This window comes from Lissotriton helveticus, chromosome 7 (assembly GCF_964261635.1).
Source record: "Lissotriton helveticus chromosome 7, aLisHel1.1, whole genome shotgun sequence".
Classification (NCBI taxonomy): domain Eukaryota; kingdom Metazoa; phylum Chordata; class Amphibia; order Caudata; family Salamandridae; genus Lissotriton; species Lissotriton helveticus.
In genome coordinates, this window is record NC_136068.1 from 1,772,913,031 (window position 1) to 1,773,201,388 (window position 288,358).

The 288,358-nt window shown below is 47.6% G+C and overlaps 1 protein-coding gene across 2 annotated transcripts; it reads left to right on the top strand.

Annotated features, from left to right (window-relative positions):
• Nucleotides 1-82,337: 82,337 nt before the first annotated feature.
• On the top strand, nt 82,338-209,376 carry LOC144770760 (heat shock cognate 71 kDa protein-like). 2 transcript variants are annotated; one of them, XM_078655508.1, is made up of 9 exons: nt 82,338-82,476; nt 95,252-95,461; nt 99,207-99,412; nt 133,045-133,197; nt 140,595-141,150; nt 142,012-142,214; nt 142,987-143,185; nt 167,930-168,162; nt 207,333-209,376. In XM_078655508.1, the coding sequence occupies exons 2-9, from the start codon at nt 95,257-95,259 to the stop codon at nt 207,525-207,527; spliced, it is 1,950 nt and encodes a 649-aa protein (XP_078511634.1). In that variant the 5' UTR covers nt 82,338-82,476; nt 95,252-95,256; the 3' UTR covers nt 207,528-209,376. The 2 variants fall into 2 exon arrangements, with proteins under 2 accessions (XP_078511634.1, XP_078511635.1); XM_078655509.1 differs by lacking the exon at nt 82,338-82,476 and adding an exon at nt 84,037-84,800.
• The last annotated feature ends 78,982 nt before the right edge of the window (nt 209,377-288,358 follow it).

Consider the following 288,358-nt stretch of genomic DNA (forward strand, 5'->3'; position numbering starts at 1 on the left):
AAGGACACCCTGTTACACCCCAGAAATATGTATGTGGAAAAAGTGAATTTTTCAAAGAAAGCGCAAATTAACACCCACTTGAAGTTGGAGGTAATTTGCTATTTTTATGGCCAAATTGCACTTTTTCTGTGCTTCATACATTGCATTTAAGGAATCGCAATTTGTGATTCCTTAAATGCAATTGCAAAATAGAGAATCGCAAATTTTGCGATTCTCTAATTTGCGATGCCCTTCCCGTTCGCAAATGGGCCGATTCTGAGAAACGGCCTATTTGCGAACGGGAATAGGGCTTGATACATATGCCCCTAAGTTACTCACCTGGCTGCACCACACTACGGGCTTCTTCTTCATGGTGTATCCCCTCAATACTGGTTAGGCTGATGATGATGCTCACCTCCTCCTCCTATATGGTCAGGTCTAGGTCAGAACCTTGTCCTTGTCCAGGTGTTTTCACAAAGGGATCTCCTAAGGATGTCCATGACTCAGCTTTAAAGTTCCTGGAACCTCTTCTTTCAGTCCTCAATGGCGTGAAGGTGAGTACTCAATGGCATGAAGGTGAGAAAAGACAGCATTTACTTTTTCTTTTATGCTTTATTTGATCTCCTAACTTGCCAGTGATTGTGTGGAGCAGGTGACCAACCTATTGAGGAAAACATCAATAAATAATCTATACTATTTTTTTTATCGCCCTGCTCTGTTTACAGTTTGAAACTGATATGGCTGAAGTGCTAAGAACCATTGTAAAATATGAGGATTAGTCCCGATTTGTTTTAGCTAACCATGCTATAGGGAAGTGGTCGGAAAATAAAATACAGGGACGACCTTCCAAATAATAATGCAATGGTTCAATTGCACACCATTCTTTTTCCATGGTCGAATAGTTCATTTCACAGGGGAAAAAATGTCATGAAGATAAAGAATAGGTAAAACCCAGTACCCAGTCATTAGGTGCGAAAACTCGTAGTTTGACATAATGGTTACAATAATGATGTTGAACTTTAGACATTTTAATTTTAATTATCATGTTGAATTTAGCCAAATGATCTTTTAATTGGCATACACATGCTCATGAAAGGTTTCCAGTATTGGGTTGTTCTTAAGCCATATCTAGAAGGTTTCTAAGTTTCCTCTGTGATAATAACTCAAAGGTGAGCAACTAATGGAAGATTGAACCTTGAGGCAAATAATTCTAGAGATGGGATACGATCCAAATTCTCTCCTCTTTCATCCAACCTTTTTTTAAGATACTTTCTGGTGGAATTATACTGCTCAACTAGTCCATTTGCTTGGTTTGTGGATGATATGCAGAGCATCTTAGTTTGCAGATTTCAAGCATATTAAATAGTTGATTCATAAGGTTGGAAACAAAGGCGTTCCCTGGTCCATCAGTATTTCTGTTGGGAATCTGGTACAACAGGGGAAGTCTATCATAGCATTGACTATATGATATGTTATAGTATTTCGCAGAAGAATTACTTATGGGTAATGTGTTACATAATCAATCACCAAAAGATAATGATAACCACAAGTGGTAGGAATTTAAGGACTCACTAGATCCAGCTTTGAGCGTTGAAAGGGAGTATGTATAATAGGTAGGGCTTGACAAGGAACTTTTGAAACATGACTATGATGGACATGTTGAAATATAGGACACTCTTTGCAATATTGGTTGATATAGCCAAAGACTGGAGGCACACATAATTGTTTCACATAGCTTTTTCAGTCTTTTCCCTCCCAAAGTGTCCTCTTCCTTCTATGTGAGTATGTTCTGAATACAATACCAGCCTTTGAAAGGGTTTAGAGACTATTACTTGTTTCTGTCCTTTTCTGAGTACTTTTGTACATAATAACCTAATCTAAATAAAAATAAGGAGATTCGCTCTTACCAACTGGCACAAACCCCCCTGAAGCCTCACCTTTGGAAGATAGAATCCTAGATGACCACCTTCTCGAAAAGACAATTTCTTTAATACACTTTTGTATATTAATGAAATTGTCTTTTCGAGAAGGTAAACTGATAAACAATATGGCTGACCCCCTGCGGGCATTAAGGGAAAAGTAGATGGGAGTTGGCATCGAGATAGATGACGAAGACTGGCAGGAGGCGGTGCTTCCACTAGAGTGGTTGCCATACCGGTGCGCCTCAGATTGGTACAGTTAAAAATCCTTCACCGTGTATATGTCACCGGGCCACACCTGATTCACATGGGGTCACAGGCAATGGGGATTGTAGGAGAGGGTGCAGTCAGCTAGGAACCTTTTTAAACATTCTATGGGAATGCAAGTTTGTCAGCTCTTATTGGCACGAGATACACGAGGCACTATTCGCTGTATTATACACCCGGCTCTCACCGGAGGCTAGGCGTTGCCTTCTCAATTTACGGGAACCCACAGATCTTAACACTCATCAGAAATAATGGGCCACCCTGGGATTCATGATAGCTAAATGTAACATTGCACAATTGTGGGGAGCTGCTAAACCACCTTCGCTTGACTGGTGTATGCTTAGGGAGAAGACGGTATATGTCGCTAGAGGGTGCCCCAAAAATGGGTGCGCATCTGGGGCCCTTGGAATAACTACCGGGGGTAAATCTGTACACCACCTGATTGCACTGAACCCAATGTCCCCCTTTCCCCGTGATGTTCCCCTTTCTATGTTGAAATGTAATCCTCACCCTTTTCATGTCTTTATTATTTCTCCATTTACGCTGCCGTCTGTATTGTTTATTCGAACTGATGCTTGCTTCAATAAAAAGAATTCTAAAAAAAAAATAAGGAGATATACATTTAGATCCGGTTCTACCTTGGCCTTCTGTAATGCTTCTCTTCATGGGGTCTCCTTGTTGTGCATTTCGCAAATTTCGATAGCCTTACAACTCTACTCCTAAATCTAATGCAGATGGGCCATTTGTCATAGTATATACTTGTGTTCCTGAGTCCTTTCAGTATTTCTGAGATCTATTCTGAGATCTATTTGTGAATGGGTTGCCTCTTGTTCCTTCTATATTAAGTCCTTCAAATATTGGTTAAAACGGGGATTATCTGTCACCAATATAAAGTCTTCAGGTAATTGTGTCATTCCTCCCACCCTAACTTCTATAATCTGCCCACTGTTTCGTAGGCGTATCTTTGCTATAGGGTATTCATTCTTGTCCCCAAATACACAGGTAATTCTTAATCCAAGTGTATTCCTCGCCTGAGTTGGTTCAACCAATAACCTCTTTATTACAACTGATTTATGGCAACCCATATCGCCCAATGCTTCCACAGGTTTTCTGTTTGCCCACATGGGATACTTAAAGCTCTTATTTGATTTTCCTACACAGTACACGTTTTACAACAAATCCTATCTACCTTGATTGGCTAGTGTTTGTTTGGGAATATGACCCAAATATGATGCCATTCCTCACAGGTAAAATACTGGGGGCTCTGAGGCAGATTCATAGAAGAGCTACTTCATCAAGGAGATATTTCGACCTTCCTGTTCTTAATGTTAAAATGTATTCTCTAAGATGTCTTTCATTCTTCAATCCTAGGTTTAGTTTTCAAGTCTTGTGTTTGATTGTATGCACAGGTCAAATGGATGGCCTCTTGTACACTAATATAATTATTGTGTCCATTACTGCATGCTTTGAGGTACCGAGTCCAAGAACAGTTCCAAATCATTTTTGTAAATTATTTATTCTTTAGTATTGGTTTCCAGCCACAGATCTCCCAGGTCTTTGATTCAGAAATAGAGGGCTCTTGGAGACTCACCAAAAATCGTTCTCCCCTTCTTGAATGCAATAAGATAGCTATCTGTATCTAGTCCTAATGTTTCTAGGATGGCTTGTTTAGTTTCTCCATATGTGTTATTTCCTTCAGGGTTTGCCGCCTGTTAAGCTACCTGTAGTTCTCTGGATGAAACGGGGTCAATTTATTAACCACATCTTTCTGGTGGCCTTGCTACATTTCGCACAACTCTTTCAAAGTTTGTGGTGCCTTCTTCTGGAGTGTATTTTTGTAGAACAAGAGATAGGACTTTTGGATGTACTCTAACAATAATGACAATATCCGCCATCCTAACTATGGCATCATCCTATGCTACTTCATTGTGTCAGTCTCTCATTTTGTTTATGTATGATTTGCTGTAAATTGGTCCTCAACTGTTGGTGTTTCTGAACAACGTGTTTAACAGTAATCTGCAAATACCTTGGCCTTCTACCAATTGTTGTATAATAGCTTCCATTGCGGGAGAAAGCTTTTCCACTTCTGCCACTGGTTGTTAGTAGTTAACTTGCCGGTGGGTGATGAACGTTCAGGAAACAAAGTTTGTGAAGATCAAAAGTAATCTTACGCTGTTGTTGTCTTTCTTAGCCTTTCCCCATCTTTATCTTGTCTTCCTACACCTCCTGAAGTGTTTTTATCTTTTTAAATGTTTATTGACAAGTTTGTTATGCTCCTGCTTCTCCCTTTCGCTCTTTCTCTTTCCTGGTCCCACTCTGTTTATCATCTTCCTAAAGGGAATAAGGTTAGTAGTCAACAATTCCACATAAAGAAAGTATTCTGCTTCTAAAAAAATCTGTTTTCTGTTTTTTTTATACATTCATTGAAAACACTCCAGTGATATGCTACATCAAGTATGTTGTAAGTCAAATATATAGAATGTGTTTAACAACAGTACGGTTATCAAAACAACAAATAATGTATATTCTGTACTATATATAAGCATCAGTGGGAGAGCTATGCATGTATTTTGTACTGTATAGAATCCTATTTTTTGGGAACGTGTTATATCCTGGGATTTCAGCAGAGTAGGGAAGCTAGCTTCCCATTAGCTGATGTTTGGGTTTGGGTATTGCAGTATCATTTTGGTAATTTGAGCATATTAAATCTAGTTATTCATTCTGTTGTTACACAGGTATTCCTATTCTATCCCCTCATCACTGATTTCAAAGTGGTGACCTGGTTGGTGGAGAGGGGTAGGGGGGCCGATTATCTATTTGGACTTCAAGTTAATCATTTCATTCCACACCAAGTTGCTCACTATTCTCCTACCGCGCAGTTGCAGTATGTTGATCGTATCACCTTACCCTCACTTCTCCAACTATTTCATCCATGTGTTCACTGTTGGAGCCCTAGGTGATTCTCAAGTGTAGTAAATCTGACTTTTCTGCATGCATGGTCAGCCCAGATCTCTCACCTTTTTCTGGACCCTATTTTATTTCTGGTTTTTAGACTCTAAACACTCAGACATTATTGTCCAATGCACAGCGTATGTGCTCTGCCCTCCTAAAACATGGACAAATTGCCAATCTCTCATTATCAAATTTAACTTTTCCTATAAAGCCATAGTATATGGTGCAAAAATACTCCCATGGCATTAAAGTCAACTCACCTGTGGACAGCAGCACTTACTGTGCCATCCACTAGTGTGACAAAATAAAACATGGCTTCAGGCATACCCTGTGAATCCTGAATTCTGCAGTGCGATTTATGAGAATAACCCGTTTTGACAGGTAACGACCTCCCTTTTAAATATTAGTATGTCACCCCTATGTAGGCTTTGTAGCCCATGAAGCAAGGTGCATGGAACTTAGAAGTGAGATAAGTAGAAAATTAATGCTAGCATGTTCCTACTGGCACCGTGGCATGGCTAGCTGTTCTCTGTAAAAAAACAGAGTACTTATTAAACTACTAATACTGTATCGGGAGAATGGGACCAGCTGGGAAAAAAATTAAATAACTATTTACAAAAGTTATTAAAAATCCAATTTAATGGTGATGTCAGATTTTTAATACATTTTAAGGAAAAATTACTTTTAGAAAGTTTCACTTTACTCCAGTGAACTATCATACAGCTAATTTGCATAAGCCCCCGCCAGCTCTTAGCTTGAGCTCAGCCTTAAAGGTGTAACATAGGTATGAAATGCCTACCAAGAGCAAACATTAGGCTGCCCTGGATGGGAAGATGGGCAGGAATGACTCCCCTGAACTCCACAGAATATAGAGACTGGAGCTCTGGGCATCCTGTGACATCACACTGCCAAAACCTGCTTGACATGTCTCTTGAGACAGGAGGATGCCTAGACAATTCTCGTGGATCCACTGTCTGGCTGCCGAAGGACCCTGTCTTGTTCTAACAGACGTCTATCTCTGTCTATGGGTTTGTGTTGTGTGTAGAACCTACTTCAACTTGGATGGTAGAGTCAGATGTGGGAGGACACTAGGATTACCATAATATACTCTCCACACACTCGCACACAGCCCTCAGAGCTCAATTTATTGACCACATCTTTCTAGTGGTTGTGCTACACTTCGCACAAGACTTTTGCCATCTTAAAAAAAACCTAACATAAGGCATTTTGGGCCTGTTTGCAGTAGGGCTGCCAGGAACTGCTGTAAAATTGGGTAGGGTTACCCCGGGATCGTTTATCACATTTGTAAGGGAGGGGCCAGGAGTCACCTCCACCTATTGGCTACTGCTGAGCATAAATGTGGAATCTTCAGGGGACTGACATGCGGAAACGGCCATTGGTGGTTCTTTAGGGTAAGTGTGACTACAAGACCATGTTCCCACCATGGTCCCGGGTTCAGAGAAGTACTTTTGAACTCGTAAAAGGATTCCTCTATGCAATTATTGGAGAGTGAGTATCTGGTTAATTTCCATCTTTTAATTGAGGCAAACACCCGAGCAGGGGAGAAGACCAGGCAGACAAGGGATCCATACCCTGACGAAGACCATTCTGACCCGGATGAGCATGTAGCATTGGCCAAATCATGTTGGTTAGGGCATTACCTCCCCTGAATATCCCAATTCTAATGTTTTAACCCATATCAAGGGGACACATGAATAAAGGCAAATTGTGGTTATCCCCTTGGATAGTTTTAAGCATACGTATCTGCACCTTTTGGTCCCTTTTTGAGGGAATACTTTTTCCTCTGTTTTGTTTCCTTTCTCCTTTCTCACTTACTTCCCTCACCACTCTTCTTCATATGAAATCGCACTCCATCCAGTGTGTTGGTCTGCACCTGGACGTTTGATGCAGCCCTTTGATGCAGCATGACACTGCAAAGTGTGTGAGGGCAGTATTAGGAAAAGCTATGTCTTTTCCTTCCCCTTTTGCCTCTTATATTTAATTTAGTAGTTATCCTATTGAAAGGTCTAACAATGGACGGATTTCCTCCCCCTTCCTCTGTGGGTACCACTTTGTTACTTTCAGTCCTTCTCTCCTGAGTGAGTTTGCAGTTTTGGTAGGGGAGTCGGAGAAGGCTCATTCCCTTGTCTCTTCTTGTTGTGAGATAGAATAAATGTGGAATATCCAGGCAGAGTCTTCAGAACTCTTTATGGACATGCAGAGATAAATGCATAGATAAAGGGCGATATGATACCACATCAAGGGGATCCCTGTCAGGTTTCAAGATGGTGATTATTATGGCTAATGAAACAGAGGGAGGGCGTGCATTTGCCTGTTTGGATGGCAAAAACACCTCCACTAGTCAAAGTGTAAGTATGTTTCCATACCATGGACAGCGTAAAACTCCTGGGGCAGACCAGTGCTGCCCGTGGTTTTACCAGGGGCCAGGACCTCGACTGCAAGACACAGAGAACTAACCTTGTGCCTCTCCTGGGGGCAGCGGGCTACATGGAGCAGAGGCACTTGTTATTGCCAAGTTCACTCCCAAAGCAAACCCATGCAGTGAACCTGAACACTATGGCATAGGGAACGGGGTGTGGATGAGAAGAGAGAGAAAGTGGTCCTCCTCACAGGCCCCTGCATTGTCTTGTCTGTCTAGGGTTGTCACTTGTGGTCTGAAGACAGCTTCTGTTAAGAACAATCAAACAGTTAGGGAGTGACTGGCAAACTCTCATATGTGACACTCCCCTGTTCTTCACAATTTGTTGGTAAGGAATGTTTCTTTTCATTTACCTGTTCTTGGAAAGAATGACATGCTTTTATCCCTCTAATAGTCCTTTAACCTAGTATATTTTGCATAGTTTCCAATTACCCGTTATTTACACAAGATTACTGTAGATTCTTTACTGCAAATAAATCTGCATATCACTTTGGCGTGCGTAGTTGTCAAAAGTCATTAAATTGTTTCTCTGAGAGTTGGAAGATCAGGATTCTTCGTCATTAACCTTTTGTTCCCAGATGCATTATTTGGAACACATTTCTCAATCTTAAGCTCTTACCAGTTCCTATGTATGATTTTTCATTGTGCACAACATTACTAACAAAATGGTTCTAATTAGACTTTACTTGTTTTCTACTAACAGGGTTTGCATTTTTCAGATATTCGTGCAGGTAAGTGTCATTATGACATCGTTTTTTAAGCAACTTCTCGCCTTAGGTGTGCAATGCAGTTTTCCTTGTTTTGATTAAACTTGGCACTAAGACTCACATCCTTTTTAGGTCTCGCCTAGTGTTGTTGCGCACATGCAGAGCTTGCTCGGCGAGATTTATTGCAGATGAGGAGTTTTAGAAAAGGGCTTGAAGCCCCGCCCCTTATTTCCATTGGTTTATGTTAAATGGTGGCCTGCCACTGGAAATAAGGTTTCTAGGGTGCCTCCTTTTGGCTTTTTTGTTTAGCCCATCGTGAGTGGATCGCCAGCCGTGAAGCAGTTTCTTATCACAGAGGCGTGTTATGTAAACAAGCCCTGAGATCCAGTCCGGATGGGCCGGATAAAAAAGGAGACAGGCGCTGCGTGTTTATTTTTGCATCATGCTTTCACTTTAAAGTGAAAGCGCGATGCAAAAATATACAGTGGCTGCCTTCACAATGGCGAGCGCTTGTTACTTAAATGCGTGAGGCCGACAGAGACTCTGTTTGAAGTGTGTCTGTGTCAAGCATTATAGTTGTGCAACCTTCAGCTGGGGGTTAATTTATGATAAAATCTGTGAAGATTATTTCCCAAGGTCTTGTAAGTATTCCAGGACTCATAAGTAGGCCAACTTTCCTTCTAGTTTTACTATTACTTTAAGTGCAGGTTTCACAAGAGGTGATATATTTCTTGATAAATATTTTGATAAAGAGTTTGCCATCAAAATCTTCTTACTAGGTCTCATGTAAGCCGTCTGCATTTGTGCCCAGAGATACTGAAATCATGACAAAATTGCATAATAATTTTATAAAGTTCTTTAACTGGAAGGAATAATTTGTCTTGATAAAAGATTAGTCAAATGAAGATCTTAAACTGTGTCTATGGAAATTGATCACTAAAATAAGAGTAATATTGAGAACCTCAATATTTTCATGTACTTCCTCTAAGACGGAAGAAGCCAGGAGAACTAAAATGGTTTGAGGTGAAATCCTCTTTTCAGTAGAACCAGTACATTTTCCTTCAGGTTACTGACAAGATAAGCAGTCAGCCAATATGTTCTGAGTTCCTGGAATATATGTTAATATGAAATTGTATGGTTGAAAAAGGCCCACCTAGCTTGCCTCATTCTTGCTTTCTGGAACCTAAATACTTTGATTATCTGTTCAAATAGTCACTAAAAACTAAGACCTGAATAGAAAATGTCTTCATTATATGAAAGCCACTTTGATAGTTACTAGTTCATTCACGAGCACTGCAAATGTGCACTCTGCTTGAGTAAACTTTCATGAATAATACGTTATTGGGTGTTCAATTGAATATTGGCTTCTTAAATCAGAAGTGCTCCAGTTGCCCTATCAGAGGCATCAGTTTAACGGAAAAGAGGTTTTAGCACCTCAGGTTGTTGTTAAATAGGGACTTGCGTAAATTCCACTTTCAGTATCTCGAAGGCAAGGGTGGCTTGAATATTCCATTAACATTGTCTTATTCTCTTTGAAAGATCAGTAATGGACCTAACAATTTCAGAGACATTCCGAATAAAGTCATGATAATTATCATCTATAAAAATGAAACTCAGCTTTTCTTTAAGAAAAGTTGGAATTGTTTTTACTTTTTGAAGGTTTCATGGCTATTGATTAAACTGAAAAAGCATACTCCAAGTATTCAAATGATGTCTTCTCAAACAGGAAATTTTCTAGTAGTTTAGTGTCTTATACGTAATAAGACTTTTTAAACTATGCTATGCATGTTCACAAGGATTTTTAGAGGACACCAGAATATCTTCTTATCTGGGGTGTATTACACGGTGTGGTAGTTCAAACTCACTACGTAATACACTTAATAATCACCTTAGGACCCCTGGATTTTGTATGCCTAGCTCTCAGCTCAATCCGGAATAGATGTGGCTCTGAGCAGCAAGGTTTACACAGAGAAACAAGTGTGAAGCATTTAAACAGCACCAAAACAATTGCTGAAGAAATCGACACGTCACTCATGAAATCACCACTTCATAAAAATAGACTGTATTTTCATAAGAATGTAGACACTAGATTCATCGTAGGGTTCCAAAGAAATAGACTTTACAAGCAATAATAAATCAATGTTATTTCACTCAACCTCGAACAAGCCTTGGCAAAATCAAATAACTGGACACTTTGAAACTATTTCAAAGTCAATGCGGTCGGTTAGACGCACTCGGGGCAACCAGCTCCGGCAGTGAGCCACTGACCAGTTGCATTCACAGGAGAAGCAGTCCTTCATCAATTCCAGGCACTTTATGTGCATTGGAATGTATTCCTATGGAGTGGTCCTGATGCAAGGGGTAAAGGATGCTGAAGATACTCTTAGGATGCTGTGAATGCGATGCGGTTGACAGGGGTCTTCCTGCAGGTGTTGCTCGGTCCACAAAACTGCTGAGGGGCACCTGGTGGTAAGGTCGACAAATCCAGAAAGTCTTCTCCGGTCTGGCTGAAGTCCAGTCACGGCTGAACTCCTAGTCGCCCGTTGTCACACTCACAGGTCAATCCTTTCATAACTAACCTTATGCGGGTCCCAGCAAATCTCTGACAACACTCTTGGGCTCAGTGAATTCAGGTGAACCTCTGTGTGTCGGGTCTTGGTCCTCATTGCTGCACGGCAGAAGGGGTAGCGGTTTAAAACTTTGGGCTACTAACTTGCCCCAGCAGGCGGCTTTAACTTCTGTGACCCTGTGCTGTGAACAGGAGGCTGGTCAGCGGGCCCTTGGAGTTCTCTTGGCTTGATTGGGCTCTGGAGATGGCTTCTCCTTGAGCAGGAAATGGCAGGCTAAATCCTTCTCTTGGCTAGCCACCAAGTGCAGTAGGTGCAGTCTCGAGGGTGCACCCGCTCTTTGCTAGTTCCTCAATGCAGCAGGGCAGTCCTTCGGTCTTTCTTCTGAGTCGGTCAAGTCTGAGGTGACAGTGGTGCCATCTTTATGCTTGGAAAGTGCCCTCAGGGCAGGAGGTGGTTAGTAGCCAATGGGCTACCAGGTTTCCTCCCACCTAGTAAACACTTCCTGTGTATTGTGGGATCTGTCTTTCCCACAATGCACCATTCTGCCCTCTCCCAAGATGGCGAGACCCCTTTCCTGGTGTACAGACCTCTCTAGCCCACCCCTGGGATGTGGCTCCCTCAGGGTTACATGCCTCTGGGAAAACCAGTTTGACAACTGATTCCCCCTCTGTGCCCCGTGCCAGCCTGTCTACCTCAACAATAGAGCAACCATCCCCCTGGTGTCCACATCTGCTCTTCAAAGGCGGCTTTACCTTTGAAGCCTGCCTTTTGGGGCTAACAGCTAAGTGGCTTCATGCAGGAAGGAGGGGACACCTCCCTGGCCTGCAATCCCTCATTGTCTCTCCAGGAAGGCATGAAGCAGTCTTGTGATGCAGGCTCCATGTGTGCCATGAAGACACAGGAATTTTAAAGGCAAGAAAATTGCAGCTTTGCTAAAGCTGCACACTGCAACAGTTACATTAATTTTGACTTGAGATACAAATCAGGTTTAATGTAACAAATTGTTTGATACCTTGGAGGGCTCACTTTGGTCGAACAGTTCAGGAGCTAGCACAGCTCAGGTGTAAGCATGTAACCCTGTACTTGCCAATTAGGCAACCCACGCTTTGCACAGTCAAAACTCTTGTTTCGCATGTTTTGCTTGTATCATCTGTTGCACCCTGCCTTTAGGGCTGGGTAAGCCTGACAGAGGGGTGACTTACTCACATGCCCTGGGGAAGTGGTGGCTTTGCAATTGCTACCAGTGTTGGCTAGCAGTGCATGACTGCTCTACCAGTCTTCAGTGGGGGACTTGGGGACTTGTTTTACTTGGGGGCACCTCTGGGGTGGCACAATCATTGCTACAATCTCTAGAGTACCCTTCTAACGTACATGCCTTTGGTACCAGGGTACCATTTACAAGGGACTTACAGGTAAGTTAGCCATTTCCAATTGGGTATATCCAATGCGACATACACTTTAGGGTCAGTGCACTGGCACTGAGGTCTGGGTAGCTGCTCTCAGTACAGTCTCAGAGTTGAAAACCAGCAGCATAGTTCGGAACACTTGGAGGTGACCACAAAAAAGAGGTATTCCCTTACAATAGCCACTTAGTGAACAATGAGATCATAAACAATGGTTTTAATGAAGTGGTGGAAAACTGATGGGGCACTGTACAAGCCAAAAGGCACCACAAGATATTCATAAGGCTCCAAGGGTATTTTAGAAGCAGTTTTCCACATATCTCCTGCCTTTTTTCGGATTAAATTATATGCCCCCCGGTAATCTAACTTGGTAAAAATCTTGCTCCTAGGTCTGCCTCAGAATATCATCTATTAGAGGCAGTGGATATCACTCCTTGAGTTCAGTTGAGTCCATTTTTGGCACAAAAACAAAATTATGCCCCTGCTAGCGACTTATATCGAACGATAAATTCTTGAGATTGGCATCAAGTTATTATGTAAAAGCCAGTTTATCTGAAGGAGATAAAGAAAAAAATACGCCCAATGGAAACAACTGCATCAGGAAACAGATGGATGCAACAATCAAAGGAAGAATGGAGTGGCAATCCCTTTCATTAGGCTGATATAAAAAGATTCCAATTCTTCTCATAAGCTTCACCCGTAGATGTTAGTTGAGAAACACACACAGCGTTTCATTTCTCAAATCTCGTCACAATCCTTGATAGGTGAAGTGCGATTTAAAGTGCAGTTATCGATACAATATTTTGACCCAGGGAAGAAAGGGCCTGTTGTGGACTTTGGTGGACAGGAATTTACTTCTGAGTAAAGCCCTGAGGGAGTACCCACCTTGCAAATTGTTAGATTTATGCCGGGCCAACAGAGATTTCTTGCATTTACAAGAACCACCATCACAGTGGTTTTATAAATGCACTGAGAGTTTGATGGACGTCTCCATCAACATGACAGAGCCGTACATCAACCCTACAACATTTTGTTTCATTTTTAAAAAGAGCATCCCAAAGTGGTGGATCATTTTGCAGCTTTCAGTGCCCGTGAAATTGAGCAGTGAAACCTGATGGTCCATACTCCGTCGGCCCATTGTAGGTGCATGTAGGTGGTAGAGACAGAGTATTCTCCGCTGTCTATATACTGACGTCAGCCCACCTTTAAATGAGGTGGGAGGAACTTTGTTTTAACAGAAAGGGTATTCTGCCACTGTTGCCCAGGTCTTTTGTATATATATATGATGTTACAGACATGCCGTGCGCCAAGAAAAGAACAACCTTTCCCAATAATGCTATGCGCGTTCATTAGCTGATGATGCGTGCAGAGCGCTAGAAGACAGATGTGCAAAGGCTGCAAATACAGTCTGCACCCCTTACTATGAAATTCTATCCGCGGACTGGACTTTGTGTCAGCTTATATGTGCACACAGTGCCAGGTAAATACAAAACCCTAATAATTGCAAATAGTAGGACCCCTTAGAGGGGAGTGGAACACTCCTTACTTACAGGTAATTCATGATCTTTTCTTGTGCTGGCCCAAGGTGAAGTGTGTGAGCGACATTAGGTCAATTACTTTGTTAAAATTTTTGTAGGAAGGGGTTTCCAGAAACAGATTTCCCACCTCTCACACAATGTAATTCTTAGGACGTTGAGAACCTTCACCAGAAATGTGCCTTATAGCACCCTCAAACAGAATTGTGGAGAGGTTTACCAAAACTCTCAAGAGGGGGTTTTCATTTGACTAAGGTGAATGGGTTGAGCAGGTAGCAGTAATTAGATGACAGATTTAATCAAAACCAAATCAGGCATGGACAGTATTTATGCAAAACACTTGGGGGTGACCACAAAAAAATAGGTATTTCCTTACATTAGCCACTTAGTGGAGAATGAGATCATAAAGAATGGTGTTAATGAAGCGGTGGAAAACTGATGGGGCACTGTACAAGCCAAAAGGCACCACAAGATATTCATAAGGCTCCAAGGGTGTTTTAGAAGCAGTTTTCCACATATCTCCTGCCTTTTTTCGGATTAAATGATATGCCCCCCTGTAATCTAACTTGGTAAAAATCTTGCTCTCAAGAGGGGGATTCATTTGACTAAGGTGAATGGGTTGAGCAGGTAGCAGTAATTAGATGACAGATTTAATCAAAACTAATTCAGGCATGGACAGTGTTTATAAATATGCATTGCCTCATTAACCCCCCTTTGCATGAATCTGAATTCTAAAAGCCCCAAAGCATTTCCAATCCTCTGTAACCCATATGCCAGTTCCATCACTTCCCCCTTAAATGCTCCACAATTATAGTTCTCTGTGGATCTTACTTTCACTTTTCTGAGGAGGCAATATCCATTGTTGTCACATTTTTTCTAAATAAAACACAAGTTAACGCTTTTCTGTGACAGATTCACAACTTGCCCAGCCAGAGGCTCTGCACTGGCTCTGTGTCCACTTAGGCATAGCCACTTTATTTCCTTTAAAGCCTCTCTCTTAAACCTGCTGTACTTAATTTTGCATAACAGGATTTTGTGGTAATTTGCTTTGAAGTGGGTCTGACTGTTTCTGAGTCAGTGATACTCTACTTTGAACCCAAAGTGCCCATCTCTCAGCAAACCTAAGTACAGTGAGAGGAATTGAGAGACTTTAAAGGAAATAGTCAAGAGAAAATTTCCAAATTCCAGCCACCAATGAAGCTCGGGGAAGAGGAGCAAGTGTAGGACGACACTGAATATAAAACTTCAAAGAAGGAGAACATCAATATATGGGAAAAGCAGTAAACCATGCAATGTCACCATGCAATAGGACTAATGCTGCATGTTGGAGTTGCTAAACACCAAGGAATTCAGTCAAATATTTTCATTAAGACAGAAAGTCCATGTTTGCGACAACTGTGGAGGCATTAAAAGTGTATATTAAAGTGATATGCACAGGTAAGCAACATCGGGTCCTCTTACACCTAGGAGTAACTTACTACTTTTTGATGTCACCAATTCTAAGCATAATATTACCTGTGGTAGACAATATATATCAATGTTTTAAGGTAGGCTCTACCCGAAAACCCTGTTTTTAAAATATTTTTCATTTTTCTGTTTTCAGGGCAAACACTCTTTAGGGCCCCCCTTTTGTAAACCCCTTTCCTCCCTTAACCTCTTCCCACCCCTCAATGCCTAAAAAAATCTTACTTCTCTTTACCACTACCCAAACCTGAACTCTAAAAATCACCTTACCTACCTTTACCCCTACCTGTCCCTGACCCTTAAAAATTGCTCACCTCCTTTACTTCAGCATGCCCCTGAACCCTAAAACCCCATGCTTCCATTTACCTCCTTCCACCTGTGAACCTTAAAATCATCCCTTTATCTCAATTTACCTCTGTGAGCCCCTAAACCCTAAAATCCCCTTACCTCCACTGAATCCTAAAAGGCCCTTACCTCACTTTACCTCTACAAACCACTGACCCTTAAAATCTCTTACCTTCCTTTACCTCTACCCAACCCTGGCCCTTATAAACACCTTGCCTTAATTTACCTCTACCCACTCCTGAAGCGTAAAAACCCTTTAAAACCCTCTATACCTTAACCCACCCCTAAACCATAAAAGTCCCCTTAACACCCTTACCACCATGAGTCTTTACCCACCCCATATCCACATAACCCCAAAATCCCTTTTTTTTAATGAGGTAATGATCACATTTGAAAAAAAATACTAACCTGTGTGGTAACTTACCACATTGTAAGGTACCAAAAAGGGCTAGACTGGTAGTTACTTGGGTAGTATATGCCTGCGTGGTAATGTCCTGTGGGGTAAAGACCGCAGGGTAAAGACTGCATACAAGGAGGGCTCCTCCACAACTGTACTGGAGTGGAGACCTCTTTATGAAGTAGGGACACCTCTGCAAACAGAAAGAAGCTTCTGCACAGAACGGAATAGGCTAATTACATATCCTAACCTTAAAGAAAAGCCTCTTTTTTTCAACTGATGCTGCTGGTTTTTCGACTTGCTGACCAGACCTCAGTGCCAGTACTTGACCCTAAACTGTCTGGCGATTGGGTGTACCCAATCGGAAACGGCTAACTTACCTGTAAGTCCCTAGTATATGGTACCCTGGTAACCAGGGCATGTAAGTTAGAGGCATACCCCAGGGCTTGCAGCACAGGTTGTACCACCTAGGAGGCCCCCTAAGTAAACCGAGTACCCTGGTCTGCCACTGCAGACTGGTAGAGCAATGGCAACTTTCCCTGTACATCTGTGTACGTCACCCCACTGGCATGCTTACCGAGTCCTAAGCCATGGGTTACATATAACACGGGCAGGACATGTATTTTACATGTCCTGACAGTAAACACGCAAAGCCACAGTTTTTACTGTGGAAAGACTTGGTCGCCCAATTGATGAGTACAGTAATACATGCTGACCTCTCAGCTGTGCCAACTCCTGAAAGTTGTGACCAAATTGGGCACTCCAAGCTATCAAAAAACTCATTATATTAAGCCTGGCTTGTATCTCAGCACAAAATTAATGTAATTTGTTGCAGAGTGCAGCTTTTACAAAGTTATCACCTTTTTGCCTTTAAAACTCCTATGCCTTCCCGGGCACACATGGAGCCTGTTCCATGAGACAGCGTTCGGCCCTCCTGGAGAGACGTTACAACAACTCTCAGGAAGGAGAACAATGAGGAATGGCAGGTGAGGGAGGTTTTACCTCCCTCTTGCAGGAAACCACTTGGATGTTAGCCCAAAAGAGTAGGCTTCAGATGAGAAGCCGCTTTTGAAAAACAGATGTGTCAAAACAGGGAAAAGGGCTGCCCCTTTGTTTTGGCAGACAGGCTGGCACGAGGAGCAGAGAGGGAAAACCAGTTGCCAAACCAGTATTGCAAGGAGCATGTGGCACTGCTGAGGTAGCCACACCAAGAATGGGGTCTCACCACCTTGAGAGTAAGCAGAGTGGTGCATCCTGGGTTAGACAGATGCCACACCCCATACTACCTGGGATCCTGGTAGCCTACTGGCTACCAAATGCACCCTACCATAAGGGCATTTTCCATGCATGAAGAGGGCTCTCCTGGCACCCAGACCTCAGATCTTTACCAACTGTATGAAGGAAATGAAGGAGGATTGTCCTGCTGCACCATGGGAATAGCAAAGAGAGGGTGCACCGAAGAGGTCTGCACCTGCTACACCTGCTGCACCTGGTGGATAGCGAAGGAAGGGACTGTGCCTGCCACATCCTGCTCAAGGGAGAAACCCTCTCTAAGAGTCCAGAAAAGCCCAGAGTCTCCAAGGGACAGCTAACTGACCTCCTGTTTGCAGCATAGGTACACAACTGCTGAAGAAGCCTGCAGGGGCAAATTGGTATGCCAAAGTCTTCAAGTCGCTACCGCAGCCACCGTGCAGCACCAAGGCCCAAGGTGCAACACACACAGTTGCACCTGAGAGCCCAGGAGTGTTGTCAAAGAGCTGCAGGGATCCTCAGAAGGTGAGTTATGAACCCAGGAAGGACTGATCTGTGATTGAGACATTGGGGGACTGGTAGTCCAATGGCGAATGGATTTCAGCCAGGTCCAAGAGTACCTTGTGGGATGCCGATGCTGCAACCAGGTGCCGCATCATCTTCGTGGACCGAGGAGCACCTACAGGAGGACCCCCCCCCCATCCACTGTATCGTATTCACAGCATCCTTGGAGCATTATTAGTATCCTCAGGGCACAAGTGCTAAAAAAAGAAGTGGGGAGAAGCTGACATCACAACAGGAAGTAACGTCACGAATGGTGGCTTGCACCATCAGACTCATTGCCTCCCCTCGCTCACCCCTTAGATGCGATTGCATCAGAGAAGCCAGCGCATGAGCAGCATTCTGAATGGGCTCCGATCTCGCCCCAGAGAGGCCAAAGAGTGAATGTGTGGCTCCATTTGCTCCAGTTATCGAGCTCCCGGTAAAATAAGTGGGGGGACGCCGTCCACCTGCGTGGTACCCCGACTTGAGCCCTGAGTATCCTTCATCCCTTGCATCAGGACCATTCCATAGGAATCATTAAATGCCTGGAACTGCTTGAAGACTGCTTCTTGTGTGGAGGTGACTGTTTCTAAGAAGCTTGCTAGTCCCCCTGGCTATCTCCCTACTGGAATTGGTCACCCAAAGTACTTTTATACGGCTGCATTGACACCTACCCAAGTTCACCTACCCAAGTTGTCCTTAAAAAAGTTTGTGTGTCAAATTTGTTGAATTTGCCAAGGCTTGTTCACAGTTTAGTAAAAATACCTTGGTTTATTAATCCTTGTAAAATCTATCTCTCTGGAGCCCTCCAGTGGATCTTTTTCATTCTAGTGTCTAAGGGCCATATGTAGATAAGTGCCAAATACCGAATTCTTAATATCAAATTTTACTGATTCGGTATTAAGAATTCGGTATTTGTGATGTAGGTAAATATTCGGTAAAAAATGTCCATTCGTTAACATTCCTTATTACCGATTCGGTAATAGGGAATACCTACCCATTCATTCCTATGGGTTTGGAGGCCCATAGGAATGAATGGAAAGCATTCAGTATTACCGATTAGGTATTACCGAATCTGTAATACCGGGAGGTATTTCAAGGGTGCCAGGGTGTCCAAAGGACACCCTGTTGCACCCCCGAAATGTGCATGTGTGCACATGTGGCACACATGCATGCCCTAAGGGCATGGATGTGTGCCACATGGCACTTTAAAAAAAGCAAAAATGTGCTTTTTCAAAGGAATTCGGTAATTACCACCAACTTGAAGTTGGTGTTAATTAACGAATTTCTAAGGCCCAAAAGCACTCTTAAAAGTGCTTCCTACATTGCATTTAAGGAATCGGTATTACCGATTTATTAAATGCATCACCAATGAGGAATCGGTATTAAAGAATTGGTATTTACTGATTCCTTAATACCGAATCCTTCCCTACATCACGAATGCCTAAATACCGGTCAGTAACGGTGAAATTTACTGAATTTCACCCTTACAGACCGGTATTTGGGCCACCTACATCGGGCCCCAAATTCTTAAAGAAATACAGTCTATATTTATAAATTGGTTTGGATTTCTTAAGTGTTGTGTCGATTTCTAATTCAATTGTTTTGGTGCTGTTTAAATACTTTACACTAGTTCCTCTGTGTAAGTCTTGCTGCTTAGCACCACAGCTATCCCAGATTGAGCTGACGGTTTGACAGACAAAACGTATTGGTCCTAAAGGAGTTGGTAAGTATATTACACGGTGAGATTGCACAACCATCCATTAATACACCCTATTTCCTCACACTGGCCTGTAACACACAACTGACAGCCATTCACTTCCAACCACATAAATACTGCCCACACCATAGACTGGTCTTTTCTCTTCCTTTTTGCGATCCTACAGTAACAACATTCCGCCTGAAGGATACCGACCACACTTCTGAAGAGGATAAGAAACTTCACCGAGGAGGAGACAGCCTTTGTAGTGAAGTTTGTGGTAAAACAATACAAACGATAGTAAAGCACAGAAGGCAGCCTGTAAGAAGGAGCTTACTGACTCTGTCAGTGCATTGGTGTGGAAGCAAGCACTGAGGGTGACATTAAAAAGAAATGGCAAGATGAACAGCACAGAATTTCTGGAGGTGTGCGTATATTCCATATCCTTCTCATACAAGAGGCTTTCCTCATCACAATGTGCTCTCAGCTGCGATATGTGCTGCCTGTTGTGGACAATCCTAAAGTGGTGCCAGGTAGGATTTGAATCCCCTGTCACTACAAACCATACTAAAAACACTGACCCATCTATGTCTTTCCACATACCTTCTTTTTTATGCACACATCACATACATATACCACAAATGCAGCCTCTTACACTTACCCTATGAAAAAGGTTGTGCCTATACTCATTTTCCCTTAATATTCATTGCTTTCAGTCACTCTTAGAGTATATTAGTTGCTTCATCTGAGACAGGAATAATTCCAGGTGCTGGGGGCAATACACTGAGCATGCCTCTCAACCCAACCCAACCCAACTACACGCAAGCAGGTGTGTTCTTATGCTAACAATCTCACTACCACACTAAAGGGAATTTCTATAACTTTTTTTTATATCCTAACCCTATGTTTAAATGGTGTTTTTATTGACTGTACTCAGATATGACTTTGAGACTTGCATGCTTAACCAAAATCTAGGCATACACTTTTGTTTCTCACTTTTAAAGCCTCTGTGTTGTTGTCCGGTTCCCAACATGCTACATATACTGTAAGGAACCCCAGACTCATCATCACAGACAGATGGTAGATACTGGTATAACATCAGCTCTTTTGGCTTTTTGTCTAAACCATTTATTTGTAAGTGACATGGTAGATGTACGTATAGTGTCACAATGTCAGGGCTACCCATGCAACACTCAGGGCCATCCCATCTAGCACATAACCAACTCCCACCTTTACACTGACCCTGTTCCATTTCCCTTCCTGCATCCCTGATATCCCATTACCCATTTCTCGAAGTGCTTACTTGATGTGAAAGAAGGATCTGCCCTCCCCCCCTCCAGCACGGGATAGTATCCTCGATGTGTTTCTGAACATGTAAAGCAGGTATGCGCCATTCTCCAACACCGCGTAAACACAATCTATATGTTAAATTGAAGAAGACCAAAGGTAGAATTACTTGGCTATATTCTGAGCCCAGTGGAAATCAGCATGGACAGTAAAAAGGTAGATTCCATTGTCAATGAGCCCTCGCCCCCAAATGCCAAACAAATCCAGACATGTCTAGGTTTTGCAAACTTTTATAGGTGATTCATCACATGAGTTTCACAAAAACCCTCAAAACAATTTGGTACACTGCTCGCGTCTCCTTGGCCCAAGCTAAAGAATCATCCAAACACTTTCCAGAACAGCACTGCACTGCTGGACCACACATCAGATAGGAGCCATGTCATGACTTTCTACATGGAATCTAGCCTTTTGAGGACAGAAAGAAATACTTCCCACATATATAGGCCCATATCCAGTAGCAGAACTCATCAATCCGGTCGTGATCCAGCTGACATTACCTCCTAACCTGAAAATACACCCAGTATTTCATACCCCTCTCCTGCAACCCTGTCACTTAGACACTCGATTAACCCCATCCCCTTCACCAGTCATTATCGATGGTCATGAGGAATTTGAGGTTAAGGCAACTCTAGACTCCCGGCTGACATAACAAACTGTATTTATCAAACCAAGACTTCCAACTGCAAGCTTTAAGACTGTGTCAGATAGCTTATTAGCTAACCATCCAGGAAGACAAGAAACCTTGCAATTGGTACAACATGAATGTTGGTGGCCATCCATGACTACAAATGTACAAGAGTATGTAAACACCTTATACAAAAGAAGATCAGTATCTGGATTAAAATATTAAAAGAAAATAAAGGTGAGGAATCTTCTAGCAAGATCATTGAGAGGTGGAAAAGAAGGGAAGACATTGAAATTGACCAGCAGTTATGGGACAAGATAAATAAATTTAATAAAACCATTTTCCGTGGCGCCAATTTTAAACGTATGCAATTCTATAATAAATGGCTAATCTACAGAACCGCCTCCTTCCTCCACAATATCTTTCCCCAAGTTGCCGATAAATGTTTTCGATGTGAAGAAAAAGGTACCTGGAAACATATTGGCCCACATGCATCATTGTTACATTTTGCACTTCCTAATTTGCGAAAAATAAGGAATCGCAAATTAAGAAGTGCAAAATGCTATGCATCATTATTTTCGGTATTCATTTGGGATTCGGTAAAAATCGCAATTTTTACCGAATCCCAAATGAATACCGAATTCTTAAGTACATTTTCGCAATTCCCATTGATTCCTATGGGCCAAAAGGCCCATAGGAGTCAATGGGAAGGCATCAGCAAATTGCGAGTGGCACTTAGAAAATTTCATGGGTGCAGGGGGGGGTCCAAAGGACCCCCCATGCACCCCTGAAATTTATTTTTCGCATCATGTTTCACACACACATGTCCTAAGGACATGTGTGTGTGAAACATGAATGTTGAAAAAAAAACATTTTCACCATTTTAAACACTTTTTCCAAATTTACCGAGTGGTTCAACCACTCGGTAAATTTGACACCCTAACTGCGAATTTCCACTTGTAAAAGTAATGATGCATTGCTTTTAAGAAATCGCACATATGCGACTTCTTAAAAGCACCCGCAATTTTAGAACTCGCAACAATGTTACGAATTCTAAAATTGCTTCATGCATCCCAAAAAGCACTTTTGCATTCGCAAACGGTCGATTTTAAGGAATCGCACCGTTTGCGACTACAAAAATGCTTGATGCATGTGGGCCATTGTCTGGGAGTGCTAAAAAATTCAGCCATTCTGGAAGGAAATTGAAAAATATCTCTCCATTGAGCTCAAAGCCACTATAATATTCGATGATCTAATACCCATCCTAGGCTGCTCCTCGAGTTATACTATACACGACGAGCCCCTTTTTATTGCTTCTTTAATAGCTAAATCCCTTATTTTGCAGTCCTGGAAAACAGATTCTGTGCCAACTTTCCAGGCCTGGAAGGCAAAATTATTACGAATCCAGGGCAGGGAAAGAAAATATGCACTGAGATCAGGGGCCCTTAAGAAATATGAAAAGTTTTGGAGTGTATTTGAAATCTAATTTGTTGTCTTTCGATATTCTACTGTAATCTCTTCTTTTATGTTTTAGTCTGCCAGATTGTTTATATTTATTCACATTGCACTTTATAAGTAATTTTTTGAAACAATGAATTCTGAATATGTCTTTGTATTTATGAGTCCTGTACTGTATTAATTTTATCTCCAATTGTGTCTTGTAAGATAATTTCTATTTTTATGAACTCTCAATAAAAATATATTAAAAAAAAAAAAGAGTGTAAACACCTGTATCCAAAGCAAGACAAAGCACGCAGCTCTTAGCGGTCTTGTACGACCAATCCCAGTACCTCCCTAACCATGGCATACTGTGTCTACAGACCTGGTTGTTGAATTACCCAAACCTCCAACTAGTTATACTACTATCCTCACTGTCGTGGACCATTTGTCTAAACTGGCACACTCTATACCTTTAACCCATGTTCCCACTGCTTCCAATTTGCCAACTGTGTTTATGCAACACATAGTTTGATTACATGGTTCGCACCAAGATCAGATCGAAGCCCGCCTCGCCCGCTTACCCGAAGAAAGGATTATGTTGTCGCCGACGCACGTCACCTCAATGTCTGCCACACAGGAACATTGCAATCATCAAGTACCTGCCTAGAAAGTTAAACACCGCAGAAGAGCATGCTTCTTTCACAATAAGGTATCAAATAGCATACCATGTGAAGTTTGAAAGAGACTTTGTTATTTTTTTTTTATATCTTTTTATTAACAAAACAGCAAAGAAAAAGAAAAGACATCGGTTCTGTTACAGTTACATTCTGGTCAAGAATTCAATGTCCTTTAACAGAATTGTAAAGCCAATATATGAGTATGGATCACAGGGATTCTGGCGCTTCCACTTCCACCTGTCTCGTCGGAGGCACGCAAATCTCTCCTCGATAACTTTTCCAGGCTCTCCACACCTTTCCCCATTTCGCAGGGCAACCCCTGGTCACATACACTGACTACTCCCTAAACATACACCAATCCAGGTCCTCCACTCACTTGGCCACCCGGGGTGACTGGCTGGCTCCCCACAATTGTGCTAAATTTCTCTTCGCTACCATACACGCCAGTGTCACCCATTGCTTCCCACACGTGTTCAAGTCTGTGGGTTCCCACACATTCAGTATACACCTCCGGTCGTATCTCCACCCCCAAGGCAGCACTCATCTTCTCGTGTATCTTCTTCCAATATTCCTGCACTTCCTCGCTGTGCCACAAAATATGCATGAAGGTCCCCAGCTCCCCACATCCCCTGCAGCACTCCCCACTCTCAATTCGACCTATTTGTACCAGACGGGGCCCAGTAATATACGACCTATGCAAAATCTTTAGCTGTACCAGTCTAAGTCTCATCTGAATCTCAACTACTCTAGGAGATGAGACCGCCTCCGTCCAGTCCTCATCATCAAGTTCTATGCCCTCTGCACTCCATTGTGCCCATGTAGGCTCAAGCGGGTCCTCCATATTATTGATTAGCTTTTTATATATTAAAGAGATAGCCTTCTCTGGAAGGTAGCAGTCCAACACTCGGTCCTCTAGGGGAGAGGACTATGGAAGTATAGTGTCAACAGGTATGTGTGTGAGAGTAGCATGCCTAATCTGGAGATAACAATAGTACTAACCATCGTGTAGGCTATATTGTTGTTTGAGAGAGTCGAATGTCTGTATAGTTTCCCCGTTCCACACGTCTTTAATCTGTGTGATCCCGATGAAGTCCCACTTGTCAAATCCCTTAGATTTCCACAAGCTCCCAAGCTTCTCCGAATTCCATAGGGGGGGTGGCCAAAGTTAGCTTTCCCTCCCAGGAAAGACATCTATTGGCCGCATCCACGCATGGACTGCATGCGCCGTAGGACCCATCAGGGGAAACTACGAGGCCTGGCGTAAAGCGCCCTGGTGAAATCGCCACCTGGGGCTTGGCCGCGATCCATGGCGTATCCTGGATCCCCAGGGGGTCCGTATATTACGTGGTTTACCGCTGCAAGTTGTGACGCCCAATAATATTTCCTCAGGGCAGGTAGCCCATTCCCTCCATTGTACCAGGGGAGGATGAGTTTAGAAAATGCTATACGGGGTCTACCGTCCCACAGTAGGTTCCTCTGGAGGGCCTCTATTTCTTTGAAGTCGGCCGCCGGCACCGGGTCCATTGTATTGTGGAGTACGTATAAAAACCGGGGGAGAGACAACATCTTAAACAAGACAGCCCTACCCAACAGAGACAGCGGCAGGGCCTTCCAGTGCTCCATATCCCTTTTAAACCGATTCAAGGGGAGTCCCAGGTTATTAGCGTATCTCAAGTTCGCATCAAGTGTGATGTAAATACCTAGGTATTTAAACCCAACTGGCTCAATTTGTATAGGACATGACTGCGGAATCACAGGTGGATCGCCCTTGAGGACAAAAAGCACCGATTTCTACCAATTGATCGCAAATCCAGAATATCTCCCATATATGGCCAGCACATCTAGAAATCCAACCAAGGATTCCCTAGGATTAGTGAGATAAAGCAATATATCATCGGCACACACCACAATATTATCCTCCCAGTCCGGCGTCCACTTCAAGCCACATATCGTCCGGTCACAACTAACCCATGCCGCCAGAGGCTCCAATGCCAGAGCGAAGAGAAGCGGGGACAAGGGGCACCCTTGTCCCGTACCCCTACCAAGGGGAAAGTCTGCTGACCTGCGGTTGTTTACTACTACTCTGGCCAAGGGATCAGCATATAGTAAGCGTACCCAACCAACAAACTCCGGACCAAAACCCATCTTCGTCAATACCGCGAACAGATAGGACCTCTCAACCCTGTCAAACGCCATAGTGGCATCCAAGGACACCAACGCCACCGGCTCATAAATCTTCGGGGAACCACCCAGTATCCCATGCAACCTCCGCAGATTGAGAGCCGTGTTCCGGCGCGGCATAAAACCCGACTGATCAGGGTGTACCAAGGAAGTAATTACCTTGACCAATCTGGTCGCCAGGAGCTTTGCCAGTATTTTAGGTTCGGCATTAAGCAGTGATATAGGCCTATATGAAGAGCAATGAGTCTTGGCTCTGCCTGCCTTGTAAATCACCACTATATTTGCCACCCGCTGATCATATGGAAGTCGACCTTTCCCTCTACTTTCAGCAAACATATTTCGAATATACGGGGCGAGTTTATGCGCATTTAATTTATACAGTTCTATAGGGATTCCATTTGGGCTGGTCGCGTTTCCTGATTTTACCCCTCTAATGGCTTGTGCCACCTCATCGTCTGTAAAAGGGGAGTCCATATATCCCTTATCCTCCTCTGACAGCTCAGGCATATGGATGTCCCTAATCATGTCGCTGTTTTCCGCCTCTGTATATCCACCTACTGAGGTGTACACTTCTCTGTAATAGTCTGAGAACACATCTGCCACTGCCTGCGGGTCCGTGACTATGGCCGTGTCTCTCCCCTGTATCTCGGGGACCAGTCGCGATGCCCACTCCCCACGCTCCAGCCACGCAATCAGTTTACCAGCCTTTTCACCATGTTCGGATATGCGACTCTGGGTGGCATTATTTTGAGCAATCACCCTGTCTCTGGCTAGGCCCTTATATTCATCCTGCCTTCGTTTTAAAAGGTGTAGTTCCATCTGAGTCGCCGTCTCAGCCACTCTTTCTTCCAACCTTATCACATCTGCTTCTGCCCTCTCAACCTCTGCCTGAAGCTTCTTTTTCTTCCCCGCCACTAAGGACAGAACCCCCCCCCGCGTATCACCGTCTTACACGCTTCCCACAGGGACTGCGCAGATTTAACCGTGCCCACGTTTTCTTAGAAGTAACAATCTGAAATCATAATAACCTCTTTCTTAGTTTCGGGGTCTTTAAAGTACCACGCACTGATTGGCGTGACTCTGCCTACTGCGGGCTGCCCAAGCTCCACTCGTAACCACATTGGAGAATGGTCGGAAATGCCCCAACCAAGGTACCTTGCCTCTCTGACTGTAGCTGCCTGCGCCGCCGGTATCAACACGTAATCCAGTCTGGACATGCTGCGGTGCGCGGCAGACACATAAGTGAAGTGTGTCTGTGTCGGGTTACGTATCCGCCAGCTATCCACAAGCCCCATCGTCTCCAAAAAGTCTGAAAGCCATCTGTGAGCCGGCCTAAGTGTTCTCGGCGGGTGCCTATCTATCTCCCCATCAAGCACTGCAATAAAGTCGCCTCCCAGCACCAGGAGGCCAAGGGGCATGGTAAGAAAGACTGCCCCCAGATCTCAAAAGGTATCCAATTGGAGGCCAAGTGGGACATATATCGACAAGAAGGTGACCGTCCTCCCTCCCCATTGCCCAGAAACCCCGATATAACAACCCCTCTGGTCGGACCACGTGGCCTGGACCGTCAAGGGGAAGGAGTTTTTAAGCAAGATTCCTACCCCCCCTGTACGCTGTGTTAAACCCAGCATGAGCCACAAGTTTATATCCCCTTTTGTGGAGAGCCATACAGCGGTTGCCAACCAGATGTGTCTCCTGCAATAACACTATATCCGGGGAGTGCCTCCTCACCAATTGACTAACCATACTTCTCTTGATCTTGTCTCCCAGGCCGTTCACATTCCAACTCAGCACTTTTATCCCCGATGCCTGTCTAACATTTGACATCTGACTAGTGTGTGTATCTTCGAACTACAACAATACCACCCGATGCATAAAGGAAAAAACATAGAGAAAAACCCAACAATGCAAGCCTTACTGTACACAATAGGATCTCCAAACCAGATCGCTTTAACCACCCCACCTCCCACCCCCGTCCCTGCAACCCTACATATGGCTAACGCCCAACCCCAACTCGCAGTGTGCCTGTCGCCCAGTTCACCCCCCAATGGCTAACTAAAGGTAGTAAGAGGAGGTAACCATTGTTCTGCCCCTCCCCCCCAGCCTGAAAGGAATCTTTGTGCCCTGAATCAGTTCGCAGCAATAGTATAGTCTTATCAGAATAAGGAGAAACAATCGCCGGACCGCCCCCACACCCGAGTCTCCCCAGCGGATCAAACAGTTCCGTTGCCGCCGATTATCCTGCTCACGCCGCTACTCTCCCCCATCTGGTTCCTGTTCTGCCGCCCCAGTCGGGGGTCTGCTGTCAATCCAGTCCGAGGCCACTTCCGGGTTGTCAAAAAACCATGCCTTTCCCTCGACCTCCACTTGCAGACGAGCCAGGTACATCATTGCATAGCGCAGTCCCTTGTCCCTTAGTTTCCTCTTCACTTGGGAGAAACTTTGTCTTAGCTTCTGTGCTGCTTAGGTGAAGTCCGAGAAGAAGGAAAGCGTTCCATTTTCATAGTGCAGGGGAGTCCCCGTCCGCGCCGCCTGCAGGATAGCGTCCCGGTCTCAGAAATTAAGTACTTTGGCGATCATCGGGCGGGGGGCGCCCCAGGTCGCTCTGTGGGCCCTTTCAATTGTGAAGAAGTTACTAAGACCCTTCGTCTTGAGATGGTTAAGGACAATGTCTTCCACAAACAAATCCGGCGTCTGACCCTCTGATCTCTCGGGCATTCCCAGGATACGTATGTTGTTACGTCTTGCCCTCCCTTTGTATTCATCCAACTTCCGGTCCATGGCATCTCGGGATGTCTTAAGGTCACGCACCTCCCGCTGCAGCTTCGCCATGTCATCCACCAAACTAGCCGTCTTAATGTCCAGAGACTTCACCTCCAGTGCTTCCATTTTCCCTTCCAAGTGATGACTGGACGCCGCTTATCGCCACCATAACATCCGTCAACGTTGATTCCGAGAGGGCGCCACTCGCTTCTCCCCCCCGACAACACCGGGGACCCCTTGGGTAACGTGTAACGGTCAAGCCTGTTGGATTGCATTTGCTTTGAACCTCTCGAGGACCTGGGCAGAGTCTTTTCAGAGTCCTGCTTAGTTGCCATCTCAACTGCCGCCACCCCTCAGCAGGGTCTCAAACCAACCCCCTCAAAACTGAGAACGCAGATGTTCCGCTGCTGCCCGGGATACACAGAAGTACCCCGCCGCGTACAGTATCTCTCTCAGCGCGCCCCCATCTTGGTATGTATATAGCGGTAGGATCCTCATCTGGGTGTACTTTTGAGCGTTGAGTGCCGCAGCAACCTCACTACGCTTCAGGCGTAAGCCGCGGTATATCACGCAGCGGGAGGCCTGCAAGTACATCTCTACCAAATCGCTACCTCGGCAGCGAGTGCCAGGACAACTCCAGGTGGCACCTATCTCTTTGGGCATAGAGGAAGTGCATACGGCTTGCGGCTACTATCACAGCTCTCCCTATCATCTGTCTCCGCCAGGGTCCAGATCAGGTCCCACAGTGCCCAATACGCCGCCAAGCGCGTCAAGCCAACACCATATGTCCGTCTCATCAAAGCGCCTCTCTCAGCCTTGCCTCAATCACCAGTGGACCCGAGGGCCTCAGTCACCACGCCAATGGCTCCATTTTGGAACTCCAGGGCTGTACCGGCAGTGTCTAAAGCTTCAAACCGGCCACATCTCCCATGGGTCTCCCCTCCGCCCGGTTGGGCTACATACCATGCTTCGCCGCCCCGGGGGCGCCAATCGCCGTATGTCTCCTGAGGCGGATGTGGCAATGTCCCGCCGACCCTTCGCAAATGGATCTCGCGGGGCGGCTCACCTACACTACGGGTCTGTGTGCCTCAACACTCCCTGGATAGGCACCAATCACTCCAGTGGGGGCGGCCAGCGGCCCGACACAGGACCCCCGCAGACCGGGTCTGAAACACCCGAATTACTTCGTCGTCCGCGACGTATATGGGGCCGGGCCGGCGACTTCCCGTTCCGGCCTTGATGTTGTTGCACTCGCCGCCGGGCGTGGCGATCACTCAAGCCCCCGGCTTGAGGGGATGTAGGCCGCAAATCTCCGGACTTCCATTCCGCCGCCCGATGGTGCCTTCAGGGCACAGAATTGGGATCAGGATAGTGTTGGAGGCTGCCGGGGTCTCGGGAGCCGAGAGCTCACGCGGCCATCTTGGTTCGCGCGCGGCTCCTCCTCACGAGACTTTGTTATTAACGCAAATTACAGACTTGCAAAAAGCTATCGGATGTTAACACTGATTTGAAGTGCAGACTTGCAAGGACAAAAGGTGTTAACATGCAAACGTTTGTGACAGTGAATTCCATTGCAAGTGCAAGCTAAAGACTAAATAAGAGAGGCTGTATATTATTAGGAACACTGAATTGTTCAACGCCTGTTGTGTGAACCATTTGGAATTGTTAAAAGGTTTATAGCCTACGTTGCTAAACCTGATACACAAATCCTATATCCCCCCTGGTCAATATTTAATCCAATTGCTAATTAGTTATCATTAAACTTAGCATTATAAAGGCAGAACTATCATATATTGTTTATGCCTTGTGATACCTTGCAGGAGAGAAATATGTGTGGGCCTCATACTTTCTACAAAAACCATACAAAATACCATCATCACGATGTATGACTCAGGATGGCTTACTCCTCTATATATGTATATATACAAAACTGGACTATTAATTGGGGTGAGTGACAACCCACTCAAGCAATAATCACAACCCTTACCAAGGTGAATCACTAAAGTTGTTAAATAAACATGATCTCAACCCCCTGATAGAAATGGCACAGTGCAGACAAGCTTAACTTAGAGGCAATGTGTAAAGTATTTATGCAGCACAAAAACAGTAATAAATTCAAAATGCAAAACAGTAAAAATGTTGGAATTAGAAAAACTTAGTAAACATTAATAAACTAAATGACAAACATCTAATAGAGGAACTAGAAATATGACATTTTTAAGTGTTAAATAGGAATAGCGCAAGGAAGCATAAAGGGCCAATGACAGTTAATGTTGAATGATCAAGTTTGATGCCTGCATCACTGAAATTGGCGAAAAACAAAAACACCAGCGCACATCATATCTAGTCACTGTAATCCCTGTGCATTTCGCACTCTTCTTCAATGTCAGTTTTTTCACAGACACTCCTTTTCAGTCCAATTGAGTCTCGTGGTGTAGACAAATTTAAGATTTTATTTCTTTTTTTTTTAAATTAAAATGCTTCACAGCCGACGCGCGTTTCGCCCTCTGCGGTCTTCCTCAAGGCAGATTTCCAGTATGATCAGCACTGTGTCTATCAAACCCCGCAAAGTTCAATGACCCTTGAACTGTAACGCACCCAACGTATAATTTTATCTGTCCATAGATTCACCCAAGTAACGATTGAATTCCTTTAATGTTTCGCCGGAGCCATGATAAGTTCCATCAAAAACGCCAGAGTTTTTTTGCTCTATTCACTCCTCAGCCACAGTTTCACTGACTGAAATTGGCCACTGGATGAAGATCAGCAGACTAAAGCTGAATACCGAGAAGAACGAAATTGTGATCTTCGGAAAGAGCACTTCACCATTGTACTCTGCCTGGTGGCTAACAGTGCTAGGACCAACAACCACCTCTACCAACTAAGCCAAGACCCTCAGGCTCACCATTGACAGCAAACTCAACATGACCGCCAAAGTGAATATCGTTACCTCCTCATGTTTCTAGACACTGAAGAAATCTAGGAAGATTTTCAAATGCTCCCAAGCAGCACCATGAAAACCATCATGCAGACCCTGGTTAGAGCAAGCTGGTCTAGGGAATACCCTCAATCAATCAAAAACTCACCAGGAGGCAGTAGTCATTCAGAACTCACCTGCCAAAATCACTCTTAATCCCCTATGTCATACTCACATCACACCACTCGTGAAGGAGCTCAACTTGCTCCGCGTTCACAAACGAGCACAACACAAACTCCACACCCGCACTTTCTAGGCACTACATTACACTGCCCAGCATACCTCAACAATCACATTTGCTTCCACAAACCTTCCAGACACCTCCACTCATCCTTACTCCTACTTGCACAAATCCCACACATACTGAAAACCAGATGTTTTCAGTCCTTTAAGTCCCAATCCATTATTGGAGTACACTTCTAAAGCTCCATAGACCTTTAGGGGAGGCAATTAGAGACTCACCGGGTATCAGGCAGAGGCCAACAGCAGGGTTCACTCGAGGTCCAATTACCATTGGCAGGGGCGTAGCTAGGTGGGTGCGGGGCTATTTTGGGGGCGTCCGGTGTTCTGTTGTTTCCATCTCCCCATCTGGCTGTGCTCCCCGCTCGTTTGTGCGCATGCCATCTGAAAATGCTAAATACAGGTATTTTTGCGCTCCCCCAGTGTTCTGCCGTCACATGCGTGTCATTTCACGCATGTGCACTAAGTCATTTGTCATTCAATTTGAAGCTCCTGTGACAGCGTTACCACCACTACCAGTGATTTTGGTAGTTAACCAGCCTGTGAAGACAGCCACCACCGTGGTGCGCCGCATGAACCAGGCCCGGACTTTCATGAGGTAACCAGCCTCTGAAGACACATACGAAATTATATTCAAAAATATTCCTTACAACAGTAATTGTTTGCCAACTTTACACATACCATAACAGTTTTCTGTCAGGCGCACGCACAAATAGCTGCAGCACTTTAGCGGAGGCATAGACATACGGCCTGGCACCAACAGGTTATAGCTGTATTTGTATCTCCCCTCTGACGTAGGGGGAGCACAAACCGACAGGGGAGCATATCTAGTTAGGTTATAGCTGTATTTGTGAGCTCCCCTCAGGGGGAGCACGTGAAAGCGCTACCATTGAAGGCCCTGGGAAACATTTTGGGTCAGCCCATATACCCTCACTGGTGCCATTAGGAGGATGACATTCAGTGCATCATCCTGAGCCTACCTGAAGGCCATACATTCAAGGTAGTATGATGGCTGCGTGTGAGGGCTGGGACGAGGAAGACTAGGTGTAAAGAAGGTTACTGTTAAGTATTTTGGCCATTTTCTTACCACCCTTTGTACTCATCCCAGTCGTTATATGGAATACCAAAACAAGATCATACTTAGTCTTAAAACAAAGCAACCCGTAGAAAACCAAGACCCTGATTTACTGTTCCTCATGAAATGGAGTGCTGCGTAAAAAACTGCCAGATGAAATTCTTGTTAGATGTATACGATGTAACTGGTATGGTATCCCAACTCTAGTCTACTGAGAACAGCTTCAGATACATTCCCTACTCCAACTTTGAGTGCTCATGTATATTTATTAAAGAATCATAGTCCTATGTAGCTTCATTGGTGTGCCCCCATCTTCTGATGTTTGTTTCTGAATGACTGTTACTTTTTGGTCATTTGTGTTACATCTGTGTGTAGCAGGGTGTTTGAATGGTGAGCACCACAACATTATACAGACAATCCCTATCATCAACCTTGCTTTATTTTTTCTTACAAAGCCTGTACTCTCTTTGAATGTGCAACTCCTTGCCCCACTACCATTATTATAGTTTGTACTGGCAGCGCCTCTCACTATATCTACCACTGTGGTATTTTCTGTCCTTTGTGCATTGTAGTGCTGCAGTTTTTTTTAGTGCTGGTGGGCCTTCATCAACTGAGACTTGACCTTCGAGGATTGCTCTATGCCTACGCCGCAGTTTCACGCCCTTTCTTATGCAGTGGAGTAGAGAGTGGCGTCGTAACTCAAACCCTGCCAATCCACCCCTGCTGCTCGCCGTAATTTTTCCCCAGACCCTCCCTCCGCTCCCTCCTGCTGCTACCTACCATGGGCGGCAATCTGAGGGATAGCCCCGGCGCCAGAAGCTCTAGCTACCCCACTGGCCATTGGTCAGCTGGGCAGTTGCAGGAAAGCCTCTAGTAGCTTCTTGTATCTCTATAGCTTGAACAGGTCGGCCTTATGACCCGTGGAGTCCCCTTCTTTGTCCTAAGTACAAGGGAGAGAAGGTGCAGCCTTCAGGGCTCTTTTCAGGTCACGGACAGTAGGTTCAGTCCTCTTCTGAAGTTGGTGCCTGGACATGCCATATTTAGGCTTGGCTCAACCTAGTGAGTGGGAGGGGCTCCTGGCCATACCCAAACCAATGGGGTAAAAGTTCCCGGGACTATCCCTACCCACTTTGGTCATTTTCAAGATGGCGAAGGTTTCAACCACCCTTTTTTTGTCCCCCACCCTACGAGCCGGATCCGGTAGCAGAAGCTACTGAGACCTGTCAAATAGGCTTTGAAAATGAAGAAGTATTTGACACAGTAATGTCAAAAAGGATGCGTACAGACCCCCCTCTCCCCTCATATGTAGGTACAGAGGAGTAATTTCTGTTTATTAAGGTGAGCCTTGTTAGGATCAGAAGGCCGTAGGTCTCCTTTCCCCTATCCTGAGTGTAGCTATAGGCAGGAATATGCTGTAACGCGCTACTTGCACTACATCTCCCAGAATGCCCTGGTATGGGGCGGAAGCACAGGGAGATACCGGGTGTCTATGGGCCAATCAGAGATGATGAGGAGAGGCTCATATACCTCCCCCACCAAGATGGCGGCGCTTGGTTTTCCTCGCTTCACTCCATAGGCGTGTTCTGTGTTTGTGCCTTGAACCTACCCTGGTTTCTGTGATCGTTCGCCTGGGCGATTCATTCCTGCTCTCCCCTAGACCCTCCTCGATTCTTAGTGGCTCGCTGCATTTCACCGTCCGGCGTGAGAGCTGGCTGCTTTATTTGTTTGCACAATAACTTTATTGAGCCTGGACGCCGTGATCCACACCTCGTTCCCGCTCCACCCTCCTTCACCTCAGTGACTCTTGCCCTGAAGATTCGTGTCACGCAAGGACGCGCTTACACGAAACAAACTTTGTTTTCCTGCGGTTGGATTAGTGCAGCGCGAGGACACGTCTGCACTTAATAAACTTTCCGATTTTCGTATCCTTTGGAAATGCGAGGAAGCGTTTCTATTCAAAGAACCCTTGTCCGCTTTATTATTTTTGAAAACGCCAGGTAGCGTTTTTCCTGATCTAAAGAGACAGTCCTTCTTGGTTCTGTACCTATTCTCCCACGAGGATATTCCTTACCTTTTTCTTTACCTGGATACTGTCCCAGAGATATAAGGGAAAAGGAAGCCTTCCTGGAACTCCTTGGCCTTCCTGTTTATTTTATATAGAGAGACCTAAAGACTCCTGCTTGGTTCGTATCATTTTGTTTCTGGTCCTGTTTGGAAACCCTATAAGTTTGTTGACTCCCAAAGGTCAGGTAAGAGCGTGACAGCATATTCCTCCTATATTAACTAGTAAGCAAGTTAGAAGTCTTTCATGATTGAATGTTACTTATTTCTTTTGTGTTTCTTGTCTCTCTATCTTCTGCAGGGAGCTGTGCTGAAGTGAAGTCTGGTTCTCTGACTGAACTACATTTAGACCTATGCTTTTGGTCTCTCTCTTTTTCTAAGATAGAAAGCCGTCCCCCTGTGTTTCTTTAATCACCGGGGAAGGGCTATCTTGGGGAAGGGGATTGACACTGTCTGCACTTCTGAGGAGTCTGGTTTCTGCCTGGATACTGGTCTACGCCCGACAAGCCTATTGTTAGTTGCTGGAAGGCATTTCACTGCTATTCAAAAGGTAATTAGTGGCTAGGAGATGTTTGAGAGCAAAAGCAAATGAGCCCATAAGAACTTCAGGCAGAGAACAGGCAACCTTCTAAAAGTTTCTTTTCCTTAATATTCATTAAAAATCTGATGTCACCATTGAATTTGATTTTTAATAACTATTAAAAATAGTTGCATCATTATTTTTGTAGCAAGTCTCATTCCCGAGATATAGTATTAGGAATTTTAATCTGTATTCTGGTTTTCTACGTAGGACTAGGCCTGCCACAGTAAAAAATAGCTTTTGAATGCTAGTCACTGAAGGGACATTCTTGACATTAGATTTATACATGTCCTACTTTTAAATACCATGCTCCCTGCCTTGTGGGTTGTTTTTTCTTCTAATTTAACATATTTTTAAGATAGTGGTTTGAAAGTGTTTTTCACTAACATGAAAAAATGTCAGACAAGTATAACAAGCATTGGCATAGCTAATAGGTCTCGCCTTTGGGAACTTATAAGTGTTTAGCCATGCAACACTTGATGTTGTTGCACCAAGGATATTGTGCTGGATAACTAAACACTTATGAGGTCCCAAAGGCGAGACCTATTGGCTAAGCCAATGCTTGTTTATGATACTGTCTCGAAGTGTAGATCAGACTCGCATGGTAATTGCTAACAAGGAAGTGGAAAGAGTAGACACACTAGTCTAGGAATAATAAACAGACAACGGTACATAGAATTCGAATTACATTCGCAAATTGGAGGATTTATGAGTGCAAGGTTGTCACAAAAGGATGTCGTATAAATGTGATTTCTTTTACTCTGTAATAATATTATGCCACACTGATGTAATATTGTTGGAGAGTAAACCCCATTTAAGGGGGGGGCTAGACAAGGTTTCACTAGAAAGTTTAAGAGCGAAGTGGAGAGTTCAAGGGTATTTTTTTCAAAATCCTCTCACCCCTTCTCACTCTTGAAATCGTCATTTACTCTTCTCAGTGGCAGCAATAAATCCCTTTCGGGATGGGATTACCTGCTACTGACGTATTTTGCACGGTACTTCAGGAAACTGTTGCGATTTGGCAAAAGCCATAAATCTCCAGCCATCTGTTGGTGTAAAACTCTAGGTGCAGATTAACAACTTTTTGATTGCACAATCAATGCCATCTGTGTCGTAGCACTTATGTATGTATTTCAGTGCAGTTGAAAACTGAGGATACCTAACATGAACCCATCAAGTAGATCTGTGTCAGGGGAGAGCTAGCGCAGAACCCCTCTCTCTCTGTCATGGCAGGAGCGTTTGCAGTGGGAAGTTTCTGCAAGGTTTTCGACACAGATGTGCTCCCCTTACGGCGCCGAACCTTCACTTAATGGCGTGAGAGGCGGGGGGGCCAAAGCTACTAAGGTATTCTTCAGCAATTTTACAAAGGCAGGAAGCGCCCCAGTTAATTGGAAAGCTGAATGAAAAGTGGGTGGGGCGATCAAAGGAATGCCGGGGGTGTTTAAGAAGACTCATTAACATATCAAGAAGACGTGACCCTCCTTTCTGATTTTTTTAAAAGACATCTCTTGTGATGATTCTAAACCTGTCCACGATTAGTGTTTCCATATGCACATCAGTCAGGTTCTAAGGAACGTTTGAATGTGTTGACACCAGAAGGTTACGTTTTTATTTTGCAAGAAGTGAGAACTCTCCAGAGAGTTCGACATCATACTCATTCGGAGCTCCCATCCCGCTCCCAAAAAACTTCAAAGATCTTTCACCATCTGCAGATATTACTTAATTGTTACTTCTAGTAAGGCAAATGCTGCTGCTAATTCCTGGTGTAAAGAGATTTCAACTTTGTAGCTGTAACAGACAGCGCTTCCAAGGGCCCTTATAGGCAGACTCAGTCCCGTGAGCAGAAAATTCGAGCCGTACTACGTAGTGAAGTGGCACAACATACAGGAAGTGCCGGCATGGCCCTAATAGCCGGCTGAGGGTCCCTGGTGGAATGTCCGGCTTCTGGTGTGGCTGAGGAGTGTTATTCGACACACCGGTGGTGGAAATTATGCTGCATTTTTAATTCTTTTAAGTGGTGGCAAATACTTATGCTCCAGAGTTGCTGTCCCCACCACTAGGAGCAGGAGCGTAGGTTCGTCAGAAAATGTAGGGGGTGTAAATCCCAAAGTTCACAAATAAGCAAGCCCTGAAAGGAGAAGGGCCGGAGGGTAGATCACCAACCCAATACCTCAGCAGCCACAATTCAACTCCACGGGGCAGCATGGAGTGCAGAATTGAAGTCTGCCATCAGAGAAAAACCTTGGTGAGTCATAGATAAAGGCGGGGGAGGCGAGAGAACCAAAAGGAGAGACGAAGGAAATGCATATAAAACCTGGGTAAGTAAACAATAGCGGTGTTTATCTTCAATTATGATCTGAAGTATCCCTTAAGGGGAAACGCCCCCCCAAAAATTTAACAGTGTCTGGCGTGTGATGTGCGCGCGCTGAAAAAACAAGATGATGTAGATGATGAAGCAGAGAGGTTGTGAGAGGGGGGGAGTGGTGCTCGCGCTTAGGAGAGCAATCTGCTCATTTTCAAGCACTGAATTCGTGCTTGTGGCGCGCCCCTGCGTGCTCACGCAAGGTGTCTGTTGCCACAAGCACAAGTGTGTGCTTGAAAAAGAGCTGCACAATGGCTAAAGGCCCTCCTATGTAATGCATGTGCACTGCAAAGGCGAGACCTAAGAAGGGTATACTTGTAGTTTATTTCTAGAACCAAGCAGGACTTGGTACAAGTAGGTAAAATGTACTTTCAATTGTAAACCTTTACACAGAAATGCCATTCGGAAGGTCTTTGCAATTGTTGCAGGTTGGTATGACTTCAAAAAGCAGCTTAATTTACACAGTAATTACTTCTTAGAATACTTTTTGGATACTTTTAGATTACATTGACTACTTGGGGTAGTATGGCTAGATACCCCACCGAGGAATTTCACAATACATGGCAAGTAAGACTTTTTAGACTTTGCAGTTTAGTTATCTTTTCCCCATACAAACATCATTTCAAAACTTAGAACATTTTAAGCCCAATATATCATAACATGGGTTCCTATGGGAGAAAAATGGTTATCGTTTCACAGGTAAGTAATCGTCTCACAAGGGAGAGTTTTGTGGATTAGGACTAAGGTTCCCCAAGGTCTAGTTAGGCACTCAAGTTGCACCACCAGTGGCACTGGGGTGGCTGGGTGCAGAGTGCAGGGGCCCAATGTTAGCCAATGGGAGCCTTCTGAGGGTACTGACTGTTTGGTCGGCTCCAGGGCCGCCCAAACCAGTCATACACACTCTGCATTTTCTCCATGTAGCCTACGTGGAGAAAATGGCTTCCCCATAGACGCCTCTTTGGTCATGTCCCAGCCAATCACAACACTGCCATTGCAGTGTTGTGATTGGCCATGGGGAGGAAGGCTGCATGGGCTGCTTCCTGTGAGGAGCAGAGACTACGCGGGACCGGAACAGGCCAGTGAAGGTAAGGTAACTTTTTTTTTTAATTAAACCAGCACTACCCCCTTCTCGCGCTATCCCGCCCCACCTTCCCACAATTTCCACCCCCCCCCACCCACAAGTCATGCAGGCCGCAACTGCGGCAGGCCTTTGAAGATTCCCCTTCGTGAGCCCAGCCCATCATGAGGGAGTAGGCATGGCACCTCTTAGAGGCCTAGGTTGTGCTTTGTTTCTGGACCCAGAGAGCAGAAGCTCTCTACCCAGGGGTCCAGATGCCTGTTTGGTGGTGGCAAATGGCGGGCAGCCTTTCAGGAACCACAACAGGGCTGGTTGTTTTTCAGGGATCATCTGAGTGCATTTCACATTAATCCCACACTGTCATCAGTGTGGGTTTAATGTGCTGAGATGTTTGCTACCAAATTTCCCAGGTTTTAATAAACCCATTATGGAGTTGTGGAGTTCATGTTGAATAGCTCCTAGACCATATACTCTTGATGGCTTTACTACACCTACAATGTCTAAGAATAGATTTGGACACGGTAGGGGTATAGGGCTCATACCACTGTAACCTCACCTGAGGGCAAGTGCACCCTGCTAGAGGGGTGGTTTACCTAGGTCTCAGACAGTGGGTTGTAGGCATGGCACTCAGGGATGTGTGCCATGTCAACTCTTCACTTTTCTCTGCACCAAAACTGGCAGCCTGCAATGGCGGGGTCACAGTGCGCTTGGTACCCATAGTACCGTTAAAAAGGGGCTTTCCTGTGGCTAGAGATGTGCCAATTGGGGGTACAGAAGCACAGCTTAGGGAAAGAACACAGAGCCTGGGAACCTGATTGTCAGGTACCCAGGGCACACCAAGTCAAAAGTGCATCATGTGTCAGGCAAAAAGTGTGGGGTAACCATGCAAAAAGGGGCACTTTCCAATACATATACAGGGAACTTTCCTGTATGCAGCCTTCCACCTTGCCCCGCTCAAGTCATACAGCAAAAACTTTGATGTGCCAATCTACTTGGTATAGTTGACCTCTGCTCCATCGAGGTTGGCCTGAAATTGTGCGTAGGCCTGTGTTAGACCTGTCAGCCTCAGGGTGGTCTTGCACCAGACTTTTTACATTAGTCCACTTTTTTTTGCTGATTTAGTTTTTGGTGGCCTTAGGTCCCTGGGTACTTTAACACTGCTAGCCCGTGCCAAAGTGCATGTGCTCACCCTTGAAACATAGTAACATTTGGCTTATCCACAAGTGCCATATTTAATTTACCTGTAAGTCGCTAGTATGGTGGCTGTGACAGGGCGGGCGCTACACCCGAGGGACCAGACGTAATGAAGGAGTGGTGGTCAGCCGTTCCCCTCTCATCCACTTGTGTCCCCTCTCCCCAGCAGTCTGACCCTCACCGAAGCACTGAATGGGGTCCGGACGATCACTCGGTATGGCGTTGGGAAGAAGGAAAAGACACCGGCGCCTTGAATTGGGAATATCAGCAGGACGAGACTCCTCCCACTGGCACTGACGTCATGCAGGACCCGTCAAAAGAGGACGGAATCAGGAAGAGGACGGACGGCATTTCCCTGGAGGCGGAGTACGAGCAAGAAGAGCGGAGAGCGAGTCGAGAGACAGCGGAGGACGAAGCAGACGAGGGTACCAGTGGCCTGAATACCTGCGGCAGTAACGGCAAGCTAGGAGGCTAACGACGCCACGCGTCGCCCCGCCACGTTCCCACGGGAGGAGCGTGGCTTCAACAGGTACGGGGCAAGGTAGCGGGGTGGGTGGGACAGCGTACCACTCTTTCTCCCTAAGTACACCTGTGTGACCTAAGTACCGTGTACATAGTTGTACATAATCCTAAAGTGTCTGCACGATTCCCCTCCCCTCCTCACGAGCACGTAACACACCGCCTCTGTACAGGACAAGCACGAGAATACTTGGTTTCCTTCACTCCCTCTCGAGTCTCAAACCTAGGACGACCGTCCTAATACTTGTGTTTTGTTCTTTTGTTTTCTTTCTCTTCTCTGGTCCCTGGCAACATCCGGTGAGCGAATCCCATAACTCCTGAGAACTCCTGCTTGAGGCATAATGGGTCCAAAGCGGTCACAGACTGGAACCCCTAAAGAACACCAAAACAGATCCCGCGGCGTTCGCGAGAGAAAGACTTACAAGCCGCCAGAGAAGAGTGTTCATGAAAATAAAGCCATCCCTTAAAAGCACGCTTAAAGCCACGGTGTCAGTTCCTCTTGCCCCTCCCCGTGTCCCGCCAACCCCGCAACAACTGGTGTCAGAAGTGGGATCTCCATCCCAGTCCATCTGTAACCCCGAGATGGACACCCTCATTCAACACCTCATAAAGGGGCAAGGAAAGCTGGAGTGGGCAGTAGAGAGACAGTTAACATCCGCCCAAGCTGACAGGGAGATGTTCCAAAGCACCATTACAGCCCATATTGAGAGCATCCAGAAGACCGTGACAGTACCACACGTATCCGTGCCTAGTGAGACCCGAGCGCATGTTCCTAACCCTTCCGGGATTGCCCTCCAGAAATACGTGCATGGGGAGGATCCAGACGCCTTCCTATTGAACTTTGAGCGAGCAGCCAGAGCGTTAGGATGGCCAGAAGACAAATGGCCGTTTTTCTTAGCCCCGTTACTAACAGGAGAGGCCCAATTCGCCTATCAGGTGGCGAACCCACTGGAAAACACTCCCTATAACGTTATCAAGGAGGTGATTTTACATCATCTGGGTCTCGACGCAGAAGCGTACCGGGTCCGGTTCCGGAAGGAAAGAGGATCCCCTGGCGAAAACCCTAAGACTCTTTTCTTTCGTCTTAAAATGGCAGCGGATAAGTGGCTAAGACCAGCTACCAGTACCAAGGAAGAGGTGATGGCCAAAATTTACATTGAGCAGTTTATGGAGGCTCTTCCATATGCCACCCAAAGGTGGTTAAGACAGCATTCGGGACTCTCAATAGAACAAGCCATAGAGATGGCAGCAAATTATGCCCGGGCACAACCTCGGGGTATGGGATGGGATAGCGAGAAAGCAAATAAGGGCATTCCTCCCCCGAAGGTGAAAAAGAAACCTAGGCCCCTGTTGGATCACCTGAAACCAAAACCGTTTAAGATGGACTCCCCACTCATGCGTGGCCCGCAATGCTTCGAGTGTGGAGAATGGGGGCACATCGCACAGGTGTGTCCCCGGAAGAGACCAACGGAGGAACCTATGGAAGTTGGGTACCTTCCCAAGACGGTCCTATACTCTGCGGAGATGGGTGCATCTTTTTATGTGAGTGTGCGGATGAATGGCAACCTGGTAAAAGCCCTCTTAGACTCAGGGTGTAGACAATCAGTGGTGCAGGAACGATTTATTCTCCCCAACCAATATGTCCCAGGGGCGGTGGTTCACATACGTTGCGTACATGGGGACGTTAAGCCATACCCCCTAGCCCTGATAACCATAACACCTGTAGACAGAGAACCATGCACAGTGAGAGTCGGGGTCGTGGATTCCCTACCGGAAGACGTTATCCTTGGGGTGGACCATCCAGGGTTCCTTTCCCTTTTTCGTAACACCGTGAAAAGGTCCAACCAGGCTAGTGAGGCTCCAAAACACACCCTACTTACTCCTGATCCATGGATCTTAGACCAGAGCTTTAGGTTTGCCCAGGCCAACGATACCACATTATATAACGCCTGGGAACATGCACACATATCACAGAACGTCCATCCTCCCACTTATCCTCATTTTGTTATCAAGAACGACTTGCTTTACAGGGAACATGAAGAAGGAGGCAATATGCAGCTGCTAGTGCCCGTGTCCTTCAGAGAGCAGGTGTTGTTTTTTGCTCATGCTCACATCACGGCTGGTCATGCAGGAAAAGAGAAGACCATGGAGTGCATATTGCGCTGTTTCTATTGGCCTGGGATCTACAAGGACGTCCTGAACTATTGCTCGAGGTGTGAGATCTGCCAAAGGAATGCCCACAGGCCTCCAGCCGCTCCTCTACTACCCCTACCCATAACTGGGGTTCCTTTTGAACGTGTGGGTATGGACTTGATAGGCCCACTGCCGAAATCATCAAGGGGGCATTTATACGCGCTCGTCATCGTAGACTATGCGACCAGGTTCATCGAGGCCTTCCCCCTAAGGACCCCAACTACGTCTAATATCGCAGAAAGGTTCGTAGAGTTGTTTTCAAGAGTCTGATTCCCGAAGGAGGTCCTGACGGACCAGGGTACCCCGTTTACATCACACCTAATGAAAGAGGTCTGTAAGATGTTGGATCTCCACCATCTATGAATCTCAGTCTATCACCCCCAGACTTATGGTCTGGTGGAGCGCTACAATCAGACCCTGAAGATTACCCTAAAAAAAATGCTTACAGCGGAAGGACCGGACTGGGACCGCCTCCTGCCGTTGCCTCTATACATTCTCAGGGCCGAAAAACAGAGCAGCCTAGGCTGCTCTGCATTCGAATTGTTATACGGACATCGCCCAAGATCCTTACTGGATATAACAAAAGACGCATGGGAAAAAGAGTGGGAACAAGAACAGAAATCCCTAATGGAGTATACCCTTCAACTGAAATCTAAAATAGGTAAACTACGAAGTCTTGCCTTTTCCAACCTAGAGCAACAAAGGAACAAACAAAAGAAAAACTACGACAGAGGAAAGAAACTAAGAAGACTGAAGGTGGGAGACTGGGCTCTGCTGCTCTTGCCCTCCAGCTCCAGCAAAGGGAAGAACGAGTGGACAGGTCCCTAAAAGGTAACGGATGCGATAGGAGATACAACGTACAGGCTACAGATGACGCCTACAAAAAAACAATGTTACCACATTAACTTGTTAAAACAGTGGTTTGGCCCTCCTCCCAAAGACATGGACCTATTGATACCCACTCGACCTGAAATATCTTCTTCCATAGACAGTCTTGTTGTAAACGATGAACTGTCCGTTCAGAAGAGAAACGACCTGAAAAAGACCCTGCTACCTTTTTCCAGTATCTTTTCTGATTTATCGGGGAAAACCAATCTAGTAGAACACAACATTGAAACCCTCCCCGGTAAAATGGTGAAGCAAAAACCGTATAGAATCCCAGCGGCCAGAAGAGAGGTGGTGAGAAGTGAAGTACGGGATATGTTAAACCTTGGGGTTATCCATCCCTCGCACAGCAGTTGGGCCTCCCCGATAGTCATGGTCCCCAAGCAAGTGTTTCTGCATGGATTTCAGGGCCCTCAACGCGATATCCACCTTTGACGCGTACCCCATCCCGAGGGTCGATGGTTTAATCGAGAAGCTAGGAGATGCGGTATATATCACCACTCTGGATCTCACGAAGGGACATTGGCAGGTGCCACTCCGTGAAGAAGATAGGAAGAAAACCACCTTCACAACAGATGAGGGACTATTTGAGTTCGCGGTTCTTCCCTTCGGCCTTCATGGAGCCCCTGCCACCTTCCAGCGCCTCATGAATACCATACTAAAGCCAATCCCTTCGTTAAGCTCAGCTTACTTGGATGATATAGTTGTCTACAGCCGAACCTGGGAAGACCATCTACACCATCTGACCATCATCCTAACAGCCCTGAAGCAGGCCGGGTTACATGTGAATGTGAAGAAATCCAGAGCCGCTTTCCACCAAGTGAAGTACCTGGGCTATGTGTTGGGAGATGGGAAAATCGCACCACAGACCGAGAAAGTAAAAGCCATTGATGGAACCCCCTTCCCACACAACAAAAGAGACCTAAGGGCCTTTCTCTGCCTGATTGGTTACTATCGTCGATTTATCCCCAGATTTGCGGAGCTAGCCGCCCCCCTAACAGACTTCCTTCGTAAGGACGTCAGACCCAAAGAACTCCTGCACCCATCTCAGGAGGCTCTGACCGCATTTGAGAACTTGAAGCGGACGATCACTACCCACCCCGTCTTAATATCTCTGGAATTCAACAAAACATTCATCCTTGCGACCGATGCATCGGATGTGGGCATTGGAGCGGTATTATCGCAGATAGGGGAGGATGGACTAGAACACCCTGTGCTGTACACTAGCCGTAAATTGTTCCCACGGGAATGCAAGTACCCCACAATTGAGCGAGAGTGCCTTGCGATTAAATGGGCCATTGAGAAGTTACAATACTATATAGAGGGGAAGCCATTCATCCTGTATACTGACCGTGCTCCCTTGAAGTGGACGTATAATAACCAGGGCCACAATCCTCGGGTACTTAGATGGTTCCTATCCCTACAGCCATATGCCTTTACTGTACATCACAAAAAAGGGGCGGAGAACGGGAACCCTGATTTTCTCTCCCGAGTCTTTCCTCTCCCCGATCGGGAGAAGCCAGGGGGGGAGGTATGTGACAGGGCGGGCACTACACCCGAGGGACCAGACGTAATGAAGGAGTGGTGGTCAGCCGTTCCCCTCTCACCGACTTGTGTCCCCTCTCCCCAGCAGTCTGACCCTCACCGAAGCACTGAATGGGGTCCGGACGATCACTCGGTATGGCGTTGGGAAGAAGGAAAAGACACCGGTGCCTTTAATTGGGAATATAGGCAGGACGAGACTCCTCCCACTGGCACTGACGTCATGCAGGACCCGTCAAAAGAGGACGGAATCAGGAAGAGGACGGACGGCGTTTCCCTGGAGGCGGAGTACGAGCAAGAAGAGCGGAGAGCGAGTCGAGAGACAGCGGAGGACTAAGCAGACGAGGGTAGCAGTGGCCTGAATACCTGCGGCAGTAACGGCAAGCCAGGAGGCCAACGACCCCACGCATCGCCCCGCCACGTTCCCACGGGAGGAGCGTGGCTTAAACAGGTACGGGGCAAGGTAGCGGGGTGGGTGGGACAGCGTTCCACTCCTACTCCCTAAGTACACCTGTGTGACCTAAGTACCGTGTACATAGTTGTACATAATCCTAAAGTGTCTGCACGATTCCCCTTCCCTCCTCACGAGCACGTACCGCACCGCCTCTGTACAGGACAAGCACGAGAACACTTGGTTTCCTTCACTCCCGGCCCTCTCGAGTCTCAAACCTAGGACGACCGTCCTAATACTTGTGTTTTGTTCTTTTGATTTCTTTCTCTTCTCTGGTCCCTGGCAACATCCGGTGAGCGAATCCCATAACTCCTGAGAACTCCTGCTTGAGGCATAACGGGTCCAAAGCGGTCACAGACTGGAACCCCTAAAGAACACCAAAACGGATCCCGCGGCGTTCGCGAGAGAAAGACTTGCCAGAGAAGAGTGTTTATGAAAATAAAGCCATCCCTTAAAAGCACGCTTACAGCCTCGGTGTCAGTTCCTCTTGCCCCTCTCCGTGTCCCGCCAACCCCGCAACAACGGCATTGCATGTGCCCAGGGCCAGTAAATTAAATGTACCAGTGAGGCTGCAGCACTGATTGTGCCACCCACTTAAGTAGCCTTTTTAACCCCTTCGCTGCTAGGCCTTTTCCCCTCCTGTGCTAAGGCTTTTTTTGGCGTTTTGGGGTAGTGCGCGCTTAGGCCCTTGTAACTTTTTGACCACATAAGGTATCCACGCGAAATTTGCGTCCTTTTCTTCCAACATCATGTGGATTCTAAAGGCGCCCAGGGTTTGTGGATTTCCTTGGAGGGGTCCCAGAAATTAACCAAAATATAGTGATATTTTTGTTTTTTTCAGAAAAATGGGAAAAACGGGCTGCAAATGAAAGCCTCTGGGTTTTTCCCTGAAAATGTTATCAAAAAAGGGTTTGTGGGGCTGAAATCTCCATTTTCTCAGCTTTTAGGGAATGACAGTCTTTTGTCAGAGAACCGAAATTTTTCACACAGTTTTGGCATTTTTCTGGGACATAGCCTATTTTTGCTATTTTTAGAGCTTTCCACCTCCTTCCAGATAATGGTAGAAATGAGTTTGAAAGCAATAATGGATCCTGGAAAGCTTTACATTTTCGAAAGGTAGACAAAATTCTGAATTCAGAAAGGGGTCATTTGTCTAAATCCATGAAGATTTCGTTATAGAAACTAACAGTTAAATATTGGAATAATTGAAAATTTGTTGAAAAAAAACAGCCTTTTGTCTCAATGTTTTCACCTATAACTTTTTCTGATTTTGACAGCTCTTGAAAAGCAATATACCGTTACATCCGTAAGACCTTCCTGGTTGTGGGGATATATAGGACTTGTACTTTCACCAAGAACCCGACGAACCCAGATCCAAAAACTGAGCAGCAACTTGCAATGGTATTTTTTCAATCACTGGGTAGAGCACTTTGTCTTGGAAAATGTATACATGGAATAATATGTATGAAAGACACCTTTGTATTTCTGAATTGGGTACAAATTATAGAGTTCAGAAACAGTATATAATTGCACATTTTCAAAATTGGGAATACTCATACTAGCATGAGAATTATTGGTCATTTTTCAAAAAGATTTTTGTTTTACACAATGTCTTTCATTGAAAGGGAGAAATGCATGAAAGCTCAATTGGTAATAACAGTTGATTTACAAATCTGAATTACCCCAAGTGTCCCGATAAAAACGGTACCTCACTTGTGTGGGTCGGCCTTGTGCCTGCGACAGGAAACGGCGCAAAATGCAACGTGGTCACACCTACATTTTGCAGTTACAAATTGACCCTTTTTTGGCAAAGTGCCTACCTGTAGTTTTTGCACCCTAGCTCTGCCGGCACCTAGGGAAACCTAGCAAACCTATACATTTTTGAAAAGTAGACACCCAGGGGAATTCAGGATGGGGTGACTCGACTGCCTACCACCAGGTTTTGTTACCCAGAATCCCTTGCAAAGCTAAGATTTTGACAAAAAAACACATTTTCCTCACATTTCTGTGGTGGAAAGTTCTGGAATCTGCGTGGATCAACAAATTTCCACCCACCCAGCGTTCCCCCAGGTCTCCCGATAAAAACGGTACTTCACTTGTGTGGGTCGGCCTTGTGCCTGCGACAGGAAACGGCGCAAAATGCAACGTGGTCGCACCTCAATTTCCCAGTGAAATCTTGCGCTCTTTGGACAAAGAGACTACCTTTTGTTTTTGAGCCCTAGCTCTGCCAGCACTTAGGGAAACCTAGCACACCTATACATTTTTGAAAACTAGACACCCAGGGGAATTCTGGATGGGGTGACTCGTCTGCCTACCCCCAGGTTGTGTTACCCAGAATCCCTTGGAAACCTAAAGATTTGACAAAAAAAACACATTTTCCTCACATTTCTGTGGTGGAAAGTTCTGGAATCTGTGTGGATCAACACATTTCCACCCACCCAGCGTGCCCCCAGGTCTCCCAAAAACAATGGTACCTCACTTGCGTGGGTAGGCATAGTGGCTGCGACATGAAACAGCGCAAAACGCAGCATGGTCGCACCTCAATTTCCCAGTGAAATCTAGCACGTTTTGGACAAAAAGACTACCTTTTGTTTTTGCGCCGTAGCTCTGCCAGCACCTAGGGAAACCTAGCAAACCTATACATTTTTGAAAACTAGACACCCAGGGAAATTCAGGATGGGGTGACTCGTCTGCCTACCCCCAGGTTTTAATACCCAGAATCCCTTGCAAACCTAAAAATTTGACAAAAAAACACATTTTCCTCACATTTATGTGGTGGAAAGTTCTGGAATCTGCGTGGATCAACAAATTTCCACCCACCCAGCGTGCCCCCAGTTCACCTGAAAAAAATGGTACCTCACTTGCGTGGTTAGGCATAGTGGCTGCGACATGAAACAGCGCAAAACGCAACATGGTTGCACCTCAATTTCACAGTGAAATCTAGCACTTTTTGGACAAAAAGACTACCTTTTGTTTTTGCGCCGTAGCTCTGCCAGCACCTAGGGAAACCTAGCAAACCTATACATTTTTGAAAACTAGACACCCAAGGGAATTCAGGATGGGGTGACTCGTCTGCCTACCCCCAGGTTATGTTACCCAGAATCCCTTGCAAACCTACAAATTTGACCAAAAAACACATTTTCCTCACATTTCTGTGGTGGAATGTTCTGGAATCTGCGTGGTTCAACAAATTTCCACCCACCCAGCGTTCCCCCAGGTCTCCCGAAAAAAGATGGTACCTCACTTGCGTGGGTAGGCATAGTGGCTGCGACATGAAACAGCGCAAAACGCAACATGGTTGCACCTCAATTTCCCAGTGAAATTTAGCACGTTTTGGACAAAAAGACTACCTTTTGTTTTTGCGCCGTAGCTCTGCCAGCACCTAGGGAAACCTAGCAAACCTATACATTTTTAAAAACTAGCCACCCAGGGGAATTCAGGATGGGGTGACTCGTCTGCCTACCCCCAGGTTTTGTTACCCAGAATCCCTTGCAAACCTAAAAATTTGACCAAAAAAACACATTTTCCTCACATTTCTGTGGTGGAAAGTTCTGGAATCTGCGTGGTTCAACAAATTTCTACCCACCCAGCGTTCCCCCAGGTCTCTTGAAAAAAATGGTACCTCACTTGCGTGGGTAGGCATAGTGGCTGCGACATGAAACAGCGCAAAACGCAACATGGCCGCACCTCAATTTCCCAGTGAAATCTAGCACGTTTTGGCCAAAAAGACTACCTTTTGTTTTTGCGCCGTAGCTCTGCCAGCACCTAGGGAAACCTATCAAACCTATACATTTTTGAAAACTAGACACCCAGGGAAATTCAGGATGGGGTGACTCGTCTGCCTACCCCCAGGTTTTGTTACCCAGAGTCCCTTGCAAACCTAAAGATTTGACAAAAAAAACACATTTTCCTCACATTTCTGTGGTGGAAAGTTCTGGAATCTGCGTGGATCAACATATTTCCACCCACCCACCCAGCGTTCCCCCAGGTCTCCCGAAAAAAATGGTACCTCACTTGCGTGGGTAGGCATAGTGGCTGCGACATGAAACAGTGCAAAACGCAACATGGTCGCACCTCAATTTCCCAGTGAAATTTAGCACGTTTTGGACAAAAAGACTACCTTTTGTTTTTGCGCCATAGCTCTGCCAGCACCTACGGAAACCTAGCAAACCCATACATTTTTGAAACCTAGACACCCAGGGGAATTCAGGATGGGGTGACTTGTCTGCCTACCCCCAGGTTTTGTTACCCAGAATCCCTTGCAAACCTAAACATTTAACCAAAAAAACACATTTTCCTCACATTTCTGTGGTGGAAAGTTCTGGAATCTGCGTGGATCAACAAATTTCCACCCACCCAGCGTTTCCCCAGGTTTCCCAAAAAAATGGTACCTCACTTGCATGGGTAGGCATAGTGGCTGCGACATGAAACAGCACAAAACGCAACATGGTCGCACCTCAATTTCCCAGTGAAATCTAGCACGTTTTGGACAAAAAGACTACCTTTTGTTTTTGCCCCGTAGCTCTGCCAGCACCTAGGGAAACCTAGCAAACCTATACATTTTTTAAAACGAGACACCCAGGGAAATTCAGGATGGGGTGACTCGTCTGCCTACCCCCAGGTTTTGTTACCCAGAGTCCCTTGCAAACCTAAAAATTTGACAAAAAAAACACATTTTCCTCACATTTCTGTGGTGGAAAGTTCTGGAATCTGCGTGGATCAACAAATTTCTACCCACCCAGCGTTCCCCCAGGTCTCCCGAAACAAATGGCACCTCACTTGCGTGGGTAGGCATAGTGGCTGCGACATGAAACAGCGCAAAACACAACATGGTCGCACCTCAATTTCCCAGTGAAATCTAGCACGTTTTGGACAAAAAGACTACCTTTTGTTTTTTCCCCGTAGCTCTGCCAGCACCTAGGGAAACCTAGCAAACCTATACATTTTTGAAAACTAGACACCCAGGGGAATTCAGGATGGGGTGACTCGTCTGCCTACCCCCAGGTTTTGTTACCCAGAGTCCCTTGCAAACCTAAAAATTTGACCAAAAAAACACATTTTCCTCACATTTCTGTGGTGGAAAGTTCTGGAATCTGCGTGGATCAACAAATGTCCACCCACCCAGCGTTCCCCCAGGTCTCCCGATAAAAACGGTACTTCACTTGTGTGGGTCGGCCTTGTGCCTGCGACAGGAAACGGCGCAAAATGCAACGTGGTCGCACCTCAATTTCCCAGTGAAATCTTGCGCTCTTTGGACAAAGAGACTACCTTTTGTTTTTGAGCCCTAGCTCTGCCAGCACTTAGGGAAACCTAGCACACCTATACATTTTTGAAAACTAGACACCCAGGGGAATTCTGGATGGGGTGACTCGTCTGCCTACCCCCAGGTTGTGTTACCCAGAATCCCTTGGAAACCTAAAGATTTGACAAAAAAAACACATTTTCCTCACATTTCTGTGGTGGAAAGTTCTGGAATCTGTGTGGATCAACACATTTCCACCCACCCAGCGTGCCCCCAGGTCTCCCAAAAACAATGGTACCTCACTTGCGTGGGTAGGCATAGTGGCTGCGACATGAAACAGCGCAAAACGCAGCATGGTCGCACCTCAATTTCCCAGTGAAATCTAGCACGTTTTGGACAAAAAGACTACCTTTTGTTTTTGCGCCGTAGCTCTGCCAGCACCTAGGGAAACCTAGCAAACCTATACATTTTTGAAAACTAGACACCCAGGGAAATTCAGGATGGGGTGACTCGTCTGCCTACCCCCAGGTTTTAATACCCAGAATCCCTTGCAAACCTAAAAATTTGACAAAAAAACACATTTTCCTCACATTTATGTGGTGGAAAGTTCTGGAATCTGCGTGGATCAACAAATTTCCACCCACCCATCGTGCCCCCAGTTCACCTGAAAAAAATGGTACCTCACTTGTGTGGTTAGGCATAGTGGCTGCGACATGAAACAGCGCAAAACGCAACATGGTTGCACCTCAATTTCACAGTGAAATCTAGCACTTTTTGGACAAAAAGACTACCTTTTGTTTTTGCGCCGTAGCTCTGCCAGCACCTAGGGAAACCTAGCAAACCTATACATTTTTGAAAACTAGACACCCAAGGGAATTCAGGATGGGGTGACTCGTCTGCCTACCCCCAGGTTATGTTACCCAGAATCCCTTGCAAACCTACAAATTTGACCAAAAAACACATTTTCCTCACATTTCTGTGGTGGAATGTTCTGGAATCTGCGTGGTTCAACAAATTTCCACCCACCCAGCGTTCCCCCAGGTCTCCCGAAAAAAGATGGTACCTCACTTGCGTGGGTAGGCATAGTGGCTGCGACATGAAACAGCGCAAAACGCAACATGGTTGCACCTCAATTTCCCAGTGAAATTTAGCACGTTTTGGACAAAAAGACTACCTTTTGTTTTTGCGCCGTAGCTCTGCCAGCACCTAGGGAAACCTAGCAAACCTATACATTTTTAAAAACTAGCCACCCAGGGGAATTCAGGATGGGGTGACTCGTCTGCCTACCCCCAGGTTTTGTTACCCAGAATCCCTTGCAAACCTAAAATTTTGACCAAAAAAACACATTTTCCTCACATTTCTGTGGTGGAAAGTTCTGGAATCTGCGTGGTTCAACAAATTTCTACCCACCCAGCGTTCCCCCAGGTCTCTTGAAAAAAATGGTACCTCACTTGCGTGGGTAGGCATAGTGGCTGCGACATGAAACAGCGCAAAACGCAACATGGCCGCACCTCAATTTCCCAGTGAAATCTAGCACGTTTTGGCCAAAAAGACTACCTTTTGTTTTTGCGCCGTAGCTCTGCCAGCACCTAGGGAAACCTATCAAACCTATACATTTTTGAAAACTAGACACCCAGGGAAATTCAGGATGGGGTGACTCGTCTGCCTACCCCCAGGTTTTGTTACCCAGAGTCCCTTGCAAACCTAAAGATTTGACAAAAAAAACACATTTTCCTCACATTTCTGTGGTGGAAAGTTCTGGAATCTGCGTGGATCAACATATTTCCACCCACCCAGCGTTCCCCCAGGTCTCCCGAAAAAAATGGTACCTCACTTGCGTGGGTAGGCATAGTGGCTGCGACATGAAACAGTGCAAAACGCAACATGGTCGCACCTCAATTTCCCAGTGAAATTTAGCACGTTTTGGACAAAAAGACTACCTTTTGTTTTTGCGCCATAGCTCTGCCAGCACCTAGGGAAACCTAGCAAACCCATACATTTTTGAAACCTAGACACCCAGGGGAATTCAGGATGGGGTGACTTGTCTGCCTACCCCCAGGTTTTGTTACCCAGAATCCCTTGCAAACCTAAACATTTAACCAAAAAAACACATTTTCCTCACATTTCTGTGGTGGAAAGTTCTGGAATCTGCGTGGATCAACAAATTTCCACCCACCCAGCGTTTCCCCAGGTTTCCCAAAAAAATGGTACCTCACTTGCATGGGTAGGCATAGTGGCTGCGACATGAAACAGCACAAAACGCAACATGGTCGCACCTCAATTTCCCAGTGAAATCTAGCACGTTTTGGACAAAAAGACTACCTTTTGTTTTTGCCCCGTAGCTCTGCCAGCACCTAGGGAAACCTAGCAAACCTATACATTTTTTAAAACGAGACACCCAGGGAAATTCAGGATGGGGTGACTCGTCTGCCTACCCCCAGGTTTTGTTACCCAGAGTCCCTTGCAAACCTAAAAATTTGACAAAAAAAACACATTTTCCTCACATTTCTGTGGTGGAAAGTTCTGGAATCTGCGTGGATCAACAAATTTCTACCCACCCAGCGTTCCCCCAGGTCTCCCGAAACAAATGGCACCTCACTTGCGTGGGTAGGCATAGTCGCTGCGACATGAAACAGCGCAAAACACAACATGGTCGCACCTCAATTTCCCAGTGAAATCTAGCACGTTTTGGACAAAAAGACTACCTTTTGTTTTTTCCCCGTAGCTCTGCCAGCACCTAGGGAAACCTAGCAAACCTATACATTTTTGAAAACTAGACACCCAGGGGAATTCAGGATGGGGTGACTCGTCTGCCTACCCCCAGGTTTTGTTACCCAGAGTCCCTTGCAAACCTAAAAATTTGACCAAAAAAACACATTTTCCTCACATTTCTGTGGTGGAAAGTTCTGGAATCTGCGTGGATCAACAAATGTCCACCCACCCAGCGTTCCCCCAGGTCTCCCGAAAAAAATGGTACCTCACTTGCGTGGGTAGGCATAGTGGCTGCGACATGAAACAGCGCAAAACGTAACATGGTCGCACCTCAATTTCCCAGTGAAATCTAGCACGTTTACTAGACAACCAGGGGAATTCAGGATGGGGTGACTCGTCTGCCTACCCCCAGGTTTTGTTACCCAGAGTCTCTTGCAAACCTAAACATTTGACAAAAAAAACACATTTTCCTCACATTTCTGTGGTGGAAAGTTCTGGAATCTGCGTGGATCAACAAATTTCCACCCACCCAGCGTTTCCCCAGGTCTCCCCAAAAAAATGGTACCTCACTTGCGTGGGTAGGCATAGTGGCTGCGACATGAAACAGCGCAAAACGCAACATGGTCGCACCTCAATTTCCCAGTGAAATTTAGCACGTTTTGGACAAAAAGACTACCTTTTGTTTTTGCGCCATAGCTCTGCCAGCACCTAGGGAAACCTAGCAAACCTATACATTTTTGAAAACTAGCCACCCAGGGGAATTCAGGATGGGGTGACTCGTCTGCCTACCCCCAGGTTTTGTTACCCAGAATCCCTTGCAAACCTAAAAATTTGACCAAAAAAACACATTTTCCTCACATTTCTGTGGTGGAAAGTTCTGGAATCTGCGTGGATCAACAAATTTCCACCCACTCAGCGTTCCCCCAGGTCTCCCGAAAAAAATGGTACCTCACTTGCGTGGATAGGCATAGTGGCTGCAACAGGAAACGGTTCAAATCGTACGGTGGTGAATTTACAATACCCTATTGCAAAACTACCTTGATTTTGGGGGGAGGGGCACCTAAGTTTTTGGCCCGGGGCTCGGCGGTATTCTTTGGAAAGTAGCAAACCCAAACAGTTCTGAAAACTAGACACCCGGGGGAGTCCAGGGAGGTATGGCATGCGTGGGTCCCCCAATGTTTTCCTACCCAGAACTCCTTGCAAACCTTAAAATTAGGTAAAAATAGCACTTTTCCAAACTTTTTTGCGTGGGATCGCCGTGCCGGCAAAACTGTCCTACCACCCAGCATTCCCCTTGTTCTCCTGATTAAAAGGATACCTCACTTGTGTGGGTGCCCCAAAGCAGAACACGCCAAAAATGAAGTTTGAAAAAAGTAGTATTTAAGTTTTACAAATTAAGCCCCCCTGCCTAAGTCACATGCCTTTGGCCCACCCACACAAGTGAGGTATCATTTTACTCGGGAGAATAAGAGAAACGCTGGGTGGTAGGACATTTGTGCCGGCAGCGAGATCCCACCCAAAAAAGTACGGAAAAGTGGGTTTTTTGACCAAAATTTAAGGTTTGCAGGGGTTTCTGGGTAGGAAAACATTGGGGGACCCACGCATGCCATACCTCCCTGGACTCCCCCGGGTGTCTAGTTCTCAGAACTGTTTGGGTTTGGTAGTTTCCAAAGATGCCCGCCAAGCCCCGGGCCAAAAGCTCAGGTGACCCCCTCAAAAAATAAGATTGTTTGGCTAAAGGTAATTTTTTGGTCTCCACAGTAAGAATTGGGCCTTTTCTTATAGCAGCCACTATACATACCCACGCAAGTGAGGTACCATTTTTAGGTCTCGCCTGTCGATGCGCATGCGCATCGAGCTTGCGAGACTATTGGGGCTTAAACAGTCTTTAACCAACTTGCAAGGAATCGTGGCGATTCCTTGCAGTGCCCGTGAAATTCAAGCTTAATGCGCATGTGCATTGAGCTTAAAAGCGCGTGCACATGCCCCCAGCCGCCTGCTTGCATGTATTTTCCCTCAGCCGCTCTCCTCCCACACCCCCGCTCCGCCCCCTCCCCTGCCTGCCGTGTCGCGTTTCTTCAGTTCCCTTAGCCGCACTCCAGGCCCCTGCTGCTTTCACACCCTCATGCCGCTCTCCCCGCTCCGCCCCCTCCCCTGCCCGCCGTGTCGCATTTCTCCTCCCCCCTCCCCACAGCAATGCCCTCCGTCTTGTTTTACCCGTTTCTTCTTTTCTCTATCTGTCCCGCGTCCCTTTCTCTCTTTGCCTCGCAGCGTCTTTTTTTTTTGCTTCTGATGCCCGTATGTTTCTTTACAATATCTCAAGCATGCCAAAAGTTCTTTTGATTTAAACATAAAAAACGACCATGTCTAGAACTTAAAGAGCAAGAGATTAGTGCCTTTCGTTTTTAAACTCTGATTTCCTCAAACAAACATGAGCCCGCGTCCCTTTCTCTCTTTGCCTCGCAGCGTCTTTTTTTTGCTTCTGATGCCCGTATTTTTGTGCAGGCAACCGAGGGGTTCATTCATGGCTGGCCGGTGGCCGGCCGTACTTTCAGTTTCCTGCTTCTCCAGCTCCTTCCTCTCTGCTGGAAACAGACAAAAGGCGCCAGTGGTGCACAACATAGACGGAGCCATCCGGCTTAATGATTGCTTTGGAATTCCATGTGTTAACAGTAAACAGACCAGAGGCGCCAGGAGAGCACAAGCCACACAAAGTTGCACCCCCACCTCCCCCTCTCGCCTTAGTCAAACGAGGTGTTTGTAACCAAGGCTGCGTCTTCTTTGGTGCGTTTATAATGTACATGGGATGTTTGGGTTCATGCTGGGTAGCGCTGCAGCCATTGACTCTCCCCCAGCCCTACCCTCCTTTGGCTTCTATAACGCACTGTTGTAGTACTGTTAAGGTGGGCTAAAATACAGGCACTTTCTTCTAAACTAAACATATGTTTGTCGTAATCTCTTTGTTTTAAAGTGCAAACAATGTTTTAAAATGCTGCCGCTGTTAGTTACACGAGGTGTTTGTAACCGAGGACGCTTCTCCACATGATCGCCTGCCTCTCGCACACATGTGAGTGCGTTTCAACTATGTTTTATTAGTACCGTGCTGTGTGTTGGCTTTTTCATATGTTGTCATGGGTCTATATTTTTATAATAATGGCAGCGCTTTAGGCAACGCCACCTGCAGATAATTACCCGGACGTCTGCTGAGGCAATCAGCAGCGCTGCTCTCGAAGAATAACACGGGGGTCCATAGCAGTGCCACGCGACCGGTCCGGCGCGCTCTCCTCCCTGCTACCGGGGGCCAAGACAGGCAGGGATATCCTTAAATTGCACAGCCAACGAAACTCCAGGGCAAATGCGGTAAGGGGATAAACAAGGGCACGGCGAAAACATGGCAACAGTCACCGCATGCAAAACTCGATTGCTGTTTAATTTCCTACCCCACCACCATACACACATACAACCACTCACACATACAACCACTCACACATACAACCACTCACACATACAACCACTCACACATACAACCACTCACACATACAACCACTCACACATACAACCACTCACACATACAACCACCCACACATACAACCACCCACACATACAACCACCCACACAACCACCCACACAACAACCACTCACACATACAACCACTCAAACAACTACACACACAACCGCACACACAAACACACACACCTGTCGCACACACATCTCACACACGCAACGCCACTCACACACGCAACGCCACTCACACACGCAAGGCCACTCACACACGCAACGCCACTCACACACGCAACGCCACTCACACACGCAACGCCACTCACACACGCAACACCACTCACACACGCAACGCCACTCATCCATGCAACGCCACTCATCCACGCAACGCCACTCATCCACGCAACGCCACTCATCCACGCAACGCCACTCATCCACGCAACGCCACTCATCCACGCAACGCCACTCATCCACGCAACGCCACTCATCCATTTGAAAAACGAAAAATGTCAAACTCTTCTATTGCGAGACCTATTGCATTTTCAATGCTTGTTATCTGGAGACATTGTCACCATTGTCAAATTCACCAGCTTTTGCAAGAGGGGTTACCTGGGTTTCTGGCCCCGTGCTAGACGGCCATCAAGGGAAACCTACCAAACCCACACATTTCTGAAAAGTAGACACCCGGGGGCTTCCAAGGAGGTATGGCTTGCGTGGATCCTCCAACGTTCCTTTACCCAGAATCCCTTGCAAACCTCAATTTTAGCAGAAAAAAATCAGTTTTTTCACACGTTTTAGTGTGGGAAAGCGTGGCATCACTGGGCTCACACAAATTACCTCCCACCCAGCGTTCCCCCAGGTCTCCCGATAAAAACAGTACCTCACTTGTGTGGGTGCCCCAAAGCAGAACAGGTAGGGTAACTGGGTAGGAAAACATTGGTGGACCCACGCCTGCCATACCAATTCACCAGAAAGACATGACCATATACTGCCATGAATTGCCAATAATATCTAAATTTAGAAAGTTATTTATAGCTATAATATACACCATAACTGAGTTACTCAAAATACAAAGAATCAAGCACGGCTATCTATTCCTCAAAGACACACACATACAGGTTGGATTTGGCACGAGGGCGAGTGATGGTTCAGTACATAAAATTTTATTAACATGATATTTCAAAAAAATGAAATGCTCTGTTAATAAATAAATGCATAAAAACCGAACCAGTGACTCGCAACTCGTGAGCTGTAAAGCCACGACAAGGCACCAACCATTTTACAGGCCATTCACGCACCTATCATACCTGATACAAACAAGACCACTGACACCATCTGGAAGAAAAGCAACACATTACAACAATCACTAGGGACAAGGTACACCCTACTGCAGAAAGAGAGAAAAAAAAAAATTACCGGCACAGCCATCTAATCCGCAAGCACACACACATACTGGTTGGATTTGGCACGAGGGTGAGTGATGATTCAGTACCTACAATTGTAATCGCAAGTAATTTCACAAAAAATGAAATACACTGCGCATAATTGAAAGTATGATTAACTGAACCACTGACTCACAGCTCGTGAGCTGTAAAGCCACGTCAAGGCACCAACCTCTTTACAGGCCATTCATACACCTTTCGTACGTGTGATACATTCAAAACATTCACACCGCCAGCCGCGGACCCATCACATTTCAACTCTCACACCAGCAAACAGCGCCATTCAAGGGCCCATCACTTTCACACGCCCACATTTCTGACACTGCAACTACACAAATTGATGGACTGCTTGGAGTGTCACTCAACTAGCAGTGTGTGTAGTGACCAACAGAAAGTAACTACTCACACACCGCCAGCCGAGCGCCAGTCCACCCACACCACCATCCAAGCACCAGACCATGCACGCCGCCAGCCAAACACCACTCAGCGCACACCGACAGCCAAGTACCACTCCACACACACCACCAGTCAAGCACCACTCCACGCACACTGCAAGCCAAGCGCCACTCCACAAACACCGCCAGCCAAGCACCACTCCGTGCACAGACAGCCAAGTACCACTCCACACACACCATCCAGCCAAGCGCCACTCCACACACACCGCCAGCCAAGCGCCACTCCACGCACACCACCAGCCAAGCACCACTCCACGCACACCGCAAGCCAAGCGCCACTCCACACACACAGACAGCCAAGCACCACTCCGTGCACAGACAGCCAAGTACCACTCCACGCACACCACCAGCCAAGCGCAACTCCACACACACCGCCAGCCAAGCACCAGCCGGCACACACCACAAACACATTTAGAATTCTTTTTTTGAAAATAACACTAAACAAATGGAAATACCTACAAATCAGCTAACACAAATTCTTAAAATAAAAACTTTGCACTAATGCCAATCCTTGAAACAAACTAAACATTTTTTACAGAATGCAGACCAGGCAATTCACTTTACAGCTCATTAAAACTCCCAAAACTTCTTTTGCGTGTGGTACGATTTAAAACAAGCTGACAGACACAATGCAGGCTTAGAAGGACAGTCAGGACAGTATATACGAGACTCCTTCCGCACGCCTCTTCGCCAGCAGACTCTGCATCTTCTAGTCGGAAAGTCTCTTGCAGTAGTGGAAGGAATAGATTCAGGAAAGTGGCGATCTTTCAATCTAGCCACTTCCTCCACCACTCCAAATCTAGGAACATTTGCCTGCTCCACAAGTACAAGGCTGCCTATTATAGACTCCTGAAACTTAACAAAAGGCATCTTCTTCTCAGGACAAGACTTCTGGTACACAACGAAAGCATTAAAGGATGCCAAGTGGAACAGATGGATAGCCAACTTCTTGTACCAAACGTAAGCCTTTCGAAGAGCAGCATAAGGTTCCAACCTCTGATCTACTCTGTCAACACCACCCATGAACTTATTGTAAGCTAGAATGCACACAGGTTTGCGCACTTCAGCACCCTGACCCCAAACAGGCACAGGTTCTGTACTTTCATCGTGGATAGTAGTCAGCATGTACACATCTCTCTTGTCTGAATACTTCACAGCTAGAAGCTCCCCACATCGCAATGCCGTAGACTGTCCCCGCACAAGCCTTTTGCAAACAAGTTCCTTTGGGAAACCTTTACGGTTACTGCGCATTGTGCCACAAGCAACAGTGCCCACTTTGGCCAACTCCTTGAACAACCGCACACCAGTGTAGAAGTTATCTACATATAAATGATGGCCTTTGTTAAATAATCCTCTACCTAGTTCCCACACAATTTTCTCAGTCACTCCAAAAGTAGAAGGACAACCAGGAGGGTTAATGCTGGACTCCTTACCAGTGTACACCCTGAAATTGTAGACATATCCAGTCTCACTGTCACACAGCATATACAGTTTGATTCCATAGCGTGCCCTCTTACTAGGAATGTATTGTCTAAAAACCAAGCGGCCCTTGAACAACACCAAAGACTCATCCACTGCAATTTCTTTACCAGGGACAAAAATCAAGTGATCAAGGACAGGCCGAATTTTAAACAAACGGTCACAATCAGGGTGATCGCGTGACAACGCTAAACTATTATCAACAAAATGCATCATCCGAAGAAGAAGCATATACCGATCACGACCTATGACTGCTGGAAATATAGCTGTTGCCATCAAGGGACTAGTGGACCAATATGAAGTCATTGATGACTTCCTTAGCAAGCCCATCAAAAAAGTTAATCCCAGAAACTTCTTCATCTCTTCAACATTTGTGGGAGTCCACCGGATTGCTCTAGAATAGGGCTTAAGTTTGGCACTGTTGGCCCTCAAAAATTGTTCTGCATACAAATTGGTTTGCTCAACAATCTCTTGCAAAAACACATCGTCAAAAAACAACTGAAATAAATTAATTGGCAGAAAATTCTCAGTATTCACTCTACACCCAGGAACACCAGTGAACTCTGGCAATACCGGCTGCACCAAGCCAGGGGGAACCCAGAGGCCATCCCTATCAACGGGGGGAGCAGCCACCCCAGCCTGCAGCACCGAAGCATCTTGCTGCTGTTCTCCAATGGGAAGCCTAACAGCCACAGATACTTCTGGCTGCACAACACCAACAGAAGACATAGCATCCCCAGAGGGCTCTTCCTGCACTACACCAACGGGAAGCCCAGCAGCCTGAGATGCTTCTTGCTGCACTACACCACCGGGAAACCAAGCAGGCCCAGATGCCTCTTGCCGCTCTACACCAATGGGAAGCCTAACAGCCCCAGATGCCTCTTGCTGCACTACACCAGCAGGAAGACGAAAAGCACCAGATGCCTCTTTGCGCACCACAGCAATGTGAAGCCTTTTGGGTGCAGGCTCCAGCCCACATGCCTCTTGCCGACGTAAAAAGAAAGGAAACCTTGCGGCCCTAGGCAGCAGCAAAGGTGCCTCTTGGCCCACTACCGGCAACACAATGTCCTCCTCTACCATAGGCCCTTCATCAGCACTAGAAGAAGAGTCATCATCCGATGATGATGATTCCATGCGAAGCGAAAACTCACTGCCTGAATCTTCTGCCGCTTCCTGGGCGTCCGAATCGGACACAGACTCTGAACCATGGTCAGAGGAAGACTCAAAAAGCAAACCAAGAACCTGCTGAGCAGTAATCCTGCGACTAGCCATTATCCTTACAAAGCAAGAAGACTGCACACACAAGTGAACAACAACCTACACTGTGCAAAGTAAGAAGTAAACAAGGTAAGGCTTTCACAAAAAGATAAATACAATCCAAAACAGTTTCACTCTTACAAAATATAGCTACACTCACCAGCACCTACTCTGTTGAGACACAGCAAAAAGAAAGGATATCCCACTAGAAAGAAAAAAAGAAATGACAGATTAGAAAAGAAATGACAGATTAGAAAACAAAGTGCACATCAAACACTAATGCAGAAAAAAAAATAAAAAAATAAACACAGAGCAACACAAACTGCTAGAAGTACAACCTTTTTCAAAAAGACAAACATCAAGGGGAAGTAGTACAAAATACATTCACTTACCAAGCACAAGCAACTACACAAGCTGCAAACAGACACGCAACCTACAACAATCCAAACAGCAAAAGCCTGGAACAAGACAAAAATAGAGAAGAAAAAAAAATACTAACACATTTCACAAACAATATAACAATTAAAACAACAACACACAAATTTGCCCCCCAAATTAAAATTCGGCCAGATGGGCCATCAAATAGGGCTTAGACCAATTGAGATTAGATGAGGTTTAACATCAAGACACTGGATAATTGTTTGCATTTTTTTAACTGCCTGACCACTTTGGTGCCAGTCAGTCTTTTGCTCCTACCAGTACCCCCATCACACAGGGGTAGTAAGGACATTCATACACCTTTTGTACGTGTGATACATACAAAACATTCACACCGCCAGCCGCCAGCGCCATTCAAGGGCCCATCACTTTCACACGCCCACATATCTGACACAGCAACTACAGAAAATGATGGACTGCGTAGAGTGTCACTCAACTAGCAGTGTGTGTAGTGACCAACAGAAACTAACTACTCACACACCGCCAGCCGAGTGCCAGTCCACCCACACCACCATCCAAGCACCAGACCATGCACACCGCCAGCCAAACACCACTCAGCGCACACCGACAGCCAAGTACCACTCCACGCACACCATCCAGCCAAGCGCCACTCCACACACACCGCCAGCCAAGTACCACTCCACACACACCACCAGCCAAGCGCCACTCCACGCACACCACCAGCCAAGCACCACTCCGTGCACAGACAGCAAAGTAGCACTCCACGCACACCACCAGCCAAGCGCCACTCCACACACACCGCCAGCCAAGCAGCACTCCGTGCACAGACAGCAAAGTACCACTCCACACACACCACCAGCCAAGCGCCTCTCCACACACACCGCCAGCCAAGCACCACTCCGTGCATAGATAGCCAAGTACCCCTCCACGCACACCGCCAGCCAAACACCAGGGAGAGGTGTGGCGCCGCGGCCAGGGCGACTGACGCTGGAATCTGGGGACCACGGTTCGATCCCCGGCTCCGGCGGCAGGTTAGCCCAGCACCATGTGACTCTGGGCAATAGCTCGCTTAATCTTCCCAACGGCTCCCAGCGCCTAGAGACCCTTACGGGTGATTGCGCGCTTTACAAATGTGGACTTTACTCAGCGCACACCGACAGCCAAGTACCACTCCACACACACCGCCAGCCAAGCACCACTCCACGCACACTGCAAGCCAAGCCCCACTCACCGCCAGCCAAGCACCGCTCCACGCACACCATCCAGCCAAGTACCACTCCCCACACACCGCCAGCCAAACACCACTCCACACACACCACCAGCCAAACACCACTCCGTGCACAGACAACCAAGTAGCACTCCACGCACACCACCAGCCAAGCGCCACTCCACACACACCGCCAGCCAAGCAGCACTCCGTGCACAGACAGCAAAGTAGCACTCCACGCACACCACCAGCCAAGCGCCACTCCACACACACCGCCAGCCAAGCACCACTCCGTGCACAGACAGCAAAGTAGCACTCCACGCACACCACCAGCCAAGCGCCACTCCACAAGCACCACCAGCCAAGCACCACTCCGTGCACAGCCAGCCAAGTACCACTCCACACACACCACCAGCCAAGCGCCACTCCACACACACCGCCAGCCAAGCACCACTCCGTGCATAGATAGCCAAGTACCCCTCCACACACACCGCCAGCCAAACACCACTCACCGCACACCGACAGCCAAGTACCACTCCACACACACCGCCAGCCAAGCACCACTCCACGCACACCGCAAGCCAAGCGCCACTCACCGCCAGCCAAGCACCGCTCCACGCACACCATCCAGCCAAGTACCACTCCCCACACACCGCCAGCCAAACACCACTTCACACACACCACCAGCCAAACACCACTCCGTGCACAGACAACCAAGTAGCACTCCATGCACACCACCAGCCAAGCGCCAGTCCACACACACCGCCAGCCAAGCAGCACTCCGTGCACAGACAGCAAAGTAGCACTCCACGCACACCACCAGCCAAGCGCCACTCCACACACACCGCCAACCAAGCACCACTCCGTGCACAGACAGCAAAGTAGCACTCCACGCACACCACCAGCCAAGCGCCACTCCACACACACCGCCAGCCAAGCAGCACTCCGTGCTCAGACAGCAAAGTAGCACTCCACGCACACCACCAGCCAAGCTCCACTCCACACACACCGCCAGCCAAGCACCACTCCGTGCACAGACAGCAAAGTAGCACTCCACGCACACCACCAGCCAAGCACCACTCCACAAGCACCACCAGCCAAGCACCACTCCGTGCACAGACAGCCAAGTACCACTCCACACACACCACCAGCCAAGCGCCACGCCACACACACCGCCAGCCAAGCACCACTCCGTGCATAGATAGACAAGTACCCCTCCACGCACACCGCCAGCCAAACACCACTCAGCGCACACCGACAGCCAAGTACCACTCCACACACACCGCCAGCCAAGCACCACTCCACGCACACCGCAAGCCAATCGCCACTCACCGCCAGCCAAGCACCGCTCCACGCACACCATCCAGCCAAGTACCACTCCCCACACACCCCCAGCAAAACACCCCTCCACACACACCACCAGCAAACACCACTCCGTGCACAGACAACCAAGTACCACTCCACGCACACCTCCAGCCAAGCGCCACTCCACACACACCACCAGTCAAGCACTACTCCTTGCCCAAGGGGTCCCATCCTAAAAACTAAATATTCCCTGGTGCTAGTGGGCATTTTCTGCCCCCCCCCCCCGGGGGCAAAACGGCAAAAAAACAGGCCGATTTGCCCCCAGGGTGGACAGAAAAACAAAAACACAATCATGGCCACCTGGAAGCGACTCTTACCCAAGGGGTCGCTTCCCAAAACAAACACATTGCCCCAACAAAAATCCCTGGTGCTAGTGGGAAATTTCTGCCCTCCCCTGGGGGCAAAACGGATGAAAAACAGGCTGATTTGCCCCCAGGGGGGGCAGAAAAACAAAAAGTTAAATATCAGGCCACCTGGAAGCGACCCTTGCCCAAGGGGTCGCTTCCTAAAATCTAAAAACAAAATCCCTGGTGCTAGTGGGCATTTTCTGTCCCCCCCTGGGGGCAAAACGGCAAAAAAACGGGCCGATTTGCCCCCAGGGGGGACAGAAAAACGTAAACAAAAACCATGGACGCCATTTTGGCTCCAAAAAACAACCCTGGTGCTAGTGGGGAATTTCTGCCCCCCCTGGGGGCAAAACGGCCGAAAAAACGGGCCGATTTTCCCCCAGGGGGGGCAGAAAAACGAAAACATGATTACAGCCTGCCTGGAAGCGACCCTTGCCCAAGGGGTCGCTTCCTATAATCTAAAATAACATCCCTGGTGCTAGTGGGGGCATTTCCGCCGCACAATCGCGACGCTGTGCGCGATCATGAGGCAGAAATGCCCTGCAAAGAGACATCAGGGGAGAGGAAAATCTCTTTCCTCTCCCCTGATGCCTCTTCGCTGCCCCAAACCCCCGCCAGACACTAGAAACTCACCTTTCCTCCAAGCGCGCAGGAAGCAAATGGCTTCCAGAGCGCTGGGAATCCCTGATGATGTCAGCGCGCGCTGTGCGCGCTGACGTCATCAGGGATTCCCATGGGGGCGGGGGGGCGGGGGCGGCAGCGGAAGCTCTTCCGCTGCCGCCCCCATCAAACAACGAAGATCAGAGACCCACGGGGGGAGCGCCAGCGCTTCCCCCAAGGGTGGGGCTGATGACGAGCTGGCCTTGTCATCAGCGCACCACAGGTAAGCGCCATGACGAGCCCAGCTCGTCAGTAGCCCCGAAGGGGTTAAACATGTCTAAGGCCTGTCATTGCAGCCTTTGTGTGCAGTATTTAAACTGCCATTTCAACCTGGCAAAAGAAACATTTTGCCAGGCCAAAATCCTCCTTTTTAATAGATATACCACCCCTACGGTAGACCCTAAACAGTCCACAGGACAGGATGCAGTGTATTTAAAATGTAGGAAATGTACTTTTAATTTTTATATATCCTGGTGGTGAAAAACTCTTAAATTTGTTTTCACTACTCCAAGACCTAACTCTCCATAAACTAACATTGGAGTTACCTTATTACATTTAATAGGCTATAATTTCCCACTAAGAGCAGGTATTCAATTCATGTTTGGTGTATTTGGAATTGTATTGAAACATCCTAACTTATGGTGAAGTCGGGTTTTCAATTACAATTCTGAAAATGCTACTTTTAGAAGGTTGCCATTTTCCTGCCTTAGCTCTTTAGTGCCTGTAGCCTGTCTCAGGTCACATGACTGGGTGTAGCTGACAGTTCGACTTTGTGTATTCCTCCTAAATACCCACACACAATCTAGGGCTTAGGTGTAGCAGGATGGGCCATCACTGGCAGAATGGGAGGGCGGAGCAGGACCCAGCCCAACTGACTCCTGAATAGTCTGTATCCTGCCTCCACACAAAGTGCTGCATAACCCATGTGGTTGGTTAGTCTGGAACCAGGACAGGGAAGGCAGGATTTCTGGGGACTTCAAAGGGAAGTTTCTCTCTCACTTCAAATGCACAACAGGGTAGAAATACTGGACCTCAGATACCAACTCTTCAGTACACTTCTGGACCTGTGGCTACTCTGCTTGGAAGAAGGACTGTTGTGCTGCTAAAAGACTGCCACTCTACTGTACTGCTACCCCGCTGTACTACTGTCTTGCTGTGCTGACCTGCTGCCATTTTGGCTGGGTGAGTAGGACTTGACTTGCATCTCCTGAAACCAGAACCCCAGAGTGACTCCAAGGGCTAGTTGTCTGGCCTCCTGACTTCAGCCTCAGGGACAAAAGCCTCCAATAAACTTGCTCCTGAACTTGGACCCTCGAATCTGTGAGTCCACCCTGCCAAGTGGTTCCATCCCAGTCCCGGATCCTTGGAAGTGGGCATAAGGTGCTCTGTCAGCCTCTGTGAATCCAGTGGAACTGAAGTTTCTCCTCTGCTGCACGGCACATCCCCCAGCTGCTGCTGTGTGGATCGTAACTGCTGCAAAGACCTGCATCGCAGACCGTCGCTGCATCAGACCTGCCACTGCACGACAGATCCTCAGCCCATCTCTCATCGATGGCAGCCTCGACGATGATGCTGGACTTTGCACACAGGCTTGCAGCTCCTCAGAACTGACGCATCGCTCTGACTGCACAACGAATCCTCGACCCTGGCCTTCCGGACACAAGCCCTCATCAACGGGATCTTCAACAATGCAGCAGAACCTTGCGCCGCAGACACACCACATCTAGGGATCAACGCATGAATTTGGCTGTGTGGCGCATCTTCGTCGTGAACCCTCAGAATGCTCCACCAACTAGGATTTAAGGTATTCTGTTCAGGGGTCTAACTGGGCCCCTGTAGCATGCCTACACTCCATCGTGGTCGGCCTCAACTTATGCCTTTGGGATGTTCGCGTTTTTGGTGCATAGGTATTCTGCTTCTTTCTTTGAAATTTGTTCTTTGTCACTGGCTCTCTTCACCATAGTGTGTATGGTGACCTGTAGTTCCGCAGTGGGGTCTTTATCCAGGCGTTTGTAATTGCGAGAATCGCTGAGAAGTCTGCGGTCCTCAGTAAGGGCCTCTCCTTCGTCCCTAACAAAAACGCGATAATCCCATACTTTTATACGGTACCCAAAGTACACAAGGGCACCACACCACCACCTGGAAGACCTATTGTATCTGGAATCAATTCCCTTCTGGAACCACTCTCACGATACTGCAACTACTTCCTAAATCCCCTGGTGCAAATAACTACCACCTACATCAAAGACACTAAACATCTTCTGAACATTATCGCAGACACTAGCTTTGATCAAACAACCCAATTACTGGTGGGACTAGATATAGAACACCTCTATACGAGTCTCCCCCAAGACGCCACCCTGCGGGTACTACAAGATGTGCTCATGCAAACGCCTTGGTCGTAGCATACAACGCGTCAATTCATACTTGACTGCGCAGCCCTGGCACTGAAGGAGAACTACTTCGAGTACGATGGCACATACTACCTGCAAACCACCGGAACCTCAATGGGCAGCGTTTCTGCCCGAAGCGTGGCCGGATTGTACGTCCATCAATTTGAACAGAATCACATCATGCAACTAAACAACCCCTACTCTAACAACATCAAAACCAGGCGCCGATACATAGACGATATCTTTGTTATCTAGGAGGACTCAGAGGATGCACTAAAGACATTCCTTATATGGCTCAATGACCGCGACCCTTACCTGCGTTTCACATGCAATTCAAGTGCCACAGAGCTAGCGTTTTTGGACCTGAAAATCATAGCAGAACAAGGAACTCTGCGCACTACCATGTAGTGTAGTTCCTATATTCCCAATAGGCTCTGCGCATTGAAATAATATATATTATAGATTTGACGTAAGACTGAGGTCTACTAGGTCTCTATTGAATATATTAGACTTAATTGTGAGTGCCAGCTAGCTTAGGGGTCACTAGAAACTTTCTCGAATAAACAAGAGGGATTAGTCTCTGACAACCGCATAAACATGACAACTTTGTTTCCCAAGAATAAGAAATGTATCTCTAGAGTCGCGGAAACAATAGATAGTTATTTCACTAAGTCAATCGTGCATGCTTCGTTTCACCAGAGGTGCAGAGAAATAGAGAGATGGGCGTTTTCAATAAAAGGGTATTTATTGAACAGTCTTCTTTCTCATGCAGAGGAAATTAACTACTACAATTGTAATCCTGGTTGCAAAGTTCAATGCATACAGTACGAAGAGTATTATAAAATAATAATGTAAAAGCATGATATGGTTCTTAAGCCATAAACTACATAGAATACATACATTAATAAATAAAGACTAAAAGTACTCAACTAGTGCTTCTAAAATACGCCTACCCCGGTGTACCTAACCTAGGTCTAGTACAAGGGAAGAAGCAAGTGAGGTGTAGCTTAGTTTTAGTATTCTTTGCCAAGAATCCAATCCAAGAATTCTCTAAGGGTCTAGAATGAAGGAGGTCTGGTATCTCTCTCTCAGGACTCGATTTCCCAACAACCCGCAATTGTAGGTTGGAAACACTGGAGCAGGATTTCTCGGCAAGAGAAGAGACAGCGTCTCTCTCAGTGCGTCTGCGGAGGGTCGGCTTCCTTCGGCACTTGCTGTAGCAGGGCGTCGGGCAAGTAGATAATCAAACTGCTCCAAACCACTGTGTGTTTGACTGGGCAAGTGTGGAATATTTATACCTTGAAGGTGCCTAGTTTGACGTAAGGTTGGACATAATAACGTCATCAAAGACTCAGTTCTTTGAAAACTCCATGAGTTCTTGGATAAATCTATATTCAAGCAAGGAGAAGTCCCTGATTGCTGAAGGTGTGTTTTTCCAAGAAATCGTTGTGGATTTTCGGAACTAGTGGAAGTAGTCATGCCGTATTTGGACTGCATAGGCTAAGTCTAAATAAGGTTATGATTTCTATGCCTATATAAGGATAGGGTGATTTATACCTATATATGGGCATGAATCTGGAAAATTACACTAGGGTCCTAAATTCATATACAACACCCACTCCACTTTATTATGTTTAACATTACTAAATTATAAGCACTAACACATATCTAAAGCATGTGTTTACAATCCCACCCAAAATACACAAAATGCATTTGATAAGGTTGCACATGAAAAATGAGCATTTGTACAGTACGCATTTAAGAATAGTGTTTTCATATGAAGTATAAAGCATGAAAGCATTAATACTAACTAAATCAGTAATGAAATGTACATTCATGAAATGGCTCTTAATAACAGAAAAAAAGGTCGAGACCATCCCATAGCAGAATAATATACTGTTTTGGTTTTGAGGACAAGGTCATATATTGTCTCTAGGAAGTAGGAATTTCTTGTACTCTAAGAATAGTTCTACTTTAAGCAGATTACTTTGTGCCGAAAAAATTATATTTTTCAAGTTCTTTGGGAAAAAGTCAAAATTAGCCATAGAAAAATAGAGTTACAAAGCTTTGGAAGGATTGTTATGAAAAGTGAAGGCCGAATTTCAGAGTTCATAGAACGCTGTGTGCAGATTTCAAAAGTTATTCTCGGTGTCGGGAGAAAATATCAAATCGTCTATGCTGGCAAAGAAATCGTCTACCACAGTAGGTGAAAGTGGAACTACTTCGTTAAGTAGATCAATTGTGCACAGATGTGAAGCATTGCCGTCAGCATCAGTTGCCGTGTTAGCAATGTTCATAGTAGATGGTACCTGTGTGCCTGTTGATCCGCGTATCTCACCTCCAGTTGGAGTTGCCGGTGAGATCTCAATGAATGCCGTCATCTGGATAGGTAGCCGTTGGGGGCAACACAACACGTGAGCCGTTACCGGACCCAGTAATGCGTCTGCATCCGTTGGCGCAAGCGATGGTAGTGTTAGACAAACATCTAACTCGCATTCTTCTCCACAAAGCAGGCATCGTAGAACAGGTAAGATGCAATCTAGCCAGATTGGTCTGAATTTTAAGAAACCATGTGGTATTCAGATCTCTTAAACAAGCCTAGCCAAGAATCTGTGTAATTCTATCACGGTACCGCATAGCCAGGAGGGCGTCCATGGTAGTCTGGACTTCGTTTGTGACTGGACTTGCCATATCGGAGCAGGAGAAACAAAAATAGAATTCCTGCTCCGAGTCCCAAAATGAGAGGCAAACCACCAAACACAGAGTGCACGAAATTTGGAAAAATGCAGAGGACTGCTTCAAACGGTGCTAACAGCCCCGTAAAAAATTGTCTTAAATATATGTGGTATCAGATATGTTTAAGATTTGACCTAACATTTCTGCGAAATGTACTGGGCAGTTTGTTGATAATAATGCATGTATCTCTGCAGAAGTCCTTGCAACTTGCAGATCATACGTTTCTCTAGACGAGGTCAGTGGCACAGTTTTTTGCAAAAGAATGGCTTTCATTCTGCTTAAAGTATCAATTCGTATAGAAGAGATATTCAGTGAAGGCCATAACGCCGACTCCCTGTCTGTCTTGCTTTTTGGATACAATACTTGCATACAACAAGTGACCCTGGCTGACACACTAACTAGATACGCTTTTCCTGGCAACATGCCACAACAGCTGTGATCATTGAGCATAACGTAGATGCCATTGGAAAGCTGCCTGAAAATTGGATCTATCACTGCTGCCGGTGAACCGTGCAGGTGGCAAGGAAGGTTATTTGAAGAACCTTCGCAGGCTCCGTGTAAATTAATACCTTTGCATAAAAGTGTACCGCTTAGTGAGGTTTTACAATTTTTACTACTAAGAAACACTTCCTTTCCCCCACTCCAACATTTGTGTGTGTATGGTAAATTCCAGGTTGACTTAATGTATCCTTTACCCAACCTTTCATACAGGCCCGCTGGTATGTGTTTTAAGCAATACTGAAACTGGAAAATCGTCACTGGTATCGTGATGGTGCCATGTGATATCCATTTCACGACCGGTTTCTCAGAAACAGTTAATGGTAATCTTTCCAGTTTTTCAATGCTCAGCACTGTATAGCCTGCTCTTCTTTGTGCCAAAGAGACTTGTTTATCTGTAAGGTTAAAGACAGTAAACAATCACGTGGTGTTGACTAGACGCCATGGCGCGTAGCCTGAAGGCAGATTTTGTAACGTCCAGCCCAGCAGCATTATAGAACGTAATTGAGCATCTTTCCCAAACTTAAAACAAGAATGAGCCAAAGTAGGAGAAAAAGTACACCTAACACAATCCAAAATTCAACCCATGATAAAACCAGATATGAATTTTCAAGTTGATGAAAGAGTTCTGTTATTTTTTCTTTGAAAGTTTTATTAACTGGCGTAGTTTCAGGTTCAGTGGGAGCCTCAGAAAATGTATCAAAGTTGATGAAATAGCCAGAGGCAGTTCTGTCAATTGTTGGGATTGCATCGGGATTTTTCGGAATCGCTGGAGCTGTTTCTTCCTTTGTCATATTAGTATAGTCAGAGGCTATATCATTGTAGACAGGTGTTTCTTGACGAACTGTTATTTGGGTTTCAAGAGGCACAAGTTCCATGGCTTTGTTGCATAGTCCTTCTTTTCTTACTGTAGGTTTATCAAAGGTGATAATTCTTTCAGTTTGAACCTCTTGGATTGTAGCAAGATTTGGTCGTTTGCTACATCTTGGGAGTCCACTGGGCCTACTACTTATTATTGGCCACATGATGTGGTTTGACCAGGTCGATGGACACAATTCTGTTCTCCCTTTTTCCAGCAAGAGGCGGTAGTAACACTGATCTTGTTCCATGGATTGCTAAGAGAGGTACTGCTTTTTTGTAAGAAGAACTAAATTCCTTCTTCACCGTGATTTTTTCCCTGACTAGATCCCCAATCTTTGGAATCCAGACAGGCCTCGCTGGGACATGTGGTTTTTCTTCAGTGGTCGTTGGCTTTTGTGTTGTGTTACTCAGGCTTCTTCTTGTTTCATTTAAGTCCTGTAAAACAGCCAAGCGGTCTTTGATATCAAAGGGTTTTTGTTCCACCACTGAAGTTTGACAATCATGATCCTGGATGAGCATTCTATTACCAAATAGTAATTCATATGGAGTGATTCAGCCCAGAGAATTTCTTGGCAGATTATTAAGACTACGTTGGACATTTATTAGATGTTTGACCCACCCGTCACCCAAACCTAATTCCCTAGCTGTTATAGATTGCTTTATGTCACGTTTTTTTCTTTCCACTACCGCATTTCCCTCAGGATGGAATGGACTTGAGTACCGCAATGCAATGCCCAAGCTAGCCATGGCCTCTTTTTAAGCTCGAGAGCTAAACGCAGGACCCTGGTCAGAATGTAGCGTGCCTATTGTGTATGTGCCGATAAACACTCGCAAATCTTTTATTACAGTTTGGGTGTCAGCCGAGCGCTGAGGCCACATCCAATTGATTCTTGTGCAGGAATCCACTGCGACCATGATATATTTATAGTTGCCATCCACCACAGTGGTCCAGGTAAACACACGCTAATGGTTTATCTGAAATTAGAAGGGGCGTCTGCGCAGGTCGTTTCACTTTAGAAACTTTCATTTTTTGCCAGATTTCACATTCTAGAACATAGTTTCTAGCTTGTTTTCTCATGCGCGGCCACCAATATCTCTGTTTTAATAATGATACTGTGGCGGAAACTCCTGCGTGTGCAGAGGCGAGTCCTTCATGTGCTGCTAAGATTAGTTAACTGGATACTGCATTTGTGCAGTAGGTTGATTTTTTAACTGGATTTTATGATGAGGCGAGTCCTCATCCCATCCTACGTGATTTTTGGATAATGCTGGAGCCTGGGCTACTGCCCATTTTTCTGGCATAGGTGTATTTTTTATGAATTGGAATGTGATTAGAGAAGGCTGGCATAATTATCTCTTCGTCATGTGGACACTCCCTGACAAATTCAGGTGGCCAGTCTTGTTCAGCTAGAAGAATGTCATAACCTTTAGATAGCTTCTCCCAAAAGAGTGCTTTTATTTTCCTAGTTATGTCCCCCTCCATCCGGAGTGTTACTTCATATAACGTATGTGGTACACTAACCTTGGTGTCGGCAGTTTCAACTTGAATGCATTCATTCAAGTCCACTGTCTCCAGATGATCCTTCAGGATCTTGCGAGCTATGGTGACCTCTGCTGCGCTGACTAGCATTGTCCGGGCCCACTCCCGGTTCTTAAGTTGTGTTCTCAAGATCCTCGGCATGTCTGATCTTTAGACTTGCTACCTTCTTCTTGGTGAATTGAGTTTTCTTATTTTTTGGAACGTGATGTTCGTCTTTGGACTTCCCACGTTCTTCTTTTTGTTCTCATCGTCCTCTTCTTTCGGATTTTTGTGAGGAAGTCTGAAAGGTACAAGAGGAACGTGTACCAATATTTTGATATCTTTCAGGTTTTCTCAAATTATCCCTATTTCTAAGGTCATATCTCTTTTCAGTGGGCTCCTGTTGAGGAGACCTTCCTCTGGACTGGGAACGCTTCTCTTTAGGAAGTGTCTGTTTGGTGTTTTCCCACTTCTTCTTAGGAGTAGTGAGATTATTTTTAATAAAAACTTTTTCAGGATTTTCAGTTAGTTGGGGTTTTACTGCTTTCCCACCCAAACCATCTCTACCTAGTTCTTCATATGATGTTTTAATTATTCTGGCAAGTTCATATGGTTGCTCAGTAATATCTGTTTCTTTTAGCTTTTGGCGGATTGCCACAAATGCTGCTTCTCCTTTAATGTTGGCTAAAAGTATAGCCAAGACCTGTTTGAAATCTTTTAGTAACTTCATACCACGATTTAAGGCAGGTTCTGGTCCGTATTCATTTTGAATCTGTCTTAGGGCGTCTGGTATTACCGCCATAGACGGAACACCATGTGTTTTTGTGTAGATTGAAGCAAAGACTGAACCCCAAGTGTCACAGTCCTCCACGTGTGGTGCAATCCCCATTGGTAAACAGATTGTCAGAATTCTGTGTTTCTCATGAGGTGTACCATCAGGGAATACTGCCTCTATTTGAGTAATTTTTTGAGCTAACCAGAAGGGAATTTGTTCCAGTTTTGCGGGCAATTTACAGATTACTGACTGTATAGTCTGTGGTGTAATTTTGTTTGTGTTCCCCTGATGAGGGGTGTGCTGTGGAATTCTTATAGTAGGTTGAACTGTTAAAGTCCGCATGACATATTGAACCAATTGTCTAAGTATTTTAATTAGCTGTTTTAGCTGAGCTAATAGTTCTGGACCTGTCATTCTTTCAATGTCAGGATGTGGTGTATAGCTGGCTAATACCGGCCATGTTGCTCCTGGTCTACCCAGTGGACCGAGCCTGGTAATGTGATTTTGATGTTGTAGGGCGCCATTAAACCAGAGCTGATGCTCTTGGTAAGTTAGTGGAATTTCAACGTCCTTGAAAGGAACGTATTCCACTGGAGGTTCCTCTACTTTGTAGTAGTGGAACTCGTGTGTTACTGGATTTGCTGCATTAAACAGAATCCATGGATAGAATACCTCTGTCTGCCGAATATTCATTTGCCTCTATTATAAAGATTACTTTACCACCTCTTGATGATACTCCATATTCTATAAGTTTTATAGTGATTGTTTTCCTTATATTCACCGGGATGAGTATAGCATCCGGGTCATTTTGTTGGAGATTTGTGTAGTCTAAAACTACCCGAGCAGCTGCTGCAGCTCTCTTCCTTTCGTCGTCACTATCCGTCATTTTGTTGACCGAAAGTTTTCAGAGCAAGTTTCAAGGAAACAAAGATTAGGTGCACAATATTTTGGAACACTGTATCCTTCAACGTTGAACAAACCAAAAACTAATACATAGGATTTTCGTCCTACTCAGTTTTGGTGGATATTATATCCTTTTTACCCACTCCAGAAGTCTTTTGGAGTATTTTACGGGAAAAAGGGGGTCTGTGTGAAAAGCACGACAGAGTTACTCTAGTATCTAGCGTTAAATTATCGCCTTATCAAACGTTGGGCACCATGTAGTGGAGTTCCTATATTCCCAATAGGCTCTGCGCAATGGAATAATATATACTATAGATTTGACGTAGGACTAAGGTCTACTAGGTCTCTATCGAATATATTAGACTTAATTGTGAGTGCCAGCTAGCTCAGAGGTCACTAGAAACTTTCTCGAATAAACAAGAAGGGTTTAGTCAAGGACAACTGCATAAACATGACAACTTTGTTACCCAAGAATAAGAAATGTATCTCTAGAGTCGCGTAAACAATGGATAGTTATTTCACTCAGTCAATCGTGCTTGCTTCGTTTCACCAGAGGTGCAGAGAAATAGAGAGACAAGCGTTTTCAATAAAAGGGTATTTATTGAACAGCCTTCTTTCTCATGCAGAGGAAATGAACTGCTACTATCATAATACTGGTTGCAAAGTACAATACGTACAGTACGAAGAGTATCATAAAATAATACTGTAAAAGCATATGGTTCTTAAGCCATAAAATACATAGAATACATACATTAATAAATAAAGACTAAAAGTACTCAACTGGTGCTTCTAAAATACGCCTACCCCGGTGTACCTAACCTAGGTCTAGTACAGGGAAGAAGTAAGTGAGTGAGGTGTAGCTTAGTTTTAGTATTCTTTGTCAAGAATCTAATCCAAGAATTCTCTAAGGGTCTAATCAGCTCTGTACCTTGGTTTAGAATGAAGGAGGTCTGGTATCTCTCTCTCAGGACTCGATTTCCCAACAACCCGCAAGGGTAGGTTGGAAACACTGGAGCTGGATTTCTCGGCAAGAGAAAAGACAGCGTCTCTCTCAGTGCGTCTGCTGGAGGGTCAGCTTCCTTCGGCACTTGCTGTAGCAGGGCGTCGGGCAAGTAGATAGTCAAACTGCTCCAAACCACCGTGTGTTTGACTGGGCAAGTGTGGGCATTTTTATACCTTGAAGGTGCCTAGTTTGACGTAAGGTTGGACATAATAACTTCATCAAATACTCAGTTCTTTGAAACCTCCATGAGTTCTTGGATAAATCAATATTCAAGCAAGGGGAAGTCCCTGACTGCTGAAGGCTGGTTTTTCCAAGAAATCGTTGTGGATTTTCGGAACTAGTGGAAGTAGCCATGCCATATTTGGACTGCATAGGCTAAGTCTAAATATGGTTATGATTTCTATGCCTATATAAGGATGGGGTGATTTATACCTATATATGGGCATGAATCGGGAAAATTACACTAGGGTCCTAAATTCATATACAACAACCACATACTATAAACCCACTGCTAGGAACTCGCTGCTGCATTTCGACAGCTTCTACCCCCGACCTCTGCGAGAAAACCTCTCCTTTAGGAAGTTCCTGCAGAATGCAGGAACTGCAGCCACCTAGCAGATTAGAAAAGACAATCTTGGGCTTTATCCAACAAATTACAAGAATGCGGGTACCCTAGGAACATCATCACCAAAACCAACAAAAGGGCTCGCAACATAAACAGAGAGGCTTAACTGGAAACGGTAGCCAAAGACCAGGAACCCTCTCCCATGACCTGTGTGACGACTTACAACACTGCGTCGAACCAAGTCTCTAACATCATCCGCAAACATTGGAAAATCATCAATTCCAGGGCCAGAGACTGGGAGACCCCACGCTTTGCATTTAAATGCGCTAACAACCTCAGAGAGAAACTGGTGTTCACACATCCCCGTGTCAACCCCAAACCCACAGATAACACAGTTCTCAGTTTCTGGGGCCTACCCAAAGTGACTGGCCACTATCCCTGTAACAACTGCAGTGTGTGCAACCTAACCAAACCAACTAAAACCCTCAACCTTGAAACGGGCAAAATTTGGACACGATGCTAACACACCAACTGTAACTCCTGCAACTTGGTGTACCTAATAACTTGCCCCTGCGGGCTCCGTTACGTTGGAATGACCACCCGCAAAGTCAGGACGAGAATCGTCGAACATAGAAGCACAATCAGATGTGGCAAAAACATCAGCAAGCTGACAGAACACTACATCACCAAACACCATACTCCGAATGACATGTCGTGGACTGTCATAGAACATTTTGAAACAAACCAACCCAATAATGACCGAACCCTCCTTAGCAAAGAACAAAGGTGGATCTACCGTCTTTCGACACAATTGCAGGGCCTGAATGACTCCATACCGTGGAGTTCGCTAAAGTCATGACTCCTGCCACACACGTGATACTATGATCACCCTGATACTATGACATTCGATCCCCAACCTCTCTGTAGCTGTCCCAGTTGTAATGTGTGCTCTATGACCAACAGCTGGCCTCTAAAAGCGAGCCGCGCTTTTATTTCAATCATCCCTTCTCTAAATACAACTAGGAAGTCCCAAACAAACTCTTAATGCAGTCCACTTTACTTTAATCCCCTCTTTTTGTAGACTGCAGCGAGAATCGTTGAAGCATGCCCAACAAGTAAGGTGCAGGCGCTAACACCAGGGCACAGTGTACTCCTCGTTGCCTTAGATACAGCAAGGTGCACATCGCGGGGCACCGCGCATGTGCGCAACCTGTAGACTGATCTCCCTGCGCATGCGCAGGATAGACATGACTCAGCGCCGCGTGCACAGTCTCTCCTTTGTGTTTACACCCGCACAGGTGGAATACATCCGCTGACCACTACTTAAGATGCACACACATCCATGGCATTCACACGGAGGTCCTCGAGACAGCAAGAGGTTCACCGCAGATGCCGACCGAAAGTATCGTGAGTAACATACCTCTCCAGCGACGGCCCAGGTAAGCACTTCCTTTGCAGGTCATTAACCTCCCAAGGACCTTTTCTCTTTATAGGGCCACTAGCACTGCCAGGACTACTCCATGGTGCATTCATGGCGAATTGCCAACGTGAGGATAACATTCCCTTTATGCACCTACCACTCCTCGCGTGTGTGTATGTGCCAAACGATGCATAGCCCATCACCAAAAAACGTTAATACTCTAGCGTTAACTCCCACCCTGGCCATATCACCAATATGGCCACACTTTTTTGCCGCATTTTTATAGTCTACACTGCACAATGGAAATCGGCAATGAATCTGTTTTGTGAATATGAATTATCTTCCTAGGACTCTCTGGTTTATGTTTGTATTTGTCATACATGTTGTATGTCCAGTAATGCTCTGAGAGGGAATCCCCCTCCCACACATAGAGCACCTTAGCGAGTGCTTCACATTGACCAATCACACACTCACTTAAATTAAGATAATTGTACCACCACCTTTTTGGTCCTGAGGAAAGCCAGAATTAATCATAAGGCCTGGCTGAAACATGTAGACCACACTTGGATGCAGGAGAACCTAATATATACTCTTAATACATCCAGCAGCATTCTTTTAATGCTAACAGTGGCCCAGTCATTAAAGTTTAATTTTACCCTCGGGTACTGGGATCCCTGTATAGCTTTTAAACTTTGAATCTAGGAAACCGACCAACCAATGAAATGGTAGCCATTTATAAAGCTAAAGGAGTAAGCACAGCCCTATACTCTATGGGGCAGTTCTTTGAGGTCACACTAATAGCTTGGCCCTGCAAACAGAGGAAAACAGTTTTTTAACCCTTTGGATGCGTCGGTCGGCACCCGGCCATCCGACAACATGGGTGGTGTGTGCATCGGACGGCCGGGAGCCGTCCAATTTGCGCACGCGTGAAATTTTCCCGAATTTCGGCCGCATTTAAAGGGTTAAAACGCTTTTTGTATTTACCACCCTCTGTGTCAAATACCATTGTACATCGTGAGGTGGGGCTTCAATTTTTAGCAGATTGCTTAATGGCTGGACCACTGCTCTTATTGGCCTCAATCTGAAGACGGGAAGAGACAGCTTTTACCAGATCAATAATTTTAGATTGTTTAAATTTGAACGATGTGTTAAGAATTCCTTGGTTATCCTATATTAACGCCACATTAGGAAATTTGCTTAATTTATCAGTATGGTCGAACTCTACAAAAATAATTGTCCTTTACAAAGAAAGAGATCAAAGACTCCTTCTTGCAACAAAGGCGGTACCTTAGAGTAAAATCTGTGCTAAAGAAACTGACTGTTGCTTTATATAAATCCTTTAATCTAAAGGAGGGAGCTAATAACTATTTGTCACATGTGACCTATGTACAGCACCGTTTTGTGTTACTGAGATTGAGATGTGGCATTGCCCATTAGCTTGTCGCATTTCCTAAAATGAAGTTTCGTCCACCGGATTTGGTACTATGTCCGTGTGACAACAAAAGTAAACAAAGCACCTTGCACTTTTTATTATTCTGTACTTTTTACCATAATTTTAGTTGTTTTTATCTTAAACCTTTGTTTGCTGCCCATAATATCAGGTCACATATATTAGCTATGGGAATTTTTGGTGACATTAGAGGATCCGCTAACATGTTACAATGTTGCCCTTTTCATCCTGAAATCGATCAATGCAAGGAAAAGCATTCTTTTATGATTTAAGAAATGTATTGCACTTAATAATTGGTAGTGTAAACTGTGTTTATTCTTTTAGATGTATCTTATTGTCTGTACTTGTATGGCTGTTTTTTCTTTTAATAGCCGAATAAAGATTTTGAAATGGTGCTTTCAGGGGATGCTTCCCTGCTGTGGGGAGCGCTACTGATTGAACAGGTACCTATGTCATATGTATCCCATTATACCAAAACCCTACGTGATGACATGTATTACTGTGTAAATACCACTAGAACATTGAGAGGACATTAGAGGAAGTAACAACAAGTTTACCTGTCATATACTTTATTTATATTGTACTATGAGATCGTCGCCCTCATCATGTCTTGTGGTTGAAAATGTATAATTGGGGACAAGTTCACACTTCTGCTAAAACTGAACTAGAACGTATTGTGTAATGGATGTAGGTAGTCACAGCAAATAAATGCCAGTTCTGTCTCACATGACTTCCTACCTGCACTTGCAACACCCAGTCAAATTACCATGGTATGAGGTGGATGGTGAACAGCGCTGAACCTTTAACATAGGTCATATTTTAAAACTGTGAACTTGTAGCATGGAACACTGTATGGGTGGTGTTAGACTGGTGTTGCTTTGCCTCAGTTGTCTGCATTTCTTCAGTATTGTTTACGCTTACCTACTAACATAGTTGCATAGAATTCTCTGCTTTGTCGTGCTACAGATAATGTTTACTTTATTTATTTTACAGAGTTTTATATAGTGCGAACTTTACCCGAATCAGGTATCAGAGCGCTTTACATAGTGCCAGTTGCGTTACATGAGGACCCATTAAATTTTTGTTAGGCATGGGGAGATTAAGTGATTTGCCCAGAATCACAGGATGTTCAGCTTCCTTGCCGAGACTTGAACCCAGTTCCCCAGATTCGAGGACGACCATCCTAGCCGTTAGGCCAACTCTTCTCCCCTGTGATATGAAATTGCTTGCATCCACATTCAAAACGTACACAATGTATTTTAATTGGGGGCTCTTGTTCATGGTCGGTTTGGGTACATATCTGTTTCTCTTGATTGGCTAGACCTCTGTGTAGCAACTAGGAAGGGGAAAAATAGCCCCCTCCCCTCATAAAGAAGAGCGATTCTTTTTATGTTTGCAATCTTTTAAGATTTTAAGGTAAACTGGATTTTTTTGTTTGTTGTCTTTCATTTGCTCCCTCACAGTCTCTTCTGCTCTCTTATTCGCCTTCTGTTTTCTTTCTCTGCCCCTCTCTGGCTGTCCATCTCTCTCGCTCTCTCTCTCTGCCCCCATGCTTTCTCTACTGTAGCTCTGTCTCACTCTAAGTCTCATACTTTGTCTGTTGTTACTTCTCCCTCCCCACTCCCCCCACTGCACACTTCTGTTGCACCCCTCCAACTCCTGCCCTCCCCCCGTCCATTGTTTGTTCCTCGTCTTCCTCCCAATGTCTGCTGTTTGATTTCCACCCACCTCCACCATCTTTCCTTGTTTGGGATTATAAGTGCATAGTGATTTACTTTGTGGAAGTGTGAAGTTATTGCCTTTAAAAAAAATACAAGTCAGAACACTTAGCCTTTCAGTAACTTATAATGCACAACTGTTCACCATGCTGCATTTAAAAATCCATTCTACTAATCTCTCCACTTTAAAATAACAACAGTAACAGCACAATATATTGCCTTTCAAAAAAAACACAGGTCAGAACACTTAACAGACTTTCAGTAACTTATATTGCACAACTGTTCACAATGCTGCATTTACCAATGCTTGTTTTAAATCTCTCACTTTCCTCTTCTAAAATGTTGGCATGTATGAACAAGTGTATGAAAAGTAAACAGAGGTAAATACGAAAATATAAACAGAATTGTACAGAAGGACCTCAGCTTAAACTTTCTATTGAGCTGAGCGTGCACCCCCAGCTCACCCCGGCTTCTGACATTTGAATCTAAATTAGGTCCCCCTCATTGAGTAAAATTAGCGGTTGCGTCACGGACAGAAAGATCCAGAATGGGAGGGTGGAAAAAATGTAGCAGCTCCCGCCTCTCCCCTCGGCCGCCTGCACACTCCCAGTCAGCAGCAGGCAGCGCTGGCAGGGCTCCCGCTGGGCGGGGCTTACAGTGACTGGCAGTCCTGGAGGCGCGTCTCGTTGGTCAGCTGGTGTTCTGGCTGTTTTCTGATTGGGTTGTTGAAGAAGAGGATGCGTCCTAGGCGTGTGTGATTGGACGATGGGCGGGTGCAGGCGGCTCAGTGCTGAATCTAGAAGCTTCTTTAGGCTCTGCCCGCCCGGTGCTCGCTCCCCACATCAGCAGCAGCGGTGCTAGAGCCCGGACCGAGCTCCCGTGTGTGCACCCAACACAGAGCCAGCAGACAGGTAGCGTATGCAGGGGAAGGGTGTGTGCTATGCTCATAGCTCCTCTTCTGCGTTCCAATCCTTTCTGGGAGCTTTGGGCTCACTCTTAAGTTTTACACACCCCGGTCGTCATCGACTTTTCGTTATCTTTAAGAAAAAATGCAAATAATTTGATGAGTATAGAAGTTGTTTTGTTTATAGATAACTAAATTCTTGTTTCGTGCTTGAAAGTCTGTAAGCATCTGCATTGGGGTGTTGCTTGTGTGGGGTTGTGTGATTTAAGAACTTCTGTTTAATAGACCACTTCAACTGGAACATTAATGCACTAACCTGCCTTGTTGTAGCCTGACGATTAAAGATGTATTTAATCAATTAGACCCTTTTTTCCGTATTTGGAGCATGCTGCCCTGCAGACCAAGTTAGTTGTTCAGCAGGTGCATTCACCCGCCGAGCACTTGCACTGGCTTTGCAGCCTGCACCCGTGGGTTATTCACCTGCATATGCAGCAGGACTTAACCATACGAATGTTGGGGCAGCAGGACTTAACCATACGAATGTTGGGCCCGGTACCGTCTCCACATAGTAAGGGCAACAGTTTCACAATCCGTGAGAGTGAACACTCTTGCCTGCAGCGGGTGTGATGACCCGCGGTGCTGCAGAGACCTTATGTTACCTGCAGACTGCACGAGTCCCTGGAGTACGCTCGTTAACCTGTGAGATTTTAACGGGGGTTGTGACCGATCTTCTGCAGCATGTGCTTTAACCAACTGAGCTGTCACTGGCATTAGAATGTCTGCTCTAGTACAGCAATCTACCGACCTGTGGGATTGCAGCCTGTGACATGTATGTTGTGCAGAGAGGTGCATGCTCGTTCACTCGCAGGTTACGTTTCAGCTCGAATTATCTGGAAGTTACACACTAGTTGGCAGCACGTGCATTAACCGAATAAGCTACTGTCCCATTGGAACTGGTGCCTATTGTGATCACTCGATTTTTCTCGAAACAGCAGATACACACTAGGCTGGTGCACCCGGGCTGCAGTCTGCATGCTCTGTAGGGCTCCATGCAGCAGGCGCATGAACAGCTGAGCCACCTTCGAGCTTGGGACCGGCGGTTATTCATTGATCTCGACGGGAAACGGCCACTACAACGAGGCCGTTTCAACTAAAACCATGACCACGCATGCATTACAACGCATGCGTGGTTACAACGACAGCCTTTACCACGCATACTTTTACTACGCAGTACGTAGTAAAGGCATGTGTGGTAAATGCTACAAATATAAAAGGGGGGGTTTGGGGGGGCTAGCCCCCCAAAAAAAAAACACTAACCTGTAAAGAAGATGTGCAGGAAATCGGCGGCGCAGGGGAAGGAAACGGCCGTTTTTTTTTAACGTATGACGTCACCACGGAAAAAACGTGGAGAAGGAAAAGCGTGACAATAGTGTTCCGTTGTAACGCATGCGTGGTAAAGGCATGCGTTACAACGGAGTTCGTTGTAATATACAACCGATCTCGACTGTAACGTGCGTGAAACAGCTGGGCTCGGGCTCTCATTCACTCTGCACCTGGCGGCCTGCCCACTGAGCTATAACGTCTGGTGCGAGGCGGGAGCTGTCACCGGGCGTGTGAAGGATGTTGCTTTCTCCCGTACATCCTCGGGTCTTGCTTCGCGGGGGTGCTTTCGCACGTCCATGGCTGCTGGGGTGCACAGGAGGCTGCGGGGTGGGGGTGCACATTTTGCACCAGTGCGCGTGCAACGAGCGCCGCCTGCTCTCTGGAACCTTCCAGAACCGAGATGTGTCGTAACCGGCCGGCCCCTCGAGGGGGGCAGAACATGCAGGCTCGAGTATTTCAGGAGGGGGCGGAGGGACAACTTCTTGGCTCAGAAAAAAGAGCAAGGCTTGTTTGTGAGTGAAAGGGCCCTGCGAATGGGCGATACTGGCACCAAGCACTATGAAAGGGCGTGCCCCAGGTTTGCTGGTGTGTCGGTCAGATGATGCTGCTCGAGCCCATCTTGGCAAGATTAATGCCCCCTGGAAACTGGCAGCGGATTCTTCGGGGTCTCAGCAGCGGAAACGTCCAGAAGTTGGCGGGGCTGGTGCACGCCTCCGATCCTTCGCGAGGGCGCTTGGCTGTGCACATGAAGACCGAAGCGCTACACACGCATACCGGGTGGAGTACCGGAGAGTCCCCTCGTAACCGACGGACTATGTAGGTCTCCCCGGGGCGGCGTCAGCAGCCTCATCCCCGGTGGATCCTTCCAGAAAGCGCTATATGATGTACCCGAGTGATAAGGCGCTATACCAGCCAATATCGGAGTTCACGCCTTTAGAGCCTGTCCAGGTAAGTGATGGTTCTGTCTAAGTCTACCCAGAGCGGCGTCTCCACCCTGTATCGCCAGTGGATCCTCCCAGAAGTCGCTTGAGCATGGCCCCGAAGCGCTATACACAGATACTGCAGCCTGTGAGTAAAGGCACAGGAGTAAGCAGCTGTTCTGTGCATGTGTGTCCGGGCGCCGTCTGCAGCCTGCGCAGCCCACGGATCCTTCCAGAAAGCTCTTGATTTATGCACGCGAATGAAAAAGCACTATACCCATGTCAGAGTTAAGACCATTAGAGACTGCCCTGGTAGGTACGGTGATGTTTAATCCTATCCAGAAAGGGCTGTCTGCTGTCTGCATCTGCACTAATCCTTGCTGAGGTTTCCCAGGGTGGAGGCGCTATAGCGGCTAGAGTCGGTGTGCGGCGCCGTGGCACCAGCCGCGTGCACGCGGGGTGGGGGTTCTGCTGGATTGGAAGCACCACGCATGGCCTGGGGCCACTTGGCAGCCGTGACTCCTTCGGGAAGCTTCTGCCGTGGGAGGAGCGCCGGGTGCAGGCAGGGTCTCTTTGGTTGACTCCCACAGCCGTGGAAGTATTTATAAACTAATGCAGAAGTGGGTGGGACGTGCGAAATTGGTCTCGTGTTCTTCCTTTCCTTACTGGGCCCCTCCCTCCCCGCCACAGGAGGTACCCATGGCTTGTGTGCCAGCTGCAGCTTTCACCTTTCGGGTCCTGAACACCCTTCACCGCCGCACAGAGGGTGGGGCTAGGCACCTCAGTCTGCAGGGTAAGGCTCGGGTGCCCCGCCCATAAAAAGGTCATGCTTATTTATAAGATTGTGTAGAGCTCGGATATTACCCAAGGCGCTTTACAATAGAGGGAAGAACGTTACATGAGAGATTAAGAGTAACGGGACAATGCGTATCGCTACTACGGTTACTCAGGGTAAGAGTTACACATTTACAATTCACATATTAATTACAGGGTACATATTTGTTTAAAGCGACTCAGGTTACTCTGATAAATATTACAAGAGTTGAATACAAGTTAAGTTTCAAAGTTATGACTCATCATCATCAAAATACTTTATTTCGGCCTATGAGACCATAAAAGTGAAACGACAGTAAAATTCAATACATACATGACATTATGACGAGGAAGTGTTATGTAGCAGTCAGGGTCATGCCATTTAATGTGAGGGCGTGCATGGTGGGGAGCTTGGCGATGAGTGTAATTGGAGAAAATGTCTTTGGAAGAGACATTTGAAAGAGAAGAGTTTAAAGTTCCCTTTTGAAGAAGAGAAAAGAGGTGCTGGTTCGAAGGTTTGAAGGTAGCGAGTTCCAGATTCTGGTTGAATTTCATGAGTATGATTGCGCCTGAAGTCTTTCCTTTTGAAAGTTGGAGAATCGAGCAGCAGATTCTCTGCATTTCATGAGGGTCTATAGCCACCTAATAACGAGTTTGTTAGGAAGAGAGGGGTGGAGGTGTGAATAGCTTTATCGGTGATGCAAGCAGTCTTATGTATGGTCCTAGCTTTGCATCCGCACAGCTGATTAAAGGATGGACTTTAAAGGAGATGGGTGGGACTTAAGGAGGCTTGCAAGTAGAGCATTACAGTAGTCCAGTGTGGAGAGTACCAAAGTTTGGACTAGAGTATTCAGGTCTTGATCAGGAATGTAACATCAGATCCCCCCCCAGTAAAGTCTCAGTTGGAAGAGTGCATTCTCTCATGGTGTTGATTTGTGATTAGAGGTTGTCTTTTGTCCAGGATGATCCCTAGGGATTCTGCACTGTCAAGGATGGTAGGTTACTGTTAATGTTCGGATTGTCCATCTAAGATTGAATAGGAGGTGAAAAGTTTGATGTAGCGGTAACAAGGAATGGATTCAATTTTAGGTGATGAGACATCGTTCATTCTTGGATGTAGTTAAGGGTGGTGGAGAGAAGTGAGGTGTTGTGTCCGTGGGACACCTTGAGGTAGAGTCGGGTGTCATTAGCATAGAGGTGACAAAGGAACCCAGCTTCTTTTAGTAGGGCACTTAGTGGTTCAATGTAAAGATTAAATGGGATCGGAGTAAGGATAGAGCTTGAGGGATACCTTGATCTACGGCACTTGAAGGGACAGGTTTCAATTATAATCATCCAAGTTCTCCCTGTGAGGTAAGATTCAAACCATTTAAGTACTGCGTCTTCAGTTCCCACTCTTTTGTGTTAAGTGTGTGGTGATTTACAGTATCAAAGGCTGCGGAAAGGCCCAGAAGGATCAGGAGGCAGGAGCTGCCCGAGTCTAGGACTCGAAGGGCATAGTCAATAACCTGTAGCAGTGCTGCAGCCTTGACTGGAGCAGGATTGAAATTCATCAAGAAGATTGTTGTCCTTGATGTGTTGCTCTGCTACTCATCTTTCAGTTATTTTGTGAGGAAGTTAATGTCAGCTCAACAGAGGGTTCCTTTAGTAGAGGGGGTCACCTGACCAAATTTAAAGGCATCAGGAAAGGATCCTTGGCTAAGAAAAAATTTATTAGCTTTGTCCAGTTTCGGAGCGTGAGGGTATATAGGTCTATTGCAATGTTACTTTGGGTTGGGTCTAGAGTGGTTAAATGTTTTGGTTTTCAAGATGTTCTTAAGGAGGGCATATTCAATGATGACTTCAAAACTGTAACAAGAGTCTTTGGATTTGCATACCTCATGCGGAGTTTCGATGTGTATCATGATCAAGGAGCGATTTAACTTTAGCGTCAAAGATTTGCACATATTTTTGTGCTTTCTTGGGTGGACTGTCAAATTTGATGGTTGAGGATGCCAGGGGGATTGCTGGTGAATAGGTCAAATAGTTTAATTAGTTTGTTCTTGGCAGAGACAACAAGGGATTTAAAGTGATTAGATTGTTCCTTAGAGATATGTTTCTGGTAATGTTATCTTGTGTATCGGAGGTGTGAAAGATTAAGGAAGGTGACTGTCCATTTCTTCTCCAGGATTCTTAGCTCTTTCTTTTCGTCATGGAGGGACTTCTTGAACCAAGGGGTGGACGGTGCGGGGCTTTTCTTGCTTTGTAGAAGAGCTACATTGTCTATCAAGACAGATGCATGGGTGAAACAGTGAGTAGTCAGGTCGTTGATGTCATAGTTGGGGTTGATGTCTGGGAGTACCTTCTTATCGGTGTTGCTGAGAGTATTGAGGTCTTTGTTCTTTATATTGCGAAACCAGGTAGTTACCCTTTTTGGCTGGTCCATGATTGCAACATGAGAGAGGTGAAGTGAGAAAGGGATAAGGAAATGGTCAGACCAGTCTGTGGGAATAAGGTTATCTACTGTGAGCAGGTCATATTTGGAGATGGGTCAAGTGTGAAGCCTCTGGAGTGTGTTGGTTTAGGTTTGTGTTGTGGAAGATAATTTCCAGAGAGAAATGTGGCAAGCTGGCTGACAGCCTTCTAAGGTGCACCAGTGAGGTCCTAGAAAGATCCGTTTATCGCTTTGTAAAGATAGGTCACTTGCAAAGTCAATGAATTCCTCAGGAAAGGTGGAGTTTATTTTATTTATTTATTCAAAGTTTTATATAGCGCGAACAGGATCCTTACAGATATCAGAGCGCTTCACAAAGACAGTGTAGGGGCAGTAGGAGTCAACAGAGATACTGGGAACAGTATAAAAGTCAATAACATGGTGATAACATGGGTAAAGCAACAATAACACGGTGACAATAACAATAACAATAAGATGGTAATAACATGGATAATAAAAAGCATACATAAAACCAATCCATATACAATCAGGTAGGGAAGTAATATAGGACAGTACAAGTCATTGATCCCAATACAGAGGTGTTCAGGTGGATCAGTAAACCAACGTGTATCATATCTTGGTCGATAGTAAGAGAGTAGCGTAGTAGTGCCACTCTACAGGTAAAGTGTAGTGCCAAGGGATAGGGTGAGCAGTGATACAATGCGGAGTCTCTGAACCAACATCTATGGCGATCAGGAGATCTTGGCCAGAAGGATGGTTTTCACCTCTTTCTTGAAGAGTGCCGTGGAGGAGATCAGCCTGGTTTCAGGCGGGAGCGCATTCCAGATCCTGGGTGCCATTCCTGAGAAGGAGCGCTTGTAAGTTTTCGCTTTCCGGAATCTACGAGGTTTCAGGAGTAGATTTTTTGTGCTCCTATTGGTTCTCGAGCCTCCTGATATAGACAGCTTTTGAGCGAGGTAGTTGGGTGCCTTGTGGTGCACGGCCGCGTGTGTCATAACTGCAATTTTTAGCTGTATTCTGGCTTCAAAAGGCAGCCATTTTAGAGACTTTAAGTCTGGGGATATGTGGGAATGCTTTCTAGAGCCAGTAATGAGTCTCGCGGCAGCGTTCAGGGAGGCTCTTAAGGGTGCTGTTGTGGATAGCGGGAGACCGCTGAGGGCCGCAATTCCGTAGTCAATTCGAGGGATGACTAAAGCTTGTACAGCAGTTTGGAAGTCTTTGGCCGGGAGGAAGGGTTTAATTTTCCTCAGTGTGTTAATTTGGAAATTGGCTGCTTTAGTGGCTTTGCTGACGTGCTGCTGCATGTTGAGCTTGGCGTCGAGTGTGATGCCTAGGGATTTCGCCGAGTCCACGATGGTAGGTTGGACATTGAGTGCTGTTAGGTTGTTGAGCCAGGTTTGGGTGGAGGACGTTTTTGCCGGGGGTGAGATGAGTAGGAACTCAGTTTTCAGCGCGTTTAGTTTGAGGTGATTATTGGCCAGCCAAGATTGGGTGTTAATAAGCGTGGAATTCAGATGTTTGATATCTTCCGGGGATTGTAACTTTAGATAGAGTTGTGTGTCGTCGGCGTACATATGGAATTGAACATTGGATGCTTGAAGCAAGGTGGCGAGCGGTTCCATAACGAGGTTGAACAGTGTAGGGGAGAGGGTGGATCCTTGTGGCACACCTAGATCTGCAGGCATAGGTGTAGATAGCACATTGTCGATCTTGAACCTCTGAGACCGATTGTGAAGGAAGGACGAAAACCACTTGAGAACAGTTCCCGATAGCCCCATTCGAGTATTTAGCAGCTCCAGCAAGTTCTCATGTTTGACCGTGTCAAATGCTGACGAGAGGTCAAGAAGGATGAGGAGGCAGGACTCATTGCGATCCAGAATTTGGAGGGCGTCATCAATTATGTGTGTCATAGCTGTTTCCGTGCTATGTTTCGCTCTGAAACCTGATTGATGAGGGTTGAGGAGGTCAAATTGATCAATGTGTTTTGTTAGTTGGAGTTGGACACATTTCTCCAGCAGTTTGGCCAGGGTGGGGATATTGGTGATGGGCCGATAGTTGTTTAGGTCAGACGGATCAGCAGTAGGTTTCTTGAGTATAGGCGTGACTTGCCCCACCTTAAGGGAGTCTGGAATGTGGCCTTGCTGCAAAGAGCTGTTGATGATCTTGGTCCAGAGAGGGAGGAGCAAGGGGGTAAAGTCTTTTACAGCATTAGCAGGTAGAGGGTCTGTGAGGTGATTAGAGGGCTTCAAGGTGCAGAGCAGTTTGTGTATTGCTTCTTCCGAATAGGTATCGAAGTACTGCCAGGATGCCTTGTTTTTAGGTTGAGTGTCTGCCATTCTGGTGTGGTTGGGGTATCGGCTTACATCCATGATGAGGTCATTTCTTATGTTGTCAGTCTTTAGTTTAAAGAAAGCAGAGAAGGCTTCACAGTGTGGGGTGCCATTTGTTGAGCTGTTTGATTGTGTGGGTTGTGCCTTTGTTTGGGTCTGGATTAGCTCGAACAGTTTTCTTGGCCTGTTCTTCGCTTGGTCCAACTGGCGGCTGAAGAAGTCCGACTTTGTGCGCTTTATATTCCTAAAGTAGACATTTCTCTTGTTCTTAAGCTTTTTGAGATGCAGTGCTGAAGGGTCCGATCTCCAGGTGCGCTCTGCCATTCGCATATTACGCCTCTCATCATTGAGTCTGTCATCATACCAGGGGTTAGAGATTTTGGTGGAGACTCTCTTCAGTTGCAAAGGGGCGACTTCATTGACTATTGTATTCATAGAGTCAAGGTAGTGGTCAGTTAGTGATTGAACATCTGAGGCACCTGAAGGGGGAAGGAGGAGGTTGCCGATGTGGGGTGGTAGGGTTGAGGGGTTAAGATTCTTCAGATCCCTTTTCCATATTTTGGATTTGATTGGTTGAGTAGGGTTAGGTTTAACTTTTTCGTTGATAAAGAAGGTGATAATGTGGTGATCTGACCAATCACAGGGTAGAATCGCCTCCAGTTGAATAGCGTTCTCTTTGGCAATGATGAGATCGAGAATCGCGCCTTTGTCGTGTGTTGGTTTATCGCATAATTGGCTGAGGTCAAGCGCATTGAGGAACGATTTGAGGCTATTCACCACGGTGTCTTTCTGATCGTTCCAGTGGAGATTGAAGTCCCCCAGGTAGACTTGAGTGGTCTGCCGACCGGCATTGGAAGTGATCATGTCCATGAGTTGTTGGGAGAATATGAGATTGTCACCAGGCGGGTGATAGATGAGATGTAAAGCACAGACTTGTTTGCCCTCACTGGTGATGTCGAGGCAGAGGAGTTCACAGGAGGAAAGGGACGGGGAGGTGGAAAATGGTGTTAATCCTGACAGGGGAGTTGTGCTGCACGTGAAGTACCACAGGTTGCGATGCGCTTCCACGACAAGCAAAGTCGCAGCGAGGGAAATACGGCGAAGTTCAGGTGCAAAGAAATAAAGACGTGAAGATCTTCCAGATGCGGCACGCTTCTCCGGTGATGCGAGAAGTTCTCGGTTCGATGCGTGGACTGCAGCGGCGACATCAGAAATTCGACTGCAGCATCTCCGACGGCGGCGTGCTTCTCAGGGATGCGAGACGCTTTCCTCGATGCGGTGCAATGCGACAGTTCCAGCGGTGACACCCTTGGTTAGAAGTGCAATGGCAGGCCCAGCGACGGCGACACGCTTCTACCTCGTTGCGAGACACTTCTCTCGATGTGGTGCAGTGCGACAACTCCAGCGGCGATACCCTTGTTCAGAAGTGACGGCAGCAGCAGCGACTGCGACACGCTTCGACCTCGTTGCGTCGCGCTTCCAGCTCCTTGCGACGCGCAGTTCCTCAGAAGGCCCAAAACAGCAGCAGGCACTTCCACAAGCACTCTGGGGAGCTGTTGTCCCTGAGACTTCAGCAGGAGGCAAGCTCTTTTGCAAGCCCTTGGAGATCCTTCACAAAGTTGAAAGCAAAGTACACAACGTTCCTTTCTCCTTCCTTTGGCAGTAAGGCAACCACTGCAGGCCAATCCCCCAAGCAGCACTTGAGCTTGGGAATAGTCTCTCCTCAGTTTCTTCAGGTTCCTCTCCTCAGTAAAGGTTTCTTCTTGTAGTCCAAAGTGATCTAATTTCATGGGATCAGGGTCCCAATATTTATAGCCCAAAATCCTTTGTTCTCTGAGGGGAGAGGGGCCTTTGCCTTTGCCCAGTCCAAACCAGTTCTGAAGCACTCTGTTTACCAGACTTCTCTTTTCCTTTCATAGGGCAGGCACATCAGACGCCCCACAGGAGGTGGAGCCAGCTTTGTGGAAGGCAAGTACAGCACTTTGTTGACAGGACTCCTTCTCTTCTTTCAGTGTGCAGGGCAGAGGCATCAGCCGCTCCCCAGGAGGTGGAGCCAGCCTTGTGGAAGGCAGGCACAGCCCTATTCAAGGTTCAGGTGCAACTCCTCCCTCCCATCTACATGCAGATCTCTCTATTCACCACTGGGTGACTCACCCTGTCTCTTGGATTCCCCCAGCCCTGTCACTCACAAAACCAGACAAAGGAATACACAACCTAGCAGAGGCAGGCTTGAAGTGGAGTGGTGTGGCTCACTGGTTAGAGGCGGCAGACTCGTAAGCAGAGAACGGCCCGGGACCAGGGTTCAATTCCCGACGCGGCAGGGTCGTGGACAAGGGTCAAAACGGACTCGATAATTCTCGCCTCGGTGCCTACTCTAACCAGGGAACACACTCGGCAACTCTGGGCATTAAGCTTGCCTCATCTCTACAACGGCCCCCCACAGACGCCGGGGATGCCTGGTTTCACCTTGGAGATACCCAGAAAGGGACCATCTCACAGGGAAAACCAGGACGGGTTCCCCAGCAGTCTTCAGCGCCAGGATACTCCATGGAGTCGCAGTGCGCTTTACAAGAACACCCACATTTTACATTTACATTTGAAAGGTTAGACAAGCAAATACCTACTTTCTAAAAGTGGTATTTGCAAACACAGAATGTTAAAACCCAACTTTACTAAAAAATGTATTTTATAATTCTGAGTTCAGGCATACTAAACTCTAATTTCTGCCATGTTCTCTGAGACAGTTTGGATTATAAACATGTAATAATTCTAACAGCCATTCTGGCCGATGAACAGGTAGCCTTGCAATAGTGAAAAACGAAAATGGCTGTAATTCACTATTAGGACATGCCACGCACACACCAGGGCTTGTCCTACCTTAAACTTACAATGCACCCTGCCCTTGGGCCTACCATAGGGGTGACTGATATGAAGAAAAGGTACGGTTTAGGGACTGGCAAGTGGATGCACTTGCCCTGTCAGCATGACAGTACCAGACTGCACATGGGCTCTGCAATGGCAGACCTTAGACACATTTTACAAGCCTGCTTCTATGGGTGGCACAACCAGTGCTGCAGGCCCACCGGCAGCATTTGGATTTACACGCCCTGGGCACACTCGGTGCACTGTACTAGGGTCTGGCAAGTAAACCAAATAGCCAAACATGGAACCACTGATTAATACATACATTTACAATAGTTTGTTTTCAAAGATGTGTTGAGCTATGTGGGGAATGGTATGATGTTTGGTAGGGGTGGCAGGTTCTGAGGCGAGTACTCCTTGACGGGCAAGGTAAGGAGGGGAGGGAGTTGGGGTGATAATGGGGTATTCGATTGGGAGGTGGAGGGTGCAGGGTCAAGTGGTGTTGTTGGAGAGAAGTGTTGGAGGTGCTCTATTGTAGATACGAATATCAAGGCATTTATTGGCAGAAAAATACGTATTGTGTAGTGGTTGGGGTGAGGATGGGTGGTAGCGGTTATAGGACAGAGTCATGTGGGCTAGAGGGGTGAGTCTGGAGTAGAAGAGGGGTAAAAGATCTAAGGAGTTGGAAGTGAAGAGGGTAGTAGGATGGAAGCAGGCACTTGAACTGGGTTGTATGAGTGTGAGGAGCCCGGAACGTGTGGAAGATGTGAACATTTGTCCCGGAGGATAAATGCAGGATGAGGAAAGTTCTTCTTGTTTAAAGAAAACGGGAGAGGAGAGATTAGCATGGAGGAACATCGGTTAGAGTGGCTGTGCAGGAAGGGGGAGAGGTGTATGGGGCATGGATAGAGAATACGAGGAGAGGGAGCAGTGGAGGGGTGGGGTGGATAAGGAGGAAGATTGTATGGAGGAGAGGGCAATATTTGAGCTTGGTAGTCTCAATGTTGGTAGTGTGGTCTTGTTAAGGGGGTAGTTATCCCTGTTGGGGGTAGGCACAGTTTCTTTGAGGTCCTCGGAAGGCACTTGTGGGGGAGAAGAGAATACTACTGGTCAATGGTTGGGTCAGTGTTTCGGGTGAAGTACGAGCTGGAGAGATGAAGAGAACGGGTGGAACAGGGGAATCCAGTACCAGTTGGGGGGTCGGCCTTCCATCACCTAGGTGGATTGGGAATGGGGAGTGTGTAGTGAGTATGGAATATGTTAAAAAGACAAGAGTGGTCGGAGTTTGGGGGGTGAGGGGGAGGGGGGAGTGAGCAGGACGCTGTAGCTAAATCCTCGGTGCGCACTTGATGCTGGTTTTAGCCTAATCAGATTTGTGAAAATTCCTGTAATTCGCTTTTGCGGAGTTATGTGAAATCAGAGTTAATTCTGCGCTTTTGCACTTCAGAGCTCAATGCGTCCTTTCATCCATTTGTGCAAAAAACAATCCCCGCTCTTTCTGGTTGTTCGCATTGTTCAGTTCTCTAGCGCTAAAATATAATTACGTGTGGCTGCAGTGTTGTACTACTCGCCGTTGCCTTATTTCAGAAATTTAGTATAAACCGTGTTACTCCAAAGCTTAGCAATAACTCCAGGGCCTAGTTGCACAGCCCGTTCCTTGACTGGTAGTCTTACCATGCAGGACAGGTAAAACAGGAACCAGGCAACAGTAAACCAGGCTTGAATTTTGCCCCTTGTAACCAGCTCTCAGAGTTGGCTTTTTGATCACTCTCTGTAGCATGTATCTCTATTGACAACCATCCCCTTGCCTAGAGACACCTTATTAACCTGCACGTCCTCTGTAACTCGGACACATATCCCTGTTTATTGTTGCCTAATACCAGTCTTGTTGTACAATCCCTAACCCGGGGCAGAGTCTGGGCTATGAAAATACCAAGGGCCATGTGACCCATGAAAAAAGCACGAGCTGTCTTAATTTCTGCGGTTAGTGAGCCGGATGTGCCACTTTTTTACTCCTGTCGTCTGGTCGATGTCTTTTAGGCAACATGTCGAAGGGTCCAGCAGTCGGCATTGACCTTGGCACCACCTACTCCTGCGTGGGGGTCTTCCAGCATGGCAAAGTGGAGATCATCGCCAACGACCAGGGCAACAGGACCACCCCCAGCTATGTGGCCTTCACCGACACAGAGCGGCTCATCGGAGACGCCGCCAAGAACCAGGTGGCGATGAACCCCACCAACACAGTCTTCGGTAAGTGTTACACGAGGAGCCGTGACCATAACGGTGTACATGCCCAGTCTACAAGCTTTTAATAGTGTTACGACAATCTATCTGGAAGTGCCCATTGGCTTTAACATTGTTGTAATTTTTCACAATAAACTGGCCACGCCTATATAGCCTGGAACAATGACGTGTTAATACAACCGACTCATTCCTGCTTTGTTGAACCTACACTCCCCACCAGGCAGAAGTGCAAAAGAAGCACTTTTCCAGCTAAAGTGTGCAACATCTGCCCTATCAAACTCTGTACTTCAGTATCTGCTTGTGAGTAGAGGCTCAGTAGTGCTTCTTAAAGGTATTTTCTGTTTATCACATCAGGTCTTTACTGTCAGCCAAGCATTGGCATAGCCCATAGGCCTCGCCTTTGGGGCCTTATAAGTATTTAGTTATGCAGCACAATATCCTTCCTGCAACAACATAAACTGTTGCATGTCTAAACACTTTAGGTCCCAAAGGCGAGACCTATTGGCTGTGCCAATGCTTGTTTAATCTTACCGGAGGTAGCAAAACATGTAATAAATGCATCAGTGTTTACCTCCAGGTAATCTTGAATCACATTTTACAAGCCCTTACTACATATCATCCATTTAACCCATACAGGGCTGTGTTTGATAAAAGAACTTTTCTAGCTGCTCCATCTTTTGGAAACCGTTTGGATGTGCGCTTGCTGACCAAAGTGGAGCAGGAACCCCGCCACCTGTGTGCGCTTCCTGACCAATGAGGAGCAGGAACCCTGAGGATGAAGCGTGCCACCTGTGTGGAAGATGGTCCCAGATATCTAAAACTAAGACCTATGGATTCAGGAGGAACAACATTTTCCACACTATATCTATCCTACTGAAGGTCACATTGGTTTCTTTAGTTAAGTTTCTTGGCAGCCCTGGATGCAAAGTTGGATGATTCAGTGGGATAAAGCCCATGTAGTCACTGTCGTGGCACAGGTGCCTTCATCCATAAAGCAAATAAGAAAAATACTACATCTTGATCCAGTTTGGGAAGTAAAGCACTTCTATAATTTCGGTGTTATGCACCCTTCAGGCTCATGGGAGCTACTGTATATGCTGCACTAATGATACCTCTTGCATGTGACTAAGTTTATAACAAAGAATGTTTAAAAGCTACAAAGGTCAAAATACAACACACTAATCTGGAACAAGCATCGGACCACTGTAAACAGGGGTGGTGTAGGATCCCAAGGACCGGTGAATACCTCATTTTGATGTTCCTTTTACAGGCCTTTTGTAAATCCAATACTTGGTATCTACTAAGACACAATTATAGGGGTAGACAAATTACGTGATCAACTGGCCTCAACTCGGTGCAGGGGGTCGGCACTGAAATGGGACTGGCACCCACAAGGTCATTCCTAAGGGTGCATAACAACTCGATATTGGCTGCTTGATGTAAGGACCGTCAACAAGAAAGTATAGAGTACTTTTTCTTTAAGAATCTTGGAACCTCCGCACCTGGAAATTAGTCTGCTGTAATATCAGAATGCAAGCCTGTAATTCTGGCATCTTAGCTAGAGGACTGTGGATAGCTTCTGGTTATCATTCAGATCTTTGACAGTCTTCAGTACTACCTGCATCCTACCCATAGCCTCTGTTGCAGCCTGTTAGATCTGATGTCTCGCCACCCTTTATAGATTTCCATGAATCTTCTTTTTCTTTGCAAATTCCGCCTCACTGTTTCTAATCCTTAATTGAGTGCTGTAGCCCTCACCACCGTCACGCACAATTGGAAAGGCCTTGAAAATCTTCTATTTGTGAAACGGTGTAATACAATTTGTAATACTATCTGATTGGAAAGGCATTTTAAGAACTCTTCTGAATCTCATCAGTTTGATTGCCCATTACATATGTTTTTATCACAAGCTATTAGAATTTGTGAAGTAAAAAACCAAACATGAATACCTAAAAGTATACTTTATACTCAAATCGATAGTTTGTAAAATATTAGGTCTGGCTTGATAGCATTGCTGTCTTGCACTTATTGTTACTACATCTTTAAAATATACATAGAGAGGGTTTTGTCTCAGGCTATTGACTGTTTTGTCACAAATGTTTGCTTTACCAATGCTTGATATTTTTTAAAAAGAAACTGATCCTTGACTTTGTTTTTTATCCAGTGATTTATGTGTACCCATTTTAAACATCAGCGCGTGCCTTTCGCTGAAAGTAAAAAGCTGCAGGCGGAGGGAATAGAGGAGGGAGCATGGGCCTGTTTCCCTTGCGGCAGCGAGCAGGAACCATCTGTTTGTAATGATAAACAGATGGTTCCTGCTTGCTTCCGCAAGGGAATCGCCAAATGTGCACACGTTGCCATTGAAAGCAATGCAACGCGTGCACGTATTTGGGACACAAACTGAATCGATTGCTAAAGGTCTTCCTTTGCAGCGCAAGCACGCTGCGTAGGCGAAACCTAAAAAGTATGAAGAGCTCTGTTAGGTCTACTAGGTGTTTCGGGGGCCTTTTGTGACTGGTAATGAGTTGTTGCAGAAGCAAGTGTTGTTAAGGGGCATGGTGTGGGGAAGAACCAGTGAGAAGAGTTTTGGGCTCATGGCATCGCCACATTTTTGTGTGAAAGAAAAAGTTAAATCAGGTGGGAGGTACTGTTGGCATATGGAGGTTTCTTTTGGTGTTTATCATTCTGTAGAGGCTTAACAAAGGATGAACATTTGCCTTCCGTCCAGATATGCTTCAGTTTAAGGGCCTGTCCAGGGAGTGTTGGAGATGTGTGAAAATGGAAAACGGAAAATCTTTTCATTCCAAGAGTTGCAGGATATTCGATTTTTTTATTCAATAAAATATACACATTTTACACTTAAGATATTGGCTATTCCAAACTTCTTTATTATCACTTTTCACTTTCTCATGTAAAATATGCATTTTAGAATATTATTTTCTCACTTAATTATTGTAATTTTCTCACCTCGATCCAATCAATCAATCGGAGTATTTGTAAAGCACGCTACTCACCCGCTAGGGTCTCAAGGCGCTGGGGGGAGGGGGCTGCTACTGCTCGAAAAGCCAGGTCTTGAGTTGCTTCCTGAAGGAGAGATGGTCCTGGGTGAGTCGTAGGTGGGTGGGGAGGGTGTTCCAGGTCCTGGCCGCCAGGTAGGTGAAGGATCTTCCTCCGGTGGTGGTTCTGCGGATCCGTGGGACGGATCCGCAGAACCCTTCTTATAATACCACGGAATTGCCTTCCCATTGCAGTAAAAAATTTATTTATTTTCATTTCATTTACTTAATTTTTTGCTCAAGAATCAGTCTGCACTCACATGCATTTCAAGTTAATAGTTTTCAGTATTACAAGATACACATGAGGGAAGGCTCCTCGTCCAAAGGATTTTTATTCATTCACGTTGTTTAAAGAATGTCAGGAAACATTAAACCAGTTTTTTTTTATTTTTCATAGCCCTTTCAATGTTCCCTGTTTACTATTTATTTAATAATAAGTTCATGCCTGGACCTAAGGAGGCATTTCCACTGTTGATAACATGTACCAGTGCTTTAAATGGGCCGGTACTGTCCAGTACGGTGTACCAGCACTTTTTTATTTTGAGAGGGAGAGTACCGGCACTTCTCAAGAGAGAATTAATACTTTTTATAGGAGAGTACTGGAACTTCTCAGAAACTAGCAGGTACTCTGGTGCATAGTATGTGCACTTCTATTTTTTCAATTTCAAGCACTGTCACGTGCCCTTTTTTTCTAGATGCCAAGCGGCTCATCGGCAGGCGCTACGACGACCCCATCGTGCACTCCGACATGAAATACTGGCCCTTCCAGGTGATCAATGACAGCGGGCGCCCAAAGGTTCAGGTGGAGTACAAAGGTGAGCCCAAGACTTTCTATGCGGAGGAGATCTCCTCGATGGTCCTCACCAAGATGAAAGAGATTGCAGAGGCCTACCTGGGCAAGGTGAGTGCCAGAAAAGCCTCAGGGCTGAAGGCTTTGCTGGAGTGAGAGTGAAGTGCTGCTATGATTGGACTGCCTGTATTGAAATGAAGGGTGCCTGTCACCAGGGCATACAAGACAAAAGTTGTTGGTACCTATAATGACGGGAAAAACTAGCACAAGTAGTTACTGCATCACAAGGTAGCGCCGTGATTTTAAAACCTCAACTCCATGCTTAAAGTACAATAATCTAATTAGGAGACCCCCATCCCCCAATACAAACATTTTATCGCAGTTCTTTAAAATGGTAAATTGTGCAAGTGAAAGAACTTTACTGGGGCTTGAGGGCAACCCTATTAAATGTCATCACAAGTGATGCATACTCGAGCTTTTGCCGGGTAAGAACTTCAAAGAAATGTTAACACTTCATTATGTTATTTTTAGAAAAGGTCTATAGCTAAGTCATTCGCTACCTGGAGAAATTCACATCGTTTTTATGTTAGGTAAACACCCGAATACATAATAGTGAGATACATAAAGAAAGTAACACAATTTTTAACAAAGATACATATTTTATAAACAATTTATTTGTTGATATTTTTTAGAGTTTAGCATCAATATCAACTTATTTTCTTTTTATATACAACTTAAATTCTCTCAAACATTAAAAACAATCAGCATATGATTTATCTACGGAATTTATCAGTTTTTTGTGGGCTTCAGAAAAATTGCCAATCCAAGATCAAAGTCAATGTGTTTCCTTTCCTTACTGCAATAGACGGTCAACCTGATGAAGGCCTACAAGCCGAAACGCGCGTAGGCTGTTATCTACCGCTTTGCCTCCATCCTTATGTATTCTATTGCTATGCTGATTGTTTTTAACCCGTTGCATGCTGATGACGGAACCGCTCCGTCATCAGCTGCGGGTGCGCTGTGCTGATGACGGAGCGGTTCCGTCATGGCCCGCCCGGCACGCCTGCGTGGCCCGAATTCCGCGCCTGCGCTGAGCGTTCTATTAAGCGGGGCGGGCCATGACGGAACTGCTCTGTCACAAGCACAGCGCAACCGACGCTGGTGACGGAGCGGTTCCGTCACCAGCATGCGCCCGCCGTATTTCCGCCCCGCCCCCTTAGCACTGCGGCGGAATAGCCGCCGCAGTGAAGGGGTTAATGTTTGAGAGAATTTAAGTTGTATATAAAAAGAAAATAAGTTAATATTGATGTTAAACTCTAAAAAATATCAACAAATAAATTGTTTATAAAATATGTATCTTTGTTAAAAATTGTGTGACTTTCTTTATGTATCTCACTATTATGTATTCGGGTGTTTACCTAACATAAAAACTATGTGAATTTCTCCAGGTAGCGACTGACTTAGCTATAGACCTTTTCTAAAAATAATCTATTGCCCTATGTATAGCAAAGTCTATTAGGTATATAGGGGTCCCCTTTTTCTAAAATTTAACACTTCATTGTGTGACATCTAGCTATACCTTGCAATTTGGCTAAATTCAATTATAATGCAGACATTTTTGTCCCATTCCGTACACAGTTGAATGTGAAGCTGAATGCCCAAAAAAGCAACGTGATGTTGACTAAAATACGAAGACTCACTGAAGTGATTGCAAGAAGTGGGGCTACCTGTGAGCATAAATACATCAAGCCTAAGTTTAGGTCCCACTGTGGCATCACAAAAGGTTTGAGGTTGTGGTGGGGGGGGGGAATGTTTATTAAACCTTCAATAACCCACATCACAACAGGTGATTTAAACAAGGATGGTAGTTCTGGCAAATGCAGAAAGTGCTGACTAGCCTTGATGGTACTCACTGCAAGACTTCAAGCTTGCCTTGTAAAGGATCTTGCGGACTCTAACCAGGCCACAAATTTGTCCATTTGTCTGGCATAAATGGACTATGTACTAAAAGGCCTGACCGGGAGGATGACATCCACACCCTCAGGTGGTAGATCGAAAGCAGTCAAATGTCACTGCTCATTCTGCATGCATGAAGGTGTCGTTTGAGCAGGTGTGGGTGACCAACCTTGCCATACTGCTGCATCAGAAGGTCCTCCTGGAGTGTTAACCTGAGCAGAGGACACTCTTGTGACCAGAACTTCCCAATACCACACACATATTCTTGGCTCAATCTTGAACAACTAGGATGGATTAGGCCGGTCGCTCCTGAGCATCAAATCTCAGGGCAGGAAGGTGAACAGGATTCTGTGCTCTACTCCAGAAAGAGTTTTTCCAGGAACTCCAGCATATTAAAGTTTTGACACTGCACGTTCGCAGCAGTGGCTAAAAGGTGTAAGTGGGCTCCCCCACGGTCGGAAGTTGCTCTGTTCCACTTCAGGATGCATCTGCTATATTCTATGTCTAACTGGCACTGCCAGCTGTGCTTTTTCACCCTGGTGTTCAAGGATCCCATCTGGTGGCTCACGATTGGGATATGCCCTGATATCCAGAGACATAGATCCACTTGGCACAGGACGCCACTCTGCCCTCATGTTGCATTACCACCTGACAGAACCCTGTTCAGAGGGACACAGGACAAGGAGACATTTCTAGGCCCAGCTGTGGGGTTGAGGCATTTTACTACTGCTGTCTTGGGCCCAGCCTACTATGCTTCCAGAGCATCTGGGCCAAGTACGCCTTCGGCACTTGATCCTCAGAGATAGCGTAGTCCGAGCAGTCCAAGGCTTCCCGGGGTGAGAGGAGGTAGACACGGGTGTGAACACAGGCTCACAACTCAAAACACACGTAGCAGCAGCAATACATGATTGTCCAGTGAAATACTTGCTTTTATGAAAGAGTTGTGAGACCAAAAAGTAAAATACGATGTTCATAAACAATGTAGATTCTTAAGGTCCGAGCTCTAGTGTTTAATAGGTGGGTGCCTGATTCTCGCTCCCCTCTAGCTAGCTGTAGTGGTTATTTCCCATTTACTATAGGCAACAATCAGGTTACATCCCACTATCTGAAAGAGACACGTTAGTGATAGATTCCTTACCTTAGAATATCCCCAGGCATCAGACTGGATCCGGAAAGTTTTGCTTAGCAGTATCCCTGCGCGTCAGTAGGTTTGCGTCCTGTGGCTCCGCGTCCGTCCCTGGCGTCACAAGCGATGAGATGACGTCACAGAGACTACTTAGGCACCACCCAAAGTGCAGATCCGGATTGAGCAAGTTCCCTAGTCACTTATTGACTACTATTTTGAGACTTTTGTCTCCCCTCCCAAGCCCCCCCTTTCTCCTAGTGCACGTAGGGGCACCTGGCTTTTAGTCTTGTGGGGCCTGACGCTGTAATATGTCGGTAGCGGACCCCCACGATGTTTGCCGCTACTGCCTTAAGACTGATCACGACTCCCGGGACTGTCGAGCCATGGCTGGGTCCGAAGGCCTTGCAGGAGCGGCGCCGGAAATTGCTGGAGGTCCGGCATTCTTCTCACCGCCGCTCCGTATCTAGGGGCCGTTCCCTGGACCGCTCGCAGAACCGGATTCCGGTAAGCGACGTCTTAAAAAGAAGTCGAAGAAGCGTGTTCGCTCTCTGACATCCCCCCGTTGCTCCTTGGAGGGGGACAGGGGCTCCGCCCCTGCAGCTCCTCTGGAGCCTGGGAGTCCCATGTTCTACCCGCCCTACCCGGGTCCGTCGGCGACTCCCGAACAGGTACAAGAGGTTCGAGGCATGTGGGCTGCTAAATTCATATCTTAGCATTAGATCGCCGCCTAGTGTTGGGTCCGGATGATCGCACATTGTTGTCCTGGAAGAGTCTTCGAAGTATCCTGAGATAGGTGGCTCCTCCCCTGGACTACAGTGCGCATGGGCATCGGCTCCATCCCCAGATTGTTTTTTTCCGCCATTGGGTTCGGATGTGGTCTCGACGTCTTTCTGTCGAAACCGAGAAAAACTAACTTTTAGCGGCCAAAAGGCCTCGCTTTTTTTGCGTCGGTATTGTCTGCGCACGGTCTCGAGTCTTCCGTCTCTTGGAGCCGGAATAAGCGGAGTTTTCTTTCGCTCTTCGGACTTTGAGGCTTTCTCATCGCGACACGACTGCAAAACTTTTCTGAACATGGAGCGGAGCCCGTTTAAGTACTGCCCGCTCTGTGGGTCCAAGTACCCACACATCGATCTACACCCCGTCTGTAACAAATGCCTTTCGCCTGACCACGACGACGGCAAGTGCAAAGCCTGTGCACAGTTCCGGTCTAAGAATACTCTCAAGCTTCGGCGCGCGGTGCGCATGGAAGCTAGACAAGCGGCCCCGGATCCGGAAAACATCTTCGGCGACCAAGATGAAGAGGACCAGGGTCATCATCTTCAAATCTCCCCACCCGAGACGGAGGTCGAGGCGGATCCGGTAGACGACGACGGAGTCGTGGGTCAAGGCCTTGAATACGTCGACGAGGTAGGAGACGACGAAGAGATTTATGGGGCCGCGGCGGATAGCTCAGGGGACGAGCTCTGCCCCGAAGGTTTCGAGGATACCGACCGGGTCACGGGATCGCCTGTAGGCCTTACCCAAGACCCAATGCCGCAAGCCACAGCCCCGCCTTCTGGCCCGGCCACGGACTTACTTGCTGAGCAGACTGTATCGAAACCGAAAGCATCGGGATCGACTACATCTAAGATGGCCGACCCGAAAACGAAACCGAAACTTAAGGACTCGAGTGTCCCTAAGATGGCTGCCGTGCCGGCGAAAACGACTGTACCCGCTACTCCATCGACTCCGTCGACCTCCGGTCCGCAGAAGTCGAAGAAGTCCGTCGATTCCGCTGCTGCCCAATCAAAATCGACGCCAGAGGAGGGGTCCTCTAAGAAAGATGGTCGGCACGGGTCAACAGCGGCGCCGCCGTCCAAGCACGCCAAAGCCGGCTCCACGGAGGCTACGCAGGCGCACGGATCGAAGACTGGCACGTCTGCGCACCGGTCCCAGGACTCGGGGTCGGTGACAGCGGGATCCGCGTCGAAAGCGCACAAGGCCCACAAAGACGTCGGATCCGAGGGAAAGGTCAAAACATCCTCGTCGGCGCCAAAACCCACTGGGAGTGAGACGTCCCTCATCGCCGAATCACTACAGAGAATCAGGGAGAAGGCCTCTGCTCCGTCGGCTCCGATATCATCGCCGCAGGCGCAAAAGGACAATCCAGCAAAGCCTTCTGGCAAACTTCTCTTTATTTTGCCGCCAAAGGAGGCGCCGAAAGCCTTTTCCACCAAATCGGCACCGAAGAAGACGGTTTCTTCAACGGCTGGCCCACTTCCACGTCGGGTACTCGAATCAGAGGATGATTCAGAGCATTTCATCGACGCTGACACAGGCAAATTGACCCTCTACAAGAGAAAAATCACTTCAGAGTCAGTGGACTCATATGTCATCCCACTGAAAAAGAAAAGGGTGCCCCTTGACGCTTCAGGCCTCATGGAACCAATCCAGCCTCCTCCGAGACGGAGCCCTACTCCCTCACCAGAACACTCTGCGGGTGAGGGGTATGATGAGGACGAGCAATACAATTTCCCTATCAATGAACCAGATGCACAACCGGATTCATATGATGACACTGGTGACCAGGGCACCCAAAGTGTGGGGCAGGACCCGCAGCTTTTTAATGCACGTTCATCCCCAACTGAGGATTCAGCAGGTTTTCATGCGCTAATTGAGAGGGCAGCAGCCAATCATGATGTGGACATGCATGCTGACCCGATAGAGGAAGACTTCCTTTTCGACACATTTTCAGTCTCTGAAAGGACAGTAAAGACGCTGCCTATGCTTAAAGGAGTCCTCAAGCATGCTGGGGATATATTTAAGGAGCCTACCAGAGCACGAGTGGTCAATCCACGCATTGAAAAGAAGTACAGACCTGCACCTGCAGACCCCGCATACATTCGGGGACAGTTGCCACTGGACTCTCTTGTGGTCGCCAATGCCAGGAAACGTGCCAACTCCCAGACGACGGGTGAAGCTCCTCCCCGGATAAGGAGTCCAAAGTGCTAGAGGCAGGGGGCAAAAGAGTAGCTGCACAGGCCGCAAACTTTTGGCGCATTGCCAATACACAAGCACTCTTAGCACGTTACGATAGGGCGCATTACGACACCCTAGAACAGGTTATACAACACCTGCCTCCAAAGTTCCAAGAAGGCACCAAACTGCTTATTGAGGAAGGGAAGCTAATCTCAAACGCAGCCATCAAGTGTGCACTTGACGCCGCAGACACAGCTGCTAGAGCTATCAACACTAGCGTTATGCTGAGACGACAGGCGTGGCTCCGCATCTCGGGGTTTAAACCAGATATTCAGACAACCATTCTTAATCAGCCAGTCAATCCTGATAGTCTGTTTGGTCCAGATGTTGACACCACCCTAGAAAAAATAAAAAAAGACACAGAAACTGCTAAGTCCATGGGGGCCCTACAGTCACAACAGTTTCGTGGCAGCAATTTTCGTCGCTCAGGTGTACGTGGAGTCACCAGAGGACAAATGGGTCAACAATCTCAGTTCTCAAAAGGTGGAGCACAATCCTCGTTCACAAAACAGAACAAGGGAGGTTACAGGAATACCAGCAACAGAGGTCGCGGCAGAGGAAACAACAGCTCCCGCTCCTCTACCCCAAGCAAACAGTGACTCTCTGTCGCTGCCCCCCGACCACTTAACACCTGTCGGGGGGAGACTGCAGCAATTCCTGCCCGTCTGGAGAAACATCACCACAGACAGGTGGGTGCGACAACTAGTCCAGTATGGTTATTGCCTAGAGTTGAAATCCACTCCACCCAACATCCCGCCAAGGCAAAGGCCTATGTCCGCAGAGCACTTGCACTTATTGCAGCAGGAAGTAGTGGTGATGCTGCAAAAAGGCGCAATCGAGCTCGTGCCGGTGGGAGAGGAAGGCACAGGGGTGTATTCCCTGTACTTCCTTATTCCAAAGAAGGACGGATCTCTCAGACCCATTCTAGATCTACGTCCCCTCAACCTGTACATACTATCAGAACACTTCCATATGCTTACACTGCAACAAATTCTTCCCTTGTTCAACCAAGGGGACTTCTTAGCAACCTTAGATCTCAAGGATGCTTATTTCCACATTCCACTACACCCGTCCCACAGGAAATACCTCAGATTCACTATCCAAGGCAAGCATTATCAGTTCAAGGTCCTACCCTTCGGAGTGACCACAGCCCCAAGAGTGTTTACCAAGTGTCTGGCGACAGTAGCAGCGCACCTCAGGAGGCAGAACATTCATGTCTACCCCTACTTAGACGACTGGCTCGTTCAGGCCAAGTCGGAACAACAGTGCGCCGCGGACATGTCAACTACCATTCACCTCCTTCACGATCTGGGCTTCTCGTTGAACTACCCAAAGTCGCATCTTCAGCCGGCACATGTCCGGCAGTTTCTAGGTGCGACGATCAATACCCTGACGGCCATGGCTCAGCCAAACCAAGTCAGGATAGACAGCATGCAGTCTCTAATCCAAAGGTTCAGACCACAACACTCACTTCCAGCGAGGGTGTTCATGCAGTTGATTGGCATGATGGCCTCCTGCATCTTCATAGTCCCTCACGCACGGTTACATATGCGTCCGCTCCAGGAATGCTTAGCAAATCAGTGGACACAGGCTCAGGGACAATTGACAGACCTAGTGTTGGTTACCAGTCGGGCATACGACTCTCTGCATTGGTGGACTCCACACAACCTTTGCAAGGGCCGACTGTTCCAGGAGCCAGTGCCACAAATTATCCTGACAACGGACGCATCTCTCCAGGGATGGGGAGCTCATCTGCTCACTTACACAGTGCAGGGACTATGGACGATGCAGCAACAGAAGATGCACATCAACTATCTGGAACTGATGGCAATCTTCATGGCGCTCAAGTCCTTCATTGTACATCTGTGCAACAAGGTAGTGTTAGTCCGGACGGACAACATGACCGCGATGTACTACATTCAAAAACAGGGGGGCACCCACTCGCCACAGCTGTCTCATCTGGCTCAGGGCATGTGGAAGTGGGCCATTCAGAGGAACATTTTCCTCATGGCGGAACACCTCCCGGGCAAGGACAATCAGATGGCGGATCTGCTCAGCAGATACAGCCATCAAATGCACGAGTGGGAGTTACACCCATCTGTACTCCACCCGTACTTCCAGCAGTGGGGTCATCCGGAGATAGACCTGTTTGCCACAAAAGAAAACGCAAAATGCCAACACTTTGCCGCCAGGTTCCCTCACCCACAGTCGCAGGGCAATGCGATATGGATGAACTGGTCAGGCAAATTTGCGTACGCTTTTCCACCAGCCCCTCTGATACCGCTGGTCGCGAGAAAGCTAAGGCAGCACGCGATGACTCTCATCCTAGTTGCTCCAACGTGGGCGCGCCAAGCATGGTACACCACGTTCCTCGAACTCTCAGTGGTGCCGCATCAAAGACTGCGCCTCACGCCCAGTCTTTTGACGCAGAACCATGGAGAAATTCAGCATCCAGATCCGCAACAGCTCAACCTGGCAATCTGGCTCCTGAAGTCCTAGAGTTTGGCTACCTTAACCTACCTCCGGAATGCATGGACATCATCAAGGAGGCTAGGAAGCCAACTACCAGAGCATGCTATGCTGCGAAATGGAAGCGTTTTTGTCATTTACTGTACAGCCAATGACATCAACCCGCTGGATGCATCTATCCCTAACATCATTTGCTATCTGTTGCATCTTTACAAGTGCAATCTAGCGTACTCTTCCATTCGGATACATCTATCCGCCATAGCGGCTTATCTTCAGAACCGGCAGCATCTCTCTGTCTTCAGAGTGCCTGCCATTAAGGCTTTCCTTGAAGGTCTGAAGCGAGTCATTCCCCCAAGAACACCACCAGCTCCGGTGTGGAACCTCAATGTGGTCCTCACCAGACTAATGGGACCACCTTTTGAGCCACTGCACTCGTGTGAACTCCAGTTCCTAACGTGGAAAGTAGCTTTCCTAATCGCTATCACGTCGCTACGGCGTGTTAGTGAGCTGCAAGCGCTCACAATCCAAGAGCCATTCATTCAGATTCATCCAAATAGGGTAGTGCTACGTACTAACCCCAAATTCCTTCCGAAGGTGGTGTCACAGTTTCATCTCAACCAAACTATTGACTTACCGGCATTCTTCCAAAACCCACAAACGGTGGCGGAAAGAATGCTCCATACGTTAGACGTACGGAGGGCGTTGATGTACTACATGGACAGGACTCAACCCTTTAGAAAGACAAAACAACTTTTTGTTGCCTTCGCACCACAACACAAAGGCAACCCTATTTCCAAAGCAGGAATAGCCAGGTGGATTGTTAAGTGCATCCAAATATGTTATCAAAAGGCCAAGCGCACTTTAACGATACCCCCAAGGGTGCACTCCACACGCAAACTGGGGGCATCCATGGCTTTCCTAGGGAACATTCCTTTAGAGGATATTTGCAGAGCAGCCACGTGGGTTACACCACATACCTTTACAAAACACTACTGTGTTGACGTACATTCCAAGCAGCAAGCTGCTGTAGGACAGGCTGTTCTCAAGACACTCTTTCAGGTTTCTGCAGCTGGCACGGGCAACCGCCGCTAATGGAGGGACTGCTATGTATTCTATGCTAAGATATGAATTTAGCAGCCCACATGCCTCGAACTGAATATGCTACTTACCAGTATGCATCTGTTCTTGGCATGTAGGGCTGCTAACATTCATATCGCCCACCCTCCTCCCCGGTGCCTGTCGCAGCTGCAGATATACTATTGTATTCACTTATTAGCATGGACATCCTTTACACTTTTCACTCCATCTTCTGCCACAATGGCGAAAAACAATCTGGGGATGGAGCCGATGCCCATGCGCACTGTAGTCCAGGGGAGGAGCCACCTATCTCAGGATACTTCGAAGACTCTTCCAGGACAACAATGTGCGATCATCCGGACCCAACACTAGGCGGCGATCTAATGCTAAGATATGAATGTTAGCAGCCCTACATGCCAAGAACAGATGCATACTGGTAAGTAGCATATTCATTTCTTGCGACCATGGACCGCCTTTTCAGGCCTCGGGCTCCTGCCAGCGTGCCTTTGGGCCCAGCAGTCCCGTGTCCAGATCCTGTTGGCCCGGCGGCTCCGCCAGCGGCTGCAGCCCCTGCCCCACAGGATCCTACGCCGTTGGCTCCAGCCCCGGCACCACGAGGTGCAGCGTTGCCGGCTTCGGCCCCTGTGCCTCCCCCGGCTCCATCCTCAGTGTCGCACTGGGTGCCGTTTATCCCACCCTTACCCCGGTTCCAGGACCATTTTGTTCCCACCTGGGATCTGCATTGGGAGACGTTGCCGTTTCAAACACCATTTGTTCCTTCTCCGGGCCTGCCGCCACGACCGGCCCCGGAGGCAGAGGAGGACTGGGAAGTATCCGAGGACCCTCTTGCCCGGTAGTGTGACTCCGAGCAGGATTGGGTGGCGATCTGGAAGATGCTGGCGAGCTCGTTGTCTCTTCTGACCTGCGGTTTGCCTCTCCCCGCCTAATATGGAGGAGGGCGCTTCCTACACAATGGTGCTCCGTCAGGCTGCTGAGGCCCTCAACCTCGACCTCCCCACAGTGGCCCTCAAAACTAACCTCCTCAACGAGGTGCTCCAGTCGGCGTCCACTTCGTCGGAGCCGTTGCTTCCCTTCAATGACGCCCTTACCGAATTCCTATTGGGCCCTTGATCGCGGCCGGCCACGGGGGCCCCTTGGATAAAAACGTCACCAGACACCACCGTCTGGCACCTGGTGACCCGGCCTTTCTGCCCACCCATCCCACGCCTGAGTCTGGTCATCCAGGCCTCGACGTCGCAGAGTGCCTTTCCTACGGCTCTCCCGGACAAAGACTGTAAGAAACTGGAACAGTTTGGTAAGCGGTTGTTCTCTTCGGCCAGCTTGGGGCTGCGGTCAGTGAACACCACCTGCTTGTTGGGCCGCTACTCCTACTCAGTGTGGGATTCTGTTGCTCAATTGTTGCCTCAGTGCCCTGAGGAGTTCCAGGCTCTCCTTTCTCAAGCGATTGCTGAAGGTAAGGATGCGGCTAAGTTCGCCATTCGGTGTGGTTTGGACACTGCAAACTCGTTGGGAAGGGCAATTTCTACGACGGTGGTGCAGGGCAATTTCTACGACGGTGGTGTTGCGACGCCACTCCTGGTTGCGTTCGACTGGGTTCTCGCACAATGTCCAGAGCTTGCTCATGGATATGCCCTTTGATAGCACCCTCCTATTTGGCGATAAGGAAGACAGTGCGTTGGAGCGTTTTAAGGACTCGCGGGCCATGGCCAAGTCCTTGGGTCTTTCTGCAAAGAATCAGGCCGCTCCTGATTTTTGTTGCTTTCGTGGCCAGGCAGAGGCACCCAGGCACGTTCCTTCAACAAGCCTGTGCAGAACCAGCCTCAGCGCGGCAGTTGTCGTGGCTTCCGCAAGTGCGGGTTTGGGAATCAGCATGCGGGTCAGTCATCCTCCACCCCGCTGCTCCTACCCAAACCTTCCTAGTCCGAGCTTTGTGGAGCACTCCACTCCGGTGGGTAGCAGGATCCGCCACCACCTCCCCCACTGGCGTGCTATCACATCGGACAAGTGGGTGATGCAGTTAATCCACCAGGGTTACTCCCTTCCCTTTCAGTCCTCCCCTCCAGCCATGCCACCTCGGTGCCACCACATGTTGGGGGATCATTTGGTTCTTCTCCAACAGGAAGTCATGACCCTCTTGGCTAAGGGGGCCATCGAGTGCATTCCGGGGCAGGGGTTGGCCTAACGGCTAAGGCGCTCGACCTCGGACCTGGGGATCTGGGTTCGAGTCTCGGTAACGACGCGAAAAACCTCCTGTGATTCTGGGCAAATCACTTAATCTCCCCGTGCCTAAAATGAAAGTGTGTCCTCATGTAACGTAACTGGTGCTATGTAAAGCGCTCTGATACCTGATTCGGTTCGGGTCAAGTTCGCGCTATATAAAACTGCAAAAAAAAAAAAAAGAAGTAGGGAGTGGTTGTTATTCCCACTACTTTCTGGTCGCCAAAAAGGACAAGGGGGGCCTGTGACCCATCTTGGACCTCCGGGACATCAATCGCTTCCTCCAGAAGGAGAAGTTCAAAATGCTGACTCTGGCTCAGGTCCTGGCTGCCTTAGACCCTGGAGACTGGATGGTAGCGTTGGACTTGCAGGACGCTTATTTTTAAATCCCCGTCTTGCCGGCCCACTGGCGTTACCTGCGGTTCATGGTGGGCCAGGAGCATTTTCAGTTTGCTGTGCTTCCCTTCGGCCTTACCAGTGCCCCTCGGGTGTTCACGAGAGTGATGGCGGTGGTCACAGCTCATCTGCGCAGGTCTGGGGTGTCAGTCTTCCCCCTACCTCGACGACTGGTTGTTGAAAGCGGGCTCGCCCCAAACGGTCGTCAGCCACCTTCAGACTACAGCCAACCTCCTGCATCTGCTGGGGGTCTCCATCAATGTGCCGAAGTCGCACCTGAGTCCATCTCAGAAGCTCCCCTTCATCGGAGCGGTTCTGGATTCGACACTGTCTATCCTCCCGTGCAGCGAGTCCGGGATATTCAGGCTATGATTCAGATCTTTCAGCCTCTATCCTGGGTTTCAGTCAGGATGACCCTCCGGCTCCTGGGCCTCATGGCCTCCTGCATCCTGCTAGTGCAACATGCCAGATGGCATATGCGTCCTCCGCAGTGGGACCTAAAGTTCCAGTGGGCACAGCATCAGGGCAACCTAACCGATCATGTCCAGATTTCGGAGGGCACTGCTCAACAATTGCAGTAGTGGCTCACGAATTACGATTGGTTCAGTGGCAGATCCCTCTTGCTTCCCCAACCGGAGCACACAGTGGTGACTGACGCGTCCCTCCTGGGATGGGGAGGCCACTTGGTAGAGGCGGAGATCAGAGGCCTCTGGTCTCCGGCGGAGTCCTGGCTCCATATCAACCTTTTGGAGCTGCGGGCGATCTGACTTGCACTGAAGGCATTCCTTCACTCTGTCTGTGGAAGTGTGGTGCAGGTGTTCACGGACAACACCACCGCCATGTGGTATTGCAACAAACAGGGCGGGTGGGGTCCTGGACCCTTTGTCAAGTGCCTCTGCGCCTCTGGACATGGCTGGAACATCAAGGCATTACTTTGGTGGTGCAACACCTGGCAGGTTCTCTGAACGCCGGGGCAAACTAACTCAGCCGCCGATGCATGATGGATCACGAATGGTGTCTGAACTCGGACGTGGCGCAAGGTCTCTTTCTGCAGTGGGGAGAGCCTTGGTTAGATCTATTTGCCACTGGTTAACCGTTTCCTCAAGGGCATTACGCATTCATTCCACCTGTGCCTTTCATAATGCCTTGGTGGGACTTGAAACTTGTCTTGACCTTTCTGATGTGCGCTCCCTTCGAGCTCCTTCATAACTGTCCCCTACATCTTCTAACTCTTAAGACTGCTTTTCTGGTGGCTATCACCTCAGCCAGAAGAGCGAGTGAGCTCCAGGCTCTCTTCTAAACCTCCTTTCCTCTCTGTTCATCCAGACAAGGTGGTTCTGAGGACCGGTGTGAGAAGTTGGCCTGATGTGCAGTGTTCACTATTCTAGTGATCACTATATATCAGTCCAAACAACCCTTATTGATGATTGGTTGTAAGTCAACCTTATAGACCAGCTATCCTAGTAGCATGGATACGAGCAGTCTAAGGCTAAGACTCTAGAGGGCGTGTTAAGCCAGCTGTTTTACCATCACATTACCCCTTGAACACCCAGTGAAAGGACACCACACAAGTGTTATGAAAATAAACAGTGTATTTATTAGAATCACAACAACCCTGTACTCTTTATGAGGACAGGGTGCTAGGCACACAACAAAACTCTTACGAAAATACTTAAGTTAGCACGTTATACACAAATGCCCGAGGGGCACGAAAAACCATATACTCTAAAAGTGGAATGTGAAATTACTAGCAGGTAAGTACAGTACTAATAGGCTTTGGAATCGCTAGGACTTGACTAGGGAATCGTTAGATTACTTCTAGGAGACCTACTGGACTCGGGTGCAGAGTGTGCACTCTCACGCGGGATGCGGGACAACGTCTATGGAAGCTAGTAAAGGCAAAGTTAGTGTTCACGGGCGAACCCGACCTGGTAGGGAGAAAACGAAAGTGGATCCTGACCCTAGGATAGTGAGGCTATGCTGGGACCCCGAAGTGCCGAAGTTACCTAGCCCAGGGGCTGCAGCTGCATAGGTCTGAAAAGACGTCGGGAATCTCGTTGCCGGACCAGGAGCCTGGAAGAAGGAAGTTGCTGGCAGGCGACCAGTGAAGGAAAGTTCCATGGATCCAAGCCTGGATCAAGGAAGAAGGAAACCTGAAAGCAGAGGGGACCAAGTTCTTGAATCACTAGCCAGTGATTGAGTGGGCACCAGGATGGCACCGGGCGAAGTCACCGCAGTCAGGTGAGTGGGCGCTGCTGGGCTCTGCAGTCTCTCGGACCAGGAGGCGTTGTCGGCGACCAGGATGGAGGTGCGGGCTGTCCCACGAGGGTTCTTGCTGTCGACGTCGCTGGACCCAGGATTGGGCAACAAGTCTTGGCAAATGCAAGGCCCACGCGGTGGACCTAAAATGGCGTCTTAGCCGGACCAGGAGGGTCTAGGGTACTTCTCCGATAGAGGGAAGCAAGGGCCAGTCTGGAGCAACCAGACTAGCAGCAGTGATGTCGTCGGGCGTCGTTCAGAAGGCCACAAGCCAGCGGGCTAGTAGCCAAACAACGCGGTGAGCAGCAAAAAGCAGAAGGGCCCCACGCAGATCGTGGAGATGCTGGGAGGCTGCACTTCGGTGCTGGAGCTGCTCAGGGTCGGGGCTTCTCGGACCCCAAGGCACTCACCAGGAAATTACTCGGCGGGCTTGCTGTGCAGAAGTCGTGCAGTCTTGAAGATGGCCGGTCCCTCGAGGTCTCGTCACACCCACGAATCTCAGCGTGACTGATGATGTAGGTAGAGGTCAGAGGTGCCAGGGAAGCCGGTTCTCGTCGAGCTGGGCAGTCTTGATCCGGAGGAGAGACTTGCAGCAGACCGCAGTGTTCTTAAGATGGTGCCTGCGGATGCAGGGTGACTACTCCTTAGTCACAAGGGAGAAATCTTAGGAAGAAGTCTTGAGTTCCTTTCGTGGAAAGTAGTTTCAGGATTCAAAGATGATCTGATTTGGAAGGGGGCCAGTTCCTACCTTTATCCTGTAAAAAGGGGCTGGCACGCGACTAAGTCCTGCCCTAGGGGTGGGACTAGGAGGGGGGTGGTTACACCCACTTCCTTGTCGGGCTTTTCCCCAGCACAGGGTCTGGAGTGTCCCTGGAACTGGTTTAAGCCAGCCTATGCACAGTGAGCACCGGGGTGCCACGTGCAGTCACCTTCCTCTGAAGCCCTGCCTACCTACAATACACAAACCCTGTCTGGGACGGTGCTGGCACCGCCCCTGGCAGGAAACCCTTTGTCCTTATCTCCTGCTCTGGGAGGACTCCCAGCAGCAGGAGGGCAGACTTGTGTCTCGGTGGCAGCATCCATTTTGTGGATGCTAAGGCTCTGTCTGATTTTAACCGGGGTTAGGGGTTACATACATGTCGTGTCCCTCTAGAAGGGTGGAATGCTAACCCCGTCGCCAGAATTGGCGAGGGGTTAGTATCCCAATTCGTATGACACCTTACTCGACATGTTTTGATAAAGCGATACCAGAGTTGGCATATAACCGCGAGGATTATAATGCACTTAAGAGTATATGGTATGCGATATCATGGAAACGGCTAAGGGATGGATCCCGAAAGCCGCAGACAGGCTCAGCTCATGCCAGAGCACCATCTCACACGGTTCCAAGCACTCTGCCTTCAGGATTGTTAAGGCCTGCCATAGGAGTGACTGATAGGAGATCTTGATAGGAGATCTGTGTGTCCATTTTTAGGGTTAGATATAGGTATACTATATCTAAAGCAAAGGGTGATTACACCACCTTGCCCCAGCTGTCAAGCAGCCAGTTGTGTCAGATTTGGATGGCCAGTCAGGGGTGGCATAATACATGCTGCAGCCCCTGGTAGGCCCTGGGTACACCTATGCCCTGGGTACCTAAGGTACACTGTACAGGGACTGATAAGGTGACTCAGTATCCAATTTAGATATGTACCTAAGGTACATGGAATCCATTTTACAGAGAGAGCAGTAGGCCTGGGGCCCTGAATAGCAGGGTCCCAGGTCAACTAAGTCAGAAAACCAGCAAAACACCAGGCAAAAAGTTGGGGGCAACCATAGTCGGGGATCTACCTTCCTACAACCGGTCTTTCTTTCTTGCCTAAGGTTGTCACACCATCCACATCGGGCAGACCATCACTTTGCCTACCTTCTTTCTGCCTCCGCATCCTTCTTAGGAGGAGGAGAGGCTCCACCTTCTGGACCCAAAATGGACGCTCGCTTTCTATCTGCAGCGTACACAACAGTTCCGGGTGGATGACCAGCGCTTTGTTGGATACGTGGGTGCCAAAAAAGGTCGGGTTGTGCACAAGCGGACCATCTCCCGATGGGTCGTTCTGTGCATCAAAGCATGTTACTCCTTGGCTAAGAGAGCCTCCTGTGGGGCTGCGTGCCCATTCAACCAGGGTAACTGAAGCCAATACTGCCTTGGGACGCGGCTTTCCCTTTCAGGACATTTGTCGGGCAGCTACGTGGGCCTCGCTGCACACGTTTACCAAGCACTACTGCCTTGACAGTCCAGTCCGGAGCGACGGCTTCTTTGGCCGTTCTGTGCTCCATGACTTTCTGGTGTAATATTGTTCGCAGACCCACCTACGGGGTTGGAATTGCTGGGGTATCTATTCTAAGGTAAGGAATATATCGCTAACGTGTCTCTTTCAGTTGCACAAGTTACTACATGTGTAATGATATATCTGTAAGAGACATTAGTTACTGATAGATTCCTTACTAGGGTTAAGGTCATCCCTTTCAGGGCCCTAGTTTTATGCACCAATAGTCGGTCTCTTGCATGGCACTGCGTTCCTGGCGCGGGAAGTCGTGTACAGACCTGACGTCAGCGTGCATGGGTGGTGCCTAAGTAGTCTCTGTGATGTCATCTCGGCGCTTGTGACGCCAGTGACGGACGCGGAGCTGCAGGACACCACCTACTGAGGCGCAGAGGTACTGCTAAGCAAAACATTCCGGATCCAGTCTGATGCCTGGGGATATTCTAAGGTAAGGAATCTATCACTAACTAATGTCTCTTACAGATATATCGTTACACAAGTAGTAACTTGTGCAATGGTCCGTCTCAGGAGTCCCACTCGGACTCGTGTGTTAAAGTCAAGTGTTCAGCACTGAAATGCTATCTGGTAAGCAAGTTTCCCCCTGGCCCGTAAATCAATCTTACTTGTACCACCAGGATCAGAGCAACCATTCTCTGTGCGTCCCTCCTTTGTGGGCACTGAAGCTGCAGTAGATACCTCAGTTAAGTCTTTCACTTGATTGGCTCAGGTGGGCTGAAGCTGGGTGTCTTTTAGGGCTACAGCCAAGATTAGGTTTTTGATGGTTCTCTGATGCTTGGTAAGTTCCCCGTGGGTAGAGAAGTATGCAATGATTTTGGCGCTGGTCCAAAGTCCTAGTTTGGGTCACCATGGTGGCCTCCTTCCTATGTTAACTATCTTGACCGGACCACTCTTCTTGCTTTGCCCCGGTGGTCCCCCTCAGGCATATGGGATCACGGTTCCTCCACCTGCGCACATGGTCTGATTGGCACAGCAGTGTTACTTGAGTTAGAATTCACTTAAACAGAAAGCGAGGTGTTTGGCAAAACAGGTACAGTTTGTTTAAACATTACGGCCGGAAGAACAGGTACAGGCACAGGTGGCAAAATAGGAACAGTTTGTTTAATTTAACATTACGGCCAGGAGAACAGTTACAGCCTCAGGGCCTGAGGATTGTCTGAATTTACAATCTGTAAACGTTCTTCTTGCATACAAAATCGGACAAGTTGTAAAAGTTTCCGGTATACCGTATATGGTGAGGAATGTTAGTTGCTCCCTTTGGAGTCACAAATTAATTGTCTAATGGTCACCACAGATGGTCGTCTACCTCGCGTGGACACAGTTGTCCAGTGGATACGTGTGTAGGTGTCCGGCATGGGGAGAACGTGATCACTTTGTGCTAGGCCCTGATTGGCTATGTTTTCCTAACCTTTGTGACATCTGACTTAATGGTGTTTTTAGGAGCACATGTACCACGTCCAGTCGTGTGCGCTTTATTGGGGGCCGTCTCCTGTGACCCTTGTAATGTCACTGTGCCTATCTGTGGTACTGATCAAGAGTTTCCTGCCAGCTCGCACCCTCCCACCTGTGACCTATCAATCAGCAAACTCGGGCCTTGGTCAAAAGGCCTGCTCGACAACATATTTGCACGTCATGGTTGATATATAGATCTTGACAGGAAATTGTATAAAAATGTATAAGATTTTATTGACAAATGCAATTCCATATTTATTAGCAATCTTTATGGCTCCCCTTACGGGGTCACCAAGTTGGTACCATACAGGCTACCCCTCGCTTAGCAGGGCAGCCTGACAAACCTGTGGATCGCGTCCATGCGTGGTGAAGAAGCACCACACTGGTGCAAACTGCTCACCCCAGGCTTAGTATTATGAAGACCAGTAAAAAAGCATAGTAAGGCAGCATCTTGAATGGTCTGAGCCAAAGAGGCCTTAAGTTCTTTAGGGCCTGCAAGATCTCACAATGCAAAAGCATGCTTATGTCGGCCCAGTAAACTGCATCGGCTGACCTCCGTGCTGTGCTAGCCGAAGAGAACACTTTGCTTTCCGAAGGCCTCATTCCTCTTCGACCCTGTCTTGAGGAGTAGGGGGTTGTAGAGAATGAATTAGTGCTCACCTTGGTGTTGGAAGCCTGGAATTTTTGGATGAATCCTTTCTCCATGGATGTCTGCTGGGTAGTTATTACGCTTCTTAGTGGTTCCTTATACGGTCTCGGGCTCACGATATCAGTTGGAGTCCTGATGAAGATACTGGTATTAGTTAAGGATCGAAATGCTGCTGACCCCTTAAACAGCAGATCAACTTTTAAGCAAAATGTGTTATGACTGGCTGTGTTCTTGGCGTTTTGACGCAAGATGATTGTGATTATCTTGTGTGACACTTATGAAGGAGCACCTATAACACTGTGCTGCACTGGCACCCGCTGCACTGTTTTTGGGACTTTAGTTGTATAATTGATTCAAATTGTAATTTGACTGCACATAATATCTGCATATTCCTTCAACTGGGAACTTTTGTTTATCTTTCTACTCTAAAGATGCTCAGCCTAGTCCTCTTTGAGGTCTTGAACTGAATTGGCGTTAAGAGTGGCCTGGAAAACTAGGGGCAAATTGGCTCCTTAACCAGAGATCAGGAGCCGTATAAATTAGCACCTTCACTTTCTCGCAACATCTTGTTGAGTGCGAGTAGGACTTGTCAAGGCCCGTTACTTATTCCTGTGTTCGGTGGCTGACATCTTTGCTTTGCTGTCCAGAATCGCCTTCAGGTAAAGGTGGGAGTGGTCCTCTCATGCCCAAGCACTAAAGACATACCTCATGCTGGTCAAGTCGCAGTTGGTTTTCTGCAGTCACGGTGGGGTTTAAAGCGTACAGTTTTAGTAGAGGCCATTGTTCTTCAAGTGCTCGATTTTGGTCTGGCAGTTGTCGAAAGACTGAAAGTGGTAGCTTGACCTCTGGTTATGCTTCAGCGGTGCAGAAAGAAAGAAACTGTTGTCGGTATGCAGGGGTGGGGCTTTGCTTTGTCCCATCCCGGGTGGAATGTAGCCTACGTGGGCCTTCATACTGCCACCTAGTGGTGTGCGGGAGCACTGCTTTGAAAAGTTTTTGGATCCATATTCGTGAGGGTGAGGACTCAGCAGTTATAACTGTCCTTAAGAAACTAGTATTCTAATCTGCCTGAACCCACACAACGAAGGAATGCCCCACGCGCAAGACCAATATAAAGCTATAGTCTGTTACTAGTTTCTTCAGGTGAACTTGTGGGGTAATACTGTGCAATGCTTTTTTCCTGTTTGCGAACGTTGTTTGCGTGCTCGGGGAGAAATATCTTGCGAACATGCATTTTGAAAGTGCGAATAAGCAGAAAATTCTGCGCAGCCGCAGATCGTGTTATTTTTGGCAATTCCGCATTCTCCGCGGAATGCAAAATTACCCAAATTCCGCGAGCAGAACGGAATTTACCGCCCAGGCCTGGTATGCACGTTAAGATCAACGTATTCTAAAGCGCCTCGTGCTTGGGCCATCTAGCTGGTAGACGCTGCCACCTAGTGGTCAACGCGATGAACCGTGCATTTGAACTAAGTGGTAAGATGAATAAGGTGCGAGCGGTGTTGTTTAACCAGCGACAAGCTGTATTAAACTGGTAAACAAAATGCGAGCTTAGATGGCCCTGCACTACAATAACCACTTTCCCCGAGACTAAAAAGGACATCTGAGTGTAAGCGGAGCCCACGAACGGGTGACCATCCGCCTGCTTGTGGGTAGAGGCTGAACTTGAGCCTCTTCCGACGTCACTTGGAGTCCAGGAGTTTCTGGACCCACTTTCTGTAACAGGGTGCGTCAAAGGTAAACTGGAAGGTAAAGCATCCTTCCGAAGTCACTGACCTCACGCATCCCTGTGTGTGAAAAAATGCTGTGGCAACCAGACATCAACTCCAAAGAACAGCAAAGACACTCGCGTGGAGCAGTTTTGTTGCTGCGAGTAGGCGGGGCTCGCTATGATATGCTGACAAACTGTCTTGCGAAGGGTAAGCCGTGCTGTAAGACGTTCCATCGCCCTGGTGTGTCACAAATGAGTGAACAAAGGGCCACAGGGGCGTTTCTGCCTTCTTCCAATATACAGCTATTGTTTGTTTAGCCACCCCTAACATATGAGAGATTAGACGCTAGTCCGCATGGGTCATGGCTGAGCGATTCGCGGGTTTAAGACCTAAAACAGTCAGTGTCGGGGTCTTGGGATGGGATAACCTATTACCTTTTTAATATGACTAAGGATCTCCTTACAGTAGGTGGCAAGGAGTGAGCAATGCCACCAGACATAAAGGAAATCCCCAATTGTGCGTGTGCAACACCAACACGTGGGGGAAGAGGTGGGACAACTGAATCACAAAATATGTCTTGTCCACGGTACCAGCGAACAGTGCAAGACAGACTACACTATAGTGTTCACATTTGAATATATAAATGCTTTAAAATAATAATTTAAATATAATGAAACTTGCTTTGCAGTAAAAAGGGCCTCAAAGTGTAGATGCGTATAGAAGTGGGTAATGTATAGAAAGAAACAGTCCGAAATACGCCCCATTAAATAAAGAATATGACACTGAATCATGAAACAGCAGCTGAGGGAGGAAACTATAAAAGAACTTAGCGTTCTTTCAGAGTGCCGGCTGGGAACAGGCATTCACTGTGGTGTAGCTAAGCACAAGGGCACCTTGCACAGTGTTTGCAGTTGCCTGAAGCTCTGACTCGCCCTCCTTCTGAATTTAGACATCTCACTTGAACTTCGAGTAGGCCAAGAGTATGCTGGGTAAGTATGCTATTACAAACAACCACCCTGATAAAGGTTGATAATCCTCATCAAACCTAGCTGGCCTGAGAGCCCACACCTGCAGAACATACTGCCTGGAACTGCGCAGGAAAGGCACAGCGCTATTACGCCCAGGGTGTGCTTTGGTGCACCACATCACAGAGGCCTACAACAAAGGGAACCTCTCGTCTACAATTTCCTGCAGTGCCTCTTGAACGTAGCCAGGTGGGATGCAAGCGTGTTTCTGTAGTAGGGGATCTCTGTGTAAAGTCATAATCTAGTGAATAGTCCCGCCCATGTGCGTGGACCCCGGAGCAATCAAAAATAATCTCTTAAATTGTCAAGAAATGCAAACCTGCACAGACACTTAAGAGAGAATTTAAAGACCGATAATGCAGCCTATATCCACAGGCTACACTGTCCAGTACTTCAACTAGAAATTCCACCAAAAAAACCACAAACAGCACAGCCTGTCCAGCTTTCTCCACAGAGAAAGCTTTCCTTTTTCAGCAAAAGCCTCTGGAATGATAGAGAGGAAGGAGTGGACAGACAAGTCCCATAGGCTGCCATTATGTGGCTCAGAACAGGATACTGTGCCTTTAAGAGAACCTTCCAGAACGTTCTCAGTATCCCAGAATGCACAGCAGGTCCCTTTTTACTTTCAGTTCTTTTTTCCGGCTCCTGCTAGCAGGACCCTGGAGCATTGAGCTCTACCTTTTTAAGGGTTTATTTAGGGATTTTTCACTTTTTCAAGTGTTTGAGTGCCTTCATTCGAAGTACTTTGGTGTTTTCTTCCTGGTGTGTGTTTCTGAGCACTCTTTTATTTGTCAAAATGCCTGCTTTGTTTGACAAATGCCCAGAGTGTTCTAGGAAGAAGGCCAAGTCTGACCCACATGAGGTGTGCATCATCTGCCTTCCCTCATCTCATGTCCCAGAGGAGTGTGACATTTGCCAGGGCTTCTCTTCCAGGACCCTGAGAGAGAGTTTGAAGATCAGGCTCCAAGGCCTGGAAGATAGAAGACTGAAAGCACAAGGTGGCTGGACAGGCTTCATCTGCCCATGCTGAGGCCTCTGGGGGGCTCCCCAGGGGCAGGAAGACCAGCAAGCGTTTCCATCCTCCGCCGGCATCGATCGCGTCGACGACGGCGTCGAGAGGGATGACAGCAGTCTGTTCCCCGTCTCCCCAGGGCTCTGGGTCGAAGCGGCGTCGACGTTCGATGTCGAGGGGACTGACCAAGCCGCCGTCGAGATCCCCGTCGACGGGGTCCTCGACGTCATCGGCGTCGTCGAGTCATCGATGTGCTCGTCGAGTCATCGATGTGGAGAGAGTTCGGCCCGGCGTCGGCGCTCGCCATCGAGGCGACACCGCCGGTCGCCGTCGGCGAAGAGGATGAGGTCGGCGTCGAGGGCATCCTCGACGTCGAGGAAGGCGGCGAAGACTCGCAGGCGTTCGACGCCGAGGAGACGCTCGGCCTCTAGGCGGAGTTCGCCGTCAAGGAGGAGACGGTCGACGTCGAGAAGACGGCGGTCACTGTCGCGGAGGAGCCGTTCGACGTCCAGGCGAGGCTCAAAGTCGAGACGCCGGTCGACGTTGAGGTGGCGTTCCTCGACGTCCAGACGGCGTTCTTCGACACAAAGGAAGCGCAGAAGGAGTTCTGGCGCCAGGGATTCCTCTGGGTCCGCTAGGGCGCGCCGGCGATGTTCGCCGATAGGAGACACAGCCTCTCCGTCGCCTCCACCTAAAAAGAAGAGGGAGTCACAGGGATCTGTGTACTCTGAGGTATAGTCAGAAAGAAATTCCCTTTGGGTAAGGTAACAATAGTACAAAAATACTTACAAACAACCATTTAAGTCACCCACATATCACACGGAAGCAATGTAGACAGATGAAACTAATATATGTGAAAACACTCTAAAAATATTTTCTAAAAACAATTTATTCAGGATGCATTACATTAAATAAAAACAGAATCAGAAAATGGGAAAATTCGTTATTCTTTTATACATAAAAACTGGTTAGCCGGGAAGACGAACAGAAGCACGCAGGACGTCCGCGAATACAGCGCTCAAGGGCTTACCGAGAGGCTTCCCTCGTACAGCGGGTATATGTGGATTATACTCCCCGAACCCATGCTGTGACCAAACGCGCAATAGCCTGATAAAGAAGAGCAAAAGAAGGGTTGACAAGGAGGCTTCCCTTGTACAGCGGGTATCTTTGGATCATACCTCCAGAACCCATGCAAAAGCCTGATTAAAAAGACCGAAGTTGGAATTGAATACCTGACTACTGCGTGCTTAGGCACTAGTTTTTTAATTATTTCTACCAGTCAGTCAGCTGGAGATCTCCATGAGTCAAAAAGACGTATTTACGCCTCATACCATCAATTTTTAACCAGTTTTTATGTATAAAAGAATAACGAATTCGCTGGACGAATAAGTTGTGGTGATACGAAGGAGGCTGAATACCCCTAACAATATCTGTCAGACTTGTCTTGTGTCTGAGAATTTATTTGGGAAACGTTATTACTGTCCTGATGAAGGCGGATTTAAATGAATACACCGCCGAAACGCGTCGACGCCTAAGGAGTGAATCTGGGAATACAAACTAAGGAGGAATTCAAAATTGTTGTCTTTTTGATTGAGTTCTATCCTTTTCCCCGTATACTCCTTTTTACTTGAATGTGGTTTTTATTGTTTAATGCATCGTCTTTTGTGTGTTTCCCATTTTCTGATTCTGTTTTTATTTAATGTAATGCATCCTGAATAAATTGTTTTTAGAAAATATTTTTAGAGTGTTTTCACATATATTAGTTTCATCTGTCTACATTGCTTCCGTGTGATATGTGGGTGACTTAAATGGTTGTTTGTAAGTATTTTTGTACTATTGTTACCTTACCCAAAGGGAATTTCTTTCTGACTAATGTCAACTGTGGAACCCCATCCCTTTGGTTTCGGGGTCCCTCTCTCTTTAATTAGAGATACTCTGAGGTATATACACCTCCTAAGCCGAGGTCGACTACCCCATCTCCGCCCTTGCCCAAGGATCCTCCACCGCGGACTCCCACTCTGCCTCCACTTTCACCACTGCCTCCTCCTCATTCCCAGCCTCTGCACCCTCCTTCAGAACCGCCTGTGGTTCCGCCGAGGACGGCTTCACTACCACGGTACCCGACGCCGCCTAAGGGGACTCATCAGCCGAGGCGCCCGGTCAGGCCGCAGTCTCCTGCTCCTGTGAAACCTGTTGAGCGTCCGAAGTGGAGCGTCCGAAGCCGAGGATCGCGCTCTCGCTCCGGCCGGAGGGAGAGATCGCGGAGTCGTCATAGGTCGTCGACGAGATCCAGACGACGCCACAGGAGGCGCAGGTCCAGATCCCATACGGACTCTTCTAGGACCAGGGAATACTCGCCAACTTTGTCGGAATCCCCAGGGACGAGGGTGTTGCCGGTGGACGACATAGTCTCATTTCAAGATGTTCTACTGAGAGGGTCGGCGAAACTGGGCATCACGGTGACGGTGCCCACGACGTCCGTGATTTTCGAGACGCTACATAAAAAGCACCTGTCTCGACCGTTGCTGCCTCTAGTACCAGGATTGGTAGAGCCCACCATGGAGTTGTTCCTTACTCCGACGGTGACGAAGGCGGCTCCCTCCAGGCTCCTTAAGAAGTACCGGGCTCCAGATTCTGACCGGCTTTTCTCAGGATGGATCCGGTACCAGACTCAGTCATAGTGACGGCAGCTAGGAAGCAGCATGCCACCACCCCGTCGTCTACGGTAGCTCCTGATAAGGAGAGCCGCTGGTTAGACTTGGCGGGCAGGAAGGTCTGTGGGACGGCGTCTACTGAAATGAAAGCTGCAAGTGCCGCGGCTTTACTAGGGCGATACGATCGGGCCCTATGGGAGTCCCTCCAGCAATTCGCTGAGCTCCTTCCTCGAGAGAAGAAAGAGGACTTTCAGGAGATCCTGAATGAGGGGATGTTGGCGTCAAATCAACTCATCAGCTTGGCTGCTGATGTATCTCTTCTGGCGGCGCATGGGTACTGCCATGGTGTCAACCAACGGCGCCATGCCTGGCTTCGCCTGACTTCTCTCAAGCCAGAGGCTCAACAGCGGGTGGCCAACCTGCCTTTCTCGGGGGAGACCCTGTTTGGCAAGCATGCGGACGATGAGATGGTACGCATGAAAGCGGAAGCAGAGACCCTGACGGCCGTCGGCTTGGAGAAGCCCAAGGAAAAGAAGACCTACCGCCCGTTCCAGAGACGGTTCGGGGCACAAGGCAGAGGGCAAGGGCAGGCTTCGGGACAGCAGCAACAACAGCAGCAGCAGTTCCGGAGGCCCTTCCAGAAGCGCCAGAAGGGCAGAGGCGGCCAGCAGTCCGCAGCAGCGAACAAAGGCCCTGCTGGGTCTAGGCCCTGGGCGGTTACTTCCCCTGCATCCGTTACCCACTCCGGTGGGGGGAAGCGTTCAATTTTTTCTGGCAGAGTGGAGAAAAATTACTCCGGACAAGTGGGTGCTGAATATTGTTTGCATTGGATATAGTCTTCGGTTCACCAGCCCGCCTCCAGCAATTCCACTAGTCAGTTCGCAGTTTCAGCCGCGCGACCTCCAGGCGGAGGCTGATACCCTGTTAAGGAAAAGGGCGATAGAAGACTTACCTCTGTCTCAAAGGGGAAGAGGTCTGTACTCGCGGTTCTTTCTGGTTCGCAAGAAGGAGAAGAACTAGTTCAGGTCCATTCTGGATTTGCGACAAGCAAACAAGTGGATTCGCAGAGAGAAATTTTGCATGCTGTCGTTGCATCAGATTTATCCTCAGCTGCAGCAGGGAGGCTGGCTATGTGCTACAGACCTACAGGATGCGTACTTCCATGTGCCCATTGCACACAAACACAGGAAGTTCCTGCTATTCCAAGTCAGCGCCAATCATTATCAGTACACAGTACTGCCATTCGGGCTGAAGTCTGCGCCCAGGACATTCTCAAAGTACATGGCAGTGGTAGCGGCACACCTGAAGAAGAACAAGGTGTTTGTCTACCCGTACCTGGACGATTGGTTGATCAAGGCCTCATCCTTCTCAGAAGCTCAAGCGCACTTCCAGAAGCCGTGCGTTCTCTTGAACAGGCTGGGGTTGCACATCAACATGTCCAAGTCTGTCCCGACTCCGGTCCAGTGCATACAGTACTTGGAAGCCTCCATCAATACGCTGTCAGCAAGCGTGTCTCCTTCAGAGGAGAGACGATTATCACTCCTTCGGAAGGCTCAGGCTCTTATGACCGCTCCATCTACAACAGGGAGGACGGTGTATTCTCTACTTGGGTCGATGTCCTCTTGTATCTTCCTCACGCCACACGCGCGGCTGCACATTAGACCATTGCAGGAGTGCTTGGAGGATCAGTGGGATCAGAGGAAGGGGTCTTGGGACGACAAGATACGTCTGTCTCTGCATGCTCTTCAGTCTCTGAAGTGGTGGTGTTCAGCGGAGAATCTCCTCAGAGGGGTTCCCTTCCACAAGGACATTCCCACACAGACTATCGTGACGGATGCGTCTCTCCACGGCTGGGGGGCGCACTCTGGAGACTTACAGATACAAGGAACGTGGTCCCCGACGGAGTCCACGTATCACATCAATTTCCTGGAACTCAGAGCTGTTCACTTGGCACTGAAGGCCTTCCATCCGTCCTTCCAGACCAACTCAATGCTTGTTCAGACGGACAATACGACCACGATGTATTATCTCAACAAGCAGGGGGGGCTCGATCACGCACTCTGTCACAGGAGGCGCAGGCAATCTGGCGCTAGCTTCTAGCCGGAGGACTGACGATAACGGCTACCCATCTGCCAGGTGTGCAGAATGTTCAGGCGGTCGCCCTGAGCAGACTGATTCAGGAAAACCACGAATGGGTCATAAACGACGAAGTACTAGGAGAAGTCTTCGCAAGGTGGGGGACTCCAGACGTAGATCTGTTCGCCACCGCCGAAAACAGGAAATGCCGAGACTTCGCCTCCAGGTACTACCAGCCGGGGACGCTGGGGAATGCGCTATGGATCAACTGGTCAAACAGATTTCTGTACGCTTTTCCACCCATTCCCCTGATTCCGGCGGTGCTCATCAAGCTGGCCCAGTCCAGGGCGCGTATGATCCTGATATCCCCGGAATGGCCCAGGCAGTGGTGGTTCACGGACCTACTTCACCGGTCGATCCTACCTCACATACGGCTGCCGTGCCGGCCGGACCTTCTCACGAAATTCGGGGGGCAGATGGTGCACCCCAACCTCTCGTCTTTGAGTTTGGCGGCATGGCTCCTGAGATAGTGCAGTATGGCCATTTAAATCTACCAGAAGATTGTATGGACATCCTGAAGGAGGCTAAGCGACCTTCCACTAGGACTTCCTATGCTTACAAGTGGAAGAGATTCTGCATCTGGTGCAAGTCCAAGAACTATGATCCAACAACGTGTAAAGAAGATGTCATCCTCCGTATCTTCTACATTTGGCGCAGTCTGGCCTTAATGTCCATTCCATTAAGGTTCATCTCGCTGCGCTGACTGCGTACAGGAAATGCCCTTCACAGACTTCCTTTTTCCAGGTCCCTGTGATCAAGGATTTTTTGGAAGGCTTGAAGAATGTGTTCCCTCCTGTCCGGCTTCCTTCGCCTTCATGGGAATTGAATGTGGTGCTGTCCAGATTGATGAAGGAGCCTTTTGAACCTATTCATAAGGCTTCGTTGCAGCACCTGTCCTGGAAGGCGGCGTTCCTCGTGGCCATTACATCGGCGTGCAGGGTGAGTGAAACTCAGGCGTTGTGTTGCCAAGAACCTTATACTGTATTTCATACTGCTAAGGTTATGCGTACTCACCCTAAATTTCTTCTAAAGGTTATCTCGGATTTTCATGTTAACCAGACCATAACGTTACCTACGTTTTTTCAGAATTCTTCGTCTCCAGCAGAAAGGTCTCTGCATTTCCTGGATGTTAGGAGGGTGTTGAAATTTTATCTGGATAAAACCAAAGATATTCGTAGGTCAGACCAATTGTTTATCAATTATGGATCAGTCAGGACCGGTCTTGCTACCTCGAAACAGTCCATCTCGGGGTGGATTGTGTCCTGTATACAGTTGTGTTACCAGAAGGCTAATAAGACCCTAGGGGGTAAACCTAAGGCTCATTCCAGCAGGGGCAAAGCTGCCATGACTGCTTTGCTTCGTAATGTTCCAATTGTGGAAATCTGCAAGGCGGCCACTTGGAAGTCGGTCCATACCTTTGCTAAGCATTACTGTCTGGACACTGATGCCAGGACAGATGCTCAGGTAGGGCAGGCTTTGCTGCGAAATCTGTTCGCACAGTAGTGGCGTTATTTCTCTTCTCTCCACCGCCGCTTTGGTGTGGGGATGGGCTTGCCATTCTATTAACTAGATTATGACTATACACAGAGATCCCCTACTACAGAAAGAGAAGTTTCTGTCCTGTAACTGCAGTTCTGTAGTAGGGGTATCTCTGTTATAGTCATAAGCGCCTGCCCTCCTCCCCGGTGGAGAAAGTTATTCATGTAAGGAATGCTACAGGTCTGGCGTGTTACGCCTTCAAAAAGAACTGAAAGTAAAAGGGACCTGCTGTGCATTCTGGGATACTGAGAAAGTCTGGAAGGTTCTCTTAAAGGCACAGTATCCTGTTCTGAGCCACATAATGGCAGCCTATGGGACTTGTCTGTCCACTCCTTACTCTCTATCATTCCAGAGGCTTTTGCTGAAAAAGGAAAGCTTTCTCTGTGGAGAAAGCTGGACAGGCTGTGCTGTTTGTGTTTTTTTTGGTGGAATTTCTAGTTGAAGTACTGGACAGTGTAGCCTGTGGATAGCACTATCTGTCTTTAAATTCTCTCTTAAGTGTCTGTGCAGGTTTGCATTTCTTGACAATTTAAGAGATTATTTTTGATTGCTCCGGGGTCCACGCACATGGGCGGGACTATTCACTAGATTATGACTATAACCGGGATACCCCTACTACAGAACTGGAGTTAAAGGACAGAAACTACTCCTTTCCAATGATGTTCACCCTCACCATCCTGGTGACTGTGCCCCGAATTGAACGAAGCACTCTGCACAATTACAAACCAGAAACTTTGCAAGACCATATGCTTCGCGGAGGAATATTTATAAAAATAAGTAAATTTGATGCTCGGCAGGCAGAGATTGCAACTAAGCCTCTTTTCTTCCACGTCATCTGCTGTAGAATAACGTGACATCAGCAGTCATTTCAAGCCGGTGGTTGTCAGTTGCCAGTGACTGTTTGTCCACATGTCCCTCCTTACTCTTACTGAAGGTTGTACAAGCAGTCAGTAAGGGTACAATACATGCCGGTAGTGGCCATCACTCTGCAGTGAAAGGCTATTGGTCAATTCACAAAGCAGCCATGAGCATGTGGAGTGGGAGACAACCTTTACAACGCAACTTTTACTATGCAGTGCCATTACGACGCAACTTTTACAACGCATACCATTACAACGCATTGCGCTGGGGGGCGCTCTAGGATAGGGAATAGGTTTAATTTACTATCCAACACCTTCTCTACTATCCACGGGGACTGGAGTTGGAATAGTAAATTAAACTATTCACTATCCAGCTCCCCAAAGCACTATGCGTTGTAATGGTATGCGTTGTAAAAGTTGCGTCGTAATGGCATGCGTTGTGAAAGTATGCGTTGTGATGTCATACATCCATGTGGAGTGCACTGCAGGGGCACTCTTTAATGTACCCTTGCGCGCCTTGGTGAGTCGGTCATGAATGTCTGAATTCCACATTAGTATAACTGAAAAAAAGGGTGCAATCCTTTCTGCTTGTGGTAATTTTATATGAATAGGATCCGAATATTCTCCCTTCATCCACATTTCAGCTGTTTTGGGGATGATTCACAAAGGTATGTAAGTATGTAAAACAATACTAATTGGGTACTGTTTTACATACTCTTACACCACATGGGGTGGGTCACTGATTAACCAGCCCTACTGACTTTTGGTGTGTTTCTTCGCATCAAAAGTGCTCCTTGTGTGCTGCTCTCCCATTGCCTTCTGGACTTTGCAGTTCTAGAATTTGCATGTTTCATTCCCACTCCCTGGCTTCATGGTCCAGATTTGAAAGTCCCAGTCGCAGCAGGTACTGACGCGAAACTTCAGTGCACTGGCACACACTGGCACAGCAGCATTAATATTCAACAGCGCCTTACTTTTGATTTGGCGCCAGAAGGCGCGTCTGACGGGGACGCGAGGCAGAGGCCCCTAGGTACAGATCTGGCAGTGTCGCTGCTTTGAAAAATTTGGCGTTTCATCTCCCCAGAGGCTGGGTCCAAGCAGTCACTGCCTACCCTCTCCTGTAGTTATAAATAAGAATTGTCTGGCATGTTATGGATTCAGGAATTTTGTCCCTGATTACCTCTGACATCACTTTAGAACAACACATCGCGCAATAATAGCAGTTTCTATTCCAGTGCACCTTTTCGATTTTGCATGTGGTACCTTTCATGCACTCTTCGTTAATGTTGCTACATCCTCGGAGCTTGGGGTGGAGGGAGGTTCATAACGTGAAGGGAAAAAACGCAGCGACGGGCAGAATGCAATGATTAGGAAAAGTTTTCTCAATCTTTGGAGAGCAACTTATTTTCTTTGTTCACATTGAACTTTCCAATTCGAATTGCATGTATCTGTAATCACTCTTTAGTTTTCAATTACTTTCCATGTATCATTTTTCAATTTCCTGAAAAAACGTAATATGGAAAGTCATTTAAAACAAAAGGGGGATTACAGATGCATGCATTTCGAATGGGAAAGGTCAATGTGAACAAGGAAATTAGGTTGCCCTCCTATAGTGAAAGCATTTACATTTGTGATCAGTCACAACTCCAGGAGTGGGCATAAGAGAACTATAAGATTAGGATATATTTGTCCGGTGCTGTCCAGAAACACCACTGCAGGCTGTCTTTTGGAAATTATCAAAAAAAGAGTTCTCCAAACCACAGATAAGGAATTCAAGTGAAAGGAAACTGTACTTTACCGGTGTTCCTCGTCCTTTAATGGAAGGGACGATATCGGCTGCTTGAACGACTTGAAAGGCAGCAAAGAGGGACGCAGGAGTTAAACCAATGGTAAGTAGCAGGCGGGAATAGAGTTGTATTTTTGATTAAGGCAGGTCTTGCAGACAGCGCATGCGCGTTCGCAAATCTCAACCTAAAAATGATACGAATAAACTAATAAGCAGACGAAATAGAATAGCAGAAGAAACTGCAAATTAAAGTCCTATTCTGGGAAAACCAAGCATATTTCTGTGAAGGTGAGATGAGAAACTTCAGTGAGGGTGGGATGGGAGACCCAACGTATTTCACATAATGCAATGTCACCAAATGTGAGTGGATATTATGCAGCAGGTAACTGGTTGGAGAGATTTGTGTAGATGCTTTCCGTTCTGTATACGAGATGATGGGGTGGCATCCGAGGGGTGCAGCGTTCTCATAAAGGGGGGCAACGGTGACTGCTGCAGGAGTGCTTTGTTGAGAGGTGCAGTTCTGTGTTTACACACGAGGCAATAGTGTGAACTCGCAATGTCATGTCAAAATGTACGTTCACCATAAGTACACTGGTATTGTGCAGCATTGGTGAAGTCCTAGGCTTTTGTGTACATAACCTGCCATTTGCCAGTCACTTAAACACGTGATCCCCGAGCACCGCAATGTAGCGTCACGCCACGTTTTGCACTTGCAGCATTTTTGGAGAATGCATTCTATGTAAAGTTAAGTATGACGTACAACTCATAGCTATACTCTGTTTTTGCATAAATGGATGTATGTTCTGTATTTTTATTTTTATATCTGTTTGTTTGAGGTCTCGGAGTATCGCCCATGATGTTCATTTATATAACGTTACTTTTTTCCAACTCCCGATAGGCCCAGGTACAGGGATAACATTCTGTTTCTAGACCCCTAGTGTTACAGGATTTGCCCAGTGCTGTGTTCTCATTCGTTGTCCTGTGCAAGTGTCGGTAACACGCTTAATGCTGTGATGGTGTTCAAATTATGGCTAGTCTGTGTTTTTCCTTTATTTGTTTTTCCTATTCATGGCTTGGTCTCCACGTTTTTCGTTTTTTTTCCTATTTTTCTTTTCATGTTCTCTGCTTTTCTTTATCTTTGCCTCTTGTGTTTTGTTGCTCTTGAGGTTGGGCGCACCTGTTAATCTCTGTGCCATCTTTATCGCCAATCCTTTCTTCGTTTTTATTTTGGGATTAGGAAATACTTACATAGCAATAAAACCCTGGGGTAACCTTGTGAGGATGTTTAGAACTAGTTATCTTAAAACAAGTGTGTAGTTAAACAGGTTTATTCTGGCCAGGCTAGGCTTTGGGTGTGGTTCAATGGGGAGGGTTGTTGCAGAGTCACATATCCAACACTGGATGGCGATTTGTGCAACGTTTGCATGAAACGCTTTGTCTGCAGCAGGGCTCGAGTCGGGGTACCACGCGGGTGGATGGCGTCCCCCCACTTATTTTACAGGGTGGACGCCGTCCCCCCTGCCAAACAGCTGGACTTCACCCTTTTGGCCTCTCTGGGACGAGATCGGAGCCACCTTTCGTGACGTCACTGCCGGCGACCGCTTCCCCCCCACTTCTTTTTTTAGGACTTGTGCCCTGCTCTGCAGCCATGGCTGCTCCCGCAGGTCTCCGTCTTCACAGAGGCTTACACCTTCGAATCCACCTGCCCCGTTGTGTCAGGGTACACCATGCAGGCAGAGACATAACGGGCAGACTCTGAAAGTATAAAACACCAATCCTTGGGAGCCAGGGTAGTGAAATGTGGAGTACCTGCGAGTGTCTCGGATGCGTATTTCTGCACCCTTGGCAGAAGGTTCTTGACTCGGCTGGAGCTTCTGTAAAGAGTGAAGTTCTGCTGTAAAGAGTGAAGTACCGAAATCTATGTGTGATTTTCTGGCAGTCTATTTTTACATTTACAGGCAAGAGTAACAATGAATGTCCAGTTGCTTGTCCCATGTATGTAATGTGTTCTGTCTTTCTCACTCGGCTTCTCCTCTTCTCCCCTTTACCTTTCCATAGCCCATCAACAATGCGGTCATCACGGTGCCAGCCTACTTCAACGACTCGCAGCGCCAAGCCACCAAGGACGCTGGCACCATCTCCGGTCTGAATGTGCTACGGATCATCAACGAGCCTACAGCTGCTGCCATCGCCTATGGGCTCGATAAGAAGGTACTGAACATGTTGTAATGCGCGTTTTACACATGCCCAATGTGCTGGCGGAAGATCACGTCCAACAGTGGTCGAAACACTTTATTAGAATGAACCATGCTGGGTTTCTATGGTCAGAGATGACTGTCCTAGAGGAATACAGGCTGGTCAGTTATCACTGGATTTGTCAGATGTTAAGTATGCTGGGCCTGGGACTTTGACCCAACCCTACTGACTTGGGTATCTCATGGGTTGTCACGGTCCACCTAGACCTTGTGCTTTCATAGGAAAGGAGTGCCTGCCTGTATAACTTTGTTGACATGCCCTTAAATACAGCATGCTTGAAGATGGTGTTGAAAGTATGTGTCGTTATGGATCTGCCCAGCTCCTGCCCTTGGACTTCTAGTCCTCTGACAAATACTGGTGAATGCATCTCAAAGCCATGTGAAGGGGGTGGAGGGAGGCAGAAGGCACTTAACACAGGAAATAGGCCGTTCTCAACCCAGATCAAGATTCCAGCCCATGTCCACTGTGCCCTTTTAGATAAGTCGAGGAGCAAGTCTAAAAAGCGGGATAGCATGAGTAAACCAGGGTTCGAGGCATATGAGCTGCAGATTGTACACTTTTGCATAGATCGCCATCTGGTGTTGGGCTCGGATGTTTGCACACTGTTTTTGTGTTAAAAGAATTCGATGAAGTCTTGTAGTCACGAGGTTGGTCACTTCTCCTTCGGTCGACAGTGCGCTCCAGGTCGGTGTCGTTATTCAACCCCCTTTTCAACCCGCAATCACTGGTAACCTACGGTATTGTTTCGATCGCGTACCCTTTGACGCACACACTCGACGAAAACTTGCGAACTTCGACGCGGGTCGCTGGGCCTACCCGCACCGATAACTACAGAAGTGGATGGAACGGACTCCCTTTGAGAAATGTCCCCAGTGTGGTGCTAAATTCCCACACTCGGACCTCCACTCCGTTTGCAATCTGTGACTCTCTCCAGAACATCGAGAGGACAACTGTGAGGCTTGTCTATCCTTCAAGTCCAAGAAAACAATCCGTGATAGTCTGGCTCGACGCCACGAAATGTCCAGAGGCACCGGCTCCATTCCGGACATCTTCCATCCAGGCTCGATATCCTTCCGGATCAGAACAGAAAGAACAGGTCTCTGTCTCTGAAGCAGACGACTCCGACACCAAAGATGACGTCACCCCAGCTCAATGGGATGTGAGTACCAAGACCCCTGCCCCACCCAATCCCATACCAAAGGCTCTGGTGACACCTTCGCCTCAGGGCCCAGGTCCACACCGAGCATAAATTTCGAGCGCCCTGCCCCCGGCCCGGCCTTGGAAAACAAAGACAAGCCTTCCTGTTCGAGCCAGCGACCCGGTTCCCAAAAAACGCCTTTGGCACAGAAAACGAAGTCTCCCGAGATGCCGCGCCCACCTCCGTTGGCACCGGAAAAACATTCGGCACCGAAACCGCCAAAAGCTCCCTCTGCACCGAAGCAGCTGGACCAAACTTCGGCACCGAAGACCTCGGAGCTGAAACCATCTAAGGAGAAACCTTCCATAACTAAACCTCCCAAACAAAAAACCCCGGAGCCGAAAAAAATCCAGAACATTTACCTTTACGACATTCACCGGTTCCTTCAAAGAAAATACACATGGCCTCCAATACTTCACCGCCTCCTTCACCCCCTCCACCAATTAACCCTAATCTAATGATTTCTCCAGTTCATCCTCCAGAACATACTTTCCCACAACCAGAGGATAGTGACGATGCACATGGAGATGGATGGGCAAGGCGATGACAATTTAATCCCATTAGATACTGATGAGCCACCACAGGATCCAGACTCATGGCATGACTATAATAACATTCCTGACTTACATAATGATTCGGATTTCTACTCCTCAAAACCATCTCCGCCAGATGACAATGTGGGCTTCGCCCAACTAACAAATAGGGCCGCAATATACCATGCCGTCAATCGACACTCTGACACGGTAGAAAAAGATTTTCTTCTAGAAACCTGTGACAAGCCACAAAAATCATCTCATGTCTTGCCAATGTTAAAAAGGTCTTCTCAAACACGCTCCTGAAGTGTTCAAAGACCCGGTTAGAGCTAGGGTTCTTAACCCCAGGATAAATAAAAAATACAAGGCAGCTCCCACTGACCCCATATACATTAAGGGTTAATTCCCTGGTCGTAGCTAATGCCCGCATAAGGGTAAATTCTCAAGGGTCCGGTGACACCCCACCTCCTGACAAAGAATCTAAATTATTAGACGCATCAGGCAAACGTATGGCGTCTCAAGGTGCAAACTATTGAAAGGTAGCCAACATACAAGCCCTCTTGGCAAGGTATGACAGGGCTCAATATGATGAGATGGAAAAGCTCATTCAACACCTACCTCAACAATAAAAGCTGAGGCAAGATGGCGGCCGCTGCTGTGGCCGGTGAAGTGCTGTGAAGCTGCGCTCTGCATGACTCCATTAACCCCCCTCTTAAAAAGCCTTTCTTGCACCTCTTACCCATTAGACGGCAGCGTACCAAGGGCGCCGACACCGCTGTTTCTTTTTCTGTGGAGAGTGTGGTTTTCAGAGCAAGCGTCTTTGCACGGAGTACGGAGCTGTCGGTTCAAGTCGGCAACACGGAGAGGCGGCTGGAGCTGTTGAGGAGGCGGCCCTCGGAAATGAGCAGTGAGGGTTTGGCCGGTAGTCGGCAAACATGCTGCCAGCTGTGATTAGAGTGGAAGCTCTACGGTGGAGAGCGGCTAACGCGGTGGCTGGGACGCCGTTGATGAAGAAAGTGACTTTGATCCGAGAATTACACGAAGAACGTCTTACGGAGTACGGTGAGTTACACTGGGGAGGGTAAAAAACAATTGTTTCTGCATTACGCACTACGCATTACACACGGTATTTTAGTGTCTGGCTATAAGACGATTTCACTGTAAGCCACAAGTGGGGAAACGCTTGACTGCTTGACTGCTTCGAGGTCCGGAAAAAGAGCCCCTGCAGTTATATATTCGTCTCATTTTGGTAAACATAAATGGCGAGAGGTAGAGGTGGCTCGAGGAATCGGGGTGCAGCGGCTATATCAGCCCCTATGAATATTCCAACAGAGGGGAATGCAGCAGGGAATATCGCAGACAATCCATCGCAGTCCTGTATCTTAGATGGAACTCTGGGGACTGTATCTAATGGCGTATATGTGAGGGAATAAACAATATGCAACAGGATGCTTTACCCACTTTGACTACCCCCAGCCCTCAACCGCTCCAAAAAAAAGCCGCTATATTCTCAAGTAAAGGCCCACAAGATGGGGCAGTGAGACAGCGAGTCGTCCCGGCAATCTTCAATAAAAAAAATAACAAGTCCAAAGGCGACGTCTCTAACTTGGAGCCTCATAACGATCAAGTGATGGCTGGACCCCAATATGACCCGCAGAAAACTCCGCTACCTGATAATGATCCACCTGTAATCTCCCAGCTCGAATCGACAGAGGAAATTGAAATTGCTAATAGTAAGGATGGGGTGGATAATATTATAGGTCCAGATACCAATCTGGGGGTTGAGAGCGGCAACGGGTCAGAATATGCAGGCTCTGATGGAAAATGTTATTCAATGTCAGATCTGACCTCTCCATCAGATAAGGAAAATGAAGGAAATGATGAGGACAGCCTAAGTAACCTAGGTAACTGGGGGACAATGCCAAATGACGAAGAACAGGACGGCTATGAACATGGTGTAACCTGTGAGACAGTTGGGAAGATGCCAGAAGTAGCAGGAAATTTAGACCAGAACCAAGGTACTCCATGTGCCCAGTTCAATTTGGATGAAGAGGAGATAAATGAAGATGCAGTCACCTTAGGGTTGATGCATGCTGTCGTTGCATCAGATTTATCCTCAGTTGCAACAGGGAGACTGGCTATGTGCAATAGACCTACAGGATGCATACTTCCATGTGCCCATTGCACACACACACAGGAAGTTCCTGCGATTTCAAGTCGGCACCATTCACTATCCGTACACGGTACTTCCATTCGGGCTGAAGTCTGCGCCCAGGACTTTCTCGAAGTGCATGGCAGTGGTAGCGGCACACCTGAGGAAGAACAAGGTTTTTGTCTACCCGCACCTGGACGATTGGTTGATCAAGGCCTCCTTCTCGGAAGCTCAAGCGCACTTCCAGAAGACGTGAGTTCTATTGAACAAGCTGGGGTTGCACATCAACATGTCCAAGTCTGTCCCGACTCCGGTCCAGTGCATTCAGTACTTGGGGGCCACCATCGATACGATGTCAGCAAGCGTGTCTCCTTCGGAGGGGCGACGATTATCACTCCTTCGGAAGGCTCAGGCTCTTTTGACCACTCCATCTACGACAGTGAGGACGGTGTCTTCTCTACTGGGATCGATTGCCTCTTGTACCTTCCTGACGCCACATGCGCGGCTGCAGGAGTGCTTGGAAGATCAGTGGGACCAGAGGAGAGGATCTTGGGACGACAAGATACGACTGTCTCTGCATGCTCTTCAGTCGCTGAAGTGGTGGTGTTCAGCGGAGAATCTCCTCAGAGGGGTTCCCATCCACAAGGACATTCCCACTCAGACTATCGTGACGGATGCTTCTCTCCAGGGATGGGGAGCACACTCCGGAGACTTACAGATTCAAGGAACGTGGTCCCCGACGGAGTCCACGTACCACATCAATTTCCTGGAACTCAGAGCTGTTCACTTGGCACTGAAGGCTTTTCACCCGTCCTTCCAGACCAACTCAATGCTTGTACAGACGGACAATACGACCACGATGTATTACCTCAACAAGCAGGGGGGCTCGAGATCACGCACCCTGTCGCAGGAGGCGCAGGCGATCTAGCACTGGCTTCTGGCCCGAGGACTGACGATAACGGCCACCCATCTGCAAGGTGTGCAGAATGTTCAGGCAGACGCACTGAGCAGACTGATTCAGGAAAACCACGAATGGGTCATAAACGACGAAGTACTAGGAGAAGTCTTCGCAAGGTGGGGAACTCCAGACATAGATCTGTTCGCCACCGCAGAAAACAGCAAATGCCGAGACTTCGCCTCCAGGTACTACCAGCTGGGGAATGCGTTATGGATCAACTGGTCGAACAGCTTTCTGTACGCTTTTCCACCCATTCCCCTGATTCCGACGGTTCTCATCAAGCTGTCCCAGTCCAGGGCGCGGATGATACTGATTGCCGCGGAATAGCCCATACAGTGGTGGTTCACGGACCTGCTTCACCGGTCTCTCCTTCCTCACATGAAGCTGCCGTGCAGGCCGGACCTTCTCACGAAGTTCGGGGGGCGGATGTTGCACCCCAACCTCTCGTCTTTGAGTTTGGCGGCATGGCTCCTGAGAGAGTGCAATATGGCCATCTGAATCTCCCAGAATATTGCATGGACATACTGAAGGAGGCTAAGAGACCTTCCACTAGGACTTCTTATGCTTACAAGTGGAAGAGGTTTTGCATCTGGTACAAGTCCAAGAACTATGACCCTACGACATGCAAGGAAGATGTCATCCTTCCATATCTACTACATCTGGCGCAGTCTGGCCTTAATGTCCATTCCGTTAAGGTTCATCTGGCTGCTTTGACTGCCTACAGGAAATTGCCTTCACAGACTTTCTTCTTCCAGATCCCTGTGATCAAAGATTTTTTGGAAGGCTTGAAGAAAGTATTCCCTCCTGTCAGGCTTCCTTCTCCTTCCTGGGAATTGAATGTGGTGCTGTCCAGATTGATGAAGGATCCTTTTGAACCTATTCATTAGGCTTCGTTGCAGCACCTGTCCTGGAAGGCGGCGTTCCTCGTGGCCATTACATCGGCCCGCAGGGTGAGTGAAATTCAGGCCTTGTGTTGCCGAGAACCTTATACTGTATTTCATGCTGCTAAGGTTATGCGTACTCGCCCTAAATTTCTTCCCAAGGTTATTTCTGATTTTCATGTCAACCAGACTATAACTTTGCCTACGTTTTCTCAGAATCCTTCATCTCCAGCGGAAAGGTCTTTACATTCCCTGGATGTTAGGAGGGTGTTGAAATTTTATCTGGATAAGACCAAAGATATTCGTAGGTCAGACCAATTGTTTATCAATTATGGATCAGTCAGGACGGGTCTTGCTACCTCGAAACAGTCCATCTCGAGGTGGATTGTGTCCTGTATACAGTTGTGTTACCAGAAGGATAATAAGACCTTAGGGGGTAAACCTAAGGCTCATTCCACCAGAGGCAAAGCTGCCACGACTGCTTTGCTTCGTAATGTTCCAATTGCGGGAATCTGCAAGGCAGCCACTTGGAAGTCGGACCATACCTTTGCTAAGCATTACTGTCTGGACACTGATGCCAGGACCGACGCTCAGGTTGGGCAGGCTTCGCTGCGAAATCTGTTCGCACAGTAGTGGTGTTATTTCTCTTCTCTCCACCGCCGCTTTGGTGTGGGGATGGGCTTGCCATTCTATTCACTAGATTATGACTATACACAGAGATCCCCCTACTACAGAAGGAGTAGTTTCTGTCCTGTAACTTCAGTTCTGTAGTATGGGTATCTCTGTTCTAGTCATAAGCGCCCGCCCGCCTCCCCGGTGGAGAGAGATTTATGTAAGGAATGCTACAGGTCTGGCGTGTTACGCCTTCAAAAAGAACTGAAAGTAAAAGGGACCTGCAGTGCATTCTGGGATACTGTGAAGTTCTGGAAAGTTCTCTTAAAGGCACAGTATCCGGTTCTGAGCCACATAATGGCAGCCTATGGGGCTTGTCTGTCCATGTCCTCCTCTCTATCATTCCAGAGGGATTTTGCTGTTAAAGCAAGGGAAATCTGGACAGGCTTTGCTGTTTGTGGATTTTTGGTGGAATTTCTAGTTGAAGTACTGGACAGTGTAGCCTGTGGATATAGGCTGCATTATCGGTCTTTAATTCTCTCTTAAGTGTCTGTGCAGTTCTGCATTTTTTGACACCTTAAGAGATTATTTTTTATTGCTCCGGGGTCCACGCACATGGGCGGGACTATTCACTAGATTATGACTATAACAGAGATACCCCTACTACAGAACTGGAGTTACAGGACAGAAACTACTCCTACCTTTTCATTTATGAAGCAAAAAAACTGTAAATGTTAAGACCTAATCAGATATTGCATCTTCCCTTATATATTACACACAGTAACTATTCCTGGACATCTTCCAGCTGGCTAGAGAACAGGTCTTACAGGTTGGTAGTTTATCATGATTATTTAAAACAAAGTTCATAGTTGACAAACGTATAGAGGAGATAGCGAGTGTGTTTTATTGAACAATCTAAGCTGGAGTGGCTCTCCACATAACAAGAGATCATTGCACATTGAAAGCCTGGTGGCCGGGCTTGTCACGCGCTCATGGCTTGCTCTTTACTCCTCCTCAGGTGGGCGGCGAGCGGAACGTGCTGATCTTTGACCTGGGCGGCGGTACCTTCGATGTCTCCATCCTGACCATCGAGGATGGCATCTTCGAGGTGAAGTCCACGGCGGGCGACACCCACTTGGGGGGCGAAGATTTCGACAACCGTATGGTCAACCACTTTGTGGGAGAGTTCAAGCGCAAGCACAAGAAAGACATCACCGACAACAAGCGCGCAGTGCGCCGCCTGCGCACGGCCTGCGAGCGCGCCAAGCGCACCCTGTCCTCCAGCACCCAGGCCAGCATTGAGATTGACTCCCTCTACGAGGGGGTGGACTTCTACACGTCCATCACCCGAGCTCGCTTCGAGGAGCTCAACGCCGACCTCTTCCGCGGGACCCTGGAGCCCGTGGAGAAGTCCCTGCGCGACGCCAAACTCGATAAGGCCCAGATCAACGACATTGTCCTGGTGGGAGGCTCCACCCGCATCCCGAAGATACAAAAGCTGCTGCAGGACTTCTTCAATGGGCGGGAACTCAACAAGAGCATCAACCCCGACGAGGCCGTGGCCTACGGGGCCGGTGAGTGGCGAGCGTGGCGAGCTAGTCCGGTCTACCTGGCTACGCGCAGCCAAAGGGACCAGCTTGTTCAGCAGATGATTCCACATAGCCAGAGTGGACGTGTGGAAATGGGGGTGTCAGGAGGTTAGGGGGTGGATGAGCGAGTTGAGATTGCATGAATGCTGAGGTTAAAGCCTGTCCTGAGAGTCGAAAGAGCCATGGTGTGCAAATCTGATGGCTGTTTTCACAACAAGCTTTTGAACTGGTATGGAATGGAAGTGTTGCTATTCCATAAACATGGACAAAGAAGAGTTCATTTCAAAGAGCTCTTAGACTTTTTATATATTTATTCCTTGTGGGAAAAGACTTCAATTTATGATAGTCTAGTGCTATTTCGCTCTGCTTGGATATCACTTTAGCTCCCTCAACACAAGTGATCAATTATGGAATTCTTGTTAAAAAAAATTTTTTTTTGTAATTTTTAAATTTGCAGTAGGCATGGTATATTTTATTTAGCCACTAGGGTGCAGTTTAGCAGTAGCTCGATGTAGCTGAGACATTGTGCCATGTTTACATGTATCTAGAGCTTCAGCGCAGGCTGGCTGCCTGCACTGCAGGTGCATCCGACCAGGCAGAGCTTTCATCTTCTGGAAAGTATTGCAAGGAATGTGGGCTGCGCCTGCAGCAGATGCAGCCCTGGAGGTACTTACCGCAGCTTAACTGCTGGTGCGCTGCACAACACTACAAAGGGCATGCACCCCAATTTGTATATAGGCTGCAACTGTGGTGCAAGAACAAGGGAAGGAAGCCTGTGTGGGGGCAGTATCCACATGCCATCTGAATGGCACCATGTGACGTGTTTGTGGCCTCTTCTCTTTGCAGCTGTCCAGGCGGCCATCCTGTCTGGGGATAAATCCGAGAACGTGCAGGACCTGCTGCTGCTGGATGTGACCCCCCTGTCCCTGGGCATCGAGACTGCAGGAGGCGTCATGACCGCCCTCATCAAGCGCAACACCACCATCCCCACCAAGCAGACACAGACCTTCACCACCTACTCCGACAACCAGCCGGGTGTGCTCATCCAGGTGAGCTGTGGCGAGCCGCAATGGGACGGGGCTTGTGCAGGGTGGTTGGGCAGCGAGGGGTAGGTTGTTTTTGTAGTCTGATGCATTTTGCACGCTGTTGATAAATTTGGATTAAAGTTTGTTTTCCTAATGGTTTAATAGTCAAAAGGTCTAGGCGTAGGTGTAGTTAAAACCCATAATGCAATCTCCGGAATTGTTTCTATTCAGCCATCGAATGCTTGTTGCTTGGAGTGTAAGGTTTGAGAAGCAGACAATTATTTACTGTTAATGTTGGGAATTCAGGGTAATAAAAGCGATTTCATAAAGGAAGGGATTGACTCAGAATGAGTCAATCTACTGATATATCTGGCCCTTAGTTAAGAGACGAGGAGCAAGTCCTCATAAAAAATAAAAAACGAAACTGTATTGTATTTAAAATTCAAATTTTTAAGAGATTCTAAGAGATATGGGGAGGGGTTTTCCAAAACGCCTGTTGGATAAAAAAAAAAAGATACATTGCAAGATTTCTCTTACTTTCTGAACCTGCTCTGAGACGGGGTGTTTCGGCAACACTATCTTGGAAAGTAATCAGCGCAACCCTTTTGGATTCTGACATTTAAGAAGTCCAGAAATGAGAGGCACCCATCCCATGCTGTTAGTGTTTTTTTCAAATTCTTTATATATTTTATTTCATGAATATTTTTCATTAAAAATGGGACAATATGGAACTGAAGGAATCCATGTATTGATCATAGCAGGCTAACCTCTATTTCCTTCTGCCAATTCACCCTAGGTCTATGAAGGAGAGCGCGCAATGACCAAAGACAACAACCTCCTTGGGAAGTTCGAGCTGACCGGAATCCCGCCCGCGCCGCGAGGTGTCCCTCAGATAGAGGTGACCTTTGACATCGATGCCAATGGCATCCTGAACGTGTCTGCTGTGGACAAGAGCACTGGAAAGGAGAACAAGATCACAATCACCAATGACAAGGGTAAGGGGGTTGGCTTGGCAGCTGTTTAAGGTGGGTGTTGGGCACACCTGCCAACTGCGTATCCTGGGCTCACTGTGCCACTGGAGTCAAGCTATCCTGGCTGATGAGGGGTGAAACCCCGAAACCGGTCCTAGGATGCATAATTCCAGTCCAGGGAGGACCTGGCTTGGCAGTTTGCGCCGGACTGTTCCCATGGGGCACAGGGTCAAGGCTGATTTGCATATGGCCAGGTCTAAACTGGGGTGGCATGTGAGCAAAAGAATGATGGATTTAACCCAGATCTCTTGACTAAGGGTGAATGTTTTGATTTGTTATGCACTCCGTCCAGCAATTGTGTGTCTTACGCTTATCACCAGCACACAATCCTGGGTAAGTTGCACTGGTTTCCGCCACTGGAGTTTTTGGTCTATCAAACACTTGCATAGAATATATACCAGGTTCCTTTGACTTCCTCAAACTTCACTGCTCTTGGCCCCAGAAAGAGTTAGGATCACTTCATAAAAAAAAACCTTCGCTAACCCAAACTAACCCTTATCCTGACCTCCGTGAGCTCCAGTAAACTTACATTTACCCACGTGTGACTTCTTTCTGTCGAATTGACCAAGGCTTATCTGTTCCTAATTCCTTTTCCGGATGGATACTTCTAACCGCACATTCCTCCCTGTATGGATCTCCGCAGGTGCCAGACTGTATCTGGAATCTCTTGCAGTATGGTCAATTACTGCCCCATATCTCTACTTCCTGACAGGACTAAAGAGTTTATTAGACTGTGAAGTCTTTCTATAGCATCAGGGTTTTGTGAGCACGCACTTGCCCTCACCGCTAAGGTAGCCGTGGTGTGAGCTGGTCAACCTTCATCACTGTGCAGATTGTCCTACCTGCCACCTTGATTCTGTTGGATTTTTCTGTTGCTTTCAACACATCGTCTAAACAGACCTTTCGAAATGAGCACTCTTGGGTTTTTAGCTGGCTGAACATTCCAGATTTTGGCCTCTTCATTGACTTCCACCATTCGATTCCTCGACTGCGGGGCCCCCAGGGCTTTACTTGTTGTTACAGATGATTCCGCTATTCCATCTAATCCATTCCTGTGGTTTTGATTAGTTTCTTTACAATGATAATACATAGACCATGTTGGAGATTTGATGAGATATTCTGCAGCCTAACTGCCGTCCCTCCAAAGTTTTTAAAATTAAATTACTTCTGAGTAAATGAGATTTAGCAGCAATAGGGCCGGGATCCCATGTCCTGCCAACCCCTTTCTGTTATGGCATCATCCTTTTGTAGACCCTGACACCAGCCTTCTCGGTCTGTATAAGACATGTAGAGTAAGAGTAAAAATGGTCTGTTTTATTTATGAAGGACCAGGCTAATGCAGTGCAGAAGTGAAGTGTGGAATGCTTGTTTGATCTCAGTCACTTGTAAATACTTCAGCCTCCATTCCAGTTTTCTTTCTTTTTTTGTTTTTTTTTTTGCTCACCATGCCACCTCAGATTGGAAGCAGACATACACCAGTCTTGGCCACAACACACTCCAGCCCAAACTGCCATGCCAGGTTCCCTCCAAACAGGAGCACAAGCAACCTCACACCAGTTTTTGACTGTTTGAACCGCTTCAGTAGGTGTAGCTTCAGTTATACAGCAAGGTGAGCACAGGACCTGCATCTGGGCATACCAGTCTGCATTGCATTAAAGAAAGCAAAAAAGGCTTATGCTGAGGTCAAGCCTTACTATTCCCATTATACTACCTATTTTACGCCTATTTAAATTTCTCACTAAGTGCACATTGTCCGTTCAGGGCGCCTGGACTCCATGATACTCTTAAGTATGCCCCGGGCTGCATGCAGCCCTTCTGGCCTTTACATCCTACCCCCGGTCAGCAGCAGCACTGGAATGCTGTTTGGGCGACTCGGCACTAACATTAAAAATAAGTAAAATAAATGGGCAAGATTGTGTTTACAGGCTAATTGAAGTTAAAGACGTGAAGTACCTAGGGCGTCCTGAATCCGTTTAACTTTAGGAACACCTTCATTTTTAAAGCTGTCTTACAACAAATGTGAAAAAAATATAATACACTTTTAGAATTTTGAGGAAAGTTTATTTCATGAACCTATCAGTACATCGAGAGGTAGTTTTTCAAAATTGATACTTTCAAACATGAATTTAAGCATACATGCTTCCACCTGCCCTAGCAGCAATGCCAGTAGGGAACTAAGAGGCAAGTCTGTTATGTGCACCCTTTCAGTGAACTGGGTTCAAGGGAGTAGCCAAAAAATTGAAATACCTCTGCCCCACCATTTTGAACCGGAACTCTAACGCCAGCAAGTGAGCCCCAACCTCTCAAGAGGAGCTCCCTTTTCTCTTGTATCTTATCTATTCGTCCTTTCACCCCTCCATCTACCTGTTGATTATCCACCTTTTCACCTTTCCAATGTTTCATCCAGTTATTCTTTCATCCATCATTTAGTCTAACAATTCCATATACTCACTCGTTGGCCATTTCCTCCAACCATTCACACATCCATCATCCATGCATTGATGCATCCATCCATCTATTCACCCATACATCTATCATTTGATTTAGCCATCCATCAATAAAGCCTTTCATACATTGATTTATCCCTTTGTCCATCCATTCTTCAATCCTCGCAGATTTCCGTTTCCTTTGCCACTCATCCATCAATCCATCTTCTTAGATTTCCAATTACTATATCCTTTCACCGTCTGATTCATCCATCCTCTCAGATTTCCATTTACTCGCCATCCTCAAACCCCACCCATCGTCTCGTATTTCGCTTTTACTCCGCTATCCATCCATACTCAGATTTCCACTTGCTCTGCTATCTATTCCTTGAGTTTTTTGATCACTCTACAATCCTTTCACCCACTCATCCGTCCATCAATCCGCTTAGAGTTCCATTTACTCTGCCATCCTTCTACTCTGCCCTCCTTTCACCACTGGCGTAACGAAAAGTGAGGGGGCCTCCCTGCACGGTACTTAGGGGGGCCCCCTCCGGGCTCAATCAGGAGCTGTCCTGGCCAGAGTTGGCTGCGGGGGCCTGTGTTACGCCCCTGCCTTTCACCCATGCCAATCCATCATCCTCTCAGATTTCCATTTACTTGGCCTTCCATCCATACTGATTTCCATTTACCACGCTATAAATTCACCCATCCATCCAGCATCCTCAGAACTTCATTTACTTTACCTTCCATCCACCCATACTCCGAGGTTTCCATTCACTCTACCATCCTTTAACCCGCCCACCCATTCTCTACGGTTTCCATTCACTGCCATTCTTTCATCCACCCATCTTCACACCTACTCAATCACCATTCTTTCACCTACTTACCCTTTTACTGCAACTGCAAAAAACATATCTTTAGAGGTTTCCTAAGTTTGGTGATGTCGGACACCAGTCTCAAATTTAATGGCAGAAAATTCCGCTTTATAGCAGAGGCTACCGAAAAGTACTGCAGCAGAAGGTTTTGATTTTTGGAACAGGCAGTAAGTTTATTCCTAGGTCTCTGAAAATACAATGGCTGGTTCAGGGTTAAACGGGGGATCTGAGCAGAGCCACAATTTGGAAAAATGGGTGTTCGAGGCATGTGGGCTGCTAAATTCATATCTGATGCATAGATCGCCGCCTAGTGTTGGGTCCGGATGATTGCACATTGTTGTCCTGGAAGAGTCTTCGAAGTATCACGAGATAGGTGGCTCCTCCCCTGGACTACAGTGCGCATGGGCATCGGCTCCATCCCCAGATTGTTTTTTTCCGCCATTGGGTTCGGATGTGATTTCGATGGCTCCCTGTCGGAATCGAAAAACCTTCCTTCTCAAGGCCAAAAGGCCTTCGGTATTCGCGTCGGTATTGTGTGCGAACGGTCCCGAGCATCGTCTGACTCTTCCGGTCAGATTTCAGCAGAGTGGTTTACCCTTCGCGCATCGAGGCCCTGTACTCGCAGCAAGACCCCGACGGCTTCATCATGGAACGGAGCCCGTTCAAGCGCTGCCCCGTGTGTGGGTCCAAATACCCACACATCGACGTGCATCCAGTTTGTAATAGATGTCTTTCGCCAGACCACGACGAAGACAACTGCATGGCCTGCTCCAAATTCAGGTCGAAGAAGACGCTCAAGCATCGGCGCGCGGCGCGACTTGAGGCCTTCCACGCAGCCCCGGCACCCGACGACATATTCGACGACCCCGCAGAAGAAGGCCACGGCCATCACCTTCAGATCTCACCACCATCGACGGAGGTCGAGGCGGATCCAGAGGAATACATCGAAGGACAGAGCCAAGACCTTGAATACGTCGAGGAGGTAGGGGACGACGAAGAAGTCTATGGGGCCGCGGAAGATAGCTCAGAGGACGAGCTATGCCCCGAACGTTACTCGATTCAGGCTCCGGTCACGGGATCGCCACTCGGCCTTACCCTCGACCCTGCACAGATATCCCCAGCCCCGCCTTCGGGCCCGGCTACGGATACACCGGAGGAGCCACCGTTGCGCGTATCGAAACCGAAACCGCAACTACTGTTGTCGACGGCGCCTAAAATGGCCGACATCACGCCAAAAACGAAACCGAAACCTTCGGTCTCCACGGCTCCGAAGATGGCCGCCGACTCAGCAAAAGTGAAACCGAAACTTACGGCTTCCACAACATCTAAAATGGCCGACGTCCCGTCCAAGCCAGCAAAGCCGACTCCGTCTTCAACTCCGTCCGCTTCCAGCCACACGAAGTCCAAGAAGACTGTCGACGCATCGGCGCCACAAACGGCGGCTAAGGACAAGTCCTCAAAGAAGGTCGTCCATCCCGCCTCGGCGCCTACGGCCCAGGATCCGACGACCGGAGGCGCTACTCATCGGCACAAGGATGCCGGGTCGGCATCGCCGGCGTCGGCGCCTACACCGACCGCAAAGCAGCGTCCCGTGGGAGGCCAAGAATCGTCGGTGCCCACTTCTGCTACGCCGAAGTCCTCCTAAGCAGACAAACATGAAGCATCGGTTACCAAACCCTCGGCTTCTTTTACAAAACAGGTCACCGACTCCCTCAAAAGGATTCGGGAGAAGGCACAGACGTCAACGTCTACCGCATCATCAGATCCGACACCGGTGTCCATACCGGCGAAGTCGTCCTCCAAGCTTCTCTACGTCCTGCCACCAAAGGTGGCGCCCAAAGCGTTTGTGGCCAAGACGGTGTCGAAGAACACCGACACGTCGGGATATTCGACGCCCAGTCCCAATTTGCAGCGGCCAAAGGCGTCAGGGGACAATTTAGAGCATTACATCGATGCCAACACAGGGAAATTGACACTTTATAAAAGAAAGATCACTTCCCAACCTTTAGAAGCATTTGTTATTCCACTGAAAAAGAAAAAACAAGCACAGGACATACCTCCACTTGTTGAACCTCTTCAGCCTCCGCCAAGGAGGAGTCCAACACCTTCCCCCCACCACTCAGGGGGTGAGGATGATGAACAGGATGACCAGTATAATTTTCCTACTGACACTGACCCTGATGTACACCAGGACCCATATGATGACGCTGGGGACCAGGACAGCCATCAAGTAGTACATGACCCTCAGGTTTTTGGAACACGTACATCACCTACTGAGGACTCAGCAGCATTCACTGCTTTAATAGAACGGGCAGCTGCAACTCATAATGTGGACATGCACTCTGACCTGGTGGAGGAAGATTTCCTGTTTGACACCTTTTCTGTCTCCGAAAGAACAGTCAAAACACTCCCCATGCTGAAGGGTGTCCTTAAACATGCACCAGAGATCTTTAAGGAACCAACAAGGGCAAGAGTGGTAAACCCACGTATTGAGAAGAAATACAGGCCAGCACCTGGAGACCCTGCTTATATTCGGGGACAGTTGCCTTTGGACTCATTGGTGGTCGCAAACGCCCGCAAACGGGCCAACTCCCAAACAACGGGTGAAGCTCCTCCCCCGGACAAAGAGTCGAAAGTGCTTGAGGCTTCTGGCAAGCGGGTGGCTGCGCAGGCTGCCAATGTATGGCGTATAGCAAATACACAAGCACTACTGGCGCGTTACGATAGGGCGCATTACGACACCCTAGGACAGCTCCTTCAACATCTACCTGATGAGTATAAAGAAGCAGGCGAAATGCTCATTCAAGAGGGGAAGCTTATATCAAATGCTGCCATTAAGTGTGCACTTGATGTCGCGGACACAGCAGCTAGGGGTATTAACACTAGCGTCATGCTAAGGCGCCAAGCCTGGCTTCGTATATCTGGGTTTAAGCAGGACATCCAGACTACGATCCTCAACCAGCCAGTCAATCCTGACAGACTGTTTGGCCCTGATGTAGACACCAGACTTGAAAAAATTAAGAAAGACAACGAGACTGCTAAGTCCATGGGGGCTCTCCAATCACAACAGTTCAGAGGCAACACTTTTCGTCGCTCAGGTGCACGTGGTGGTACCAGAGGACACTTGGGACAACAAACACAATTCGCAAAAGGTGGTGCGCAATCCTCGTACCCCAAGCAGGGTAGAGGGGGTTACCGAGGTAACAATGCCAAGGGCAGGGGCAGAGGAAACAACAGCTCACGTTCCTCTGCCACCACCAAACAGTGACTCCCTGTCGCTGCCCCCTGACCATCCAACACCTGTCGGGGGAAGACTACAGCAGTTCCTGCCAGTCTGGTCGTCCATCACCACAGACAGGTGGGTGAGAAAACTAATCCAGTACGGTTATTGCTTGGAGTTAACATCCACTCCTCCCAACATCCCCCCAAGACAACGTCCTATGTCGGCAGAGCACAAGCGGCCCCGGATCCGGAGAACATCTTCGGCGACCAGGAAGAAGAGGTCCAGGGTCACCATCTACAAATCTCCCCATCACAGACGGAGGTCGAGGCGGATCCGGGAGACGACGACGGAGTCGCGGGTCAAGTCCTCGAATACGTCGAAGAGGTAGGAGACGACGATGAGATTTATGGGGCCGCGGCAGACAGCTCGGGGGACGAGCTCTGCCCTGAAGGTTACGAAGATACCGACCGGGACACGGGATCGCCTGTCGGCCTTACCCAGGACCCGTTGCCGCAAGCCACAGCCCCGCCTTCAGGCCCGGCTACGGACTCACTTGCTGGGCACGCCGTTTCGAAACCGAAACTGAAACCATCGGGGTCGTCAACACCTAAAATGGCCGACCCGAAATCGAAACTGAAACCTAAGGACTCGAGTGTCCCTAAGATGGCTGCCGTGCCAGTGAAGAAATCGGTGCCCGTCGCCCCATCGGCTCCGTCGACCTCCGGTCCGCAGAAGCCGAGGAAGTCTGTCGATTCCGATGCTCCAAAATCGAAACCGACGCCCGAGGAAGGGGCCTCCAAGAAAGATGGTCGGCACGGATCAGCGGCTACGGCGCCGTCCAAGCCCGCCAAGGTCGGCTCCAAAGAGGCTACGCACAAGAAGTCTGCGCCCCGGCCTCAGGAATCGGAGGTGCCGAAGACGGTTTCCGCGCCCAAAACGCACAAGGCCCACGAAGAAGTCGGATCCGAGGGACAGCTCAAAGCATCCTTGTCGGCGACGAAACCCACTGGCAGTGTACCGTCCCCCATTGCGGAGTCACTGCAGTGGATCAGGGAGAAAGCCTTTGCTCCATCGGCTCCGATGCCATCACCGCAGCCGCAAAAGGACACTCCGGCAAAGCCTTCTGGAAAACTCCTCTTTCTCTTGCCACCTAAGGAGGCGCCGAAAGCGTTTTCGACGAAATCGGCTCCGAAACAGGGTTCCTCGCTGGCTGACCCTCTTCCACGTCGTGTACTCGAATCGGAAGACGATTCAGAGCGTTTCATCGATGCTGCCACCGGCAAGCTGACACTCTATAAAAGGAAGATCACTTCTGAGCCGGTGGACTCCTACATCATCCCACTGAAGAAAAAGAGGGTGCCCCTTGACGCCTCAGGCCTCACGGAACCGATCCAGCCTCCTCCAAGACGGAGCCCCACTCCCTCCCCAGAACACTCTGTGGGTGAGGGGTATGATGAGGATGAGCAGTACAATTTTCCTATCGATGAACCTGATGTACAACCGGATTCATACGATGACACTGGTGACCAGAACACCCAAGGTGTGGGCCAAGACCCGCAGACCTTTAATGCACGTGCATCCCCGACTGAGGACTCAGCAGGATTTCATGCACTAATTGAAAGGGCGGCGGCCAATCATGATGTGGACATGCATGCCGACCCGGTTGAGGAAGACTTCCTTTTCGACACCTTTGCAATATCTGAAAGGACAGTAAAAACACTTCCTATGCTGAAAGGTGTCCTCAAACATGCTGGGGACATTTTTAAGGAGCCTACGAGGGCGAGAGTGGTCAACCCTCGCATTGAAAAGAAGTACAGGCCTGCACCTGCGGACCCCGCCTACATCCGGGGACAATTGCCACTGGACTCTCTTGTGGTTGCCAATGCCAGGAAACGTGCCAACTCCCAGACAACGGGTGAAGCTCCTCCCCCGGATAAGGAGTCCAAAGTGCTAGAGGCAGGAGGCAAAAGAGTAGCTGCACAGGCAGCAAACTTTTGGCGCATAGCCAATACACAGGCGCTCCTGGCGCGTTACGATAGGGCGCACTACGACACCCTAGAACAGGTTATACAACACCTGCCCCCACAGTTCCAAGAAGGCACCAAAATGCTTATTGAGGAAGGAAAGCTTATATCAAACGCAGCCATCAAGTGTGCACTTGACGCTGCGGACACAGCTGCTAGGGCTATCAACACTAGCGTTATGCTGAGAAGACAAGCGTGGCTCCGCATCTCAGGGTTTAAGCAGGATATTCAGACAACAATTCTTAATCAGCCAGTCAATCCTGATAGTCTGTTTGGTCCGGATGTTGACACCACCCTAGAGAAAATAAAGAAAGACACAGAAACTGCTAAGTCTATGGGGGCCCTACAGTCCCAACAGTTTCGTGGCAGCAATTTTCGTCGCTCAGGTGCACGTGGCGTCACCAGAGGACAGATGGGTCAACAATCCCAGTTCTCCAAAGGTGGGGCGCAATCCTCGTTCACTAAACAGAACAAGGGAGGTTACAGGAATAACAGCAACAGAGGTCGCGGCAGAGGAAACAACAGCTCCCGCGCCTCTACTCCAAGCAAACAGTGACTCTCTGTCACTGCCCCCCGACCACCTAACACCTGTCGGGGGGAGACTGCAGCAGTTCCTGCCCGTCTGGAGAAACATCACCACAGACAGGTGGGTGCGACAACTAGTCCAGTATGGTTATTGCCTAGAGTTGAAATCCACTCCACCCAACATCCCACCAAGGCAAAGGCCTATGTCCGCAGAGCACTTGCACTTATTGCAGCAGGAAGTGGTGGCGATGCTGCAAAAAGGCGCAATCGAGCTCGTGCCGGTGGGGGAGGAAGGCACAGGGGTATATTCCCTGTACTTCCTTATTCCAAAGAAGGACGGTTCTCTCAGGCCCATTCTCGATCTACGTCCCCTCAACCTGTACATACTATCGGAACATTTCCACATGCTTACACTGCAGCAGATTCTTCCCTTGCTAAACCAGGGAGACTTCTTAGCAACCTTGGATCTCAAGGATGCTTATTTCCACATTCCACTACACCCGTCACACAGGAAATACCTCAGGTTCACTATTCAAGGCAGGCACTACCAGTTCAAAGTCCTACCCTTCGGAGTCACAACAGCCCCGAGGGTGTTCACCAAGTGTCTAGCGACAGTGGCGGCGCACCTCAGGAGGCAGAATATCCATGTCTACCCCTACCTAGACGACTGGCTCGTACAAGCCAAGTCAGAGCAACAGTGCGCCGCAGACATGTCGACTACAATTCGCCTGCTTCACGATCTGGGTTTCTCCCTGAACTACCCAAAATCGCATCTTCAGCCGGCACATGTCCGGCAGTTCCTGGGTGCTACGATCAACACCCTGACAGCCATGGCTCAGCCAAACCAAGTCAGAATCGACAGCATTCAGTCGCTGATCCAACGATTCAGACCACGACACTCCCTGCCAGCGAGAGTGTTCATGCAGTTGATAGGCATGATGGCCTCCTGCATCTTCATAGTCCCTCACGCACGGTTGCATATGCGCCCGCTCCAGGAGTGCTTAGCGAATCAGTGGACACAGGCTCGTGGGCAATTGACAGACCTAGTGTTGGTTACCAGTCGGGCATACGACTCTCTGCATTGGTGGACTCCACACAACCTTTGCAAGGGCCGACTGTTCCAAGAGCCTGTGCCGCAGATTATCCTGACAACGGACGCATCTCTCCAGGGATGGGGAGCTCATGTGCTCACTTACACAGTGCAGGGACTATGGACGACGCAGCGACAGAAGATGCACATCAACTATCTGGAACTGATGGCAATCTTCATGGCGCTCAAGTCCTTCATTGTACATCTGAGCAACAAGGTTGTGCTAGTCCGGACGGACAACATGACCGCGATGTACTACATTCAAAAGCAGGGAGGCACCCACTCGCCACAGCTGTCTCATCTGGCTCAGAGCATGTGGAAGTGGGCCATTCAGAGGAACATTTTCCTCATGGCAGAACACCTCCCAGGAAAGGACAATCAGATGGCGGATCTGCTCAGCAGATACAGCCATCAGATGCACGAGTGGGAGATACACCCTTCTGTTCTCCACCCGTACTTCCAGCAGTGGGGTCATCCGGAGATAGACCTGTTTGCCACAAAGGAGAACGCAAAATGCCGACTCTTTGCCGCCAGGTTCCCTCACCCACAGTCGCAGGGGAATGCGATATGGATGAACTGGTCAGGCAAATTTGCGTACGCTTTTCCGCCAGCCCCTCTAATACCGCTGGTCGCAAGAAAGCTAAGGCAGCACTCCATGACTCTCGTCCTGGTTGCTCCAACGTGGGCACGCCAGGCTTGGTACACCACGTTCCTCGAACTCTCAGTGGTGCCGCATCAAAGACTGCGCCTCACGCCCAGTCTTTTGACGCAGAACCATGGAGACATTCAGCATCCAGATCCACAACAGCTCAACCTGGCGATCTGGCTCCTGAAGTCCTAGAGTTTGGATACCTTAACCTACCTCCAGAATGCATGAGTATCATCAAGGAGGCGAGGAAACCAACTACTAGAGCATGCTATGCTGCTAAGTGGAAGCGTTTTGTCATCTACTGTACGTCCAATGACATCAACCCACTAGATGCATCTATCCCCAACATCATCTGCTATCTGCTACATCTCTACAAGTGCAATCTGGCGTACACTTCCATTAGGATACATCTATCAGCCATAGCGGCTTATCTTCAGAACAGGCAGCACCTCTCTGTCTTCAGAGTGCCCGCCATTAAAGCCTTCCTTGAAGGTCTGAAGAGAGTCATTCCCCCAAGGACACCACCAGCTCCGGTGTGGAACCTCAACGTCGTTCTCACCAGACTGATGGGACCACCATTTGAGCCACTGCACTCGTGTGAGCTCCAATTCCTTACGTGGAAAGTGGCCTTTCTTATAGCTATTACGTCTCTGAGGCGTGTCAGTGAGCTGCAAGCGCTCACAATACAAGAGCCATTCATTCAAATTCACCCAAATAGGGTAGTGCTACGCACTAACCCTAAATTCCTTCCTAAGGTGGTGTCACAGTTTCATCTAAATCAGACCATTGACTTACCAGCATTCTTTCAAAACCCGCAAACGGTGGCGGAAAGGATGCTCCATACCTTAGATGTACGAAGGGCGTTGATGTACTACATAGACAGGACACAACACTTTCGAAAGACAAAGCAACTCTTTGTTGCCTTCGCACCACAACACAAAGGCAACCCAATCTCCAAGGCAGGGATAGCCAGGTGGATTGTTAAGTGCATCCAGATATGTTATCAGAAAGCGAAGCGCACTTTAACAATACCCCCCAGGGCGCACTCCACGCGCAAACTGGGGGCATCCATGGCTTTCCTGGGGAACATTCCTTTGGAGGACATTTGCAGAGCAGCCACGTGGGTCACACCACACACCTTCACAAAACACTACTGTGTTGATGTGCATTCCAAACAGCAAGCTGCTGTAGGACAGGCTGTTCTCAAAACACTTTTTCAGGTTTCTGCAGCTGGCACGGGCAACCGCCGCTGATGGAGGGACTGCTATGTATTCTATGCTAAGATATGAATTTAGCAGCCCACATGCCTCGAACTGAATATGCTACTTACCAGTATGCATCTGTTCTTGGCATGTAGGGCTGCTAACATTCATATCGCCCGCCCTCCTCCCCGGTGCCTGTCGCAGCTGCAGATATACTATTGTATTTATTCATTAGCATGGACATCCTTTACACTTTCACTCCATCTTCTGCCACAATGGCGAAAAACAATCTGGGGATGGAGCCGATGCCCATGCGCACTGTAGTCCAGGGGAGGAGCCACCTATCTCAGGATACTTCGAAGACTCTTCCAGGACAACAATGTGCAATCATCCGAGCCCAACACTAGGCGGCGATCTAATGCTAAGATATGAATGTTAGCAGCCCTACATGCCAAGAACAGATGCATACTGGTAAGTAGCATATTCATTATGCTGCAAAAAGGAGCAATCGAACTCGTGCCAGTGGAGGAGGAAGGAACAGGGGTCTACTCCCTGTACTTCCTCATCCCAAAGAAGGACGGATCGCTCAGACCCATTCTAGATCTGCGCCCCCTCAACATGTACATACTGTCAGAACATTTTCACATGTTGACACTGCAACAAATCCTTCCCCTTCTAAACCAAGGGGATTTCCTGGCAACCTTGGACCTCAAGGATGCTTACTTCCACATCCCACTCCACCCATCCCACAGAAAATACCTCAGGTTCACCATTCTCAACAAGCACTATCAGTTCAAAGTCCTACCCTTCGGGGTGACTACTGCCCCCAGAGTGTTTACGAAGTGTCTAGCGACAGTGGCGGCGCACCTCAGGAGACAAAACATACATGTCTATCCGTACCTCGACGACTGGCTCGTTCAAGCAAAGTCGGAAAGACAGTGCGCCTCACACATGTCCCACACTATTCACCTCCTTCACAGCCTGGGGTTCTCGCTAAACTACCCGAAGTCGCACCTTCAGCCAGCCCATGTGCAGCAGTACCTAGGCGCGACCATAAACACCCTGACTGCTATGGCTCAACCAAACACAGTCAGAATCAACAACATTCAGTCGCTAATCCAGAGGTTCAGACCGCAACACTCCCTGTCAGCGAGAGTGTTCATGCAGTTAATAGGCATGATGGCCTCCTGCATCTTCATAGTCCCGCACGCAAGGTTGCACATGCGTCCCCTCCAAGAATGCTTGGCAAATCAATGGACACAGGCTCAAGGACAACTGACAGACCTAGTGTTGGTGACCGGTCGGGCATACAACTCTCTGCATTGGTGGAATCCACACAACCTTTGCAAGGGACGACCGTTCCAGGAGCCGGTGCCACAGATTGTCCTAACAACGGACGCATCTCTCCAAGGGTGGGGAGCGCATGTGCTCCACTACACAGTGCAGGGACTATGGTCAACCCATCAACAAAGGTTGCACATCAACTACCTGGAATTGATGGCAATCTTCATGGCGCTCAAGTCCTTCAAGGTGCATTTGTGCAACAAGGTCGTGTTGATCCGGACGGACAACATGACAGCCATGTACTACATCCAAAAGCAGGGCGGTACTCACTCACCACAGCTGTCTCGTCTGGCTCAGAGCATGTGGAGGTGGGCCATTCAGAGGAACATCTTCCTCATGGCAGAACACCTCCCGGGCAAGGACAATCAGATGGCGGATCTGCTCAGCAGATACAGCCATCAAATGCACGAGTGGGAGATTCATCCATCAGTACTCCACCCGTACTTCCAGCAATGGGGTCATCCAGAGATAGACCTGTTTGCCACAAGGGAAAACGCAAAATGCCAAAGCTTTGCCGCCAGGTTCCCTCACCCAGAATCGCAAGGGAATGCGATATGGATGAACTGGTCAGGCAAATTTGCGTACGCTTTTCCCCCAGCGCCTCTCATTCCGCTGGTGGCAAGAAAGCTAAAGCAACACTCAATGACTCTCATCCTGGTTGCTCCAACATGGGCACGCCAACCATGGTACACCACGTTTCTAGAACTTTCCGTGGTACCGCATCAAAAGCTGCATCTCACACCCAGGCTCTTGACGCAGAACCATGGCGACATTCAGCATCCAGATCCGCAACAGCTCAATCTGGCGATCTGGCTCCTGAGGTCTTAGAATTTGGCTACCTCAAACTGCCTCCTGAATGCATGGACATCATCCGGGAGGCAAGGAAGCCCACGACCAGAGCTTGCTATGCAGCAAAATGGAAGAGGTTTGTCATTTACTGTACTAACCACAATATCAACCCGCTAGATGCATCCATCCCTAACATCATTTGCTATTTGTTACATCTTTACAAATGCAATCTAGCGTACGCTTCCATTCGGATACATCTATCCGCCATAGCGGCTTATCTCCGGAATAGGCAGCACCTCTCTGTTTTCAGGGTGCCTGCCATTAAAGCCTTCCTGGAGGGACTGAAGCGAGTCATTCCTCCAAGAATTCACCAGCTCCAGTGTGGAACCTCAATGTTGTCCTCACTAGGCTGATGGGCCCACCTTTCGAGCCACTGCATTCTTGCGAAATTCAATTTCTGACGTGGAAAGTGGCTTTTCTCATTGCTATCACATCGCTCAGACGTGTTAGCGAGCTGCATGCGCTCACAATCCAAGAGCCCTTCATCCAAATACATTCTAACAGGGTAGTGCTCCGCACTAACCCCAAATTCCTTCCCAAGGTGGTGTCACAGTTTCATATCAACCAAACTATTGACCTGCCAGCATTCTTCCAAAACCCACAAACCGTGGCGGAAAGAATGCTTCATACACTAGACGTTAGGAGGGCGTTGATGTACTACATCGACAGGACTCAACCATTTCGAAAAACACAACAACTTTTTGTTGCCTTCTCACCACAGCACAAAGGCAACCCCATCTCCAAAGCAGGGATAGCCAGATGGATAGTTAAGTGCATTCAAATCTGTTACCAAAAAGCTAAGCGCACTTTATCAATTCCCCCAAAAGCGCACTCCACACGCAAATTGGGGGCATCCATGGCATTCCTAGGGAACATTCCCTTAGAAGACATTTGTAGAGCAGCCACTTGGGCTACACCACACACGTTCACTAAACACTACTGTGTGGATGTGCATTCCAAACAGCAAGCAGCTGTAGGACAGGCTGTTCTCAAAACACTTTTTCAAGCTTCTGCAGCTGGCACGGGCAACCACCGTTAATGGAGGGACTGCTATGTAATCTATGCATCAGATATGAATTTAGCAGCCCACATGCCTCGAACTGAATATGCTACTTACCAGTATGCATCTGTTCTTGGCATGTAGGGCTGCTAACATTCATATCGCCCGCCCTCCTCCCCGGTGCCCGTAGCGGCTGCAGACACTCTCTTGCATTCATCATTAGCATGGACATCATTTACACTATTTAACTCCATCACTGCCAAAATGGCTAAAAACAATCTGGGGATGGAGCCGATGCCCATGCGCACTGTAGTCCAGGGGAGGAGCCACCTATCTCGTCATACTTCGAAGACTCTTCCAGGACAACAATGTGCAATCATCCGGACCCAACACTAGGCGGCGATCTATGCATCAGATATGAATGTTAGCAGCCCTACATGCCAAGAACAGATGCATACTGGTAAGTAGCATATTCATTATTGTACTAGACGCACTGATTTGAATATAATCTGGTCTTGCACCAGAACCCTGAGCCAGGAGGCCACAACTAGAGAAATGTAAGCTTAAATTGGAGCATCAGCCTGGCAGCATAGTTTTATACCCACTGCTGTCTTTTAATCTTGCAGGCTAGCAGATCAAGGTAGTAATGAGCAATAGTCAAGGCATGGGTACTCGTATTTCCAAGGGCCAAAAGGTTTGGTCTTTGGCGTGACTGAGGGCCGCATTGATGCCAGCAGGGGGTGAACGTGGAAAGTGGACATTGGGGAAGCGAAGCATATACATCTAATGGCTGAATCACACAATGTGAAACCAGAAAACCTGGGATCCATCCCGGCTTCCCCACTTGACAGCATTGTGTGATCCTAAGCAATTGTTTTTTTTCACTTTCATTTTAAAAACATCACTCCAGGATGTGAGCTGTACAAAACCTTCTACTGTGTTGTTTTTAAAAAGTATAATGTTGTCCATGTATAATAACACAGGTAAAGGTGTCATGAATCCTCCCCCGCTTTAGCAGTTACAGCGAGGGAGGGAGTGGGTGGGGCGGGTGATGGGCCTCTTATCTGCAAATTGGCAGATAAAGGCTCTAAATTAACAGAAGGATGGCCTTATAGAAAAAGGCCCTCTTGGAGATTAACGCTGATATATATAATACCTCGAAATGTAAATGACGAGGGCTTCCCTGTAGTCCCTCAGCTTCTGCAACAGAACTCGCTGGGGATGGTGCACATTTTGTGAATGGAGTATGCAGGGCCTCAGACTTATCCTGCGTGGTGACTGAGGAGGCAGGTAATTTGCTTCCACCACAATATGCGACGCGGACCTTTAGCTCCATTTCCAAAATGTTTCGTGGTGTGTATTCCTCTCGGGAGACCACCCTGTATTCTTTGCATCAGTTTCTCATGGTGGGAATTCTGGGGTTACCACTGTCCTCAGAGGCTACCTCTGAGGACATCTCTGAGCTCCTGTTGCTGTTCAGCAATGCCATGACTTGCTCTGTCGTGGCTGCTTTTTCAAAATAGTTCGTCTCCATCTGTGAGCCTCCCTCTTGCAGTGCATCAATGGTCAATGCCAGTTGATGTAAATATTTGATGCAACCTCCAACACTGGTGAGCCTTGTGGTACAGGCGAGGGTAAACCGGAGTTCGAGGCATGTGGGCTGCTGAATTCATATCTATAGCATAGATCGCCGCCTAGTGTTGGGTCCGGATGATTGCACATTGTTGTCCTGGAAGAGTCTTCGAAGTATCACGAGATAGGTGGCTCCTCCCCTGGACTACAGTGCGCATGGGCATCGACTCCATCCCCAGATTGTTTTTTTCCGCCATGGAGGCCCGGCAGTCGGCCCCGGCACCGGTGGACATCTTCGACAGAGAAGAAAAAGACGAACGGGAAGTTCATATGCAGATTTCCCCTCCGGCGGAGGAGATCGACTACGGATACGACGCGGACGTCGAGGTGGTCGAGGAAGAAGTCGTCGACGAGGTAGGAGACGACAATGAGGCCTACGGGGCCACAGAAGATAGCTCATGTGAAGAGCTAAGCCCCGAACGAACAATTACTAAGGCTCAGGTCGAGGGATCGCCACACGGCGTTACCCAAGACCTTCCACCCCAATCCACGGCCTCGCATACGGGCCCGGCTACAGACACTTCTACGGAGCCTACCTTGGTCAAAACGAAACCGAAACCTTCGGTGTCAACGAAAACGAAACCAATAGACACGCCGTCGAAACAAGACGTCTGTCCCTCCGGCCGCCTCCTCGTCTTCAGACACGTCGGGGCAGCTGAAACCAAAGAAGGCCGTCGACCTGGGGAAGTCGAACAAGGGCGCCGAGCCAAAGTCGGTCAAAGGCGCCGAGTCAGTCGGTCAAAAGCGTCGAGCCAAAATCGGCCAAAGGCGTCCATCCGAAGACTCGGGCCCCGCACCCAGTTCTTAAGTCCACCGACAAGTCAACGTCGGCGCGCGCCGAAGGAGGGCATGGTGTGCCGAAGAGGGCTGATCCTGTGCCTCGGCCGGATAAGAACAAGGCATCGACGCTCGAGTCTTCACTCGCAGGTGGACCGAAGACGTCTGTCGGGTCGACGAAACCGTCCGCTTCCTTTACGAAGCAGGTGTCTGATTCTCTACAGCGCATCAGGGACAAGGCTTCCGCGGCCGCACCCAAGGATGCTTCCACCGCGAAGCCAGCTACCACAACGCCAAAGTCTTCGACGCCAATCCTGTTTACGTTGCCGCCAAAGGTAGCACCAAAGGCCTTCGCACCAAAGGCCTTCGCACCACGGTCGGTCACCGAAGCGCCCGTCCCAGTGTCTACGGCGTCGAAGCCTTCTCAGCCGCTTGGGAGCTTGAAACCTCGACAACCCTCGGTGGAGGAGCAGTCGGAACACTTTATCGACGCCGACACCGGGAAACTAGCCCTCTACAAAAGGAAGATCACGGCAACCCAGCCTTTGGAGTCCTACACGATTCCTTTGAAGCGCAAAAAGCCTGCTGTGGACTCCCCTGTTCTGGTGGAGCCTCTTGCTCCACAGACTCCACGAGTGGCTACACCCTCACCCACTTATTCAGATGTGGAGGGTGGAGAAGGTGAGGGCGAGGAGTATAACTTTCCTGCCAACACTTATCCTGAGGATCACCAAGACTCATGGGCAGATGCAGGGGACCCAGGGGATCCTCAAACTGCACAGGACCCTCAAATGTACAATGTCAAGACCTCTCCTACTAAGGATTCAGCGGCGTTTAATGCTCTAATTGAGATGGCGGCTACAAACCACAACGTCCAGCTGCATGCTGACCCTATCGAGGTGGACTTCCTCTTTGATACCTTTTCCACAGCAGAAAAGACTGTCAAGACACTCCCCATGCTGAAAGGGGTTCTAAAACATGCTGCAGACATTTTTAAGGAACCCACACGGGCCAGGGTGATCAACCCTAGGATTGAAAAGAAATATAGGCCGGCACCTGGCGACCCCACCTACATCAAGGGCCAGTTGCCATTGGACTCTCTGGTCGTTTCTAATGCCCGGAAGAGGGCGAACTCGCAGACCACTGGTGATGCTCCTCCCCCTGACAAGGAATCTAAAGTGCTGGAGGCATCAGGGAAAAGGGTGGCAGCTCAAGCGGCCAATATCTGCCGTATCTCTAACACTCAGGCACTGCTGGCCAGATATGACAGGGCACACTATGACACTCTAGAGGCCCTGTTACAACATCTTCCAGATCAGTATAAGGAGGCAGCGGAGATGCTTATTCAGGAAGGGAAGCTTATCTCCAATGCTTCGATTAAGTGTGCACTGGACGTGGCGGACACCGCAGCCAGAGCCGTTAACACCAGTGTCATGTTGAGACGCCAGGCCTGGCTCAGAATCTCCGGGTTCAAGCCGGAGATACAGACCACCATCCTCAATCAGCCAGTAAACCCTGATAGGTTATTTGGTCCTGAAGTGGATACCACCTTAGAAAAGATAAAAAAAATACCGAAACTGCAAAATCCATGGGGGCTCTCCAGTCCCAGCAGTTTCGGGGCAGTACTTTTCGTCGCTCAGGCAATAGAGGTGTTTCCAGAGGCCAGATGTCCCAGCAAACGCAATACAATAAAGGTGGGGCGCAGTCCTCTTACACCAAGCAGAGTAGAGGCGGCTGTCGGGGCAACAGCACCAAGGGCAGAGGTCATGGAAACAACAGCTCCCGCTCCTCTGCCACCAACAAACAGTGACGCCCTGTCACTGCCCCCGACCACACTACACCTGTCGGAGGGAGACTCCAGCAGTTCCTGCCCGTCTGGAAATCCATCACCACAGACAGGTGGGTCAGGAAACTTATCCAGTTCGGTTATTGTCTGGAGTTAACATCCACTCCACCCAACATGCCTCCAAAACACCGTCCTATGTCCACAGAGCATTTGCACTTATTGCAGCAGGAGGTACTCGTCATGCTGCAAAAAGGGGCAATCGAGATCGTGCCGGTGGAGGAAGAAGGCACGGGAGTGTACTCCCTGTACTTCTTAATACCAAAAAAGGACGGATCCCTCAGACCCATACTGGACCTCAGGCCCCTGAATCAGTACATTCTATCAGAACACTTCCATATGCTCACGCTGCAGCAGGTTCTCCCTTTGCTCAATCAGGGAGACTTCCTCGCGACCTTGGATCTCAAGGATGCCTATTTCCACATTCCACTGCATCCATCACACAGAAAATACCTCAGGTTCACTATTCAGGGTCGGCATTATCAGTTCAAGGTCCTACCTTTCGGGGTGACCACAGCGCCCAGGGTGTTCACAAAATGTCTGGCGACAGTAGCTGCGCACCTCAGGAGGCAGAACGTTCACGTTTACCCTTATCTGGACGACTGGCTTGTCCAAGCAGCAAAGTCGGCCCAGAAGTGCGCCGACAACATGTCCCACACCATTCACCTTCTTCACGATCTGGGATTCTCACTCAATTATCCCAAGTCGCACCTTCAGCCAGCCCATGTGCGGTAATATCTGGGTGCGACAATCTATACTCTGGCAGCCACAGCTCAGCCAAACTCGGTGAGGATCAACAGCATTCAGTCACTGATCCAAAAGTTCAGACCACAACACTCGCTTCCAGCAAGAGTGTTCATGCAGTTGATAGGCATGATGGCCTCCTGCATCTTCATAGTCCCGCACACGAGGCTACATATGCGTCCGCTCCAAGAATGCTTGGCTCATCAGTGGACTCAGGCTCAAGGACAGTTGAACGACCTAGTGTTGGTGACCGGTCGGGCATACGCCTCTCTGCATTGGTGGAATCCACACAACCTTTGCAAGGGCCGACCGTTCCAAGAGCCTGTGCCACAGATTATCCCGACGACGGACGCATCTCTCCAGGGATGGGGAGCTCATGTACTCCACTACACGGTGCAGGGACTATGGACAACGCAGCAAAAGAAGATGCACATCAACTACCTAGAACTGATGGCAATCTTCATGGCATTAAAGTCCTTCAAAGTACATCTGTGCAACAAAGTAGTGTTGATCCGGACGGACAACATGACGGCCATGTACTACATTCAAAAGAAGGGAGGTTCACACTCTCCGCAGTTGTCTCATCTGGCTCAGAGCATGTGGAAGTGGGCCATTCAGAGGAACATCTTCCTCATGGCGGAACACCTCCCGGGCAAGGACAATCAAATGGCGGATCTGCTCAGCAGGTACAGCCACCAAATGCACGAGTGGGAGATACATCCATCAGTACTCCGCCCGCACTTCCAGCAGTGGGGTCATCCAGAGATAGACCTGTTTGCCACAAGGGAAAACGCAAAATGCCAAAGCTTTGCCGCCAGGTTCTCTCACCCACAGTCGCAGGGCAATGCGATATGGATGAACTGGTCAGGCAGATTTGCGTACGCTTTTCCCCCAGCACCTCTCATACCGCTGGTGGCACGAAAGCTAAAACAACACTCGATGACACTCATCCTGGTTGCTCCAACGTGGGCACGCCAACCATGGTACACCACGTTTCTAGAACTCTCCGTGGTACCGCATCAAAGGCTACACCTCACGCCCAGGCTTTTGACGCAGAGCCATGGCGACATTCAGCACCCAGATCCGCAACAGCTCAACCTGGCGATCTGGCTCCTGAGGTCTTAGAGTTTGGCTACCTTAACTTGCCTCCTGCCTGCATGGATATCATACGGGAGGCGAGAAAGCCCACCACCAGAGCTTGCTATGCAGCAAAATGGAAGCGGTTTGTCATTTACTGTAATGAACACGATATCAACCCGCTAGATGCATCCACTCCCAACATCATCTGTTATTTGTTACATCTTTACAAATGCAATCTAGCATATGCTTCCATTCGGATACACTTATCCGCCATAGCGGCTTATCTCCAAAACAGGCAGCATCTCTCCGTTTTCAGAGTTCCTGCCATTAAAGCCTTCCTAGAAGGACTGAAGCGGGTCATCCCTCCCAGGACCCCGCCAGCTCCTGTATGGAACCTCAATGTGGTCCTCACCAGGTTGATGGGCCCACCTTTTGAGCCTCTACATTCCTGTGAGATTCAGTTCTTAACGTGGAAAGTGGCTTTTCTCATTGCCATTACGTCTCTACAACGTGTAAGTGAGCTCCAGGCGCTCACTGTACAAGAGCCATTCATTCAAATTCACTCCAACAGGGTGGTGCTGCGCACTAACCCTAAATTTCTTCCTAAAGTGGTTTCGCAGTTCCATGTCAATCAGACCATTGAGCTGCCCGCGTTCTTTCAAAACCCAGAGACTGTAGCTGAAAGAATTCTCCACACTCTTAATGTCAAACGAGCCTTGATGTATTACATCGATAGGACCAAAGAATTTAGGAAGACACAACAACTCTTTGTTGCCTTTTCAGCCCAGCACAAAGGCAACCCCATTTCCAAAGCAGGTATAGCCAGGTGGATCGTTAAGTGTATTCAGATTTGCTATCACAAGGCTAAGCGCACTTTAACGGTCCCCCCCCCCCCCCCCCCCCCCCCCCGAGCCCACTCCACCCGTAAGCTGGGGGCCTCCATGGCTTTCCTTGGTACTATCCCTTTGGAAGACATTTGTAGAGCAGCCACATGGTCTACACCACACACATTTACTAAACACTACTGTGTAGATGTGCACTCCAAGCAGCAAGCAGCTGTAGGGCAGGCTGTTCTTAGGACACTTTTTCAAACGTCTGCAGCTGGCACAGGCGGCCGCCGTTAATGGGAGGGACTGCTATTTATTCTATGCTATAGATATGAATTCAGCAGCCCACATGCCTCGAACTGAATATGCTACTTACCAGTATGCATCTGTTCTTGGCATGTAGGGCTGCTGACATTCATATCGCCCGCCCTCCTCCCCGGCGCCTGTAGCGGCTGCAGAATTTACACTTACTCTTAGCATGGCCATCGCTCACACAGTTACACTCCATCTTCGCCACAATGGCTAAAAACAATCTGGGGATGGAGTTGATGCCCATGCGCACTGTAGTCCAGGGGAGGAGCCACCTATCTCGTGATACTTCGAAGACTCTTCCAGGACAACAATGTGCAATCATCCGGACCCAACACTAGGCGGCGATCTATGCTATAGATATGAATGTCAGCAGCCCTACATGCCAAGAACAGATGCATACTGGTAAGTAGTATATTCAATTCTTTCTCTAATCTCTCCTACAGTGTCTCAAATAATCAGTACTGTGGTTAAAGTCTTTCCTTGTGTCAGTTTGGCATTACACTTCTTGAATTTATTTTTTGTCTTTTCCTGTTCTACATATGCCCTTTAGAACATGGCACCTGAGGCGTTGACAGCTTTGCCCTAGGGTGCAAAGTCTTCACTGACCACATTATAAGCAAGAATACACTTGCAGCACCTAAGCAAGAATACACTTGCAGCACCTTGAATAAGGGGGCAGAAGGCTTGGGCTGCTTACAATTTACTGTACTGCTCTTGAGACTTGGATCGACCCTTTTGGGCCTTATGAAGGTCATACCGGTTCCAGCACCATGTTTTCACATGCCAGAGATAGCTAGCTGACAGAGGGCTGTCAGCTAGCCTCAAAGCACCCCATTGCTAGTCTATTCCGGGATTCTTCACCTGGCCCACATCCCATCTCTAGCCAGTGTAGAAGACTCCCTATTTAGGGTCTTTCTGGAATCCTCGCCCTAAGACCTTCCATCCCATGCAAAGAGCTGCAGAACATTCAGGCTGTGACCCCACGGCTTCAGGCAAGGAATTCTGTTCCAGCCTAGATTCTGAGGCTGCTTGGGCTCGTGGCATCCTGCTGCAGCCTCGCGCTACTCTCGCTTTCTCAGCATAGTCAAATTTATTTGTTAGTCTCATTCCTCACTCCCTTCCATTTGAGTCCTCCCTTTAACACTTTTCTTTCCCCTTTTTCTCCTGCCTTACGACCCATCTGCTCTTTAGTTCCCGTCTGGTCCTCCCATCATGCCACCTTCTTGTTAATACTATATTCGCTGAAACACCCTCTGGGATGGCTTCTACTTCAAGCAGAAAGATGCGCACGGGGAATGGTCTTAGCGCCGAGAAGCAGTTTTTGGTTGGTTATAGCATTTACAGACACCTGGTGAGGAGCTTTGTAAAGACTACCCTGACTCTAGTTCTCCCTTTATTCTCACCTTGTTTGCTCACTCCCCCCCCACCCTGACACTAGTTCTCTCTTTATTCTGACCTCCTTGTTTGCTCCCCCTACCCTGACTCTAGTTCTCTCTTTATTCTGACTTCCTTGTTTGCTCTCTCCCCCCCACCCTGACTCCAGTTCTCTCTTTATTCTGACTTCCTTGTTTGCTCTCTCCCCACTACCCTGACTCTAGTTCTCTTTATTCTGACTTCCTTGTTTGCTCTCTCCCCCCACCCTGACTCTAGTTCTCTCTTTATTCTGACTTCCTTCTTTGCTCTCTCCCCCCCACCCTGACTCTAGTTCTCTCTTTATTCGGACTTCCTTGTTTGCTCTCTCCCCCTACCCTGACTCTAGTTCTCCTTTTATTCCGACTTCCTTGTTTGCGCTCTACCCCCTACCCTGACTCTAGTTCTCTCTTTATTCTGACTTCCTTGTTTGCTCTCTCCCCCTACCCTGACTCTAGTTCTCTCTTTATTCTGACTTCCTTGTTTGCTCTCTCCCCCTACCTTGACTCTATTTCTCTCTCTATTCTGACTTCCTTGTTTGCTCTCTCCCCTACCCTGACTCTAGTTCTCTCTTTATTCTGACTTCCTTGTTTGCTCTCTCCCCCCTACCCTGACTCTAGTTCTCCCTTTATTTTGACTTCCTTGTTTGCGCTCTCCCCCTACCCTGACTCCAGCTCTCCCTTTATTCTGACTTCCTTGTTTGCTCTCTCCCCCTACCCTGACTCTAGGTTTCTTTATTCTGACTTCCTTGTTTGCTCTCTTCCCCCTACCCTGACTCTAGTTCTCTTTATTCTGACTTCCTAGTTTGCTCTCTCCCCCTAACCTGACTCTAGTGCTTCCATCAGTCTGACTTTCTTGCTTGCTCTTTACCCCCAGGACGCCTCAGCAAGGAGGAGATCGAGCGCATGGTGCAGGAGGCTGATCAGTACAAGGCCGAGGACGAGATACAGCGCGAGAAGATATCGGCCAAGAACTCCCTGGAGTCGCTGGCCTTCAACATGAAGTCCACGGTGGAGGACGAGAAGCTAAAGGACAAGATCAGCGCCGAGGACAAGCAGAAGATTATGGACAAGTGCAACGAGGTCATCTCCTGGCTGGACAGGAACCAGGTGGGAACGGGCTCTCTGGTGCCTTCTGATGGTGTTTTGATATGTGGCAAGGTTGGGTGCCCAGTATGAGAGCCTTCAGATTCATAACTCTAAATGTACTATTTCTTATCATTTTTTCCAACTTTATTTTCTGTGCGTTAAAAAACAAACTTGTGGACAAGGTATATTTAACACCAACGTTGAACAAAAGTAGAGTGCCAGTTTTGTAATGCAAGTGTTCGAGGCATGTGGGCTGCTAAATTCATATCTTAGCATTAGATCGCCGCCTAGTGTTGGGTCCGGATGATCGCACATTGTTGTCCTGGAAGAGTCTTCGAAGTATCCTGAGATAGGTGGCTCCTCCCCTGGACTACAGTGCGCATGGGCATCGGCTCCATCCCCAGATTGTTTTTTTCCGCCATTGGGTTCGGATGTGGTCCCGACTTCTCTTTGTCGGAACCGAGAAAAACTAACTTTTTCAGGCCAAAAGGCCTTGTATTTTCTAGCGTCGGTATTGTTCGCGCACGGTCTCGGGTTCTTCCAACTCTTGAAGTCGGATTCAACGGAGTCTACACTCTTAGAACATCGAGGCCTTCTCATCGCGACACGACTACAACTTTCCAGCATGGAGCGGAGTCTGTTTAAGTACTGTCCGCTCTGTGGGTCCAAGTACCCACATATAGACCTCCACCCGGTCTGTAACAAATGCCTTTCACCGGACCATGACGACGGCAAGTGTAAGGCTTGCGCTCAATTCAGGTCGAAAAAGACTCTCAAGCTTCGGCGCGCGGTGCGCCTGGAGGCCAGACAAGCGGCCCCCGATCCAGAAAACATCTTCGGCGACCAGGAAGAAGATGAACAGGGTCATCTTCTCCAAATCTCCCCACCCGAAACGGAGGTCGAGGCGGATCCGGAGGACGACGACGGAGTCGCGGGTCAAGACCTTCAATACGTCGACGAGGTAGGGGACGTCTAAGAGATTTATGGGGCCGCGGCAGATAGCTCTGGAGACGAGCTATGCCCCGAAGGTTTCGAAGATCAAGATCGGGTCACGGGATCGCCAAGTGGCCTTACCCAAGACCCAGTGCCGCAAGCCACGGCCCCGCCATCAGGCCCGGCCACGGACGTACTTGCTGGGCAAGCCGGATCAAAACCGAAACCTGCGGTGTCGACTACACCTAAAATGGCCGACCCGAAAACGAAACCGAAACTTATGGACTCGAGCGTCCCTAAAATGGCGGCCGGCCCACAGAAACATACTGCACCCGCTGCCGCATCGGCTCCGTCGGGCTCCGGTCCGCAGAAGCCGAAGAAGTCGATCGATTCCGCTGGAACGAAATCGGCGCAGGAGGAGGGATCCTCTAAAAAGGGTGGTCGGCACGGATCAACCGCTGCGACACCGTCCAAGCACGCCAAGGCCGGCAGTGTAGTGGATACGGAACCGACTCAAGCGCACGGATCCACTGCTGGCACGTCTGCGCATCGGTCCAAGGACTCTGGGTCGGCGTCAACGGCATCGGCGCCCAAACCTCAGAAGGGCCACCATCACGTCGGATCCGAGGGGAAGGTCAAGACGTCCTCGTCAGCGCCAAAAGCCACTGTGGATGAAGCGTCTCCCATCGCCGCTTCGCTGCAGAGGATCAGGGAAAAGGCCGCTGCTACGTCGGCTCCGTTACCGTCGCCTCAGACGCCGAAGGATGCTCCGGCCAAGCCTAAAAGCAAGCTTCTCTTCCTTCTGCCGCCGAAAGAGGCTCCGAAGGCTTTTTCTACAAAATCGACGCCAAAGAAGGCGGATTCTTCTACGGCAGGGGTACCTTCAAGTCGAGAACTCGGATCCGAGGACGATTCTGAGCACTTCATCGACGCCAACACAGGCAAATTGACAATATACAAAAGAAGGATCACATCAGAGCCTCTAGACTCCTATGTTATCCCACTAAAGAAGAAAAAAGTTCCTCTGGACGCTTCTAACCTCATAGAGCCTATCCAGCCTCCTCCAAGAAGAAGCCCTACTCCCTCACCAGACCATTCTGATGGTGAGGGTTACAATGAGGAGGACCAATACACCTTCCCAGTAAATGAACCAGATGCACACACAGATGCATATGATGACATTGGTGACCAAGGCACCCAAGGTGTGGGGCAAGACCCACAGCCTTTCAGTGCACGTGCATCCCCAACAGAGGATTCTGCAGGTTTTCATGCACTCATCGAGAGGGCAGCTGCTAATCATGATGTAGACATGCATGCTGACCCAGTGGAAGAGGATTTTCTCTTTGACACTTTTTCTGTCTCTGAAAGAACTGTGAAAACGCTGCCTATGCTCAAGGGAGTCCTCAAGCATGCAGCTGACATCTTTAAAGAACCTACCAGGGCGAGAGTGGTCAATCCACGTATCGAAAAGAAGTACAGGCCAGCACCTGCAGACCCTGCATACATTCGGGGACAGTTGCCTCTGGACTCTCTTGTGGTCGCAAATGCCAGAAAACGGGCCAACTCCCAGACAACGGGTGAAGCTCCTCCCCCTGACAAGGAGTCCAAAGTGCTGGAGGCAGGGGGCAAGAGAGTGGCGGCACAGGCTGCCAACTTTTGGCGTATTTCAAATACACAAGCACTCTTAGCACGTTACGATAGGGCGCATTACGACACCCTTGAGCAAATAGTACAACGCCTGCCTCCACAGTTTCAAGAGGGCACCAAACTGCTTATAGAGGAAGGTAAACTGATCTCCAACGCAGCCATCAAGTGTGCACTTGACGCCGCAGACACAGCAGCTAGGGCTATCAACACTAACGTCATGCTGAGACGACAAGCTTGGCTCCGCATATCTGGGTTTAAACCCGATATTCAGACAACAATACTTAATCAGCCAGTCAATCCTGATAGACTGTTTGGTCCAGATGTTGACACCACCCTCAAAGATAAAGAAGGACACAGAAACTGCTAAGTGCATGGGGGCCCTGCAGTCACAACAGTTTCGTGGCAATAATTTTCGTCGCTCAGGTGCACGTGGAGTCACCAGAGGACAAATGGGTCAACAATCTCAATTCTCAAGGGGAGGAGCACAATCCTCGTTCGCGAAACAGAACAAGGGAGGTTACAGAAATAACAGCAACAGAGGGCGCGGCAGAGGAAACAACAACTCCCGCTCCTCTACCCCTAGCAAACAGTGACTCTCTGTCACTGCCCCCCGACCACTTAACACCTGTCGGGGGGAGACTGCAGCAGTTCCTGCCCGTCTGGAGAAACATCACCACAGACAGGTGGGTGCGACAGCTAATCCAGTATGGTTATTGCCTGGAGTTGAAATCCACTCCACCCAACATCCCACCAAGGCAAAGGCCTATGTCCGCAGAGCACTTGCACTTATTGCAGCAGGAAGTAGTGGCAATGCTGCAAAAAAGCGCAATCGAGCTCGTGCCAGTGGGAGAGGAAGGCACGGGGGTATACTCCCTGTACTTCCTTATTCCAAAGAAGGACGGATCTCTCAGACCCATTCTAGATCTACGTCCCCTCAACCAGTACATACTATCAGAACATTTCCACATGCTTACACTGCAACAGATTCTTCCCTTGTTAAACCAAGGGGACTTCTTAGCAACCTTAGATCTCAAGGATGCTTATTTCCACATTCCACTACACCCGTCCCACAGGAAATACCTCAGGTTCACTATCCATGGCAGGCATTACCAGTTCAAGGTCCTACCCTTCGGAGTCACCACAGCCCCAAGGGTGTTTACCAAGTGTCTGGCGACAGTAGCAGCGCACCTCAGGAGGCAGAACATCCATGTCTACCCCTACCTGGACGACTGGCTCGTTCAAGCCAAGTCGGAACGACAGTGCGCCGCGGACATGTCGACCACCATTCACCTCCTTCACAATCTAGGTTTCTCGTTGAACTACCCAAAGTCGCATCTTCAGCCGGCACATGTCCGGCAGTTTCTAGGTGCAACGATCAATACCCTGACGGCCATTGCTCAACCAAACCAAGTCAGGATAGACAACATGCAGTCTCTAATCCAAAAGTTCAGACCACAACACTCGCTTCCAGCGAGAGTGTTCATGCAGTTGATAGGCATGATGGCCTCCTGCATCTTCATAGTCCCTCACGCACGGTTACATATGCGCCCGCTCCAGGAGTGCTTAGCAAATCAGTGGACACAGGCTCAGGGACAATTGACAGACCTAGTGTTGGTTACCAGTCGGGCATACGACTCTCTGCATTGGTGGACTCCACACAACCTTTGCAAGGGCCGACTGTTCCAGGAGCCAGTGCCACAGATTATCCTGACAACGGACGCGTCTCTCCAGGGATGGGGAGCTCATCTGCTCACTTACACAGTGCAGGGACTATGGACGACGCAACAACAGAGGATGCACATCAATTATCTGGAACTGATGGCAATCTTCATGGCGATCAAGTCCTTCATTGTACATCTGTGCAACAAGGTAGTGTTAGTCCGGACGGACAACATGACCGCAATGTACTACATTCAAAAGCAGGGAGGCACCCACTCGCCACAGCTGTCTCATCTGGCTCAGAGCATGTGGAAGTGGGCCATTCAGAGGAACATTTTCCTCATGGCAGAACACCTCCCGGGAAAGGACAATCAGATGGCGGATCTGCTCAGCAGATACAGCCATCAAATGCACGAGTGGGAGTTACACCCATCTGTACTCCACCCGTACTTCCAGCAGTGGGGTCATCCGGAGATAGACCTGTTTGCCACAAAAGAAAACGCAAAATGCCAACACTTTGCCGCCAGGTTCCCTCATCCACAGTCGCAGGGGAATGCGATATGGATGAACTGGTCAGGCAAATTTGCGTACGCTTTTCCGCCAGCCCCTCTGATACCGCTGGTGGCAAGAAAGCTAAGGCAGCACGCGATGACTCTCATCCTAGTTGCTCCAACGTGGGCGCGCCAAGCATGGTACACCACGTTCCTCGAACTCTCAGTGGTGCCGCATCAAAGACTGCGCCTCACGCCCAGACTTTTGACGCAGAACCATGGAGAAATTCAGCATCCAGATCCGCAACAGCTCAACCTGGCGATCTGGCTCCTGAAGTCCTAGAGTTTGGATACCTTAACCTACCTCCGGAATGCATGGACATCATCAAGGAGGCAAGGAAGCCAACTACCAGAGCATGCTATGCTGCGAAATGGAAGCGTTTTGTCATTTACTGTACAGCCAATGACATCAACCCGCTAGATGCATCTATCCCTGACATCATTTGCTATCTGTTGCATCTTTACAAGTGCAATCTAGCGTACACTTCCATTCGGATACATTTATCCGCCATAGCGGCTTATCTTCAGAACAGGCAGCATCTCTCTGTCTTCAGAGTGCCTGCCATTAAAGCTTTCCTTGAAGGTCTGAAACGAGTCATTCCCCCAAGAACACCACCAGCTCCGGTGTGGAACCTCAATGTGGTCCTCACCAGACTGATGAGACCACCTTTTGAGCCACTGCACTCGTGTGAACTCCAGTTCCTAACGTGGAAAGTAGCTTTCCTAATAGCTATTACGTCACTGAGGCGTGTTAGTGAGCTACAAGCGCTCACAATCCAAGAGCCTTTCATTCAGATTCATCCAAATAGGGTAGTGCTACGCACTAACCCCAAATTCCTTCCAAAGGTGGTGTCACAGTTTCATCTCAACCAAACTATTGACTTGCCGGCATTCTTTCAAAGCCCACAAACGGTGGCGGAAAGAATGCTCCATACCTTAGATGTACGGAGGGCGTTGATGTACTACATAGACAGGACACAACCCTTTAGAAAGACAAAACAACTTTTTGTTGCCTTCGCACCACAACACAAAGGCAACCCTATTTCCAAAGCAGGAATAGCCAGGTGGATTGTTAAGTGCATCCAAATATGTTATCAAAAGGCCAAGCGCACTCTAACGATACCCCCAAGGGCGCACTCCACACGCAAATTGGGGGCGTCCATGGCTTTCCTAGGGAACATTCCTTTAGAGGACATTTGCAGAGCGGCCACGTGGGTTACACCACATACCTTTATAAAACACTACTGTGTTGATGTGCATTCCAAGCAGCAAGCTGCTGTAGGACAGGCTGTTCTCAAGACACTCTTTCAGGTTTCTGCAGCTGGCACGGGCAACCGCCGCTGATGGAGGGACTGCTATGTATTCTATGCTAAGATATGAATTTAGCAGCCCACATGCCTCGAACTGAATATGCTACTTACCAGTATGCATCTGTTCTTGGCATGTAGGGCTGCTAACATTCATATCGCCCACCCTCCTCCCCGGTGCCTGTTGCAGCTGCAGATATACTATTGTATTCAGTCATTAGCATGGACATCCTTTACACTTTTCACTCCATCTTCTGCCACAATGGCGAAAAACAATCTGGGGATGGAGCCGATGCCCATGCGCACTGTAGTCCAGGGGAGGAGCCACCTATCTCAGGATACTTCGAGGACTCTTCCAGGACAACAATGTGCGATCATCCGGACCCAACACTAGGAGGCGATCTAATGCTAAGATATGAATGTTAGCAGCCCTACATGCCAAGAACAGATGCATACTGGTAAGTAGCATATTCATTCACCTACTTTCAAAGGTACGCAACGAGGCGCCATCTTTAACAGCCAAGTCGATCAAGGTCTTGGAAAATTAGATTGTATATACGCAGCTTTTTCTTGATTGATAGCCATTCATTTTTCACACCCTTTTTTTTAGGGTTACATGCATTTTTTCTTTTTGCATAGGTTTTGCATCCTACTGAGAGCCATAAATGTAGAAGATTGTCACTTGCATGGGGAAGGGACCTTGTAACATTTACTAAAGCGCAGACAAAGTATTTTAAATGAAGTGACAAGTCCTGTATCCCAAACGCTGGCACAAATGTACACGACCCTAGCAGACTACCTTTTTTTGTAATCTTCATCCCTTTTTAAAAGCAAATATTTGAAGGAGCATTGCAGCATGAATGTACTGTGGCCCAAAAAAAACCTTAACATATGTGAGACGGCACAAAAGGAAACGGCCTCCACTATCTCTGTGAAGAGCCAGCAACGTCACCCTCCCTGAATGACTTGCATTGGGAGTTTCTTCACAGGTTTGGTTATTTTCCCAAGCTGAAGATGTCCGAACACTTTTAGGGATGTGCCACCTTTCTTTTCTCCATGTTTGGATTTTTTTTCTTTTCTTTTCTTCAACTTCTTAACTTGCCTAAAGCTTGCACACCTTTTTGCAACATTTGAAGGGGAATGTTCGAGGCATGTGGGCTGCTGAATTCATATCTTTGCATAGATCGCCGCCTAGTGTTAAGTCCGGATGATTGCACCTTGTTGTCCTGGAAGAGTCTTCGATGTATCACGAGATAGGTGACTCCTCCCCTGGACTACAGTGCGCATGGGCATCTTCTCCATCCTCAGATTGTTTTTTTCCGCCATTGGGTTCGGATGTTATTCCTCTACTCCAACTTCGGAATCGAAACTAACCTACTTTCTAAGGCCAAAAGGCCTTCTACCTTGACGGTATTTTTCTCGTTCGGTACTCCTTGACTCGTTTCAACTTTCCATCTCCATCCGGTCGTCGACGCGGGCCGTTGGGCCTTTTCAACGCCACGTGGGACTGCTGTCGATGGAAAGGAGTCAGTTCAAAAGGTGCCCACAATGCCACGCCAAATTCCCGCATACTGACAAACATACAGTATGCAACAGGTGTAGGCTCAGCGTGTGCCCATTCCGTTAGAAGAAAACCATCCGGAATCGACGGGCCGCTAGGCAAGAGATGCAGCGGCCGGAACCAGAGAACATCTTTGATGACGAACACGACTTTCCGGAAGAGGCAGACTCGATCTAGAAATCGTCACCGTTGAGGACCAGTTGGACTCCGATGACCAGATCATACCAGGGCAAAAAGTGAGTACTCTGCCCCCGATCCCGCTTATTCCAAAAGAAAAGGCTCCGGTCGACGCATCACCTAAAGGCCTTAGCCGAGATCGACAAGTTACTTCAGAAGCCCCGCCTTCCGGCTCGGCTCCGAAGCCCAAGACTAAGCCTTCTTGTTGTTTTTTCAATACAAAAAAAAAAAAAAAAACACAACAAACATCACAAGGCATTAATGACAATTGAGCAGTTGGCCATGGATCCGTACAGAAGGCACTCCGATAAATATTATACTGGCAGTAACATAAGAGAAAGATAAAAGGGGGAGGTAGGGGAGCAGCGAGGAGGAAAGCAATAAAGTCAATAAGTGGAATGCCAATCATGGGGATAAAGCGACATCAGGGAGTAAAGCATGTGGGGGGGTACAAATATCTCCACGATAGGAGTTCCACTGAGACCAAATTCTGCTCCATTTCTTGGGCCGACCCCGTGACAGGTAAACTGTTTTTTCCCTAAACATGCACCAGTACATGTTTTCATTCCAGGACAATACAGTAGGCGGCCTGTTGGAGCCCCACTGCTGTGCAATGTCTCTTTTCGCAATCATATTGCCCAGGGTCGCCCAGACTGTCTGAGCCGTATTATAGTCAGTGGGCTCCCAGATATTAAGGAGACAACGCCTGGCCTCGGGAGGTAATGCAACACCAGTCACCCTTTCCATTACATCATGTACACGGGACCAGAATTCACACACTACCGGACATTCCCACAGAATGTGGAGAAAGGTACCAACCATGCCGCATCCACGCTTACATCGATCATCCACAGAATAACCCATGCGAACCAGACTCGGACCAGTGACATACACACAATGGAGGATCTTAAGTTGAACGAATCGAAGGCGGGCTGGTATGGCGACCTCCTTGGGCGAGGACACGGCGGACTGCCAGTCCTCATCATCCAATTCTAGACCATCTGCGGTCCACGAGGCCCTGAGGTGCACAAGCAGATCATCCCTGTTGTTTATGAGCTTCTTATAAATCAGGGAAATGGTGCTATCGGGTACGTGACCATCAAGGATACGATCCTCGAGGGGAGAGGACTCAGGAAGTTCCATACCCACAGTGAAAACTGACAATAGGGCATGCCGGATCTGGGCATATCGGAAATATTCCCTGTCCCCCAAGTCATATTCGGCCTGTAGCACCGCAAAGGACCTAACGTCCCCTTTGGACCATAGATCCCCCACCTTGCTGATACCAATCATATCCCACTTATCAAAACCTTTCGTTCGCCATAGATTACCCAAACACTCAGTCATACAAGGGGGTCGCACAAGTAAATCTGTCAGTCCATCCAAGAGCCGCAGTCGCATCACGCCACACTCATACCGCAGTTTTAGTGGGTCCCGTAAGCGAGGGACAGAGCCTCCGGGAATACAGCGCCCTGTTAAAGTTGCCGCCCGGCAAAAGGTGCTTATCCATTGCAAAGGCCGGGGCCGGACCGGGAGCATAAGTCACGCGATTAACCGCACTCAGCTGGGAAGCCCAATAGTAGCACCTAATGTCAGGGAGGGCGATACCTCCGTCGTACCACGGCAGTGTGAGTTTAGACAGAGGAATGCGTACACGCCCATCCCAGATAAGACGCCGTTGTAGACCCTCTACCTCCCGAAAGTACCGCGAGGGAACAAGATCAAACGAGTTCTGGAGAGCATACAAAAATCTGGGCAGCGACATCATTTTAAAAAGGGCCGCGCGGCCCAGCGGGGACAATGGCAATTGACGCCAACGAGCGACATCCAATTTCAGTCGTTGAAGAGGAGGTAGCAAGTTACGTTCATAACGGATGGTGGCATCCAAGGAGATGTAAATCCCCAGGTACTTAAAGCCAGTCTCAGTCACTTGAATCGGACATCTACGAGGCAAAGGGGGAGTTCCACCTGCCAAAACGTAGACACAAGATTTGGTCCAATTAATGACGAGACCCGAGTTCTTCCCAAAAGAGGTCAGAACATCGAAAAGCACGTTGAGAGATTTCCGAGGGGAGGTAAGGTACAGGAGGATGTCATCCGCGTAAAGCGAGATGCGATCCTCAAAGTCGGGAGTCCACCGAATACCCCTCATGGAGGGCTCCCAACGGAGCCATTCAGCCAGCGGTTCCAAAGCAAGTGCGAAGAGTAACGGAGACAGTGGGCAACCCTGCCGGGTACCCCGCCCGAGCGTAAAGGCCCCAGAGACCCTACCATTGACCACCACCTGTGCCAGGGGTTTCTCATAAAGAAGCTTAACCCAAGCGATAAACCCCGGGCCGAACCCAAACTTCGAGAGGACAGCCCAATGGTAGGGCCACTCGATGGTATCGAAAGCCATCGTAGCGTCAAGAGAGACCAAAATGGCCGACTCAGTGAGAGTCGCAGCCCTCGCAAGAACTCCGTGGAGTCTCCGCAAGTTAAGGGCGGTGTTGCGATGAGGAATGAAACCGGACTGATCTGGATGGACCAAGTCCCCGATAACTGTAACCAAGCGGGTAGCCAACAGTTTAGCAAGAATTTTGGGTGCGGCGTTAAGCAATGAAATGGGTCTATACGAGGCACAGCGATCATGAGGCTTACCCTCTTTGTGGAGAACCACAATGGTAGCAAGGCGTTGTTCCGCGGGCAAGGAACCAGAGTCCAAAGCCTCCAGGAACATCCCCTTTAAATAGGGTGCCACGGTATCAGGTCGCAGCTTATACAGTTCGACGGGCAAGCCATTGGGGCCCATTGCTTTACGTGGGCGGAGGGAGCGGATAGCACCCGCGATCTCGTCCACCGTGATGGGCGCGTCCATAAGGTCTCTGTCGTCGTCCGAAAGACAGGGCAACGCAATGTTCCGAAGGAGTAACTGGGAGTCCTCCTCGTCTCTGACAGAGACCGAGGTATACACAGTTCGAAAGTGGTCAGCAAAGCACTCAACAATCCCAATAGGATCAGTAACACGCTCACCATCCAGCCTCTCGATCACAGGGACAACACGATTCTCCCTCTCCTTATCCAGCCACGCAATCAATTTACCAGCCTGGTCTCCTACATCGTACAGCCGGCCACGTTGCTCACTATACATCACCTTCGCCGCATCAGTAACGAGGGCTTTGTAAGCAGCCTGCTTCAAACTGAGGGAATGCGACACTGAACGTGACACCCCAGAACCGAGGTCATTCTCAAGTGTAGTGGTCTCCGCTTCAAGCCGCACAATATCTTCATGTTCGAGGCATATGGGCTGCAGATGGTACATTTATGAATAGATCGCCATCTGGTGTTGGGCTCGGATGATTGCACTTTGTTTTTCTCTTGGAGAAGTCTTTGTCGTCATAGATGACTCCTCCTCTTGGTGTTAGTGCGCATGGGCATCGGCTCCATCCTTAGATTGTTTTTTTCCGCCATCGGGTTCGGATGAGGATCGAAGCGCTCCGGACCGACTTCAACAAAGAAGGTTATAACCGGCGCGTACTCCTTTCCAAATCGACGGTATCGTTATCGAACGCGAATTTACTCCATACCGACGCGGTTCGAAGGACGACGACTACGAGAAACTCGACGTAGTCCAGCCCGGGGTCCATGGAAAGGACTCCATTCAAAAAATGTCCAACGTGTGGTGCTAAGTTCCCACACAAGGACCTACACGAGGTGTGCAACCTCTGCTTGTCCCCTGAACACGAATCCAGGGACTGTGAGGCCTGTGCAGCGTTCTCTTCAAAGTCGACGATTAGAAACCGTCGAGCCCGAAGACACGAGGTATCGAGAATGCAGTCACAAGCAATCCCGGAGCTGTTCGAGGACCAGCACCCAGAAGAGGAGGAAGAAGAGGCCGACGAGGCGGGGTCTGAAGCGGACGAGTCCGACGTCAAGGAAATCGACGTCCAACAAACCGTGAGTGACGACGTCCCTTTACCAAAGAACAGACCCCGCACGGTGTCGACCCCGCCCTCGAGCCCGGTCAGACAACCGAAAAAAGTTTCCAACGCCCCGCCTTCGAGCCCGGCAACGAAACAGAAACCGAAACACTCGGTCTCCCATCATAGTGGTTCCGGTTCCGATAAACGGACCACATCGACACCGAAGCACCAAGTCAAGGAAAGCTCGAAGTCGAAGCAGTCCATGTCGACACCGAAGCACGCTTCGGCGTCAAACACCCTCGACACCGGGGACATCTTCGATACCGAAGAAATCGGATCCGAACAAAATCTCGGCACCGAAAATACAAATGGACATTCAAAAGAAAAAACACCTTTCGGAACCGAAAACTGCGGTACCGACACAGGAACACGGGACGGATCCTAAACAAAAGACTTTGTTTATTGACCCAAAGACTGGCAAGGTAGTCACAGAACTACCTAAAAAGAGGAAGAATGAACATTCGGACGACAAGACTCATCCGAAGAAGAGAACAATGGGGACGAATACAACTCCTCCCTCTTCTCCCAAACCTCACACACCATCTTCTCCTCTTCCTCACAATAGGCCAAATATTCCTCCCACACGACCATCTACACCTACAACAGATGTAGAGAGTGACACAGGGGAGGGGGAACATCCTGGGGATGATGAGGACACAATCCCAGAGGAGGCAGACCCATGGGAAGAGTATAATGTAGGGTCAGATAATGATACCGACCCTGAATCGTATCCCTCAAAACCTTCACCTCCTGATGACAATACTGGGTTTGCACAACTCATTACTAGAGCAGCAACATATCATAAGGTAGACCTACATACAGAACCTCAAGTACAGGACTTCTTATTAGAAACACTACCTACTGCACAAAGAACATCAGGAACACTACCAATGCTTAAGGGCCTTCTCAGTCATACATCAGAGATATTCAAAGACCCAGTGAGGGCTAGGGTATTGAACCCAAGAATCGATAAAAAATATAGGGCAGCTCCAAAAGACCCAATATACATTAAAGGGCAAATTCCTCTAGACTCAGTAGTGGTCACAAACGCTCGCAAGAGAGCAAACTCTTTATCTACAGGAGAAGCTCCACCTCCTGACAGAGTCTAAACTAATAGATGCCTCTGGCAAGAGAGTAGCATCTCAAGCGGCAAACAGTTGGCGCATAGCTAATACGCAAGCACTACTTGCAAGGTATGACAGAGCGCATTATGATGAGTTAGAAAAACTCATCACACATCTCCCTAAAGAACATCAAAAGAGGGCAGATCAACTCATACAAGAAGGGAAGGTAATTACTAACACTTCAATAAAGTGCGCCCTAGACGCGGCAGAAACTGCGGCAAGGTCTACAAACACAAGCATCATGTTAAGGAGACATGCATGGCTCAGAGTATCAGGGTTCAAACAAGAGGTACAAACATCATTACTGAACCAACCTTTTGATGGGAAAACACTTTTCGGCACAGGGACAGATGAGGCCCTAGAAAAGATGAAGGATACCGAAACGGCTAAATCAATGGGAGCATTGCAACAGCCGACACAAAGAGGTTCCTTTCGTAGATCCACCTATAGAGGAGGATCCAAAAATACAGGTACAAACCAACAGCAAACCTCTTTTACACCTACATCACCCAGAGGTAATTCTAGAGGTGGCTACAGGGGTAACAACAACAAGGGTAGAGGTCGCGGAAACAACAACAACCGCAACTCTCCAACCCCAAAACAGTGACTTCATAGAGCTTCATATAACACCGGTCGGGGGACGCCTATCACAGTTCCTACCTGTCTGGGGAAAACATCACATCAGACAGGTGGGTAAGACAAATTATCCAACATGGTTATTGCCTAGAACTCACAGCTACCCCACCAAACATCCCCCCCAAACAGCGTCCAATGAAACAAGATCACCTGACACTGTTAAAACAAGAAGTACTATCACTGCTAGAAAAGCATGCCATAGAGAAGGTTCCACAGCACCAACAAGGAACAGGAGTATACTCCCTATACTTCCTAATTCCCAAAAAGGACGGGTCTCTAAGGCCAATACTGGACCTAAGACCTCTCAACGTATACATAAATTCGGAACATTTCCACATGGTCACGCTCCAACAAGTACTTCCTTTACTGAAGAAAGGGGACTTTCTTTCTACACTGGATCTAAAAGACGCTTACTTTCATATCCCTATTCACAAAGCCCACAGGAAATACCTCAGGTTTGTGGTAGAAGGACAACATTATCAGTTCAAGGTCCTTCCGTTTGGTGTCACAACGGCACCAAGGGTATTCACAAAATGCCTGGCAGTGGTAGCAGCTCACCTAAGAAGACAACAAATTCATGTCTTCCCATACTTGGACGACTGGCTAATAAAGGCCAGGTCACAAGAGGAATGTCTTCAAAACATACAAAAGACAATTCAGCTACTACACCAGCTAGGGTTCACGGTGAACTACACAAAGTCACACCTACAACCAAACAAGGTTCAACAATATCTGGGGGCTACTATAGACACAGAAAAAGCCAAAGTGTACCCCAACCCAGTCAGGATCCAAACAATGCTTACAATCATTCAAAGATTTCAGCCACAACACTCACTAACAGCAAGAGTGTTCATGCAGCTATTAGGCATGATGTCATCCTGCACACTGCTAATACCATATGCCAAACTACAAATGCATCCGCTACAAGAATGCTTAGCGACACAGTGGAATCAGGCTCAAGGGCAGATTACAGATCTGGTGTTGGTAGACGACCGCACACACCGCTCTCTGAAGTGGTGGAACATAACAAACATTGCCAAGGGGCGGTCGTTCCTAGAGCCAATTCCACAGGTGACAATAACAGCAGACGCATCGCTCACCGGATGGGGAGCACATATGGACAAGTACACAGTACAAGGAAGGTGGAGTGTGCAGGAAAGAACACTGCACATCAACCATCTAGAACTACTAGCAGTGTTTCTAGCATTGAAAGCCTTCCAGATACATGTTACCAACAAAGCAGTCCTGATCAGAACAGACAACATGACAGCAATGTATTATATTCAAAAACAGGGGGGGACGCACTCTCTCCAACTATCCAGACTAGCACAGGAAATTTGGAGATGGGCCATTCCTCAAAACATCTATCTGTTAGCCGAACACCTACCAGGAGTCCAAAACCAGATAGCAGACATCTTAAGCAGACAGTCGGAACAAATACACGAATGGGAACTGCACCAACAAATACTGCAGCCATTCTTCCAAAGATGGGGACAACCAGAGATAGACCTCTTTGCCACTCATCAGAACGCAAAATGCCAAAGCTTCGCGTCCAGGTATCCACATCACCTGTCGCAGGGCAATGCGTTATGGATAAATTGGTCCAACAAATTTGCATACGCTTTTCCCCCTCTCCCACTAATTCCATTAGTGGTCAGGAAGCTGCAACAACATTCAATGACCATGATACTAGTGGCACCCACGTGGGCAAGACAGCCGTGGTACACCATGCTACTGCAACTCTCACAAGTGCCACACCAAAAATTACGAATTCTACCCATGCACCTTACACAGAACCATGGAGAAATAATGCACCCAGATCCAACTCAATTGAACTTAGCGATCTGGCTCCTGAAATCCTAAAATTTGGGTACTTAGATCTACCTCAAAATTGCATGGAGATAATTAAACAAGCGAGACGTCCAACCACCAGAGCATGTTATGCAGCTAAGTGGAAGAGGTTTGCTATACACTGTACTAATAACAATATCAACCCTCTGGACGTATCAACAAAGGAGATTATTTGCTACTTATTACACTTACAGCAATGTAATCTAGCGTACACATCTATCAGAGTACATCTAGCAGCTATAGCAGCGTACCTACAAAACAGGCAACACATATCACTGTTCAGAGTACCAGCTATAAAGGCATTCATGGAAGGCCTTAAGAGTCATTCCACCAAGATTACCACCTTCCCCAGTCTGGAACCTCAACGTAGTACTCACCAGACTAATGGGGCCACCCTTCGAACCTATGCATAGGTGCGAAATACAATTCCTTACATGGAAGGTGGCTTTCCTTATAGCCATTACCTCACTCCGGAGAGTAAGTGAATTACAGGCATTGACAATACAAGAACCATTCCTACAGTTACACCAGAATAAAGTGGTTCTTAGAACAAACCCAAAGTTCTTGCCTAAGGTAATTTCAGCATTCCACATCAATCAGCCAGTGGAATTACCAGTCTTCTTTCCAAAGCCACAGACGGTGGCAGAAAGGGCTCTACATACACTAGATGTCAAAAGAGCCATTTTGTACTACATAGAAAGAACACAAAACTTCAGGAAAACTAAACAACTATTTGTAGCATTTTCCCAACACATAAGGGCAATCCTATCTCTAAAGCAGGCATCGCTAGATGGATTGTAAGATGTATACAAATATGTTACATTAAAGCAAAGAGAACATTAACTGTTCCTCCTAGAGCTCATTCTACACGAAAACTAGGAGCATCTATGGCATTCTTAGGGAACATTCCCCTAGATGACATATGTAGAGCAGCAACTTGGTCTACACCACATACATTCACAAAACACTACTGTGTTGATGTACAGGCTGCACAACAAGCCAGAGTGGGCCAAGCTGTATTAAAGACTTTATTTCAAACAGTTGCGACAGACACTGGTGACCACCGCTAGGGAGGTAACTGCTTTACAATCTATTCATAAATGTACCATCTGCAGCCCATATGCCTCGAACGGAATATGCTACTTACCAGTATGCATCTGTTCTTGGCATAGAGGGCTGCAGAGTGGTACATGCCCTCCCAGCCTCCCCGGAAACCTGTGTCTGTCCCAACATTATCTTATTTAGATACACTTACATGGGCATAGCTTTATGTACTATACTACACTACTCCATCTAACCCTACTATGGCAAAACAATCTAAGGATGGAGCCGATGCCCATGCGCACTAACACCAAGAGGAGGAGTCATCTATGACAACAAAGACTTCTCCAAGAGAAAAACAAAGTGCAATCATCCGAGCCCAACACCAGATGGCGATCTATTCATAAATGTACCACTCTGCAGCCCTCTATGCCAAGAACAGATGCATACTGGTAAGTAGCATATTCCTTTTAGCCTTTTTTGCAGCAGCAATAAGTGACAGTGACTGCCCACGGATAACCGTTTTGAATGCCTCCCACAGCGAAACAGAGGAAGAAACAGACCCCACATTTTCAGTAAAGTAATGGTCAATAGCTTTAACAATATCAGAACGGGTCTTAGGATTACGAAAATACCAAGGATTGATGGGGGCCGTCCTACCCGCACTGCCAACCCCAACCCGAAACCGAAGCCACAAAGGAGAATGGTCCGAAATACCCCATGGAAGATGACGAACCTCATCAATTAGGGAAGATTGAGCAGAGGGCATCAGAAAATAATCTAGCCTGGAGAGACTACCATGTGCCCCAGAGTGAAAAGTGTACTGAAGCTGTGTGGGATGCAGCAGCCTCCAGCTATCAATGAACCCAAAAGTTTCCAGCAGATCACTTAGCCACACCTGCGACCTAGCCAACTCCCGGGGCGGAAAACGGTCAGCAGTACCAGAGGCAACGGAGTTAAAGTCCCCACCAAGGATAAGAAACCCCTCGGGCAACCCCAGCACAACCTTACCCACATCAGCATAAGTAGGGGCCTGTAGGCCCGGAGGGATATAGATCGAGAGAATGGAGAGTCTTCCCCTCCCAGCTACCCGTGATGGCGGCATAGCGCCCCCTATCGTCAAGGATAACCTCATCGATCGCGAAAGGGAGAGACGAACGGAGGAGAATGCCCACCCCCCGGGAGCCAGAAGTGAAACCGGAGTGAGCGACTAAGGGATAACCACGCCTATTCAAGGCCTGACAGACGTTACCAATCAGATGTGTTTCCTGTAGGAGAACAACATCGGGAGAATGGCGTCTAAGGAACTGCAATACCACCCCACGCTTAATTCTGTCTCCCAACCCATTGACATTCCAGGACAGCAGTTTCAACTCACCACCCCCCATCCCCTTGAACAAGCAGGGCACCCCGCACACGAATCCAAATGACACGAACAGAAAGGAGAATCCACATGAAGCCTTGTGACAAAAAAAAACCACACACAATGCGCCCCCCCCCGCCCCCCAACTGAAACCCGTTACAACGCCCCCCACCCTGCACCCCTGCATAAGACTTAAAAGCCACCCCAACTTGCAGTGTGCCTGTCGCCCCATAGTGAAACTACTCTACACAAAGAACCCAGGAGGAGAGAGTCCCAGTATCCCCCGCCACTAACATAGAAGCAAATGAAACAAAGTCCAGACTCAGCCGAGTAGGTAGAGAAGATCAGACGCCAGGGTCCACGGCATCATTCCTGTTCCGACAAGCCACCTTCAGCACCACCAGGGTGCCCAGTCCGATCATCACTTTTGGGCAAAGAGTCAAGCCAGTCATTGACAATGTCCGGACGATCAAAGAAAAAAGTTCGTTCCCCACGTTCCACACGAAGTCTGGCCGGAAACAGCATGGCATATTTGAGTCCCAGGTCCCGCAACCGTCTCTTAACTCCCTGAAACCCCATTCTCTGCCGCTGTACAAATGGAGTAAAGTCAGGATAGAAGTTCACAGTAGAGTTCTCGAACTTCACCGGGCCTTTGTCCCGGGAGGCTTGGAGGATAGCATCTCTGTCCCTGAAGTGGAACAGTCTGGCAACAATGGGTCTTGGGGGAGCCCCGGGCTGTGCCTTCCCTCCCGGTACTCGATGAGCTCGCTCAACCGCAAAGAATTTGGTGAGCCCGGGGGGAGCAAGATGATTCGTGACCAGGTCTTCCACCAGGAGGTCAATAGCCAAGGGCTTGGGAGACTCCGGAACGCCAATAATGCGCACGTTATTACGACGGGACCGATTTTCATAATCCTCCAGACGACGTGCCATCATGTCACGAGAGGAACGCAGGTTCCCGATCTCCGTTTGAATCTCCGTAACATCAGTCGTTAGGCTGGAAGTCTTCAAATTCAACTCCTTGACCCGCTCATTGGTCTTCGCCAAATCCGCTCTGATGAGCGTAACATCAACAGCCACCGTGTCTATCTTGGAGGCGAGTGCCTCATATTGCTGTCCCATAGAGGTCTGAAGGCTGGTGATGGCGCCCATGACATCCTGCAATGATAGTTCCGGTACAGCCTTAGGATCGCCAGGCGAACGGCTAGTACTGCTGGGGGACTCCTTTAGTTGAGATTAATGATCCATAATATTCGTCTGGGAAGGGCCCCCCCGATGTGGTGCCTTGGTCTTGCGTTTCTCCGGCTCTTGTCGAGCGGCCATATTGGAATAGGGACCCCGGAGGGGCCCGCACGACCTGGTGAAAATGGCCGAATGCAATGAGGCCAAAAAGCCATGAAACAGGACCAAAAGGGGGCAGATGCCAACAACGATGAAGACACGGTGGTCAACTGGAATGGCTGGATACAATGCAGCTAGACCGGGCAGGAGCAGGAATCCAACTGAGCCGGAGCCCAATCAAACCGAGCCGGGAGTAGGAAGTGAAACCGAAAGTTAGACAGAGGCCGCCTAGAGGGGAATCCTCTCAGGCCATTGTTGTCCAACTACTCCCCGGCCAGCAAGGCAACTGAGCCCCCGGTGTCTCCTCGGGGCGGGCCGAAAATGGTCCAGACGATGTAAAAATGGACCCAAGCGTCCGATTTCGATTTTTCAAAGAATGTTGAAGTCAGCCAGAGTCTGCCTTCAAAAGCCCATCGGTAAAATCAGGATTTGGAAAGGATAGATGCGGAGGGCGGCGCGGGTCTCGGGAGCTCCTCACTCACGCGACCATCTTGGATGCCCGCGAAGCTCCTCCCTCAAGACTAAGCCTTTTGATACACCTGACCCGAGTAACACTCCCCAAAAAGGTTGTCGACCCGAAAAAGGTTGTCGAACCGAAGGGCATCGAACCAAAGAAGGTTGTCGACCCAAAAGTCGTCGAACCGACGAAGGTTCTCAAACAAAAGGTCGGCCAACCCAAGAAAGTTATCGAGCCAAAAGCTCTAGAGCCGAAAGAGAGCTCCAAGCCACAAAAGGTCATTGATCCAAAGATACTCGACCCGGAGAAAAAGCCCGTCGACGCGGGAAAAGCCGTCGACTCGAGCAAAAACATAAAGCCTAAAAAGGTCGTCGAGCACAAAAAACAAGACAAACGTTTTGAACCAAAGACTCCGGTCGATCCGAAACAGGTTGTCGATCCAAAGAAGGTCGCCGAACAAAAAAGATTGTTAAAGTACTAAAGAACGTCGACAAGGACGAAGTCGTCGAACCGAAAAAGGTCTCCGACCCTAAAGCAACAGTCGAACCAGACAGAGCTCCATGACCTAAGGCTCTCGAGCCAAAAAGTCACGCACTAGTCACCAAGCCAAAAACATCTGCACCAAGGCCACGGACAGTTGAGGAAGAACTCTTCCATCCAGATCCAGTGAGTGAGGAACAATCTAAACTGTACATAGACCCTGAAACAGGAAAGGTTACAGTTTATCATCGGAAAAAGAGACCATTAGACAAGGACACTCCTTCCCCTGTTCCTCCAAAGAAAAAAGACTTCGGGACATCTCCCTCAAGACCTTTCACTCCTCCTCCTCTCTATCCTAATATGCCTTTTGTGCCATACTCTCCTACACATTCACATTATGATGAGGAAGAGAACATGGGGGTAAATCCTCAGCAATTTTGATGAGCCACAGGATCCTGATGCACAAGATCCTGATGCACAAGATAACCCATGGGATGACCAAAACGATCCATATGATCCACAGCCCATCCCAGACATCTCCACATACCCTACAAAACCGTCGCCTATTGACGACACCATTCTTTTCAATCAATTGCTAGATAGGGCAGCAAAATATCACAACGTGGACATGCACACTGACCCCATAGAAGAGGACTTTTTTTTTTTTACACCTTTCCTACTTCTGAGAAAAATGTCAGGACCCTTCCTATGTTAAAAGGGGTACTTAAACATGCGCCAGACATATTCAAAGATCCAGCCACAGCGCGTGTACTCAATCCCAGAATAGAGAAGAAATATAAGGCGGCCCCTTCCGACCCCGCCTATATCAAATCCCAATTGCCTTTAGACTCACTAGTAGTGGCAAACGCCCGAAAGAGAGCCAACTCACAAACAACAGGAGATGCTCCCCCTCCTGACAAGGAGTCTAAGATCTTAGAAGCCTCAGGCAAAAGATTGGCCTCACAAGCTGCAAATTCATGGAGGATTGCAAACACATAGGCTTTATTAGCACGCTATGATAGAGCGCATTACGATAAACTTGAAGGTTTGCTACAACATTTACCAGAACCTTTTGAAGCTAAAGCTAACGACCTCATTCAGGAAGGCAAGTTTATAACTAATACTTCCATTAAATGTGCGCTTGATGCAGCTGATACAGCAGCAAGATCCATTAATAGTGAATTACTACGCAGGCATGTGTGGTTACGCATCTCTGGTTTTAAGAACGAGGTGCAATCCACAATCCTCAACCAACCAGTTAACCCAGATTTCCTGTTTGGTCCAGCAGTAGACTCAATCTTAGACAAAATGAAAAAAGATACTGAAACTGCTAAGTCTATGGGTGAACTTCAATTTCAACAACACAGAGGTTCCTTTTGTCGCTCCTCCTACAGAAGCTCCGCAAGACGCAACACATCACAGGCTTCCTCTACATTCAAAAGTAACACCCGAGTATCTTTAATAAAGGCTCCAACAGAGGGGGTTATAGGGGAAACGATAACAAGGGCAGGGGACGTGGCGGCAATAACACCAGAGTCTCCACTGCCACCAAACAGTGACTTTATCACACTCCCTCCAGACCACCCAACACCGGTCGGAGGCAGAATAAAACAATTCCTACCAGTCTGGAATGCCATTACCACAGACAGGTGGGTGAGACAAATTATCCAGTATGGTTACTGCCTGGAACTCACTTATACTCCACCCAACATTCCACCCAAACATCGTCCTATGTCCAAAGAACACATCACACTGTTACAACAAGAGGTCGCGTCCATGCTAGAAAAGGGAGCCATAGAGCCAGTCCCTTTTCAACATCAAGGGACAGGAGTATACTCTCTATACTTCCTAATTCCCAAGAAGGATAGGTCCCTCAAACCCATTCTAGACCTCAGACCGCTAAATCAGTACATACTCTCAGAGCATTTCCATATGATTACTCTACAGCAAGTACTCCTGTTACTCCAGCAAAACTACTTCCTTGCTACATTAGACCTCAAGGATGCATACTTTCACATACCTATACATCCAGCTCACAGAAAATACCTCAGGTTCACAATAAAAGGGCAACATTATCAATTCAAAGTTCCCCCCTTCGGGGTAACTACGGCCCCAATTGTTTTCACAAAATGCCTAGCGGTTGTATCAGCACACCTCAGAAGGCAACACATCCACGTGTTTCCATACCTCGACGATTGGCTCATAAAGGCCAACTCGTACGAGCAGTGTGCAAGCCATACGTCTCAAACACTACAGCTGCTGCACAGGCTAGGGTTTTCCATTAATTACCCAAAATCACATCTACAACCCTCCCACATACAGCAATATCTGGGAGCCACAATAGATACTGCATATCCAAATCCAGCCAGGATAGACAATACGCAGACTCTCATTTAAAAGTTTCAGCCAAAACACTCCTTACCAGCTCGAGTGTTCATGCAGCTCATAGGCATGATGGCCTCCTGTATATTCATTGTCCCTCATACCCGACTTCAAATGCGTCCACTGCAAGAATGCCTAGCAAGGCAGTGGAACCAAGCTCAAGGACAACTAGTGTTGGTGGACATTTGCGCTTACAACTCTCTGCTGTGGTGGAACCCACAAAACCTTTCCAAGGGGCGACTGTTCCAAAAGCCGGTTCCACAACTAGTACTAACAGCGGGCGCATCACTGACGGGTTGGGGAGCCCACTTACTTCAATTCACAGTTCAAGGGCTCTGGACAATCAAACAAACACTGCACATCAACCACTTAGAGTTGCTCGCAGTGTTTCTAGCACTAAAAGCTTTCAGAAGTACTTGTACAACAAGACTGTGTTGATCCGGACGGACAACATGACTGCCATGTATTACATACAGAAGCAGGGAGGGGACACACTCTCCAGTTATCTCACCTATCACAGAGCATATGGAGGTGGGCAATTCCAAAGAACATCTTTCTCCTAGCAGAACACCTGCCGGGGAAAGACAATCAAGTAGCAGATCTGTTAAGCAGGCACAGCCAACAGCTACACGAATGGGAGATTCACCCTCAGGAACTCAAACCATTCTTACAGCAATGGGGGCATCCAGAGATAGACCTGTGTTCGAGGCATGTGGGCTGCTAAATTCATATCTATTGCATAGATCGCCGCCTAGTGTTGGGTCCGGATGATTGCACATTGTTGTCCTGGAAGAGTCTTCGAAGTATCACGAGATAGGTGGCTCCTCCCCTGGACTACAGTGCGCATGGGCATCGGCTCCATCCCCAGATTGTTTTTTTCCGCCATTGGGTTCGGATGTGATTTCGACGGCTCCTTGTCGGAATTGAAAGAAACTTACTTCTTAAGGCCAAAAGGCCTTCGGTATTCGCGTCGGTATTGTTTGCGATCGGTCCCGAGCATCGTCTGAATCTTCGGGTCGGACTTCTGCGGAGTGGTTTACTCTTCGCGCATCGAGGCCCTGTACTCGCAGCAAGACCCCGGCGACTTCATCATGGAATGGAGTCCGTTCAAGCGCTGCCCCGTGTGTGGGTCTAAATACCCACACATCGACGTGCATCCAGTCTGTAATAAATGTCTATCGCCGGAACACGACGAGGACAACTGCATGGCCTGCTCCAAATTCAGGTCAAAGAAGACGCTCAAGCATCGGCGCGGCGCGACTTGAAGCCCTACACGCAGCCCCGGCACCCGACGACATATTCGACGACCCCGCAGAGGAAGGCAACAGCCATCATCTTCAAATCTCACCACCATCGACGGAGGTCGAGGCAGATCCAGAAGAATACATCGAAGGACAGAGCCAAGACCTTGAATACGTCGAGGAGGTAGGGGACGACGAAGAAGTCTATGGGGCCGCGGAAGATAGCTCAGAGGACGAGCTATGCCCCGAAAGTTACTCGACTCAGGCTCCGGTTATGGGATCGCCACTCTGCCTTACCCACGACCCTGCGCCGGTATCCCCAGCCCCGCCTTCGGGCCCGGCCACGGATACACCGGAGGAGCCACCGTTGCGCGTATCGAAACAGAAACCGCAACCATTGCTGTCGACGACACCTAAAATGGCCGACATCACGCCAAAAACGAAACCGAAACCATCGGTCTCCACGGCTCCCAAAATGGCCGCCGACTCGGCAAAACCGAAACCTACGGCTTCGACAACATCTAAAATGGCCGACGTCCCGTCCAAGCCATCGAAGCCTGCTCCGTCTTCGACTCCGTCGCCTTCGGGCCCCGCGAAGTCGAAGAAGACTGTCGACTCACCGGCGCCTCAAACAGTGGCCAAGGACACGTCCTCCAAAAAGGTCGTCCATCCTACCTCGACGTCTGCAGCGTCTACCACCTAACGCACGGTCGAAGCCAAGTCCACTAAGGCTCAGGATCCGACAGCCGGCGCCACGGCACAAGGATGCCGGAACGGCATCGACGGCGTCGGCGCCTACAACTGCCATAGGGCAGCGTCCCGTGGAAGGCCAGGAATCATCGGTGGCCACTTCTGCTACGCCGAGGTCCTCCGAAGCGGACGAACATGAAGCATCGGTTGCCAAACCCTCAGCTTCCTTTACGAAACAGGTCACCGACTCCCTCAAGAGAATTCGGGAGAAAGCCCTGACGTCGGCGTCTACCGCACCGTCGGATCCGAGACCTGCAAAGTCGTCCTCCAAGCTTCTCTACGTTCTACCACCAAAAGTGGCGCCGAAGGCGTTTGTGGCCAAAACGGTCTCAAAGAACACCGAAACGCCGGAATCTTCGACGCCCAGTCCCAATTTGCCTCGGCCAACTGCGTCGGAGGACAATTCGGAGCACTACATCGATGCCCACACGGGGAAATTGACTCTTTATAAAAGAAAGATCACTTCCCAACCATTGGAATCATTTGTTATTCCACTGAAAAAGAAAAGGCTGGCACAGGACATAACTCCACTTGTTGAACCTATTCAGCCTCCACCACGGAGAAGTCCAACACCTTCCCCCCACCAATCAGGGGGCGAGGATGATGAACAAGAGGACCAATATAACTTCCCTACTGGGAATGACCCTGATGTACACCAGGACCCATATGTCGACGCTGGGGACCAGGACAGCCATCAGGTGGTGCAGGACCCTCAGGTTTTTGGATCACGTACGTCACCTACTGAGGACTCAGCAGCATTCACTGCTTTAATAGAACGGGCAGCTGCAAATCATAATGTGGACATGCACTCTTACCCGGTGGAGGAAGATTTCCTGTTTGACACTTTCTCTGTCTCAGAAAGAACAGTCAAAACACTCCCCATGCTGAAAGGTGTCCTTAAACATGCACCAGAGATCTTTAAGGAACCAACACGAGCAAGGGTGGTAAACCCACGTATTGAGAAAAAGTACATGCCAGCACCTGGAGACCCTGCATATATTCGGGGACAGTTGCCTTTGGACTCATTGGTGGTCGCAAATGCCCGCAAAAGGGCCAACTCCCAAACAACAGGTGAAGCTCCTCCCCCAGACAAGGAGTCGAAAGTGCTTGAGGCTTCTGGCAAGCGGGTGGCTGCGCAGGCTGCCAATGTATGGCGTATAGCAAACACACAAGCACTGCTGGCGCGTTACGATAGGGCGCATTACGACACCCTAGAACAGCTCCTTCAACATCTACCTGATGAGTATAAAGAAGCAGGCGAAATGCTCATTCAAGAGGGGAAGCTTATATCAAATGCTGCAATTAAGTGTGCACTTGATGTCGCGGACACAGCGGCTAGGGGGATTAACACTAGCGTCATGCTAAGGCGCCAAGCCTGGCTTCGTATATCTGGTTTTAAGCCTGACATCCAAACTACAATCCTCAACCAGCCCGTCAATCCTGACAGACTGTTTGGCCCTGATGTAGACACCACACTTGAAAAGATTAAGAAGGACAACGAGACTGCTAAGTCCATGGGGGCTCTCCAATCTCAACAGTTCAGGGGCAACACTTTTCGTCGCTCAGGTGCGCGTAGTGTTACCAGAGCACACTTGGGACAACAAACACAGTTCGCAAGAGGTGGTGCGCAATCCTCGTACCCCAAGCAAGGTAGAGGGGGTTACAGAGGTAACAGTGCCAAAGGCAGAGGCAGGGGAAACAACAACTCACGTTCCTCTGCCACAAACAAACAGTGACTCCCTGTCACTGCCCCCCGACCATCCAACACCTGTCGGGGGAAGACTCCAGCAGTTCCTGCCAGTCTGGTCATCCATCACCACAGACAGGTGGGTGAGAAAACTAATTCAGTACGGTTATTGTTTGGAGTTAATATCCACTCCTCCCAATATTCCCCCAAAACACCGTCCTATGTCGGCAGAGCACTTGCACTTATTGCAGCAGGAGGTGCTAGTAATGCTGCAAAAAGGAGCAATCGAACTCGTGCCAGTGGAAGAGGAAGGAACAGGGGTCTATTCCCTGTACTTCCTCATCCCAAAGAAGGACGGATCCCTCAGACCCATTCTGGATCTACGCCCTCTCAACATGTATATACTGTCAGAACATTTTCACATGCTAACACTGCAACAAATCCTTCCCCTTCTCAACCAAGGGGATTTCCTAGCAACCTTGGACCTCAAGGATGCTTACTTCCACGTCCCGCTCCACCCGTCCCACAGAAAATACCTCAGGTTCACCATTCTCAACAAGCACTATCAGTTCAAAGTCCTACCCTTCGGGGTGACAACTGCCCCCAGAGTGTTTACAAAGTGTCTGGCGACAGTGGCAACGCACCTCAGGAGACAAAACATACATGTCTACCCGTACCTCGACGACTGGCTCGTTCAAGCAAAGTCGGAAAGACAGTGCGCCTCACACATGTCCCACACTATTCAACTCCTTCACAGCCTGGGGTTCTCCCTAAACTACCCAAAGTCGCACCTTCAGCCGGCCCATGTGCGGCAGTATCTGGGCGCGACAATAAACACCCTGACTGCTATGGCTCAACCAAACACAGTCAGAATCAACAGCATTCAGTCGCTGATCCAAAGGTTCAGACCGCAACACTCCCTGCCAGCGAGAGTGTTCATGCAGTTGATAGGCATGATGGCCTCCTGCATCTTCATAGTCCCGCACGCAAGGTTGCACATGCGTCCCCTCCAAGAATGCTTAGCAAATCAATGGACACAGGCTCAGGGACAACTGACAGACCTAGTGTTGGTGACCGGTCGGGCATACAACTCTCTGCATTGGTGGAATCCACACAACCTTTGCAAGGGACGACCGTTCCAAGAGCCTGTGCCACAGATTGTCCTAACAACGGACGCATCTCTCCAAGGGTGGGGAGCGCATGTACTCCACTACACTGTGCAGGGACTGTGGTCACCCCAGCAACAACGATTGCACATCAACTACCTGGAATTGATGGCAATCTTCATGGCGCTCAAGTCCTTCAAAGTGCATCTGTGCAACAAGGTCGTGTTGATCCGGACGGACAACATGACAGCCATGTACTACATCCAGAAGCAGGGAGGTACTCACTCGCCACAGCTGTCTCATCTGGCTCAGAGCATGTGGAAGTGGGCCATTCAGAGGAACATCTTCCTCATGGCAGAACACCTCCCGGGCAAGGACAATCAGATGGCGGATCTGCTCAGCAGATACAGCCATCAGATGCACGAGTGGGAGATACATCCATCAGTACTCCACCCGTACTTCCAGCAGTGGGGTCATCCAGAGATAGACCTGTTTGCCACAAGGGAAAACGCAAAATGCCAAAGCTTTGCCGCCAGGTTCCCTCACCCGGAATCGCAAGGGAATGCGATATGGATGAACTGGTCAGGCAAATTTGCGTACGCTTTTCCCCCAGCGCCTCTCATTCCGCTGGTGGCAAGAAAGCTAAAGCAACACTCAATGACTCTCATCCTGGTTGCTCCAACATGGGCACGCCAACCATGGTACACCACGTTTCTAGAACTTTCCGTGGTACCGCATCAAAGGCTGCATCTCACATCCAGGCTCTTGACGCAGAACCATGGCGACATTCAGCATCCGGATCCGCAACAGCTCAATCTGGCGATCTGGCTCCTGAGGTCTTAGAATTTGGCTACCTCAACCTGCCTCCGGAATGCATGGACATCATCCACGAGGCAAGGAAGCCCACGACCAGAGATTGCTATGCAGCGAAATGGAAGCGGTTTGTCATTTACTGTACTGACCACAATATCAACCCGCTGGATGCACCCATTCCTAACATCATCTGCTATTTGTTACATCTTTACAAATGCAATCTAGCGTACGCCTCCATTCGGATACATTTATCCGCCATAGCGGCTTATCTCCAGAATAGGCAGCACCTCTGTTTTCAGGGTGCCTGCCATTAAAGCCTTCCTAGAGGGACTGAAGCGAGTCATTCCTCCAAGAACACCACCAGCTCCAGTGTGGAACCTCAATGTAGTCCTCACTAGGCTGATGGGCCCACCTTTCGAGCCACTGCACTCCTGCGAAATTCAATTTCTAACGTGGAAAGTGGCTTTTCTCATTGCTATCACATCGCTCAGACGTGTTAGCGAGCTGCAAGCGCTCACAATCCAAGAGCCGTTCATCCAAATACATTCCAACAGGGTAGTGCTCCGCACTAACCCTAAATTCCTTCCAAAGGTGGTGTCACAGTTTCATATCAACCAAACTATTGACCTGCCTGCATTCTTCCAAAACCCACAAACGGTAGCAGAAAGAATGCTTCATACATTAGACGTTAGAAGGGCGCTAATGTACTACATTGACAGAACTCAACACTTTAGAAAGACACAACAACTTTTTGTTGCCTTCTCACCACAGCACAAAGGCAACCCCATTTCCAAAGCGGGAATAGCCAGATGGATCGTTAAGTGCATTCAAATCTGTTATCAAAAAGCTAAACGCACTTTAACAATACCCCCAAGGGCGCACTCCACACGCAAATTGGGGGCCTCCATGGCGTTCCTGGGGAACATTCCCTTGGAAGACATTTGTAGAGCAGTCACTTGGGCTACACCACACACGTTTACCAAACATTACTGTGTAGATGTGCATTCCAAACAGCAAGCTGCTGTAGGACAGGCTGTTCTCAAAACACTTTTTCAAGCTTCTGCAGCTGGCACGGGCAACGGCCCTTAATGGAGGGACTGCTATGTATTCTATGCAATAGATATGAATTTAGCAGCCCACATGCCTCGAACTGAATATGCTACTTACCAGTATGCATCTGTTCTTGGCATGTAGGGCTGCTAACATTCATATCGCCCGCCCTCCTCCCCGGTGCCCGTAGCGGCTGCAGACACTCTCTTGCATTCATCATTAGCATGGACATCCTTTACACTATTTCACTCCATCTCTGCCACAATGGCTAAAAACAATCTGGGGATGGAGCCGATGCCCATGCGCACTGTAGTCCAGGGGAGGAGCCACCTATCTCGTGATACTTCGAAGACTCTTCCAGGACAACAATGTGCAATCATCTGGACCCAACACTAGGCGGCGATCTATGCAATAGATATGAATGTTAGCAGCCCTACATGCCAAGAACAGATGGATACTGGTAAGTAGCATATTCATTGCCACAAACGAAAACTCAAAATGCCAGTACTTTGCCGCCAGGTTCCCACATCCGTTGTCAAGGGCAATGCGATATGGATGAATTGTTCAGGCAGATTTGCGTACGCTTTTCCACCAGCTCCACTGATTCCGCTGGTGGCACGCAAACTACGCCAGCAGTCACTCACAATGATCCTGGTTGCTCCCACATGGGAAAGACAACCATGGTACACAACGTTTCTGGAACTTTCAGTAGTTCCCCACCAAAGACTGCGCCTCTCGCCACATCTTTTAACTCAGAACCATGGAGAAATCAGGCACCCAGATCCCAATCGGATGAACCTAGCGATCTGGCTCCTGAAGTCTTAGAGTTTGGGTACCTTAATTTGCCTCCTGATTGCATGAACATTATCGAGGAGGCAAGACGTCCAACTACTAGAGCATGCTATGTTGCCAAATGGAAGAGATTTGTAATTTATTGCAAAAATAACCAAATCAACCCATTAGATGCTTCCATCCAAAACATTATCTGTTACCTACTGCATCTTCAAAGATGCAATTTGGCATACTCTTCTATAAGACTACATCTTGCTGCTATTGCAGCTTACCCCCAAAATAGACAACACATGTCTTTGTTTAAAGTACCCCCAATCAAAGCTTTTATGGAAGGACTTAAAAGGATAATCCCTCCAAAGCACCCACCTTCACCAGTCTGGAACTTAAATATAGTACTTACCAGACTTATGGGACCTCCGTTTGAACCACTACATTCATGGGAATTACAATTTCTAACTTGGAAGGGGGCATTTTTGATTGCCATTACCTCCCTCAGGAGAGTGAGTGAGCTACAGGCATTAACCATTCAAGAACCTTTCATGCAAATACATAACAATAAGGTAGTGCTTCGTACTAACCCTAAGTTTATGCCATAAGTTATATCCACTTTCCATATCAATCAGTCCATAGAATTGCCAGTCTTCTTCCAAAACCCGCAGTCAGTGGCTGAGAGAGCCCCACACACACTAGATGTAAAAAGGGCTCTGCTATATTACGTTGACAGAACCAAATCATTTAGGAAAACAAAGCAACTATTCGTTGCTTTTGCATCACAACATAAAGGGAATCCCATCTCAAAATCAGGAATAACCAGATGGATAGTTGAATGCATTCAGATATGCTACCAAAAAGCTAAATGCACTTTAACAGTTCCCCTAAAAGCACACTCAACGCGTAAAATGGGGGCATCCATGGCATTCCTAGGAAACATTCCCCTAGAAGAGATATGTAAGGCAGCTACATGGTCTACCATACACACTTCCCTAAACACTACTGTGTAGATGTACAATCAAAGCAGCAAGCTGCTGTTGGCCAGGCTGACCTTAAAACTCTTTTCCAAACTGCTGCAGCTGGTACAGGTGACCACCGCTAGAGGAAATACTGCTATACAGTCTATGCAAAGATATAAATTCAGCAGCCCACATGCCTCGAACGGAATATGCTACTTACCAGTATGCATCTGTTCTTGGCATGTAGGGCTGCTGACATTCATATCGCCCACCCTCCTCCCCTGTGCCTGTCACAGCTGCAGTACTTTTCTACATACATTTACATGGACATCTCTTACTTTTCTATACTCCATCTTTGCCACAATGGCGAAAAACAATCTGAGGATGGCGAAGATGCCCATGCGCACTGTAGTCCAGGGGAGGAGTCACCTATCTCGTGATACTTCGAAGACTCTTCCAGGACAACAAGGTGCAATCATCCGGACCCAACACTAGGCGGCGATCTATGCAAAGATATGAATGTCAGCAGCCCTACATGCCAAGAACAGATGCATACTGGCATATTCCTTTCCTGATAATGACGTCACTATTTTTTTTTTTTTCTTTTTTGAAAACCTTTATTGATATCAAAAGAAGACAAATCGAGGCCCACAACCAAGCCGGCCGGCCGCAGTGTACAAAACAGTCCGGAGTCATCAGGCAAATAGTACATAATCAATCAACACAAAGCAGAGGCCGTACAATCGCAATAGGGGAGAAGAAATACAGAAACTAAAGGGCTAAAACACAGGAATAAATAAGGCTTAATTTTACAATAAGGGGAGAGGACGTATGACAGGCACACTTGCAATACGGAGGCATCCGACATCCCGTAATCAACCTCAACATTAAGAAGGGGGCATGGGGCAAAATATCAGGGGGACAACACAATGCAGTCAAGAAATCAGGATATGTGAGATACAGTCAGCCCCTGAGCATTATCCTCATAACACGCCCACCACCCGGAACACTACCAAGCCAGAACAGAGGGATCGGAAGACAATGCATGAAAACCCGCCCGTCACAGTACCCTCTGGGAGGCAGGAAGGAAAAAGGGAAGGGGGACTAGGTAGGGGGGGGGAAGAGGAAGGGAAAGGAAAATGGAGGGAAGAAAAACCAAACAATAAAAAGGGGATAAGGAAATATGAAAAAAGAAAGGTAAAAGACACGCCGACACGGCTCCCCGTGGTGGGAGGACAGGAGACAAAAGGATTAGCGGCCCAAGTGGGGCATGGCAATCGGATGGAGGGACAGCCGAAATGTAGCAGGAGTAACGATGCCATACCCCCACCCGAAACACACCATAGGAGGTCGGGACAGACGCGGCCTCACGAAAAAGAGATACAAAAGGGCCATAGAACCAGAAGACAAACAAAAAATAGAACCCAACCCACCCGTCCCACCCTGCACCCCTGTAGAAGGCTACGGCCTACCCTTCAAACAGCGTGCCTGTCGCCCTAAACCAGAACCCGACATATAGCAAGAAGAAAGAAAGAAAAACGAGACAAAAAGGCCACAAAAGCGGAGAAAGAAAACAGGAGGGAGGAGCAGAATAACTATAATACAAACGGTAGGCCACAGCCCTCCGCCCAACCCGACAAGTACAATCAAAAACAGACCAGGACGACACCCCATCACGCGCCACAAAATATTAGGAGAAGGGGACCTCCCACCCCTCTACGATCAGAGACAATTGTGCAACGAAATCTCATACCGGGAATCAAGCAGAAGTCGTACATTTCACCCCCAACCCTTCCGAGCGACAAACCCCACCCACCACATGGCAATGTACAACCACATACTAAATACGAAATCAGCATATAATTGAGTGGAATGGTGACTAGCATAGCTACGTGGGGGGTAGATAGATCGACAAGTGAGCAGTAGTCCAAACTGAAAGTATCGATGCATCAACAATCGAAGCACGAGCCAAAAGAAACAGGAGTTCAGTTGCGCCACTGGAGCGGGCGAGGTGGTCCCAATTTTAAACACAGGCAAAGTCATCGAAGCAGGCGCAGGAGAAAGTCCACCCATAATTCCAGGCAACAATGTCGAACAGGGTCGCAGTACAGCATCCGAGTCCCCGGGGTCCGAACCTTGAAAAGCAGGGCGCCCCAAAGTCACCAGCACACTACACGATCTTCGATCAGTGGTGGAGACACTCAGGTCAATCGAGGGGGGTGAGGCAATGGAGGCATCGAAACAAGAGGGCGACAAGAAGAAACGGCCGCCCAAAATGGCGGCGGATCGTGGCGGTCCCACCGAGACGCCCAGGGCCAGGGAAGCGTGCAGGGATCTGAGGGCTTCCAGGATATCTCTGACTGTCGGCTCACGCCCACCAGATCCGATCCCCACACAATCAGGCAACTCGGGCCCGCCGCCACAGGGTGACTCTCGTTCCAAAGGGCCGGCCGCCATTTCGTGAATCAGCCCAATCGCCGCCCACGAGGACCCCCGGAAATAACAGTTCTCAAATGTAGGACTTTACAAGCGCCGGGGGTCCCAGCAAGGGCGGCTTCGATGCCAAAAGGATGTCCGCCCAAAACGGGTCTCCGCCCGCACCAGCACCGGTGCCCCAAACAAGCGGAGTCCGGGCCCCGAGGACCAGGGCCGCCAGACAAAGCAGCGGCGGGGGGACCCCCTCTCAGAATCAGGTCCCGGGGCTTCTCACCCATGTCGGCCACGCGACCACCAGGGCAGGTCCGGGTCAGGATCGCCGGGATCTTCACACATCGGCTCCCAACACTGGTTCTCGCTCTCGGCCGGGGCCGAGAGCCGTCGGATCCCACCGGCCAGGTCCCGGTCCAAGTCTCGCAGAGGCCCCGATCTCTCGGAGGCCAGAACTCCGGAGCCACTGCACGTCGAGACCCCGGGGTCAGATGGTAAGTACAAACAAGCCGTAATGTTTCCAATTCCCCAAAAGTGTGCCGTCCCGGGACAGGATAAAAGACAGGATAGGCAGTCAGGATGGAGGGCTGCGGGAGCCGAGCTAAAGGGCGACCATCACGGCCGCGAGCTAGGCTTCTCCCCCCAACGTCACTATTTTTGAAGTGTCTTCAATGGCTGAGGAAGAGGAGGGATGCCTCCAAAGCACGTGATTTGTGTGATCTGCTGTCACATTAACAAAATGTTAATTTTGGCTGGAAAATGTCTGACCAAACAAGGACTGGGAAGGAATCTCCCTCGAGGCAAGGTGGGAGATTCTAAGGTCAAGGAGTGAAATGCACATAGGACATTAAATGCCATTGGTCATTCTTTCCTTCCCTCTTTCTTTCTTTTTTTCTTTCTTTCTTTCTTTCTTTCTTTTTTTTTTTCGCTGGAAAAGTAGCCCTCCCGTTCCAGACAGAAATCCAGCCCAGAATCTAAATCCTCCATGCAGAAAGTCAAGCAGTCTTCAGAGCTGTAAATTGTCATTACCCAAAGGCCAACCCACGCTGGCACAGAAAACACCTGGCGCCGAAAACATCGGCAACAAAACTGAAAGATGTTACTTCAGATCCTAATTTAGACATTGCTCCACTGAAAACTGATCCCAAGCAAAAGAGACTGTATATTAACCCTGAAACTGGTCATATTCATACTAAACTACCATAGAGGGACATGCTTCTTGATGAGGACACTCTTTACAAGATCCTTTTAAAGATAAGGTCTTTTGCTACCAGTCCTTTTCGTCCCACCACCGATACCATCATCATCCCCTCCAACAACTCATTCTCCACCTTCAAATCCTTTGCAAATAACGTCACCATGACGATGATGATGGGGGGAGGGGGGGACATTTTTACCATTAGATCCCTGGACGGATTATACAATTGATCCTCCAGCAGAAAATGACCCAGACCTTTACCCAGCCAAGCCATCTCCTCCAGATGACAATGTATCCCACCAGGCACTCATTTCCAGGTCTGCACAATGTCAATGGGTGGCACTGCACAAATAATCATTCATTAGAAGATTTTTTGTTTGAGACCTTAGCATCCACACAAAGGTTGTCACAAATACTTCCTATGCTTAAGGGCATGATGAAATACGCTGATCTTTTTAAGGACCCAGTACGAGCAAATATCCTAACTCCTAGGGTTGACAAAGTATAAAGCCTCCCCAACAGACCCAGTATTTATCAAGGGCCAGCTGCCACTAGATTCACTCTGTTAGTGTCTAATGATGGTAAGCGGGCTAATTCCCATACATCAGTGGATGGACTAAGTTAATAGACGCTTCTGGCAAGTGCATAGCTGCTCAAGCTGCAATTCAGTGGCGCATTCCAATACACAAGGCCTTCTAGCCAGGTATGACAGTGCACACTGGGATGAAATGGAGCAATTGAGTCAATATCTCCCAGACGAGCATAAAGCAAAAGCGCAGGATTTAGTAAATGAGGGTTAGCTAATTTTAAAGTCCTCCATAAGGTGTGTTCTAGATGCTGCTGATACTGCTGCTAGAGAGGTCAACGCTAACATTTTGATTAGGAGACATGCTTGGTTAAGGATCTCTGGTTTTAAACATGAGGTCCAACTATCCATTCTTAAAACACCATTTGACAAGAAAATCTTTTTGGTCCTGAAGTAGATCAGGCATTGAAAAAAATGAAAAAGGACACTGAAGTGGCAAGTCCATGGGACCGCTCCAGTCTCCTTCAAACAGGCTCCTTTTGTCGTCCTTTTTATCGAGGGGGGGGGGGTCGATATCCATATCCTCAGACCAGAATACCTCCAGCTGAAAAAGGTAACAACCAGTCATCTCTTTCAAAAGGTTTTTTTAGAGGAGGTTATAGAGGGAACAATTTTAAAGGTAGGGGTAAAGGCAACACTCCCCGTAACTCTCCTTGCCCTAAAAAGCAGTGACTTGTCCACGCTTACCCCTAGACTATACCACACCTGTCGGGGGAAGTCTACAACAATTTCTCCATATTTGGCAATCTATAACAGACAAATGGGTGATTGGAATTATCGAACATGGTTATTGCCTAGCTTTTACTAGCAGTCCTACATACATTCACCTCAACCTCATAAATTGTCTCCAGAACACCTACAGTTGCTCGAACAGGAAGTGCAATCTCTCTTACTGAAAGAAGATATAGAGCCAGTTCCAACACAGTACCAAGGCTCAGGGGTTTACTCTCTGTATTTTCTAATTCCAAAAATGGACGGTTCCTTAAGACCTATTCAGAATCTCAGAGTTAAACCATTATATGCTGGTGGAAGACTTCCACATGATGACCCTTCAACAGGTACTTCCACTTTTACAGAAGGCAGATTTTATCTCCACTCTAGACTTAAGACGCATATTGTCATGTTCCAATTCATCGGGCTCATGACATATACCTCCGATTTGTGATAGCAGGCAAGCATTACCAATTCAAAATACTTCCCTTCGGAGTGACTACAGCATCCAGAGTATTTACCAAATGTCTGGCAGTAGTCGAGGCTCATCTCAGAAGACAACATATTCACGTCCTCCCCTATCTAGACGACTGGCTCATCATAAAGAGCACTTGCCAAACTGTCTACTACACACAAATCACAATAGACCTACTTCATCGACTAGGCTTCACGGTCAATGCACAAAAATCTCAACTGCATCCGTCACTGATGCTGTCTTACCTAGGAGCCACTCTAGACACAGTCAAAGTTCTAACCTCCCCCAATGTAGCCAGAATTTACAATATTCAGGTTATCATACTACAGTTTCAGTCCAACCAAGCCTCACCAGCCTGAGTGTTCATGCAACTGCTGGGAATGATGGCATCTTGCATCGCAACTGTACCCCATGCAAGACTTCACATGCGTCCACTGCAAGAGTGCTCAGCACGTTGGTGGAATCAGTTGCAGGGTCAATTAAACGATCTAGTGTTGGTAGACGGCTGTACCCAGTGCTCTCTGCAGTGGTGTAATCTACACAACTTATCAAAAGGACGGCCTTTCATCGACCCTATTCCACAGATCATGCTCACAGCAAACACATGTCTGACAGGTTGGGGTGCTCATCTCCAATATTACACATTACAAGGCCTGTGGAGCAACAAACACAAAAGCCTCCACATCAACTATCTAGAGCTTCTAGCAGTTATTCTAGCGCTCAAAGCCTTTCAAACTCACCTTATAGGCAAAACTGTTCTTGTCTGAACAGACAACATGACAGCAGTGTATTATGTGCAAAAGCAGGGGGGGCACTCCAATTTTCAAGACTCACTCACGCCATTTGGAATTGGGCAATCCATCACAAGGATTTATCTTCTGACTGTACACCTCCAGGAGTAAACAATCAATTTGCTGACGTTCTCAGCAGAAGGAGACTGCAAATTCACGAGTGAGAACTTCATCCCCAAGTTATCCTTCCCTACTTTCAACAATGGGGATTCCCACAAATATACTTGTTTGCCACAGCAGAAAACACAAAATGCCCAAGCTTCGGCTCTAGGTTCCCACACCCACTCTCGAATGACTATGCCCAATGGATTAACTGGTCAGGGATATTTGCCTATGCTTTTCCACCTTTCCCGCTCATTCCATGTCTGGTTCGGAAGCTCAGGCAAACATCCTTCACACTAATGCAAGAAGCTCCGACATGGGCCCGTCAGCCATGGTACATCACCCTGTTGGATCTGCTACTAGTTTCACATCAAAAGGTACACCTCACCTCCAGTCTCCTCACACAGAACCATGGAGAAATCAGACATCCAAATACCAAAGAACTGATATTAGCGATCTGGCTCCTGAAATCATAGTTTGATTATTTAAATGTAACACCAGACTGTATGAGTATTCTAAAAGAAGCAAGAAGGCCTACCACTAGAGCTTGCTAAGCAGCAAAGTGGAAAAGATTTGTTGTATACTGCAATAACAAAAAATCAATCCTTGAGATGCTTCAATACAAAACATCTGTTACCACCTGTTAAACTTACAGCAATCTGCACTAGCTTATACATGTATTCGTTTGCACCTTGCAGCAGTAGCCTGCGTATTTGCAGTACAGGCAACATCTGTCACTATTCAGAGTTCAGGTAATCAAAGCTTCCATGGAGAGGTTGAAGAGAGTAATACCACCAAGGATTCCTCCTGCCCAGTTTAGAATCTCAACATTGTTCTCACAAGGCTTATGGAACACCTTGCATAAGTGCTCCGTACAATTTGTCTCCTGGAAAGTTGCTTTCCTCATTGCATTTGCATCACTGAGGAGAGTTGGTGAGCTACAGGCATTCACCATAGAAGAACCCTTCTTTCAGTTACACAAAGACAGGGTAGTTCTACACACTAATCCTAAATTCCTTCCCAAAGTGATTTCTTAAAAGAGCTTTATGGTACTACATAGATAGAACAAAAGATTTTCACCAAACAGGTGTTTGTTGCATTTTTGTTCCGCCTCACAAAAGCAATCCCATCTCCAAATCTGTCATTGCAAGATGGATTATTAAATGCATTTAAGCATGCTACTACGCTAAAGCTAGAAAAACTTTATCCATACCCCCTAGAGCACATTCCATTTGCAAAATAGGGGCTTCTGTTGCCTTTTTAGGTAACATTCCTCTAGCTGACATATGTAAGACAGCTACATGGTCTACACCGCACACATATACCAAACACTACTGTGTAGATGTGTTAGCATGACAACAAGCTAATGTAGGCCAAGCAGTACTTAAAACACTATTTCAGACAACTGCAACATCTACAGGTTAGCCACCGCTTTGGGAGTATACTCCTTTGCAGTCTATGCAAAGAATGTTTATCTACAGCTCACATTCTTCAAACGGCTAATCTTACTTACCGGGTAAGCATCTGTTCTTGGCAAGTAGAGCTGAAGATTCACTTGCGCGCCCACCCGCCTCCCCGGGTACCTGTAGTTGGTGCAGTCCTTCAATATACATTTATACGCTTGGGCATCTCTATACTACTCTTACTTACTCCAATCTCACCCTCTTGTGGGCAAGTAATCTAACAATGGAGTCGATGACTATACGCACTATCACTGAAAGGAGGAGTCATCTTGCCTTGTGACTAGGAAAGACTTCTTCCAAGAAAAACAACTTGCAAACATCCGTACCCAACAATAGATGGAAGAAGTATGCAAAGCATGTGAATCTACAGCTCTACATGCCAAGTACTGATGCTTACTTGGTAAGTAACATCATCATTTTTCCTCCAAATTAGTTAGGTATGCATTTAAAAGGATATTCATTCCTCTGAGTTGCTGTATCATTAAACCAGACAGATATTCTGTGCTTATTAGAGAACCCGAAACACAAACTTAAAAGCTTCAAATCTGTTCCTAATAATGTCTTCTCCTTTCCCCAGATGGCTGAGAAAGAGGAGTACGAACATCAGCAAAAAGAGCTGCAAAACGTCTGTAATCCCATCGTCACCAAGTTATACCAGGGTGCTGGTGGGATGCCCGGTGGGATGCCAGGAGGGATGCCTGGTGGTTTCCCAGGAGCTGGCGCAGGCACTGGTGGTGGTTCCTCTGGCCCCACCATTGAAGAGGTCGACTAACAACCTACCAGCCAAATCCCCTACCATCCTCCCTGGGCACACAGATAGTTTGCGTTGTGATTCTTTTCTTGCACCTTACCTGAAGATGGGGCCTTTTCCATAACTGATTCATCCTGTTAATTTTGATGTCTTTACAAATCCCATCCACCTGTCATCAACCTTCTGGCAGTTTGTCAGTCTGTGGTCTGATACCAGCTGAAACTTCCTGTATTCAGTGCTGCCTTGTAACTCGTGGTAGACTGTTTGTGTGACATGTGAGGTCCCGCGAAGCTTGAATACTACACTGCTGTGGGCCTTGGGAAGAACTCCTTATGACATTTTGTTTCGGTCTCTGGACAGCATCCTATTTGTCAAGTAAATGTGTTAAAAATAATGTATCAGCTCTGCATAAACTATCTAAAGCAAACAGATCATGGCAAGTCATTTGTATGTGCAGAGTGTACCATTTGTGTTTGCTTTTCAACACCTGGAAAGTAGTTTGTGACCATAGGCATCTACAGTTATCAGATAGGGCTGCTCACATGCAGGTTTAAACAGCATGTTTTGTCTGCTGCATCACGGAGACAGGCTTCTCTCTGAGGCCTACGGGCTATGACATTGCAGCTGTGGACTCTCAGTAGGATGTGCGACAGACCAGGAGTCTTTTTTCAGTTTGACAGTGATTTTGTTTCTTTTACACCGTGTGAATGTTTTTCTGTCTTTAAACCTCAGTTGTGAGCACTATGTCAAAAGTACTTGACTTCAAAGTCATGGCTCGTCAAGCACTTTTTGTCTGCTTAGGTTTAATCTGGGTGCCAACTATATGTGCAGCAAAATGGCTGTTTGATCTGGCTATAGCCAGGTTGATCTGCTGTGATGCGAATTAAGTCACAGAAAAGCATTACAGCAGTGCCCCTTCCCTGTTCTACTTCAACTGAGCGTAGCCTTTTCGGAGAGCCTGTCAACAGCTCACCTTAGAAACTATAATACAATCCTTAAAATCACAGTTTATAAAATGTACCTTCAGTTATCTGCTCCTGAGTATTGTCAGTGACCTTTCCTAGTTTGATAAAAAAAACCTTGTTTGCAAGTGTTTTACATTGGCTGTGCTTGCAATGCTGCATCTTATATTGTGGTGCAATTTGAAATTAAAGTAATTGTTCAAACTTAGGAGTGAGAGCTAGGACAGCATTTTATGTGTTTCCGGGTCTCACAAGACGGGCGGTCTCTTAAATGTTGCTTACTGTTTAAAAATGGGTTGTACAAGTAAAGAACATGTAATTAATTATAAGCATTACTTTGTTCTAAGTAGACTTGGGGAGTCTAAATGTGCTTGCAATACTGTGGTTACTCCTTAAAAGGATTAGATCAATCAGTTGAATATTGGGCTTTCACCAGGCTTATTTCACCATTCAGTTGCATGTTCTAGCCTGAAAATATTTCTCCATTTTTATGTATGACTTGTTTCCTGTGGTCACTTTAATCCTTACCTTGATGTTCTCTGAAAATCTTGTAGCATCCCATCAATTAAGTATGGTGTTCAGGGAGTATACCAGTCTTCCATTACTGCTCAATAAGGAGTTGTATATGGACATTTGGGTGTAGGGAGGACGGGCTAGGGTAGATCAGTAAATCGAGCTGTAGGCAATGGGCACTTATTTGTAGTTGTGGAGAGGGTGTGGTGTCTGCCCAAAAACTATCTACTAGCAGACTTTTGGTTGTAACGATGTAGGGTTGTAAACATGGCCACGTCTATTCAGGGTTAGGAGAGTTAAGTGGGCAGGCACCTGTTCCTACCACAACCTTACAGGTCACTCGCTGTTCAAAACATGCTTGTGAAAATCAAATAAAAAATTTGAAGCAATTTAAACATTTGCTTGTGTTTTTTTAGTATGGTGGTGAATGTCTGCATCCTGATAAATGACCTGCAGCGTTTAGGGTAAAAAAGCAAACACTAACAAACCAGTAAATTTTTCTTTATCATAGTTCATGCATGAATGTTCAGGCAACGTATGTATGCCACAAGACAAAGACCATCCTAGAAGTCAACTGACAGGTGCACTATATGCACACAGGAAACTTGTATTCCTACAGAGAACCCTACAGGCACTTGTGCACCTTAAGCAGAAAATGACATGGGTTTTATAATGGATAAAACAGATCCCTCACCTTGTTAATATCCCTCTGTGCCAACTGGATCTGAAATACTTTCTGCAAGCAACAGCTCTCCAATGCTGCCAGTTAGTCAGTGCTTCTAGACTCCACTCTAGGCTGTGATGACCCTGGCATATATATGATGCCCCCTTGCATGTTTTGTTGCAGGGATTCTGCACATACACATAACTATGCCCAAGGAAGTGGAACCTCAGTGTATAAGGGTGTACCAACCTACCACATTAGTCCCCAAAATGCCAATACCGATTAGCTATAGTGTCTTATCCGTTCTCCTCCAAATATCATGAAGATACAAATGATTAGACAACTCAGAACACAACACTACCAACTTTCTCAGGAATCACGGGAGCAATACGTACTCTTTTGCTTACCCACTCATACTTGTCCACAATAAGAATTAGCAGACTCACCGAAAATAGTTCAAAATGTTTATGCTCGAGGCATATGAGCTGTACTTTTGCAAAGATCGCCCTCTGGTGGTGGGCTCTGATGTTTGCACTTTGTTATTGTAGAAGTCTTTGTAGTCACAAGATAGGTGACTGACTCCTTTGGTTAGTAGTGCGCATGGGCATCGACTACATCTCCAGATTGTTTTTCCACCATCGGGTTCGGATGTGATTTGCTGTGCTTCGTGTCTGTCGTTTCGATTCCCCTTCAAAGCGCAAAACTCTCACCGCTCGACAGTATTGTTTCTATCGCGATCTCAACGCGTATCTAGTTCCAAAGAGATTTTCAAGTCCGGTCGCCGATGTGGGCCGTTAGGCCGATTTGCGCCATCAACCAGCATATGGAAAGGACTCCATTTAAATAAATGCAAGTGTGGGGCTAAATTCCCACACACAGATCTCCACGAGGTCTGCAACCTTTGTCTCTCACCAGAACACGAGAGTCAACACTGCCAGGCCTGTGATTCTTTCAGGTCCTAGAAGACTATACCTGATCGCCGGTCTCGACGTCACCAAGTCTAGATAAAACGTCTCGGCGCCAGACAACATCTTTGAGGCAGGCCCGATGATCCGGAACCAGAGACAGGAGATGAACAAGCCAGTGTCTCAGAAGCTGATGAATCGGACTTGTAAGACTTGTCGATTACTCCAGGTCAACAGAGCGTGAGTACTGACGTTGACGCCCCTGCCCCGAAAACAACAAAAGGCTCTGGTAACACCTTCACCTTTGGGTCTGGGTCGACACTGTGATAATACTTCAGAAGCCCCGCCTCCGGGCACAGCTCCAAAGCCCACAAAGCCTCCAGGCAGCTCGGGAATGAGCCATCCACACCACGGTGCCGAAAAACCATCTACGGCACCAAAACATAAACCCAAGGTACCGCCGACACCAGACCCTTCGGCACAAAGCAAAACCCATGGTACCAAACTCTTCGGCACCTAAGCAAATTCAATCCAAGACTTCGGATCCGAAAAAACTGCCTAAACCTTAGGAGTCAAAAACTCCACCTAAGTAGAAGGATACAAAAACCCCTCCTAAAGCTAAAGAAGATAGGCCAAAACACCACTTGGAGCCCAAGTACTCGGCGCTGAAAAAAGACAATGGATCAAAGGAACTTTTCCATCCAGATCCACCGGATCCTAAGCAAAAGACACTCCATATTGACCCCATTACCGGATAAGTCACCTCTATACCATCTAAAAAGAGGAAATTGGACACCTCAGAAAAACCTGAGGAACCCTCAAAGAAAAAAGACAGCTACCTCACCGGTGAGGCCTTTTTCTCCACCTCCACAGCTTCCAGCATTATACTCTCTCCAGCACACTCCAGTACCTCCTCTTTCACCTGCACCACAAAATGATGATGAGGATTTAGGGTGTGGGATGGAGACATAGACCCACCACATCATGATACAGATACTGATGACACCCACAGTATCCCACCTCATGACTCTTGGGACGATTATGTCCCAGATGTACCTGATAATGTCCCAGATGTACCCGAGACAGATTTATACCCCTCCAGACCATCCCCTCCAGATAATGTAGGGTTTGCGCAACTAATAAATAGAGCTGCACAATACCATGGGGTTTAACTCCATTCAGACCCTCTGAAAGAGGACTTTTTTATAGACATTCTCGCACCCTCAGAAAACTACAACCACTCTCCTGATGTTCAAAGGGATGATTAAACATGCCCCTGAGGTTTTTAAAGATCCTGTCAGAGCTAGTGTGCTCAATCCTAGAATTGAGAAGAAATACAAACCAGCTCCAAGCGATCCAGCTTACATCTGTACTCAGTAGTGGCAGATGCCCATAACAGGCAAATTCCCAAACCACAGGTGATGCCCCTCCGCCAGACAAAGTGTCTAAACTACTGGACGCATCAGGTAACAGAGTTGCATCCCAGGTGACAAATCTTTGGCGTATTGCCACTGACAAGCTTTACTAGCGAGGTATGACAAGGCGCACTATGATGAGCTTTAAAAGCTCATGCTGCATCTTCCAGATGACTATAAGACCAAGGCAAGTGATCTCATACAAGAGGGAAAGTTAATTACAAACACCTCTATAAAATGTGCCCTGGATGCAGCAGACACAGCATCCCACACAATTAATTTAAGTGTGTTACTATGTAGGCATGCGTGGTTACGTATATATCTGGTTTTAAACGAGGTGCAATCTATCATCCTCAACCGACCCTTAAATCAGGAACACTTCCTTCTGTAGTAGGGGATCTCTGTGTATAGTCATAATCTAGTGAATAGTCCCGCCCATGTGCGTGGACCCCGGCAATCAAAAATAATCTCTTAAGTTGTCAGAAAATTGCAGAACTGCAAAGACACTTAATGCAGCCTATATTCACAGGCTACACTGTCCAGTACTTCAACTAGAAATTCCACCAAAAAAAACCCACAAATAGCACAGCCTGCCCAGTTTCTCCCATAGAGAAACTTGCCTCTACCAGTAAAAGCCTCTGGAATGATAAAGAGGAAGGCATGGACAGACAAGCCCCATAGGCTGCCAATATGTGGCTTAAATAGGATACTGTGCCTTTAAGAGAACTTTGCAGAACTTCTCCCAGTATCCCAGAATGCACAGCAGGTCCCTCTTACTTTCAGTTCTTTTTTCCGGCTCCTGCTAACAGGACCCCGGTGCATTGAGCTCTCCCTTTTTCAAGGGTTTATTGGAATTTTGTGCACTTTTGGCTTTAAAAGTGTTTTCAGTTGTGTACTTGGTGTTTCCCTTCACTCCTGTGTATTTGTTCAGGCTTTTTAGGACTCTAAAATGCCTGCTCTATTCGACAAGTGCCCAGCATGTGGAAGGAAGAAGGCCAAGACGGATCCACACGACGTCTGCATACGCTGTCTCCCTGAAGCACATGTCCCTGAAGAATGTGACATCTGTCAGACCTTTTCAACAAGGACCCTGAGGGACAGGCTGAAGATTAGGCTTCAAGGCCTAGAGGAGAGACGGCTGCAGGCTGCAGGTGGGTCTGGGAAGGCTCCCTCTGCCGAGGCCTCTGGGGGGCTCCCCAGAGGCAGGAAGCCCAGCAAATGGTCCCGGTCTCCGTCGACGTCGATTGCATTGACGACGACGTCGAGAGGGATGACGACGGTGTGTTCCCCATCTCCCCGGGGCTCCGGGTCGAGACAGCGTGGAAGATCGACGTCGAAAGGCCTAGGTAGGCCACCATCGAGATCACCACCGATGGCGTCTTCGTCGTCGACATCGAGGTCAGCGTCGAGCCATCGACGTCGAAGAAGGACCGAAGCGACACCGCCGGTCGCCGTCGAGCAGACGGTCGGCGTCGAGGGGATCCTCGACGTCGAGGACTGCGAGAAAACGAACGGTGCAGAGGATGAGTCGACGCTCGTCGTCGAGGACTGACCGTTCGTCGTCGCGGTGGCGGCGTTCGACGTCGAGGTGGAAGCACTCGACGTCGAGGAGGCGGCGTTCGACGCCGGAGTCGTGGGGTTGACGTTCGACGCCGGAAAAGCGCCGCTCGACGTCGAGAAGAAAGAGATCGCGTCTGAGACTTTCCGCCTCTCCCAAGCGGCGCAGAAGGAGTTATGGCGCCAAAAGTCACACTGGGTCTGGTGAAGGACGCCGGAGACGTCGCTCACATACTGGAGGGGCCGGTTCGCAGTCCCCTCCCCCGAAGAAGTCACCGGGCTCGGTGTACTCGGTGGTTTATACACCACCTCGGCCTAAGACGCCCCCGCCTCTTCCTAAGGAGGATCCTCCCATCAATCCTCCGCTACCTCCACTTCCTCCCGCGGGGCAACCACCGCCAACGGTTCCGCCTCATGGGCCCGCTCCTCGGTCGGAGATACCTCCTGTCCTTCCACCGAGGTCGGTGTCACTGCCTCCGCTCCCTACGCCACCTAAGGGGACCCCAAAACCTAAACCCCAGGATAGGCCACGGAAGACGCCTCCACGGAAGCCTGCGGAGCGCCCACATACTGGGAGATCGCGAACACATTCCAGGAGGAGGAGGAGGGAACGATCGTGCAACAGGTCATCCACACGGTCGAGACGGCGCCACAGGCGGCACAGGTCTCGTTCCCGGACAAGGTCTTCAGGGACCAGGGACTATTCTCCGACTTTGTCGGAGTCACCGGAAACAAGGGTTTCCCCGATTGATGATCTGGTGTCTTTCCAGGACGTCCTTTTACGAGGTGCAGCAAAATTGGGCATCTCGTTGACTGTGCCCACGCCCAAGACATCGGTTATCTTGGAGACGCTGCACCAGAAACATCTGTCTCGGCCATTACTACCGCTGGTACCGGGCCTGGAAGATCCGGCCATGGAACTTTTTCTCACCCCGGCGGTGACTAAGGCGGCCCCCTCGAGACCGCAGAAAAAATACCGGGCTCCCGACTCTGATCCGGCTTTTCTAAGGGTGGAACCCCCTCCGGACTCTGTGATTGTGACGGCAGCTCGTAAACAGCATGCCACCACTCCGTCCTCCACAGTTCCACCAGATAAGGAATCTAGGTGGCTGGATTCGTCTGGGAGAAAGGTTTGTGGGACGTCAGCGACTTCCATGAAGGCTGCGAGTGCCACGGCCTTGTTGGGGTGGTATGACCGAGCCCTCTGGGAATCTCTACAGCAGTTTGTGGAACATCAGCCGCGTGATAAGAGAGAAGATTTCCAAGAGGTGTTGAATGAGGGGATGTTGGTGGCGAATCAGGTCATCAGTGCCGCAGCTGACTCTTCCCTGCTGGCGGCGCATGGTTTCTGCCATGGGATTAACCAGCGAAGACACGCCTGGCTCCGCCTCACGTCGCTAAAACCTGACGCACAACAAAGGGTTGCCAATCTACCATTCTCTGGCGAAACCCTATTTGGAAAACATGCGGATGACGAAATGGCCCGCATGAAGGCGGAGGCCGAAACGCTCACGGCTGTGGGTTTGGAAAAACCAAAGGATAACAAGAAGTCGTACCGCCCGTTCCAGAGACGGTTCGGTGGACAGGGCAGAGGGCGTGGCCAGTCTTCAGAACCGCAGCAGCAGCAACAATAGCAGCAGTTCCGAAGACCGTTCCTGATGTGCCAGAAAGGCAGAGGCGGCCACCAGTCGGCACCAGCGACTAAAGGCCCGGCCGGGTCTAGGCCCTGAGCGCTTACTTCCCCTACATCCGTTACCCACTCCGGTGGGGGGAAGCGTTCAATTTTTTCTGGCAGAGTGGAGAAAAATTACTCAGGACAAGTGGGTGCTGAATATTGTTTGCAATGGATACAGTCTTCGGTTCACCAGCCCGCCTCCATCAATCCCTCCGGTCAGCTCGCAGTTTCAGCTGCACGAGCTCCAGGCGGAGGCCGATATCCTGTTGAGGAAAAGGGCGATAGAAGACGTACCTCTGTCTCAAAGAGGAAGAGGTCTGTACTCCCGGTTCTTCCTGGTTCGCAAAAAGGACAAGAACGAGTTCAGGCCCATTCTGGATTTGCGACAAGCAAACAAGTGGATTCGCAGAGAAAAGTTTCGCATGCTGTCGTTGCATCAGATTTATCCTCAGCTGCAATGGGGAGACTGGCTGTGTGCCATAGACCTACAGGATGCATACTTCCATGTGCCCATTGCACACAAACACAGGAAGTTCCTGCGATTCCAAGTCGGCGCTAATCATTATCAATACACAGTACTGCCATTCGGACTGAAGTCTGCGCCGAGAACATTCTCGAAGTGCATGGCGGTGGTAGCAGCACACCTGAGGAAGAACAAGGTGTTCGTCTACCCGTACCTGGACGATTGGTTGATCAAGGCCTCCTCCTTCTCTGAAGCGCAAGCACACTTCCAGAAGACGTGCGTTCTCCTGAACAAGCTGGGGTTGCACATCAACATGTCCAAGTCTGTCCCGACTCCGGTCCAGTGCATACAGTACTTGGGAGCCTCCATCAATACGCTGTCAGCAAGCGTGTCTCCTTTGGAAGAGCGACGATTATCACTTCTTCGGAAGGCTCAGGCTCTTCTGACCACTCCATCTACAACAGTGAGGACGGTGTCTTCTCTGCTGGGATCGATGGCCTCGTGTATCTTCCGCCACACGCACGACTGCACATGAGACCGTTGCAAGAGTGCTTGGAGGACCAGTGGGATCAGAGGAAAGGACGACAAGATACGACTGTCTCTGCATGCTCTTCAGTCTCTGAAGTGGTGGTGTTCAGCGGAGAATCTCCTCAGAGGGGTTCCTTTTCACAAGGACATTCCCACACAGACTATCGTGACGGATGCGTCTCTCCACGGCTGGGGGTGCACTCCGGAGACTTACAGATACAAGGAACGTGGTCCCCGACGGAGTCCACGTATCACATCAATTTCCTGGAACTCAGAGCTGTTCACTTGGCACTGAAGGCCTTTCTTCCGTCCTTTCAGACCAACTCTCTGCTTGTACAGACGGACAATACGAGCACGATGTATTACCTCAACAAGCAGGGGGGTTCGAGATCGCGCACTCTGTCGCAGAGGCGCAGGCGATCTGGCATTGGCTTCTGGCCCGAGGACTGTCGATAAAGGCTACCCATCTGCCAGGTGTGCAGAATGTTCAGGCGGACGCACTGAGCAGACTGATTCAGGAAAACCATGAATGGGTCATAAATGACGAAGTACTAGGAGAAGTCTTCGCAAGGTGGGGAACTCCAGACATAGATCTGTTCGCCACTGCCGAAAACAGCAAATGCCGAGACTTCGCCTCCAGGTACTACCAGCAGGGGACGCTGGGGAATGCCCTATGGATCAACTGGTTGAACAGCTTTCTGTACGCTTTTCCACCCATTCCCCTGATTCCGGCGGTGCTCATCAAACTGTCCCAGTCCAGGGCGCGGATGATCCTGATTGCACGGAATGGCCCAGACAGTGGTGGTTCACGGACCTTTCACCGGTCTCTCCTTCCTCACGTACGGCTGCTGTGCAGGCCGGACCTTCTCATGAAGTTTGGGGGGCAGATGTTGCACCCCAACCTCTCGTCTTTGAGTTTGGCGGCATGGCTCCTGAGATAGAGCAATATGGCCATTTGAATCTGCCCGAAGATTGCATGGACATACTGAAGGAATCTAAGCGACCTTCCACTCTGACTTCCTATGCTTACAAGTGGAAGAGGTTCTGTATCTGGTCTAAGTCCAAGAACTATGATCCGACGACGTGCAAGGAAGATGTCATCCTTCCTTACCTTCTACATTTGACGCAGTCTGGCCTTAATGTCCATTCCATTAAGGTTCATCTTGCTGCATTGACTGCCTACAGGAAATGCCCTTCACAGACTTCCTTCTTCCAGATCACTGTGATCAAAGATTTTCTGGAAGGCTTGAAGAAAGTGTTCCCTCCTGTCAGGCTTCCTTCGCCTTCATGGGAATTGAATGTGGTGCTGTCCAGATTGATGAAGGAGCCTTTTGAACCTATTCATAAGGCTTCGTTGCAGCACCTGTCCTGGAAGGCGGCGTTCCTCGTGGCCATTACATCGGCCCGCAGGGTGAGTGAAATTCAGGCGTTGTGTTGCCAAGAACCTTATACTGTATTTCATGCTGCTAAGGTTGTTATGTGTACTCACCCTAACTTTCTTCCCAAGGTTATTTCTGATTTTCATGTCAACCAGACCATAACTTTGCCTACGTTTTTTCAGAATCCTTCATCTCCAGCGGAAAGGTCTTTACATTCCCTGGATGTTAGGAGGGTGTTGAAATTTTATCTGGATAAAACCAAGGATATTCGTAGGTCAGACCAATTGTTTATCAATTATGGATCGGTCAGGACGGGTCTTGCGACCTCTAAGCAGTCTATCTCTAGGTGGATTGTGTCCTGCATACAGTTGTGTTACCAAAAAGCTAATAAGACCTTAGGGGGTAAACCTAAGGCTCATTCCACCAGGTAGACAGCTTTGCTCCGTAATGTTCCAATTGCAGAAATCTGCAAGGCGGCCACTTGGAAGTCGGTCCATACCTTTGCTAAGCATTACTGCCTGGATACTGATGCCAGGACAGACGCTCAGGTTGTGCAGGCTTCGCTGCGAAATCTGTTCGCACAGTAGTGGTGTTATTTCTCTTTTCTCCACCGCCGCTTTGGTGTGGGGATGGGCTTGCCATTCTATTCACTAGATTATGACTATTGTGGTAAATAAATAAATTATTACCGGATCTATTTTTCGGAATTAATCAATAAACAGGTAGCTCAATAAATAAGAGTCAAGATTCGAGGTAGCTGAAGTTTACAGGCTTTAATCAGGCATAAAAGGACAGGAACAGGACAGCCTGTACGGGAATAGGATGGCAGCTGCCGGGGGCAGGATCTGGGAATGATGCGCATAAGGGGAGGGAAGGGATAACTTTTAATAACAGTGCACAATATATATAGTTAAACAGAATACATTACATTCAATACAGTAGGCGTAGCAGTAGGCGTGGTTCGTAACAGTCGCGGAAGATAAGGCAAAATTATGTAACAAGAAGGCGTGTACAGGGCGTATGCATAGACGTGATGCAAACGTAACAGAATATGTCATAAAAGGGGCGGAAACATGGAGGGGGCTACCTGAGCAGCTGGGACCTCTAACCTAGTGGTGCGCGCAAACGGGCAATGACGTGTTACCAGGGAGAACTGGGGGCTATGACTTCTGCGCTAGAAGAGGAGACTAAAGTCTGGAGTGTCAGAGCGACATGTACCCGGGCATATCTAGTATCTGGTGTTTAGAGTACATGTTGATAGAATCCAAAAGGTATCAGGGTAAAGGCTAACAGACGCTAAGACTGATGCGTGCATAATTCTACTTGTATTGCGTGTGCGAGGAATATTCTATGAATATTAATACAGTATTTCTCTTACATGGAGACATAAAGGCTAGACCATGACGAAAACTATTGGTGCGATTCAGTAACTTAGGAATGCAGAGAAGGAGGGCTGAACTGATAACTAGAAACATAACATACTCTTGGCAGACTGGGGGGCAGAGCCAGGCCGGGCCGGGCACTGCGAGGCATGAAAGTAAACTAAGGGTCAGGGATACAGGTGGGGGCTGTATCGCTCCTTGGAGAGGGCTCAGGAAACAGGAGCTGAATCTGAGTCCGGGCCCTTTTGAGGCCTAGAAACGGGGACAATTCAATGAATTAACGTGCACACTGTAAAACGTGGCAACCTAGGGTTACATAGGCCTAATACTCATAGCTTTCACGAGGACTGGAAACTGGCATACTAGAGATGGACACAACTGTAATTGCGTCTTTAATTGATCAGAAAGGGGATACATGCATATCGATCATGCACATATGACATAACATGGGGAACACGTAGGCACATATAACATGGCAAAATTTACTTTTCCACATTCCCTCCTTGTGCGCTACGTTTCCATCAGGAAACATCTATTTTCATGATACCATCTATCATTTCATATAGCATCATTTGCTCGTCTCGAATTGTCCTGGAACGGGACTTAGGACTAGGAATACAAGAGGTAGCGCACATGCCGCAAATCGCAGGGCCACATTGTATACAGAGGCAGCAACTGAATATGATCATTACTGCAATACCCAGGAATGACAATACTTTCCATCCCCAGGCAGATATGATACTCCAGAGCCAACCGGACCATGTCCAGGTGCCTGGATTCTGGTGTAACTGATGGGCAATTTTATGAAGTCTGGTTATAGCTGAATAAACAGACGGCGCGTTATTAGGAATGAAAATGCAGCAACTAGATCCGATGACTCTACATGCTCCTCCTCTATCGGCCAGTATGACGTCAAGAACGAGACGATTTTGGAGCACGACAAATCTCATAGCGGATTGCTCTTCGGTTAGGTTACCTAGAGCAGAAGCAGTCTCATTCACTACTGCTTCAAGGGTTCTGGTTAACCTACGTATTAACTTACTATTCTGGACAGGGCATATAAAGAAAAAGAAACCTATTAAAATCTTGATACTGTTCTAGAGCAGTTTCAGTTTGATCGAAAATTGGGGACTCGATCTCCCTTCTATGTCTGACGTGTACTAGATGTGTGTTTCTGTGATAATCAGATGGGGCTAGAAAAACTGGTGGCAGTAGGAAGGCAATGTAACATGTTCCATCCCAATCGAGGGGCAGACGAACATATGCGGTCTGACCACAAACAAAATAAGAATGACGTGAGGCTTTAAAAATAGATTTCCCACTGTCACTATACTCGACAGTAATAGTACAATCACTATGTCCTACATGTGCGGAACCATTCTTTCTGACACATAATTCGCCTTTGACTGGTAATACTGAAATAGCAGGCAAATCTGGAGTAGTATCGGACTGAACATTCAGGACCATAAAATTCGAAGAATAATTACCTAAATCATATACTTCTTTTTCTAGATCTAACCCTGTTCTATGGGAGAGACCTTCCTTGTCTGGGAAACATGTTCTATTCAGAAGGGACATATCATTGGAAGATGACGTTAACGTGGACCATGCTCCACACGAACCATTATGTGAAAACGGATATGGAAAGAGTGGCAGAACTCCCTTCGGTGTCTGGAAAGGGGGGAGTCGACCACACACCCAACAATTAGTAGCATTGCTGGTCTGGTGTGAATAGTGTAACATTCTTATAAATGTATTATTTCTCATAGCAAGACGATAGGATAACTCGTGAGGAGGCAGATCACTAAATGTGTGCTCTACTGTAGCATTAGAAAACTTATTTACATGAGAAATTGGAAAACATAAATGTAATGCATAACTTGTGCAGGTAACCATTAAACTTAGAAACAATAAGAAACTTAGAATGACGATACATCGTATAGAGTTTTGACTAACTCTCTCACTATGGGGGTCTATCTCATACATGTCAGGGACCTGTCTAACCGTTTCACCCGAGAGGGACTTAGACAATTAAACTGGCTGACTTATTTTACTAGACCGAAGCTTCAACTTATACTCCTGTTGCGGGGTTTTCTCTAACAGAGGAACTTTAAGTTCAGAATTAAGTTCAGAGTCTGTTTTTAGGCAGTCTTTAGTAATATCCTTTGAAAATGTTTTTTCACGAATTCCATGGAACTTCTTTATATGGGACAGATGGACCCACCCCTTGCGGCCCTCCAACTTCACGGCCGTGCGGGTGGTCAGGAGAACAAGTCGCGGCTCCTTCCAACGAGGCTCCAGTGGACTTGAACGATCAAAGTTCCGTACTAGCACTAGGTCACCTGGAATGACCTCATGCGGTTTCACTTCAGTATTGTCTGGAAATGCAGCGGCAACCTGTGAACGACAAGAGTGTAGGGCAGACATCAAGGAAGCTAGGTAATCTGTCAACATATTACTGGAAACATCTGTAATACTGCGGGGTTTAGGTGTACCCCACATGTTTGGGGGGCGGCCGAATACGACCTCATAAGGGGACAGACCTGATCTGGAATGTGCAACCATCCTCATGAAAAATAAAGCAACTGGCAGGGCAACTAGCCAGTCTACACCTTTCTCTTTACATGTCTTGGCAATACGGATTTTCAGGGTCTGATTATGTCTCTCTACGAGACCGGCTGCTTCAGGATGGCGCACACAATGGAACTTCCACTGGTACCCTAACAAAAGGGAAACATGTTTCATTAACTCGGATGAGAATGGCTGGCCGTTATCAGAATACACGACCCTAGGGAGTCCATAGCGGGGAAAGAATTCACGAACCAACTGCCTGGCAGTGGTCGTGGCTGTGTAATCTGGAACTGGATATGCTTCTGTCCACCTGGACAAAGCGCATACAACTACGAGGACATACTTGAAACCTCGACATCGCTCCATCTGAATGTAATCCATCTGGAGGACTTCGAAAGGGTGGTCAGGAGGTTGGAATCCACCTTGTTCCACCGGGACACTTTTACCTGGATTGAATTGACAACATATCATACAAGTACGGACTTTCTGCTTGGCTGCAGCTCGTAAGTGCTTGTTGAACCAAAGGTTCTGTATACTGTCTAACATAGCTTTTTCTCCTAAATGTGCTGGACTATGTGCGGTATTAATGATGACTTGAACCATAGAGTCGGGGAGAAACCATGTGGCTTTTCCCTTCGTCACCCATCCCTGATCTGTCTGGACCCCTCCTTGTTCGGACCATTTTTTGATTTCTTCAGGAGTAGCATGTAACTGTATGTCTATGACATCTTGTGTAGGGTCCTTAACTGTCATACAAGTAGTCTGTTCTGGAATGGATGTCTGTGTCTTGTTGACTGGAATGTCTGGTGTCTGAGCTGTAAGCTTGGCTGTTCGATCTGCTAGATCGTTACCTTGGGAGATGATGTCAGTAACTTTCGTATGTGCCTTGCACTTCATGATAGCGATAGCTGTCGGTAAATGTATTGCATCTAACAGAGCTTGAATGAGGAGACCATGCTGAATCTTGGTTCCATGAGAAGTCATGAAACCTCTCTCCTGCCAGAGTACTCCGAAGTCGTTTACAACTCCGAATGCGTAACGTGAATCTGTGTATACGTTTACTTTCAGGTCCTTGGCACGTATGCAGGCTTGGGTCAGAGCAACTAGCTCTGCTGCTTGAGCAGACAGCGTGTCAATACGGTGTGTTTCAATAACTTCAGTGTCAGTAGTCACTGCATACGCAGCTACTAGTTCTCCTGTATTTGTTCTCATACATGAACCGTCCACATAAAGTGTCAGGTCGGGATTAGGTAATGCAATGTCTGTCAGGTCTTGTAAATGTATACTTGTAAAGCGCACTGTTACTCCATCTCGGAGTGTCCTGGCGCTGTATACCGCTGGGGAACCCGTCCTGGCTTTCCCTGTGAGATGGTCCCTCCTGGGCACCCCCAAGGTGCAGCCAGGCATCCCCGGCGCTGATAGGGCCGTTGTGGAGATTAAGCAAGCTATTGCCCAGAGTTGCAGAGTGGGACCCATGGTTAGCTTAGGCACCTAGGCGAGAATTATCGAGTCCGCGGACATTGACCCAAGACCCTGCCGCGACGGGAATTGAACCCTGGTCCCGGGCCGACATCTGTTTCAGGGTCTGCCGCTTCTAACCAGTGAGCCACACTTCTCCATGGCTTGGTCATAGTGTTAATGACTTCCACACAATCATGTGTGGCAGGATTTGAAGTAACTGACGGTAACAGTGTAGCAGGATTTAGAACGTTGCAGCGTCTGATTTCTATGTGTGGCTGAAACAGTGTCAGTTCATAACCTGTTAAACGTGCAATGGTCAAGTGCTGAGTCTGTGTTCGGTTTAAAAGAACTTCCACGGAGTGTGGAACTTGTACTGTCAGGGAGTGTCCTAATACTATGGAATCACTTTGTCTGATTGCTAGAGCTGTGGCTGCAACTGACTTGAGGCACGCAGGCAGAGCCTGGGCTACTGGATCTAATGTGCTAGAGAAATAAGCACAGGGCTTGTACTGTCCTGCTTGATCTTGTGTGAGAACAGATAATGCAGTACCATCACGTTCTGTGACAAAAAGTGTAAAAGGCTTACTGTAGTTCGGTGTTGCTAGAACAGGTGCTTGGCATAAGGCTTTCTTTAATTCATTAAAAGCAAGTGTATGTTCAGATGTCCAAGGGAGAACAGTCGATACGGCTGCCTCCTGTGTCGTTAACTGTATCAGTGGCTTGGCTAGAAATGCATACTGAGGAATCCATTGTCTGCAGTAAGAAGTGAGGCCAATAAAAGCACGTACCTCCTTCTGTGTCTTGGGCTGTGGAAGATTCGCTATTAACTGGATACGATCTGGTGTCAACTGCCTACCCCACTTGGACAGTAAGTGGCCTAAGTAGATCACTTGCTGGACACAGAACTGAAGCTTCGAAGGGGACACCTTGTGCCCCATCTCGGCTAGGAAATACAGAACTGTAAGTGACGCTCGGTCGCAGTCACGTTCAGAACGGGCTGTGATCAGTAGATCATCGACATACTGGAGCAGGGCAGTGTCAGTTGGCATGTGAATATTGTCTAGTTGTCTTTTAAGTGCTTGACTGTAAATACTAGGACTTTCTGTGAAACCTTGAGGAGCTCGTGTAAATTTATAGCTCCTTCCATTTAAACAAAAACCGAAAAGGTACTGGCTGTCTGGATGAATCGGGACACTGAAAAATGCGTTCTTGAGGTCAATAACAGTGAAAAATGTAGCTTCAGAATCAATAGCTGTCAATAGGGATGAAATATCTGGGACTACTGGATACTGGGGTATGATACATTTGTTAAGTTCTCGAAGGTCAATCACTAATCGATATACTGGAGGTGCATTTGGATCGGTACGTTTCATGACTGGAATGATAGGAGAATTACATACATTGGAGTCAGTTTCTACAACCACTCCTTGAGCAATAAGCTCGTCAATAATTTTAGATAAGGCTGCTACAGCCTCAGGTGGCAATCTGTACTGTCTGATTCGTGGCAAGACTATACCTTGCTTGAGGGTCACACGATGGGGTGTGATTTGCATAAAACCTACATCAGTTGGACCTTGCGCCCATAAATGCTGCGGTACATTTGATAGTCTTGGATCAAAATCACGTAATACATAGTGACCTTTAAAGTCACGCAAAAACAATCGGATTCCTTCTGGAGAGCAGCAAATAACTGCACCCAATTCTTTCAGCGTTTTAATGCCTAACAACTTTTCTGGACATGATTTCGTAAGTAACAAGTCAGTAGTTCGGGACAATGGACCAACTTCTAGAGTAACTGGTTTTGAAATCTCGTTCACAATAGGCTTTCCTGAAAATCCAAGGGAAACATTTCTAGAGCCTGAGAGCGGAGCCCCTGGAACCTCGTCATGACTGATGGTAGTCCTACTTGCCCCTGTATCAATCAAAAACTTTCTGTCTTTCCCTAATACTTGACTGTGTACATAGGGACCCTCTTGATCTACAGGTATCTCGATGAGAGGCAAGCCTACCTCCCTCTCTACGCTGTTTCATGAATACTGCTGATACTCTGGATACTCTGTCTGGGCATACTGGTACATCTGCTGTGTGACATGTTGTGTTGCAGCTATAGGCTGCAGTGCTGGAACTGTCTGTTGTGCATTCTGTGGCGACTGAGAAGTCTGTGGTACTTGTTCTTGTCTAGGCGGACGTGGTCTTTCTTTAGTCTTACCAGTAGCTATGTTGTGTTTCAGAACTGCACACTCGTTTATAAAATGACCTGGCTGTTTACAATAATTGCATGTCCCTTTAACGGGAGCTGCAGGATGACTGACTTGATTCGGACCCCTCTTCTGACTGTCTTGTGGAACAGATTGTGCAACTAACACTTTCATCTTCGTATCTTTCATACGTCTCCTTTCGTGTTCTTGCTCTTCCCTGATTCTGTTCTGGTGATACTGGAGCATTTGAAGCATTTGTGACGGGGTACTAGCTTGCCAGGTACTTTCGACTTTCAAAACTCGATTTTTAACTTGTGCACTTGAATTCTCGACTAGTTTAGTAACAAAAAGATGAGGGTATGACTCGCTACTTGTCTTCAAACCACTGTTAATAATAAAACATTTTTCAAATCTAGAATAAAAATCACTAGTGTCTTCATCCTGTTTCTGTTTGCATGCTGAGATTGCATCCCAATCTTCCTTTTTCGTGGATAATAACCTTGGCAAAACTTGTATCAATAACTCGGGCAATTCTTTACATTTGTCCCCAAGACCGGTACCTGGTACTCGTATTTTATCTTCAGCTTCTAGAGCTGTCCAATCAATCTTTTTCTCTCCCACCTCCCATTCTTTTTCCTTGAGTTTTTCATATACCCCTGCGGGCAACAGGACCTTTAGCATTTTAATGATATCTGGATACGTGTATTCTCCCATACGGAGCATGTCTTTTAATTCTCGATGGAACCCTGCTGGATCTTTGTCGTGACAGGGAATTAATTTCTTCATCTCTAAGAGTTCCATCTTTGTGATAGGAGTGTAAACAAATACTCGTTGCATTTCACCACCCGCTGTCCTAACTGGGTGTACTTCTCGTAACGGATGCTGTCTATCCATGTAAAATGGTTTACTTTCTGGAGGTGAGACGTGAACAAAATGCGGATTCAAAAACGTTCTATATTTCTGGCGCTGTTCTAGAATGATACTAATTAAATCTGTACCTAAACCTCTCCATTTATACTGGAGTAACTCGTTCAGAACATCATGTAACGGACCTGGATCAGAATGTTGTCCCTCATACAGTGTAATGAGGTACTGGATCATATACATACCCACCAGTCGCTGCTCGGCTGGGGGCAGTTTCAGAAACATTTGTGCCACTATTTCGTCTGGAAAAGTGGTAGAATCAGTAATCCATCGAACTGCTGATCGGGCTAGTTCTTGTTCATGCATGGTACTAAGTTCACTATAACCGATACGTGATTTCAGAATGTGATCGGTAGCTTGAAATACTTGCTCAAGAGAACCTTGTTCTGGTGCTGGAAGAGGAAAAACGTTCCTATGTTCTAGACGTGAATGTCGGTCGGGAAGTCTAGTTCTACCTACATACGCTATTCTGGCGGTATTCTCGTCTTCTACCTCTTCAGTATCAGTGTTGTCTTCTTTCTCGTTTACTTGTGCTGCTTTGCGTTTCTCGTGTAACCTTATTATTTCCTTACGAATTTTCCTGTACATACTCTCTATACAACTGAGTGTCTTGTGTCTTCCCTCGGCTATATGATCACTCCACCTTGTCAGAACTCTCATTTCGGTCGGATCTTTAGTCGGATAATCTTGTTCCCTTATTAAACAATTAATTAGAAACTTTAATAGCATGAGCTGAGTCTCGGCTTTCCTTTGAGACATGACTTCGCCAATACTTTCTGGGTCTTCTCCTGTACGGATGAAACGATATATTCTGTCTAGATCTTCTTTCATATTCGGTAGGGTGTCCAAATACTCGGTCACCCGTCTTACACGCAATGAATATATAACCATATTATCATCGCCTGGGACTGAATCATAACGGCATTCAGTAAGAGCTCGTCTAATATCTGCAACGGACTGGGGTTTGGGCGTACGCTGTAACGCACGTTCATGTAACTCGAGTAACGTTACACGTTTGTGTTGGGGCGGGGTACGAGGAGGACTTCCACCCCCCGCGGCTCCTAAACTGGAATCGTCGACGGGTACTGTACGGGCTGGCAGAGTGACTGATGTAGCGGGTACTTGTACTGTGGGCTGGACCGGGGGTACCGTAACAGGTACTGTAACAGGTGCCCCGGTGGCTGGAGGAACAGGAATTACATTATTTACAGGAACTGGCGGAGCAGGATTTGCATACTCTGGGACTGTGTCGTCCAAATAGGACGAGAGAAAAATATCAGCTGCGGTCGGTTTGTGACGTAGCTTAATCGGAACTAATGGCGGCGGAAAATTACATGGTGCTTCCGGGGTTGCTTTTGGCAAGCCCTCGGCAAGAAGAGGATACATACCCTTAATAAGGGCATTTCTCTGTCTGTCTGACTGTTCGGCTTTAACTCGTTCACCTACTTCAATTAATTCCCTTTCTTGGGCTCTTTCTGAGGATTCTCTACTTAATTCTGACTTTCTGATTTCTTTTTCGGTTCTTTTATGAGATTCTTTGCGCCATAACTCGATGGCATCTTTCTGGGACTGTCTGGCTTTCTTTTTCCATAATATTTCTTCTACTCGCATGATGCACTCGGCATCCCACGTACCTGATACGGGCCATCTATACTTTTCTTCTAAGTCTTTGGTGTACTCCACCCATAAGTCTAGATATAATATGGCACTTATGCCATGCTTATGATACATAAAATGACCTGGACTGTCCCTAGGCGGGACAGGAACTGCTTCCTCGAGCAGACCTTTTCTAGTTTTTAACTGACGTAATTTCGTGAACAGAGGCATAACTTAGGCTGGAGTCTGGACACAATACAATACTCGATAAACACAATAATAATTTAAGAAAACAAATGACTCATACCACGACATTGAAGACACATGGAATAACAGTTCGGACAGAATAGTACCTGAAATACTGGAAACAGAACACATGAATTTCTCGAGAACTGAACTGACTAGAATAACTAGATGCACTGCTAAAACAGCACGAAACTTACCGGTCCCATAAAGAGACACGTCAGGACCCGCGTCCACCTAAGTGAACACTTCGTGTTGGATTTGCGTACCCAAACCCACGGACCAGAGACAAATTAATTGACCCTGTCTAGATACTACCCCAGCAACGGTACTCACCGGGCAGCAAGAGCGGAAGGCCTCGGACTGGACTGGACTGCTACGACGACGGACGGACGAACTTCGGACTTCAGTTACAGGTGGGCCTCCGGATACCTCGGACCTTGGACTCTCGGCTTGGGCTCTGGTCGGGACTCGCCGCGTTCCTCACCGCCTCGTCTGGACGCTGGACCGCATCCTCCGTCCCCTCCGTGGGCCTGAGGGATACTTGAAGCAGAAATATCTGCACGTGCACGGTATGGTTCCGTCACGGCTGCAGAGGATCAGGGGGCCTGCGTGGCTTCTCCGGCGCGTGTGGAAAGGGCAAGTCCCTATTCGGGCGCCATTATGTGGTAAATAAATAAATTATTACCGGATCTATTTTTCGGAATTAATCAATAAACAGGTAGCTCAATAAATAAGAGTCAAGATTAGAGGTAGCTGAAGTTTACAGGCTTTAATCAGGCATAAAAGGACAGGAACAGGACAGCCTGTACGGGAATAGGATGGCAGCTGCCGGGGGCAGGATCTGGGAATGATGCGCATAAGGGGAGGGAAGGGATAACTTTTAATAACAGTGCACAATATATATAGTTAAACAGAATACATTACATTCAATACAGTAGGCGTAGCAGTAGGCGTGGTTCGTAACAGTCGCGGAAGATAAGGCAAAATGATGTAACAAGAAGGCGTGTACAGGGCGTATGCATAGACATGTGATGCAAACGTAACAGAATATGTCATAAAAGGGGCGAAAACATGGAGGGGGCTACCTGAGCAGCTGGGACCTCTAACCTAGTGGTGCGCGCAAACGGGCAATGACGTGTTACCAGGGAGAACTGGGGGCTATGACTTCTGCGCTAGAAGAGGAGACTAAAGTCTGGAGTGTCAGAGCGACATGTACCCGGGCATATCTAGTATCTGGTGTTTAGAGTACATGTTGATAGAATCCAAAAGGTATCAGGGTAAAGGCTAACAGACGCTAAGACTGATGCGTGCATAATTCTACTTGTATTGCGTGTGCGAGGAATGTTCTATGAATATTAATACAGTATTTCTCTTACATGGAGACATAAAGGCTAGACCATGACGAAAACTATTGGTGCGATTCAGTAACTTAGGAATGCAGAGAAGGAGGGCTGAACTGATAACTAGAAACATAACATACTCTTGGCAGACTGGGGGGCAGAGCCAGGCCGGGCCGGGCACTGCGAGGCATGAAAGTAAACTAAGGGTCAGGGATACAGGTGGGGGCTGTATCGCTCCTTGGAGAGGGCTCAGGAAACAGGAGCTGAATCTGAGTCCGGGCCCTTTTGAGGCCTAGAAACGGGGACAATTCAATGAATTAACGTGCACACTGTAAAACGTGGCAACGTAGGGTTATATAGGCCTAATACTCGTAGCTTTCACGAGGACTGGAAACTGGCATACTAGAGATGGACACAACTGTAATTGCGTCTTTAATTGATCAGAAAGGGGATACATGCATATCGATCATGCACATATGACATAACATGGGGAACACGTAGGCACATATAACATGGCAAAATTTACTTTTCCACACTATACACAGAGATCCCCTACTACAGAAGGAGTAGTTTCAGTCCTGTAACTCCAGTTCTGCAGTAGGAATATCTCTGTTATAGTCATAAGTGCCCTCCCGCCTCCCCGGTGGAGAGAGATGTTCATGTAAGGAATGCTACAGGTCTGGGGTGTTGCGCCTTCAAAAAGAACTGAAAGTAAGAGGGACCTGCTGTGCATTCTGGGATACTGGGAGAAGTTCTGGAAAGTTCTCTTAAAGGCACAGTATCCTATTTAAGCCACATAATGTCAGCCTATGGGGCTTGTCTGTCCATGCCTTCCTCTCTATCATTCCAGAGGCTTTTACTGGTAGAAGCAAGTTTCTCTATGGGAGAAACTGGGCAGGCTGTGCTTTTTGTGGTTTTTTTGGGTGGAATTTCTAGTTGAAGTACTGGACAGTGTAGCCTGTGAATATAGGCTGCATTATTTGTCTTTAAATTTCCTCTTAAGTGTCTTTGCAGTTCTGCAATTTTCTGACAATTTAAGAGATTATTTTTGATTTCCGGGCCCCACGCACATGGGCGGGACTATTCACTAGATTATGACTATAACAGAGATACCCCTACTACAGTACTGGAGTTACAGGGCAGAAACTACTCCTTCAACCTAATGTGGATACATCTTTAGAAAAGATAAAAAAAGGCACAAACAGCCAAATCTATGGGGGCTCTACAGGCTCTAGAAGCAGCAACTAGTAGAGGTTCTTTTCGTCGCCCCTCTCTTTCGGGGCTCCTCCAAGACCAAGGCACAGAAATAACATCTTCCACTTATAAAAGCCCTACCCAACTTATAAAAGCCCTACCCAAACTTCCCCTAACAGGTTATTTTAGAGGGACTTACAGAGGCAACAACTACAGAGGGATAGGGCATGATTCTAATACCTGCAACTCCCCCACCACAAAACAGTGACTTCCCTCTGCTCCCCAGACCACTCCACTCCGGTCAGGGGAAGACTATCACAGTTCCTACCTGTCTGGAATTCCATCACCACAGACAGGTGGGTAAGACAAATTATCCTATATGGTTACTGCCTGGAACTCACTTCTACTCCCCCACACATACCTCCCAGACAACATCCAATGTCCACAGAACATCTCATGCTTCTCAAGCAGAAGGTTCTCTCACTCTTGCAAAAGCATGCAATAGAACCGGTCCCCCTACATCACCAAGGTACAGGGATTTACTCCCTTTATTTCCTCATTCCAAAAAAAGGACGGCACTCTCAGGCCAATATTAGACCTCAGACTGCTAAACCTGTACATACAATCCAACCACTTCCACATGGTCACTGTACAACAGGTCCTCCCTCTGCTTCAACAAGGAGATTTCCTTGCCACTCTAGATCTCAAGGATGCATACTTCCACATTCCTATTCACCCTGCTCACAGGAAATACTTATGGTTCATAGTGGACGGGCAACATTACCAGTTCAAAGTCCTTCCATTCGGAGTCACAACAGCACCCAGAGTCTTTACAAAATGCCTCGCGGTGGTAGCAGCCCACTTACGAAGGCAACACATTCATGTGTTTCCTTACCTAGACTGGCTCTTACAGCCAAGTCACGCAGCGATTGTGAACAAAACATACACAACACAATCCAGCTGCTTCACAACTTAGGATTCACAATAAACCTCACCAAGTCACATCTCCAGCCGTCCCACACCCAACAGTATCTAGGTGCAACAATTGGTACTTCAAAAAAAATCCTGCATACCCCAACCCCACCGGGATAGCCAGTATGCAAGCCATCATAACAAAATTTCAACCGCATTACTCACTACCAGCTCAAGTGTTCATGCAGCTAATAGGGATGATGGCCTCTTGCATCTTAATAGTCCCTTACGCAAGACTTCAGATCCGTCCACTACAGGAATGTCTAGCACAACAGTGGAACCAAGCTCCGGGTCAACTTACAGATCTGGTGTTGGTAGACAGCTGCACATATCGCTCTCTGCAATGTTGGAGCACACAAAATCTTTCCAAAGGGCAGCCCTTCTTAGACCCGGTTCCACAAATAGTGCGAACAGCGGACGCATCTCTCACCGGCTGGGGAGCTCATCTCTTGAACCACACCATTCAAGGTATGTGGACCCCTCAACAGAAACTCCTCCATATCAATCACCTGGAGTTACTGGCCATATTTCTCGCCCTAAAATCATTTCAATAGCATCTCCTAGGCAAAGCTGTCCTCGTCCGGACGACAACAGCGATGTACTATGTACAAAAACAGGGAGAACACATACACTGCAGCTTTCACGCCTAGCACAAAGCATTTGGAGATGAGCCATTCTTCAAAAGATATACCTCTTATCAGAGCACCTACCAGGTATACACAATCAAATTGCTGATCTGCTTAGTCATCAACAGCAGCAGATCCATGAATGGGAACTTCATCCGCAAGTTCTTCATCCGTTTTTTCAAATGTGGGCCCACCCATATATAGATCTGTTTACCACACATTTAAACACAAAATGCCCAAGCTTCACCTCGAGGTATCCACACCCAGTGTCCAAAGGCAATGCGATATGGAAGAACTGGTCCAGCCGATTTGCGTACGCTGTTCTGCTTCTCCCGCTCGTTCCATTACTGGTGTGCAAGCTCAAACAGTCTCTCACAATAATCCTAGTTGCTCCAACATTGGCCCGACAATCATGGTTCACAACACTGCTGGAACTCTCAGTAGTCCCACACCAAAAGTTGCACCTTTCCCCAAAGCTTCTCACACAGAACCTTGGAGAGAGAAGACATCCAGAACCAGCTCAACTGAACCTAGCGATGTGGCTCCTGTAGTCTTAGAGTTTGGTTACCTCAATCTCCCACCAGACTGCATGAACGTCATTAGGGAAGCTAGATGTCCTACCACTAGAGCATGCTATGCAGCTAAATGGAAAAGATTTGTTGTTTACTGCAATAACAACACAATCCATTAGATGCTTCAACTCAAAACATTATTTGTTACCTTCTGCATTTACCAAGATGTAATCTGGCATATAGAACTATACGATTACATCTTGCTGCTATAGCAGCTTACTTACAAAACAGACAACACTTGTCATTGTTTAGGGTACCCCCATCAAAGCTTTCATGGAAGGCCTTAAAATGATAATTCCTCCCAGTTTCCACCCTCCAGTATGGAATCTAAACATTGTCCTATCAAGGCTCATGGGTCCCCCATTTGAACCTTTACATAAATGAGAGTTACAGTTCCTCACGTGGAAAGTAGCTATCCTTGTGGCCATCACATCTCTCAGAAGAGTGGGTGAACTCCAGGCATTAACCATACAGGAACCATTTTTGCAAATACATCACAACGAAGTGGTTCTTAGGACAAACCCTAAATTCTTACCTAAATATTTTTGACATTTCACCTTAACCAGTCTGTTGAGCTCCCAGTATTTTTTCCTCAACCACTCAGTAGCAGAACCCGCTCTTCATACACTTGATGTCAAAAGAGCTATTCTTTACTCCATTGAAAGGACAAAAAGGTTCAGAAAAACTAAACAACTTTTTGTAGCTTTCTTACCACCACATAAGGGCAATCCTACGTCAAAAGCTGGAATTGCCAGGTGGATAATTAAATTCATTCAAATATGCAACCAAAAAGCGAAGCTTACATTATCCATTCCCCCAGAGCGCATTCCACACGCACGCGAGGGGCATCCATGACATTCTTACAAAATATCCCCATGGATGATGTTTGCAAAGCCGCAACATGGTCTACACCGCACACTACTGTGTTGATGTGCAGGCAAAACAACAAGCGAGTGTGGGCCAGGCTGTACCAAACACACTTTTTCAAACTACTGCAGTGTATATACAGGTAGCCACCGCTAATAGGATAACTGCTGAATAGGCTCTGCAAAAGTATGCGATCTACAGCTCATATGCCTTGAACGGAAAATGCTACTTACCAGTATGCATCTGTTCATGGCTTGTAGAGCTGTTGATCCGCATACGCCCACCCGCCTCCCCGGGCACCTATATGTGTTACAGTACTGTCTTACTTAGTTCTCATCCAGTGGATACTTATCAAAGTCATAATCTGTGAATAATCCCTGCCTAAGTGCGGGATCCCGGAGCATATAGAAAATATAATGTGCATGTGAACAAGGGCTTGCAGCCCGAAATGCGTTATGCATTTCCTGCTACGAACATCTAACCTGGATTAAAGAGATCTGTTACCTAATCTGGTGGTCCGTCTCCTGCTTGGCGCTTCGCTAATCGGTGTGATTGGAAGTGGCGTTTTGGAGTTCTTCGTGAATATATATATATATATATATATATTACCTACTGGCGGTCGCCAGTAGGTAGTTATAGTTAGGACCTAGTTTCCATAGGAAATCCGCAACATTGTATTGGGAATAACTCTGGCGCCGGTTGAGGAATTTGTGTGCAATTTTCCAAAATTTTGGCCAACTCCGCTCCGCTCCTTCCCTGAAAGTCTTGGGTAGATTCGTCAAGCGGGGGCCGAGAAAAAATGGGGGTCCCAAAACGTGTTTTCCCCATGTTAATTTTCATAGGACCTTTAGACACGGCTACAGCTCGAACCGCTGAACGGAATTACACCAAACTTGGCAAAATGGTAGAGTCTGGTACGCAGATCACGCTTTTGGTTAAATAGTGTAAATCCCTCCAGTAGTGCCTGAGAAAATTAAAGTTGAAATCAATTATATATCTATAAGCGCGCACCTTGCCGTGCACAAGCTTCATGCTGATTGGCTGCCACTGTCTGTCAACACTCCAAAACAGAAATGGATGCCAGCCATCTTGTGCCTCAGTAGACTGAGGCACAAGAAAGCAGAAAAAAGTGTAGAACTTAAAAAGGGGGCAGGGTAGAAGCACCCTGACCCCCCTAGGCCTGCTAAGGGGGTCCCACAGGGACCCCCAAGGCGGAAAAAAAAAGAAATCGAAAAATTGCGGGGTGCGCGCACCCCATGATTTTCCCCCAATTTTTTTTTTTTTTTTGCCTTGGGGGTCCTTGTGGGAACCCTTGAGCAGGCCTAGGGGGTCAGGGTGCTTCTACCCTGCCCCCTTTTTGAGTTCTAAAACTTATCGAGCACAAGCTGCATGCTCATTTGCTTACAACACTTCAAACCAGGAAGTGTTGGCAGCCATCTTGTGCTCGGTAGACCGAGGCACAAGAAAGCAGAAAAACAAATGTGTAGAACACAAAAAGGGGGTAGGGTAGAAGCACCCTGGCCCCCTAGGCCTGCTCATGGGGTCCCACAAGGACCCCCAAGGCCAAACATGTTTTAAAAAAAAAAAAACGGTATGTTTATTTAAAAATTACCCCCCCCAGGGGGACCAAAGTGTGGGGGCATAGTGATAAAGAAGTGAGGGGGGTGCCCAATCCCCCCCCCCACACTGCCCTGGGGACCGCCACCCTCCGGGGCAAAGCAACGCAGCCCCCTGGCGCATACTGGAGGCTCCTGGTGGGCTAGTTACCTCCCAAGGACCCCTAGTATGCAAGGGGAATTAGTTCCCCCTCTGCAAACGCGCCCGTGGGCTGCGCTGCAGAGAGGTGTAAAAAAGGGTGTGGACTCATTACACCTCTCTGCAATGCAGCCCCCTGGGGAATACTGGAGGTTCCTGGTGGGCTAGTTGGCCCCCAGGGACCCCCAGTATGCAAGGGGAATTAGTTCCCCCTCTGCAAATGCGTCAGGGGGCTGCGCTGCAGAGGTGTACAAACATTCTTTATCACTTTATATTAGAAATATGTAATGTAATTTAAAAATTAATATATCTAAAAATAAAAAATTCATAATAATATAGTAAATCAGTATAAAAAATATAACAATTATTACATTAAAAAATTTTCATTTACAAAACCATTTAAATTCACTGAAAAAACCATAGGTTACAGCCACGTTATAGTTAGGAATTAGCATTTAAAAAACCTTTGAAATTCACTGAAAAAAACGTAGGTTTTACACGTTATAGTTAGGAATTACCATTTAAAAAACCTTTGAAATTCACTGAAAAAAACGTAGGTTTTACACACGTTATAGTTAGGAAGTAGCATTTACAAAATCTTTGAAATTCACTGAAAAAACCGTAGGTTGGACACATGTTATAGTTAGCTGGACATTTCACTCATATAAAACCATTTAAATTCCCCCGTTATAGTTAGTTCAGCTAACTATAACTCGCGCACCCGCAATGCACTGCTGATGACATCACATATTACATCACTCATGACATGGTCAGTGACATCACTCATGACATCACTCATGACATCTCAAATGACATCACTGATGTCATTTGAGATATAACGTGTGTAAAACCTACGTTTTTTTCAGTGAATAAAAATATATATATATATATATATATATGTAAATACACACAAATACATGCATATGAGAAAACATACATGCAACCTAAAATGTTTCCATCATGGCAAAAATGCAGAAATTACATAGGTTTGCATTGTAAGAAAATACCCTGCTAACCATAAGGAAAAGAGGACATGCGCTGAAAAGTTGTCATACTACAATCCTTTATTTTCTCAAGGAAAAATCTGTAATTGCAGGCAGTTGCCTGTAGGCTGCATAGCAGAGCAATAATGAAACAAAAAACTGACACCTTTCCTTTAAGGCTTCCAAGGGTTAGGGTACCCTGCCTTTAAGAACTGCAAGGAGACCCTCTGCTCCCATCATGCACCACAGTTGACAGGCCAGTTCTTTTTTCCTGTTCCTTCCGTGAGGATCTTGGAGTTTGAGCTCTTCAGTTTCTTTACTGAATTTGTCTATATTCAACATTTTCCTTAAATTCGACATTTCTTGATTTCTAGAAGTATATTCTACCGGTTTTCTGACTTTTACAAAAAAAATTCCAGTCAGAATGCCTGCTTTATTTTGAAAATGTCCTTCATGTGGCAAGAAAATGGCACTGTCAGACCCAGTCTCAGTGTGTATTGTGTGTCTTTCTTCTTCACACAAGCCTGACCAGTGTCACCATTGCCAGCAGTTTTCAAAAAGGACTCTGCGTGACAGAGAACGCTTCAAGATGCGTGCCCAGCTGGAAAGGGATAGAAGCCATCATGGTTGTGGTCATGGGGACATCCAAGACTCCTCTTCTAGCAAGTACCATCAAAAACGGCGTTGTTCCACCTCCCCTGAATCCAGAAAGAAGCAGTTGACAGAATGTTCGCTATCAAGAGCTCCGTCGAAGAGGCCGAGGCACTCTTCAGCGTCGAGGGACAGATCACCGTCTAGACCCTCTGCCGCATGCCAGTAAGTCAGCGTCGAGGCACAGCACTTCGGGCTCGAAGGCTGTGGGTCCAGAGAGACCTGTTAACGCCCCGTCGATGTTGAGGCTTCCATCGACGGCGAGGCATTCTCCGCCACCCTCAAGAGGGTCGGCGTCGAGGGACTCGCCGGCCACGACCCTGCCGCGAGTGGACAGACTGTCAACGTCGAAGACTCCGTCACAGTCAAGGCATTCGACGTCGAGGAGATCCACGTCAGGAAGACACCATGAGAGGTCGAGGTCCCCCCAACACTGCCGGCGGTCGACGTCAACACCAACGTTCGAGGACAGGACGGCGTTCACACAACATATCGCCCCACGGATCGACGGCGAAGGTGGCGCAAACCTTGTCGACGTCGAGGCGGTCGACTTCGAGAGACATCACTGCAGCGGCCACGGATGAGGCTAGGCGCAGATCGACCGTTGAGATCCCAATGGTCAACGTCGGCCCATTCATCATCCCCAGGGCTGAATATTGTACAGATTTCCCCAGAGAGATCTCCAGGGACTGGCGAACAGGAGTTTTCCAGTCTGTCTCCAAGGTGGTGGAAGTACCCCAGAGGGAGGAGCGACGTCAGAAGTCCGAGCTCGGACTATTCACAGACATACTCACCCTCGAGGACCACAAAAGACCTTGAGAGAGACTTTCCTGAAAAGCCTTCAAAGTCTCCTCCCACAAAACGACCCAGGTCGCACTCCACTCGCCGGTCACTGTGGCGGCCCAGCCCGCGCCACAAACCTGCACACAAGAGGTGGCGACAGAGATCATCCACCTGGTCTTCATCCACTAGCTCCTCTGTTCGAGACTACTCACCGACCCTTTCAGCTACGCCACCTTCAAGGGTTTAACTGAAGTACTTGGCAGAGGACCTGCAAAACTGAACATCCGTTTGTCTACTCCCGTGGTCCCCACATCAGTGATTTTTGAAACCTTACACCACCGTACGACTCCCAGGCCTCTGCTACCTCTGGTACCAGGCCTTTTTAGAACCATCTATGTCCACTTTCCTCACTCCTGCCACAGTGGGTTCAGTTCCATCAAGGATTGCGAAAAAGTACAAGGCCCCAGACCAAGATCCCTCGTCCCTTAGGTCTGATCCTCCGGCGGATTCAGTCATTGTGGCAGCAGCCAGGAAAGCACACTCCGCAGCCTCATCAGCTTCAGTCCCCCCAGAAAAAGACAGTAAGCAAATGGACTCTTGTGACAGGAGGATGTGTGGTATTTCTGCATCGACGATGAAGGTGGGAAGTGCATCAGCCCTCCTAGGGCGCTACGACAGGTCTCTTTGAGACTCCCTGGCTAGATTTACTGACAAGCTTTCCAAGGAAGCTCGACAGGACTTCCAAGAGATTTTGCAGGAGGGTGGTTTGGTAGCAAACCAAGTCATCAGCGCTGCTGCGGACACCTCACATCTCGCCGTGCATGGCTATGCACAAGGCATCTGCTCACGGCGCTCAGCATGGCTCAAACCTGACGCCCAGAAGAGGATTTCCAACCTGCCTTTCAACGGCTCCTCTTTATTCAGCTCTCACGCAGATGATGAGATGAAGATGAAGACCGAGTTTGGACACGGTCGAAGCAGTAGCACTTGAGAAGCGGAAGGAGTTTCGCAAACGCTTCCGCCAATACGACCAGCGCTCCTTCCAGCAGAGGGTTCAAACCCCTCAATGGTCCTCCCAAAACCAGCAGAGGCCACAATTCCAGCAGTGGCGTCCTAGCAGGGGAAGGGGGAACAATATTCAGCAGCAGTCATCCTCCAAGCAGCCTCCCAAACAGTGAAGCATGGCTTCTTCCGCGCCCGTTCGCCACTCCAGTAGGAGGGAGTATCATTTTTCATCTAGAAGAGTGGAAATCAGAACAAAAGACAAATGGGTGCTGAATATTGTGCAGCATGACTACTTGCTGAGGTTCAAGTCTCCTCCCCCGGAAGTTCCTCCACGCTTCAAGTGCCTTCCACAACAACACAAGCTACTGTTACAAGTCTAGGTGTATACTCTTCTCTCCAAAAAAGCCATAGAAGAGTTCCCTCTCCTCCAGCGAAACCAAGGTGTATACTCACGGTATGTCCTGGTCCAAAAACGAGGAGTAACCAAGGAGTACAGACCTATACTCGATCTGCGCCTGCTGAACAAGTTTATAAGGAAAGAGAAATTTCGGAGGCTAGCCCTGCACCAGATATTCCCACATCTTCACCAGGGGGACTGGATGTGTGCCATCGACCTGCAGGACGCCTTCTTTCACATTCCTGTGTCAGTGAAGCATTGCAAATTTCTCTTGTTCCAGGTGTCTCAACTGCACTATCAGTACTGAGTGCTTCCAATCGGGCACATATCCGCCCGAACATTCTCCAAGTGCATGGCGGTGGTGGCTGCGTTCCTCCGCAAGCGGAAAATCTTCATTTATCCCTACCTAGACGACTGGCTCTTAAAGAGTTCCACACCTTCGCTACTCCAGAGCCATCTCAACTACTGTCTCCAACTTCTTCACTCCCTGAGGTTGCAAGTCAACTACAAGAAGTCAGTCTTCAAACCGGCACAGAAGATACATTACCTGGGCACTTCCCTGGACACCACAAGGGCAAGCGTGTGCCCTTCGGAGGAGAGGTTGTCATCAATTCTGGTCAAGTGCCGTGCTCTTCTCAGCACTCCACATCCTACAGCCAGGTGGTGGATGAAACGGTCGCACCTTCTACAAGGGGTCTCTTCACCAGGACATTCTGACTCAAACTCTTGTCACGGATGCCTCACTGCAGGGTTGGGGAGCTCACATAGGCCAGCTTAAAGTACACGGTCTCTGCTCCAAGACAGAGCGAAGTTATCACATCAACTTCCTGGAGCTAAGGGCAGTTCATCTGGCTCTCAAGTCTCTGTACCCGTCTCTCCAGTCCAGTTCCATCCTGATTCAGACAGACAACACCACTACAATGTACTATCTGAACAAGCAGGGAGGCACCAGGTCAAGGGTCCTATCTCTGGAGTCCCAGACCATATGGAGGTGGCTTCTGGCGAGGAGTCTCACAATCGTGGCCGTCCATCTTCCAGGGACCCTGACCGTGCAAGTAGGTGTTCTCAGCAGAGACTTCGTAGAAGCGCACGATTGGGTGCTAAACAACGGAGTCGCTTAAGACATTTTTCGGCAATGGGCAGTGCCGGACATCGACCTAGTCGCAGACGCTGCAAATTCAAAATGCCCCGTCTTCGCGTCCAGATTCCCACAAGGATCACGGAGAATGCACTTATGATCAGATTGTCGCAGACATTGCTGTACGATTTTCCGCCACTCCCTCTGATCCTGACGGCCATACTTAAATTTTACAGGACCAACACCAGAATGATCCTGATAGCTCTGGAGTGGCCACGCCAGTGGTGGTACCCCAGACCTTCTGCTGCTGTCCGAGGCTCCACACCGGAGGCTTCCCTGCTGCCCAGACCTGCTGACCAAGAACGAAGGGAGAGTATTTCATCCCAACCTCTCGTCCCTAAGATTGACAGCATGGCTCCTGAGGTCCTTCAGTACGGACACTTAGACCTCTCGCGGACTGTATGCGCATTCTCAAGGAAGCAAAGAGGCCCTCCACCAGGAAATATTATGCTTTCAAACTTAAGAGATTTTACCTGTGGTATAAGGGCAACGCTTATGATCCGTTCAAGGGTCAGGAGCAAGTGATCCTTCCTTACTTGTTATACTTGGCTAAATCCGGCCTGCAGTATTCCTCCATCAGGGTTCACCTGGCGGCAATTACGGCAAACAGGAAGTCTCCGAACCAGGGGTCATTCTTTCAAATGCCAGTGGTAAAGGACTTTCTGGAGGGACTCAGGAAGGTGTATCCCCCAGTGAGATCCCCTTCTCCACCTTGGAAACTTAACATTGTTCTTACTAAACTGATGGGTGCTCCTTTCGAGCCGATTCATAAGGCGTCTTTGCAGCATTTGACCTGGAAGGCTGCTTTTTTAGAAGCCATCACATCAGCCAGCAGGGTGAGCGAGATTCAGGCACTGTGCTGTAAGGAGCCTTATACTGTGTTCCATGCCAATAGGGTGGAGTTACGTACACATCCGAGCTTCCTTCCTGAAGTAGTCTCGGATTTTCACATCAATCAGGTTATTACTCTGCCCACCTTCTTTCCTAAACCTTCAACTCTCCCTGAGAGATCTTTACACTCTTTAGATCTTTGGAGAGTATTGAAGTTTTACCTTGCCAAAACTCACACAATTAGGAAATCTGACCGGCTCTTTATCAACTATGGTTCCACCAACACCGGTCTATCAGCGTCTAAAAGATCCATTTCTCGATAGATTGTCTCTCGTATAGCTTTATCCTACCAGTTAGCTAACAAGACTTTACAAGGCAAACCTAAAGCACACTCTACCAGAAGGAAAGCTTCTACCACGGCTCTCCTTCGCAATGTTCCAATGTCGGAAATCTGTAAGGCAGCTACATGGCGATCGGTGCAAACCTTCACACGCCATTACTGTCTAGATCAGAGGTCTTCAAACTGTGGGGCGCTCCCCCCTGGGGGGCCATGGCAGTGTTCCCAGGGGGGTGCGAATGCCTCAGTAAGAAGTTGTAAATGGAAATAACCTGGAAGCATGAATTTGTCGATTTACTGTGTTTCCAAGCTGTCTTCATTTACAAACAGCAGCCAAAGTGCAAGGCAGGGTCAAAGACTAGATTAAAAGAACAACATTTCTTTAACTATTCTGTTCTGTTTTTTCACTTGCAGGTAACTGTAGACAAAATAATACACATCTGAAATGAAAAATAATGAATACTCAATTTGTTAATGCAATCATTGCAGACGTCTGTGTGAGGTCAAACAGTCACAGAATTGAATCCTGGTGGGCGCAATGGGGAAAAGGGAATGCATTTGTGTTAGAAATGGGATTTCTGGTTGGCTAAGGCTTGCGCCAAAGCCAGACAAAAACCACCACTCTAGTCAGGGCAAGGGAGTCACACGCCAAGATAACCCCTGCTCAGCTTGGCACGAGCAGACAGGCTTATCTCGGAGGCAATGTGAGTTAAGTATTTCCGCACGCACCCAGCAACAACACCCAAGGACCCACCATAAAGGAAACTCCACACAAGGTTATGTATAAAAATAGCCTTTGTATTATACCAAACGCATTAGATAATAAATACACACTTTACAATGTGCCATAGGCACGGGCAGAATTTACAGGGGGTATATGTACAAGACAGAGCATCAGGGACCACTGTCAGGAATATGCACTTTTAGATTTAGAATACTTGTTCGAAATAGCACTTTGTAGAGCATAGAATAATAATCACTGTAGGCCAAAATAGAAAGCACACAACCAGTAACCACTGGTAAGAGTACCACCTACGCAACCCTAACCACCTTAGGAAAATATCACGCAGGGAACCATGAACTCGCGAGTATCACCTTACACTAGCAAAAACAACCTCCTAAGCACCACAATACATTCAGAGGTATAAAACATTACACATGATGCAGCAATGACATTAGGCAGGTATCACAATTGCGCAAAGATCACATAGGGCCAAAAACATGTACCCCACGCAAGGGCACAACACCAGAACTGTCCCCCAGGCCAACTAGCCTCTCAGAGGCTGAAACGCCCTATGTCCAGAAAAGTCAGGGCAGGCTGTGCAGGCAGCAACCAGAAGAAATGCACAAAGGGGCAAGCCTAAACAAAGCAGCTGCCCACCAAGGGCTGGGCAGCTGGAGGACCTGAGACTGGCACCAGCGTGCCTCCTGGCTCTCTTGTGGCGCTCTGAAAGGAACAATAGCGTCAGAAACGATGTGGGAGCCTTGCAGGCTCTAAAACAAACAATGGTGCCCTCAGGAGCCTCGTGGGCTCTCAGAAAAATGCCACCACGCTGGGGGAGTGACCCACTGCCAACTGGGGCCGCTCTACCGTCTAGAAATGCTCAAAACGTTGGAGTCCCTCTCGGGGGACTTGAGATCACCAAATGGGCCCGTTGAGCCTCGTGGGCTCGAGGAATGGACAACTGGGCCCTTCGGAGCTTCAGGGGCTCCAGAAACAAAATGGCACCTTCGGGGAGTCCCTCTAGGGGGGCTCGACATAGACAAATGCCCTCACGTTGGAGCCTCGTCAGGCTCTAAATAACCAAATGCCCCCTTAGCCTCGAAACAAACAACTGCCCCATCTCTCCCTCGTCACTGGAGAGTTTTGTGGGAGCGGCCCACTGACTGTCGGGGCCGCTCTGGGACGGGTGCGACGAGCCCGCACCTCTCAGTAACCACCCGCCCGGGTCTCCGCTTACCGGGTCTCTGCTTGCGAGGAGAGCAGCGCGTCTCCTCTCTCTGCGGCGGAGGCAGGCACCGGCAAAGTGCCTCGGGCCCCCTCCGCCTTGTCTCCACAGCTGCTACCGGGCACGGGGCTCTCTGCGTGTCCCGCCCGGCTCTCCTGTCTCGCCGGTACTTCGCTCCTCACACCGGAGCGCGGGGTAGGCTCCCGTCGGTTTCCGGTTTGGACTGCAGCACTTCCGGGTCGCTGCGGGCAGCACGGCGGCCCTCCCCGGCACTCACAGATGGCGTTTCGGGCAAGAGGAGGGGCAGGCTCCCTCGAGAAGCACACAATTACGGAGGGCAGCCCCCGAGGCAAATCAACACCGTAAGCGGGGTGGGCCCCCGCTAGGATAAGCGATGTAAAGAGAGCGTTCCCAAGCGCTGGTGGGATAATTACAGCACTCCCAAGCGCTGCAAGGGACAAAACTAAAAGTCCAGGCAAAAAGGTCCTTAATGAAGCAGGCAGGGGGGGGCCAAGGCGGGGCCCAGGATCTAACTCACAGGGCCCTCCAGGTAGGGAGGCAGTCCCTAGTGGCGGTATCCTCCTGGTGCCCAGCAGCAGCAGGCCCCCCTCTTCAGGTCAGGAGCAAGAGAACATTTTGTGAGGGGACACAGCCCCTTTTTATATTAAGAAACACTTTGTCCTTAGGTGCAGGGTGGGAGGAAAACCAGATGCAACTGGTTTTGGAGCACTTTGTTGTGCTCATCCACCCTTTCCATTCACTGGCCAGGCTAGGGACATTAGATGCACCACAGGGGGCGGAGCCAGCATTGTGTGGGGGAAAGCCCAGCCCTATTCAGGTCCCAGGTGCACTCCTCCCCAGCCATCAACCTGCAGATCTCCCATTCACCACCGGGGCAGACCCATCATGACTCATGGAGCCAGGCTCACCAGCCAACTCCAGCCAATCACAAGCCAGACAGCCAATTCACATAATTTACACAGACAGGCCAACTTCTAGAAGTGTCACTTTCACACTAGACACAATCATGCCGCACACATCATCAAGCAGCATTTAATCACACGAGTCCACACATACCAAACTCGAGCTTGCACTCCCCACGCATCAGGAACTACCAGGGACACATACATTCCCCATGCATTCCTATGGGAGAGCAGGCCAACCTTGCCAAACGCACGCACTTTACCCTGGGACACAGTGGTAAAGTGCGCAGAAGCCAAAAAATCACTAACACCATGTCACAGATCAAAAGCAAAAAGTTCAGGGGTGAACCTGCCAGAAGTACCAAGTCCAACAATTTGTATATATAGTGTTACAGGTCCCCTCCTCTAACATAAAGCACTGTGAATGTGAATATGTAAATCATTATTTTAAAACTTTATACACAGTGTTATGGTGCTGCAGAATGGTTTAGTCAGAGCCACGGGAATTATGTGAAAGGGGAGAACCAAATTATGCAGCAGTGTTGACAAAACTCTGCAAGAAGAAAATGCACATAATGCAGCATATTTTCTGACACTATTCCTTCATTATTTTGTACTTTTTATACATAATACTATTTTGGGTATTATTTTACCTTGTTAGTACCAGTTTAGCAAATACAGTAATAAGCAGGTAAAAGGTGGAGAGTTAACCTTTGTGAAGGGCCTCCACATTTTTGTACCTTTGATCCTTTAGAGCTAGAAATATTTTTTTTCTAAAATCTGCAGCGTCTGCACCAGGTGATGGTTTATGTGACAAATGTGGAAGATTCATAATTATGTGAAAAGGGCCACAGAATCATACAATTCCAGTGGCTCTGGGTTTAGTGTTTATTGATAAAACAAGGGCTTTCAAAGCATGTTTTTAGTAATAGGTAATCAGACTGTACCTAGTGCAAGCATTTCTAGAAGTATCCGTTACAATTATATTTTCCAGAAACCAACACCCTTATGTCAGTTGTCATCATGAAACTTCCAGTGACTCCATCAATTAAGGCTTACACTGGGTCCCAAGCAGGCCTTACATTTGGTGATTAACCAATTCCACCCAGTTACATTTCTTTCAGGTAGCAGGCACCTTGGTCGCTGTCACACCCTCTGCTTCACAACACATGAGAGCCCCATACTCAGCTTTGCTCAGCTTTACCACTCCCGCTCGCCCAAGTCTTGCCATAAAGTTTTGGAGGGGGGCCCGACTTCAAAACATTTTCCTTAGGGGGTCTCCGAGCAAAAAAGTTTGAAGACCTCTGGTCTAGATTCTGATGCACAGGCCGATGCCCAGGTTGGGCAGGCTTCTTTGAGGAATTTGTTTGCATGATTGCAATTTGGATGTAATGTTTTCATGTTCTGTATACTCTGTAGCTCGTCTGCGAGGTAGTGGGTATGGGCTTGCTACTCTATTCACAGATTATGACTATTGATGAGTATCCCTTGGATGAGAAGGATTAGTTACCTGTAATCCTAGTTCTCATCCAGGGGTACACTCATCAAAGTCATAAGGGTCCCTCCCGCCTCCCCGGACGAGCATTGCAGGAGTTGTTCTCTATTAATTGCATCCTCTACTCAGGTGTCTCTACATAATGCACCGTCAAAAAGAACTGAGGTGGATGACGGGAGCAGAGGGTCTCCTTGCAGGTCTTAAAGGCAGGATACCCTAACCCTTGGAAGCCTTAAAAGCAAAGTGTCAGTTTTTTGTTTCATTATTGCTCTGCTATGCAGCCTACAGGCAACTACCTGCAATTACAGGTTTTTCCTTGTGAAAATAAAGGATTGTAGTATGACAACTTTTCAATGCATGTCCTCTTTTCCTTATGGCTAGGAGGGTATTTTCTTACAATGCAAACCTATGTAATTTCGGCATTTTTGCCATGTTGGAAACATTTTAGGCTGCATGTATATATTTTCACATATGTATATACATTTATATATATATATTTTCTATATGCTCTGGGATCCCGCGCATAGGCAGGGATTATTCACAGATTATGACTTTGATGAGTATACCCCTGGATGAGAACTAGGATTACAGGTAAGTAAGTAATCCATACATTACACATGGACATCTTTCCTATTTCTAACTAACTCCATCATCACCCTTCATGGCTAAAACAATCTGGAGATGGAGTTGATGCCCATGCGCACTACTAACCAAAGGAGGAGTCACCTATCTTGTGACTACAAAGACTTCTACAATAACATAGTGCAAACATCTGAGCCCAACACCAGATGGTGATCTATGCAAAAGTATGCGGATCTATAGCTCTAAATGCCAAGAACAGACGCATGCTGGTAAGTTGCATTTTCCCTTAACTATCGTACTCTACAATACAGTATACAAGCCTCTAACATCAACAAAATGTATGAACTCAGCAGTTAGCATTGTTACAATTCCATAGAATACAAAGGGAAAAGTCATTATATAAAGACTGTAGAAAAAGGGGCAGTCAGGCCCAACCACCATAGGATTGGCAGAGCTACGGATGATGCGTGCCAGCGCGCTTGTGGTCAGCGGGGCTCCTTTTTACACATACTGTGGGGGTCAGAGTATCATATTAATGTAAGCAAAACCGCTCATGAAATAATGGTAAGAACTTTTTTTTAAACGTTTTTATTAAAGAAATTGCAGTACAACAATACAGTAAAATAAAGAAGTTCCATGCAGAGACACCATACAGAGTGGCAAGTTATAATCCATCAACTGTACATCCTTTTCAATCAGCAGCATAACGACTTCGTTAGCATTGCACAACAAACCATGATCAGGTCGGCGGCTTCACAAAACACTTTCTCTCAGGGGAACAGACAAAAAGAGGTAACGCCCGAGGGGCTAGCAAGCTTGGGAGGAACCAGGGGTAACACAGGGAAGGGGCCGCCACCGACCAGCACCGGCGGCTGCTGCGGAACAAGGGCCGGCGGGGGGCGTGGGAGAGGCGGCGGCAGGAGCGGAAGGGAGATGAGGCGGTGGCTGGATCCCCTACGGCTCTCTATGTGACAGGGTGGGAGTTTGCCAGTTCGCAACACCGTAATTCCGGAGGCAACTCGCCCCATGAGCAGGCATGAAGGCGCCAGCCGGTAAACCCACTGACAACAGGGGCATCGGTAACGCGGAGGGGAGCTACACACTGACCAACTCCACGGCCGCCGCGGACGCAGGGCCGGCAGGGAGCGGGAAGGGGGGGTGGCTCACTAGAGGAGGAACGGGAAAGAAGGTATGCGACCAAAGGACCCCAAATATCAACCAGGTGAGATCTAGCTGGCAACAGGTCCCAAAATTTTGATAGCGTTTGACAACGGGTAGCATCTTCCAGCCAGGCCGTCACCACAGGGGCAGGCTGGCGGCCCCAACACATAGCCACCCTACGCCAGGCCAGCACCAGGAGCATCGAGATCAACCGGCGCGACGCATCCGGACAGGGTTTAACAATCCCGAGGAGGCAGAGAAGGGGGTCAGGATTGATGGCGGTGCCAGTGATTTCAGAGATCGCGGAGCAGACCTCCCACCAGAACACCTGCACCCGAGGACAAAGCCAGGCCAAATGGGCAAAATCCGCAGAAGGAGCAGAGCATCGCACACAGGAATCCTCAGGAATAAGTCCTAGGCGGTGAAGCTGCCGAGGAGTTCGGTAGAACCTGTGCAGAAACTTGAAATGGATCAATCAGAGCCGATAGTTCGGGGAGAGTTTCCTGGTTTGGTTACAGCAATAAAGCCAGTCGGCGTCCGAAATATCCACACCCAGGTCCGTGCTCCACGCCTCACACGCCCGCACCTTAGGAAATGGAAGAGGATAACAAGGCAGAGGCATACAATCTGGTGATAAGTTTATGCGGGGATGCTGAGGTATATACAAAATCCAGGGCAGGGAAAGGTCGGATGCAATTTCCGGCAGGTGGCACGCAGCTGGTAGTACAAAAGAGTGTCCATCAAGGATGGCGACTCAGGGATTGAATAAAAGGAATTATCGGGATAAAGATCCACCACAGTCTTGAAGCCCCGCAACGCCGCGTGCCGAGACATACAGGATGACTGAAGAGGCGGAAAATCCGGGTGGTTAGTAATGGGCATGGCATCAGAAGATAGGAGAGAAAGACCAGCTAGTTGGCGCAAAAAGGACCACGCCCAGCGCAATGCCTCCACGGTGTTCACCTCCGATCGGGGGTGCACCGCAGGGGCGAACAACGCAGTAGAGAGAGGTCAGGGGGATGCAACATCCGACTCCACCGCCTGGTGAGGCTGGTAGGGGGTGGGATGCAGCCAGAAGTCAAGGAAGCTGGCCTGAGCACAAAGAGCTTGAGACGGAAATCAGGCGCACCCAACCCACCGGCAGACATCGGTAGGGTCAGGATTTCATAGGCAACCCTGGGCTGCCGCCCCGCCCAGATCAAGGACACAACGAGCGAACGTAACCTGTGGGAAAAAAAAGCGGTAAGAGGGATGGGTATGTTAGAGAAGAGGTATAGAAATTTGGGGTGGACCACCATCTTGGTAATGGCAACGCGGCCAGCTAGGGAAAGCGGCAACCGACTCCACTGAGGATCTTAGATTCAAACCAGTCCACAGCGCGGCCAAAATCGGACCTCCAGAGTTCGTCCGGGTCCCTGCTCAACCAAGCGCCAAGATAGCGCGTGGGACCAGACGCCCACTCAAAAGGAAAATCGGGCACGAACGGAAGAGTGGCATCTGTCAAGGGGAAGAGTACAGATTTACTCCAATTAATCTGGACCCCCGAGAGCCCACCGAACCGAATAACTTCACTCACCAGGGGGCTGAGATTTTCCTGGGGATGGCGAACGTAAAGAGTGACGTCGTCCGCATAAATGGAGACCAAGAGGGAGCAGGACGAGAAACCGATACCCCTATGGGTGTGGTGCTGCCGAAGACGGGCGACCAGGGGCTCCATAGCAATGGCAAAAAGCATGTGCGACAATGGGCAACCCTGCCTAGTGCCACGCGTAATGGGGATGGGGTCCGTTACCTGGCCATTAATGCGCAGCCGGGCGGTGGGGTCAGTATATAGCAATTTAATACTGCGCAAATAGTGGGCACTAAACCCCATGCGCGATAGAACATAAAAAAGGAAGAGCCACTCCAGCATGTTGAATGTCTTTGTGGCATCGAGCAGAGCAGCTACAGCCGGAAGGTCAGGGTTAAATTGATGCAGGACTGAAAAAATAGTTCAAAGATTATGGGAGGTTGCCCTGCCGGGGATAATGCCAGATTGGTCGGGGAGGGTGATGGTGGGCATTAATAGAAGGAGACTGGAGGCGATTAGCTTGGTGAAGATTTTGTTATCTATATTAATAAGGGAGAGGGGGCGGTAGGAGTCGCACCGATCAGCAGGTTTGTCCGGTTTGAGGAGCAGCGTCAGCGAGGCCTCGCGGATAGAAGGTGGGAGCGCACCAGTGTCAAAGGACTCATTAAACATGGCAGCCAGATGTGGGACCAGAATGGAGGCGAACATTTTATAAAAGGAGGCAGGGAGGCCGTCCAGGCTATTTATAGCCGCCAGTATTTCCTCCTTTGAGAAAAGTTCATCAAGGAATTTGCGGTGATAATCCGCAAGCCAAACAAAGGCGATGGACTCGAAATACTGATCGAAGTCTTCTGAAGAAGGAGGGGAGCCGGCAGAGTAAAGCCGGGAATAGAAGGGGAGGAAGCGGGATTTGATCTCTTCTGAAGAAGTAGTGCGGTCCGGTCGCCCATCACTGAGGGCCATGATGTAGGAAGCAGCGCGCGGCGGGCGCAGCAGGTTGGCAAGGGTGCGTCCTGGGCAGTCACTCTCCCCGTAGTGACGAGCTCGGCCCTGCCTCCCCCGGAAGGACAGTTCGCGGCCAGCCTCATCCGAAAATTCAGAGTGCGTTTGACGCAGTAGCTCCAACGCATCAGGGCCAGCGCCATTCCCAATGGTGACATCGAGGCCTTGGATCTCTCCCTCCAGCCTAGCAAGTGTAGATCGGATAGCACGGAGGACTCCGGCCTGCTTGGATATACACTCCCCCCGAATAAATACTTGAAAACCCTCCCAAAGCGTAGAGGCAGAATCAACAGAGCCTACATTGAGTTTGAAATAGTAATGGCGGTTTGGATCTCATCACAAAAAACAGAATCCCGAAGGGTATTGGGAGGAAGACGCCAGGTGAAGGCACGGTGTGGAGAATCGGGAGGTCGGAGAAGAAGTCGGACCGGTGCGTGGTCAGAGAGAGTGCGAGCCATATGGTCCACGTCCATAGTCCAGGGAAGGACATCCGGTGACACCAGCCAGAGGTCAATACGTGACCAACAGCCCCTAGCACCCGTAACACAATTGCCCTCCCGGGCGTCAGGCCAGAGATGACGCCAAACGTCAATAAGCGAGTTGTCAGTCAATATAGAAGACAGAGCGGTGGACGCCGCGGGTGAGACCGGTAAGAGCCCGACCTGTCCAAGTCCGCGGAGAGAGTTACATTAAAATCGCCACCCCAAATCACAGCCGCAGGGCCACAGGAGGAGATCAGATGCCAGACATTCTAAAAAAATTCAGGGTCGTCAGAATGCGGGCCACACACCGCGGCTATGGTAACAGACTGGGCTAGCAGCACCCCGTGCAGAATGACGTATCTACCCTCCGGGTCGACAAGGGCGCGAGGATCAGGACACCCCTAGCGTAGGAGGAATAAGTGGAGGAGTGGGATTCCCACCAATAGCGCACGCCTAGTCTGGAGATTGAGTCGGGGAGTAAGTGCGTCTCCTGGCGAAGGCAAACGTCAACCTTATGACGCTGTAGATGGGCGTGTGTCAACCGGGCCTTGCGCTGATCGTTCAGGCCGTGAACATTCCAGGACCAGCAAGTCAAATTAGCCATGGGACAGGAGATGGGGGGTATCAATATACAGGGCGAGGAGCATAAGGCCTAGTTGCATCCAACCCGGAACAGCAGTAATGGGGGTCAATGACCAGTGGGGGAGCGCCAACGCGGCAGGAGCCCAAAGAAGGGGAAACCTCCTCAGGGGGGACTCCAGCCCAAAAGGGAGGAGAGGGGGACGGAAGAAGCCGGAAGTCAGCCAGCGTATCAGAGACAGAACCTGGGAGTTAAATACGGCCATGGTGTTGCGCAGAAGACATAGCACAGAACAAGGCATCTTACGTCAAATACAGGAAAGTCTGACCGTGCATATAGTACAGTGTCTACTTTGGAACATGCAGTTTCAAAATGGAGCATCAGAACGACAAGAAAACCGAACCACCACCTTGCTAGAGGAACAACACCACCCACCCCCCCACCCCCCAAAACACACATGGCGAGTCATGCACAGAGCATTAAAAACAGAACCAACAGTTCCCTGCCTCCCCCCACCCGCTCCAACCCCCCAATCAGGTTGAGAGCCCCACCCGCACCCCCCAACGAAACCAGAGCTGGAACCCAAAATCGCAGCCTCAAACCACCCCCCACCCACTCCAACCCCCCAATCAGGCTGAGCATACCATCCGCACCACCCCAGGGACCCACAACCAGGAATGGAAAACAAGATGGTGGAATTGGGAATCATCCCGTGGGGGCATGGCAGGACCCAGCATACGCCCCTGCAGAGAAGCAGGGTGGCCAAGCCGAAGAGAGACAGACATCAATCAACAAGAACAATAGACAAGCAGACAGTGAAAATAGCACTACTCATTCAATGTCGCTGAGGTGCTCGGACCTATCGGGCTGAGACGTGGAAGAGGCAGAGCGGGTCTCCCTGTCCAGTTTTTTAGCAAACGCCAGGGCCTCCCTGGGATCCGGAAAAACCAGCGTATTTGCCCCCTGGCGAACTCGTAGTTTTGCCGGGTAGGCCAACGAATAGGAAACCTCATGTTTGAGAAGAATTCGTTTTGCAGGGAGGAATTCTCTCCGGGTGGCCTGCACGGAGAGGGTGTAGTCAGGGTAGAAGGAAAGGGTGTTGCCCTGGTGGTTGATGGTTCCCCTCTCACGTGCAGCCCGGAGGATGGCGCCCCGGTTTCGGCAGTTCAGAATCTTTGCTATGATAGGACGCGGGGGAAGACCAGGGCGCGGGGGAGGACCAGGACGCGGGCGGGGCCCCAGCGAGCGATGCGCCCTCTCGACAATGAAGACGGGGGCAATGCTTCACCAAACAACTCCCTGATCAACTGCCCGACAAAGTCCTCCATCTTTGCAATGTTCGTGGGCTCCGGGAGGCCCGTGATACGCAAGTTGCATCTCTGAGAACGGGCCTCCAAATCTTCGTTCTTTTCCCGGATTACGGCAAGGAGCTTGTCCATCTGCAACAATTTTTGCCGGTCCTGGGTGGCGGAGTCCCCCACATCGGAGACCCGGGACTCCACGTGGAGCAGGCGGTTGTCATGAGAATCCACTCGGGACTAAACTTGGTCGAGGCAGGCCGATAGCTGGTCCAGCTGGGCAGCGATTCCAGTCACAGTGGACTTGACGTCCAGCATGATGGTTTTGAGGTCATCTTCGCGGGATGGCGGGGCCTCCATGGCCCCCGCAGCAGAGTCCGCACCCTCGGCGCCCGCGACGTCCTGCCGGAAAGATCTGCGCAGCTCGAAGGCTATCTTGGGCTGTTTGGGGTCACTCTTCTCCATTGTGTAAAGCAACGATGAGTTCGCAGCAGTCCAGATGCCCAAGGGAGCGCCAGCTATGGGGCAGCCCAAACACCAGCGACCAGATAGGAGGGGCACCACCGGGCGCCCGGTCCAGGGGGATATCAGAGGCGGATCAAGCGCAGCAACCAGGGGCTACCAACGGCTACGCGGGCGCCACCGGATCAGCCACCGCTCAGACCTGATCAGGACCGCCCTGTGCGCCATCCGGAAGGGATCCAACAGGGAGCGCCTATTAGCAGGTCGAGTGCCCAGCAGCGCCACCAGCTCACCAAATCACAGCCCCCGTGCAGCCCAAAGGCCGATGGCAGCCACCGCCGCGGCGGTCAGGAGGGAGGGACCGAAGGGAGGCCCAGGAGACACCCTGATTGCAGCCGGAGAGGCATGGCTGGATGGCGGCCCCACCGGCCGCAGCTGAAACTTCAAGGCCGCACACAGGTAGGTAGGCAGGGGCCAATGGGGGCTGCAGCAATGTGGGAGCAAGGGGGGCGTTGGCCCAAGTCGAGACCCCCAGAGCGAGGCGGGAGTAGCGCCACCGAGCCCAGGGCAGGACGCGATAGCAGAGCGCCCCAGGAGGGGCCCCACAAGAGCAGAGTCGCAGGCGGCCGCCGCGGCATGGCGAGGACGGACCTCAGCAGAGGGCCACAGATCTCCGAGGGACCGGATGCAGACTCAGATGGTAGCAGGGCGCAGCACCAGAGCTAGGCCGCGCAGCCAGTCGGTTACAGCCATCGGGCACTCAGAGGCGGCCGGAACCCCCGCCACACTGGGACCGTAGCACAGCAGATGACACCTCTCCCCGCCGCGCGGGCAGGACCAGGAGCGGGGAGGATCCGGCGGCAGGCAGGCACCAGCAGGTGTCCACGGCAAGGAAATCCGGGAGGCCCAGCAGAGGTGAAAGGTAGGCCCCGAGGACCCGAAGCGCCGAGGCCGACACCGGTCACGGGGTGGGCACCTGGCGGAGGAGGCAAGGGGGGTCCACCGCTCCCTCAACCGAGCGTCGAAAGTGCCGCAGACCGCGCGGGGCCGAGACGAGCCGGCCAGGTCCCCGCAGGGCAGCAGCACCACCACCACCACCACCACCACCACCACCACACCAGGCCGCACAGCCGGCAGGCCCCACCCCCGCAGGCACCCCACCCAGGCAATGGCACAACTCACCGGGGAGGCCGGGGTCCAGCGGTGATGTCCGCAGAAGGCGCCCAGCACAGGATCGTCCTCCACACAGCAACGAGCCCAGCAGTGAAGCAGGCAGTTTAAGGCCCGGGATCACCGTCCCCACCACGAAGCAGAGAACCGCGCCGAAGAGGCGCCCAGGAACACCAGGCCCGGCCAGGTAAGTAAAGAACACCCACAGGAGAAGGTGCGCTGCTGAGCAGAGTGCAAGATGGGTCGATGCCTGCAGGATGTTGTCGGATTTAGACGCTTGGCGGGAAGAGCCCACTCAAGGTGCGGCCATCCTGCAGGCGGCCAAGCCACGCCCCGTCATAATGGTAAGAACTTTAGATGCATTGTAGACCTTGCCATCATTGTGAGAGACATTACCTACTGAAGGTGATTTTTTTCAATCCCCAGGCACTGTAATTTGAAGGATTAAAAGATCTCGCAACCAATGGGAGTGTGTTTTGTTAAATGAATGAAAGAACTGATAACATCAGACCCCCGTGGAGAAAAGCATTGAGAAAGGCTCATTCTTGCCGAAACCCTTGCCGAAAGGGTTGTGGAATCCGCTGTGTGCTCCTGAATGTTCCTATTGGAGCATTGTTGTTGGAATATATATATATATATATATATATATATATATATATATATATATATCTGCAATACCTTGCAGCGCTCCACCATTCCAGTGAAATAACAAGGCATGGACCTCTTTGCAGTATACCGTTTATTGCCCAACAAACAGCTCAGTCATGACGCGTTTCGGCCGTCCCTGCGGCCTTGGTCACATGACGATACATTTTTTTCAACCCAATTTAAAGTGCTAGTGCATCACATGTCAACAGTAGACATAGAAAAATTACTACCGGTATACATACCTTTGCTGGATTTAGGTAACATTGTCACAATTTCTATCTGTATGAATACAGTTAATCATTCGCACAAACGACAGTTGGTAATTCTCTACCATCAAAAATAAGTTCATATTACGAACAAGCGCATCCCAATATTACCGTAGCTCTTATTCTGTCTACACATATAGTTTATATCACATAACCTAATATCTTATACTAAATCTATATGACATGTGTTTGAAAAAGGAGATATCTAAAGAATAAACGTGCTCACCCTAACGTGTTTGAATTATATAATCATACTAAAGAAAAAAAAAATTTCATTCATAATGAAATGCACAGGAGTTATTGTAAGCATGATGTTGGTCACTAAATACCAAAATTGAATTGCAATTAAAATTAAATCTATACATACACATATATGCAATTGCTTGACTGTTACCTGAATTTAATGTTTATCAAATCCAAGAATATACACTTTATATGATATATAGGAGGATCCCCTTCTATAAACAAGTTAAAGTGGCTTAGTGCAACAGTGCATTAAAGGTAAAGTGACTCATGCTTTTTTTTAAAAAAAAGAAAATTAATTAATGAAGCACTCAAAAGTATCATGATGACACTGATGAAGTTTCTGTTCTTTGTTCATTGTTACTCTGGGACTTTCGGGGGAAGAGGATACAGTTACTTCTTAATTTGTATCAGGGGCAGCGTTACAACAGGAAAATCAATACAGTACATATCTTAATTTGATTGGCTATGTATCACTATTGAATTCATCTATACAGAACCATGGTTCATAGTAAAAACAGATAAAAGAATACTATTGCAATGTAAGAACAAGCCCAATGTATAAAAAGGATATCGGTGACATAATAAAACCAAACAATCTAAAATACATATGGATAAAACTACCCTAATATTTAGAGGTCGGCTTATATTAACTATAGATCACCTATTGTATATTGTTGCACGCCGGTATAATTTCAAAATCCTCTAATAATTTTAAAGGTAAAAGAGGAAATAAATATATATTCGGTACAAAATATGTGCAAAATACGCAATTTAATATCCTAATCTTAAAGCTTATTCTCAACAAATTTGGAGTGATACATGCCTAAATCTTCTTTTATGAATCCCTAAGTGGCTTCCCTTATAGATATGTATGGAGGTCCTCCGTAGTATTTAGACCTCCAGGCCACTTAGAATCAAATTCTAGAATGTAATTTGTCTCAGTTCTTCGCATGTTGGCCTCCCTATCCCCTCCTCTCTTTGTCAAACGAGCCCAGCAGTGAAGCAGGCAGTTTAAGGCCCGGGATCACCGTCCCCACCACGAAGCAGAGAACCGCGCCGAAGAGGCGCCCAGGAACACCAGGCCCGGCCAGGTAAGCAAAGAACACCCACAGGAGAAGGTGCGCTGCTGAGCAGAGTGCAAGATGGGTCGATGCAGGATGTTGTCGGATTTAGACGCTTGGCGGGAAGAGCCCACTTAAGGTGCGGCCATCCTGCAGGCGGCCAAGCCACGCCCCGTCATAATGGTAAGAACTTTAGATGCATTGTAGACCTTGCCATCATTGTGAGAGACATTACCTACTGAAGGTGATTTTTTTCAATCCCCAGGCACTGTAATTTGAAGGATTAAAAGATCTCGCAACCAATGGGAGTGTGTTTTGTTAAATGAATGAAAGAACTGATAACATCAGACCCCCGTGGAGAAAAGCATTGAGAAAGGCTCATTCTTGCCGAAACCCTTGCCGAAAGGGTTGTGGAATCCGCTGTGTGCTCCTGAATGTTCCTATTGGAGCATTGTTGTTGGAAATATATATATATATATATATATTACCTACTGGCGGTCGCCAGTAGGTATATATAGTTAGGATTTTTTCTCTATGGGTTTTTTGAAAATTCTATGTCTAATAACTTTGGCGTTTGTGGACGGAATCGGCTGAAATTTTCAGGAAAATGGCACATTTTGTTTCTGAGCAGCCCTTGAAAATTTGGGGGGGGTTCGTCCAGTGGGGGCCGAGAAAAAAGGGGGGTCCCAAAACGTGTTTTTAACATTGAGTTTTCCATAGGGCGGTTGGCCTCACTTTTAGCCCGAACGGCTGAATGGATTTGCACGAAACTTGGCAAAATTGTAGGGACTGGTAGCCCGATGTGCCTTTTGTAGGTCTCAATATATGTGCTCCAGTGGATTTTGAGAAATTAACGTTTAAAAAAAGATATATATCTGTAACAGCGGACCGGTTAGCGCTCTGGTTCGCGGACTTTTCGCGCAACGGAGCTTTGTGAAGCGAAGCTGATTGGTTCTCCGGCGTCTGTCAACATTCCAAACAGTCCGTAGCGGCCGCCATCTTGTCTCTCGGTAGGATCGAGAGACAAGAGGAGGTCAAAACAAAGGGGGAAATAACTATAAGGGGGCATAGTAGATCCTCGCTGACCCCCTAGGTTTGATGTGGAGGTTTTAAAAGGGCCCCGCGGGGCAAAAAAAAACCAAAATAATAATAATCGAACGGCTGAATGGATTTGCACGAAACTTGGCAAAATATTAGGGACTGGTAGCCCGATGTGCCTTTGCTAGGTCTCAATATATGTGCTCCAGTGGATTTTGAGAAATTAACGTTGAAAAAAAGATATATATCTGTAACAGCGCTCCGCTTCGCGTACTTTTCGCGTTACGGAGCTTTGCGAAGCTGATTGGTTCTCCGGCGTCTGTCAACATTCCAAACAGTCCGTAGCGGCCGCCATCTTGTCCCTCGGTAGGATTGAGAGACAAGAGGAGGCCAAAGCGAAGGGGGAAATGACCATAAGGGGGCATAGTAGATCCTTCCTGACCTCTTAGGTTTGATGTACCATTTTGCCAAGTTTGGTGTAATTCCATTCAGCCATTCAGGCTGTAGACGTATGTAAATGTCCTATGGAAAATTGCATGGGGAAAACACATTTGAAAGTGTTGAAATTTAGAACCAATTAAAATGTTACTTTGGTTTTGTATTTGTGTGTGATGAAAGTTAATTGGTTATGTATATATGTCAAATGAGAGGAAACCACAGCCATTTTGTGATACTACTGTCTGAGGTACATTTGTGAGGAATTTTTGGTGGTGAATTTCTGGTGTTTGATTTACACAGTACTAACACTTCTGCTACTTTTAAAAAGGTGAGTTGTTAATTTGTAAGGGGAACTATGTTGTACACTTGAAGATAATTTGAAAAATGTTTTCTGTTATTTATTTGCTGTCCTTCTGTTATACTAAATACTTGATGAAGTTAGTTTTATATTATGTATTACTAAAAACGATAAATGAAAGTGATTATTTTTTTCTGCAATTTACAGCAAGCAATTTCAAAATAAAATGGCTCACAATGAAGAGACCGTGGCAATTTCTTTTGAATTGTCCACTACATTGATTGAAATTGAGAGCACCAATAATGAAATATTGTCACAAGGAGGACATGACTTGTATGATTCCATTAGATTGATTGAAATGGACAGCACCAAGAATGAAATATTGTCACAAGGAGATGACTTGAATGATTCCACTACATTGATTGAAATTGAGAGCACCAATAATGAAATATTGTCACAAGGAGGAGATGGCTTGTATGATTCCATTAGATTGATTGAAATGGACAGCACCAATAATGAAATATTGTCACAAGGAGGAGATGACTTGAATGATTCCACTACATTGATTGAAATTGAGAGCACCAATAATGAAATATTGTCACGAGGAGATGACTTGAATGATTCCACTACATTGATTGAAATTGACAGCACCAATAATGAAATATTGTCAGAAGGAGGAGATGACTTGAATGATTTTTTTGATCAATCTCTTGATGGCGAATTTATCGAGTGTTTGGAGACCATAGAGTTACAAGAATCATCATTGCAGACTTTTAATGAGGAGATTCCAGATGAGATGATTGAAGAGGAAATTACTGATGAGGACATGTTAGTAGTTGTTTCAAATTTAGAAAATTCTGAAGAATAAATTTATATTTAGAAATCAAAAATTGTTTGAGACATTATTTATTTTTATTTTTAATTTATGAGGTTGTAGCGAAGTGATTGTAGTATAAAATGAGACTTATAGTATAGAGTGCAACATTTTTATGTTACATGGTAAGTTTACTCATATTTACTTCCCTTCTGCCACTATATTATCTCCAATGTGTATTTGACATGTCTTCTTCATCTCCGGCCTCCTTTCTCTCACTGTGTGTCTCCGATGCATCTTATCGCTGCTATTTTGTGTAATTACAGAAGAGAGTAAAATAAAATAGTTCGGAACGTGAAAAGGGGGCAAAGTAGAGTACTCCTCACCCCCTAGGCCTTTTTAGGCGGTTCCAAAAGGATCAGTTTCTGCTTTCCTGAGAGATTATGGTATGAGTTCCATATACCACAATAACTTGCATTACAACATGCAAGATATCTATCTCCTATTACCAACTTTTGGAGATATTCGCGCTAAGCGCGAATATCTCCAAAAAGTAACACCTGCCCTGAGCAGTTCTTAGCCATGTTATCCAATGGGAGGTGGATAACATGGCTAAGAGCATTAGCTCGGTAATGCATGAATATCGCTGAGTTTTTAGCGATATTCATGCATTGCGGCCGTTTATTATCGCATTTGCGATAAACCTTGATAATAGTAAGGTTTATCTTCGATAATTTCTGACGATGCTTAGTGGTAAAAAATTGGTTGGTAAGCATCGTTAGCGATAAATATCGCTTAACTTTGGTAATATGCCCCAACGTCTGTTAACGTTCGATTCGAAGGAAATGAGGAAGTGTTGAAAAACATTGTCTGCGCCATCTTGCCTTTTTTGAAATGCCACACTTTTGTCGTGCACGGCAGCCATTTTAGATGTCTTGACCAGACCCACTCTCTGCACGCTGTCGATTCGTAGCATGGCTCCTCACCCTCGTAAGCATCTCCCCCAGGCACTGGTCACCACCGCTCTCTGTCTTATGCATGGGCAATAAACCTTCCCCCATCTGCGCTGCTCTTCCCTGAGAATCACACTCTGTGCCCGCCCGACACCTCCCTTTCGCCCTATTCACTACCGCACCCTCTGACACTCCTCTTCCTCTGTGTCCGAATGTCCAGGCCGGTCCTAGGCTATCAGCTAGCCCTGCAGATGTAGTTTATGGCCCCAGCTGTAAAGAATCACCCCTCTTCAAAGGAGTTATAGTAGATCAAGGCCCACACCCGATGTGATCCGTCACAGCACACGCGTTCCTACTATCTGAAAACCATCCTGTATTGTGATTGGGGAGAGGACCGAGCCTGAAGCGGAAGATTCCAGGAATGACTCTTTGTACATCAAAGTTTTTACAATTATGTGTCACATTAAAAATATATAGCACTCCAACAAAGTAGTAGGAATATAAAACTTTAATAACATATAAATATATACAACAAAACAAAAACAGTAAAAACATTTAAACAACGAAGAGACCGTGGCAATTTCTTTTTAATTATCCAATAGATTTATTGAAATTGACAGGACCAATAATGAAATATTCTTGTCAGTAGCGGTCTGTTGTGCGAATAGTTCCAAGGCAGCAGAACGCGCTGAAATCTAGATGGCACGAAAGTGATGTCTAGCAAGTTGCCGACCAGCAAATAACGGCGTGGGGCGCCGCGGGGGTGAGTGAGTCCAGTAGGCACCACAGCTATTCTTACCGGCATTGCAGAATTACTGCTGGGGACAATGCCTGTGCTGTAGCAGGGTCACAGCAGAAACAAAAAGGATTCTGTTGAAGATGTTGTTGGTTTTCAATTTGAAAACAGTTCTGGTGTCAACTGCTATGCTAATGTAGTGGTTAATGTTTTGTTTTCTCTAGAAAATGTAAAAGAGGGGGAGGCAGTCCAAAGTTCCGTTAAAAGGGCAAAGGAAAGGATCGGTGGTTTGAACTATCAGTCAAAAAGGGGAGGGGGTGCAATAATTTTTCCTACCGGGTCACACTGTGCTTTCACCGGAAGTGAGGTCTGCAGGATTGTAGTAATTCAAAGTGAGGCTGGCGCCAGCATGGGAGCGCCGACGTCCCGCGGATACAGTTTCGTCACTCCACGGGCGATCATGGCAGTCATTCCCCATCGGGGGTCGGAGACTCCCGCGGCTCCTCTAGAATCTTCAAGGTCGTGGAGGACTACGGTGGTGGAGTCAACCAGTGACCGGGCCATTTCTTTATGTTGGGCCCGCTCTTGCCAGGTCGACCGCCATTTTGAGAGTTCGGCAGCTACCGGCGATCGCGGGGTCACATGAGCGGACGGGCTCCACCCTGCCGGGCGAGACGTTGCAGCATGGCCACAGTGGAAGAACCGTTATCTAGGTCGTTCCGAAACTGTGCAGCACTGGAGTTGTTAGGATGCCACCGCCTGGAGCGCTGAGGGTGCAGCTGGGAAGCCTCCACCTGGGGAGGCGGGAGAGGCCTGTTCGCACCGTCTCTCCCTCCCAGTGCACCCCACGGCGTCTCGCTTGAGATTTGTTATGGCCGGACCAGGCGATGAGGACGAGGGGGGGGTCGGAGGCATGTGCAAGACATCCCCCTCCAGTGTTGTCGCAGCCATTATAAAAGAAAGAAGTGTCCCGTCCGTCTTCGGGCCGGGCTTCCGGTGGATGTCGGCCGGACGCCCCTGGCTCTGGCCCCATGAACGGGTTTCTTGGTTTATCGGCTGCAGCCGGATCCCGTCGGCCTCGGCCCCCCGACCGTTGGTGGTCGGACCGGAAGAGCATGTGGCGGGACTACCTGCAACTCTCAAGGGCCACCGCGGCCGGACTGGGAGAGAGAGGGGAGGGTCGAGGAGACATTCCCCCCCCCTGCAACTGTTCAGCGTTGTAAAGGCAATCCCCTGGCCGGGTCCCGCTGGTCTCGGCCTCTCCTCCGGCTACACCCTACGTTAGGATCTCCTGGCCGAGGCGTGGCAGCAGGACCTGCCTTATATGGGCTGCTCCCGGCTGGGCGTAGCCGGAACCCTGCCCCACCTTGGAAGTTTCCAGAGTGGGGGTGGATGTTCTACTCCCTAGTCTATCGATTTTTTTGGCGTGGCAGGCGGTGGGACAGCGAGGGGTGATTTGGTTTCTCTTACTGTTTTTCTGGTCTCTCACCACTGGCATATTTTAACGTTTTCTTGTTTCTAGGACATTAATAGGTTTTATCATTACGTTATGTTATCGTTTCTTTGTTCGTTGTTTAATAAAAGTTCATGTTCATCAGTGGCCTACTGATTTTCGTTTTCCTATTTTTTTCTTTCCAGGTTGTTTCATGGTAAAGTTTCTGTTAACAGGATACAGTGATCACTTCGTTATTATTGCATATGTCCTTTTCACTAGGGGTGCTCTCTGGTCGGGCCAGATGACGTATCTCTAGTAAATGGTCCGGGTGAAAAAGGTGCATCAATCAGTGGGGAGTAGATAGGCATGACAGATTACAACGGGGGAGAACGGTCCGCATTACGTACCCTTTCACTACTTGCAAAGATTTTCCTACGTTTATTTGCAAACAGGGAATACCTCCAAAAAGAACTAATTCCCAAACAGTCAATGTTCGGACAATCAATCAATCAATGAGGAATGAAATAGGTACGACGTGTTAAAGGCTTGCGTTACCTACCCTTCACTATCTGCAAAGGGAGATAGAATATTCCTATTCTTCCTCGTTTGCAGGTAGAGAAGATCGTTAAGAGAATTAACTTCGAACAATTCAATGCTCGATTGAAACAATCAACAAGGGGTACTGTGAACACAAATGAACGCCGCTTATATACATACGCATTGCTATTTTCAACAGGTTGTTCCTAATGTTTCTATTTTAGCGAGGTCAAAAGAGATCCCATTAGTGGCCTACTGATTTTGCTCGATTCCTTTTGTTTTTTTACACGATTTTTCGCTATCTGCAAAGACTAAACAGAGTATTGCGACTCTGTGCTTGTTTGTAAATAGAGAATGAACCAAAGAGAACAATCAATCAAATGGAGAGAGAAGCAGGCACGACGGATTACAAAGGGGGAAAGGGCTGCGTTAACTACCCTTCACTATCTGCAAAGAGAGAGTACTCCTAATAGAAATGAGGGGTGGGGGGCAGCAATCAAAGCAGATCAGTGTGCATAAACACGAAAAAAAAAATTCTTACCACGTACTTGACATTCGACAGCTTATGATATTTGCTATTAAAAAACCATTGAAATTCACTGAAAAAACCATAGGTTATAGACCATATATAGTTAGGAATTAGCATTTACAAAACCTTGAAAATTCACTGAAAAAACCATAGGTTATAGACCATATATAGTTAGGAATTAGCATTTAAAAAACCTTATTTTACTCACACAAAACCATTGAAATTCCATATATAGTTAGTTGCACTAACTATATATTGCGCACCCGCAATCCACTGCTGATGATGTCACATATTACATCATTCATGACATGGTCAGTGACATCACTGATGACATCACTGATGACATCTCAAATGACATCACTGATGACATCTCACTTGACATCAATGATCACATCACTGATGATATCATTCATGTGACAATACAATGCATCTCCTCACATTTTAATATAACCTCTGTTTCACCCAGTGTTAAAAACAGAGTATAATTTTTGAAACCATTGACACACCAATACTAGTTACTACATACGTACTCACTGATTCCTACGTCTACACACACATTCACTCATTCACCCATACAATCATTCATACATACAATCACTCATGTTTACAACACAATCATATGCACTCATACACCTATACAGACACTCACACTCTGCCACTCATCCATGGAGTTACTCACACACCTAGTCAGTCCTGTAAAGAATCAATCACACTTCCATTTTCTACTCTATACAGTTAAACATAGAGCACCTTACGTTTTCAACCATATACTAACACATACTTACTCTCTTATACAATCATTGATACAAGTACACATTGATCTGTACAGAGTCACACACCTCCCATCCAGCCACACACACACTCAGTCTCCCATGCAAATACTTGGGCAATCAATCAATAACCCATATAGTTACTCATATAGCTACTGATCAACACATGCAGCAGTTTACAGAACAACAGACATAATGATGCACAAATTAAGACAGTTTAGTCACTAACCCATGCACTCAGTGAGACACATTTAATCACTCACTCATACATTCAGTCATGCACCTACTAAATCCTTCGTCCAGACACTTATACATCCACTCATTCTTCAATATGTAAGACATATTTTAACTTTACAGAAACATAGTCACTGGATGTTGTCATCAGTGATGTCATTTGAGATGTCATCAGTGATGTCATCAGTGATGTCACTGACCATGTCATGAATGATGTAATATGTGACATCATCAGCAGTGGATTGCGGGTGCGCAATATATAGTTAGTGCAACTAACTATATATGGAATTTCAATGGTTTTGTGTGAGTAAAATAAGGTTTTTTAAATGCTAATTCCTAACTATATATGGTCTATAACCTATGGTTTTTTCAGTGAATTTTCAAGGTTTTGTAAATGCTAATTCCTAACTATATATGGTCTATAACCTATGGTTTTTTCAGTGAATATATATATATATATATATACATATATTTGTATACAGCCAAGAATCCCCTAGGGAAGAACCAACCCCGCACCTGGTGGTTGAGAATGTAGAACCCAGTCTCTGCGCCTAGGATGACACCCTGCAAGGGATGTCAGACCGCTGCGTGTCGAAGATTCAGCATGCAGGACCCCATGTCAGAATGGAAGGAATTCTCTAATTCGCAGGGGGGAATAAGGGTCTTATACACCAGAGTGGTCCCTCCAGGGTTTCTTCTAGAATCAATATGTTTTGAAAACAATCCTAAATGTTTTGAAAACAATCATAAATGTTTTTCCAAACAAATGCGATCATGCTCAGTGGGCCTGCTGGATGAAAAAAGTGCTGACCTTTATACATAATTAATTATGCAGTGCCTGAGGACATGTTTATGCACGTCAGGTACAGGGATTATGATAGTATACTGAGAGCCTGGTGTCGAAGAGCCAGGAGCAAGCTACTAGGAAAAAGGTCACCCATTCAGAGCTGTTATAGTCATGTGGATGAGAGTATCTATGTAAATGGGGGTATACATGACAGGACTAGCCTAAAGGACATGACAGATTGACACCATGCACTGAGGATGGAGATCGCTCTCATACCTCCTCTACTGACCCGTCCACGAGGTATAAATCCTCTACTAAGTCCATCTTGACGGCACCTTCAGTGTTGACACCAAGATAGTCTATGACCATGTGTACCACTATCTTGTCATTGAGACTCTTGATGGTCAGAGCGATGATGACTGCCGCCATTAACGCTCCAATCTCATTGAAGATTCAGGTGTCTATGAAGTTCCAATCCAGGCAGGGCCCATCAACGATATTGCCATCAATGATAATTCCATCGATGCTCCTGTTGATGACGGCCCGTCAACGATCCTTTTGATGGCGGTCCCGTCGACCATGGCATCAAAGCAGGACTCGTACATCCCTCCATCAATTGCCAGCGCCAGCGACGATTAACCCCTTCCACGCTGATGACGAGCTGGGCTCGTCATGGCGTCGCCTCCTCGCACGCTGATGACGAGCCCAGCTCGTCACGTAAAGTGCGCTTTGAAAAATCTCAGCGTACGAGCGGAATTCCGCCCGCACGCATGCGGTTAAGGTCTTAAAAGTCACCAGAACCTTACTACATCCTGAGGTCACCTCATCCAGCAAGGTCTTATCTCGGTCTCCATTCCACTTGCTGCATCTTGGAGAATCTGATGAGGATGACTTGCCCTTTGGACCTGCTCACAGCACTTCAGAACTGCACGTTAATTATCAGGAGGAAGATGAGGATTATGACAATGGAGGGCAGTATTACCAATATTACTATTCTTTTCCTCCAAGACATTATGAGCCCTGTGGTTATTACCCTGGCCCGCCACCTAAGTGGGATAGTGCACAACTATTTACTAACTTGATACAAGATCTTCAGGCTGTGCTGTTAGACTAGGATGCATTTTCCACAACCCACTAAAGAGCAGCCTGGTGCGCCTCCACAACCTGTCAATACTCTTGCTACAACAACTCTCCCTCAATTAGCCACTCCTAGAATGACGTCTGCTACCCATGAAGCAGTGCCGCCGAGGGATGATTCATCATCATCCCATTATAATGGAAGAGAAGAGGGTGAGATTCCTGAGCCTCAGCCACTTCTTGGATGAATGGGATAACTACGTTCTACCAACACAATCCCCACCTCCACATCACCCTGCTGATTCACCTCTTGGAGACATTGGAGATTTTTATAACCTAATGGAGAGGGTGGCAACCAGATTCCATCTCCTTATGTTGGTGAAACAGTCCAGCTGTTTCGTGTGCTATTTGAAAGAACACGTAAGGAAATCAGTATGTTTGTACTGATCATTGACTACATTTGGCAAGAAGGAGTCAAGATGATGAAGAACCCTGCCACAGTAGTGGCTGTCCTCCCTTGCATTGAGAAAAAGGTACGGGCCCTTGAGGATTCCCCTTCATGCTGGACAGAAGACCCAAAGACTGACTCAGTGATGTCTCAAGCAGCACATTGTAGATCTAAAAAAACATCTTCTCCTATTTCGGGCTCACCTGATCAAGAGGGATGCCATTTGGACAATATTGGCAAATGATTTTCCAGCATGTCTGCAATTACAGGGTGCACAACCAACTCCTTAGCAGTTCTATGCCATTTTAACCACCAGATGTGGTCTGATATCGACTCCATCATTGACCTCGTCCTGGAGGATAGACTGTCTGAAGCCAAGTAGATCTTGTTGCCGAATGCACCTCATCTGAGATCATAGATTGCGCCATGGACATCGCCTCCAAAGGCTTCGGTCAACTAGCTGCTGCAGCCATGTTAAGGCCCCAAGGATTGCTCAAGGCGACCTCGTTTAGACTTAAAGTTCAATCTAAGTTACTCCAGTATTGGAACTTTCATTGATTCATATGCATAAATCATTCCCCGTCGTCATGATGGGAGTCCCCGGTACTTTAAAATAGTAGTAGTAGTAGACTGATAGGTAGAGTCTAAAACAGGCCCAGGCCTCTTAGTTTATTAACCTATCATAGTCCTTATAAAAAAGGAGACCAAATTGTGCCTTAACCAATTAGCATGAATCACCCTCTAGAACCCTCCAAAGATTTCTTTACAAGGAAATTGTAACTGGTTTACAAACATAGGCGCACTGCAGAAAATATATGTGGAAAGAAAAAAGGGTTAGGAATAGCACACTGTGCTACTTGACAGGGGTTAGTTACCAAACAACCCAAATGAGCCCTTCACAAAGAAGAGCACTGTAATCTGCAAGAGAATGTCCGGGCATGCAATCAGTACATTTTCAACAATGTCCAAACAAAGTAGATAGTAATAAGTCAACTTTTAATCCAAAAGCAGTCCAGGAATATATAATCACAGTAACTCTTCACATCCAATTTGATCCTTGATATAAAGTTTCCAGCATCACCAGTGTTCAAATAAAGGAATCCGTCTTAGATAAAATCCATGGGAGTTTCCAACGTCACTGATGTTACGTATCCGTCAACAAAAAGGATCAGTCCAACAGATCAGCCAACACGTGTTTCGTCATAAGGTAGAGTATACCACGACTTAAGGCATTTATGAACACTGGTGACACTGAAAACTGTTTATATCAAGGATCAAATCAGATGTGAAGAGTTACTGTGATTTTATATTTTCCTGGATTACGTTTGGATTAAAAGTGGACATTTTCTTGCCTTCAGAGAGAAGCTCAGTACCTCAGATTTTCTACTGCACGTTGAGTTAGGGAATCTCCTCTGAGCTCTGCTCAGATTTCTCATATCTAAAGAATATTTCTGGACTTCATCTTTCAGGAACGTGACTTTATAGGCTCTGATTCAGCCTTCAAGGACCGTATCAGAGCCCAAAATCCCACCTCCAGGGCTAAATTGCACCTCAGGAACGTCAACATATTTCTCCATGGCCCTCTCAAAAGAAAAAGAAAAATGAAAAAGATTGATGGATTTAACCCAAATCATTGTGACTAGGGTTGAATGTTCATCAATTGTTCCTTTTGCATATGTCTCCGTAAGTGAGAAGGGTATGCCCAGACGTGGGTCTCGTGCTAACTACACCACTGGATTCAAACTAGCCTGGCTGATGAAGGGTGATGCCCTGAAACCGGTCCCAGGATGCTTGTTTCTGGTCCAGGGAGGACCTGGCTTGGCAGTTCAGGCTGGACTGTTCCCACAAGGAACAGGGTCGACTGATTTGCATATGGCTGACTCCAAACTGGGGTGGTGTGGTGAGCAAAAGAATGATGGATTTAATTCCGATCCTTGTGACTGGTGTTGAATGCTTGCATTGTCCAGCATTCCGTTCATCAATTGCTTCTTTTGCATCTCTCACCTTCAACGATATCTCTATCATCGGCCCTGATTTTGTCGACTATCCCTTTGGCATCGTCGACGAAGATTTTGCCATTGTCTATAAAAATGAGACCATCAACTGAGAATTTACCGTAGATGAGAACATTGTCGTCATTGAAGGAGAATTCAGAGCCAATAAAGACACTAGCGTCAGCGAGGAAGTCGTCGTCCGCCATGACACCAGTGTCGGCAAAGACACAGTCTGCGGCGAAGACGTCTTCGACGAAGACAACATCGTCGACGAAGACACTATCGTTGGCGAAGAGCCCACCTCTGTCGACGCTGATATCGCTGTTGACAGCAACCACCACACTGGCTAAGACTCCACCACCAACATGACTGTTGGGGGCAGAATCATCATCGCTTAGGGTTACTGCGGTGCCTAAGGACTCAGATTACCGCAGAATGTACTTCCCCTAGTAAGATTACTCCTCTTCTGCCAACGCATCTTCTGGAAAAGGAAGATTCCGAAGATGAGTCCCATTTGGGGATGCGTATTGTCCGTTGGACTTGCATGTTAAATGCCATATTGAGGACAAAGAGGAACAGGAATATTACAGCCAAGGTTATTATACCCAACCTGTGATGGGCCATCGACAGTCCAGTAGGACATGGTCACAATGCCGTCGGCCTTGCTCTCAGATCTTCAGTTTATGTGTGAAGATTACTGCAGGCGATTCCCACCTGCAGAGCCTGTGGCCGATCCTCCACCTCCAATGAGGTAACCAGTGCAAGGTTGTCAGTTCCAAAAACTCCACAGTCCATTCCTGGCAAGGAACTAGTTTCTTCAGATGAAGAGGGGGAAGAAGATGAACTTCTTGACACAGGTACGGAGTAGGATAATTGTTCGATTTCCTTGCCTGCTTTACCAATGCCTCCTTCAGTAGATTCTCCACTAGAGGGCATAGGAGGACATCATACTCTTTTGGAACATATAGCAAAACGATTTCCTTTACCAATGCCCTCAAAATAGCCTGACTGTTTCCTTTATGACTTCAAAGAACCGTTTTGTAAGTCTGTCAGGTCTATACCAATTATCGATTACATCTGGGAAGAGGCTATTAGAAATATGAAGACCCAGCTTCTATACCAGCAGTCCTTCTGCGCCATGACAAACAATACAAGGCTATAGAGAATGCACCAGCATGTCTCACAGACACCCAAAACCAGATTCCGTGGTCATGCAACCTGCTCAGCGCTGCTCTAAAAATCTGATTTTGAGCAGATGCCTATATTCCATTGGCAAACATTTTTCTTCAATGTCGGCATTGACAGTGAAAACAGCTAATTTTCTGGCGATCTTATGCCGTTATGATCACCACATGTGGTTAGACATTGGCCCATAACTGGACCAACTACCAGAGGAGGGAAAGAAGATCCTCCACGTGGGAGAAAGAGCATCAAATGAAATTATAGATTCTGCCATGGATGTTGCCATCACAGGTTTCAGGCAGTTTGCAGGGGCAGCAGTTCTTAGATGACAAGGATGGCTCAAAGCCACCAACTTCCGCCCAAAGGTTCAGAATAAAATTTTAGACCTTCCATATGACAGAGAAGATCTCTTTGGAAGTCAGGTGGAGGAAGCCCTTAAAACCATAAAGGCAGACACATACCACTAAGTCTTTGGGGATGCTGCAGCTCAGGAAAACACCTTTTCGAGGATCCAGAGGAAGATGACAGCCCTCTTATAAGGGGGTGGGGGATATCAGCAATACGGATACCCGGCATACTCCTAGAATAATCAATCTTACCATTCCCAATTCCAACAAAGACAACCTCCTCAGACATCCTATGTCAGATCGGACTTGGGAAAATCAGCACGGACAAGTAAAGCGTTGGCAGACAACAATGATATGGCACGGGCTCCGGCTCCAACTCCTTCACTGCATTCTCTTAAATCTCTCCCATCAAAAACCTCGTATCTTGCTGGCAAGATTACAAACCACCTTCGCCAATGGAAAACCATTACTACAGACCGGTGGGTTATTCACCTTGTGCAATTCGGACATACACTAGAGTTTATCCAATAAACACCGGCACCCCCTCTGCAACCCTTCCACCAAAAGCATCTCAAGGCGTTTCGACAAAAGGTCATAGCCATTCTTCTAAAAGAAGTGATAGAGAAGATCCCAGCCTCCCACAGGAGCAAAGGTTTCTACTCCTCTTTCTCCTTAATCAGAAAGCAGCCAAGGCAGAGGCAACCAATTTTAGACCTCAGAAGCCTCAACGGCGACCTGAAAAAAAAATCATTTCAATTGATCTCTTTGCAGGAGGCTCTGAAGCTCCTAGACGAATTCGACTTCATGACTTCATTAGACCTCCAAGACGCTTATTTCTACTTACTCATTCACCCAAGACACAGGAAATACCTGAGGTTTTTGGTTGCCGGACGCCAGTTCAAATTGAAGGTGCTCCCCTTTGGGCACCTTTCGTGATTACCACAGATGCGTCACTAGAGGGATTGGGAGCTCGTCTCCAAGAGCTTTAAGTGAGCAGCAACTGGCATCAGACTCAAAATCAATCTCATATAAATCTATTGGAACTAAGAGTGGTACATCTAGCCCTCCAAGCTTTCTTCCCAGGATACAGCACTCATATTTTGTTTGGATATATAGTCTATAGGAATTGGCATATTAGTAAATGCGGTGTACCATTTGACATCTATGATTAATGACACATAAGAAGATATTAGATCTTTGTATCCAGGCAATCATCATATTTTTAATTTCATTGTATCGTGCATTAAATTGTGAAGTGGTATACAAGGAACAATATCCCAACTGGTATTATTTGAAGACAAATATCAAGGATATCTCTACAGCATTAGCCAAGAAGAAAACAAGGAGACTCAGTATGATTTTTCATATGTGCTCAAGGCATCATTTATATCAACATTTTGAGGAATGTAGGGCAGGAAAAAATTACAGTTAATAACAGCACTGCAATATAATAAATAACAAGTGACAGCCCAGAGTTCTACAAAGTGCATGAGTGCAAAGGTGAGTGGCACTACGGAGGCACAAGTGACAGTGAAAGCAGCGTGGACGGCGCAAGAAATTGTGGTGAAGTAATATATACAGTGAGTAAAAACAGAGTGGTTTCCAGACAGTTCAATGTATATTTCCATTTTTCATTTTTTCTTCAAGAACCACTGAGTGAGGAGCGCCTAGAATCTTGCTGGGAAGTCGACGGCGTTTCGATCCGTGTGAATGAGGATCATCATCAGGACTGTGGGGCTCAATGCAGTGCTGTAGGGGGCAGAAGAGGGGGGGGAAGGGGGGGTTGTTAGTTAATTGTGTGGAAGGAAGTAGATCACGGTTGAGAACGGTGATCGATCGGAAATGGTGGGAAGGAAGGTGACGGAAATCTCACCGTCAGGTAAGTTTGAGGCCTCGGCTGGTGGTCCGATAGTTGAAAATCTATCTGGAGGCTTCAGGTGTCGTCCCGGAGGGGGGTAATTAACGTGTCCGGGAACGGATGTATGGAAACCTAATTGCCTGGGAGCTGAGGATGATAACAAGAATTAAAATAAGGGTGGGGAACCAGAGTGTGCGGAATTCCTGGAGCCAGTGGTAGACAGAGACTTACCAAAGGTCAGCAATAGAGGCAGAGAGGGACCGGAGCCGTGTGGTCCGCAGTGAATCAGGAGCCGGTCTCGGCGAGATCCGGGAGGAGGAGGAGGGCAAATCAGTCTGTGAAAGTTAAAATGGAATCAGAGGTCGCTCTCAGTAAGGGAGCGGTCGTATTGGAGTGGGGGTGGCGGAGGTATGGGATCTCAGGAGCCAAAGAAAAGAAACGCTTACCTGAGGATTGTATGTATTATGGAGAGGGGGACCCGAATGGTCCGGGATGAGGCGGGAGTAGATCTCGGCATAGGTCGCGGGCGGGACGAGTAAATCTGCGGAAGGAGAGAAGTGGTCAGCGGGTGAGGGGTTGGCGGGGGGAAGGAAAACAGCGGAGGCAGAACGGAAGGTTCTCAAAGGGAACGGGCAGGCGCCATTACCTGGTCTCAATGTGAATCGGCCGGCGAGTGAAGCGCTGTCTCTGAGTTGCTATGGCAATCCGGGACTTTACTTGGTGAAGTTAAGATAGGTCGGATTGGCAGAGCCGATGACGTGGGTCCGTCGGAAAGTGATAGAAGGGCCGGGATAGGAGCAGAGGGCAGGGGGCGGGGAAGGGGCAGGGCTATTATCACAGCCTCAGTTCGGGGAATGATATTATCGTGATGTAAGGGCGGAGGGGCCGGACCGGATCGGTCGGCGGGGAAACAACTCGGAGGTCAATGGGAGAGAGCTGATAGAAGACACAAAAGCACGTGACTTACGAGGGCCTAAACAGTGATCTCATCGGAGACACAGCCGCATGTGACTTATGAGTGTCTAAAACAGCGATGTCAACGAACTGTGACAGTAAAGCAATAAATCACATGCACAATTTTTGCAAAAAAGTTCTAGATTGAGCATAAATCTCTACCAATTAAAGAGGTATCAGTGAAGGGGGTATATGTAAGATCTGTCCTTCGAGTAGCATGGGTGGAGGGGTGTGTGGTCAATAATGTCAGAGATGCAGGTGGGAGTACAAGTGGTGGAGATGTCAAACGGTAATAGTACTGTTCCTCTCATCAATTGTATTCAATCCGTTATTGACGGAGTCCCAAAGGGTCATCCACCTGCATTCGCTCTTATTCAGGAGGGATCGGATATCACCACCTCTTGTGGGTACTGTAAGTTGTTCAATTACTTGCCATTTTATGTCTATGTCTGTTGGACCTGGCCCTTTTTGCCAGGTTCACCCCGAGACTTTTTGTTTTTTCCTAGCCTGTTTCTGTGACCTGGTGTTGGTGATTTTAGGCCTCTGCGCACTTTTTCACTGTGGTACAGTGTAAAGTGCGTGAGCTCTCTGTGTATGTGTGGTGAGTGACCTGCCCTCCCATAGGAATGAATGGGGAATATGTATGCCCATGGTAGTTCCTGATGTGTGGGGAGTGCAGGGTCGAGTATGGTATGCGCGAACTCGTGAGATTGAATGCTGGGTAATGATGTATGCAGCATGATTGTGTCTAGTGTAGAAGTGCCACTTTTAGAAGTTGGCATATTTGTGTAATTTGTGTCTGGCGTGTGATTGGCTGAGGCTGGCTGGTGAGCCTGGCTCCAAGAGTCTGGGAGGGTCTGCCCCGGTGGTGAATGGAGTGTTTAGCATGCTGATGTGAGGGGAGGAGTGAGCCTGGGCCTGCTTGTGGATTGACCACCTGGTTTGAGGGTCCTGAGTGAGGCTGGGTTTTCCCCACACAATGCTGGCTCCACCCCCTGGGGTGCGTCTGATGTCCCTAGCCTGGCCCGTGAAAGCAATTCCCTATAACCAGTTCTAGCTGGCTCTCACACTGCCTGCACCCTTTAGACAAAGGATTTTGGGTATAAAAAGGGTGCTGTGACACTCTAAAAATGTTCTTGTTTCTGACTTGAATCCTACCAGGGGCGTGCTGCTGCTTGGGCCCAGGGGAATCCCTGGGCCCTGCCCAGCCCCTGGATATCTGATAGACTTTCCTGTTCTGGGAGCTGCTGGGCTCCACCTTATGTCCTGGACTGCTGAGGTCCTGGACCCCTGAAGGACTTTGCTGGACTGGTGACCTTTGGTTGCCTATAGCGCTGGGAGCGCTTTATTTTCCCCTTCTAGCGCTTGGGAGCGCTTTTGTTGACTTCTAGCGCTTGAGGGCGCTTTTTCTGGACCTTCAGCGCTGGGGAGCGCTGTGAACTGCCTAACAATGTCCTTATGTTTTTTTTTAAGGTAATGGTTTACCAAGGGTGCTGTGGTCACTCTGCAGTTAATTCGGCTTTTGTGTTGTACAATCCTGTTTTTGATAGTTTGTGTGGTTTGACCAATGTAGAGGAGGCCACACGGGCATTCAATGGCGTATATGACATTGGTGGATCTGCAATTGGTGTGGTTTCTTAGGGTGTGCGTTTTCTCTTTGTATTGGAATACTTTGGTATTGGTTGTGAGTTCAGACACTGAACAACTTTGACATTTAAAGTGGCCAAGGACTGGCGGTAAACTCCATGCCGCAGTGATACTGTGGGGATTTTTTGTTTTTTCTGGCCAAGTGATAGCTCGTACCAAATGGGATGACAGATGATCAAATTGTGAAGAACAGTAATTTTGTATTGTATTAGATATTTTTAATAAACAAGTTATTTTTATAGTACTTGGCAAGGCAATTCATTTATGACTTACATGTCATTTCTTATTTCCTTATTTACTAATTTTATTAGGGGTACAAATGTTGGTATGGCTGTATAAAAATAGGGACTTGTCTAGAAACATCAAAGTGAATAGTCTACTATTAATAGTTACCTAAGCTAATAATAACTTATTCCCCCGTAATGCACTGCTTATGACCTCAAATATTACATTACTCATGACATGGTCAGTGACATCAGTCATGACATCATCAGAAGAACCAACCCCACACCTACTCACACCCCCATACAATTTATTTATTTATATTTATTTATTTAAAGTTTTGTATAGCGCGAACAAGACACTTGGGTATCAGAGCGCTTCACATGACAATAGAAAATGAAATTACAGAAGAGAAGTTCTATAGGTGTCCTTCCTCTCATGCCAGATGAAAGGAGGGTAACGAGAAGTAAAATAGGTAATGTACAATACAAGAAACACAGTGGATATACAAAGAACTGAGGTAGGATCGGTAATAAATATATTCTCCTGTATAATAATGTTTTAATGACTTTTTCATAGTTCCTTGTGTTTATTGGGTCCAGGAATAATATCATGTCGACCGCTCGTATCAATATAGAGTTGGCGATTTCCTAGTTTCTTCCCGAATGTTGTGGAGTAGTCCTCTCTAATTCGGGCTTAGATGATGACCTGTTTATTTATGGAAGGAACTTGCTCATGAAGAAGATCTTTGCTTCCCTCTTAAATGTTGCGGTGTTCGGAATTTTTCTAATGCTCGGAGGGATAGAGTTCCAAATTCTGGGGGCTGCTCCGAAAAAAGCTCTGTCGTAGGTTTTCTTCTTCTTGAAGATGGCTGGTCTCAGCATCAGCTCCTTGGCCTTCCTGGCCGGTCTGTTTCTTCCCGATATTTAAATTTTCTGAGCTAGGTATCTTGGTGTGTTGTAATGAATCGCCTTGTGTGTAATGCCAGCCATTTTTAGCTGAATTCTAGCTTCTTAGGGCAGCCAATTTAAGGATTTCAGGTGCGGGGATATATGGTCAAATTTCCTCGTTCCTGAGATCAGTCTTGCTGCTGCGTTGAGGCAAGCTTTTAGCGGTGCTATGGAGATTTTTGGTAAGCCTGCTAATGTAGTGCATCCATATTCGATCCTCGAGATAACTAGAGATTGAACTGCTAGTTTTAGATCCGTCTCCGTTAAAAATGCTTTAATTTTTCTTAAATAATTCAGATGAAAACGGGCATTTTTTTCCATTGCTTTGATGTTCGCTTTCATATTTAGGTTCTCATCCAGTGTGATTCCAATTGATTTCGCCGAATCGACTAGCGTGGGAGTGCAATTTAACGCTGTGATAGTTTTCGACCATTCCTGATTGGTTCTTTTGTAGAGAGATGAGTAAGAATTCCGTTTTGTGTGCGTTTAGCTTCAGATGATTGGCAGTTAGCCATTTTAATGTCATTTTGAGGGCATCGTTCATTAAGATGATGTCTTCCATGTTCTCGATCTTGATGTAGATCTGCGTGTCATCCGCATACATGTGGTAAGATATTTTGGAATTTTGCAGGATTTCTGTGAGGGGTTCGATGTACAAATTAAACAGTGATGGAGATAGCGTGGATCCTTGAGGTACTCCTATTGTGTTTGGACATGCAGGTGAGAGAGATTGGTTGACCAGGAATCTCTGACTTCTATTATGTAGGAAGGACTCGAACCATTTCAGTACCTTGTCAGATATTCCCATCCTGTCCTGGAGTCTGTTCAGCAATTTTCTGTGGTTGACTGTATCAAATGCTGAAGATAAGTTGAGGAGGATGAGAAGATAAGATCGGTTTTGATCTAGGGCTTGGAGTGCATCATCGACAATGTGTAGGATTGCTGTTTCTGTACTGTGACCTGTTCTGAATCCTGATTGGCAGTCATCTAATAATGAGTAATTGTCGATATGCTGGCTCAGCTGATTCTGTACACATTTCTCTATTACTTTGGCCAGTAGTGGAATGTTGGTCACCGGACGATAGTTGTTTGGATCTGTTGGGTCCGCTGTAGGTTTTTTGATAATTGGTACTACTTGACCTGTTTTAAGGCATTCTGGAAGGATCTCCTGGGAAAGAGAGGCGTTTACGATTTCTGTCCAAATAGGGATCACGATATGGTTGATTTCTTTTAGGCATTTTGCCGGTAGTGGGTCATTATAGTGGTTGTTGGGTTTGATGTCTGCTAGCGTTTTGGCAATGTCGTATGGATTCAATAATTTGAAGGTGTCCCAATGTGCTTTGTTTTTTATCTCCCTATTCCCATCTTTTGGAGTAGTGAAGTTGCATGATTGTGTGTGGTCGATAGGGTTGTCTGCTGCCATCTTAAGTTCTCTTTCCAGCTTGTTGGCTTTGTCTATGAAAAAGTTGGAAAATTCTTTGCAGCTTATTTGCGTTTTAACGACTTCTTGGGCAGATTTGGCTTGCTTATTTGATTGTTGTTTTATGATCTCAAACAGTTTCCGTGGTCTGTTTTTGGCGTTGTGTAGTTCATTTCTAATAAAATCCTTTTTTGCGTTGAGGATCTTTTTGTTGTATTCTTTTCTGATTCTTCTGAGGGATTTCAGCTCCGGGGATGATGGGTGTTGTCTCCATTTTCTTTCCGCACATCTTAGTTTTGGTCTATCTTCATTCAAAGATCCATGAACCATGGGTTTTTATCCTTCTCAGTTACTCTTTTCAACTTTAGAGGCATGGTGGAGTTGACAATTTTCGTTACAGAGGTGGTGTAATGGTTCGTGAGCTCATCCACATTTTGCACGTTGAGAGGTAAGTTTAGTTCTTTCTTGCATCTTTCGGTTAGAAGTTCCATGTTCGAGTCTCTGGTATCACGTATCCATCTTTTGATTTTGATTGGTTGAATGGTTTGTGTCTTCATCCATGTAGGTATCATGAAGGTTATGGCATAGTGGTCTGACCAGTCGCATGGCTCTATTGCGAGAATTGAGATAATTTCCTTTTTAGATATTATCCAGTCCAGTGTTGCTCCCTTGGAATGTGTTGGTTGTAGGCATGCCTGGGATAGATTTAGATCGGTTAAGAAGTCTTTCAGAATGTTGACCTGTTTGTCGTTGTTGTCGTTCCAGTGTAGATTAAAATCACCTAAAAATATGTGTTTGCGTCTGAGTTAGTGTATTCCGTGATTATCTCCATTAGCTGCTCGATGAATGTCACATTGGTGTTGTTTCCCGGTGGGTGGTATAGTGCATGTAGAATGCAATTTAGTTTTTTAGCTGATCTTATATTGAGACCTAGGTACTCGCAATCCTCTAAAGGGTCGGCTTGAATTTGGCTAACTTCTACGTCCGATCTGTGTGTGCAGGCTATACCTCCTCCTATCTTCTTTTGCCTGTCAAGTCTCACAATGTTGTAGAGGGGGGGTACCAGGAGGTCCAAGAGTGGGGACGACGATTCAGATAGCCATGTTTCCGTGAGGAGTGTTATGTCTATTTCCTGGTTAATAATGATGTCAGCTATGTCAGATGCATGTTTAGCTGCAGATCGACAGTTCAGCAGTAGGCATTTGAGGGATTTTTCTGTTGTACATGAGTTGATATTGTGCGGTTCAGTGATCAGTTGGACTTTTTGCAGGTTGTTATGATTAGGTTTCCTTCCATTCCGCTTTGGCATTCTATTGGCATCTATCGGCACCCTTTTGATTTCCTCCCCTCTACTGTTCTCATTAGTGTACTAAGGCTTGAGTCTCTTCTTCGGTTAAAAAGTTCTGGATCATATTTGGTCTGTTTTGTCTTTCTGAAATTGGCATAGCCATCTTTTTGCCCTTACCTTTAGATGTATGTAATAGTTTTCAGATGTGTTCAACTTCTGTGTGGGTATCTCTTGTGATATCCCGAAGTCTTTCTATTCCTATGAGGGTGCTTCGTAAATCCCGTGCTAGATTGTTCATTTGTGTTTGGAGCTCTGTGATCTTTCTTCTCATGAACCTGGGTGACGTATTGGGAGTGGTCCTCTGCCTATTTAGTGGTTCGCGTCTTCTGTTCCCCAGTTTAAGTTTTGCGTTTTTCATCTTGTTCTGTTTGCCCGTGTGACGGTTAATTATATCACTATTGTTTGGCTTGTTTAAGTCTCTATCTTTGTTTTGTGTTCCTGAGGTATTGATTAAGGAGTCTAACGCTCTAGGAGAGCTTAGTGTAGACACATTTAGTGGTATAGAATGGGCGGTTCTTTCCGAGTTAGCTATTTCCAGGTTTTCATTTTGTAATTTGCTCCTATAAGATGTTTTGACACTGATGTGCGGCTTCATTTCTTCCCAATGGTGATTATCTGTATTCTTGTACTCGTGATGTGTATGCATTTCCTTTCTCTGATTAAAGTTCTCAAATGTTGGGCCTCCTGCTTCGCATATGCCTTTTTGTAGCGGTGGGTGGTCTGATTTTGTAAGTAAGCTGTCTAAGGTTGCTTCTTCTCTCAGAGTAGAGCTCTCTGTTGCTACGGGCATTTTGTTTTCTCTCTGTATCATTCCACATCAACGGGATTTCTATTCTGATTGTGTCTTCTAGTTGCGTGGAGTGTTCTGGTTCCCTGAGATATCTAGTCGGTGTGCTGGGTGTGGTGGTTGAGACGTATGAGTCTGGATAGTCTTCTGGCGGTCTCTGGAGCTGTGGTTGAATTGTGTCTCTGGTTTGCGAAGGTTGATCTGGTTCTAGTAAATCTTCGGTTAGTGTGTTAATTGTGGTGGTGCAGTCACGTGGGAATGGGTTATCTTCTATAGGACCCTGAAGTAGTGGTGGGATGGTGTCTTCTGGTTGCGAGAGTTCCAGGTGTTCTCTAGTTGGACTGCCAGCAATGGTGGTAATGTCAGATGTGACTGAATGGTCTGCTAGTGGTCTTTTGTGTTGTATTGGACTTGAGTTTTCTACATTTCTTTTTATAGTTAAGAATATCTCGTCGAATTTTTCTAGATCGTTGTTAGAAGCTTGGATCATCACTATTCCGTTCTTGAAGATAGTTATGCAAAGGTCCGCTTTTATTCTCTGTGATGCTTTGGTCATGAATTTGGTACCATGTGGGATGTTAGTTGAGGATTTTATATTCAACATCTTTATAACAGTGTTTCGCCATTTTGCTGTTCTTCTAGTGAAGAAAATCAAGTCTTTTGTGATGGAGCCATTAACCGCGCAGTAGGCATTGTCAGAGATCAGGGTGTCCGGGTTTTTCCTCATAAGGTTGTGTTTGAATTTTTTGGCTGCATTCTTGGAGATCTTGGCAGGGTATTTTATGATATGAGCGTTCCTACTTACTAGTTCTAGGTAGTTGTCCTCCATATTTGAGGATTGCTAATGAATCTTATGACTAATGAATAGATATTTGGGGTATCCTCTACTTGTTGTTTCTAGTGTTTCAAGATGTCCGCCGGAGTAGCACTTTTCCTAAAAATTGAGGTCTGTTCTCTCTTTCTATTAGCTTAATAGTCCTCTTTCCCTTGCCTTAGTTTGCTTCTGTTGTGTTGTATACTCCTTTTTCCCTTTTTACTCTTCTGCTAGTCCTCTGTCAATTGCTTTATTTCTTTTTTGCCATTTTGGGAGTTTCCCTGTGGCAATTTCTTCTTGTTCCTATCGTGGGATGGCCCACTTTAAGTTGGCAGTATTCTCAGGATATTTTCCTCATTCTGGCGTGTTCCTCAACATTAGAGAGTCCTAATGCTTGAAAGGCTCTCGATTTTCAATTGAAAATGTCTTTTATAGTCGCCATTTTGGTGTCAGGCAAGTCGGTTCGTGCTCTTAGTTTCCCTGGTACTCCTGGCATGAACCTGCTTTCAGACTCCCACTATGTAGAAGGAGTATTATCAGGATGTTTTCTTAATTTTAGGACCTGTTATAAAAGATTCGATTTCTCTACCCTAGGTGACTTTCGTGTCTTTCGCGGCCGTCATTTTAGGGTCAGGCAGGCCGGTTCGAGTATTCCAATTCTTCGTGTTAAGTGCCCCTGCTGATACTTTTAAGTTTAAGAGCATAAATCGTTCTTATTGACCGGCCTGCGGACTTTCCAGTGTGTCGAGGCCGCTCTCTTGCTGGGGGGGCGTTACTTCGATTGTGGTGTCAGTTTCAGCTACCGCGTTCTCTGTCTCGCATATAGCTCAAAGCCCCCGTTGCACACAGTTCGAAGGCTGTAGCCTCCCGATCCCGCTGTAGACACTCGTGTCGGCTCCTCACCTCCGTTCTTGGCGGCTCGTCGGTCGTGCTCAGCTGGGGTGTCCAGGCGTCTCCAAGACCTCTCCGACGGCTACCCTGGGCGCCGATGTCTCCCTCTCTCCGGTGAACTCAATGGTGCTCGAAGGTGCTCAGGCAGCGGCACCGGAGATGTCTATCTTTCCCCCGCAGCTCCTCGACAGTCCGACGATGCCATCCGGAGCCTCTCGATCCACGGTTGGACACAGCTGGCCAGTTGCTCTTACTGCGGACGTTCGGTGAGTGATGGCCACAGTCCTTCCTTTTCGTCTTTCCTATGTTTTAAACCATCATTATGGTCGCGGTAGGTTTGTGGATGGCGATCGCGCTTTGCTGGGTTTAACTGGGATTATGACCTTTATAGCGATATCCCTAACCCTGGAGCTCTCGAGTGAAGCTCCTATCCGGTGGCCATCTTACATGTATAGTGTAAGATAGGAGCAACTCCTTATATGCCCACTCACATACTCATTCACAGACCCATACCATTGCTCACATACCTGCTCACTCCTCCATAGATGCACTCACCCACCTACTCACTCATACAGGTACTCACACAACCATTCACTCACCATAAAGCAACTTATACAGTCACTCACCCATACAGCCACTCACATAGCCACACACTCATCCATACAGCTCTTCACACACCCACTTATTTACTTATATAGTCACTTACTCACACACCCACTCACTCACCCATACAGCCTCTCCCCACCGCCACTCACTCACACATACAGGGCACTCACTCATCCACTTGCTTACCCATTTACACATCCATACAAGCACTCACACATCTGCTCACTCAGCATACAGCCATTCACACAGACATTCTTTAATACAGCCACTCACACACCAGCTAACTTTACAAAAACAGCCACTCACTCACCCATACAGCCACCTACACAGTCACTCACTCAGACAGCCATTCAGATACCCACTCACAGTCACTATACACCCACTAACCCACCCATAGAGCCACTCACTCACCTGTAACAAACCACTCACCTGAATCCCAGGTGGTTCCGATGGGGTGACACTGGATCCCGGATTCCTACTAGGAGTTTGTACTCGACACCATTGTGTAACGCTGTACCAATTACAGACCCCACGAGGAAAGGTGGTTGGGGTTTGGAAAGACACTAGATGCTGTGGTTCTCCCCCGCTGTGACTGCAGTGAACGTCACAAGGACTTGCCTCAGATCTTATGATGCACCCAGTCAAGGAGTACCTACAAGGTACAAGGGTATTGTTAAATACACAATGCTGAGGTCGCTTTTCTTTCTTTATATTATATAGCCCATTCGTAGTAACCCATACCTTCAGTCATCTGTAAAGTACTGTATTTCCAATGACTTAATCTTCTGAACTCTCTCTTGCCTGGAGATTGGAATCTCACCAAGGTTCACGGAGGATGGGACAGTTGAACACTCAGCATTCTGATATAGTTTTGTGAATTGCTGTGTCATAAGCATTAGTACTCTTGGCAAGTTAAATTCTGGAGAACAGCCAGCTTAAATTCCAGATGAAAAGCACTCCATGATGGGCACAGGAGTAACTGGAGTCTGACAGAGCAGTGTCTGACGAGGTTGATGAGTGCTTACTATAACTATAGTTACCAGTAGTGAAAGCTTTCATAGATTCACATGCGACCCACCCTCCGACCCGGGGGAAGCTCACCTTTGTTTATCACAGCATATTAACTATAGTGCTCGAAAATCTGAGGTACTGAGCTTCTCTCGGGAGGGTTTTAGAGGGTGATTCATGTTGATTGGTAAAGGCAAAATGTGGTCTCTTTGTTAATAAACTAAGAGGCCTGGACCTTTTTAGGCCGAGCCTAGACAGCCCATGCGCTGTCGCAAGACCTGTACTAAATACAATATCGAGGGTAATGTCTCCTGCCACTTGCGATTGGTTAACTGTGGCATTGCTTTTGTTAGCAGGCTTATGGTTGACTGTGGATGCCATACGTCACTGCCGTTTTTGGAGGAAGCAGCACCGACCAACTACAGTTAAGTTACACTGCAGGGCTGTATCTTTTGATTTAGGGACTACTTTGTTTTTTTTTTGCCATTGCGCCTGGTTCGCGCAAACGTTTAATATGCACGGCTGCTTTCCTCGGTGTTGCACAGCCGCTTTCCTCGTGTTGTCACCCTCCACCACTACCTGCCCCTTGCTCCTTGTTTTAATGCCCAACCCCATGTTTACTGCGCTGACTGAAACCATGCTGTCACGGCTAAGGACGGTTAGAAGTTTTACTCTCGTGCTCATGTTATGTAATTACGTTATTTGGACTGCTACGTTTTCTGAGATATGAAAATATTTCTCCGCTCTGCTGTGCTGTTAATCATTTGAGCTCCTGACATCTGGCATGCGCGTGCCAACGGAGCTTAAGTGGGAAAATGCATTTCTTGGCGTCTGAGCATCATGGCCAAAGAAAGCTTAGCAGGTCCTAATGACAACATTACAAGATCTGTTTTTTCCATGCAGGGGAATTCACACTGCGGTTAGCAAAAAGCAAGCTTCACCACCTCCTGCGAAATATTCTCGCGCCCGGGGCGCTGCCATCACCCACAAATCTGCGCGCGCGGCCAGGTGCGGAAATGAATCTGTTTATTCACATTAAACATAAATAAAAGGTCTGCGCTCACTCTGATCACCTCGGCGCATTTCCAGTTATGCGCCCCACTTGCGCCCTTTGGCGCTTTCATTGAGAGACCAGAGACCTACGCCGCTGCCCCGTCCTATTTCTATCTGTCTTGGAAATGTAATTAATGTTTTGTGGGTAGCGCTTTCATTCACCTCGCAGCATCGAAGCGCTGCATTTGTATTTATTGAGGCTCAAGAGCATCTCTAAAAAAAGCCCAGCGCGTGGTAAACAAAATTTCAGAGTGGTGGTACGGAATGAGTGTTAAATACATTAATAGGGCTCAGACATCACATATTATGCATTGAAGAAGAAGGTAAAGCGTTGGCCATCAACCTACATATTTCATCAGATCTCTTCCTTTGACGTATAAATTAGAAACACATTTTACACGGCTTAAATTGATACCCATAAAACAAAGCACTATTTTCAACCTCCAGAAAAACAAGCATTTGCAATGCAATAGGTCTCGCAGTTACACGACTTTGTGCTATTGGCATTGTAAATGACAATGCCTTTTTTTTATGTTTCGGTTTTTAAAACATAAATAAAAGGCATTGTCATTTAAATGGTAATAGCTTAAACTCTCACAAAAGCGAAACCTATTGCATTGCAAAAGCTTGTTTAGTCTTTACCTATCAGTCTACTACTGTACTACTAAAGCACTGTGGACGTCCGTCATGACGACGGAGAATGATTCAAGCATGTGAATCGATGAAAGCTTCCAATACTGGAGAACTATAGTTACAGGTATGTAACTTATTTTATATTGGACGTGGCATATGATAGAGATACACTATTTGGTAAACATATTGGTAACACACTGCTTGTACTGATGCTGCCAAATCCCTTTGCACCCTACAATACTGTAAATTGCCCTTCGGGGAGCGGGAGAGTGCGGCATCTTTTTTCACAGAAACTCCCAGCAGTATCCGTTCTACCAGCCCCAATCCAGACCAGGGATGCACAACAGTCATACCCCCATCTTCCACAGCGGGTTTTTCAAAGCAAGGCCTTCACAGAAGACCACCAACTCAGAGCCACTACACATGTCACAAACAGTGACCTTGTCCAGGTACCAGCTATGCCACCTCGTCCCGTAGGTGCGAAAATATCCAATTGGGAAACTATCACCTCAGACACATGGGTATTGAACCTAGTCACCTATGGCCATACCCTGGATTATACGGAAAATTCACCAACCACTCTGCCAAGGGGAGAGCACCATCATAATCTTAATTTACTACGAGAGTCCATCTTTCTCACCCTGCAGGCTTTCCTCCCAAGGATTGCAAAATCCTCTGTGCTGGTCCATACCGACAATACTCTAAAAACTTTTAAACCCAGACCTGCACATAAACAGGAAATCTGGTTTTCAGAAGACCTCAGATTGCTCAAAAAAGCTACAAGAAAACTAGAAAAGAAATGGAGAGCTTCCCGCCAAAACAGAGACAAACAACTGTATAAAAGTTCACTGACAGCATACCATAAAGCTATCCGCCTGGCGCGAAAAGACCATATAGCATCACAACTACTGGCAGCTGGTAACAACCCCAACGCATTATATCAGATCTTACAGACTTTTACAAAACCTATAGCTTGCGAAAGCCCGGAAGTGGCATCACAGCAATTATGCGACAATATTTCTCAGTATTTCACTCAAAAAATTGATGCTATTTACGACAAAATCATACATTCACATCAAACCAATCGCAATGATAATGACCCTATTTTAAATACTGAAATACAACCTCCAGCCATGCATTCCCTCTCTGCATTTCCCCCTATCTCGATTGAGGAGGTATTAGCACTTATCTCCCAGATAAAGAGTGGGTGCCCGATGGACACCATCCCTGCACGTATTATGCCCACATTGGCAACAGATCTGGGACCTGCTATACAGAGGCTGATAAACCTCTCGCTAAGTACAGGGCAGGTTCCGCAAGGATGGAAAAAGGCACTGGTTAAGCCGCTCAGGAAAAACACCACAATTCCCTGGAACGAGCTAGCCAACCTCAGACCGATATCTCTGCTTCCCTTTCTGGGCAAAATCATTGAAAAACATGTAAATAGAAACTTGTCTAGATATACTGAATCCGCAGGAGTGTTGGACCACTCACAATCGGGCTTCAGGCCCAAACATAGCACTGAGACCACCCTGATGTCAGTCGCAGATGATCTACATATGTACCAGGATGGGGGCCTCTCCGTTATCCTGGTACTACTGGATCTGTCTGCGGCATTTGACACCGTATCTCATTCCACCCTGACTGCCAGGCTAGCTAACATCGGCCTGAAGCACGAAGCCCTGGCATGGTTGAGGAGCTTTCTAACAAATCGCACCCAGCAAGTAACTATGGGTGCGTATCGGTCAGAGGAAGTTGAAATCTCCAAGGGGGTGCCACAGGGCTCATGTTTGAGCCCCACGCTTTCTAACATATATGTGGCACCCCTGGCTAACATCATGAGTACGTATGGATTCGTCCCGATATCCTACGCGGATGATACGTAACTCCTCTTTCCTTTTATAATCTTTACTCCCGAGGTCAGGAACTCCTTCTCTCAGGGCATGAAAGCAGTGGCACACTGGATGTCTTCCAACTACTTGCAGTGCAATGTTGGAAAGACAGAAGTCATGTTGTTTGGTGAGGTAAAACTACTCTGGACTCCGGACTGGTGGCCACAAGACCTAGGCCCAGTACCCAAGCCTAAACAAACAGTCAAGAATCTGGGAGTTCGACTAGATCAGGGACTCACTCTCAAACAACATGGCAACCAGGTGGTGGGAGCCTGCTTCCATGTAATTGGCATGTTGCGTAAAATGTTCCCCCTTTTACCAGATGCAACTAGGAGGACGCTGGTACAAGCTCTAGTCCTGAGTCGACTAGATTATTGCAATGGCCTGCTACTATCTGCTAATGAGGGAGTCACGACAAGACTTCAGGTGGTCCAGAACACGGCGGCTCGCTTAGTTCTGAACGCCCCTCCTCGTACTCCTTCAAAACCTCTATTGACAAAACTACATTGGTTATCTGTCAAACAGAGGGCCAAGTTCAAGGTATGCTGCACCATACATAAAAGCCTCAACGGTACGGGCCCTGCATACCTGTCCACCAAATTTGTCCCCTATATACCCTCTCGGTCACTCAGGTCAAGCGAACAAGGGCTTCTTTGTGCACCTAGAGCAAAGAAGGCAAGACACGGAAGTAAGGCACTTTCAGTGGCAGGGCCCTCCCTCTGGAATAGTCTCCCAAAATCTCTCAGGCTATGTGCAGAACACTTTCCTTTTAGAAAAATGCTGAATAATTTCTTGTTCCATCGCTAGAATAGCTGCTAGACTAGCTCTTCCCCTAAACCTTTGTGGTAGAAGCCAAAGGCGCGGAGATACTCCCTCGGGAGTCGAAGCCAGCGCGGTATAAACCTGCAATAAAATAAAATAAAATAAATACACCCAACATGTATTATATGAACAAACAGGGAGGAACACGTTTAACACTATCTCAAGAAGCCCAAGAGCTCTGGGGTTGACTCACAGCTCAGGGAATATCCTTAAGAGGAGCACATATCTAAAATACACAACACACTAGTGGATTCCCTCAGCAGAAGCAAAGACAGTTGCCAAAAGTGGGAACTGGGATAACAGCAACTGAACAAGATACTCTCACTGTGGGTGAAACCAGCACTGGACTGCAATACCAAATGCCAGTTCTACGCCACTAGATACCCTCTCCCAGGGACATGGGGGAATGCCATTTGATGTGATGGTCCGGGATTTATGCATATGCTTTTCCCTCTTCCCATTAATTCCCAAAGTCCTCACGAAGATGAAGGTGGTGAGGGACATTATAGTTAGAAAACAGCATTAAAAAAACATTAGAAATTCACTGAAAAAAACAAAGGTTACAGAGACATTATAGTTAGGTTCAGATTTCACTTGTACAAAACCAGTGAAATTCTGCAATTATAGTTACCTAAGCTAACAATAACTTATTCCCTCCTAATGCACGGCTTATGACCTCAAATATTACTTCATTCATGACATGATCAGTGACATCACTGATAACATCACCCAAAGAACCACTAACAGACCCACTCACACCCCCATACAACTCCTTAAATGCCCACTCACATACCCATTCACAGACCCATACCAGTACTCACGTACCCACTTACTCCTCCATAGAGGCACTCACCCACCGACTCACTCATACAGATACTCACACAACCATTTACTCACCATACAGCCACTTATACAATCAGTCACTCTCACGTATAGTCACTCACATAGCCACACACTCATCCATACTGCTATTCACACACCCACGTATTTACTTATATAGTCACTTACTCACACATCCACTCACTCACCCATACAGCCTCTCACCACTGCCACTCACCCACCCATACAGGGCACTCACTCATCCACTTGCATACCCATTCACACATCCATACAAGCATTCACACATCCGCTCACTCAGCCATACATCCATTGACACAGACACTCACTCTCTAATACAGCCACTCACACACAGCTCACTTAACCAAACAGCCACTCACTCACCCATACAGCCACCTACACAGTCACTCATTCATAAAGCCACTGAGACACCCACTCAAATTCACTATACACCCACTTACCCACCCATAGAGCCACTCACTCACCTGTAACAACCCACTCACCTGAATCCCAGGTAGTTCAGATGGGGCGACGCTGGATTCCCGATTCCTCTTAGGGGTCTGCATTCAATACTAGGGTGTGATGGAGCAGGGGAGAGACAAAAAATGTTGTGTACCCCTTGTAAAGTCAGTCTCTCATAACAGTAACATGTATTAATCGTGTGAAGCATCAAGATTAATCAACCAAGTGCACATAGAATAAAACTAC

Excerpts from the sequence above, each read along its gene's own strand:
- LOC144770760 (XM_078655508.1), top strand. The coding sequence starts at position 95,257 with ATGTCGAAGGGTCCAGCAGTCGGCATTGACCTTGGCACCACCTACTCC. Across the intron at positions 99,413-133,044 it reads CAGAGGCCTACCTGGGCAAG|CCCATCAACAATGCGGTCAT; the intron begins GTGAGTGCCAGA and ends ACCTTTCCATAG. Across the intron at positions 133,198-140,594 it reads CCTATGGGCTCGATAAGAAG|GTGGGCGGCGAGCGGAACGT; the intron begins GTACTGAACATG and ends ACTCCTCCTCAG.